Below are 238,293 nucleotides of genomic sequence, written 5' to 3' on the forward strand. Positions count from 1 at the left end.
TGGTGCTCTCTGTGCTGACACAACAAAGCCCCTGTGTGGTGACACTGCCATCCCTGTGTGGTGACACTGCCACTGCCATCCCTGCGTGGTGACACCAACACTGCCATCCCTGTGTGGTGACACTGCCATCCCTGCATGGTGACACTGCCACTGCCATCCCTGTGTGGTGACACTGACACTGCCATCCCTGTGTGGTGACACTGCCATCCCTGCGTGGTGACACTGCCATCCCTGTGTGGTGACACTGCCACTGCCATCCCCGTGTGGTGACACTGCCATCCCTGTGTGGTGACACTGTCATCCCTGTGTGGTGACACCAACACTGCCATCCCTGTGTGGTGACACTGCCATCCCTGTGTGGTGACACTGCCATCCCTGCATGGTGACACTGCCACTGCCATCCCTGTGTGGTGACACTGCCACTGCCATCCCTGCATGGTGACACTGCCACTGCCATCCCCGCGTGGTGACACTGCCATCCCTGTGTGGTGACACTGCCATCCCTGCATGGTGACACTGCCACTGCCATCCCTGTGTGGTGACACTGCCATCCCTGTGTGGTGACACTGCCATCCCTGTGTGGTGACACTGTCATCCCTGTGTGGTGACACCAACACTGCCATCCCTGTGTGGTGACACTGCCATCCCTGCATGGTGACACTGCCACTGCCATCCCTGTGTGGTGACACCAACACTGCCATCCCTGTGTGGTGACACCAACACTGCCATCCCCATGTGGTGACACCAACACTGCCATCCCTGTGTGGTGACACTGCCATCCCTGTGTGGTGACACTGCCACTGCCATCCCTGCATGGTGACACTGCCACTGCCATCCCTGTGTGGTGACACTGCCATCCCCATGTGGTGACAGTGCTATCCCCACATGGTGACACTGCCATCCCCATGGCTCCTGGGACAGTCCCACCATGCTGCTGTCCCTGTGTCCCTGTGTCCCTGCTGTCCCTGTGTCCCTGTGTCCCTGTGTCCCTCTGTCCCTCTGTCCCTGTGTCCCTGTGTCCCTGCTGTCCCTGTGTCCCTGTGTCCCTGTGTCCCTGTGTCCCTGCTGTCCCTGCTGTCCCTGTGTCCCTGCTGTCCCTGTGTCCCTGTGTCCCTGCTGTCCCTGTGTCTATGTGTCCCTGTGTCCCTGTGTCCCTGCTGTCCCTGTGTCCCTGTGTCCCTGTGTCCCTGCTGTCCCAGTGTCCCTGTGTCCCTGTGTCCCTGTGTCCCTGCTGTCCCTGTGTCCCTGTGTCTCTGTGTCCCTGTGTCCCTGCTGTCCCTGTGTCCCTGTGTCCCTGTGTCCCTGTGTCCCTGCTGTCCCAGTGTCCCTGTGTCCCTGCTGTCCCTGCTGTCCCTGTGTCCCTGTGTCCCTGCTGTCCCTGTGTCCCTGCTGTCCCTGTGTCCCTGTGTCCCTGTGTCTCTGTGTCCCTGTGTCCCTGTGTCCCTGCTGTCCCTGTGTCCCTGTGTCTCTGTGTCCCTGTGTCCCTGCTGTCCCTGTGTCTCTGTGTCCCTGTGTCCCTGCTGTCCCTGTGTCCCTGTGTCCCTGTGTCCCTGTGTCCCTGTGTCTCTGCTATCCCTGTGTCCCTGTGTCTCTGCTGTCCCTGTGTCCCTGTGTCCCTGTGTCTCTGTGTCCCTGTGTCTCTGTGTCCCTGCTGTCCCTGCTGTCCCTGTGTCTCTGTGTCCCTGTGTCCCTGTGTCCCTGCTGTCCCTGCTGTCCCTGCTGTCTCTGTGTCTCTGTGTCCCTGTGTCCCTGTGTCCCTGTGTCCCTGTGTCCCTGCTGTCTCTGTGTCCCTGTGTCTCTGTGTCCCTGCTGTCCCTGCTGTCTCTGTGTCTCTGTGTCCCTGTGTCCCTGCTGTCCCTGTGTCTCTGTGTCCCTGTGTCCCTGTGTCCCTGCTGTCCCTGTGTCCCTGTGTCTCTGTGTCCCTGCTGTCCCTGTGTCCCTGCTGTCCCTGTGTCCCTGTGTCCCTGTGTCCCTGTGTCCCTGTGTCCCGGTGTCCCTGTGTCCCTGTGTCCCTGTGTCCCTGTGTCCCTGTGTCCCTGTGTCCCCGTGTCCCTGTGTCCCTGTGTCCCGCTGAGTTTGAGGCGCTCTGGGGAGCTGCAAGCCGGCCCGGCAGCAGCAGCACACACATTTATCGTTGTATTGGAATAAATCCCTGCTCAATCCGTGTTTCCAATGAACAATCAATGGTGCTGCAATGGTGCTGCAGCGTTCCCACAGCCCAGCCCAGCCTTTCCCAGCTGCTGTCCCCTGGAATGTGCCTCGGGGACATCCCCAGGCTCTGTCCCACCTGACCCTGCCTGTGAGTGACCTCCTGCTGGACGCCACCTCCAGGAGCAGCCGCGCCTCACTGACCCATCAAACACCCCAAAACAAAGCCCATACAACGCTCCAGGATTTCTCAAGAAGTGTTTGCAAGGTGTGACTCTTTATGAGCTGTAAAAAGTAAATATTGGAATAGCATTTAGCAGACCAGATGGATCTAACTGGGGTTAAATCCTCAAAAGGGAAAGAGCTGTGAGAAGAGACTAAATACGAGAAACACAAAGAGGTGGAAGAATGTACCCAAAAAATCTTTTATTCGGCAAAACGTTTAAAACCAGGAGCAGCAAACAGTTTGGGGGTAGGGCCATTGTTTGTCTTCTACAAGAATACTTATTTTGGCTGAAGTTTAAAAGCTCAAAACTCTCTGTTAATCTTTATTTGGCGAGTGACAAACACAGAAAGAACCATCTTAAACACGTGTAGGTTTTGTCTTGCTGTTGGAGGAGTTTCTTTTGGAAGCCACAAAGGCAGCCAGGGGTGAAGGACCCAGCAGGGACCCCTGAGAGCCGTGAGGAAGCTGAGGGGTCCCTGACAGGAACCCCAGCAGTGCTGGGCAGAGCTGAGCTCTCCTGAGTGCCAGGGTTAGTCGGGCTCAGAGGCTCCGGGAAATGCAGGAACAGCCACGCCACTGCCCCTGCCCCACTTTGGCTCCACACCCCACTGTGCCAGGAACCTCCTGGTGCTCATCCAGTGGCTGCTTGGCTGGAAACACCTTTTAAAGGATGAAAAAACACTTTTTGACCTCATCCCCCTCACTGACATTGGCTGCTTGCGAAGTGTCCAGAATGTCCTTGTGGCTGGGAGTGCCTGGCCCAGAGCTGGGCAGTAGGAAATGCCTCCCAGGGACAGGGGGTAAGGCAGGAACTGTGTGGCACAGGTAAAATCATCCCCATCCCTGACTGGCAGTGGGCTTTTGGCAATTTCTCTGCCTGGACTGGAGAGTGACGGGTGAGTGTCGTGGTCACTGTGCAGACACCACCCACACCCAGCTGCGAGGGCACGAGGAGGCTCTGAGCACATCCCAGAGCACTCAGAAGGGAGGAATGGGGAAGCTGATATTACTGTGATATTACTGTGATTACTGATATTACCTGTTGTGCATCAGATCTGGACTGGAAGGGTGGCTGGGCACTGGCAGGGGCTGCCCAGGGAGGGTTGGATCCCCATCCCTGGAGGTGTCCAGGAAGGGCTGGACGTGGCACTGAGTGCTCTGGGCCAGGGACACCGTGGGGATCGGGCCTGGGCTGCACTCAATGGTCTTGGATGTCTTTTTCAGCCTCAGTGGTTCTGTTATTCTATGAATAGAGCTGACAGAGTTGAAGATGATTATCAGTGTGAATTTTTCTTATTGCTCAAGATACTTTGGGCTCAGGTTCTTTAGCAAGCTCTGTTGTTAAAAGAAGCCACCCCATTGAGCTGATGCCAGCAAGGCATCCCTGAGAGCCCCTGGGCTATTGCTGGGTGTCTGCCTCTTACATTAATATACAGATGCTCACAAGCTGTCCGGGCACCACCTTCCTGGGGATTACATTCTGAATGCTCAGTGATACACAAACTGGACTCCTGAGATACTGCAGAGCTGCTGCAGCAGCAGTGCAGCTGCCTGCTGTTACAGGAGGGGATTTGTGAGTCCCCAGTTTCATCCCCGTGTGTGCCAGTCCTTTTCTTTAGGATCCCTTTACCTGTGGACTTTGTCACTGACCGTGACAAACACTGACACAGGGCAGGGAAGGGGCAAACTTCACCATTTGTCCTTTCCCCATCTGTCCTGACATTTGCAGTGGGACGAGTGCTGCTCCCCAGCCTCACCTCACTGCAGGAGCTGCACCCACTGGGCTGCCCCTGCCAAAGAACAGCAGCAGCATCTCACTTCTGGAGCAGCTGGGAGAAACAGAGTCTCACTGAAGAGCCTGTGATGTCCTTTCTGCCCTGATTTACTCCTGCACACTCAGCATGAAGTAAATCACATCCTACCCACTGCAAAAGCCATAGAATCATAGAGTCACAGGATGGCCAGAAGGGACGACCCCCTGCCATGGGGGGTCAATTCAACCCTCACCAGACCAGGTTGTTCAGTGCTCCACCCAGCCTGGCCTCAAACATTCCCAGGGATGGGGCAGCCACAGCCTCTTTGGACAACCTGTTCCTGTGCCTCACCACCCTCCAAGTGTACACTGTCCCTCCCGTAAATCACCCTGGCTGTAAACACAGAACAGGCACATCCAAATAGTTTCAAGCACGCTGGGAAATTATTGGAAATTGTTTTTGAATACCAAATTCAGTAACTGTATTTTCTTGATTTGTTTTAAAGCAATGTTTCCAGGACATAGCATGGACTGCCACTGCATTTGGTGCTTGTTGGGGTAAGGGACATCCACTCCAGGAAATACAAAGAATCTTCCCATCTGTGTCACAGACCCCATCAAATGCAGCAGTTTAAAAAGGAATTTTAAATAAAAGAAATGGCATTTGTAATGGTTATAGAAAACAGTCCATGTCTGTCAGAAGTTAGATCTGTCCTTGTTGCCTCCCTCATGGCTTAGAGCACGAGCACACATCGCTGGTTTCTGCCATCCCTAGAGACAAAACAGGCAGCACCTGTGTGCTGTGAACAGCTCTGCTGTGCATCACCTGCAGTTTCAGTGTTAAACTGATCAGAATCACAGCAAAAGGCCTCAAATCCAAATGGCATTGCAGGTGTGGGACACTGAGATGGGAGTTTCACCTGAGGGAAAATCTCGACAGCTCATAGGACCAATCCTTAGCGAGGCTTAAAGATATTTAGGCTCCATATCTAAGCCAAACCTGCAGACTATTTTCCCCTCGTTGTTGTGATGCTCCTTAGTAAAAACTAACCTGATTCTTGAGCTCTCTTGCTCAATTTTAGCATTCAAGACGGGCACCAAGACTGGAAATACTCAGGCTACACTGTCTGGGTTTTAAGTACTGGAAAACGAGGAGCTGTGACAGGAAACTCGAGGCAGCCTTAGCTAGCAGTGGTGCTTTCCCTACAGTAACAAACCGACCAGCTCCCAGCAGCCTTCCAGCTCTGTGTGGGGAGGAAGAGAAATATCCAACCTGCATCTGAGCTTCCGGCCCGTGGGACTCAGTTCAGGGAATGCTGGAACTGGGGCAGCTGCAGCCCCTGCTCACTGGACAGGTGCAAAGTGGCACTTTCATCCTGACTCCTGTTTCCCCACCATGACACTGTGCAATCCCTCTGACAGTTATCCTTGGCAGTGCGTGGAAGGAAACATCAGCCCTACAGCACCCACTGAGGTTTCACATTCACGTCAGGACACATAAATCAGCCCTCACCTTTTACGAGTGCTTTACTCACTGCTCGTTTCCCCATCGCCACGAGCAAACTTTTATATTCAAACAGATCTACCCAATTATTTTTTTTTCCTGCATAGCACAGGTACAGATCTTGTTCATCCAAGTTTAACAAGTACCAAAGTGTCAGCCCTACACAATTTGCCTTGCAAACCAGCTCGTGTCCCCTCTACTCTCCCTCCCACATCTTCCATCATGTTTGTACTGGCTCCCGCAGCAGCCCAAAATCCGGGCTCCATCGTTCCTGCCACGGGTCGCCACTGCCCAGGCCGCTTGTCTGGGCTGGTGCTGTCCCCTTCGCTTCTCGGTGGGGATGTGGGATGTTGTGTCTGGCTGTGCTTCCCCCACAGCCGCTGCTCTCGGGTACCGCTGCCCCTCCCTCGCTGTTCGGCGTTCCCTGCTTTGGGAACGGCTTCATGATCCCCTCACTGGGTAAAGCAGGCTCTTGGGAACTCATCTGCAAATGCTTTCTGTATGCTGCGGTACTTTATGTTCGTGTTTTGTAAGCTTTTACCACTGCTCCCTGTGCAGAAGGTGCGGGATTCGAGCGGCCAGCCCGGCACTGGTGGCACCAATGTGTGCAGCTGTGAAACTCTCACCCTGCAGAGCTTCTCTGCTAAAGCCATCGGCAAAGTCCCTGCACATCGCAGCGGCGATTCCTCACTGGGCTCTTTCCATTCCAGCTTCCTGCTCTTGAGCGCTGCCAGACTTTTCACCTGGATGCCATCTGGGCTGGGATCCCCTTCCAGCCGCTGCAATCTGACACGGCTCCCCCAGCACACCCTGCCTTTGGTGTGACCACTGCTGGCCAAAAGCTGCAACACTGGGCCAGAAACACAACAGCAGCAAAAGTTCCTTCCCCATTTTATTGTCTTTTTCCCTGTCTGTGATGATATCAAGGTACACCAGGGTGGTGTATTGGATCAGCTCACTTTTGACAGCTCTGATGGCTGCATCCAGGTAAGATCTCCGTATCTACATTGCAGCTTTATGCAGTTGTCTCAGGAGCTGCACAAAACCTTAGAAAGGACTTTCCAGAGAAGTCCAGCACTGTTCCATGTCTCTGCATTGCATCTATCTGTGTGCCACAGATCACTGGAGGTCAGCAAGTATCCCACGGATGAGGCAGAATTCCAGAACTTCAGTATCTCTTTTATTTAATTGTGTATTTAATTTGTACCTTCTGACAAGGAAGGCCGATGCTCAGGATCTGGCAGAGCTTTTGCCATTCCATTGCACCCCTGCCTGATGAAGCTTGCCAGAGGAGATTGAGAGGACTGAGCCCAGCACAGCGTCACTTATGCTGTGCCCAGGGTCCCCAGCTCGGGCCCGGGGTGTCCCTTTCTCGGAGCAGCCGTGAGACACGGAGCGGCGCAGGGGATGTGTCAGGCCGAGCAGCGATGACCGATCTGTCATTTCTCAGCTTTCTTTGGGGAACTTACCGGGCAGGTTCGTTCCGCAGCGGGGCTCCGTGAGCTGCGGAGGGCTCTGTGTCCCCCAGGGGCTCTGCAGGGGTCCCTAGAGCCGAGCCCTCCGCGGGGCGCTCGTCCGGCACGGCCACCCCCGCGGTGACACCGCCTTGCGACAGAGCCCTATCGCGACAGGGACCGGGCCCCTCCCGGCGGCGGCGCCGCTTCCCACGGGCCCTGCTGGGGCGGTGGCACCGCCGGGGCTCCCCCCGGGGCTCCCCCCGGTACAGACCCCGCCGGCCCCGGGGAGCCGCTCCCCGCGGGGGGCAGCGCCCGCCCCGTCCCGCGCCCCGCAGGGGGGGAACCCTGGGCCCCGCCCGGTCCTCGGGGAGCGGCCCCGCACCGGCATCGGGGACAGCGGGGACAGTGAGGACAGTGAGGACAGCGAGAACAGCGGGGACAGTGAGAACAGCGGGGACAGCGAGAACAGCGGGGACAGCGGGGACAGCGAGAACAGCGGGGACAGTGGGGACAGCGAGAACAGCGGGGACAGCGCCGCCGGGCGTGTGCGCGCTCCCGCCGCGGGTGGCGTTGCCCTTTTAAGAGCGGCGCGAGGCGGCCGTGACGTCGCGCGCGCAGAGCGCTATCCCGGCGCGCCCGCCCGCCCGCACAGCCGGGAGCGGCGGCGGCACCGCGGAGCGCCCGGACCCGCCCCGCCAGCGGCCCCGCCGAGCCCCGCACGGCCCGCAGCGCCCCGCCGGCACCGCCGCCCTGCCATGCGCCGCGGCCCGGCGCCAGCCTCCGCCGGCGGGAGCCGTCCCGGCAGCAGCGGTAGCGGCGCGGCGGCGGGCGAGCGCTGAGCCGCGGCCCCGCGGGGCGCGGATGTTCGCGGGCTGCCCGCGCCGGGAGCTCTCGCTGCGCTGACGGGGCGGGCCCGGCGCCCCGCTCGCCGCAGCGCCCCGCGCCCGCCCCCGGGCTCCCCGCAGCGCCGCCGCTCCCGGCCGCGCTTCCGCCCGCGCCATGGCGGGGAAGGCGGCCGCGGCCGGCGCCGGGGTGCTCCTGGTCACCGCCAACGTCGGCTCCCTCTTTGACGATGTGAGTACCGGGGGCACCGGGGGGAGCGGGGGCTTCGCGGGCTCAGCGCTGCCCTGGCCGCGGGGCCGGCGGGGCCCGGGGCCGTCCCGGCCGGGTGCCGGCGCTGCCCGGGGTGGGACGGCTCAGCCGAGCCCGGAGGCAGGGCCGGGGCGGCGGCACGGCCGGGGGAGCGCCGGGGCCGTGTCGCCGTTCCGGGGTGGCCGCCGTGTGACAGCGTCCGGTGGCTCCGGGGGAGCGGCTGAGCCCCGAAGCGCCGTGGCCGCCTCCGGGCGCTGCCCCGGCTACCGGGCACGGTGTGAGGCGAAAATGCAGCGTAATTTCTGTTCGGTGTAGTGCGAGGATAAAGCTCCGGAACGTTCCTCATCCCCGCAAATAAAGCGAGAGCTGCAGCTGGCGCGGACGGGCTCGGTTCGCTGGGGTTCGGTTCGGTCCGGGAATGGGGGCGGTTGTTGGTGGCCGGGTCCGGACCCTGCCCCCGACAGCCCCCCTGGGCCTGGGCAATGCGGGCGCGTCCCGCAGCGCCAGCGGAGCCTTTCCAGGGGTTTCTCGCTATAAAGTAATGAACATCTGGCCAGAATTGGGTCCAGGCTTGCGCTGTGTGTTGTTCTTGCTGTGTGTTAGCAGGGGCTTTGCTCTAAATGCACAGAGTCCCGAGATGCCGTAACCCAAGGGGTTTTTTGTCTGGTCTTCAAAGTCTGCTTTGCTTTTTCGTCACTTTAAAAGCTGTTCTGACGTTCACCCTTCGATTGTAACAGCTGTAGTTAAGGGATGCAGTTCACCTTTTCTTCGAGTTAAGTAGACTTTTACTGTTATCGCCGCAGTTAGTTTTACACTTAGGCATGTCGCTTCGTATTGAGTGAGCGCTGTGAAAATGTTCATTTCATAGTGATTGCCATGGCTGTGGCCCTGGGCGGACACAGCACCTGTGTGTGAGTGATGCCGGTGTGTTCGGTGGGGTTTCAGCAGGTGGTTCCTGCCTTTTCCTGCTCCATGGCTGGAGCCGGGGGTGACAGCTCTGTGTCCCCGAGAGCCCCGCCGCTCCCCGAGAGCCCCCCGCCGCTCCCCGAGCCCCCCGCCGCTCCCCGAGCCCCCTGCCGCTCCCCGAGCCCCCCGCCGCTCCCCGAGCCCTGCTGCTCCCCGTCCCCTGTCGCTCCCCGTGCTCCCGGCCCGGCAGGAGCAGCACCTGAGAGCGGTGTCCGAGCAGGAATCCCCGGCTGCCAGCCCAGCCATTTCCTGCTCATTCCCGCTGCCATCCGCGGCTCCGGCCGTGCCTGCAGCCTGCTCGCTCTTTGTACCGGAGGGAACACACTTCAGTTCCAGCCTCGCCATCAAAAACTGAGTTTTCTACAGCAACAAGACCGGGCCTGTTTGGATCAGTTCCACTGCAGGGTGGGAATCGGAAGGACTGCTCTGAGCATCTGTGGCTGTGGTCCCGGTGTGTGGCTATTGGACTCGGGACTGGTGCCTCCCTGGCCGGGCTTCTGGAGTTCCATTAGTGCAGGAAAGGTGACATTGAATGGGTCTGGGGTCTCGGCTCTCGAGCTGTGTGTGGGAGCTGTCAGTGGGCCCTTCCCGTGCACTCCAGGAGTATGTTTCTGTGGAGTCACCTGGAATTATTTCAGTGTTGAACAAGGACTTGCTCTGATGGACTGCACCAGAGCTGGGCTGGAAAATCACTTCCTATTCCTTGAACTCATGTTTTCTATTTCTGATTTTGGTGGCTGATCCGTGTTTCAAATAAAGCTGCTCTCTCAGTCAGGTGTTGCCTGACCTGGGGGCGGTGTGTGGTGGCACAAGGCAGGACAGGAGCGCTGGCAGGGGGTGCCCAGGGCCGGGTATCCCACCCTGGCCCGGTGCTGCTGTGCTGGGATCCCCTCTGCTGGGGCCGGAGCCCTCTGGAAGCGTTCGGGGCCAGGTGCCCGTGTGAGAGGCGGCTGCTGGAGCTGGGCAGGGGGCTCTGGTGATGGGGAGCCCAGCAGGGTGGGACCCCTGCCCCATCCCAGCCAGCACAGCCTGTGATGGCTCTGTGCCACCCCTCTCCATGTGATCCCTGAGCAGTGCTGCATGGCAGCAGCGTGGTTTGTACTCCAGTTGTGTTCTGGGTGAGCACTGTTTGCCTGTGTGTGCAAATGCTCTTGAGACCAGCGTTTTATAGCTTAAAATACTTTCAGTAGTCAGGTTTGCCTGGGTGGGACAGTCTTTCCTAGATCAGTGGTGTGCTGACCTGCCTGTACTTTTGCAAAGAGGGGTAAATGGCTTTTTTTGCTCTCCGGTTGCCAGAAACAGGTTAAGATAACGCATGAGCTTGCTCCTGCCAGCCATGCCCATCCACTAATTACCTGTTTCACTGGTGACCTGGGAGCTCATGAATAAACATGGAAAAGTGAAGAGGGACTGAGCTGGGTTCATTTCATTCCTCTAGTAATTTTGCTGCTTCATTAAAAATGTTAATGGAGTATTAGATCTTCAAATACTCTTCTGAGCTACATGAACATGTGCATCTCATGAATATGAATGTGTGTGATTTTTGGTACCTTTGTGTTTACTTAAGCATTTAATGCTTTTCTTGCTGTTGAATCGTTTCCTGTTTTATCACAATATACACAGTAACAGAAGATGGAGTTCAGGCTACCCATGAGTCACTCTTTTTCCCTCTCCTCTGATGCCCCAGCCTATTCCCAGGCAGGGGAATTCAATTGGATGCTCTTTAAAAGTCCCTTCCAACTCAAACTGTGATCCCATCCTCTCTCTCTTTCCCTCCCTGATTCCTTGTTTCCTCTGCTTTGACATTTTACATGCACCTTGCAATGAGCTGGGTGCTGTGGTGGGCACAGAGTGCATTTGCCTGGCACTGTGCTGCTTTTGCTGTACAGGGGTTGAATTTACGTCCTGAGGTTTTTTTTCCCATTCTGCTGTATCCCCTTCATTCTGTTCAGTTGTTTCTGAACAGCTCAGTGCTGTTTGTGCTGTGGCAGGCACCGGGGAGGGGGTGAGGAGCAGAACCCTGTGAGAAGCTGCCCTCGCTCAGCACAGGAGCTGGGGCTGCTCCTGCTGCAAGGGCCAGCTGCAGATCTTCGCAGTTCAGCTGTCCTGGCTGCCCCAGAAGTTCTGTTAGAGTGTGTTTATCTGGGTGCAGGCACAAACCTTGGAAAACCACCTTGGTGCTCACACCCCAGAATCGTGTCTTACTCCGGGGCAGTTTCAGGCTGCTTTGGCCTCAATCTGCGGTGGTTAAGTGTCTCCATGTAGGGCTTTAGAGAGAGGATTTCCAAGGTGCCCAGCAGACTTAGCTGTACAGGTTCTGACATTTCTTCTCAGGTTGGAAAATAGTTCATTTGTTCCAGTTACCTTTGAAATTGCAGTGTATGAGCCTAAATCGGGTCAGAGCTTGCAAAATCCTCCACCTTCATGCACTGGATGTATGTAATTCTTAAATTCTCTGCACGGGTTTAGTCAGAATAGATGTGCAGTGATGACAAGATAGGTAAAAGTTAACCAGAACATGTTATTTTAGTAGCAAAAAGAGAAGGAAGGGAGAAATGTGGCAGGGAATTCTGTATGGTGCTGATACCCAGGATTCTGCATGACTGACAGCATCACTGCCCCATCTGTGCCCCATTATCTGACCCTGCCTTCCTGTGATGGTGCCAGGGTAGGACAATAAGCTCTGACATTCCGAGGTGGCTTCACCTGTCCACATCTGGGTGGATGTGTCCCTTTTTCACAGTACACAAAGAGGGCAGGGATGGAACTTCCTGTTTCAAGCCCTGGTTATAGTATTATTATAAATAAACTTATTCTTTAATTCTGAGAGTGAACCTGAAGTATTCTTTACTTCTGTTAAAAGCTGAATATTAATTGAATTTGAAGTAGAAATAGTTCCCATAATAATTTTTCAGAACAGCCTGCCCTTCTGATGGATGGTGATCACAATGTAGTCTCTCTTTATCGTGTCTGATCCTAATTTGCTGATTCTGAAGCAGTGGGTGTAGGTTTGTTTTGGTATTGGACATCTGTGTATTTAGCTGGTATTAGCTGATAACTATAAAAGGTTTTTTGGCTTTAATTTTGTTTATTTCTATTTTTTTTCTCCCATGAATAATTTGAATTTTGTGGAACATTTCAAATGTGGTAAGATAGGAAATGTATTAGTTCAGTTTTGATTTCTAAATTAGCATTAAGAGTAGCATGTTGCAATTCAAGGCGCCCTCTCTTCAAATCACAGTTGTGAGATTGAGTGAAGGGTAATATTTGATTCATTGTGACTTTTAAAAAGAACCAGTTATTTCACTGCTGAGAAACACTTAACCCCTTTAGGGTCAGTGTTGGTGTTACCTGGTGTGGCAGGTCAGAGCAGGCTGGGGATGTTCCTGGGGATGTTCCTGGGGATGTGGCAGGGAGGGACAGCAGGGACAGTCCAGGCTGGCAGGGAGGGACAGCAGGGACACCCTGGGCTGGCAGGGAGGGACACCCTGGGCTGGCAGGGAGGGACACCCTGGGCTGGCAGGGAGGGACAGCAGGGACACCCTGGGCTGGCAGGGAGGGACAGCAGGGACACCCTGGGCTGGCAGGGAGGGACAGCAGGGACACCATGGGCTGGCAGGGAGGGACAGCAGGGACACCCTGGGCTGGCAGGGAGGGACAGCAGGGACACCCTGGGCTGGCAGGGAGGGACAGCAGGGACAGTCCAGGCTGGCAGGGAGGGACAGCAGGGACACCCTGGGCTGGCAGGGAGGGACAGCAGGGACACCCTGGGCTGGCAGGGAGGGACAGCAGGGACAGTCCAGGCTGGCAGGGAGGGACAGCAGGGACACCCTGGGCTGGCAGGGAGGGACAGCAGGGACACCCTGGGCTGCTGCTGTGGTGAGGACAGGATCCGGGGAGAGCTGCTGGGGAGGCTCTGCCCTGTGCTGAGCGCTTGGGCTGGCTCATGGGGACCCCAGAGCTGGGTATTTCTCATCCTGATGCTCCAAGATTGTGTGCTCAGAGCTCAGAGCTGCACACTCAGGTTCTGAGGGCTGTGTACCTTCTGAACAATAACACAGAAGACCAAGGAGAAAGTATTTTTCTGTGTTCTCTATGATGGGAGCTGTAGAAATAAGTGATCTCCAACTTCTGTTTACCTGACTCTGCACTCTGTGCTTTCTAGGTTCTGCTTGTTTTGGTGTCTGCTTTCTGGGTTTTTTTTGTTGTGGGAGTGGCCCTGTCAATTTCTTAAATATTGGTGCTGCCTTCTGTTTGTTTTGTTTTGCGTGTCAGACTCTCAAATGTTTTTCCTTTCAGTTTCTGCCATACTCTTGTTTATGTTGTACTTTAGGAAGCTTCTTGTTTTACTCCATTCTAAACTCCCTGTGCAGGAGGTGGAACTTTGAGGTAGCCCTGGCTTTGTGTGCCCTTTAGAATGATGCTGTGGGGAGGGATTTTGGTTTGAAACCCTTTCCCTGTTGCTCGTGTTGTGTGCCAGGGATGAGCTGTGGGGAGGGATTTTGGTTTGAAACCCTTTCCCTGTTGCTCGTGGTGTGTGCTGGGATGAGCTGGGGATGAGCTATGGGGAGGGATTTTGGTTTGAAACCCTTTCCCTGCTGCTTGTGGTGTGTGCTGGGGATGAGCTGTGGGGAGGGATTTTGGTTTGAAACCCTTTCCCTGTTGCTCGTGGTGTGTGCTGGGGATGAGCTGTGGGGAGGGATTTTGGTTTGAAACCCTTTCCCTGCTGCTCATGGTGTGTGCCAGGGATGAGCTGGGGATGAGCTGTGGGGAGGGATTTTGGTTTGAAACCCTTTCCCTGTTGCTCGTGGTGTGTGCTGGGGATGAGCTGTGGGGAGGGATTTTGGTTTGAAACCCTTTCCCTGCTGCTCGTGGTGTGTGCTGGGGATGAGCTGGGGATGAGCTGTGGGGAGGGATTTTGGTTTGAAACCCTTTCCCTGCTGCTCGTGGTGTGTGCTGGGATGAGCTGGGGATGAGCTGCGGGGTGTGTGGGCAGCTGGGCTCAGTGGAGCTGCACCAGTGCTCAGCTGGCCTGAGCTGCACAGGTGCTTTTTGCAGGTGTCTGAGACAGGGAGCTGGTCCCTGGAACAGCTGAGGGCTGGCTGAGGGCTGGTACCTGTTAGAAAGCCCTGCTCTCTTTGTCTTTGGCAGGTGATGCTCTCGCAGCTGAGCGGTCCCACAAGGGCAGAGTCTGTCCCTCACAGGCTGCTCACAGAGGAGCTGGGTGCTTGTCCTGGTTTGCAGCTCCCTGAGTGCCAGCTTGCAGCAAAGGCAGCTCCTGGCAGGCTCAGGGTGCCTGGCAGGGTGTGCTGGGTCCCTGGTAACACTCACAGCATCCCCAGCTCTGTGCCATGGTCCGGGTGTATGAGCTGCTCACCACCAGCCTCCCCTGCAGCCCTGGGGTGTACTCAGAGTGCCAGCTGAGCATGAGCTGCACAGAAAATCCTCTTTTAAATATAATTGAGGAGCAAGACCCGAAGCAGACGTGCAATAAAGCAGTGACATGTTATTGTGCATCCATGTACTTGTAAAAGTTAAAGCTCTAATTTGCTGAAGATGACTGGAGCAGTAACAGTACATGGTTACAGAGGTTGGAGGATTCCTCCAAGATGGAGTTGTATGCTTAAAAAATCCGTGTTTTTCTTTAGCAAAAATCCAGCATTTTTTTCTTTTTAGCAAATAGTTTTAAAATTCTCTGAGCAAAACAGTTTCCATCAAGAGCTGGTACAGTGTTTAGCCTTCTTTGAGGAAGATGCTCAGAGGTTTATCTTATAGACTGTCCCTTTTTTTCCTTTTGATTAAGTGTTATCACTGACAAATGGAACAGTGATAATAGTGGCAAAATGCATTATAATTACACCTTTCCTCTAATGTGGTTTTATAGCAGTAGAGTTGGCATTTTGCAGCTTGTCAGGCTTCTACAAGTCACCAGTGTATCAATGTGAGGGTTAAAAAAAGGACTTAGTTCCTATTTTATTTCATATTTGAATGTGAAATTATGCAATGTGGGTAGGATACCATAGGAAGAAAGCTTTACATGCAGGTCTGATAATTTCTTAGCTTGGACAAGCACTAGGCCATATTTTAAAGGTTTTGTTCCTGTTCCAAAGTTCTCATCATCAATTTTCCTACCACAAAATTAGACTTCAAAGACACAGAGTACTAGTCAAGCCCTCAGATTTCATGATTTACATAAGAAGCTGATCTGGTTTTTACTTACTACTTCTCTCTTTCCCCTTTTCTAGTATCTATTTTGTCATACTGTTTATATATTCTACCCCTATGAATGTATTTCCTCTTTTTACCTCAGATGTTTTCTTTCCCTTTCTGGTACTGTGTGTACTCACCTCCTTCTGAAAGCTCTTCCCTTACTCCTTATTTATGATTTAAAGTGAGTCACTTGAAGGAGTCTTTGATTTGTAGTTTTGTGGGTGCCTCACATCTCACATGCCATCAGGAGGGTGAGTGAGTGTGGCTGCCTGAGCACGTCCTTTTCTCTGCTGACGAGGAGATCCCACCAGGCCAAACTCAGTTTCCTCTCCCCTGTGGAGATGCCATGGCTTGGCACCCGAGTTCCAATGGCTGAACTGCCCTGGAAGGCAGAGTGGCTTTAAGTGTGGCTCTGGAAGGTGTCTCTTCCACCACCCTGCAGAAGATCATCCACTTTGGCTGGCGCTTTGCCTCGTCCTCTGCCCCTAAACTCTCACCTTAACCTGGAAGGGAAAAAGAACAAGGCAGACAGGTGTGACTGCAAGGCAGTTGTATGTTTTTAGTATGTGGCAGCTCTCAAAATGTATCTGTGTTAATGTAGGTTAATACTTTATTTGATACTCTCTAAGAGGCTTTCACTCTCCTTGTGGAGAACAGGAGGTGGTGATGGGAAAACAGAAACACCCTCTGACTTCAGTGGCTGCTTGAATGGCCTGTCAGAGTCCTTCAGCATCCTTTTGGCATCTTTATCACTGAAGTGGCATCTTCCCCTGCTGAAATTTCCATGGAATTATGCTATTTTTCATATTGTGGAGAAGGTCACATTAAGCACAAGAATCATTCTGGGGAAGAATGAGTATTAAAATGTTACTATGGCTTCTTTTCTCCCAGTGGTGTGTAATAGTTATTCAACACTTTTAGCACTACTATCAGTATTTGTACATCATTTAAAAATGTAAATATTTTATTTAATCACTTTAATTTCTAACACTTTTCCTGTTATTGGCAAAACTTGAAGTTAAAGCATGTATTGAAGCAAACAAAAGTGTTCATTGTTCTTATATGATACTTGAAGTCAGATATAATTGATGGTTTTCATTAATGTCTTCAAGTTGTTAAGCACTCATCTTCGTGAGTCAGTCAGCTGTAAGAAATGATATCCTTGAAAGCAGAACATTAAGGCTGAGGAAAGCAATTAAGCTGTGGTGTTGTCTCAGGTTTTGTGCGGTACCTTAGGGTCGGTTCCAGCAGCTCTTGCGGGTGTGAGTGTCACTGACACCTGGGTGTTTATTACCCTGCAGCGCAGCTCAGACCTCTGGGCTGTGATTCATGGCACCTGTGGCTCGGGGATGTGCTTACAAGTGCCAAGGTGCACCACGGAGAGCTTTCCTTTCGCTTGTGCTTTGTGACTGCAAGGATTTTCCCTTCCTCTGTTGGTCTGTCTGCAGTGAAACAGCTGATCTTTTCTTGTACTGTTTCCCAAGCTGGTGAAAAGGTCTCCTGCCTCTATTCCTTGACAAGTCCTGCTGTCCCTGTCTATTTTGTCTCTTATTTTCCCTGGTTTCACCTTGGTTTCTTTTCTAATACAGAAGCTCTCGTCAGGAGAGGCTTTAATGTCACCCAGAATTGTAGCAGAGCCAGAAAGAAAGCGATGGGTGACATGTGGTGTGCAGGGCTGCCTGCTCTGGCCAGAGGCCAGCCAGAGGTTCTGCTCAGCCAGAGCTTTTGGATAACACATGGGTAAAGCAGAAGAAATCCTGACCTCTCATACAAGCTCCTTTCTAAGTCAAACACATTGTTTTGTGTTTGCCCACTTCCTGCATCCGTGCTGGAGGCTGCAGTCAGCTGGCTGCCTCTCCACCATGCAGGATCTGGCCATGGCTCTCCACCATCCAGGGACTGGCCTTGGCTCTCCACCATCCAGGGACTGGCCTTGGCTCTCCACCATGCAGGATCTGGCCTTGGCTCTCCACCATCCATGGTCTGGCCTTGGCTCTCCACCATCCAGGGTCTGGCCGTGGCTCTCCACCATCCAGGGACTGGCCTTGGCTCTCCACCATCCATGGTCTGGCCTTGGCTCTTCTCCACCATCCAGGGGCTGGCCTTGGCTCTTCTCCACCATCCATGGTCTGGCCTTGGCTCTTCTCCACCATCCAGGATCTGGCCATGGCTCTCCACCATCCATGGTCTGGCCTTGGCTCTTCTCCACCATCCATGGTCTGACCTTGGCTCTTCTCCACCATCCATGGTCTGACCTTGGCTCTTCTCCACCATCCAGGATCTGGCCTTGGCTCTCCACCATCCAGGGACTGGCCTTGGCTCTCCACCATCCATGGTCTGGCCATGGCTCTCCACCATCCATGGTCTGACCTTGCCTGCTCCTTGCAGATCACTGGCAGCTCCAGCAGTGTTGGAAGCGTGGCATTTGCTCACATCCTGCTTGTGCTCAGTCTATGAAAGCCAGAAGAAAAGAATGTTGATTTGGGCTGGTTTGTGTCTGGAGGCCATGCACTGTTCCTCTTAGACATGCCCAGGGACAGTGTCCTGAGTGGTGCTGGAATGAGGGGAATCGGGCTATGTCGTGGTGAATCGGGCTATGTCGTGGTGAATCGGGAGATGTCGTGGTGAATCGGGAGATGTCGTGGTGAATCAGGAGATGCTGTGGTGAATCGGGATGTGCTGTGGTGAATCAGGATGTGCTGTGGTGAATCGGGCTATGTCGTGGTGAATCGGGCTATGTCGTGGTGAATCAGGAGATGTCGTGGTGAATCGGGATGTGCTGTGGTGAATCAGGAGATGTCGTGGTGAATCGGGATGTGCTGTGGTGAATCGGGAGATGTCGTGGTGAATCGGGAGATGTCGTGGTGAATCGGGAGATGTCGTGGTGAATCGGGAGATGTCGTGGTGAATCGGGATGTGCTGTGGTGAATCGGGATGTGCTGTGGTGAATCAGGATATGCTGTGGTGAATCAGGAGATGTCGTGGTGAATCGGGATATGTCGTGGTGAATCGGGATATGTCGTGGTGAATCGGGATGTGCTGTGGTGAATCGGGATGTGCTGTGGTGAATCGGGATGTGCTGTGGTGAATCGGGATATGCTGTGGTGAATCGGGATATGCTGTGGTGAATCGGGCTCACATTTGGAACCTGCAGTGTTGGACTGCAGCACTCAGAGCTGCAGATCAGTGCATGGGGACCAGCAGCAGCACAGTTCAGACAGGGACTCCTGCCTGTGTTGTGCAGTGACTGCCCAGGACTGTCTGACCCTCAAAACAGCCTGGAGATAAAAATAACTTCCTTCAGGGCAAAAGGTGTGTTCCAGGAGGAGGAGTGGTGGGGATGCTGGGCTAGGCTCTGGAGATCAGAGCTCAGTTTGCATTCAGCCCATCCTGTGTGACCCCAAGTGGAGCAGATCCCCTGGACAGCTGCCCCTCCAGCAGTGGCATGCCCAGGCTGCAGACACGGCGTCTGGGTTCTCCTGCCCCAAAGGGGAGGATGTTGGAGGGATGTTCTGGAGGTTCTGAAGTTGAAGCTGGTGAGAGCTGTGATGGCAGGTGAACATGGCTCTGCAGCTGGAACAGGTGTGCAAGCAGAGAGCTGGACCATGGCTGAGAGCCAGGGCAATGTTCCTTCAGCGTTAGCTCACAAGGGCAGAGGAGCAGCTGGTGCAGACTGTGGCACAGCTTGTGTGGGCATGCACCACCCTGGGTTACTGGAGAAGCTCCTGAACAAAGGCTCAGATAATCTGAGCTGTGGGAGCCTTCTGCTTAACAAGAGCTGCTTGGCTTGCGCAAGCTGAAAGCAAAACCAGCTCTCTTCAGTTCTGGGAGTAACTGAGCAGGGAGAGATGCTGGGTGTGGGTCTGCCTTTGGTGAGGCTCACGCTGGTTACAGGATGTGGATGGTGCACCCTCTCTAGAACACTCAGCCCTGGCTATGAGGTCTCGCTCACGCGGCGCAGGAGCGGCGGATCGCAGGCTCTGGGCACCATGGGAACACGCAGGATCCAAATCCTGTTTGTTGTACTTTGCCTGAGGTAGAGCTGCCTCTACATGTCCACTCCTCACTTTCCATTTCCCACTGCATTCTTGAAAAGATTTTTTTTAAATTGTCCTGGAATGCTTGAATGTGTTGGCAGGGCTCTGCACAGGAACGGCCGGGCTCCTTGGAGCACCAGGCTGCTGGCCCTGCTGGCCCTGCTGGCCCTGCTGGCCCTGCTGGCACTTCTGGCCCTGCTGGCCCTGCTGGCCCTGCTGGCCCTGCTGGCCCTGCTGGCCCTGCTGGCACTTCTGGCTCTGCTGGCTCTGCTGGCACTGCTGGCACTGCTGGCCCTGCTGGCCCTGCTGGCCCTGCTGGCCCTGCTGGCCCTGCTGGCACTGCTGGCCCTGCTGGCTCTGCTGTCACTGCTGTCACTGCAGGCACTGCTGTCACTGCTGGCCCTGCTGGCCCTGCTGGCCCTGCTGGCCCTGCTGGCACTGCTGGCACTGCAGGCACTGCAGGCACTGCAGGCACTGCTGGCCCTGCTGGCCCTGCTGGCCCTGCTGGCACTTCTGGCTCTGCTGGCACTGCTGGCCCTGCTGGCCCTGCTGGCCCTGCTGGCTCTGCTGGCCCTGCTGGCCCTGCTGGCTCTGCTGTCACTGCTGTCACTGCTGGCTCTGCTGGCCCTGCTGGCCCTGCTGGCCCTGCTGGCCCTGCTGGCCCTGCTGTCACTGCTGTCACTGCTGTCACTGCTGGCCCTGCTGGCCCTGCTGTCACTGCTGTCACTGCTGGCTCTGCTGGCCCTGCTGGGCCCTGCTGGGCCCTGCTGGCCCTGCTGGCCCTGCTGGCCCTGCTGGCCCTGCTGGCCCTGCTGGCACTGCTGGCACTGCAGTGGGTGAGCAGTGAGGGGCACACGGGCACTGCGAGCAGGACCTCATTCTGAATTCTTTCATTAAAGCTTTTCAAGTGATGTGCTGGGAACTTGTTTTGAAGTTTTTTGTTTTCCTGTTGTCGCAAACTCTGTAAGTTTAGAGGCTTTACTGATCCTTTTGGAAAAGCAGAACTAGTTTTCATGTAGGAACAGCTCAGAACTGTGTGCTGAGCTCTGTGTGTCAAGTGAATATGAAAAGAAATGTACAGAAATCACTTGAGGAAAGTCTGTACTCTTGAAGTACCATCAGCCAGCATTGGCTCTATTGGTTTTGTTTACTTCAGGATTTTTATTTAAGGACAGAATTTGTGCTTTTTTCAGACTGTCTGGGCAGTGGAGTCCTTTCTGTACGCTCTTGGGCAGACAGCTGTCATTGGGTCCAGCGCTGCAGCAGATTTGCACAAAGAAGGTTCCCTTTGACAAAAGCATTGGCTGTTTGTGTTCCTGACCTGACTGTTCAAAGTGTTTTTAAAAACCATCTGTTCAGAGTGAAAGTTTTAATCTAGAATTCCTATTATGCTTTTTGTTGGAGGAAGAAATTGAAAAACTGTTTGGGCATTTTTTATATTTTTAACTTCAAGTGCTGCCAGGCACATGAAGAAGTCAAGAACTGGGTGGGACGATATGATAGGACCAACCCACTCACTTCAGAGAACTGGATGTGACCCAAAAATCTTCTGCTAAAACAAGTTTATTTTCATGAACTGGCAGTGTTGTTTTTCTGGGCTGGGAGGACAGGCCTGATCCTGGCTCCACTGCACACCAGGCTCTGAAGCCAGTTCTCATTTGTCTTGTGGGACAGCCTTTTAGCAAAAAGGAAACAGACCCTTTCCTCTTCAGCTGCCTTACTAAATATTAAAGTATTTGTTATTTATCACCGTTCTGTACATTTTACTTATCTCAGAAAAGAAAGATCTGTAGTTCCTTTCCCACTTTTTCCTGAATTATGTGAATGTTGTGTGGATCTGCTTGTTGTTGTAGGCTGTTACTAACATTGTAGTGTCATGAAGTGTGTGAACAGAAAGTTGTCTCCCAGGATGGGTGAGGACAGAACTGTATCAGCCAGGTGAACGGAGACATCCTTGATGAGTAGGTGAATCTCAGTGCAAGACTTGCTTGTGTTTCTTAAAAGTAATAAACTTGTGTGGACATTCAGTGTTGTATAATGAAAGTGTGTATTAAACAGGTAAGGGTAGAAAGGGCTGCATTCAGAACAGTGCAGGAAAGGTCCATAAGGAAATGCCAGAGTTTTGGTACCTGCAGTTTGGGGGTTCTTGGAAGCCATCTGGACCTGCCTGAGCACCTGACTCCTGGGAGATGCTGAGCCTGGAGTGCACCTCCAGAACCCCACCACATTCTGTGACTCTCCAGCCAGACATTCCACATTTTCTCCTTGGTTTTGTCTTTGTTGCTGATGCCATTGCCCATTGCTTTCCAGCACTTGTTAGGGATGACAGCGTACTTCTCTGTTCAACATTTTGTGGTGAATCCTCATTCCCTTTTTATCTGCATTTCTGTTATGGATGTAGACCATTTCCAGCTGCTTTCCAGAGTGACTGGTCCAGGAACTGGAACATGTGCATGCTTTCCTAAAAATTGGAGGAAAACCATGCATGTTGTCTGTCAGCCTATAAAGTCCCTAAATATTGTGAAAGCTTCCTCGTGCCCTCTGTGTGTGGGAACTGGAATATCCAGTATATATCCAACTCAGGCTTGCAGCTCTGATGGGTTTTGTTTGTTTGATTTTCTGTTGACATTTCAGTAGCAAATAAATACGCTGTTCCCAGTTAGTGCAGAAGTGGGAAAGAGCCAGAAGAGCGTTCCAAGTGCCTGGGACAGTAAGGGCAGTGCATCCGCAGGGTTTACTGGCAGCTGATGCGGTATTTACCCCAAAATGAAGCTGCGGCAGAGGGCACAGAAGTGATTCCAAAGCAGAGAAACTCCTGTGCCTGTATGTTTCTTTTCAATCTACTCTGTGTTTGCAGCATTGCTGGTTTTTGTCTGAAGCATTACTGGTCCAAACAACTGCTGAGAACCGGGAAAAAACGTGATAGGACAGAAAGTAAAAAGAAAGTATTCCTCTTGATTTACGTTTGTGTTGAGTCCCCGTGTCAGGCACAGCACAGAGACCCGCTGTTCTCTTTGGAGCGATTCACCGGGCACAGCCCGGGCTGCTGGCAGCGCTCTGAGGCTGCCGGGCCTGGCGACCGGGGGGCAGCGGGACCGGGGGGATCGGCGGTACCGGGGGGATCGGCAGGACCGGGGGGGATCGGCGGGACCGGGGCTCGGCAGGACCGGGGGGATCGGCGGTACCGGGGGGATCGGCAGGACCGGGGGGATTGGCGGGGACCGGGTTCAGCGGGACCGGGGGGGCTCGGCGGGACCGGGGGGATCGGGGGGATCAGCGGGACCGGGGGGGATCGGCGGGACCGGGGGGATCGGGGGGATCAGCGGGACCGGGGGGGCTCGGCGGGACCGGGGCTCGGCGGTACCGGGGGGATCGGCGGTACCGGGGCTCGGCGGTACCGGGGGGATCGGCGGTACCGGGGCTCGGCGGTACCGGGGGGATCGGCAGGACCGGGTACCGGGGCTCGGCGGTACCGGGGCTCGGCAGGACCGGGTACCGGGGCTCGGCAGGACCGGGCTCGCCCGCTGTGCTGTGCTGTGCTCTGCTGTGCTGAGCTGTGCTGTGCTGAGCTGTGCTGAGCTGTGCTGTGCTGCTCTCCTGTGCTCTCCTGTGCTCTCCTGTGCTGTGCTGTGCTCTGGTGCTGAGCTGTGCTGAGCTGTGCTGAGCTGTGCTGTGCTCTCCTGTGCTGTGCTGTGCTCTCCTGTGCTGTGCTGTGCTCTGGTGCTCTGTTGTGCTGAGCTGAGCTGTGCTCTGTTGTGCTCTCCTGTGCTCTCCTGTGCTGAGCTCTCCCGTGCTCTCCTGTGCTGTGCTGCGGGGGCGATGCCGCCTCGCCGGCAGCGGGGCAGGTTGGGGCCCTTCCCTCTGCCGGGAATTGCAGAGCTGATCTCACAGGTGGCTCCGCTGGCTCAGCGCTGTTTGCCCAGCCCAGCCCGGCACCGGCTCCCTCCAGGGCTGCTCCCCGCTGGGGCCGGGGCTGGGGCCGGGGTCGCTCCGCCGGGCTCCGGGCAGCACGGCCGCGGTCACGGATGATTGATTGATTGATTGATTGATTGATTGATTGATTGATTGATCGCCTGCGGAGCGAGTGGCCCCGGGCGAGCAGGCACAGCACGGGGATGGCTCACGGGGCTCTGGGCGGTCTCTGGAGGCTGTGGCTATCGGCAGACTCGTCTCTCCATCTCCCCATTCCCTCTGCAAACAGCAGCTCTGGGAACTCTCTCTGTCTCATCTGCAGCTGCAGGTGCTGGGCTCGGGTTTATCCTGGAAGCCTGTGCAGGGTCCTGTCCTAGGAATGGAGAGACCCCTCTGTGCCACACACCAGAACTGCACAGGAACTGCTCACTTTTGAAAGTTTGGGGTTTTTATGTTCACCTCTGCACTGGGATCCTGAAATAGGAACAAGGACTGGAGCAGAAGAGCATGGACAGGGCTCTTAGCCAGAATCGCAGCCATCTCCCTGGGATGTCACACAAATACTGAAACATTAATGTATATCCTGGGTAAGAGACGGTTGTTTAAAAAAAGTTTTAAAAAAGACGAGCAAATAAAACCCGACCACAAAAAAACCCAATCAAATCCTCCAACTCCCAAATCCTCAGACAGTTAAAAGTGAATGTTATGTAGCCTCATACTTGGCAGGAACTTTGTTACTGTTTTTCCTTCCAAATACAAGAATAAGCCAATGGTGAATCTCAGCTTTAGTGAAAAGCTGGCTTTGCTGAGGAGTCTGGAAATGCTTGGGTCATGTTACTGTGTTCCTTACAGCTCCTCAGAGCTTTTGTTGAGAATTGGAGAATATGTTAGACAGCACTTTGACTATATTTGTGTGAAATGCAGGCATACTGACACTCCCGTGCATCACACTGTCCTAGAGGGAAATATTTACAGCTGCTCAGCTTTTTCAGAATGTTCTGTAGTGTTTTAATGAATTTAAAAATGGGAGGTGTTTTCCTGAGATCTTGGCAGAGCTGAAATTCTTATTTTGTTTTCACAGCACTTCTTCCAAAACTTCTTAATTAAATCTATGAATCTAAAAGCTTTAAGAAAATGGAAGTTCTCATTGAATGGGCATATAAAAAAGTCAGGAAACTTAAAAGTCATTTGTTATAGAAGTTTCCAGTGTTTGTGAAATGTGACATTCACAAAGACAGCATATTAGACTAGTCCACGTGTTCTGTTCAGTTTTTCATACTTTTTCTTGCTTAAAATGGGTATTTTTTCCTTTAGTACATATTTTAAGGCAAAGAATAGGAGGTGTATGGCATCAGTGCTTGCAGAGGAGAGGTGTTCACACTTTCCTAGGCTGTTTTCCTGATGTTTCAGGGCAGTGCATCCCTTTCTGTTGTGTGCCCAGCCTGAGGTACATCACTGTAAGTATTATCCTATGTCCTATAAAATATCCCTGGGACTGTGCAAGTGTTTCCTCTGTAGAGCATAAGCAAATTTTAATGTGAAAACACAAGAGGTGGATTTGCCAAAACCCCACCTGGAATTGGGGGATGTTCTTCATTTGACTTCCCTGTGTGTCCCTAAGCAGTAGCTGTGACTTGCCATGGGAGACAAATGGGTGCTTTTTCCAAATAATTTCAGTAACCATGAATTCAAATGGCATTCTTTAATGCATTTTGGAAATAGGTGTTAGATCTCTGAGAAGAGAGAGTAGAAGCTGCATTCTTCCCAAAGCACTCAGTTCTGTCTCTGGGAAGATGCTGCTTTGAGGACTGTGTTTGCAGTACTGAGAGCTTTGGATCAAAGCCCTGCTCACAGCTCAGCCTGCTCTGGAGTTCCTGGCCTTTGCATTGACCCTTCCTGGGAAGGTGGAGGGGGAGCTGGGAGGATCATCTCTCTGCTCCATTGTGGCACTGTCTTCACCCCATTTCTTGTCAGTCTCTCACATTCTCCCTCTATTTCCCTTGTTAGTGTAAAGGCAACTTGGCCTTTATAATAAAGCCTATGGAAAGCCATAAAAAGAGCTGGAAAGGCTGCTCACCTTGTACCCAAGGGGATTGATAGAGCTATTGAAGCAGTCTGGAGTAGCTACTGCAGAGCTGTCAGTTCAGCAAGCTCTGAGCTGCAGGGATTGGTGTTGTGGTTCCTGTTGTGGTCAGTGAGGCTGGGGCTGGCACTGGGATGTGCACAGGTAGCCCTGAGGCCAGCACTGCTCTGGGTGTTTGTCCACCTGTGCTCAGGTGTGCTCCAGCTGTGTTTATCTCCAGAGTTTACAAATGCAGTTAGTGGGTTGTGTGACAGGGTTATTTGCTTCTTTGTTTGTTCATTGGGGGTTTTTTTGGTTGCTTTTGTTGTTTGTTTTGGTGTTTTGTTTGTGGTTTTTTTTTTTTGTGAAGGTGGTGTTTTTATTGTTTTGGAGATTTTGGTTGTGTGATTTTTTTGTATTTTGAAAGGGACTGACTACTGACAATGAACTTGAAGAAAATGTGAACAGGTCACAATAAATACTGTCCCAGTGAGCTGTGCTTGAAGTGAGTTATTAGAGAGGTGGTAAATCTCTTTGGTCCTTTTAGTCCTCTCCTGGGTTTGGAAGTGTAACCCAGGCTCCATGGTAATGAGTTTCCTGGAGCAGTGCTCTCCCTTCTGTCTTTTACCTTTCTCCTCCTTTTATCGTTGCCTGTGCCTCAAAGATGGATAAACTGAAAGTTCTCATGTCTAAAGCCATGTTGCACAAATATTTCTGTAGTATATTGCAACATGTACTGGCTGTTTAGGGATCTCAAACAGGAGCAAAAACTGAACTGAGCTCAGGTAGTATTTTAATTAATTTATTAATTAATGTTAGGATGCCTGGAGAGCCCCAGGTACAACTGGAAGCATAAATGCATTGTAAATGATAGCATGTACTGAGGAGACATGGTCTCAATATGGGAAACTTGGTAAAATCTTCCTAAAATTCAGTGCCTGATACACAACCTTGAGTAGAGGAAGTGTCTTACCCTGTAGAAAAAACACAAAGCAAATGCCAAAGGCCATGGTGTTAACAGAGATAATTTAAATGCCTGGGGCACCTGCCAGGCAGTGCTGGAGGTCCCTGTTGCTGGAGTGAGGCTGGATTTAGAGCCTGCTCTACATCTTGCCTGCTCCCTCTCATAAGGTGCTGGGTTTTGCTTCAATATCCTAAGCAGGAATAGAGGTGAGATTACTTCAGGAAGTGCTGCACCATCAGTGAAGTGGCTGTGCTCCATGTGTTGTTTGTTTGGCACATTAATTGGTTAGTTAATTAATTACCCTTCCCCATTAGTTGCTGTTGGGTGCCTCTCACCTGCCCTGGCTCGGTGCTGGAGAGGAGATGAGCGCACAGCTGGCTTTGTGCAAGAAGCAGCTCAGGAACAGCCAGTGTTCCTCGTGGGACTCTGGAAATGCTGTGATGGGGGTGTTGGCCCAGCAGTCGTGCTGATAAAACTGGGTGGCACAGCTCTCTGCAGTGTCCTCTCTCCAGACTGCCTGACATTCCTTCCTCTCGTGAACTGCAGAGCACAAACCAAGGCAGAGAGCAAAACTGGCCTGCTTTCATTGAGCAGTGTTCAGACTTTCACTGGAATTTATCACTGCTTCGTGTTTACTTCTTGGAGTGCTCTTTGCAAACACAGCAGCAGCAGATTTGGCCTTAAAGAAAAAGGAGGCAATATGCAATTTCTGTTCTGCCTCCTTTTGTTTAATTGAATGTTTTTTGAAATGTGTGTGCCATCCTTGCTTGGCAAGGCTCCCTGAAATCTCTAGCCACAAGAAGCTCTGCTTGCTATCTGTGAACTGGATTTTCTTGTAGTCCTCTTTCTCAAGTTGCTGTTGTTTTTTTGAACTGGGCAGGGGCATTGCAGCAGTTGGGTTTGTGACAGCAGCGGTTCCTGGTGAAGCTGCTGCTGGAGCCCAGAGCTCTCTGCTCCTTGGTAACGATGGCCACGCTCTGTCACAGAGCCCTGGAGATAACAGGGAAATGAAAACATGCCAGTTCCTGCATTCTTACCAACTAACTGCTAATTTTGGTACTTCAGCAATGTTTAGGACTAGCATGTCTTTTTTTAACTTGTCAAGCAGAATGTGTTGTTTTCAGGATAAACCAAGTTCAATACTCTGCTAGTTTTTAAACCTGACAGATAGCTAAAGGTAAGAACCCCAAGCACAACTGCTGTATTCTTCCTTTAAAATGATTTTTATTAGTTGGGATGTTGCAGCAACGTGTATCTCTTGTGTCAGTCCTTCCTACCTGTCAGGGAGATGAACCATCACATATTAATATTTAATGAGCAGAAAGGTTAAAGTGCACTTCTTTTCTCAATTCATGGATTTTTATCCTGTTTTGAAACTCTGAATGTGACAGCTGAGCAGATGGCTGTATGCAGAGGTGGGTGCTGGAGGATTTCTGGCTGGATGTGTTCCTGGTCACCTCCCAGCAGTGGCTGGACGAGCTTTGTGCTGCAGCACCGGGCACAGCTCGTGGGACACTGGCTCTTGTGTTTGGGGGGTCTGGGCTCAGCCTCAGGTGGCTCCAGGTGCTCACCTGACTCCTGAGAGTGTCACAACTTGGTACTTTGAGTGTCAGATGTAATGACAACCTTAATGAAAAAGAAGTGAAATTATTTACCCAAGTTTTGACTTTGATATGGCTGCTTCTATTTCTTGCATAAATTAGTGGGTTTTCATTAGATATCACACAAAAACTGTGATGGTGTTCAAGAGAAGACTGGAACAAAAGATGACAGAACTAGTATCTGTAGTATCTGTTCTTACTGCTTTATCAGCTCTATGTTTGTTTTTTTTTTTTAGCTTGGCTGATTAGTATGATGCTGTTACATCCAATAATTTTTTTTTTTAATTTTAATGAGAGATTTCTTAAGGCTTATCTGTGTAAGTAACTTCAGTGGCCCCTCAAGCCTCTTGGTGCAAAGAAAACAAACAGGATTTTCCACAAATACAAGCAGTGAAGTAAAAATAGCTGTATCCAAAGTGAAGCAGCTGAGATGGGGTTGGAGGATAAGGTGTGTATTATTCAGGAAGGAAGTAGGAAGCACTGGAGTGAAGCTGTGTGGGAATTCTCTCACTCTTCTGTATAAGGATAACCCACAAAGGTGATGTTTTCCTATATCTGCAAATATTTACTACATTAGATGGATTGATGTTTTAAACAAAGTAAAGCTCTTGATGAAATTTAGTGTGAGTTTCCATATGGAAACTATGTCAAATATAATCAAAGCAGACAAAGTATTAATAACTGTGCTTAGCAAATCTTTTAAGGTTTTGATGAGACCTTTATGTGTTAGGGATGAATATGCTTTTTTCTGATACTTACTGAAATGACTTGTTCTTCTCAAATTGTAGTAACTACTGGAAAAGTGATTGTGTGAGAATGGTCTTGCTGCATCCCTGGCTGTAAAGGACTGGCCATATGTGTTTCCAGCTCTGCCATTCCATTCCCACGCTCCTTGGGAGCCTCTCTCATGATGATCTGTGCAAGTAATGTGGATTTCCAGCTGATCCTCAAGCACAAATGCTGTGACTGCAGTTAACTGTGCCTGAAAGTGTTACTGGATTTTATTTTCTCCTGAACCATCTCCTTAGACAGCTTTCTGAAAATTGATAAACAGAGTTTTACGCTTTAGTGCAATGTTTTTATTGTATTTTGTTTGTCTTTAGCAAGTATTGTGCATGGATGTATGTAGACTGAGGGTGCTGTATCTTCAGGTTAAGGCTGTAAAGACAGGAACATATATTTGCCTCTTAGGTAAAACAGAGATGGAAAGACTAACCAGAAGGCTGGGTTTTGAGTGTCAGGGTGCAGTGTTTACTAACTCTTACAATGGAGCTTTTTTCCCATGGACTTCTGTAATGTAATTCAAGTGTTTTCAGTACAGGGAGATATCTAGCAGGATAAGAACTGCCATTTGGGGTTTTTTTTTATCTTTCACAAAGGTACTTTTGTGCCAAAGGGCTGAAATTCTGATAAATTCTTCCTTTTGGAAAGTGGTTTCAGCAGCAGCTGTCCATGGGACATGCTGCATCTCAAGAGATGAATTCTGCAGTGAAATTATTCAAAGCCAAAGCTTCAGGTAAATAAAGACTTTGTGGCCAGGTGCAGTGGTGTAAGCTTGGGGGGCACTTTGTGCTCTGGAGTTTTGTTGGGCAGGAAACAGCCTCCTCCTCCTCCTCCATTCAAAGCTTGTCTTCATCCAGTCAATTTGGGCATGACCCAATTCCTGCATGTTTTCTCTTCCAGCCTTCCTCTGGCTTCTCCCTTCTCTCTGTAACTTTGGACAGATTAGGGCTGTGCCCTGCAAGTAGATCCTTTTTCCTTGGCATCACGTGTGCTCAAAGCACAACAACCAAGGTGGCACAAACAGAACGGGTCCAGCTGTCTGGAACTCTTGCCAAGCTTCATCCTTAAGATGCAGATTCCCATGGCAGTGGAGGAGGAGATGGGACCAGAGCTTTCCCTAAGGCTCTGGAGAGGATGTTGGACAGGTACCTGTTGTTCCTTCCAAGCACGAAGCCCTGGGAAAGCTCCCACTGAGCAGCTTTGTCCGTGCTGATGAAGGGAGGAGCAGACTGGACTTGTCCTGCGAGCTGTTCCCGGTGTGCCTGTCTCTCAGATGCCTGGCCAGCATGTTTTATTCATGTCTTTTGGGGTTAAGCTCGATTTCAGGTGTGCCAGCAGACAGGTTTTGCAAAGCTCTTCAGTGTTCCTCCCCTTGATTTGCAGCAAAGCCTGTGGGTTGCTTTATGCCATCATCTTCATTCTTATCTCACCTAATTAACTCCAGGCACTGCAGGAGCCCTTGGCAGCAGAGATGCTTCCAGCTCTCCTGGCATCTGCTTTCTCTCAACAATCTCATCGGCAGAGAATAGAAATATTTAATTTAAAAGTTCTACAGCCCGTGTATGGGAATGTGGGTGAAATTTCTCAGAGGCCAGCTGTGATGTTGTGGTTCCTTTTGAACTCGGAAAGCTATTGCAGAATGTTTGTATGTCCTGACAGGAGTGGGAAACGGGCGGGGGGAGGAGAGAGAGAGAGAGAGAGAGACTGCCTGTTCTAAATTATTCAGGAATGAGAACCTCACAGAAACTGAGCTGCTGCATTTTTAGAATCTCCAGAAAACTCCTGTTAGTTCTCATGTGTGAGATTAATTTGCAGATTTCCATTAAGTATGGATTTAATGACTGGTTCTGGCTGCTGAGCTGTCGCTGTTCCTGGGGGCAGTGTGGGACACCAAGGAAGGAAATGGTTCCTGCAGGTGAATGCAGGAGTGTGGGAGGGTGTGAGCTGTTCTGGGCACAGGGACAGGGCTCAGGGAGCAGACAAGCAGCTGTGACCCCACTTTGAAGTGCCAGGCTGATTTACACCCTTGTATTCAGTCAGAGTCACAGGATGGTTTGGGGTGGAAGGGACCCCAAATCCCCCCCATCCCACCCAGCCATGGCAGGGACACCTTCCCCTGTCCCAGCCCCAGTGTCCAGCCTGGCTTTGGGCACTGCCAGGGATCCACCTGTGCCAGGGCTGCCCACCCTGCCAGGGAAGAATTTCTCCCAAATATCCAACCTAAATCTGCCCTCTGGCAGTGGGAAGCCGTTCCCCCTGTCCTGTCATTCCAGAGCCTTGTTTCCCTGCAGCTCTCCTGGAGACCCTTTAGGCACTGGAAGGGGATTTAAACTCTCCTGGATCCTCCTCTTCCTGAGGCTGAAGAGCCTCAGCTCTCCCAGTCTGGCTCCAGCCCTGTCACCAGCGGAGAAGCCTCCTCTGGACTTGCTCCAATGTTTAGCAACACTGACTTTTTAAAGGCAAGGGGAAAAGTCCTACTTTTTTCCTGTCCATGGAGCATCTCATGTATCTGGACTTCTCAGGAATTCATAATGTGATTGATTGATTGATTGCATATTTTTCCCCTTTTTCCTTTAGATGAAGAAATGTACAATAAGCTGTTCAAGCTGGAGAAATTAATTGAAATTATTGCCACTCTTGTTACTGATGTACATCCTTAAAACTGGACTGATTAAAAGTCTTTTAAAAAGCCCTAAAATTCAGGGCTTGGATGGAGGGTGTCTGTGTCACCAGTGTGAGGACATGCAGAGGGATCTGACCTGGGATCTCTAGCACTCAGCTGCTGAGGGCCTTGGATTTGAAGAGGGTGATTTGACTTTGTATTCATTTGCTTTTTATACTACGGATGTTCTTGGAAAATTTGGTGGTGTCTTATTTCAAAAGCATCCTGTTGCCTGGTCTTTTAATATCTCTTACTGATGATTGGAATATCAAGCTTTCTCCAAGGCTGTGCAAAGAATGAATTAATATGGGATGATTTTTTTGTTAAGTCTTCTATGCAGGGATATTTTTTTTTTCTTTTTTTTTGTCTAGGTGTCTTCTTTTGTCCGTGTCCTCATTTTTACACTGTACCATCCTTTCTCTAAGCATTTTCCTGCTGTTCACATATCAGTAGAGCAACAGAACTGCAATTTTCAGTGCCTTGTACTAAAATAGGACAAATCTTTCAGAAACATACCAGTGACATTTTCCTCTTGGACTTTGAAAGACTCAAAGCAGGCTGAGCTTTGCATCATGAGGAACACCATGGATGTTGGATTTGTGGGGAGCCTGTTGGCTCTGTCAGGAGGGCTGTGTGCCTGCAGTGCTGCTGCCTTTGGAGAATGCCTGTGTTTGATGTAAGATAGGAAATGGAAGTTCTGAATAGGGTTCCATCAGGATTAATGGTGTGTGAATGGATGGGTCCTCAAATGATGCTTTATGGAATACTCTGGAATATGAGGCTGTGCTTTCTGGGGATGTTTGCTCTAAAAGAGGGAGTCTCCCCCTTCTCACAGTGCTGTCAGCAGCCAGGCTGGTGGCCCTGGGTGACCTGGTGGCCCTGGGTGACAGTCACAGCCCCTCTGTGAGCAGCTCTGGCAGGCCCTGGGGGTGAGCCTGGCTGAGCCATCATCTCATCTTCATCACAGGGTTACTTTGGAGCTCCATCCTGTCACGGGGATGTGGAGCCATCTCTGGGGATTGCGTGGTGCCATCTCTGTGGTAACCACAGCTCCACCTCGTATGGAAAAGGGATTTTTAGAAAGTAAAGTATTTTTAGCTTCCCTGACTGAGCTGCAGCAGCTGGGAAGGTGGAGGAGCCAAACCAGCACTGGTAAAATCTTTCCATGATTTACCTGCTCTCAATTTGAGCACACTGGATCCTCCCAGGCTCTGGGTGTGTTGGGTCCCAGCAGTTCTATTCCTGCTTGTGGCCAGCTGTGCAGGACATCAGGCTTTGTGCTGCTTTAGTGCACAGCTCTGGCTGGCTCTGTGCTACAGCTCAGGTTTATGTGTAGCAGGAACAGAATTGTCTGGAGATGAGCTGCCTGCTGGGTGGTGACATTGCAAGGCTGAGGAAAAGACCTTTGAACTGTGAGCTTGGACTGTCAGTGTAGTAATAAACTCCAAATCTGTCTCTGTTACATGTATGTAGTAATAAACTCCAAATCTGTCTCTGTTACATGTGTGTCTTGCTCTTGTACAAAAGATGAGTGAGGGAGATGCTGTGACACGTACCAGGGCACAAATAAATGGTGCCTGACTTGGGCATGCAGCAGTGCCCGGTACCAAAGGCTGGGACGGAGCTGAGGGCAAAAACCAGTTCAAAAGTTTAGAGTGTTTTCACAGTTAGGGAGCCCAGGCAGATATTTTCCTGTTTCCCCTGTAGAATTCTTTTAGATACATATCTATGGTGATTAATGGACTGTTGAGGACGTCTGTTTTTTTCTGATTTGCTTTCAAATACTATCACAGAAATGGGACTTGCTCTGGAGGAAGGCACTGGGCAAACCGGGGTGGGGGGGAGGAATTTAGGGCAGCTCTTCTCAACTCATGACCCCCAGTTTGTATCTTCCCCAGCACCCTGCTGAAAAGCTGTGTTTGTGGCTTTTGGTGGCCCAGGAGGCTGGGTGTGACCAGGGCACAGGCTGGGATGAGCTGCCTGGTCCAGCTGAGAGGGGTTTTGGGCTCAGAGAAAATTTAAGCATTTCATGAGATCTAAATGAAGTGGGGGAAGTGTTTTGGGGGTTAATGCTCTCTAAGGGATATCAGATCCTCTATATCTGGAGATGTTCCATGGCTTGCATTTCCCTGGTTTCCTGGCTGGAGCGAGCTGGAATTCCCTGCGTTGCTCTCCTGCTCTGCAGCCTGCCAGAGCTGTTTGCTTGGGAGCAGCGAGCTGAGCTGCACGTTCAGCACCTGCTGTAGCTTGGGCACTGTTGAGATGTGCTTGTGTCTCCGTGGGAAATAATGTGTCTTGGATAATACAGGGTGATGTGCAGGTTAAAATGTTTCAAAAGCTCCAAAATGGACTTGGAGAGCAAGTCATCAATATTTTTATTGATATTTAAAAAATATTTTAATTGGTATATTTGCTTTATTTCCTGTGGTGGAAATGCCTGTTTGATGCACTAAGTCACACTTACAAGATATGACACTTCAGTTAAAAACACTTTGTCTTTGCACTTTTATACCTTTTGGTAGCAGTGGTTTTGGAAAGAATCTGTTGTTTTTGAACAGCAGTGTTCAGACTACTCCAAGTTTGATCTTAAGGGCTACATGCCTGTCTTTAAGGCTGGAGTGCATCTGTCCTGGTGGTTTCCTCCAGGGAAGATTCAGCAGGCTCCCTCCTAACAGTAAGGGGAAGAAATCAGGATTTTGTTCTTGTTTTGTCAACAAGAAATTGATGGGAAGGAATGGTTTGTGATGTGAGAGCCTTCTGAAAGGGAAGTAAAAGCATAATGAGATGTTTGCATACAGAAGACACAAAGGCGATGTGCTGTTAAGTGTTTGCTAACTTATTTACAGTAGATGCAAGATTTGGGCAGTGTGGGAACAATGATGCTTTTCTTTCTCGCCTTCCTTTTTGTTAATAGTTGTGTTCAACAGCCCCACTGAAGAGCTCTGAACAGCAGGCACTTGCCTTCAACAATACACTTCTGTTCAGGAAGCCTAGGGCTGCTGCCAGGACCATCTCTGATGGAATTGGAAGGTATTTCCTGAGGAACCTTGACTCCCGAGTTTTCAGGCTACTGAGTGAAGTGGTTTTGTCTCTAGTTTTGTAGTTGTGTAGGAACTGCGAATGAATAATTAAAAAAAAAAGTAATCCATAGGTATCCAAGTTTTCTAGGAAACTCCTTAAAAACACTAGTGAAGCTGTGGTTTTTTAAATTAAAAAATGAAAATATCTCCTTCTGTAAATATGGAATGATGCTCTTAGACCCTTCTCACTCATCCTTTAACTGTATAATAATCCAACCTGAAATGGCAGATAATTGGAAGTAAAACTGATTTAATTAACTTTTGACCTTATCAACTAGTTTGACTTTTGGAAGTCAGTGAAATCCCCACCTTGGCAGCTCTAGTTTTTGCACACTTGTTCCCGTGCTGTTCCTGTGCAGCGCTGTGTCCCCACAGTGGCATCACCTGGCAGCAGCACCAGGGCTTGTCCTGCTGTGACAGCCACAAGTGTCACTCAGAGAGCTGCCAGTGGCAGAGCTGGCAGCCCAGGCACTGTAATTCCTCCTCAGGTGGACAGACAGACACCCAGCCAGACAGACAGAGCTGTGGCAGTGGATAGTGCTGCTGCTGGCACTCACTGGATCCACACACACACCACAGGTCAGTGAGGAGACACACAAAGGGGCTCCTGTACAGAATTCCAGTGATGGTTATTGCAAACTCCCACCGAGGGGATCCAGGGACAGAAGAGCTGATTCCCTGCAGTGTCTCAGTTTGAGGTCAGGAGCCAATGTCCCCAGCCAGGTCTGGGGACACAGGGCTGGCACAGGGCCAGGGCAAAGGGCACTGACCTGTAGAAACTGAGGCAGATTTACCTGCTGCTGCAGAGCACCACAGAGAAGCCTTTTTGGCTCATCCTAAGCAGTCAGGCTTTCTCAAAGCCTGTGGCAGATTCTTCCAGGGCATTCCCCCAGAAATTCCCCTAATAGGCTCAAGAGCTTCCACACAGTGTTCCTTTGGGGTCAGTGAATTTGCAGGCTGTAGCTGGAATCCAGCTTGGTTGGATCCAGTGGCTGCCCTGAGCACTGTTTCCAGCAGTGTGGAGCTAAGCACTGATGGTTAATTTTATGTGTGTGCTGTGGCTCTGTCAGGGGTTTGAGAACCTGTCCATACACACTCCTGTCACTGGGTTGTAAATAGAATTGCAGTGTAAGAGTCCCAGCTGAGCTGGAGAAGCAAGGCTGTGTAATGTGGGTCACTGCCTCAGCAGCCCATCCGTGTGGGATGGTGCCAGGAGAAGCCCAGTGTGATGGATGCTCAGGGAACCCCAGCTGGGGTTTGCCTGGGAATCTGTTGTTTTCATCCTGAGTGTTTTGTGACTGTAAAGCTGCACAGAAGGGTGTGTGAGGATGCTGAGCAGAGCTGTGCTGTCCTACTGAAACTCAAAGCCTTGCCCTGGCTCTGGGACTGGGAGAGCAGCTCCCAGAACAAAGCAGGGCCAGCCCTGGGCTGGGGTGTGGGGTGCAGGATGGCCCCCAGAGGCTGGAATAACAGAGTTCCTGCTCCCTGGGGAAATGCCCTGCTCCACAAGGATGTCCTCCCTCCTCTGGGGTGCTGAGGTCCCTTGTCACATGCCCTGGCGTGGGCTGGGGGCTGTGGCTGATGGCTCTGAGACAGCACATGGCAGCTCCACACATCAGATGAGGAGACTCAAACCCAAGGAAGGCTGCAGAGCCCTGCTGAGCCCTCAGGAGTGGTCACAGCTTCATCATTTACTGTGTTCTGCACTCTAATCTGTATGAACTGTGAAATGATCACCATGGCCAATATCCTCCTGTTAACTGAAGACTTGAAATTGGAGAATGCGAGGAAAATTCTAGAGTTTTAACGTGGTTCAGATATGTGGTGTGCCTTTAAGGACCTCTGACAGGCTGGTTATGGTTGAAAACAAGAGTTAAGTCTATTTTGCGTGTTTTAAGCTGTGCCCTGTCACTTTGAACTATCTGTTCTCAGAACAGTGGCAAAGCAGGTGAGGAGCCTGCAGTGAGCTCCAGTGGCAGCACCTCCATGGGGCACTTGTCACATGAGGACACCTGTGCTGGCAGCTCAGGTGGAAAACTGAGCTCCCAAGCCCCAGAAAAAGAAGTATAAAAAAAACTTGGATGTTTTGCTGTGGAATCTGTGAGAAAGTTTGAAGTTTCTGTTTGATGTGACTCTGGTGACTTTTGAAGCTGGACAGTGTAGGGGGATGGATGTTGCTAATTGCAGCATATCAAACTTTTTTAGTTTCAAGTAGAAATATAAACCAGGTATATGACAGCCTGTATAGACCAGATACTAACTAAGAGTGCATTAATAAATAATTCCAGTTAGTTTTTTTAATCTGTAACTGCAGCTGAGTAAATTTTGTGCTACTGTGGAAAACATCTGTATGAAAACTTAAGAGGGACACAAAATGCAGTTGGGCATGTAAGAAGGCTATAAGCACAGGGCAGGAAGAGAATTTTCACTTGTTATTTTCTTAGAATACCAAGTGAAGTGTCCTCACTTGTACTTCACTTTATGAATAAAGAAAGTATTCTAGCAGTCGAGTCCAGGTCTTCCTTGAGCGAGGAAATTGCATTTCCAGTGTGGTGCTGAGGTTGAAGTGAACGTTCAGGTCACCCATTAGAGCTGCTCCCTGTGTCTCTGTGTGTCACAGGGGTTTGGGAGGACACTGGGTGTGGGCAGGCTCTGCTCCCAGGGTGGGACACAGGGGCTGCTGGGCTGGGTGGCTTCGTGTGTGTTGGCAAATGTCAACTGCTGCCCCTTCCAGGAGGGCTGGAAATGGGGAGAGACCAAGCTCTTAGTGCTGAGCTGCTCTGAAGAGTGAAATCAGTCTCAAGGATGGAAACAGTTGCTATTGTTTAAACTAAATTAATATGATGGTGAATTATTTGCTGTAGGTTTTGACAGTTTCCATAACTCTTTTCCTGTGGAATGGACTGTATTTTGTGTTGGTGCCGTGAGGTGGAGAACAGTTTGTCAGAGAAAAATCTCAATATAGAGTCTGATGCACAGGGTTGCTGCAGGGTGGTGGTTCCTGAGCTGCAGCCTCTGTTCTCCCTCCATGGGCTCTCTCTGTTGGCAGCAGCTCCAGCCTGAGGACTGGGGGCAGATTCCAGCCCAAGGGAACAGCAGTTGGGTTGATAATCCTAATTCTCAATCCTGAATTTAAGGACAGTTTTACCCTTGCTTTTTAAATAAAATTAACATATTTCAGCATAACTACATGCTTTTAGAGCTGTCCTAGAGAAGCAGGTAAAAGCATGTGCAGCTATCCTTGTGAGTCCCCAGATGTGCAGCGTTGTCCTGAAATGCATCCTCGTGCCATGGTAGCCAGTGAAGAGTCCATTGCAATTTCATCTCTTTCAGGTGATCAGAGGAAGCTCCAGGTGGCTTTTCCCAGTGTAACCCACAATTCATTTGGGATATATCAAAATATGAAAAAAATTTCATGGAGAAAAAGTCAATGAAGTTGTCCTTACTTTTCCTTAGAGTTTAGTTGAAGCCTGAAGCCCATTTTCCTAAACAGGAAAAGAGCCATTCCAGCACCATGAGGAATGTTGATACTAGGTGAAGTGCACTTCCTTGTGACAGAGAAAAATAGAGGTGTTACCTCACTGCAAACAGGATATCTCTGAATAGTTAGGTTTAAATATACAATATTTTCCATAGTGGCTTTGGGTTTCTGGAGCCCCAGACACAGAATGAATTTTGGCTGCAGTGGTGTTACTGCCAGCTGGTTGTTGTTGGGTTTCCACTGGTGCTTCACGATGCCACACATCGGGGTTTTTGTGTTGGTTCAAGCCTGGTTGAATAAATGTGTCCACGACATGTTTGTGGAAATGGGATTTTGTGTGGATTTTTAAATTTCTCGTAGATAGAACAGGGTTGTCTGACCCCTTAGCAGTAGCAGTGTGATCACAGCAGCTGCAGAATGTTCCAGAGCAGTGCACCAGTGTGGGGTCACCTCCCTTCCCAGGGCCCATCCTTGTGGCAGACTCACCCTTATTTCTAATTGTAGTGGGGGGTTGGAGGAGCAAAGTAAGATTTTCAGCTGAGGATGTCTTCCCTCTGTTCCCTCTGAAGTCTGTCTTGTCAGCAGCAGTGGATGGTGCATGCTGTGTAACAAAAGGGAGTGATTTTCTCTGAGACACTTGCCCTGCTGATGAGCAGGTCCTGGAGCCCATGATCTTGCAGTGCTTGACTTGCATTTTGATTTTCAAGCACGTGGTGATTCAAGTCCAGTGTGCCAGACTGTGTAGGTACAGTAGTTTGGGAAGAGTTCAATAGTTCTGTGCAATGTATGCATCAATTCTCTTACTGCAGACTTGTCTCCTATCTGAGCAAGACATGGTTACAATGAGGAAAAACACTCTGGAGATGTAACTTCTAAATTGGAAGTCTCTGTTCCTGGCTGTGTCTTGAGAATAATTTTGTAGATGGGTGTAAAAAGGCAAAGTGCTATTTAATGAGTTGGGGGGAAAACACTTCTAGGTATTTTTGCATGTATATATATATATATTTGTTCCTTTACCTGGGGGGTTGTATATTGCTCAGCCTTGTCATTTTTGTTCTGCTCTTTTTATCTGCAAAGCTTTTGCTGTCAGTAGCAACTTCCCCATGAGCTTTGAGTCTCTCCAGGAGTTGTGCAGGAATGGTTCCACCGACCCCAGTGTGTTTCTGGCTCCCAGGCTCAGCCCTGCCTGCCTGACTCGCTCAGGTTGTTGCTTTGCCCCTGGGTACTGTAGAAGGCTTTTTCCATCTCCTGGGTGACATCTGTGCTCACCCCACATCCTGCCTGGCCTGCCAGATTCCGTCTGGCACAGATCTCTGCTCCTTCTCATGTCTCTGCATTTACTGCACATTCCATTATTTTGAGGATAAGCTGCCTAACTTGATGTGAAAGCCCGTGCCTTGCTCAGCCTTGCCAAGACATTTTGTGTCAATAGTGGGAAACTGACTTCTGGTTGCTTGGTTTGTTTATTTGTTTTTGGCCAAAGCTTCCTGTCTTGATTGCTCTCACACTGAATTTGCCAGGAGATGTTTTTTGCTGTGTTGCAGGACAAAGCCTTGTGGAATTCCCGAGACTTTCAGGGAGACACTGTAAAAGTTTGAGAGGACTTGAACAGCCTGTGTACTTGAACAACAGCCTTCTGTGCTGGCTTTTAGCCTGCTGAGCTCCCTGTACACCTACATTCCTCACAGTTAATACAATTTTAACATATAGCTGCATGTAAAAACATACATGTGCTTATGGTTAAAGAATTCATTGGGGCATGGGCTGCAGTGCCTGTGCTGGGTGTAGGGCCTGGCACACGGGGTACCACTGTGGGGCTGGCACCCTCCTTGCTGGAACTGTGGAATTGTCCTGTGGGATTGTCCCGTGGAATTGTCCCGTGGAATTGTCCCGTGGGATTGTCCTGTGGAATTGTCCCGTGGGATTGTCCCGTGGAATTGTCCCGTGGAATTGTCCCGTGGAATTGTCCCGTGGGATTGTCCCGTGGAATTGTCCCGTGGGATTGTCCCGTGGAATTGTCCCGTGGGATTGTCCCGTGGGATTGTCCCGTGGGATTGTCCCGTGGGATTGTCCTGTGGGATTGTCCCGTGGGATTGTCCCGTGGGATTGTCCCGTGGGATTGTCCTGTGGGATTGTCCCGTGGAATTGTCCCGTGGGATTGTCCTGTGGGATTGTCCTGTGGAATTGTCCTGTGGAATTGTCCCGTGGGATTGTCCTGTGGGATTGTCCTGTGGAATTGTCCTGTGGAATTGTCCCGTGGGATTGTCCTGTGGAATTGTCCCGTGGGATTGTCCTGTGGAATTTTCCTGTGGAATTGTCCCGTGGAATTGTCCTGTGGGATTGCTGGGGGTGTCACAGGGGAGCTGAGGTGGTGTGGGCTGGACTGAGAGCTCTGATGGAAGATGCCAGCAGGAGTGAAGGTGCCAGGTGTTCACCTGTGAAATGCAAGGGGAGACTGAGTCCCAGTGGGGAGGATGAAGGGTGGGATCAGGTGGGGAGCAGCCACAGGAGCTTTGGAGGAAAGGTGCCCTGGGGCACTAAGCTGGCTGCTCGCCCTCTGCCTGAGGAGGGAAGCTTTGTTGTCCCAAGCACGGTGGTGCTTCCCATTTCTGCCATTATGTACAGAACTTCTGCAGTTTATTGTTTGTCCAGCACACTGCCCTGCTTTACCATTTGACTTTGTTTGTGTGGAAATAGTGCTATTGAGTATCAGGCACACGTACAAAAGATGTTTTATAAAGCATGGCAAATAAATTTGCTTTTGGTTTTTACAAAAAGGACACTGCAAAGTAGTTCTGCAGCACCTGAGTCCTTTGGAGCTGGTTGCAGCTGTGGAGCCTGTCAGATCACTGCTCGTGCAGTGAATGGAGTTTTCTTTTCACACCCAGTGCTGGAGTTTGAGGTGTTTTCTGTCCTTCTCTTGGGATGATCAGGGGCAGCACTGGGGGAGCTGCCAACCCCCAGCCCAGTACTGTAACTGCAGCAGCAAACCTGAAATCAGGAGATTTGAGGTCTTATTCATTTGCTTTCTGCCTTAAAGACTGCTTGATTTATGTTTTCAAGTTTGTATAGCCACAGAGAGAGAAATTGTGAGAAATCACATTTTTCATAGGAATGATGTCTGAGCTACTCACCTGGCCATTGGAGTTTTCTTTAAAAAAGTAATCTAAAAGGTCTAAATGACAAACACAAAGCACAAGGTTTGAGTGCTGAGGCAGTGGATGCAGCTGTAGGAGCTGACTGCCCAGACACTGCCAGTAAATGCCTGTGCAGGGTTGCAGGGCAGGAGCCTCAGTTCCTGGGATGAACTCCTGCTTTCCAGGTACTTGGTTACCTTCAGCAGGTGTACTCTAAGAAAGTGCTCTCATTTCTGTACTCTTCACTTGCTGCCTGATGTGATCCTTCTGTTTCACCAGTGTTCAGTGAAAACCTGCAGAAAGGTGATTTGGGCCCTAATTCTGGCTCACAAAAGCCTGAGCTTAGCTGTAGGACAGGGATGCTTTAGCTCAATTGCCATTTTTGTTTTGCAGAGTTATATTGAAAATAACACACATTATTACCCGTTGTTAATATCTGTCCCTCATGCCTTAAAGCCTGGAAAATTGTGCAGGAAATGCAGATGGGAAGTGAAGGAAGCCCAGCAGCGCTTCCAAAGCTTTTCTCTTTGCAGTGGAGTTGTGGTAACAGCTTCCACTTTGGTTTTCAGCAGCCCCTCTGCAGCCAGGAAAGTTTAGATATTAAATACCTTTTGCATCACTAACCACAGGTCACACTGGTTTGACAGTAACTTAATTAATGGGTTAATCTGTTCCCAACTGTAAATGCATATTGCAAGTGAAGCTTTATTCAGATGGAGCTGGGACTGTGTGTGCTCCCCTCTGGGGTGATCACAGCACCTCTGGCTGTCCCATCCCCAGTGATGCTGGGGGAAATGATCCTTGTGGAATGCACTGTCCTGCTGACTGTAACGGGGTTTGGGAGACAGATGGAAACTGGATAAATATGGATCAACATTTAGTGTGAGAAGAGAGGGAAATCCCAGCTGTCTGCAGGGACAGGAGGAGGGTAGCACAGCATTGAGCTGTGCAGCCTCACATGTCAAACTGTCCATGTGTTCCTGAGCACAGGGGGCTCACTTGGCCATATACAAAGGGACCAGGGAACAAATTAATTATCTTTTGACCTCTGGTTGTACCTGGATAACCTTTATTGCACTTATTTGGGCTAAAGCAAAGACTTTTGGACTGGATCTTCAGCTGGAGTTTGTTGCCATTTGTTTTACCCAACAAATGTACCCTGTTAGTTTTGTTTTCCCCGGTTAGGGATCTTGGCACATGGAGCTGGAGGTGTGGGAGCTCAGAAGTTGTCTGTGGGGCCAGGCTGGAAGGAGTTTGTGCTGCAGGGGAGGTCACTGCAGCCATGGCAGCGTGGTCCAGAGGCAGCAGTGGGGATGGTGCCTGCAGTGGGAGCTGGAGGATGGCCATTGGTAGCCATGGGGAGGTCCCAGTGTGGGAGCTGGTGCATTGGCAGGCTCCAGCATCCTCCTTTGCCAGGCAGGTGTTTGATCAAAGGGGTGCAGCAGCTCCCAGGCTGGGTGACACTGCTCCCACTGCTGCCTTGTGTCGTGGGAACAGCACGGTGCTTAAAGACAGACCTGCAGTTGGGTGCCACTGTTCATCTCACAGGTTCTGGGGTGGGATTGGGTGCACAAACTCCTGAGGTTGTGTTTGGGGTATTACAGATAAGGTTTCACTGTCCCAGGGAAAGCTGTGAGTGGCTGGGCTGAGGAGCTGTGGGTGATGAGCAGAGAAGGGGACACCAGGTATGCTGGGTTCTGTGCACTGTGGGACACCTCCCACACTGAAATAACGTACAGGCTTTCAGAGCTGAGCAAAGTGCACGTGCCTAAAATCATAAAATGCTCACGTGAGTGTAACCATTGACATGAGGAGGAGCAGTCAGGGTCTCGTGAGGCTCGAGTGCTGGCAGGGTTTCTTTCTGATCTGTGCATGCTTTTGTTGCTTTGGGTGTTTTTAAAATTTGTTTTCAGCAATGGTGGATTTTTTTCCCCCAACCTCAAGAGAAGCTGTGATCTCACTGTTGGTTATTCTGCGGGTTTTGTGTTAGCAGAGTGTGTTCATCCAGCCCTGCACGCTGACACTCCTCGCTGCTGTTGTCTGCCTGACGTTTCCTTCCTTCAGAGTCTATATTTAGTGTTAAACTCTATTCACTGTGGCACAGGGCTACAGGCAGTTTGCTTTCAAGCCAAAGGAAATGGTTCTCTTTAAGGATAAGAGTGAACAAGGGGCAGGATTTCCTGTGGAAACGCACCCACAGGAGAGTTGACTTTTACTTTGAAGTTAATGGCAGAAAAGACAAAGTGAAACCCTGAAGAGTTTATGTGCACAGGAATGGTATTTTCTTCTGCCTGGTGAAGGAAGCCTGGGGACAGGGAGGGGTGGGGAAGGGTCTGAGCAGGGGTCTGCAGGTCTGCATCCTCGGGGATGCTCTGGCCACATCCCTGAGAGGCTGCAGGGGGGACCTGCAGGGTGGGCAGAGACCCCAGTTCACAGCTCAGCTGACGTGCAGCACCTGAGGCAGGTGTTGCTGAGGCTGTTGGATGCTGTGTTTGTGTCCTTGTGCAGGGTGGGCAGGTGCTGTGGGGGGCAGAGGGATGAGAGCAGAGGGGTGGGAGCAGGGCGGTGGGGGGCAGAGGGGTGGGAGCAGAGGGGTGGGGGCAGAGGGGTGGGGGGCAGAGGGGTGGGGGCAGAGGGGTGGGAGCAGGGGGGTGGGAGCAGAGGGGTGGGAGCAGAGGGATGGGAGCAGGGGGGTGGGGAGCAGAGGGGTGGGAGCAGAGGGGTGGGAGCAGAGGGGTGGGAGCAGAGAGATGAGAGCAGGGGGATGGGGGCAGGGGGGTGGGTGCAGAGGGGTGGGGAGCAGGGGGGTGGGAGCAGAGGGGTGGGGGGCAGGGGGGTGGGAGCAGAGGGGTGGGAGCAGAGGGATGAGAGCAGGGGGATGGGGGCAGGGGGGTGGGTGCAGAGGGGTGGGGGGCAGGGGAGTGGGGGCAGGGGGGTGGGAGCAGAGGGATGGGGGGCAGAGGGGTGGGAGCAGAGGGGTGGGAGCAGGGGGGTGGGGGGCAGAGGGGTGGGGGCAGAGGGGTGGGAGCAGAGGGGTGGAGGGCAGAGGGGTGGGGAGCAGAGGGGTGGGAGCAGAGGGGTGGGAGCAGAGGGGTGGGAGCAGAGGGGTGGGAGAGAGGGGTTGGGAGCAGAGGGGTGGGAGCAGAGGGGTGGGAGAGAGGGGTTGGGAGCAGAGGGGTGGGAGCAGAGGGGTGGGAGCAGAGGGATGGGGGGCAGAGGGGTGGGGGCAGAGGGATGGGGGGCAGAGGGGTGGGGGGCAGAGGGGTGGGGGCAGAGGGGTGGGAGCAGAGGGGTGGGGGGCAGAGGGGTGGGAGCAGAGGGGTGGGAGCAGAGGGGTGGGAGCAGAGGGGTGGGAGAGAGGGGTTGGGAGCAGGGGGGTGGGAGCAGAGGGGTGGGAGCAGAGGGGTGGGAGCAGAGGGGTGGGAGAGAGGGGTTGGGAGCAGAGGGGTGGGAGCAGAGGGGTGGGAGCAGAGGGGTGGGAGCAGAGGGGTGGGAGCAGAGGGATGGGGAGCAGAGGGGTGGGAGCAGAGGGGTGGGAGCAGAGGGGTGGGAGCAGAGGGGTGGGAGCAGAGGGGTGGGAGCAGAGGGGTGGGAGCAGAGGGATGGGGAGCAGAGGGGTGGGAGCAGAGGGGTGGGAGCAGAGGGGTGGGAGCAGAGGGGTGGGAGCAGAGGGGTGGGAGCAGGGGGGTGGGGGGCAGAGGGGTGGGGGGCAGAGGGGTGGGAGCAGGGGGGTGGGAGCAGAGGGGTGGGGGCAGAGGGGTGGGGGCAGAGGGGAGGGGGCAGAGGGATGAGAGCAGAGGGGTGGGAGCAGGGGGGTGGGAGCAGAGGGGTGGGAGCAGAGGGGTGGGAGAGAGGGGTTGGGAGCAGAGGGGTGGGAGCAGAGGGGTGGGAGCAGGGGGGTGGGAGCAGAGGGGTGAGGGCAGAGGGGTGGGAGCAGAGGGATGAGAGCAGAGGGGTGGGAGCAGAGGGATGAGAGCAGAGGGGAGGGGGCAGAGGGGTGGGAGCTGCTCCTGCCCCCCATGGGCACAGACCGGGCTGAGGGGCAGTGGGGCAGCGCTGCTGGGCATCACACACCTGCCTGGACACACAGCTGGGGCCTTGCTCCTGCCTTAGCTTCCAGGGGGAGCTGAAATTCAGGAAAGGAGTGGGAAAAGGATTGCTTGGTGACAGCAGTGAGTTTGGCTTCTGCCTCTCCCCCACCATGAGGAAGGCTGTGTGTGTGTAGCCCATGAGCTGGAGGGGTTTGGCACTGGCAGCTGCTCTCTGGAGCTGTCTCTTGCCAAGGGGAGCTGGAAGATCTGCCCCCATGCTGCCACCCTGCTCCTGGGCACTGGTGCACAGGTGTCCTTCAGGGGAGTGCTGAGCTGCTGCCCATCAGTGATGGGTTTCTGGAAATCCAGAACTGCCATCAGTGCTGCCTTTTTGACACTCTAGTAACCTCAGATGAATTAATATAATGTTGCACAAATTAATTTGGACTGTATTTTTTGTTTCATCTCATGTGTTTACTCTTTATTTTCTTCTTTCATGAAAGCTGCTAAAATTCCATTTTATACTATAAAATGCACTTTTGCCTGGGGGGTGGGGGAACAGAAATATATTCTCTTTCAAAACAGTGTGTTTGGGTTTTTGCTTGTTTTTCCACTGTACCAAGAGGATTGAGCCCTGGTGTATTATTGCAAGGTGTATTCTGGCTGAAATCAGAAACACTGACTGTACATCCAGTTATGTGTAGAAGCACAGGGATCTTACAACGTGAATGGATCAGTAGAACAACAGCCTCCTTTCTGTAACTGGGGCCCAAACACAATCCCTAAGGTTTATATGCTCAGTAAATATGTGGAGAGATCACCATTCCAGAGATCTAAAAATCACTGTTTCAGTCTTGCTTGTTGTTTAAGTTTCCAAATTAATATAAATGCCAAATTTAAATGTACCTCAGTTTTAAAAGCAGTAGTAAAGTATCTGTGTATTTCATTTGAGATTTTGCTTCTGGTGAAACTGGCTGGATGAAACACTTTGCAAAGGGCTGCACACATCTCTGCCAATTTGTTTCTTTCTAAGCTTGCTTCTCTGCCAGATGTCTGATGGCCTTTTGTGGAAACTTTAGGGAATACTGAGGATGGTAATTTCCAGTTGCAAGTATCAGTTCTGCTTCTTTGGCTTCCTTGAAACTGCATCAGCAATGTTTTATTAATTGAGCAAAACTGTTTTCCTTTCAAGACTTTGTTTCTCTAAATTGATTCTTCTGAGTTGTCCATGGTTTTGAAAATTCCTGTTTCTCCTTGTATGCTTTATTTTTACCATAAAAATCATCTAGATATTTTCTTCATAAATTTTTTCTCTTAATAGCATCTGCACGTTAAGCACCATTGTAGCACCTAAACCTTGTTCTGGGCTATCCCAAGGGTGTGGGAGGGAAAAGGGTTTGGCTCCTGAATAACCAAGATGTCAGTAATAATATACATGGGACAACTGAGGCTTCCTGTGTTCAGTTGGTTTGTTGTTGGGTGGTTTCCCCCTCCTTCCTGTGCAAAGCAAACCCAAAACCTTTGCTTTTGCTCAAGGATACCTGGTTGTGACACACAGCAGTGGAGGAGTTGCTTCAGCGTCACCTGTCAGGAGAAGAGTCTTCAGCTCCCTTCACCTGAGCTGAACAGGCTGGGACCACTCTGCTCTTCAGCACGCTGCTGCCCTGGCCTTGTACCAGCCTGTATGGCTTGTGCCAGCCCTGCATGGCTTGTGCCAGCCCTGTATGGCTTGTGCCAGCCCTGTATGGCTTGTGCTAGCCCTGTATGGCTTGTGCCAGCCCTGCATGGCTTGTGCCAGCCCTGTATGGCTTGTGCCAGCCCTGTATGGCTTGTGCCAGCCCTGTATGGCTTGTACCAACCCTGTATGGCTTGTGCCAGCCTGTATGGCTTGTGCCAGCCTGTATGGCTTGTGCCAGCCCTGTATGGCTTGTGCCAGCCCTGTATGGCTTGTGCCAGCCCTGTATGGCTTGTACCAACCCTGTATGGCTTGTGCCAGCCTGTATGGCTTGTGCCAGCCTGTATGGCTTGTGCCAGCCTGTATGGCTTGTACCAGCCTGTATGGCTTGTGCTAGCCCTGTATGGCTTGTGCCAGCCCTGTATGGCTTGTGCCAGCCCTGTATGGCTTGTGCCAGCCCTGTATGGCTTGTGCCAGCCCTGTATGGCTTGTGCCAGCCCTGTATGGCTTGTGCCAGCCCTGTATGGCTTGTGCCAGCCCTGTATGGCTTGTGCCAGCCTGTATGGCTCATACCAGCCCAGTCCTGGGCACACATGGCTCGTACCAGCCCAGTCCTGGTCACACATGGCTCGTACCAGCCCTGCCCTGGCCATGCAGAGCTATCTGCCATCAGTCTCCTGATGGGCAGTGTTTGGCACAGACTCCCTTTCCCTCTCTGAGCAGTAATGCAGTGGGAGGCAGCACATAGTGCCCAGCACTCAGCTGGCATAGCCCCCGAGCTCCAGCATGGCCAGGTGTGATCCCTGGGCTCTGTGCCATGGAGCCCTGGGCAGCCCCAGCATGCCCAGGTGTGATCCCTGGGGCTCAGCACCAGGAGCTCTGTGATGGAGCCCTGGGCAGCTCCAGCATGCCCAGGTGTGATCCCTGGGGCTCAGCACCAGGAGCTCTGTGCCATGGAGCCCTGGGCAGCCCCAGCATGGCCAGGTGTGATCCCTGGGGCTCAGCACCAGGAGCTCTGTGCCATGGAGCCCTGGGCAGCCCCAGCATGCCCAGGTGTGATCCCTGGGGCTCAGCACCAGGAGCTCTGTGATGGAGCCCTGGGCAGCTCCAGCATGCCCAGGTGTGATCCCTGGGGCTCAGCACCAGGAGCTCTGTGCCATGGAGCCCTGGGCAGCCCCAGCATGGCCAGGTGTGATCCCTGGGGCTCAGCACCAGGAGCTCTGTGCCATGGAGCCCTGGGCAGCCCCAGCATGCCCAGGTGTGATCCCTGGGGCTCAGCACCAGGAGCTCTGTGATGGAGCCCTGGGCAGCTCCAGCATGCCCAGGTGTGATCCCTGGGGCTCAGCACCAGGAGCTCTGTGCCATGGAGCCCTGGGCAGCCCCAGCATGGCCAGGTGCATTCCCTGGGGCTCAGCACCAGGAGCTCTGTGATGGAGCCCTGGGCAGCTCCAGCATGGCCAGGTGTGATCCCTGGGGCTCAGCACCAGGAGCTCTGTGCCATGGAGCCCTGGGCAGCCCCAGCATGGCCAGGTGCATTCCCTGGGGCTCAGCTCTGTGCCATGGAGCCCTTGGCAGCCCCAGCATGGCCAGGTGTGATCCCTGGGGCTCAGCACCAGGAGCTCTGTGATGGAGCCCTGGGCAGCCCCAGCATGGCCAGGTGTGATCCCTGGGGCTCAGCACCAGGAGCTCTGTGCCATGGAGCCCTGGGCAGCTCCAGCATGGCCAGGTGTGATCCCTGGGGCTCAGCACCAGGAGCTCTGTGATGGAGCCCTGGGCAGCCCCAGCATGGCCAGGTGTGATCCCTGGGGCTCAGCACCAGGAGCTCTGTGCCATGGAGCCCTGGGCAGCCCCAGCATGGCCAGGTGTGATCCCTGGGGTTCAGCACCAGGAGCTCTGTGCCATGGAGCCCTGGGCAGCCCCAGCATGGCCAGGTGTGATCCCTGGGGCTCAGCTCTGTGCCATGGAGCCCTTGGCTCTCCATCCTTGCTGGATGCTGTTGGGCTGGTGCCACGTGTGGCTCACGGACCAGTGATGGGTGGCTTTGGGGCTTTGAGCTCCGGCTGGAGGCTGTGCCCATGGGACTCCAGATCACTCCTGGTGATTCCAGAGCTCCTTCCCAGCAGGAGATGCTTTGCCTCAGCTGAGCATTTGACCATGTGTCTGTGGGAGCCTTGCTGACAGAGGGTGTTATCCCATGGGAGAATGCCATCAGATGCTGGGAGCACTCTCAGCATCACCAAAGCAAGGTTGGTGTTTCCATGTGGCAGCTCTGAATAAAGCTGAAAATAAGCTTTGTGTATTATTGGGCCATTGGTCAGACATGCATTTATTACAGAAATTTGCCTGGCAGCAAGGAGGAGGAATTGTGAAAACCTACTCTCTAGATCAATTTGAAATGAATTTCCAAGTATCTCCCTTAGCCCTTTATTTCTGAAATAGGATGTAAACAACTCTCATTGTCTCCTCTGCTATCAAATTCAAAATCACTGTGTATTTATTAGTGTGTTGAACTCGCCTGGGATTCGCTTGGCAGTAAATTCACATCTGTCTTGGGACTGTGGTTTTTTGGTGTGAAGGGTTTTTTATTCTAATGGAATATTGGGTGTGTTGGAGCTGCCTTGCTGACAGCTCGCACTCTCCTGGCATATTCCTCCTGGGACTGATTCTGCAGCGCTTCTGGGAAAGGCTGGGACTTTCATCCCTGGCAGAGCAGTGCCCCATCACACGGCATTTGGCTCATAAATAAGGATATATCTTCTTGAGGAAAGAGCATTTATTACTCAGAGGAATTGATAGACACTGCTGCACAGCAGGGCATGCAGCTCATGACCTTTAGCTCTTGAGCTTTAGGTCACAGAAATTACTGTCTGCAAACATGAGCACTTAGATAAAATTACATTATTATTTTTATTTTTCCACAGAGCACATTGTACCGTACTGATTTAAGGCAATTTTTTATAGCGGCCTCCTGCTCTGCAGTTACTCCTGCTGGGCTGGGATGGCCAGAGCTGTAGGTGTATCCTGCTGGGAGCCTGTCTGTGTGGAAAGATGGAGCTGTGATGCTCTCAGCAGGCTGGTACTTGTTGTGGAGAAGGCTCTGGGAGCCTGGGGATGTTCTGCCTCCCGAGGCCAGCACAGCACAGCTGTGAGGAGGCCTGCAGCTGACACAGAGCACTGCATTAATTAAATGTGGGATGTTTTCAAGCCTCTGTAAAACTCAGCCCACAGGAAGAACTGTTTGGATCATTGGCCTTTAGTTCCTGGGCGATGTGAGTCCGGATGCTGCTGCTCCCTGTGCATGTTTCTGTATTGTGCAGATGTAAAAGAACAGGTGTAGATATCACCCTGTTCAACCTGGGGGAGTTCTAAAGAGTTCACTTCAAACAAATACAGAAAGAAACCCCACAAATACACAGGACAGACCATGGTGGTGTTGTGTGAATTTTGCCAGAGATCTGTTTTATCTATCCACATGCAAAAGCAGGTTAATTTGGTGTACATTCTTTCAGTTCCCTGTATCATTCCCAAATCAGGATACAAAGCGACGGAAAACCTGAGTGTATTAATGGGGTTAATCTTGCTATTTGCTAACAATTAGAGTTTGTGTGGTGTTGGATTAACTCTTATTAATGCTCTTAACATGATGGTTATTCAAATATCCAGAAGCTTTTAAGCTTCCAGTAAGTTGTCAGTAATAGCAGTTAAATTTGAAGTACATGGGCAGTTCACTGGAGTTAGGAGATTGAAGATTCTGGACTTTCATTCCTGTCTTTGCAGTTACTTTGAAGTCATTATGCAGCAGTAGCTGCCCCCTGAGCTTGTGCCCATGGGGGTTTGTCCTGTGTGGAGGGGATTGGGCTGTGGAGGCTGAGCCCTGGCGCTGCTCCTGTTGTGCTGCGAGCCCAGGGACAGCCCAGTGAGCTGTGCCAGAGGATCAGCAGTGCCTGTGTGCTGGGTACCTGCAGAAAACACGGTTAAACACAGCTCAGCTTCACGTTCCCAGGGTGTGGATGTGTGTTAGACCTGTGCAAGCCTTGCTTTGCCATCAGACGCACTGCTGGGGCTGTGGGATGCCAGGAGAGCCCTGTGGGGCTGTTCCAGTCAGGCATGTACAGATTGGGGCTGGATGTGCCGTGTGTGTTCAGGCAGTGTGCAGAGTCACAGTGGCCAGTTCTCCTCTGATTCATTCTGGAGCCCAGTTTGCACAAAGCGAGTCAAGATTTTCTTTCCTTTTAGCTTAAAAAATGAGCCTATTCTTTGCTAAAAATAAACTTCACAAAATAGAACATGCTTTCTATAATTCATCGGCTTTCTTCCATTTCCCTCTGAACAAAGCAGAAGAGAAATTTTCCAGGCTGTTAATTTAGTTTCATTTAGTTCTTTTGCCTTTTTCCTTTTGAATGGAAGGCTCCTTACCCTGTCTAAATATATATTCCCTTTCTCATTTTTTTGAAAAGACTCCTTCCCCATCTAAGTATATTTTTGCAACAGGCTTAAAGCTTTCCTGTTGGCTGTTGAGTATAATTTTGTAGGAAATAGAAATACTGGGGAAAAGAGAGACTACTTGTGTGTTGGATTTGAAAAGCCGCTTGTTTTCGGGCTGTTAGCAGCTCATGTGGTGTTCATGTGTTCACAAGCTGACTGGTCTTTCTTACAAACCTGACCATTACAGTCACCAGTGTGACATAAATAGACTTCAAGTGGAAACTCATCATGAAAAGAGATAGTTTTAGTGGGATTTGGAATTCCAGGAAAAGGTCAAAACTGTTTTTAATTGAGGGGAGCAGCGCATGCAGGACACACGTCCTGTTTTTTTAATGTAGATCCCATGTGGTGTTGCTGTCTGGAAGTTGTGCTTGATTGAGGGGAAGGGTTTCTTTTGAGAAGGATTTCTATTTGTGACTCGGTGGAGGGTGGGATGAAGGCAGAGCTTCCAGGCACAGGGTGTTTGCTGAGCTCAGCTGGGGAATGGCAGAGTTTGGTGTGTGTTTGATGAGCAGCCTGTGCTGAAAGCAGGCAAATATCCCTGAGCAATGGTGGGAGCAGAGCTGGTGCTCCCAGGCAGGAGGGTGGGCACAGGGCAGAGTGCCCAGGAGCCCGAGCTGCGAGGGCAGGGAAGGATTGGCAGGAGAGGAGAGCACAGACACCTGGAGCAGAGGAGGCTCTGGGGAGACCTGCGGCTCCTTTCCGTGCCAGGAGAGCTGGAGAGGGACTGGGGACAAGGGATGGAGGGACAGGACACAGGGAATGGCTCCCAGTGGCAGAGGGCAGGGATGGATGGGATTTTGGGCAGGAATTGTTCCTGGCAGGGTGGGCAGAGCCTGGCACAGGTGCCCAGAGCAGCTGGGGCTGCCCCTGGATCCCTGGCAGTGCCCAAGGCTGGACAGCACTTGAGGGAAGCTGGAAGGTGTTCTGCCCATGGCACGGGGTGGAACTGGATGATCTTTAGGGTCCCTTCCAGCCCAAACCATTCTGTAGTTCTAGATATTCCAAATGAAGTGTTAATGTCTGTAGGTGTTTCGCTTTCTTCTGCCTCTCCTGTTTGCTCTGTGGTGGATCCATCCCCAAGAGCAGGAGCTGAAGCAGGGGAGAAGGACTGGATTCAACCAGCTGGAGCAGAGCTGGAGGTGGGGATAGCTGGAAGGAAAGAGACTGATAAAGTGGGGTTTGGGTTAGTGACCTGGGAGAAACTGGTTCATCAGTGAATGAATGGATGTGAGATGATTTAGCATCAAAGAGAACAGGAAAAAGATTAATTTCCATTATATTGCAAAAAGAACGAGATAATTTAATGAAGGACAGAGTGTAGAGAGAAAGGCTAGGGAAGAAGTCCAAAGTCTGTGAAAGACATGAAATATAATGTGCCTATTTTTAGACAGAAAAATAAGAGGAAGACAAATTAGCTTTCTACTTGTTTGTTATCTCCAGTCCTTCAAAACTTCAAATTGTTTCATTCATGTGAGGTGGCTGGAGAGGAGTGTGGGGCAGAGGGCTGGGTTACAGAATTGTACCAGAGAGGTACAAGAGGAAGGAAAGATGTGGTGGTGGCAGAGGAGGGCACAGAGTGTGAGCCAGCCTTGCTGCAGGAGGTGCTCACCACTGAGCCCTCCTCAGCACCTTCTCTGGTGGAGCTGCCAGCAGGAACTTCCCAGGCACCTCCCAGAGCTGCTTCTCCCCCTCCCTGCCTTTGTTTCAGCTGTATCCACACTCGGTGGGAGGATGGAGCAGAAGACAAGTGCCATGCCTGGGCAGGGGGGGTCAGAGCTGGCTGTCAGGGATCAGCTGTCTCTGGGTTCCAGTTTGGTGTGTTCTGCTCCCTCCCACCAATTCTGCACCTTCCTGCCACTGCTGTCACAAGGACATCTGATTTGTATTGTTATTCCCCACTAGGATGCAAAAATTATCCAGAAGATAAAGCTCAAGAAATCAGTTCTCTCCCTCTGTGATCACATCTCGGCTGTGACCTGTTGCTGAAAAGACAGAACTTTGCACTTAACTGCAGTTTTGCTGCTTCAGTTTTCATAACTTCTGGAGCAATCTGCAAAGGACTGAAAGTGCTTCTCGCAGTTTGTCCTTGGCAGGAGGTGTGATGGGTTGGAGCATCCCCAAGAGCAGGGTCATTGCTCTCAACCAACTTGTGTGAGGTGAGCTGGCACCTCTGGGTGCGGGCAGCTGCTCAAGTTCCTGATCCCCAGGTGATGAAAATGCCTTTCTAACAGGACATAGTTCAGGTGTGTCATGCCTGATAAACGTGTGGGTACAAATGCTGTGCAGTCCTAGACAAAATGCACCTTTTGGTGAGAATCAGAGGGGACTCAGGAATGAAAGGATGAGGTCTGTGTACTGGCATCATGGAGAAACATCCTTGTGTTTGTACTTTTTACTTCAATTGTGAAAAAAGCTGTCTTCTTGAATACACTGAGGAAAGCAACAATATCACGATATTGTTGTAAAAATAGATTTCTCTTACTCTTAATTAATTTTTGCCTTTTATTTTTCAGCCAGAAAATTTGCAGAAGAATTGGCTTCGGGAATTTTATCAGGTAAGGTAAAGTTTATTTTCTCATGGAGTTCTGTGCATCTTTGTTTATTGAACTAATTAGTAATGTCAGAATCTTATGCTTTATGAAGTGAAATCGCTATTTTTATAGTGATTTTATTTTATATAAAAGACAGCCCTGAAAAATATGTCTCTTTCTGGATTTCTAAGAAATCATTATAAAAATCCAGCATATAAGCACAATTTGTTCTCATCAGCAATTCTCTACCTAAAAAATAGATTTGGGTTTTATGAAATTGACTTCAGTTTGGCATGAAATGGTCTTTTAAGTCTACTGAGTAAGATACATATTTAAGTACTTTTAAGGAATTTCTATTGGGAAGTCCAGTTTACCTTAAAATTGAAATATGACAGTTTTGGTCATTGGTTTGCAATAAATCAGTCCTGTGTCTGCTCACTCCTAACAGTTTTCTTGTTTGGTAATGTGAAAATATTGACACTGACCCCACGTTATAAAATGTGCTGTAACCTTGTGGTGTGAGGGGTTTTTTGGGTCTCACACTGTGTTACTGCAGTAGGGTCTTGCTTAACTTGCAGTCTTCATGCAGAAATGTGGCAATAACAACAGGAAATGAGCACTGCTGGGGCACGGAGATGTCACCCCTGGGAAGAACTGAGGGAGTCTTGGGTCCCCCAATGGTTTGCACTGGAAGGGCCTTAGGGGACCTTAAAGAGACCATTTTAGACCCACACCCTGCCAGGGGCAAGCGACACCTTTTGCTGGACCAGGTTGTTCCAAGCCCTGCCTGTCCTGGCCACAGAAAATGCCACCTGCTACTGAAGGGCCACAAGATTCCTTTATCCAGTCCTGCATCTCTTACAGAAAAATTGCTAAACAACAAAATTGTGCTGTTCAAATTTTGAAGTGAAACTGTGCAGAAAATATGATCAAAGTATTTCTTCTTTTGCTTCTGTAATTGAAAGCATCCCGTGAGTCCTTACATTCTCAGGTTACCGATGCTTTATTACACTGATGTAAAATCCTGCAATTCACTTTTACTGGCAAATGTAAGAAATTGCAAAAATCAAGGTGCAGTAACCACTCTTACATTCTTTAGTATCTGCCAACTTCAGATTCATCTCGCTATTTTTCTTCTTCCATCTTGGTTGATCACTGCTGTATGTACATGATGCTTGCACCCTGCAAGTGTCTCAGCTGGTTCTGATTCCACCCCTCCACAGCGCCAGGAAAAACTTCCTGTGCAGGAAATACAAATAAACAGAGAGAACTCTTTATTTTGGGGTTTGTTTGTTTGTTTTTTTAGATTGCTGCATGTTTTTCATCATCACATGACTTATTTATGTATCTTTATCAAGGAGACTCCTTCTGTGTTCATTTGTTTACTGAAGTGGGATGAGCAGGGCAGAAGCACTTCTGAATAGTTTGTGGAAAACAGGAAGAGGAGGGGAAAAGAATGAGCTTTGGTGGTTTAGGGCAGGGACCACTGACACGTGACTGAACGTGGCCTGGCTTTGGCCCAGTAAATGTTGTGCATCCAGAATTCCAGAGAGGAATAAAATGATGCATTAATGCTCCATGAGGCCGCTCTAGTGCAGGGTCCAGAGCAGGGAAGGTGTTGCTGAGGCAGAACCAAGCCCATCCCTCAGCTCTGGGGGGTTCTGCTTTGTTCCCTCTCCATAGCTCTGCCCTCTGTCCCTGCCGTCTGAGAGCTGTGTTTTAAAAAAGGAAAAGAAAGGAAAAGCAGAAAAAGGCCAAAGTTAGCAGTGCTGCCCATGGCCTCCTCCTGCTTCCCCTCTGTGTCTCGGCAGCGGGCTGGCTGCTCACACCACACTCTCCAATGCAGCAGGAAGGGGAACAAAACCTGACAAAAAACTCCTTAGGGAAGAGACAAATATGTGTGTACCAAAAATCACTGAGCAGCATGCTGGCTCCAGAGCGACCCAGCAGAGGTACAGTACAGCCTGAGAGGGATTATTCGCTCTCTGTGAAACCTCTGTGAACGGAGGCTCAGCAGCAGCACTGGAAAATGACTCTTGGTGCCTCTTGGTAAACTTGAAACCAGATAAACCGCAGACAGCAGTTTTTTCCATTCTTCTGAGGAATTCAATTTGCATATGCAGTTGTGTCAGGGCAGTTTGCATAACTTCTGAGGATGAGCTCCTTGTGTAAGCAGTTAAAATGCTCTCCACAGAAAGAGACACCATTACCTCTCCAAGTTTAAAATGTTTCTAGAAATGAAACCCGTAATGTCTTTGATGTCAAAGAGCATATTGGTTAAAAGAACATTTTGTGGACTTGTTTATAAGTTCCAGTAAATTAAAATAAGGGATTTTATTCACTGTCATGGGTGAATACAAGTCACTTATGTGTTACCATTGACTTAAATGCCATATGCATTTCTGAGGACATGGTAGCTCACAGAGGGCTGAAATAAGATTCAAATGTCACATGTTAAATTTTTTAAACTTCTGCCATTGATCTACAAATATCCTGCATCATTAACATAAAAAGTGTGGCAGATCTAATGCTGGCAAGTGAAACAGTTTCTCCAAGAAATGCAAAAGGGAGAAAGATAAGGAGCCTTTCCAGGCTGCTTTTAGGGGCAGCTCCTGGCAGAGCTCCGAGAGCAGCACGTTGACACTGTGCTGTGTGACAGGGGGCACAGGGGGGCAGTGCCAGGGTGTCCCTGTGCTCCAGCACAGCACACAGGGTGAGCTGGGGAGAGGAGGAAGGGTTTTGTCCAGGCCAGCAGGAGGGATCAGCGGTAGGGATGGAGAATGAGCCAGAGCAGGACCCAGCAGTAAGTAGTGACAGACCAGATGTCAGAAAATATACCTGAAATGCAAGAAATGATCCCCAGCTGGGACATGCTTTTCCTCTGATACATGTTTCCTATCATAGATTTACAAAGAACTGGGACACAGTTGTTGAGGTGTCCCTGTCCCTGCTCCTTTCTTCCCAAGGCACTGCCCAGGGGCCCACTGGCAGCAGGCTGCCTTCAGAGTCCAGCAGATGACAACCCACACTAAGTTTACCTGGTTGCTTCATTTCATTCACTGTCTGGAGAGCAGCACTAACCAAACACAGCCTGTGCAGCAGAACTCTGCCACAGAGCTCATCTGTGGACCCTGACACCAATGCTCCATGGGCTTTATTGCTCCAAATCAATTCTGGATTCCCAGTCCTGACCTTATCTCCTTGGGGAGCTCTATGAAGTGACCATCATGAGACAGCAGTTGTACTGCTGAATTCTGGAAAGCCAGCACAGCCACTCTCAGTGTTTCAGGGCAGCACTCGCAGTAGCACCGACTGTGGACGTGGCAGGAACGTGCTGAGCATCGTCTCACACATTTTAACTGCTGTGGGTTTGCTTCATTGGAGCTCTTCTTACACAGCTAATGAAAATATAAACTGATAAGACAAAAACATAATAAATTATTGCAAGTAAGATTTAGGCACAAACTATCTCAGTCATGAACCATCCATCAGTCATGGGGAGTCCTGCAGTGAGACAATGCTGGAGAACAACTCTACTGTGCTGGAGCAGTGACAGAAAACACTGCCAGGCTCTGAAGATGTAGGACACAGATTTTTTTTGTTTGCATACAAATCCTTGAGAACTTGAAATCATAGTGGGTATTAAAAAAAAACAAAAACAAAAAAAAAGGCAATTTTTAAATGGGGGAAACAGCATTGGCTTAATAGCAATGAGGTCCTTGCAGCATTCCTTGCAGGTTAAACCACTAGAACATACCTGAATATTAGTTATGTCCTCTCATATAATAAGTACCCTCCAACTAAAAGCAAATTGGCTCTGCTTCATTACCTTTTACTAGTTTTCTGCTCTTATGAAAGAACAAACAGTACATAATAATGAGTAATGAATACTTCAGAGCTGAAAACTCCCAGCTGCCAGAGGTTAAAGATCATACATGAGACCACATAAATAATGAATTTGCATCCAGAGCAGCACAATGTATTTACCAAGTTGGGCATTATTTTCAATTCTGGATATGCAAAAATAGCATAAAGGAAGCCATGATCAGGAGTTCTTCTGGGGGATGTGGGTAACAAAGCAAAACGCTGCAGCAGAACTGAGTGTGGATACAGAACTGGTGAAAAGTACAAGCCTGGCATCTCCTTGCTGCAGATGTTTGTCTGTTTGGTCAGGGGCTGGGGAGGGAGGCAGGCAGGGCAGGGGGGGTCTGGCTGTGCTGGAGCTGGGGCAGCAGCCAGGACAGGACAGGACAGGACACAGCCCCACGCTGCTGGCCCGGCCTCTCGGGGAGGGCACCGGGGTTACACCTCAGCCCTGGCAAAGCAGAAGAGGAGCTTGAGCCTTGATGTTGTGCAAATAGGATTGCTTAAAAAAATAGCAAAATACGGGTTTTAGTGTGAGCTGTGAAATACAATTTAGCATGTGTGGTCCTAAAGCACTTTCAAGTGTTTGCAATTTCTCTAAGCCTGAGGAAGAGAAGAGGCTTCTCCTGGGGTCAGGCACCCAGAACCTTGCAGCACTCAGCCAGCAGCCCATACCCCTGCCCTTGTCACAGGCCATGGATGGAAACCAGCAGCAAGGAGCCCAAAGAGCCCCCAGCTGAGGAAAACAGCCTCTGGAAAAGGGCCTCAGCTTGGAAGGGCTGCAAAGCTTTTGTCACCCCCTCTAGTTAAAAAAACAGCATTAAGTCGACTGAAATAATTAAACAACCTTTGAGTGGCTGGGTGAGGTTTTGTTGTGTTCTGGGGTTTGGGATTTTTTTGTTTGGTTGGTTTGGGCCTTTTTTGTTTGTTTTTCTTCCTTCTCTCCGAAGGGTAACACACGAAGTTCCCACACAGTTATACCAAGATGACCTTTAGCTATTAGGTAAACTTTTAACTTCTGTATTACTACAAATAAAGGCTCAAAATACTCTCAAACACATCAGACAAAATGGAAAATTGTATTGGGGGGAAAAAGCCCTCTGGCTCCAAGTTTACATCTAAAATGACCATGTGCCACGTATGCAACACAAAAAGTTTGTTACTAAAATCAGTGCAGATTTTCAATAGCTCCAGCTCCTGAGCTCCTCCTGCCCCAAACATGAGCCCCAGTGCAGATGGAGAAAGGGCAGGGGATGGGAAAGGAGGGAGTAAAAAGCAAAAAGAGTCCTAAGTAAATAAATAAGTCAATAAAAGTCCTCTCCCTGTGCTCCTATACGCTTTGCTTGCAAACAGCTTCCTTCATGTTCTTGGAGCTTGTTCCTTCCCCCATATTTTTTCCTGTACACTGACATGGAGGCTGCAAACCAGGGCATGGGCACTTGGCCCAAGTGGGATGAAATTCCCATGGGCATATTCTGTGAATATTCTCATTTGTGTGGCAGCTAGTTCACCAAACCATCCCTCTGCTTGTTTAGCACTAACAGCTAGATCATCAGTCATCCCATTTCTTGACAAGAACCCAAGTTTTCCCTGTCATACATTAAACACTCCAAAACACTGTTCTCAGGCTGTTTCCACTCTCCCCCAGCGATCCCTTTCCCTCCTTTTTTCCAGTGTAGACTTTTGGGATAAGAGAATTTTTACTGGAAGGACAACTGGAGTCCAAATGAACTCTTTCAGAGCCAAGTCACCAGTGCCTATGTGCAGTTAGGAGATGGGGCACAGTCCCCAGCAGCAGGGCTTCACTGATCCTGCCTCCCTGTAAGGTGGCTTTTCCACCATTCCACACAGTTCCCATTATCAGGGCCACAGTGTGACAAACTCGCTCACAAGCCTTTTTTCTTCTCTTCTGATACCACCAGATTGTCTTGGACTGCAAATACAATTTTCTGCTTTGAACATTGGAAATCAGAGCCAACTCTGAAAACCCTCTGGAATCCCCGAGGGGGATCTGCAGCATCTTTCCCCCAGGGCTCTTGCTTCTTCTCCTGCCAGAGCAGGGGTTTTGCTGCTGAGGTGGCACCGTGGGGCACAGAGGGTGACATGGCACAGGGGGATGGAGGGTGACACGGCACAGGGGGACAGAGGGTGACATGGCACAGGGGGATGGAGGGTGACACGGCACAGGGGGACAGAGGGTGACATGGCACAGGGGGACAGAGGGTGACATGGCACAGGGGGACAGGGTGACATGGCACAGGGGGACAGAGGGTGACACGGCACAGGGGCACAGAGGGTGACACGGCACAGGGGGATGGAGGGTGACACGGCACAGGGGGACAGAGGGTGACACGGGACAGGGGGACAGAGGGTGACATGGCACAGGGGGTGTGGAGGGTGACACGGCACAGGGGGACAGAGTGTGACACGGCACAGGGGGATGGAGGGTGACACGGCACAGGGGGACAGAGGGTGACACGGCACAGGGGGACAGGGTGACACGGCACAGGGGGACAGAGGGTGACACGGCACAGGGGGACAGGGTGACACGGCACAGGGGGATGGAGGGTGACACGGCACAGGGGTGTGGAGGGTGACATGGCACAGGGGGACGGAGGGTGACACGGCACAGGGGGACAGGGTGACACGGCACAGGGGGTGTGGAGGGTGACATGGCACAGGGGTGTGGCGGGTGACATGGCACAGGGGGACAGGGTGACACGGCACAGGGGGATGGAGGGTGACACGGCACAGGGGTGTGGAGGGTGACATGGCACAGGGGGTGTGGAGGGTGACATGGCACAGGGGGCACAGTCCTGGCCTGGCAGCCCTGAGGGCAGGATGGATGTTCCAGGGAGGTGGGTGTGTGTCCTGCAGGCTGCAGCTGCTGCATGTTCTGGTCCCAGAGCATCCCCTCAGCGAGGCCCAGGACGCCTCCCAGAGCCGCTTGCTTTAAAGCAAATTGCTGATATCCCTGTTGGCAGAAATCAGCATTAATGATGTGATGGAAGTGCTCAGTGATCATCAGACACCTGGGTGGGAGTATTTACTATTTCCCCGTATCCAGGAACACTGCCAGCAGCTCTCCTCAGAATGTTTCACCAGGCAGGTCAGTGCCAAGATGTTGCAATGACCGGGAAGCTGAGGTACAGAGGAAATGACTCTTGGAAATGACTCAGGAACCCAGGCAGGACATTCCCTTCTTTCTGCAGGGGTGACCCGGGGTGGGTTGCCAGTGCTGTAGCTCTGGACGTTGCCGTTCTCGGGGTTCTTCGCTGTGCACGAACCCCTCCAGGCTTCCCCTGACCGGGCTCTACGGCAGGAGTCCCCCTGCCCCTGCTCCTGCTCCTGCTCCTGCTCCTGCCCTGCTGGCACTGAGAGCTCCATCTCACTGATGGATGATGGATGGATGATGGATGGATGATGGATGGATGGATGATGGATGGATGGATGATGGATGATGGATGGATGATGGATGGATGGATGGATGATGGATGATGGATGGATGATGGATGGATGATGGATGATGGATGGATGGATGATGGATGGATGATGGATGGATGGATGGATGGATGATGGATGGATGGATGGATGATGGATGGATGATGGATGATGGATGGATGGATGGATGGATGGATGGATGGATGGATGGATGGATGATGGATGGATGATGGATGATGGATGGATGATGGATGGATGATGGATGGATGATGGATGATGGATGGATGGATGATGGATGGATGATGGATGATGGATGATGGATGATGGATGATGGATGGATGGATGATGGATGGATGATGGATGATGGATGGATGGATGGATGGATGGCTGATGGATGGATGGATGGATGGATGGATGATGGATGGATGATGGATGGATGATGGATGGATGGATGATGGATGGATGATGGATGGATGAATGATGGATGATGGATGGATGGATGGATGATGGATGATGGATGGATGGATGATGGATGGATGGATGATGGATGATGGATGATGGATGGATGATGGATGGATGATGGATGATGGATGGATGGATGATGGATGATGGATGGATGGATGATGGATGGATGATGGATGATGGATGGATGGATGATGGATGGATGATGGATGGATGATGGATGATGGATGATGGATGATGGATGGATGGATGATGGATGATGGATGATGGATGATGGATGGATGATGGATGATGGATGGATGGATGATGGATGGATGATGGATGATGGATGATGGATGGATGGATGATGGATGATGGATGATGGATGGATGGATGGATGGATGGATGGATGGATGGATGATGGATGGATGGATGGATGGATGGATGGATGGATGGATGGATGGATGGATGATGGATGGATGGATGATGGATGGATGGATGGATGATGGATGGATGGATGGATGATGGATGGATGGATGGATGGATGGATGGATGGATGATGGATGGATGGATGATGGATGATGGATGATGGATGGATGGATGGATGATGGATGATGGATGGATGATGGATGGATGGATGGATGGATGGATGGATGGATGATGGATGATGGATGATGGATGGATGGATGATGGATGGATGGATGGATGGATGGATGGATGGATGGATGGATGGATGATGGATGGATGGATGATGGATGATGGATGATGGATGGATGGATGATGGATGGATGGATGGATGGATGGATGGATGATGGATGGATGGATGATGGATGATGGATGATGGATGGATGGATGGATGGATGGATGGATGGATGGATGATGGATGGATGGATGGATGGATGGATGGATGGATGGATGGATGATGGATGGATGGATGATGGATGGATGGATGGATGATGGATGGATGGATGGATGGATGGATGGATGGATGGATGATGGATGATGGATGGATGATGGATGGATGATGGATGGATGATGGATGATGGATGGATGGATGGATGATGGATGGATGATGGATGGATGGATGGATGGATGGATGGATGGATGGATGATGGATGGATGGATGGATGGATGATGGATGGATGGATGGATGGATGGATGGATGGATGGATGATGGATGGATGGATGGATGGATGATGGATGGATGGATGATGGATGGATGGATGATGGATGGATGGATGGATGGATGGATGGATGGATGGATGGATGGATGGATGGATGGATGGATGATGGATGATAGATGATGGATGGATGATGGATGGATGGATGGATGGATGGATGGATGATGGATGGATGATGGATGGATGATGGATGGATGGATGGATGATGGATGGATGGATGGATGGATGGATGGATGGATGGATGGATGGATGATGGATGATGGATGGATGATGGATGGATGGATGGATGGATGGATGGATGGATGGATGGACGGATGGATGATGGATGATGGATGGATGATGGATGATGGATGATTGATGGATGATGGATGATGGATGGATGGATGGATGGATGATGGATGATGGATGATGGATGATGGATGATGGATGGATGATGGATGATGGATGATGGATGGATGGATGGATGATGGATGATGGATGGATGATGGATGGATGGATGGATGGATGGATGGATGGATGGATGGATGGATGATGGATGGATGGATGGATGATGGATGATGGATGGATGGATGATGATGGATGATGGATGGATGGATGGATGATGGATGGATGATGGATGGATGGATGGATGGATGGATGGATGGATGGATGATGGATGGATGGATGGATGGATGGATGGATGATGGATGGATGATGGATGGATGGATGGATGATGGATGATGGATGGATGATGGATGATGGATGGATGATGGATGATGGATGGATGATGGATGGATGGATGGATGGATGGATGGATGGATGATGGATGATGGATGATGGATGGATGGATGGATGGATGATGGATGGATGATGGATGGATGGATGGATGGATGGATGATGGATGATGGATGGATGATGGATGATGGATGGATGGAGGGATGGAGGGATGGGTGATGGATGGATGGATGGATGGATGGATGGATGATGGATGATGGATGGATGATGGATGGATGATGGATGGATGATGGATGATGGATGGATGGATGATGGATGGATGGATGGATGGATGATGGATGATGGATGGATGGATGATGGATGGATGATGGATGATGGATGGATGGATGATGGATGGATGGATGATGGATGGATGATGGATGGATGATGGATGGATGGATGGATGGATGATGGATGGATGATGGATGATGGATGATGGATGATGGATGGATGATGGATGATGGATGGATGGATGGATGGATGGATGGATGGATGGAGAGCAGTGTCCCAGGTGTGTCCCTGAGCCGGAAGGGACGTGCTGGCAGCTGGTGCCCAGCATGGAGCTGAGCCTGGCTGCTCCCTGGCCCTCCTGTGCCAGTGTGTGCTCTGAGGAGCCTCGGGCAGGCCCTGGCACCTGCTCTGGGCCGTCCCTGCTGCTGTGTCACCCAGCTGGACGGCTCTGCTGCTGGCACATGAAGGTGTCACTTCAAACTGGGGACTGTGACTGCCTCTGCCTCAATGGAAACTGCTGCTATATTTTAAATAGAAACACTAAAATATATTTTATATCTATCTATCTATCTATCTGTCTATCTATCTATCTATCTATCTGTCTATCTATCTATCTGTCTATCTATCTATCTTAGCTATCTAGATATAGATATATAGATATATCTAACCTATTTAAAAATATGTATAACCTATATATATATAACTTAAGAACTAAGTTATAGTTTTAAAAAGGAAATACTAGTTGAGAATATTTGAGGTGATAATTCTGTGTTCTGAATCTGGTGTGGATAGCAGACGATTGCTGTTTATTGTGTTCAGTTTTGTCTCAGGTGGCAGCTCCCGGGCGTGTGGATCTGTGTCGTTGGTGCTGTGTGCTGGGCTGTGCCACAGCTGCCCTGAGTGTTAAATCTGTTTTTTCTCTCGTTCCAGGTTGTCCATGCACACAAACCCCATTTCATGGCTTTGCACTGTCAGGAGTTCGGAGGGAAGAACTACGAAGCGTCGATGTCTCATGTGGACAAGTTCGTGAAGTGAGTGTTGGGGAGCGACAGCCTGGGGACAAGGACAGGAGCGATCTGTGCTGGAACACAGCGGGATTATTGATCCTGCTTTAACTGATCCTGCTTTAACTGATCCCGGTTTCATTTATCCCAATTGAATTGATCCCGGTTTAACTGATCCCGCTTTAACTGATCCTGATCTAACCCCCGAGCTGGGGACAAGGACAGGAGCGATCTGTGCTGGAACACAGCGGGATTATTGATCCTGGTTTAACTAATCCTAATTGAACTGATCCTGGTTTAACTAATCCTAATTTAACTGATCCTGATTTAATTGATCCCGGTTTGATCGATCCCGATGTGATCGATCCCGATCGAATCGATCCCGATCGAATCGATCCCGATCGAATCGAGCCCGATCGAATCGATCCCGATGTGATCGATCCCCGGCGCCGGGGAGCTCCCGTGAGCCGCGGCCGCGCGCGCCCTCTGCTGGCGGCGGCGCAAATCCCAAATTCCCGGAGTTCTGGGGGCACAAATCCCAATTCCCGGAGTTCTGGGGGTGCCAATCCCAATTCCCGGAGTTCTGGGGTGCAAATCCCAAATTCCCGGAGTTCTGGGGGCACAAATCCCAAATTCCCGGAGTTCTGGGGGCACAAATCCCAAATTCCCGGAGTTCTGGGGGCACAAATCCCAAATTCCCGGAGTTGTGGGGGCACAGATCCCAAATTCCTGGAGTTCTGGGGACACAAATCCCAAATTCCCGGAGTTGTGGGGGCACAGATCCCAAATTCCCGGAGTTCTGGGGTGGCAATCCCAAATTCCCGGAGTTCTGGGGTGCCAATCCCAATTCCCGGAGTTGTGGGGGCACAAATCCCAATTCCCGGAGTTCTGGGGGCACAGATCCCAAATTCCCGGAGTTGTGGGGGCACAGATCCCAAATTCCCAGAGTTCTGGGGTGCCAATCCCCATTCCCAGAGTTCTGGGGTGCCAATCCCCATTCCCGGAGTTGTGGGGGCACAAATCCCAAATTCCCGGAGTTCTGGGGGTGCCAATCCCCATTCCCGGAGTTCTGGGGGCACAGATCCCAAATTCCCGGAGTTCTGGGGTGCCCAGCAGTGCAGGGAGAGTCTCTGGAGCTGCAGCTGACGGGGGCGGCCGTGTCGGGGACACCTGGCCCTGAACTCCCCCAGGGGAGGGGGAGGCTCCGGGTTCCTTTGGGAATGCCGGGGGTGTCACAGCCCTGAGTTTGTGTCTCCCTTCCCTTCGTGCTCAGCCTTTGCTTTCTCTTTCAGAGAACTGTTATCAAGTGATGCAATGAAAGACTACAACAGAGCTCGAGTTTACCTGGATGAGAACTATAAATCACAGGAACATTTCACGGTAAATTTCTTTATTTCATCAGTGTAGTTCAAACGAAGGTGAATCTCTTCTGTTTGGGATTTTTGACCCGTGAGCTGTTTCCGTCCTGATGATGATTATGTTTTTATTACTGTTGTGTTTTACTCTTGAGAGTGTTTATTCTGTGGCATGTGTGCATGCTGATTTCACAGAGGTGCATCTATGTAAAATGAGCAGAATATCAGTGTGCAGACAGTCTTTTGTTTAAAATGGTTGTCAGAGGTCTTTTTTCCTTAACTCAGTAACTTTGGTGGCCCAGAATCACCTTCCATTTCAGCTCCTGGCAGTGTCTGGCAGTGTGGGCTGGTGGAGCTTGGCAAGGGTTCAGGTTTGTGGAAGGGATCTCAGGGCTGGCTCACAGCCCCGCTGGCCTGAGGTGAGGTGACAGCAGCAGGGGACGAGTTTGCATTAGCACACGAGGGGTGTTTGGGTAAAATGTGTGAAATGCTGTGTGGGGCTGCCTTTCCTGCACAGCAGAAGGGCTCCTGTGCTTGTGCCAGGGCTGTGCACTGTGCCAACACATCTGCTGCTTGTCCAAGTGATCACTGCCGGCTTGTACAGGAAAAACAACCTTTGGGGGTGAATCAGTGACATCTCCCTCCTTCCCAGGGCAGACGTTTCCTTCTCCCCCAGTTTGCTGCTCAGTGGCAGTGGTGGCTCAGAGGAGCCTGGCAGCCAAGGACAGCACCTGGCACACAGTTCAGACAAGGAAAAACAGCTGCCACACACACACAGAGCCCAGCCTGGAGGCATATAACAACCTGGAAAGGTTTCTATTTCTTCATTTTTTTAAGTAACTCTGGCTAGAAGCCCAGCTAAGATGAAACTGGAGGAGAGGAATCAGTGGGTTTTTTTTCTCTTGCTCATCATAAGAGCAAGAATATCAGAATATTTACTGAGCCTTAGTGGAACAAACCTCAGTCACTAATGCTGAAACTGCACTCTGCAGATGGTCAGAAAGTGCTGGTAGGTAAAAGCAGCAGGACAGAGCTGCGTGTTTTGAGTCAGTCACAGGTCAGAGCTGCATCCAGATGATCCCACACACTGGAGACCCTGTGGGGGTCCTACAGCACAGATCTCCTGATGTGGGCAAGGGAGCTGCAAGGAGCTCTGCATTTTCCTGAACTGCCTTCAGCCAGGTGAGCTCCAGAGCTGCCTTCCAGCCATCACTTTTCTGAAATACAGCAAAAAGGGATAATCATCTGTGGTCTTAACTTGGGAAACAGCATAGAAGACTAATCCATAACAAAATATAGCTTTTGTTTTGTGTTTAGGAATAATCACAGTAGTTCATAGTATTGAAATAATTTTATTTAGCATGAGGTACATTGATTTGATTTGATGGCATTATGATGGATAAAAAGGCTCTTACAGAAGTTAATCCCAGGAATCCCAGTTAGAGCATGTGCTGTTTGTGTTTCTGTGAAGAAACCTGTATTTTGCAAAGTTCCCAGTTCAAGAACTAATGTGGTTTCCTGTTTCACATACAGCGTTATTTTCTAGGCACTCTGTTTCTTGCAGTATTCCTCAACCACCTTTGTATTTTTCCCTTTTTTGTCATAATTAATACTTCGCTTTTTTTTTCTTCTAATCCATTATTTACTAAAATCCATTATTTACTAAAGCTGGGCCTTCCAGAGGAAAAAAGTTCTGTCAATATATTGACTCAATAAAGGGGAAGGGAAAGGAAGAGACCTAGTACCAATGTTATTTTCCATGGAAATAGTGTAACCAAAACCATCTTCTTATTGTGTGGTTAAATTACCCACTCTTGAAGTGATGACTGCAAAGATACAAAATGGATTTACAGAAGTGTTTGATGTGTACTTCATGATAGGCTGCTTGTAACCCTTAAGAACCTTTTAGAGCTGAATCTGCTTAGTGTGGAAAAGGCAGAACCCGAAGGAAGAGCAATTATTCAGTGTTGTTTTGTGTTACAGTCACAGGGGGAAATGCTGTGTGCTAGAGGAGTTTTATACCTTCACTGTTAGACTGCAGCAGCAGTGGCTTGGAACCAAAGCCCAAAAACATAGAAAGGAGAGAGGGTGCACTTGAGCTCCTTCCCCTTCTGACTTGTTAGAGTCTGTTTTTTGGTGCTGAATGCCCACAGTCCTCACTGACAGTTCCTGGCACTGCTGTCAGGAATCAAAGATTCAAGGAAATGGTTTTTCACACGTGTGATTTGAACTGGCAGATCTCCAGCTCCTCTGCTCAGTGTGTGTGACTGTGTGAGCAGGAGTTCCACATGTGGTGTGTCCATTTAGGGTAAAGTTCTGGGCTTATCTCCAGTGTGGTTTGCCTTGTACAATGTCATGTCTCTGTGTTTCCTTGTTAGTTCTGTTTGATTGCAAAGTTCTGTAATTCTGTGGGCTTTTTTCCATCCCTTGTAAGGCACAGACTTGGCAGCAGATGGTAGCTTTGTCGTTATATTGTTACCTCTCTGAAATATAAATGTTTATTATATATATATTTTTGTATAATGCTATTTACTTTAGAAAGGGAGAAGCCCCAGTAGTTACAGTTTAGCTAACCTTCATCCCTGCTGCTCTCACATCCCCTTTTTTACCAGTTTTGGCATCACTTCCTCTGTAAGGGTTTCCTTGGCTTGGCTCCTGCAAAACTAAAGCAGATTTTGCTGCCCGTAGTTACTCAGCCTGGCTGTGATAGGACTGGCAGAGATCTGAGGCTGCACTGTCAGCACTCACAGCAGCACAGGTGCAAATTCCACACAGAAATAAGAAACCAGTGCAGTAATGAGGTGTCTCTAGTGGAGCGACTTAGTTTTAAAAAGTAATAATCCACATTGAAGGATCAATATGGATTATTTTGCATCATCCCAGACACAAAGCTTAATATCAGGATTTGTCATGTTTGATCACATACAGCAAATGTGGTGTAGGAGCAGCTGGGTTTAGGTCTGGGGTTTGTGGGGAGCGGGGCAGGCGCTGTGGTTCAGTGGCTCGTGTTTGTTCTGCCAGGAATGGTGGGAGGGTGACGCTGTGCGGGATTTTCTTCTGCTCAAAGCTTGCTAAACACATGCAGAGAATGAAGAGCAGAGCAGTGAGAGCCCGGCTGGGGAAGGTCCCTGTCCCAGGGAAGGGCTCAGTGGCAGGGGCCGAGGCTCTGGCTGGGGTGGCAGCTTTGGGCAGGGACCCCTGGCCCGGGGCTCCGCAGGCGTTGGGAGCAGCAGGGCTGGCACACGGGGGGCACACGGGGACACAGCAGTGGGGTCACACTGGGGAGAGGCACAGCTTTATCAGACTGAAAAATGAACTGAAGATGAATCTCTGCTTGGCAGAGAGCTGCTGCAGTAGAGCTGCTGCCTGTCAGTGCTGGGAAGGTGGCAGAGCTGGAGCCCAGAGCTTCCAGCAGTTATGGATCAGGGTGGGGGGTGACAGCCTCTGCAGGGCTGACAGTGCCTTCCCAGAAATGTCAGATTAACTACCTGGCAGCTGTGCTGCTGTTCCAGCTCTCACTGGAAATACCAGTAGCGGTCGAGTGTGGATAAACAGGCTCATGTGCTAAATTTCAGACATTCAAATAATTTGACAAAGCTTTGCGAAACACAGCCTCCTGTAAATCCCTGTTGGAAAGCATGGAACTTTCTTCTGTTGCATAAAATTTTATGTAGGGGATAGATCTTGATTTCTGTCACAGAATGTACAATTAATGAAAAGACAGATATAAGAAGACTGAAAAAGGTAAAAATCTGAGAAGCTGAAAAATTCAGTACATTGCATTTATTTGTGACTGTACTGAATGGACTTCACTTGTAATAAAGTAGGTCTTTGCAGTTCCATTGATTTTACCAAGCATCCCATTATTTACATTCTCTGCTAATTTTGTTGTGCTTGGTCTATTTCGTGTAAGGGTTAAATTATAAATCTTGTCACTTTTCTAAGTGAATTACTCAAAAATAGTTGGGTGTGCTGAACTTTTGCATGTCAATACTTCTTGAATAATCCAAGTTAATGGTGAATAAGGGTTTTTTTTTCTGGAATAAGAAAATGTACTGAAGGTAAATATCAGTCAGAAATACATTGATGTTTTCATCAAATCTGTAAGTATTTTTATATGAAAACATGTCAGTATAATCAGTGACATTTTTATTGTAATTAGATCAAGTCTAGTTTTGTTTTGTGCCATGTATTCATTGATTTCTGGAGTACTCAGTTAAGGTCGTGCATTGCTTAGCAAATCCTTGGCTTCCTTTTCATTGTTCAGAGAAGGCAGAGGAAACTCCTGTGTGGCTTAAAGCCTTCTTGCTGTGTTGAACTCGTGGTTTCTGTAGCTTGAGGGAGAATCTTTCCTGGAGTGTCCTCAGTGTCCTGAGGCTCCTCAAACCAGAGCTCCAAGGGCCTGAGGTTCAGGGAGCCTGTGGGACACTGTGTGGCTGGCACAGCCCTTAGCTGATGGGCAGAAGCATCTGCACACTGGGGACATTGCTCCACTTCCCAGTAGAGGTTTGTTATTTAAAGAGCCCTCTATTGTCTGTGTGCCTGCTCAGGCCCACAGGTGACCTTGCAATGAACAAATGCCACTGGGCTCTTCATGTGACTTGCTGAAGTTCCAGCCTCCTCCTCCTCCTCCTCCTCCTCCTCCTCCTCCTCCTCCTCCTCCTAATAAAGGTGCAGTGCACTGCAGTTAGTTCATTGTATAGGCATTCATTCAAATTAAAGAAACCAAACCAAAACAAAAACCAACCTTTCAAAACCAGCATTTCTGATTTTAGAGAGATGTGTTGAAACACCAGAGCCTCAAGCTGCAAGCAGGGTTTTATTAATACCAATGGATTGAAGGGAGAGAGGTTGCTGTGCTCACACAGCTCCTCACTTTCAAAGGGTGGGTTTGGTGAGATAATGATTGAAATGAAACTTCCCTGCAATAATCACCTGGGGGGTGGACAGAGGTAAGTTGTGAATAAAGAATACAGTGGTAACAGGCATTTTTCTCACAAGCTTTCTTCCCACACCCCTGCCGAGGCTGTGCTTCAGTTACTGAGGCTGAGAGGTTCGGGGTGCTGAAGGTGGCACAGGCACCAGTGGGTCCCTGCCTGTGCCCTGCCATCACACCCCTCTCCATGGGGCACAGATCCCTGGGGATGTGGGGAGCTCAGTGTCCCTCTCCATGGGGCTCAGACCCCTGGGGATGTGGGGAGCTCAGTGTCCCTCTCATGGGGCACAGACCCCTGGGGATGTGGGGAGCTGAATGTCCCTCTCCATGGGGCACAGACCCCTGGGGATGTGGGGAGCTCAGTGTCCCTCTCCATGGGGCACAGATCCCTGGGGATGTGGGGAGCTCAGTGTCCCTCTCCATGGGGCACAGATCCCTGGGGATGTGGGGAGCTCAGTGTCCCTCTCATGGGGCACAGATCCCTGGGGATGTGGGGAGCTCAGTGTCCCTCTCCATGGGGCACAGTTCCCTGGGGATGTGGGGAGCTCAGTGTCCCTCTCCATGGGGCACAGACCCCTGGGGATGTGGGGAGCTCAGTGTCCCTCTCATGGGGCACAGATCCCTGGGGATGTGGGGAGCTGAATGTCCCTCTCCATGGGCCATGGACCCCTGGGGATTTGGGGAGCTGAATGTCCCTCTCATGGGGCACAGACCCCTGGGGATGTGGGGAGCTCAGTGTCCCTCTCCATGGGGCACAGTTCCCTGGGGATGTGGGGAGCTCAGTGTCCCTCTCACGGTGCACAGATCCCTGGGGATGTGGGGAGCTCAGTGTCCCTCTCATGGGGCACAGACCCCTGGGGATGTGGGGAGCTCAGTGTCCCTCTCCATGGGGCACAGACCCCTGGGGATGTGGGGAGCTGAATGTCCCTCTCATGGGGCACAGATCCCTGGGGATGTGGGGAGCTGAATGTCCCTCTCCATGGGGCACAGACCCCTGGGGATGTGGGGAGCTCAGTGTCCCTCTCATGGGCCATGGACCCCTGGGGATGTGGGGAGCTCAGTGTCCCTCTCCATGGGGCACAGACCCCTGGGGATGTGGGGAGCTCAGTGTCCCTCTCCATGGGGCACAGACCCCTGGGGATGTGGGGAGCTCAGTGTCCCTCTCATGGGGCACAGACCCCTGGGGATGTGGGGAGCTCAGTGTCCCTCTCCATGGGGCACAGACCCCTGGGGATGTGGGGAGCTCAGTGTCCCTCTCCATGGGCCATGGATCCCTGGGGATGTGGGGAGCTCAGTGTCCCTCTCATGGGGCACAGATCCCTGGGGATGTGGGGAGCTCAGTGTCCCTCTCATGGGGCACAGACCCCTGGGGATGTGGGGAGCTCAGTGTCCCTTTCATGGGGCACAGATCCCTGGGGATGTGGGGAGCTCAGTGTCCCTTTCATGGGGCACAGATCCCTGGGGATGTGGGGAGCTCAGTGTCCCTCTCCATGGGGCACAGATCCCTGGGGATGTGGGGAGCTCAGTGTCTCTCTCCATGGGGCACAGACCCCTGGGGATGTGGGGAGCTCAGTGTCCCTCTCATGGGGCACAGATCCCTGGGGATGTGGGGAGCTCAGTGTCCCTCTCATGGGGCACAGACCCCTGGGGATGTGGGGAGCTCAGTGTCCCTCTGGCTGCCCCTGCTGTGTGTGCTGCTGTTTGGTGGTGCTGCTGTCCCCGAGCAGGACGGGCTCAGTGGTGGCCCCAGGCTGTGCAGCACCCGCTGCTCCTCACTGGGGCTGGGTGGCACCAGACTCTGGGAACACTGAGGGAACACTAAATCAAGTCCAGGCATTGCCAGGGTGTGCAGGAAAAGGCTGTGCTTTATTTTTTTCCCCAGATTGTTTTTACTTCGCGTGCTCTCTAGCAGTATTTTTTTAATGTGACGTGGCTCCTGCTCTGGGGTGGATAATGCAGCCTGCAGCAGCATCCTGGGCAGACCTTTGCTCAGTCTCTGTCCTTATGAGCAATAACCTGAGCCAGCATGACGGGGGCTCCAGTGGGGAGCAGTGGTCCTGGGAATACAGATGGACAACGTTATTCAAGTGTGTTATTGTTCCTTAAAATTATATCTGCTCGTTACTGAGAGAATAGTAAAGTTAATTTTTGTTAGATTAATGATACTTGAGTAATATTTTTGGTTGAGCTGAGTTCAAATAATTGGCCATTAATTGAAAAAGGAAATTGAAATTAATTTATCTTATACATAAATCCTGTCATAGTTATTAATGCATCTTAGAAAATATTGTCCTGTTCCCAGAAATGGATGGTGTACACTGATTCTCCCGAGCTTATTAGCTCTGTCAATTTAGAGTTTGGTTAAGTAAAAAAGATGATTTAGGAAGAGAGTTGTAATTGAATTGAATATTGAAGGAATTCACATGGTGATGAGTTCTCAGCCCACTTCTTCATTACCAGTTTTATGGAATGTTGAGGCTTGGCAGAGAGGCAGGATTTCCCCAGGAGATGGAGCTGGAGCTCCAGTCTGCAGTGCCCAGGTGTGGATACCCTGGAGGAGCCCTGGAGCCCTGCCCTGGGCTAGGAGAGCACCCTGGGGACACTGACACACTGCCACCAGGCAGGGAGGGGACACTGGGGACACAGACACACTGCCAGTGAGCTGGGAGGGGACACTGGGGACACAGACACACTGCCAGTGAGCTGGGAGGGGACACTGGGGACACAGACACACTGCCACCAGGCTGGGAGGGGACACTGGGGACACTGACACACTGCCAGTGAGCTGGGAGGGGACACAAGGGACACACACACACTGCCACCAGGCTGGGAGGGGACACTGGGGACACAGACACACTGCCAGTGAGCTGGGAGGGGACACTGGGGACACTGACACACTGCCACCAGGCAGGGAGGGCACACTGGGGACACAGACACACTGCCAGTGAGCTGGGAGGGCACACTGGGGACACAGACACACTGCCAGTGAGCTGGGAGGGGACACTGGGGACACTGACACACTGCCAGTGAGCTGGGAGGGCACACTGGGGACACTGACACACTGCCACCAGGCTGGGAGGGCACACTGGGGACACTGACACACTGCCACCAGGCTGGGAGGGGACACAAGGGACACACACACACGGAGGGTGTCTTTCAGGGGCAGCACTCTGGCCCTGGGCAGGCTAGAGGAGGGGCTCTGCTGCCGCTGGGATGTCCATCATAGTCTCAAATTTGTCACTGTCACTGTGACCCACTTCTGAGCAGGAGACTTTAGAATGTGTTTTACTGCTTCCCAATTACTGTAGTCTTGAAGTGAATTTTCTTTTACTACTCACATGAGCCTGTTTCCATCTTATTCTTTTTTTTCCTCCTTCTCCTTTCCACAAAAAGATAATTTGTACCAGTGTTTATTTCTGTACTGTTATCTGTAAAAATTATGCCAAACCAGAGAAGCAGAGTTTGTCTGACTGGGTGGCAGCAGCACTGCTTGGCAGAGATTTGGTGATCTCTGGAGGGAGGGTTGGAGACTGGGCTGTTCTGCAGGTGCAGGTGATGCTACAGGAGGAGCCAGGAGTGTCATTCAGACTCTTCTCAAATTGACTCCTATGAGGTTCATCCAGGGAATAATCTTCCAGGGTGGAGAAAAGTCCAGAATCCATTCTAAGAGACACATATGAGAAACCTGCAAGTGTTGTGTCTGTCATCATCAGGCTCCCCCATCATTCCTGAGCAAATGCTTCCCTCTGTCTCACTGTTTTGTTTTTCCCTAAGTGTTAAGTTAGTATAAACATTTTTAAACAAATCTTACTGTGCCAGTCCTTTGGGATTTTTTGTTGGTCCTCGTGCCCAGGTGCAGGGCTGTGTGGCAGTCCTGGGCAAGGGCTGGCAGCTGAGCCCTGCTTGTGTGCAGGTGCTGGCTACTCAGATACTGGAGTGATCTTTACTTTCTCCTAGCTCCACTTCTTAGGCAGAATAAAAAGAATAAAACAGTTTGAAAAACATGTTAGTGTTCCTTATAAAGGCCCTGAAATTCCAGAAGCAAATCTCCCGTCATGCACAGAAGTGCTTCTAGCGAGGTGTGTGTAGTAGAAAAAGGGAAATGGAAAAATGAGAATTTTAACCCCATTTGTAGGAAAAATGCAAAGCAGGATGGAGCCTCGTGGTGGCAGTGCCTGCCAGGGATCAGGGCTGCTACTGCACATTTTCCAGCAGTTCTTACCTCGCTGTGTCCATCCTCATCATGTTCATCGTCTTCATTGTAACTCACAATCCTTTCCCTTTACAGCCTCCTGCTTTTTCAGGAGTTTTGGTGAAATACACGGTTGGGAGCTTCTTGAAATGTGCGTCACAAAGTCTGACCTCTTCATTAGCTTCAATCTTTTAATTGAGGAAAATGAGTTTGTAAGGGAAGCTGGGGAGTGTCAAAGTTAATCCTACAGCTTCTGACAAAATCTTGGAAAAATGGTTGTATAAGTATTGTCATTCTGTGACATGACATTTACTTACAACCACCTGAAATGAAATCTCCCACTTAATTTCTTAGGGAACTAAGTTGTCTGTCAGGTAATAGCTTCCAGTCTCTTCTGGGTGGGAAATGGAATCTGAAAGGTGCTGCCACAGCAGAACCTTCCTCTAGTTTTGAGTTGTCTTTTATTCTGTGCGTTTCTGAAATATATCTCTTGACCCATCAACAGAGTTCTTGCTAGGAGGGCATGGCTTATCTTCCACCTGTTTTCTGATACTTTTATATGATTGTGGGAGGAGGAATAATTACAAAACTGTGAGGGATTTCACAGATCGGTAGCCCAGTAATACAGCCACGGGTACATCTCTGTTGTTTACAGATGTGCTCATGCTGAGAAAATTGGTGATAAAGCAGCTTCTTTATCCACAGAATTATTATCATGTTTTGTATCAGCTATATAATTTGTATATAGAATGGAATTTTCTATGGGCTATGGATTCTATATTCAGAATTTCACCCTGCAGTTGTGCAACAGACAGGAAAAAAAATTAATTGTAATGAAAAGTTACAACCTGGTTTTGTAGGAATACATGTATCTAAAAATCAGCTGAAATACTTGAAATTAAATTGTAGACTGTAATCTCTGAACACAAGAAGAAATCAACTATTTTAAGCTTTTAAAGGTTAAAACCCCCAACTTTTCTAATTGCTGCTGCAAAGCCGAGTTCTCCTTTCCGGCACAGCCTGCTGTGGCTGGCGGTCCCTGGTGGGCAGCCCCGAGCCTGGTGGCGCTGCCACCGTGTCCCCAACACCGCGTCCCTGTCACCGCGTCCCTGTCACCGCATCCCCAACACCGCGTCCCCAACACCGCATCTGTGTCACCATGTCCCCAACACCGCGTCCCCAACACCGCATCCCCAACACCACATCTGTGTCACCACATCCCCAACACCGCATCCCTGTCACTGCATCCCCAACACTGCATCTGTGTCACCATGTCCCCAACACCACATCCCTGTCACTGCATCCCCAACACCGCATCCCCAACACCACATCCATGTCACCGCGTCCCCAACACCACGTCCATGTCACCGCGTCCCCAACACCCCATCCTCGACACTATGTCCCCCACATCGCATCCCGTGCGGGGCTGTGCGGGGTTGGGCCGTGCGGGGCCGGGCTGTGATGGGAGCGCCCAGCGAGGAGCAGCAGCTGCTGGAGAGCAGCCGGGGACAGCGAGGCAGCCGTGGCCCCGCTCCGGGCCCTGTTCCCGGCCTGCCCTGCCCCACTGCCCGTGGGTGCTGGAGGGAGCCCGCAGGGTGGCACAGGCAGAAGAGCGCAGGACACGTTTCGGGATGGGCATGGTTGGGGTTTGGTTTTGTTTTGTTTCCTCTCCTGCTCTGCGGTAGGAGCCGCAGAAAGGCGCTGCGGGCGTGGGCTGCTCCTCACCTGCGCCACCAGCCCGGGCTGCGGCCCCGAGAGCTGCCAGAGCTGCTCCCGTCTCACTGCACGAGCAGGTGGCATTTTGGTTTGCTTCTGCCTTGTTGCATACTTAGTTACTGCATGTTCTTAAAGTAATTTGACCAAAGATCTGTGGAAAGAGTTACTGGTTGGCTCAACACATACCTCAAACGGTAAATCTTCTCAATCATCTGCCATTTGTGTGACAACTCTGCTTTTGACAGTCCAGTGATATTGCTGATGTATTTCCAAGGCTTTAACTTGGAGTTTAAGACTCGTTGCCTGCTTTTCGCATGAAAGTTGTCTATTTTTTATTTAACTTTTTCCCTTTTGTTATAGTATGTAGTACTTGAAGAACAGAGAACCTGAAGAAGGATGTAGCTCATGAAGAATAATTCCATTTGATAAATAAATTTTTTCTATTCAAACAGTAAAGAATTTTGAGGGAAAGCATGGCTAGTAGAGAATCTCACTGTGAATGGAATAAAAGTTTTGTGTTCTGGCCTTTTATTTTAATACCATTTCTTTGTGGTCCAAGAACGCAGCAAATCTTCTGGAGGTGAGAGGAAGGCAGTTTCCATGGCAGGGGAGCTGGGACAGGCTTTGCCGGGTAAAGGCTGTCTTGGTCCCAGCACAAGGCTCACAGATCATGGCATCCATCCCCTCCCCGAGAGCAGAGGCTGCCTGTGCCCTGTGTGTCCCTGGCTGTCCCCAGGACCCTGCTGTGTGCCACTGGGTGCTGCGGGCAGGGGCTGGGACTGTGCACAGGGAACAGGGCTGGGACAGGACCACAGGAGCTCTCCAGGAGCCCAGGGTCGCTCGGTGCCCGTGGGCAGCAGCTCATCCCCGAGCAGTCTGTTCCCCAGCACCGGCCTGCGGGCAGCCGCTCGCTGGGAGCGTTCTGGGTCGTGCTGAGGGTGGGGAACAGCGCTGGACACCGGAGCGTTGCAGTTCATGGTGTGTGTGGGGAACAGTGCTGGACACTGGAGTGTTCTGGTTCATGGTGTGTCCAGGGAACAGTGCTGGACACCGGAGTGTTCTGGTTCATGGTGTGTCCAGGGAAGTGTTGGACACTGGAGCGTTGCAGTTCGTGCTGAGGGTGGGGAACAGTGCTGGACACCGGAGCGTTGCAGTTCGTGCTGTGTGTGGGGAACAGTGCTGGACACTGGAGTGTTCTGGTTCGTGGTGTGTGTGGGGAACAGTGCTGGACACTGGAGCGTTCTGGTTCGTGGTGTGTGTGGGGAACAGTGCTGGACACTGGAGCGTTCTGGGTCGTGCTGAGGGTGGGGAACAGCGCTGGACACCGGAGCGTTGCAGTTCATGGTGTGTGTGGGGAACAGTGCTGGACACTGGAGCGTTGCAGTTCGTGCTGAGGGTGGGGAACAGTGCTGGACACCGGAGCGTTGCAGTTCGTGCTGTGTGTGGGGAACAGTGCTGGACACCAGAGCGTTGCAGTTCGTGCTGTGTGTGGGGAACAGTGCTGGACACCAGAGCGTTGCAGTTCGTGCTGTGTGTGGGGAACAGTGCTGGACACTGGAGTGTTCTGGTTCGTGGTGTGTGTGGGGAACAGTGCTGGACACTGGAGCGTTGCAGTTTGTGCTGTGTCCAGGGAAGTGTTGGACACTGGAGTGTTCTGGTTCGTGCTGTGGCTGGGGAACAGTGCTGGACACTGGAGTGTTCTGGTTCATGGTGTGTCCAAGGAACAGTGCTGGACACTGGAGTGTTCTGGTTCGTGCTGTGTCCGAGGAACAGTGCTGGACACCGGAGTGTTCTGGTTCATGGTGTGTCCAGGGAACAGTGCTGGACACTGGAGTGTTCTGGTTCATGGTGTGTCCAGGGAACAGTGCTGGACACTGGAGTGTTCTGGTTCATGGTGTGTCCAGGGAACAGTGCTGGACACTGGAGTGTTCTGGTTCGTGCTGAGGGTGGGGAACAGTGCTGGACACTGGAGTGTTCTGGTTCGTGCTGTGTCCAGGGAACAGTGCTGGACACTGGAGCGTTGTAGTTCGTGCTGTGTCCAGAGAAGTGTTGGACACTGGAGTGTTCTGGTTCGTGCTGTGGCTGGGGAACAGTGCTGGACACTGGAGTGTTCTGGTTCGTGCTGTGTCCAGGGAACAGCGCTGGACACTGGAGTGTTCTGGTTCATGGTGTGTCCAAGGAACAGTGCTGGACACTGGAGTGTTCTGGTTCGTGCTGTGTCCGAGGAACAGTGCTGGACACCGGAGTGTTCTGGTTCGTGCTGTGTCCAGGGAACAGTGCTGGACACCGGAGCGTTGCAGTTCGTGCTGTGTCCGAGGAGCAGTGCTGGACCCCGGAGCATTGTGCAGCGTGTCCGCTGGGATCTGACCCTTCCCTTGTACCGCACAGGGATCCTCCCAGCCTTTATTCAGGCTGTGGGCAATGCTCAGCAGCGCTGCCGTGGGCAGGTCCCCAGCCCCTCGCTGCCCACTGCCCACAGCTCCCTGGCTCTCCACGAGGGCTGAGGCTTCAGGGTGATTTGTGTAAAGGCTTGCCGAGCGTGCAGGAGGATGTGGTGTGTTTAACAGAACAGGAGGAGTGGTAAGGGAAAACATTGTTATCTGCTGAAGTAATTGAGGATCTGACATAAATAATACAGGAAATGCTTTAAATTGAAGTTTCTAAAGCCCCACATGGGGTCCTCTTTAGAAATCTGGGCACCTAGTTCCCAAGTTTTGTTTTTTTACAGAAAAAAAAAATGCCTAAGGTATGGAGCAGTCAGAAATATCGTTTGCATTTGTGTGTGGTAGGGTGAAGGGCAGGGCCAGTTAGACATTGGTTGAGCAGAGCCTTCATGTTATTAACAGCTCTTTCCAGGTAATGCATGTGTGGAATTTGGTTTGTGTGACAAAATGTTTGATTTGGAACAGCTCTGGCTTTCAAGAAAATATGTAAGATTGGAAAATATGAAAATAATTGCTTGAGAAATTATGAAATGCTGCTTAAGGTACTTGCTAATGTGTTTGTCTGAGACACTGAATTAATACTTAAATAAGATCAGTGTGACTGTAGAAAAATCAGGTGTATGGTGTTTACTGACAGGAATTAATGGGTTTATTAGTGTTTGAAATAATTTTTAATGCAGCCTTTGTAGCCAAAAAGAGAGCAGTCCATGAGGATGCTCACCCTGACTGTGAAGATCCTATGGCAGTCGGGTTTCACTGCGCTGCTCACCTGCCATACCATGCAGAAAGGCTTGGAGTGCAGCTGTTATTTCACAATGAAATAAAAACTAACAGGAGCAAAAGATGGAGCTGTGTTATGTCCCCTGATCCTAGCTCAGGGTATGGCTGTTGCTGTGAAAGACACTGAACAGCCCAGTTTGCAAGGGAAGGACGGTGAATGGTGCACGGCTCTGGTGTGATGCTGAGCTGAGCTGGAGGCTGCTGGAGCCCGATGATTTTGGCAGTAGAGCCATTGCCAGGGACACAAGGCAGTGACAAAGGCAGCAGACGGCGTCTCGTGCCTTCAGGAGCTGTTGGGAGCTTTGGACGCGGGTGTTGAAATGCCTCAGACACGCGCTCACTGTTCTGTTACATTCTGCAATGTTTGCAGCGTACAGACCCAAACTAGAACCCTCTGACACTGAGGAAGTGTTTCCACTTCGTTTTAGAGGGCTTTCCAAGTATCTATTGATCAGTGTTCCCTAACAGCACAGAAATAATGTGTCTAATTTAACTGGCCACATGGAAGAGTATAGAAAAAACATTAGTTATCCCTTGAAAGGCTTGGAACGTCGATAGGAGGACATAACATTAATGACTTTCCTATACACAAGCTTCAAAAATGGCTAAATGAGGAAGAAATTACAAATTTATTTTCCTATAATTTCAGCAGTTGTCTTGTTTTACTGCACCAGTAAAGCATTAAGCAATGAAATGTCAAACAAGGAGTATTTTCCTGATAATTTGTCTGACATGCAAAGTGTGTGAAACAAAAGGGGAAAAGGTAGGAATGTGGGGTTTAGTCATTTTGACAAATTTAGTGATTTTTGCTCATGAATTCTGGCTGAGACACTGCTGTCTCTGTCCAAACAGTTCCAAATATTTCTGTTTGCTGAGTGGCTCACTGTAAGGAATAGCTTTGTGTCTCAATTCTGGCCTTTACACTTGAACACAGACTGCCATATTGGCAGTAATTTATTAACATAGATATGTGTAGCAAAAGAAAAGAACTGATGGTTACAATTTTTCCAAATAAACAGGATAAATACCAGCTCTGTAGAGGTGGGTGACAGCAGATGCAGTTGGGAATGCTTGTTATCTGTTCTATTTTGGTTGTGCATATCAAAGTACAGAGGAGTTTGGGATTGGTTTCTTTCTATTCCATCTTTTCCAGGCAAAGATGTTGTTGGAGAAAAATGTAAAATACAATTTCTGAATGAAGCAAAATGATGGTGAACATTGTTTTAGGAGTGATGGGCATTACTCCTGGAGTACCCACAGACCCTGTGCAGGGGTGATGGGGGCCAGGTGCTCCTGGCTGTTGGGGAGAGCAGGTTTGCCTGCAGTGTTTGGATGTGCAGCTGGTGGCCTTGCTGTCCTTCCTGTCTGACTGCTCAGGTTGTGCATCTTTTGTCTTTCAGGTTTAGTGGAGAAGTGTTTCCATGTTGGTTTTATCCTAACATGGAAAAGGCTCCCACCTCTCACACAGAAGCATGTTTTTTACTGAAAGTTGTTACTGTACCAGGGCTCTGAGACATCCATGTTCTTTGTCCTCAAACTAGAAGGTTTCTCTTACAATGTTTTGTAATAAGCATAGGAAAAATTGTGCTACAAACAGGAATTGGCATCTCTCAAGTAGATTCAGTTTCTTCCAAATAACAAGGTCAGTAAAAGAGCAAAGTTCTGTTTGGGACAGGAAAGGGCATCAGCTTGTCCAGGAGGGAACATCAAATGATATAAATGCCATGGAAGGTGTGAATCTGTCTCATACAGATGTTAGGACTGATCTTTAATGTCTGTGGAAGTCAGCAGATGTGCCAGTGGTGAGCTGGTCCGTGTTGCTGGGAGCAGGCTGGCACAGCACGTGCCTGTGGGTACAGCTCACAGCCATGGAAGTGATGGGAAATGGGGCTGCCCAGAAACTGGGCCAGAATTCACCCTCATATTAAAATTCATAGTTGATGGCTTGACTACTTAGAGTAGAGCAGTTTGGGGGGGTTGGACCACAGAGTAAGGAATCATGTAAGGGAAAGGAAGTCTGCATGGGTGGGTAATGTCTGAGAATGCTGGGAACAAATGATCAGTAAATAGATATACCCTGGAGGGTAGAAGAAGACATAGTAAATCATAACTTTAATCTAAAAACCCAGTCAAACCAACACATGCACACACAAATACCAGAAACTCACAACAAAACACAAAACCATCTAACTCATTTTGCAAGATTTTTTGTCTCTCTCAGCTAATTACAGTAATGGCTTACTAAACCCAGGCTCAGAAGGCTGCAGTTTTATTGTGTCTTGCATTCCTGAAAAGGTCTCCAAAAAAGATGGAGTATTTCTGTATGGACTCATTTCTTTGTGAAACAAAGAGCAGAGAGTGTAAATGTCTGCATTGGGACTCTTAGGCTGAACTACAGCTGATCTCTGCACACACTCTGGGCCTTCCCGTGCTGGGTGTGTTTTCTCTCCAGACTCGCCCTCTCCCAGGAGCAGGGACTCCTTTCTGCTGTCCCCTCCCTTTAGCTTCTGGGCAGGAGTGGGAGAACATTTGCCTGTGGCCCAGAGACCTCAGAGGTAAATGGGGAAGGAAGGGATGAAAATATAATTTGGACACTGCTGTTTTCTGTGGAAGTGCAAAATAGCCTCTTTGCTATAAATTCGTATTGACTGCTAATTTCAACACATAGATGAGGGTTATTCTTCTGTATATGGAATGGACATTTTTGATGGACAAAAAAAAGTACCTCCAGTGGTCCTGAAAGTGTGAGAAAAATCTGAGCTAAAAATTTAGAACACTTGGAAAATGCAAACTTCAAAACACTTAGATAAACCTTTGTTAAACCAGATGGTAAGACTGGAGACAGTCACTTTGCAGTCATTTTTTAGGATTTCCATTGCACAACAGCTCTGCTTCATTTTTTTGCCTTTAACCATGAGCCAACAAAATACCGCTTGCATAGTGTTTTTAAGTCTTCTTCAGGGATGCAGTGGGTATTCACAGGCCAGTAAAATGCTGCGTGTCTGTACTGGCTGAGCAGGAAGGATGGGTTCCTTAGCAGGGATGCTGGAGTGGAGAAGTCTGGGGAGCATTATCCAAGATATGTGTCTCCATCAAAGCATATCCAGTGATGGATATTTTTCAGGGGCCCTGGGCATGTCCTCAGTTTTCAGCCTTTCTCCCAGGTGAGAGACTTGTTCCCTGCCAGGCTTCCAGATAGCCCCTGGCAGCAGCAGGATCCTAGGGCTATTCTCAGTCAGATTTTAGTGGTTTTTTTCTGATCTCCTAATACTAGCATAAGAGTAAAAACTGTCATTTGTCAGTCTGGATCCCTTTGGTTTCTGACTGAGATCAACAAACCAAGAATTCTTACTGAGTTGCAAGATTTAATTGGGAAATTAGATGCCTTGCAGTGAAACCCAAGGACTGTTCCTTCTAAACTGTGTCACAAAAACACAGGTGACCAAGCACACATTTGGGTTATTTGTCAGTCACTGCAGGTCTCCACTTGAATCTAGAAGGATTTAATGACTCAAATTTCGGAGTGGTGTCAGTCCCTCTCCATGCAGAGGAGGTGTATTGGGGATGGTGTGCTTGGCTGCTGCGAGTGCAGTTGAGTGCTGCAATAGAATGAAACCTCCCCACGAGTCCCAGGAAGTCTCCTTACCCTGACTTTGTAGTGCTGCTGTCAGTAAGCCAGAAGCTGCTGGCTTTCAGTTAATGTCATTACATAAAGCTGCTCCTTTAATATGACCTTTAGCTCGGATACATAATTTGGAGAAATAGTCCTGCATTTACTTTTCAGTTAGTATTCTGGAACACACCCCAGGAGGATGACTGTCATTTATCACTCTCTCAAGCACAGGACTTCATGAAGGCAATTTTTTAAAGAGTGTGAGCTATTAATTATGCTGAGAAAAGAATGTGTTCCTTGGAGCAGCCCATCTTGCAGAGACACATTTCCTCCTTGTCTCTGCTCCTTGTTTTTTAAGACACGGAGAGAAGAAATGTGAGATATCCTCATAAACGCTTCTTACTGGTAGATGCTTTTCCCATTTTGGTATCCTCCTAGTTTCAAGTAAGCTGTGCTTTAAGGAACTGATTACTGCACTAAGTAACAGCTATGTTATCCTAACAGTTATGTTATCCCATCACCAATGAGTTCCCAGGGCTGGACATCACCATTTTGTTACAAAATCACTTGGGGTGCCCAATTAGTGCTTGGGTTCGAGTTGTGGTTCTGTGATCACGAGAGTACTTTGTGCAGAAAGCAGAGCCAGTCTGCAGCAGTTACCTGTGCAGTGCATGCATGCCCAGGTAAGCTTGAGTCTTCCAAGCTCTGCCAGCCACAAGTCCCACAGGCCTGTTCTTGTGCCACACACATCCCATCCTTGACCTGCATTTCACTGACCTGTGCACAGTAAACCCTGCAGTCAATGCTCTTCTCAGTGTTTAGACACACTCGTCCTTTTCCAGAAGAGCTGTGTTGGTGTTTGTGTAGCATCTGAGTCTCTTACCCTGGAAGGGTGATGCCGTTGTGGAAGGGAGGTTTGGAGCCCCAGTCTGTAAAAGGTGCCTTGGAGGACGGTGTGTCCTGCTGGAGGGCAGCTGGGCTCAGGGGTGGCTGTGGCTCCTGCAGCAGCAGGGCAGATGGGTGCTGGCTGTGGATTCCTGCAGGGCAGATGTTGGGTGCTGGCTGTGGATTCCTGCAGGACAGATGTTGGGCACTGGCTGTGGCTCCTGCAGCAGCAGCAGGGCAGATGTTGGGTGCTGGCAGTGGCTCCTGGAGCAGCAGCAGGGCAGATGTTGGGCACTGGCTGTGGCTCCTGCAGCAGCAGCAGGGCAGATGTTGGGCACTGGCTGTGGATTCCTGCAGGGCAGATGTTGTGTGCTGGCTGTGGATTCCTGCAGGGCAGATGTTGGGGGCTGGCTGTGGCTCCTGCAGGACAGATGTTGGGCACTGGCTGTGGCTCCTGCAGCAGCAGCAGGGCAGATGTTGGGCACTGGCTGTGGCTCCTGCAGCAGCAGGGCAGATGTTGGGCACTGGCTGTGGATTCCTGCAGGGCAGATGTTGGGCACTGGCTGTGGATTCCTGCAGGGCAGATGTTGGGCACTGGCTGTGGATTCCTGCAGGGCAGATGTTGGGCACTGGCTGTAGCTCCTGCAGCAGCAGCAGGACAGATGTTGGGCACTGGCTGTGGCTCCTGCAGCAGCAGCAGGGCAGATGTTGGGCACTGGCTGTGGATTCCTGCAGGGCAGATGTTGGGCACTGGCTGTGGATTCCTGCAGGGCAGATGTTGGGCACTGGCTGTAGCTCCTGCAGCAGCAGCAGGACAGATGTTGGGCACTGGCTGTGGCTCCTGCAGCAGCAGCAGGGCAGCACCCACTGGCTCTGTGGCTCTCCCCAGCCCTGCAGCACCGATCGATTGAGCCACCAGAGCCCACGAGCAGCCCCTCGTGCCACAGGGATCCTCCCTCCTGCTTCCCCTGTGCGCTCCACTTCTTCCAGCCACCAGAACAATATTTTGAAATTTATGGAAAATTAATTATCGATTACAGATGTGCCCTGGTTCGAGGAAGGTAAAAACGAATGGATGCATTTACGATGAGGGACGTAATCTGCTTTGTGAAACTGATTGTCTTTCACTCTGCTCCTGCCCTCCCTCTCTTCTCCTTCTCCCTCATCCAGCCCCCTCCCCCTTCCCGTACACGGGTAAGAGACAGGCCTGATAAAGTGGGAGAAGCAAGATTGGTTTTCTAAGGGCACCAGGCCCTTCATGACCAGGTAAATCATGGGCTGTCTGGAGCTGGGGCTGGGTGATGACCTGCTCCCCGTGCCGCGGCACTGCACCCCCCTGCGGGACGTGATGATGTGCACCCGTGCGGCTGCGGGGGGCTGCAGTGAAGGTGAAACTGTCATATCGATCTTTTTAGCACTAAAATATGAGCCACTTTACTCCACTCCCCGATGCTGTGATGTGAAAAATAATAACTCGGATCCAAATTAAAAATATTGATCTCTGGAAGGTGTTGAAAGTAAATAAACACCTTCCGAAGTTTTCGGGTCAGCCAAGAAATGGTATTCAGCAATAAATGTGTCGGCATGTCAGAATCCAGGGTTCTTGATCTGTTTTTCCTTTCAAATTGATTTTTCATTACTTACTTCCTAAAAGTGTTGGAATTTGGTCCTCTACCGTTAAATCTCAGTGTTTGGGCAAATTATTTCTTTGGGGCTTATGAGGTGCTCCTAATCCACTCGGTCATTGATTGATTGATTTTTGACTCAATAAACTTGCATTACCCTTGCTTTATTTAAGGCTTCCATCATAATTTTTTGTACATTTAGGCTTGACTTTTTTATTTCCTTCTAACAGATGAGCTGACATTGGTCTATCAAACATGTGGGAAAACAATTGCCACAAGGTTAATTTTATTGCTAGCTCCATGCATTTTAAGTAGGTGCCAGGTATTTTCCACTCCAGGCTGATAAATTGCAGTTGAACCACTAAAGCATAAGAATGAACAGAAGCACTGTAACAACAACAATAGAAACCCCATAGAAATGCATCACAGAGCATAAGCATTAAATGGATTATTTTTGCTTCATTGGTTTAACTTCATTTTGCATCCGAGCAGCAATAGGTGTGCGGCAGCGTAATGAGCTCTGCAGCGGGGCTCGCTCGGGCCCTGGCGCTGCAGCGTTCTGTACTCTGGGGGTGGAGGTATTTTGGTCTTTCTGGTTAGTGGAAAGGATACACCTGCATTTTCAAAAAGCCATTTTCTCTTAAAAAGTGGCCAGTTGAATTTTAGATGTCAAAATGTTCTTCTGAACAGGTTTATTGATGTTGCTGTTCTCTGGCAGCTGTTGCAGCAATGGCAGAGCACCAGCTCAGTCTTGAAAGGTGGCAGGAAAGAGCTGCAGTGGGCATGGGAGGAGCCTCTCCATGAGCAGAGAGAGGAGTTTGGTCAGTGTTAAAAAACACCCTGAAGCTGGTGGGTCTGACCTGTGGAGCCTTCACTGCACCCCAGCTGTCCCCAGCTGTTCACACCTTTATGTATTCCCATGGTTCCCAGTTTGCAGAGTTCTTTTCCTGGATCCACATCCTGGATCATGTGTTTATTCTGTTTAATTTAAGAAGACATGATCAGTTAAGAGGAATTAAACTGGATCTCTGTAAATTACTTATTGGGCTGATGGCAGTTTTGGTCATTGTCCACTTCCCTCCATAGCTGCATTTCATCAGCCAGGTTATTCATCAGCCATTGTTAGCGTGCAGGAGTTGGATTAAAATTCCTGGGGTTCATAGTATTTATCTTTTTTTAAACCCGTGTCTGTTTTTCTGGTATTCCCTTGACAGGGCATGTAAGTGTGCTCCCAGGGCTGTAAGGCTCACACACAGGTGAGGTGGTACCAGCTCACAGGTGGGGCTCCCCGTGTCCTGGGAAATCTGGCCGTGTGTTTCATGTCCTTTCAGATCACTTGTAGTGAGGGCAAAGGGGAAAAAAAAAAGAAATTTGATTTTTTACTAATCTGAGTGTTGTAAATGGAGTTTGTAAACCTGATATTCTTCTCTTTGAGTGTGCTCAATAGCAAAGATCCTGTGTTTATTTTCAGGGACTTTTTTTGATTGTGGGTTAATGATATTCTTAAATAGGTTTGTTCATAAAAGGTCCAGTTCAGTAATTAAAAAAATGGGAATGGAATAAGTCTTTAAGAGTGTAGGCCAAGGAACCAGTAAAAGAGCAAAACCCCAGGGGTTCACATGCAGTGATGTGGAGATGGAAAGCGAGAAAGAATTCCTGCCAGTAACAGTCTTTACAGGTTGTCTCCCTCCTCCTTAGCTTTGCAGTCATTGATGTGTGTGTTTGACAGCTGTGTCTAACACAGCAGCACTAAAACTTTTCTCCTTTCCTATTTAGGAATATTTTCAAGTGGAAAAGCAATATTAGATTCTGTTTTACTGTGGAAAATAAAGAGACTCCAGTCTGCTATCTATTTGGGTATTTTTCTCTATTTTCAAAAATGGTTCTATTTCATTGGCAAAAAGGAGAACTTTGAACGTCATCGTCCTGACAGCTGATAATCCCAGTGCCAGGGTTAAGAGATCACATGGCAGGAGCATCCTCAGCTACTGCAGCACTGTGGCAGAACCTTGGTCACCTCACATTGTCCTTAGCAACCTTCCCTTGGCTGTGATATTTTAAAAACAGAAGTCAGTAGTTGTTCAGGTGTTGCTGGTTGTGTTTAGTTTTTCTGTTTCTGTTAAGATCAGTGTTATGCCCGGATTGTCTTTTAATTCAATCACTTGTCACTGGACTTTCCTAAAGAGTACAAACAGTTTGTAAGTGACAGGCTGGCAAAGGGCTGACCAAGACTATTGTGGTTGGACCATATATCAGGGCAAAAGACAAATATGATTGAGTGCTGTGTCATGGCACCACGTGTGGGAAACAAATATTCCGCACGAAATCTGTAGGAGCAAACTGAAAATTTGTTAAGCTCTTAAAGAGCTTAAAGGCACGTTAGCATTTCCTGACAGAAGCCCACTGAAGCAGTGAACAGAAGACGAAGGAGCCAGAGTCACAGTGGCTGTGTCAGAACTCAGATTTGCGGTTGTGTTCGATATCCTGCTCTGCACAGACACACAACTCGTGTGTTGTGCTGGGACTGAGAGCAGGATGGCTCCTGGCACCTGCGAGCCTCTTCCCACCATGGGCTGAACAACCTGTGCTCAGGGAATTCATCAATTCCTTTTGTCAAACTGCAGAAAAGTCTTAGTCATTTCTTACAGAATTCTGCTGTCCTTTGTGTGTTTGGATGGTTCTGCTGAAGTGGCTGTACCCACAGTGTTTGGGTCTAACGTGGCCATCTGCTGCCTCACCAAAAAGGGTTTATTTGGGTTTACTTTGCCCAAGATGGGCACCTGATGGGAACAGCTTCTTGTGGAGCTGCCAGCAGAGTACAAAGACCCTCCGTCACTCAGGTGAAGCCCTTCCTTACTGCAGCTGCTAAATGAACAAAATATGCATAGGAGGAATGAAGATCAAGTTAGATTAATAATCTGTTAAAGCACTTTGTTTTCCTTATCTTCTCACAGATTAATAAAAGCCTAGTAGAAAAAAATCAGCTCATACAAGATACAGTATTAAAAGAAAGAGTTGTTTTCAAACAGAACAGTGATGAGGATAAATAAATCTGATGGACTCCCAGTAATGTTTGGTTTGTTTCTACTGACCTGTGTTATTTCTTTAAAAGTCTGCCAGTGTAATTTGAAAAGCAAAGTGAGGTTGAACCCTTTTTCTATCTTCAGTGGGAAAGGTACGTTTAATAAATCTGAATGAGTTTGTCACCTGGGGTGAATTTTACCTATGCTTCCTTCATTCTTCAGGCACTGAGATCAGTGATGATTATTAAGCTTTGCAAAGCCAACATGAGTCAACATGTGCATGATAAATGGAGCTATTATTGTACATAGGGAAACAATTAATGTGTTGCTCCATAATGTGATGTCCATTAACACGCCCCAGCAGTAATGCAAGCCAGGAAAGCTGTGTGCCCAGGTCTCAGGTGAGGTACAAGGGAAAATATTCCAATAGTTGTTCAGGCACTAATTTGAAAGTTGCATCTTTCTGTCTGTCTGTCTGTCTGTCTGTCTTGGCAGCAGACAATGACCTCTGCTCTCAGCAGTGGGGTTAGGCCACTGTGCTCGTGTGTATCCTTGGTGAACCATGCTCCCTGCTCTGCCTTGGATGTTTGAGAAGTGCCTTGGTCAATACTCTCAGCACCTTAGTCCTTTTCAACAGATACTCTGTGAATTCCACCAGCCAGCTGTAGAAACCAGATGTGGACTCATGTCTGGATTCATTTTTTGTGCTGTATAACCAGGGAAATATTTCGAGCTGTCAGTGCAGATACTTCATAAAATTGTTCGGGGTGGTAATTTCACTATGGTATGAAAAGAGTGTTACTTCATATTTCCTAATTTAATTTTAAAAACCCTCCAAAAGATGTCTGCTTAATTTCCTCTTTCAAGTTTCTTGAAGAAGAGTAACCCTGCCCAGCTCATGCACGCTGTGGCAGCAGCCGAGTCCCGAGGCTGTCACTGATGGGAGAAGGGAGAGGGTCCAGCAGGTTTGAAGGTGTTGGGGGATCCCAGAGCAGCAGTGGCCTCACTCCTCTGATGTGCTTTCTGGTCATTTCTTTAAAGATAGCAGTTTGGTTCTGTTTCAGTGGAGAAGCTTTATACTTTAAAGATTTAATTATCAGAGCAAAATGTAATTAACTCACAGTAGCATTCCTGTAGCCTCCCCATTTTGGATCTGCAGCTGTTCCTGCAGGAGAAAGATCTTTTTTGTTACATCAAATGGCACTTGGGACTCGGGTTTGATCTCTGCCATGGCAGCAGTTGCTGTGTGTAAGGGGCGAGCGAGGGAACACCGAGCCTGCTGCACGCCGCTCCATCATTGCACTTCATTTTCATTTCAGAACTGTGCTTGTGCTAGAGTTAGCAAATTTAATTAAAGAAACTTAAGCTTGTTTTTAAAGCTCAGTTATTTCTTTCCATTTGCTTCATCATTGTGAAAAATTTTTAATAGGCTTTGGTTACCCTTTCAGGGTTCTTTGTTAGACAGTTCATCTAAGGAAATCTGTGGGTTGATAGATTTTCTGATTAAATACTTGAGACACAGTAGATGTTTTAATTGTCCTGAGATCCATTTTTCTTGAGAGTCTGTGGCAATGTGCAGTCTGCTTTTTAGAAACACTGATTGATGAATTCTGCCGTAATTTAAACTAAAAGTTAATAAGACAGGCCTACATGGATCTGATGCAAGTTATTAGACCTGTAAGGCACTTTAATATATGCCATTTATTATTCAAAGAAGTGAAAGCCAAAAATGTTTCATGTGCACTAATAAAAATTCAATATAATTATTTCAGAGAACTTCGGGAAATGCAAACGGTCAGATAAACTGAATTTATTAAACAATATCCAGTGACAAGAATGCTGATGGAGCTCTCAGGCTGGTGGTACCTTTGCAGTAGGGGTATGATGCTGTTGAAACTTCCTTTGCATAAGAGGTTTCTGACTTTTCCTTACCATGGAGTTAAAACCATGACATTCAGGGTTTCACTTTTGCTCTCTGCTTCAAAATATAAAACGTTGATGGCTCTGTCCAGTGTTTTGCCTAAATTGCTGTGGATTTCTGTGTCCCGAGGTTAAAGATGAGCTCAGGTAACAATTGCTCGACTGCACTTCCCAATGGTCAGGCCTGAAATCCAGACCCACTCCTATGGCTGTCTGATAAAGTTTAGGGTTTTCTGCTATTAAAATCTTCCTTTGAAATAATAAATGACTACATGCTGTCAAGGTAGGGTCTGGAAAGGCCAGCATGTAGAATGGGCTGAGATTTCATCTGAGTGTAGTTGAGTTTTATAGATCTATTTATGAGATCCAATACTGTAATGATGTAATTTTACTTGTCTAATAAATGTAGCTGTACAACGAAGGATAGCAAACATTTCCATTGTGACCAAAATCCTTTAAACTGCAGCCACTTTGATCTTAGAGCTCATGCTATTTAATAAATGCTGGCCATTCTTCTAACAATCACAATTATTTAAAGGGTTTTCAAAAGGGATAGAGCAAATCAAATAAAACAATTACTGTTGTATCTCATTCTGAAGTTAAGTGTATTTTTTATGTGAGTCTTGTTTAGTGTCTCCTCCCAGTTTTCATCCATTATCACAATAATTGAGTTTGTAGCTGGAATTAAATTTATCAAATTGTGTTATCCTCTTTTGAAATTGGATAGGTATCCTGGCAGTGGGAGCTAGAAGTTAATCTGCTTTGCTAAAGCCTCCAGTGGCACAGCGGCAACAGGATTGAGAAGGCTCAAACATTTTCCTGTCACCCTGGACACGATGTAATTTCTCCTCAATCCCTTGTGCAAATAATGACATTTGAATCGAGCATTAACAGGCTTAATTACTTTAAAATTGTCATTTTAATTTACACTGATATAGTATTGATCATACAAGCAGAGATTAAGCTGTTCACTGGAGCAGATGATGGGGAATTAAACATTAAAGGGTCCTCGTGGGGCTGAGAGGCCGCCCAGAGAGTGCCAGGAGAGGAATGATATTTCTCTGTAATGAACTGGCGGCATGCAGGGACATGAATCTTTGGCCTACTGGAAAAAGGGAAATAATGGGGTTTGGGAAGCATTTGCAGGTTATTCATTCGCTGCCATGCACCAATTCTCCAGTGATTCATCCACCTCACCAACATTTATTTATCTAGCAAATTCAGGAGCTCTGACCTTTCTGCTAAGTACATTTAACATAAGACAGAGTGGAATATTTCAGGTGTAACTTTTTACAAATATTAGTTATTGTTTCTTATTTCTGACTAATATTAAACAGAGTTATTTAATCTGCCATCCATACTTGCACCCATTTGCGTGACTCATGATGAGCAGACGGACTTCATAAAGAGATCCAGGTATTGTGGGACTCGATGAGGTCCTCAAAGTCCTTGACCTCATTTAGTTACAGTCTGATTTTCTTCTTTGGCAAACCTGAATTAAAGTTAATTTAAGGCAAGCTGACATGAGTTTACATGGGTGATTATATAGCGTATAATAGCCAAAATGATGACTAATCCTTGTAAAACCTCCAGCCTAAAAATGTCACCACTCTGGTAGGGAGCATGCTTTAAAAGACCAGGCAGATAGATATGGAATATTTTAAGGATAAAAATTTCATTTCAGTGATTTGGATTTGTATAATAGTTTATTGAAATTTTGCTAGGGAAAAAGTACTGCTATTTTAATAATTTACAGTTTAAAAGTCAAAATTAAATGTGGATACTAAATTGCACAAAATTGATTTTGTGTTTTTATACATAGCGGCAACATTATTTTTCCCCTGTCCTGAGCTAGTGGGCTAGTTTTCCTTATGCCTTACATTTAATTTTTATCAGGTAAAACTATAACCAGTACTGTAACTATACAGGATACCAGGTGAGTCAGGGTACTTACAGTCATTGCAATTCAAAATCAAGTGTCTTCTTTCTGAAAATGGACATTTTTCTTACTGAAGAGAACAGTAGGGACAGATCACCCCCACTGACTTTAGGTGTTAATTTCTTTTTCATTTGGTAAATATGTAAATTCCCAAGGAAGCCCACTGAAGTCAATAGCATCTGTGGACTAGTTACTGTAGCTTCCTTAGGAGCCCATTTTCCTTGCATGTTACCAAGGGATTGGTCCTTAAAAGTGAGGAAGGTGATGCAATGTGGGAAGTTGAATTTTCTTACAGCTTACATTTTTTTTGCTTTCACTGGAAAATGCTTTGAATAAAACTGTAATCTGTTGCTAGACAGAAAAAGGCATGGGGTTAGGGTTCTGACACATAGCAATGATTTGTGCTCGCTTTTTTAAAAAACAGCTTCCTTTTGTAAACTAAGGAAATTTGTGTTTATCTATTTTTTTTGTCCAAAAGGATGTTTTGATTGGGATTTGGGTGAAGATCTTTGCGTTTGGGGTTATTTTAATTACAGACTTAGGAACACACTTGGGTGCTCTCAGTTCTCTGTGGGTACAGCTGATTTTATCAGTTTAGTAGTTTTTGCTTAAAAATGTTTGTTTTCCCTGAAGGCTGACCTGCTGAATCCTGTGCAAGTGAGGAAGGTGCTGTGGTGAATGCAGCGAGCCTGGGGGGCTCAGGCTGCAGAGCAGGGAAAGGCAATTGGAAAGGAAGGGCCGAGGTGGAGCAGGGGATGTGCAGGCACAGAGCTGCACCAGGGCCAGGGCCAGGCGCTCACTCCCTCCGGGGTGTCCCTGTGTCTGGGTGTCCCTGTGTCTGGGTGTCCCTGTGTCCCTGTGTCCATGTCCCTGTGTCCCTGTGTCCCTCTGTCCCTGTGTCCCTGTGTCCCTGTGGCCTTGCGTCCCTGTGTCCCTGCTGTCCCTGTGTCCCTGTGTCTGGGTGTCCCTGTGTCTGGGTGTCCCTGTGTCTGGGTGTCCCCGTGTCCCTGTGTCCCAGTGTCCCAGTGTCCCCATGTCCCTGTGTCCCTGTGGCCTTGCGTCCCTGTGTCCCTCTGTCCCTATGTCCCTGTGTCCCTCTGTCCCTGTGTCTTTGTGTCCCTCTGTCCCTGTGTCCCTCTGTCCCTGTGTCTTTGTGTCCCTGCTGTCCCTGTGTCCCTGTGTCTGGGTGTCCCTGTGTCTGGGTGTCCCTGTGTCCCTGCTGTCCCTGTGTCCCTGTGTCTGGGTGTCCCTGTGTCTGGGTGTCCCTGTGTCTCTCTGTCCCTGTGTCCCTGTGTCCCTGTGTCCCTGTGTCCCTCTGTCCCTGTGTCCCAGTGTCCCTGTGGCCTTGCGTCCCTGTGTCCCTCTGTCCCTGTGTCCCTCTGTCCCTCTGTCCCTGTGTCCCTGTGTCCCTGCGTCCTTGTGTCCCTGTGTCCGTGTCCCTGTGTCCCAGTGTTCCTCTGTCCCCGTGTCCCTCTGTCCCTCTGTCCCTCTGTCCCCGTGTCCCAGCGTCCGTGTCCCCGTGTCCCTCTGTCCCCGTGTCCCCGTGTCCCTGTGTCCCCATGTCCCTCTGTCCCAGTGTCCCTGCGTCCCTCTGTCCCCATGTCCCCGTGTCCCTCTGTCCCCATGTCCCCGTGTCCCAGTGTCCGTGTCCCCGTGTCCCTCTGTCCCCGTGTCCCTGTGTCCCCGTGTCCCTGTGTCCCTCTGTCCCCATGTCCCCCTGTCCCAGGTCCATGTCCTGCACCACTGCCGTGCTGGTGCCGGTGGCTCAGCAGAGCCGCTGCTCCTGTGCTGGTGGTTCCAGTCCATCCCCAGCTCTTTGCTGCTCGTGTATCGCTGCAGACACTGCCACAGACATCCCAAACACAATTAAATGGCACAACGCTCTATTTGTCTAAACAAGACAAAGCATGGAATGGGTTCATTTGACTTGAAACATGTAATTAGCATAACCCTTCTGGATGCTTGTTTTATCATTTGCAATATAGTAAATGATTGATTATTGTACTGTACCTTTTGAATGTCATTAACAGAATTGTTTTGTCCGCTTGATTAATATGTTGCCTCAACCTCAGAATAATCAGATTAAACTAGGTTACCTTGTTCCTTCTGACTTGGAACATTTCTATTTCCATGCACCATCTTCTCACGAAGGTCCCACTTTGATTGTCTTCAGTGCATTTTGTTAACTCCGGTGTTTCAGGATACATCCAGCTGGGAATCTCTCCTGATGTCCTATAAAAATGTATTTTATAAGTTAGTTAACTACTATCTTCTAAATTCAGGCAGTAGGGGCAGGTGGAATTGGGGTGTTTGCACTACAGTTCCCATGACAAATCAAGTATCTGGTGTCCATACATGTTTAGATCTTTCAGATATTTCAGGTATTATTTCACATGAGGGGTTTCCAATTTTGAATGTGTGAGCCATAAGACATTAACTGTTTATTTTTTGTCCTATTTTCTAAACCAAACTGAGTTACACAAAAGCCTGAGCCTTGTTCTTTGTGAGAGTCAGTATTACAGGTTTTCAGCTGCATGATAAATTGCATTTGTGATCCATAAACTGTTGGCTGCATTAAATTGCTGACATCCCAGCAGCTGAACAGCTTTTGCTGCAGTGATGTTATCTGATCTCAGATTAAGGAATGTTTCTTTTCATTGAATACACATATTTGAACATATTTAGGCGTGCAGGCTGTTTATCAGATCTGGGTCCCGAACCCAGAAGAAGTGGAAGTGGTTGAGGACAGGGCCAGTTGCTGCACAGCAGAGGCCAGGCTGTGGATCAGCCGTGTGCCCGGTGCTCGTGCTGGGAGCAGCTGCATCCCCTGGGCTGGGCAGAGCCAGGGACACAGAGCCTGACCCAGGAGTGTTCGGCCCCTCTGTGCGTGGAAATGCTGTGTACAGTGTGTGCACACAGATACGTGCACTGGGAGATGTAAAAACACAGCAAGATTCAAATGCCTTGACAACAAAATGTGAATGAAGCATAAACTTATGCTCCAGGATTAAGATTTAAGTTTCTGTCTATCTGGGTCAATGTTTGAGGTTACTAAGTGTTTGAGTCATTGAACTTTAAGACTGCATTCATCACAGCTTCCTAGACTAATATAAATTTCTTCCCATTAAGTCAATAAGCGTGGTTACATCAGACAGCAGTTCTGTCTAGAAACTAAGATTAATGTCCATCATAAAAGTGACATGAAGAGACAACTTGTTTGATTTACACAGACTATTTTTATCTTCTCAGTTTTAAAATAAAATTCGAGTTATTGCTTCTATTTATATAGAAATAAAATTCAAAAATTTATATAGAGGTTTTCTTTCTCACTTCCACTCTTACTGAAACATTCCTTTCTGATGGTGGCTACTCAGTAATCCAGCTGTGAGCCTGTAGGATAAAAAGCCTTTCTTGTGGGTGTGCTAACAGCAAAACTGACTGATACCTTGCACTCCTTTGGAAGAACCCCTTTTTTTAGGCCTTTTAATTAATCTGTTTCCTGTAAGAAAGCATATTCCAGTTTAAAAGTAGAATTTTGTTTCCATGCAGTTGTGCTCAAGCTGATGTGTAAAAGCTCAGTAACCCTGGTAGTGAAGCAGCTCAGGCTGGCTCCAGAGCCCAGCTGGAATTCCCGGCTGGCTGAGCCATGCCTCCCTCTTCTGGCTTGTCAAAGCTGGATCCGAGCTGGGCAGATGTGGGCACTTCTGTCCCAGTGCCCTGCTCATCTCCAGGCTCCCAGCAGATCAGGAGTGAGCCTGCATTTGCTTTCTGCTCACTGTCTGTGTGATGTCTGTCGTACAGGAGCAGCCTCACAGGAAGAGTTCCCTGCGCATTACAAGTGTTCTGTTCTGTGTCCTGGCTGCAGAATCACTGGAGGTTTTTTCCTAGTGTGATGGAGTGGTTTTGGGGTTGCCACAGTGAGAAGATGCCTTTGCTGAGGACCCAGCCTTTGCTTGTCCCTGCTTCTCACAGCTGGTGCTCTGGGACTTGGCAGAGCTCCCTGCAGTGAAGCCAGGAGGAGGCAGTGGAAACAGGTCATGGCAAACCTTTCATTCAGACTTTGTAGGATGCTGGGGCAAAAGAGCATTAAGGAGTCCTGCTTGCTGTATTAGGAGTCAGAGAGTGGCAGTTTGTTGTTTGTTTTTGAGTGATTTGGTTGGATTGCCAGAATTTTCAGAGAATAATGTTCTAGTCTGCCATCAGAGCAGTGGAACCTGCCTGTCTGTAACAAACTTGGAGAATGCTAAATCGTAATTAGTCAAGAACGAGTTCCTTTAAAATATTGCCATCTTAAAGCATCCCAGCACGTGAACTGGGTATTTGTTCAAGTTGGGACGCAGGCATGGCTGGTTTGGGGGGCACAGGGTGTGTCAGCTTTGCTTGGAGCTTTAAATCCGGGCTCTGCGCTGTCCAGGAGTTTGCATGGTGGTCCCAGCAGTTCCTCTAATGCTAAAAATCAAAGCCCAAGCAAAGTACTTATGAATGTATAAAATGTAAGGTATTATTGAAATTTTAAAAATCAATTAAAGCTTTTTTGTGATTATCCACAGACCTTACATGCTCTCGTTGAATGGCAGTAGGTAATTTGTAAACTGGTTAGGTTCATTGTTGGCCATCTCTTGGAATTGATTGTCCTTTAATTAACTTATCTCTATCATGCATGTAATGTGATTCCCAGTAAAAATTACAGGATTTTAATTGAAATTGAAAAGTTCTGAAAGGTGGAAATATAAATAATATGCATTATATATGTACATACTCCAACTTGCATGGACGTTCTGAAGAGACTTTAATAACAAGGCAGGTTTTCCATGTGATTTAATTATCAATAGACTTAACTGAGTGTTTAGATTAGAAGAGTATAATCTGGTTTATTTCTTGAAGAAATGCTTTACATCTTTATGTCCTTATTGATTTGCCAATACCATTTAATGAGTTTCAGTTCACAAAAGTTACATTAGTTGAAATACATCTTTGGGATTGGTCCATGTAGCTTTATTTTGGAAATGCAACCACTTGAAGAAAATGCTGAGCATAATTTAAAGTTAATTACAATAAAATGTTGCTCTGAAGTGTACATGAAGAAATGCAAAATGGCAGCATGCATTCAATTATTCTGCATAATCCAGCTTTTCTGTATAGTTCCAGGAAAATTAATTTCTTGTCAGTAATCCTGATGTTTTCTTATATTTGCTAAACCAAACATGCTGCACATGTTTTCATTTACGCTTTTATTTTTGGTTTGCATACACTGAATTTTTTTTTAAGATTCTTCATAACTCAGTTTTCAGTGTTTTTACTAAATCGTGACAGAGTAAGCTTAAATTGTTCTACTTTTGCTGCTTTGTTTTATATCACTGTTCCTTTATGGAATCAGCTGGTGCAAAGGGCACAAGGCCTTAAAATATTTAATCACATAAATCACATTGCCCTTCATTTCAGTGAACTGAAACCTGGTAGGAAATACCAGGTTTGGCTCCTTGTTAGCAATAATAATAATTTCAAAAAGCATATGATGTACATCCTTGTCTGTGTGTGAACATCCAGAGCAGGGCAGTGCAGTCCCTGCCCTGAGCCAGTTCTGTTTGCTCGTTCAGTCCAGTCACACGTCCAAGGGTTAACACTAAACTCTGTATTAACAGCATCAAATAAAAGACAAAGAAAAGCTGGGAGAGACTTTCTGGTTTTTACTGTAAAATATTTTGTATTAAATTGGAAAAAGTCAGTAGAGATTGCTTTTCAAGTATGGCCAATTCTCATGGTATTTGTCACTCAGTTCGTAGTGATGGTGATATGAGTAGGCACTGAAAACCTCAGGTTTTGGTAGCGTTTTCAGAGTTCCAGGCTTCTCCTGCACATTGCACAGAAGGCTGAGAGCCTTGGGGGGTGTTGTGAAGGGGTCACAGGCGCATTGTCCCCGGCACTCTGTGTGTGAAGGCTCGGCAGTGTCCCCTGTGTCAGGCCCTGCTGCCGCTGGCCCGGCTCGGGGCCTCAGGAGGCCGCGGCTGCGGCTCCGGGCGAGCACATCCCCGAGCCGGGCTGCAGCTGGCCCGGGGAGCCGTGCGGGGCCATCCCGCTGGGGCTGTGTCCCCAGAGCCACCCTGCTGTGGCTGTGTCCCCAGGGGAGCCGTGCGGGGCCATCCCGCTGTGGCTGTGTCCCCAGAGCCACCCCGCTGTGGCTGTGTCCCCAGAGCCACCCTGCTGTGGCTGTGTCCCCAGGGGAGCCGTGCGGGGCCAGCCCGCTGTGGCTGTGTCCCCAGAGCCACCCTGCTGTGGCTGTGTCCCCAGGGGAGCCGTGCAGGGCCATCCCGCTGTGGCTGTGTCCCCAGAATCGTGCGGGGCCACCCCGCTGTGGCTGTGTCCCCAGGGGAGCCGTGCGGGGCCATCCCGCTGTGGCTGTGTCCCCAGGGGAGCCGTGCGGGGCCATCCCGCTGTGGCTGTGTCCCCAGAGCCGTGCAGGGCCATCCCGCTGTGGCTGTGTCCCCAGAGCCACCCCGCTGTGGCTGTGTCCCCAGGGGAGCCGTGTGGGGCCATCCCGCTGGGGCTGTGTCCCCAGAGCCGTGCAGGGCCATCCCGCTGGGGCTGTGTCCCATCCCGCTGGGGCTGTGTCCCCAAGGCCAGCTCGCTGTGGCTGTGTCCCCAGGGGAGCCGTGCGGGGCCAGCCCGCTGTGGCTGTGTCCCCAGGGCCATCCCGCTGGGGCTGTGTCCCCAGGGCCAGCTCGCTGTGGCTGTGTCCCATCCCGCTGGGGCTGTGTCCCCAGGGCCGCACAGCCAGACCCGGCTCATGGCAGGGGACACGGCGCTCCCAGCTCTGGCACTGCCATCTGGGCAGGGATTGCAGGGCCCCAGAACCATCCCAGGCACCATCCCCGTCCAACCCCTGCCACAGGCAGGACACCACAGAGTGCTCAGAGCAAGGGCTGAGCTGGGACAGCCTCAGTGTCCCCAAGGACATCAGCCTCAGGAGGCACCTTCCTTCTGAACGTGGAAAAGCGTGTACTGAACCAGGAGTGTGTGCAGGGCAGTGTGCTCAGGGGCTCTACTCAGCTTCACGGTTGAGTAGAGTAATAACCATGTACAAAAATTAGAGTAGAGTAGAAAAACTAGCAACCTTGTGGTTATATTTTCTCCCGTGGCACGTAGGCTTTGTGCTGGATTCTGGCTCTGGCTCACGATGGTCAGTGCTGTCACCAGCAGCATTCCTGGACAGCAAGCTTGCTGTTGTAGGTACTGGATTTGCGTTACACTTCTGGCTGTGTGGCTGCCCAGGAAGTTGCAGAAGTACCAAAGGCACCAAAGGTGCTGGAATTATTAATAATCCCAGTTTCTCCAGCAGATTGCCACAGCATTGTGTTTTCCTTCTTCATCTGTGCAAGAACGAGAAATGATGATTTCAGTGTCCTCAAGGTTGATGCCCTTGCAAGAAGCTGTTCTGTGCCTCAAACCTGTGACCCTCTTTTGAGGCTGCCTTGTTCTTCTGCAGTTCATCTTTGTTATGTTAATTTAAAAATTTAACAGGTTTATTAATCCTGCAGAATTTATTATAGTCAAACATGAGATATTATTAAGTTGCTATTGTACAGAGCATTTACCTTCGCTGTTGGAATGACTTGTCCTCTGCATTGGCAGACACAGAAACATTCATTTTGTTTCCTAATTAGGAGAGCTGCAATCAGGAACCATGACAGGGTTCAGCTCCTCGGTGTACAGCATGCCAGGTTCCATAGTGCAGGCTTTATAAAATTCTCTTTAATTCAAGAACAGAATATCATTAACTTTGTAAGTGGATGAATACAATGGACAAGCAATTTAATTAACTTCTAACATTGGATGTTGGACAGGAGACAAAATGAAATTATGCACATATTTCTTATGCAGGCAGTCAACCTTGAAAGGGGCTTGATTGTGATGGGTCAGACAAGGGGACAGCTTTGTCCAATTATTTGATGTTTAGTCCTAGAATATGAAATTTGAAATTTGGTACTTTGTAAATCAATCATCTCTTATTTTGAGGCAGCTACAAAGGTTCTCTGAGATACAAAACAACCACCAGTGACTGTGACACGCTAAATACAACCTTTTACCACATGGTACTTTCCTATTTGTAGATGACCTGTATAATGCTAAATGAAATGGGCATTAATGTCTCCTCATCAAATTGAATTTGTCATCTTGAGTGTATTATGTAAGAATATATCAATGAAATACTGTATTGATTTAAAGTTTTCAAAATTAAAATTATTTAGCATCAACTCAATGTAGTAGGAATCACACACCTTACCAGTTTTCCCCAAGACAAAGCTTTTGGTTTTTTTTCACTAGAAGAAAGCTGTGGTAAAGCCCTGAACATCTGTCAGTCTTTCCATCTGCTCAGAATCCGTGCAGGTTGGGTCCCAGTTCCAGCAGCACTGCCGAGGGCAGACCCTGTCCCGTGCACAGCAGGATGGGGTTTTACTGATGCTGCTCTTCCTGCCCAGCTCCAAATAGAAATGTGAACCAGCACGTACAATACAGATGAAAAATAATATTCTGCACCTGCATATTACCTTCTGCAACTTGAGATTCAAGCCCTGTTTTTTGAAATTCAAAAAGTGTTGCCACTATCCACATGATAAATCGGGATCTTTGGATAATTTTTTGAGCTTGTCAAGAATTTGTAACTTCCTGGGGAATATTTTTGGCTGTCCATGAGGTTCGACACTGAAATAACCGTGATCATTTACCTGTGTATCTTTTGAGGAGAACTTATGCTTATCCTCTACTGTGCTCACAGTTAGAAATTCGAGTTTCCTCCTGTCCCTTCCCATCCTGAGGAGCTGGTGAATATTCTGAGGGGGTTTGGCACTGGCTTGGAAGCCCTCAGAGCATCCTGAGCAGAGGTTTTGGCTCTCTGAGCACACTCACCCATCCAGCAAGCTCAAGTGGCCGGGGCCGAATGCAGAGCACAGCCCTGGGCTGCAGCTCTGAATCCTCAATTCCTGCAGCCTCCTGTCTGCACTGGTGCAGAGCCAAGCTGGGTGCCTCTTAGCCTGATTGGGGCCTCCAGAGTGCCTGAGTAATAGAAATATTAAATAACAACGTGATTAATGACTTTGTGAAGGCTCTACTTTGCGTTCAGGAATATTGATAAGTGGCGCTTTTTATAAGTGCTCAGCACACATACACTTCCTTTAGCTTGGGTTGGTTCCTTGGTCTGTCGCTAATCTCGGTTTTCAGAAAAGGAACCTCTGTCTGATATTTTTAAATTTAATTGATTTGTAATTAAAATATGAAATCTTTTTGTGATATACGTCAGTGTCAAAAGTGGCATTAAATATTCTTTGTCCATTCATTAGGTTACATATAGGTTATTCATTTACTCACTGGACGTGGTTTTTTGTGTTTATATAAAGCTCAGAGGTTTTGTTTGTTAATTTTTCTCTTCTTAAATTATCTCCCAAATAATGATTTTAAATCGAATATGACTTTCATTTGCTGTAACAAAATTATTAAGAGAATGTGATAAAGGTGGATTATGTTAGCTGAAGAGCCTTCATTTTTCTGTTAGTCCTCAGAATAGGAAAACGAAAGCTCCTGGGGCTGTGTTTTTGTTCCAGAAAATGCACCGTGCTGGTTGCTGTCAACAGAGACCTCTCTGAGGTGTCTGTAATGACCAGGACTGCTAGCAAGTTTTTTTTTACGTTGATCTCTTAAGTAAGCATTTAAATGACTTGAGATTTAGATATCTTAGAATTTTTAAAATAGTTACTCTAGTCTGTCATGTAGACAAGTCCCAGCCTTGAATGAAACCTAAACAGACAAACCCATCTGAATATACCAAAATCTTGTGAATGAGACTAGAAATAAACAGTACAAGATATAAAGCTATGTGTGAACACTTACAGATCAATTCTTTCCTCAATTACATTTAATTCAAGTATTATAAAAGCAAACCAAAAATTTAGAATTTATGTTTTTAATAATTTGTAATTTTTTTGTTGGTAAATTTGTAGTGATTATAGTGTTGATAATTCCACTGTTATTGGTCTCACACTTGAAAGGGCTGCTCTGAAGAAAAGAGGGAAGAGTATGGAAGCAGTGCTAGATGTTACAGGTATATCTGCTGATGCTCAACAACAGCTGCACAGCAAAGACTGGCATTAAAATGAGTTAAGGATGTCTGGAAACCACCGTGAGTGTTGTGACAGCTCACTGAAGCTGGGAGCATGGCAGTATGAGGTGATTCACCTGGCACAGAGCAGTCCAAGGCAGATGTACAGCTGGAAGAGGAGGTCTGAAAAATTGGCTGACCCATGAAATAAATGGATTACAAATAAATCAGAATTTTTTAAGGCAGAAGAACTTCTAAAGACAAAACCAGTATGTGGAAATTATTTTAGAAATGGATCTAATGCTATGGATCAAATGCAGTTATAATCAAGAAATTCCCAGGATTTAGGGACTCCTAGAGCTGGACACCCTTTGTTATCCCCACCAGCTGCATCTGCTGCTTCCAGAAGTCTCTAATGCTCAAACAAAATTGACTTAACTGGGAAGTAGACGCTGGAGACGCTGCTAAGATGCAGCTGCAGGTGGCTTCTTCACAACATGGGTACTACAAATAAAACATAGGTATTGTTTATTTATGGACATTGTATGTTTAGATTATGATGCATAATACTGGCTTAGGTTTTATGGAGTAAGAGAATCTGCAGTGCCAGTCCTGCCACTCCTTCTGAGTGGACAGTTCCATTTGGTTTAATGGAAATATCACACAGAACTGAGCAGGTGTTTTTAATACACACCAAGGTCTGTTTCGAGAGAGTTTTGGAAGTTTGTCAGTGAGTATTTGGAGCCCACTCACTGAGACAGTTTATTAAAGGTGTAATTATTCAAATGCTGTTGAAATGAAGCTGATAGCTGTGTTTGAGTGCAGAGCTGCAGGAGTGGGGTGTAATTGTTTGGCATGGTCGGATCGGGCTCCGTCTGTCTGCGCTTCAGGTGGAGCAGGGCTGTTCCGGCAGTCTCAATGGCACTTTAATCGTATGTGCTTTAGCTGATAAGTCTAATTCAGGAAATGATAAATTGCTGGACACCTAATTTGTTTGCAAATAGGAAGTGATAGAGTATTTTATAATGAGTTGATCAGTGTACCCAGCCTGGTCTTTTAACCTTGAATGGGTATTAGACGGTTGGTGTTAATTTGGCTGTAGTGGATTGAGTGTGCACAGAACCACAGGCGAAAACTGTTCCATCCCTCCTGTGTGTCGGTGCTTTGTCATTCACTGTTCAGGTGTGTTGGATCCAGCCTGTACTACAGCCTGCCCTTCCTTTCTTTATGTATCAGTTGTATCAAAACCGACATTGAATGGCAAACTAGGAGATGTTTTCATGAAGCGTTTCCAGACTGCCACAAAAAATCCGAGATAGCCGTGGCTTGTTTCCCAGTGGAATTTCGGAGCTGTTTTGCTGTGGCTTTCCCGAGTCAGGGTACCTTGCAGAGCAGGTGCCCAGCAGCTGAGGCCGTGCTCAGGTGCCCACAGTCCCTGGGGCAGGAGGGCACCCACAGCCCTGAACTGGGCCAGGCCTCCACTCTCCCATTTTGTGTGTTTGTTTGAGGTCTCTCAAGCATCGCTGTGACATTCATGAGCCCAGGCTGGGAGTCTCGGTGCAGTGCTGGCAGCTCCAGTGTGGCATCGCTGTGACATTAACAAGCCCAGGCTGGGAGTCTTGGTGCAGAGCCTGGCAGCTCCAGTGTGGCATCACTGTGACATTCATGAGCCCAGGCTGGGAGTCTTGGTGCAGTGCTGGCAGCTCCAGTGTGGCATCGCTGTGACATTCATGAGCCCAGGCTGGGAGTCTCGGTGCAGAGCCTGGCAGCTCCAGTGTGCCATCGCTGTGACATTAACAAGCCCAGGCTGGGAGTCTTGGTGCAGTGCTGGCAGCTCCAGTGTGGCATCGCTGTGACATTAACAAGCCCAGGCTGGAGTCTTGGTGCAGAGCTGGCAGCTCCAGTGTGGCATCGCTGTGACATTAACAAGCCCAGGCTGGGAGTCTTGGTGCAGAGCCTGGCAGCTCCAGTGTGGCATCGCTGTGACATTAACGAGCCCAGGCTGGGAGTCTCAGTACAGAGCCTGGCAGATCCAGTGTGGCATCGCTGTGACATTAACAAGCCCAGGCTGGGAGTCTTGGTGCAGTGCTGGCAGCTCCAGTGTGCCATCGCTGTGACATTCGTGAGCCCAGGCTGGGAGTCTCAGTACAGAGCCTGGCAGCTCCAGTGTGGCATCACTGTGACATTAACGAGCCCAGGCTGGGAGTCTTGGTGCAGTGCTGGCAGCTCCAGTGTGGCATCACTGTGACATTAACGAGCCCAGGCTGGGAGTCTCAGTACAGAGCCTGGCAGCTCCAGTGTGGCATCGCTGTGACATTCATGAGCCCAGGCTGGGAGTCTCGGTGCAGAGCCTGGCAGCTCCAGTGTGGCATCACTGTGACATTAACGAGCCCAGGCTGGGAGTCTTGGTGCAGAGCCTGGCAGCTCCAGTGTGGCATCGCTGTGACATTCATGAGCCCAGGCTGGGAGTCTTGGTGCAGAGCCTGGCAGCTCCAGTGTGGCATCACTGTGACATTCATGAGCCCAGGCTGGGAGTCTTGGTGCAGAGCCTGGCAGCTCCAGTGTGGCATCACTGTGACATTCATGAGCCCAGGCTGGGAGTCTTGGTGCAGTGCTGGCAGCTCCAGTGTGCCATCGCTGTCAGCCTGGCTGGGCTGGCCCTGAGCGAGGGGTGGCTGCTCACAGACTCCATCTCGCTAATGGGAAACTAATGCCTGCTCTTGATCTTTGGGTTTATAAACATGTGAAATACTTTTTTAATTGTTGGTAGCAAAGCAGGCGGACAATCAATAGAGTCAGGCGTGCCAAACTCACTGTTGACATTCAGCAGAGCCAAAAAGGCTGGTAGGAGATAAGGGCTTCCTGTCAGCAGTGCTCGTGCTAATTCATATTCAGACATTGTCATGTTCCATGATAAATGAATTCCTTGAACTATATTGATATAGGAGGTTAAACATTGAAAAAGTTGGGCTGAACTTTGACTTTAAATATTCATTAAAGCTAATTATGGATTTTATGACTACATGAATTACGGTTTCTGTGTCATCATTGGCAATTTATTTTAAATATATTTAAAGCAATCTTTATATATTAACTGTCACATTTAGTGAGGTAACGCAGTAAATGTTTACTCTGTACAGTTTATTCATCTATTTCCTTTTTGCATTTAATCTCCACAGTTGAAATGGTGGACTTTGAAAAGAAATTATGCCAATTAACTGTTTAAAAAAAACCTATAGTTATTAACGTCTTCAAACTTCTGTGGCAAAATTTCTGTATAATTAAAGGAATAGTGCTTTTAATAATGCCAGATGTGTGATCCATCAGAACCAATTGTTTCTCTTGCCATCAGCACTAGTTTTCCCACACGAGTCTTTCTGTGTGGAATAATGAAAGAAGTCTCTAATACTGTAATGAGTATCATTCTGGAACCTTTTTAAATGCAGTGAATGTTCAGCTTCAGTCTGCTAACAGAGGAGGCCTGGTTTTTTCTCCATAACACATTTCTGGGGAGATGTGGAGCTCTTTTAATGGATGTGCTCACCTTGGGTTAAATGCTGCTCCCCGTGTCTGTAGCTGCAGTGCAGGTGCGCACGCAGGCGTGGTGGGAATGCTCAGGTACTTCTGTCAGTCCGGAAAAAGCATTTTGTTAACAGCAGCACTGCCTGAGATAAAATGCCTGGCCTTTCCCTGAGCTCCTGAGCGTTTCCATAAGGGCCATTCTCACAAAAGCCAGGATGTGTTTGCCTGTGTACTCTGCAGTTAGTGACTGTGATATCGAAAGAGGTCCTGGGAGTTTACAAAGGAAATTCTCCCTGCTGCGCCTACAGGATCTTGGGTGCTGTCTGACTGATTTTAGGGGTGTTAAAGCCAAGTTGTTGGTTATAGTGGACAGGGGGAGAGTAGAAGAATCAGTTTTAACTCTTGTGTGTTTCTTAAGAACTTGGCCAAGCTACAAATGAGTATTGTTCATGAGTGTGCCACCCGACTTTCTGTTTTGGCACTGAGTTTCTGGCAGTGACTGTGGTGTTTCCTCATGGCCAGGGTGTTGCTCTGAAGTGTCCATGTGCTTCTGTGCCTACCTGGGAACCTCAGACTCTAGTGAAGTCCTTTCTACCTTATCAGCTCCTGATGAATTAGTAAAGTGTAAATCAAGGACTCATAGAATCATGGTTTGGGTTGGACAGGAGCTCGAAGCCCATCCAGTTCCCACCCCTTCCCCTGTCCCAGCTGCTCCAGCCCCAATGTCCAGCCTGGCCTTGGGCACTGCCAGGGATCCAGGGGCAGCCCCAGCTGCTCTGGGCACCTGGGACAGGGCCTGCCCACCCTGCCAGGAACAATTCCTGCCCAGTTCACCTGGCTGATCAGTCCTGGGAATAATGTGCTGTCCCTTTATCCCTGAGGCCAGCAGTTTGGGCTGGTCCAGAAGCTTTTGGTGGTACTGAGTACAGTGACCTCGATCCAGTCACAGACCCAGGGGCTGCCAGGCTGGCCTGATGAGTTGGGAATTTCTGATCTGAGCCTAACTGTGAGCCATCCTGTCATCATTCTGCCCTAAGGCTTCTGAAATAGAATTCACAACCGGTCTGTGTTTGCAGACTGCTGGGAAAATCAAGCAGAGGAGCCTGTGGCTGCTGCCCTCCCTTCATTGCAGTGAGAATGTGGTCAGCAGAGCGTGTGCCATCCCCTGGGCATCCCGTGGGGCAGCAGAGCTCCGTTCAGCTGGCACTGTTGCTGTGGCTGAGCCCTGAGCTCAGAAGTTGGGGTGCTCTGGAGGTGGGAGCCTGCAGGCTCAGGGGAGATGGCAGCACCCGCAGGAGGGCCACAGCTGCAGCAGCTGCATCGTCCCTGGTGTGTGGGGAAGTCAAGCTCAGTGGCCCTCGGTGTTATTTTCCAGGTTTCTGCTCCAGGAGGGCTGTTGTGAAGAGGGCTGCAATACACTGCAATATTCCTGGGTCTGCTGAGGTGCAGCCACTGCTGTCACTGTGACTGGGAAGGGGGGACAATGCACAACATGACTGCTGAGCTTCCCTTTGAGCAGCAGCACCTGTTTACAGGGGGTGTGAGTTTGTGCAAACAGCACAAGTCATCCATCTCAGCAACCTTTCAAATGGAGCAAATAACAGCTTGCTTTCCCTGTGTTTGAGATGTTTAAAAGTTAAGATGTTTGGGTGGTTTATAATCTGTAATGTGTTCCTGTGTTGTATCACTTAGATATTGTATGTGCTGCTTGCTGCTGTATGCACCAGTACTGCTTTTTCCAAAGGATACTGAAATTGTAAATAAGAAAATAAAGCAAAGCTCTTAAATTTTAAATTAATCTTATTTAACTTTATTGTTAAACTGACATTTTATGAGATATAAAGTGAATTAACATAATCGCCTCAACAAAAGGGCCTAGGCAGTAGGCCCCTGAAAGCTTTATTTTATATATTTCATTGTGTTAGGGCAGGGAATTATAAGTGCACTCCATCACTTTTACAAGTTTACATTTATGTAGCTAATACTGATTAAGTCTATAATAATGTGGAAGATAGCGATAGCTGTAATTTCCATTCCATTATAGTTTTGATTCTTTTTAGTGGGGTGTTTGGAATTGCACAGTCCAAGCCAGTCTGAGTGTTAGTGGTATCAGCTCCTGAAACTTGACAGAGTTACTTCATCACTGTCCCAGACTCATTGTGCACGAGTACTTGATACTCAGTGCCACAAGTGTAGACTGTCAAACCAAACTTCTGCTGTGTAAGTCTTAAAAATTGGTTTTTAAAAATGAGATTAAAACTGTACAAAGTAAGCAATAAGCAAATTGTGACACTCAGAAATGAAGCTGTAGCTTAAGCATGAATGGCAGTACTGTTTTTATTAGAGTTATGACACCCTAAGTGAAACAGGGTTTAGAGCATCTGTTTTTCCCTTGGTTTACTTGTTGATAAGCTACACAGAGAAGCTTCAGAATTCACAATTCTGTCACCTAGATTTAAATGATCACCTGTTTTTAACATTATTTGTACCTGATTTGGATCGATCACTATTTCCAAATGCTCTTTTTTTAGTCACAGATTTCCATCTCAGCTGAGGCATGGGGAATTCCAATGAGAATGAAGGGGAAGGTTTTCCAAGAGGGTGCTCAGACACAGGAGCAGTAGCTCGGAAGGGAAGGCAGGCTCCAGCTCAGGAGAGCTCTGAGTCCCCTGGACAATGCCCTGAGCAGCTGCACTGACAGCCCTGCGTGGGACAGGGGTTGGACAGGAGACCTCAAAGGTCCCTTCACAGCACGATTCTGCTGCCCTGCATTGTGGGGGGAAAGGAAAAGCTCACTTAAAAACATCACTTAGATGTTTCAGGTAGGCTGGATTGCCATGTGTTACTGACATAGCCTAGGATTTCCCATTCCAGGATCCCTTTTTCATTTGCTTCTAAATTTTTCAGACTTGAGGCATTTGGGATGATACTTTCCAGATGCTTGCCAAGGCTCCTTTCTTTTTCTTCTGAAGGCCAAGAAGAAAAGGTGTATCCTTGTACTGAGTTCTTAAAGAGTATTATTATATAGCAAAATGTTACCTTTATATAGGTCAGATTTTGCCTATGCATTGAAGGGCCAGATGGGAATATCAGGTGGTGGTGTTTTTGTGTTGTACCAGGATTTATTTTCTCCTGGCAATGTGTCCTTGTTGCAGCACCCTTAACCTGGAGTCCTTCCCAGGGATGTCTCCTGCAGTTACTTGTTTGCCTCCTCCGTGTTACAGAAAAGAAACCCAAAGGCCTGAAGGAATCTGCCTGGATCTCAGGGACAGGTGTTAAACATTAAACATGTGGCACTGTTTTCTGTTGGATGGACTCATGTCAGGGAGATGGGCAGGACCTCATGTTTGTGCTTTTGACAAATCAGCTGCTCTCTGGATGTGCAACATCTCATAAATTATGCAGCAGTCCCCAAACCAAGCACTGCTGTGCTGGGAGGGGCTTTGCTGTTGGAGAGGAAAAGATGCAATGAAACTAAATCATCCTTTTTGGTTAATGTGTTGCTTCCTTAATTCTTCTAAGAGTTTACCCAGTAGCAGGCTGTTTCTTTCTCAGTTTCTGTTGGGTGCATCAGATGTATCTAAAAGCTCATCAAGTTCTCCTTTTAATTTTATTTTTTTTTTATAATATTCCACCATAAAATCTATTTTCCCTGTTTTTTGTGGTTTTTTTATTTCTTACTTGATTTTCATTTGCTCTCTTCTAATATGCAATTTCCCTCTCATTAACTGGGGAGAAGCAGTAAATGACGTGTCTGTGGGGAAGCCAAGGCCAGCAGCAAGGTGACGGTCCCTGTGTGTGTCACCATGGCACAGATGGAGGCAGGGAGGGACTGTGAGTGCCAGGTGGGCAGCCCTGGAGAGGAGGGCATGCAGAGGGTGCCTGCTGCAGGAAGGCAAACGGGGCTGTCCCTGTGGAGGAGCTGTGTACGTTTCAGGGCGGGGAAAAACCATTTTGGGCTGAGTTGGGAAGTCGTGGAGCCTCTTCTGCAGAGGATTTAGGTGCAAGTTAGAAAACTTCAAAATTTCCCTGTTTCCTGTGCTGCATGCTCTAAAAGTTTGGTTTTGCTTTGAAAGTAAAGAGGAAATTGTCAGAGTTTTATAACAGAATTGAGGGTCAGTTTTTGGGGCTCAGAAAGGCATCTGTGTCACTGATCACACCCACCTGGCAGTGCCCTTGTCATGGTCAGTCAGCTGTTAGACATCATCTTTATAATGACTGATGATATTTCAGAAAAGCAACAAAAGAAATTAATGTATTTATAGATCTTAGAAAATGTAAACATCAGTAATTTTATTTATTGCTAATTAATTTCTTGAGTTTGGATCTTTTTTCTAACTGGAAGGCCTGATGCTCTTTCAGGTTTCATTAGCCAAAGTATGTATTTTTTATAATTTCATGTTTTATTGGTTTTTTTTTTACAGGCTCTAGGAAGTTTTTACTTTCTTCATGAATCTTTGAAAAACATCTACCAGTTTGATTTTAAAGGTAAGCAAAGGAATTAAATGTTTTTAGTGGTCAATTGGCTTTATACATCAAGGCAGCTTTTCCATCCACTTTTCTGATGGTGGTACCCTGGCAGTGTTTCCATGTTATGCAGACTCCTGTAAAATGCAGACAGGTCCAGTGGTGACAGGCACTGCTTTTCTTACCTTTAGACCTTTCTTACCTCTTTGACCTTTTAGAAGAAGTCAATGGAGTGGCCACAGGCTGCAAGCCAGAGCATTAATCATTCCCATGCACCTTTAGGTCCACGGTGATGCCTGAGGGTTTCAGAAGAGCTCTGAATGGCCACAAGGTTCTTCCTTGTAGATCAGATACAGGACCAAGACCTTAACGGTCCAACAGTGATGGTCATTTTGCAAAGCAGCTGAGGTAGATTTATGGCTTAAATTACTTGGGAGCAGAGCAGGTAGGAGGGTGGCACTGTTTTAACCCACAATGATCCTTTGGGTTGGAGGTCTTGCTGTTTCTCACAAGTTTGAAAGTAATGCTAGACTGTATACATTAAATATTAGAAATGTCATAGAAAATTACTGAATGCTTCCTGAGAGGAATATAGAAAAGATTATATAACATTTATGTTACTTCAGTTGAGAACTGTATATATTTCATACAAAAATATCCTGAGCTTCATTTAGCTTACTGAGCTGAGTCACATTAATACTACACCTAGTATCCCATTAGAGTGAGGCAATGTTTAAAATGGTTGTGACTATGGACTGAACTAATTTTCATAATTATATAGATTAATTATTTTTGTTGTCAGCAGACAGATTCTCTCTGCTTATGTAATTGAGGGTACAGGGTCTTCCTGCCCTGAAATCTTTGAACAGTAGTTCTGTGTATGTACAATTCAAGACTTAGCCAGCATTAGTCCTCCTGTTACTGCTGGTTTCAGTGCTGGAGGGATGTTTTTGCTGTTGGCGCTCCTGAGGGGTCATACCTGGGCTTTGTCCCTGACAAGAGCAGTTCTGCAGGAGCTCAGGAATGAAGTGTGCACGTGATGGGGACACTGGGGGAAGCTGGGGCACTCCCAGGTGGCCCCCAGGCCCTGGGTGGGACATTTTGCTGTCCTCTGTGTGGTTGTTTGTTCATCCTGCCATGCAAATGGCTTTGTGTGCCAATGGCACAGGAGCTGTCTCAGCACACCCGAGCCCTCAGCTCCATCCCATCAGCACTGGAGGAGCAGCAGCAGTTTTGCTCCAAACTCCACCTGAAGGTCCCTCCCAGTGATCACAGAGGGGAGATGTCCTGTTCCAGCAATACCTGGCAGGGAAATGACAGCTGCTTTAGGAAAAGAGGAGCTTTCTGGATTTATTAGTCCTTTGTTGGCAGCTTATTTGTACTGTACAGCTTTTAAAAGAAAGTGTAAGAATTTTTAAAAAGTGAGAAAATGGAAGAAGTATAGAGGAAAACAATTAATAGGAAAACAATAAACAGATGCTTGTTCCAGAAGATAAATGCTTTAAGTGGTCACTGCTTTGTTTTACTTGGCAAAACCATAGCAGAGCCAACTGGAATGTGAACCATGGTCATAAAGATGGGTTGGGCCCAAACATCATTTAGAAGGAAAAACTCTTAATAAAAATCCAAAGAAATGGGTGAATCGGTGTTGTAAGTCACATGCTGTTCTTGTAACAGAGCAGAATCCGTCTCCCAGCATAGGGTTTGTAAAATATGACCCCAAAGGCTCCCATCTTTCAGGGGAAATGTAAAACTTGCCTCTTCTCTCATGACTATTGACATTTTCACAGTGTATTAAGCTCTTAAATCAGAAGAAAAATCAAAATGGATACAAACATTCTCTGAACAAAAATCATTATGAAATTCTGGTTCTGCTCAAAAACATGCAAAAAATAGATGTTTATACACAATTCAGTATTCCTGGAACATCACTGTTGCTGTTCAAAATTCACTGCACAGTTGGATGTGACTGAATACAGACTGAAAAAAAAAAAAGATTGCCGCTGTTTTTCAGATCTCAGGAAGACATACCTGCATTTTAAAATAGGAACAGTTTTCTCCTGCAGCCTCACATACTGTATGCTGTAGATCTGTTGGGCTGTTTTCACAGTGGTCAGAGGCCCAGAAATTTGCTTACAGTTTAAACCAGTGCCAAGCTGTCTGTTCTGAAGGGATGTCCTCTAAGAGAGGGGGTTCAGGCCAGCTCCAGTTGACCACTTGTGTTTCCAGAAAGAATCTTGTCTCTGGTTTGAAGTCAGCAGTGGAGCAGAGCTGGTGTTAGTTGGAACAGGCTGTGTTTCCCCTGTGTGCTGCTCAGCAGAGCTGCCAGCAGCCTCTGGCTCCTGTCGATGCACGTGGGTGATGGAGAGAGGGGTCACTCCCTTTGCCAACTGCTGCTCCTCAGTGAAATTCTCCCAGCAGATCCTTCAGGCCTTACAGTTCTGCCAGGTCCTTTCTGTAACTCAAAAGGCATCAGGATCTCTTTGCTGACACAGTTAAACTTGCTGAAAGAGTTGCATCCATCCATGTTCTACTCAGAATAATGCCAGATCCGTTTATCAGGATATTTGTTCACTCGTCCTATGGGAGCCAAGCTTCAGAGTGGTTGGCACATGAAGAATGATACCTTCTTTTTCCCCCAAAGACATAATGCTGCATTACAGTAAATGCTTCCTCAGATATCCAGTAGGACTGAACAGTTTAGGACTCCTGATAATAGTTGGAGTTTTTCTCTGATACATTCCCAGTTGAAACTGAATCCAGTTGAGTAGGTCCAGCATAATGGCAGCTGTACATCAGCTCCTGTGTCAGAGGAGTTAAACTAAGTCAGGTTCTCACCTTAGATATGCCAGTACATCGCTCTCATCAGGTGAGAAACCAAGTGCAGAGTGGGTCAAGAAGGAGAACCTCTCATTCATGAGCTGAGTAGATCCGTAGGAGTCTGTGTTGTGTCTGTCTATGATGAAACTGTTCATTAGAGACTTTGGAAAGTGTTGTGCATCACTGTTGAGTCTCTTGTACAAATCCAACACCCATTCCAGCAGTGCAAATCCATGCCTCATGTGCTGATGGCCAGAAAGGGTTGATCTGAGGAGCCTGGGGGCTCCAGGGTCTCAGGGCAGCTGAGGTGGGATTTGGGTGCAAGGATGTACAGAGACCAGGCTCCTGATTAGAGCCCCAACACTTTATAGGGCTCTGGGTAGTAGAAATGACAATTCCAGAACTGTGTAAATTCAAGGTGTCTGATAGAAACAGAGGTGTTTATTTTCTCCCAGAACAGTTCAGTGCTTGCACATTTTTTATAAGAGCCTGTTGATTTACCAGCTGTTTGGCAGATCCTGCTACTTTGCCAATAAATGTGAGAAGATGCTCATAATGTTGAAGTTATATATGTTAATTTTGGTTTATCTCTCTTCCTAGCTAAGAAGTATAAAAAAGTTACTGGGAAAGAAATCTACTCTGACACTTTAGAAAGCACACCCATGCTGGAAAAAGAGAAGTTTCCACAGGATTATTTCCCTGAGGTATGTACAGAGCTGTGAAGCATTCCCAAATACTGATTCTGATTTCCTCTGACTGTTCTTGAGCAGCTCCTCTCAGTGATAAGGGCAGAATAAAATCATGGAATTATGTCTGTAGATTTCTTGACACCTGTAGTACATGTTTTAAGTCACGGCATTATGTACCAAAATGCAGTAAGAAATGCTTCTGAAGGGTGAGGACAGTGATGAAAAGACTTTGTTTGTGCGTGTGAAGTGTGGCAGCATGGCAGGGTGGCAGGGTGGCAGTGGTGTGGCAGTGTGACAGTGTGGCAGTGTGGCAGTGTGACAGTGTGACAGTGTGCTGTGGCAGGGTGGCAGTGGTGTGGCAGTGTGACAGTGTGGCACTGTGGCAGTGTGACAGTGTGGCAGTGTGCTGTGGCAGGGTGCCAGTGGTGTGGCAGGGTGGCAGTGTAGCAGTGTGGCAGTGTAGCAGTGTGGCGGTGTGACTGTCATCGGTGTGACTGTGGCACTGTGGCAGTGTAGCACTGTGGCAGTGTGACAGTGTGGCAGTGTGACAGTGTGACAGTGTGACAGTGTGGCACTGTGGTACTGTGGCAGGGTGGCAGTGTGACAGTGTGGTACTGTGGCAGTGTGACAGTGTGGCACTGTGGTACTGTGGCAGGGTGGCAGTGTGCTGTGACAGTGTGGCACTGTGGCACTGTGGTACTGTGCCATGGCAGGGTGGCAGTGTGGCAGTGTAGCAGTGTGGCAGTGTGACACTGTGGCACTGTGGCACTGTGGTACTGTGCCATGGCAGGGTGGCAGTGTGGCAGTGTAGCAGTGTGGCAGTGTATCGGTGTGACTGTGGCAGTGTGACAGTGTAGCACTGTGGCAGTGTGACAGTGTGGCACTGTGGCAGGGTGGCAGAATGGCACTGTGGTAGGGTGGCAGGGCTGTGGCAGGGTGGCACTGTGACAGTGTGGCAGTGTGACAGTGTGGCACTGTGGTACTGTGGCAGTGTGACAGTGTAGCACTGTGGCAGTGTGACAGTGTGGCACTGTGGTACTGTGGCAGGGTGGCAGTGTGCTGTGACAGTGTGGTACTGTGGCACTGTGGTACTGTGCCATGGCAGGGTGGCAGTGTGCTGTGGCAGTGGTGTGGCGGTGTATCGGTGTGACTGTGGCGCTGTGGTACTGTGGCAGGGTGGCAGTGTGCTGTGACAGTGTGGCACTGTGGTACTGTGGCAGGGTGGCAGTGTGCTGTGACAGTGTGGCACTGTGGTACTGTGCCATGGCAGGGCTGTGTCAGGAGCTGTGCCAGGGGACGCTGCCAGCACAGGGAGCTCACACTGGTGCCAGGCACACCTGGCTCCTGCACACGCCAGAGCTGCCCTCTGACCCTGCCCTCACCCCCTCTTGCTCTTGTTCTCGGAAGAAATGAGTGCTGGAGGTTTGAGATTGATGCTCTTGTCAAAGCAGAGCTGAGGGGTTTCTTGCACTGCACCTGCAAGTGCAGATTCTCTTTTCTTTGGTGTTTCCTTTCATTTTCTCAGTTCTAGTTTCTTAAGAATACCTAGAACATGAGTGTTTAATGGTTAATGTTCTCCTCAAACCAAGTGAATAAATTTGTTGAACTCCTATAACATTTGTGGATCAAACAGGCATGTCACTACTTTAATACAAGGAAGAACTAAATAAACCCCAAAAATTAATTTAGAATTTGTAAATATACACACTTAGAGATATTTACACTGTGCTTGTGTGCTTGGCAGAGCATTGCATGAATAGTTACAGGATTGATGGGGTGAAGGTTGTTCTTTTTCTTGACTTCGATACTAAATTATTTCTTTTTATATCTCAGTACTGGAAGGAAAAGTGCCTTTGACATAATTTTGCAAAGCATTTACTTCCTGTGAATAAACATCTCAAATACTTGTTTGAAGTTAAGCGTTAGATCATTTTGAGGGAGCCTGAGCCATTTCCTCAGGTGTTTTTCCCCTCGGTGCAGTGTGAGCGCTGTGCCTCTCAGACCAGGAGAAGCTGTGGATTGCTCACTGATAACCAGGGAGAATGGTTTCCTCCTTTATTTATTTCACTGCTGTTGCTTCATGGTGGGACTGGCGAAGCTGGAACTTGCTCAGCATTGTCTGTCACCCCTCTTGCATCCACAATCCTCAGTCCCTTGCAGCAGTGGTTGAGTCTTGGGGCTTTCCTCACGGTTCTGTGGAGCAGGAGTGGTGCTGGTTCCTTGTGGCTGCTCTGGGATCAGGTGTTCCTGCACCTGATAATGTTCATTATCTGCTGCAGCTCCTCCTCAGGACACCCTCCTGTGCTGCTTTTAGATGGGACCACGGGGACTACGGGGTCTGGAGCAGGAGGAGCAGCCTTTGGAGGCTGTGGACACCCTCAGACTGCTCCCAGTGGTTCCAGTGCCTTGAGCAGCTGCTGTAAGCAGAATCCTCTGTGTTTGGATTGCCAGGGATAGTGTTTACCTGGAGGAGGAACAAACAGGAAAAGAGAAAATCCACAAATGTAGGCAATTAAGTAATGAACAAATCTCTGAAGCACCTTGGAAGTTCAGTTTTATTCCTGCCCCCAGCACAGTTTCTGGATGCTGTTGCAGGCAGAGCCCTGGAGCAGGCTGGGGCCGTGCTGCTGCAGAGCTGTGCTCAGAGGGAGCGGGGAGGGATGCAGGCGATGCAGCAATGCAGTGATGCAGCCATGCTGCAGCTCTGCACCTCCTGTGCTCACCTGGCCTGTGCCCTGCCATGTGCCATGTGCCAGCCCAGTGTGTTTGCATGGGACTTGACAAGTTAGAAAACAATTGCAGGGATTTTTAGACTACACTGTTTCTCTTTGGAGCTGGAGACCAAGAAGTGTCTCAAACACACAGACACAGCAACAGCAAAAACCACATGGAGACAGCTTCGGTTCTCATCTGCATATTTCTATATGTAAAGCTAAAATCAATCTCACTGTCACATGTTTTCTCTCTAGACTAATGTTAGTAATAGCAATAGCAATGAAAAGGACACAAAACAGTATTTTGGAAATTTGTGTTTACCCAGCAGAAGGCATGCACAGTTGCATTGACATGCTCTTGTGTGTTTTAGCCAGACCTTTCTTATCACATCTGCAATTTTTTGTGTGAGAAATGGTTTAAGACTGATTTCTTTTTATTGCAGCTGTTTAAGGATGATCTAAAAGTAATTACAGTGATTGAGGCATAATGCAATTCAAAATAATTACAGCCCACTGCATATAAAACTAACAAAACTTTCTGCCTTGATTTATGGTTCCTCTTGGCAAGACATAAACCTCAAATGATGCCTCTGGGAGCAACACTCTAGATAATGTTAGGCCATTTTAAAAAAAGCAGATTTGTGTAGTCTATCAGGCCTGAGTAATTTTTTTTTCTCATAGTGAGAAATTGGTTGTTATCATAGATCACAGATACTGCTCAAAGCTCTTATGAAAGATGAATTAATTTCACTAATGCTTTAATGCAAACCTTTCATGGAGGAGGCTGTATGGTGATAACCTTACTGCGGTCTCTCCTTTCTCAATTATGATTTATGTTGTCTTTTAGTAGATGAAACTGCCTGTATTCACAATCCATCTGCTGGCTAAAGGAATCCTATTAACAGAGGATCTGAGAAGAGACTTAATAATGTAAGGTGAAAGATGTGGTATCCCCTTTCTGGGACATGAAAGAGGTTTTTCTTTTACTATTTTAAAATGTAGATCACCCCCGGAGAGCATAAGATGACCAATGTCATCTCCACCTGGCTTTATGCTGGCTTACAGATGGTGTAGCAGTTAGTGATTATTTGTTAAAGTAAAAATAAAGGTTGTTGCTTTGCAAAAAAGAGAAAATTTCTCTTTCCTCCTTCCCAAACTATAGCTCTTCTTTACATTCTGTTTCCAAAACTTCCTGCGTTCCAAATACTTCATTTAGAAATAGTAAAGCACATACATGATCCAAAAATGCATAAGGCATGTTGTTCAGCTGCAGGATGTATCTAAGGCTGATGATGACTCTTCATATCAGAGCTGTTGAGCTCGAGCTCCTGGGCTGCATTAGGAGGCCTGAAGGCTGTGAACTTCTGCATTCCTAATGTCAAATAGGCAAGTTATTGATAACTGAATTATTGAATGAATTAAAGGAATTGTGTTCAAGTTAGAAGTAACTAAAGGTAGTTTGCAGGTTGGGTTGCACAATGAAACAAGTGTTATTTTACAGTAGAGAGGCACAGGTGTTCCTGCTTTATTCAGTCTCAGCTGTGTGACCTTTCCCAGTGTGAGCTTAAGCTCCTCCCTGGCTCTCTGTGCTGGCTTCTCTCTGGGCCAGGTAAAGGGTCCAAACTCCAGTGGTTCTGTCCATCACTTGTTGCTTTTTGGCAGTGACTCAGTCTGGAGCATTATGGAGCTGCTGACTTCAAACAGTTGCTGAAGCAACAGATCTAAGGGAAGAAAGGAAGTAATTCTGAGGTAGGAACTGCATTCTACACAGTTTTTATGGCAAGTTGCCATAATACAGCTCTGTTTCCTGGCCAGTGAAACACGGCTCCTGTGTAAGGCTCTGAGGAGTTCTCAGCACTGCAATGAAGGTTTGTCAGTGCTGGATATTGCTCAGTGCCTCAGTGCTCTTGCTGCCAGTGTTTGGCTGATTCCTGTTTCAGGTTTCCCTCTGATCTGTGGTGTTCCTTTAAGGAGCTGCAATTACACTGCAGTCATCACCACTTTAATATGTCTTTCCTTCATGCCCTGCTTTGTATGGTTGAATAAACCCTTTCTGGGTCACTATTTAATTTGATATGGTCCCCCTCAGTAAAATGATGGAGAAAAGATGAATTAAGGCTCTGTGCTGATCATTATCAATCATGGTTTGTGTGCATTACTTATTGCTCACAGTGCTTTTTGACATTAGCCCTCTCTAACCTCTCTCTTCATGTTAATGCTGCCTGGAGGTCCTTTCCCCTGATGTAGCAGGGGTTATTTATGTAGGTGGTAGTTCTGGGGGGTTTTAAAAGGTCAGCACAATCTCCTCAGGGACTCTATTCACAAAGGAAAAGCTGGCAGAATGTAACTACCAGTTTTCAAATGGTGATTTTAAAAAGGGCTTTTTTTTTGGGGAGGACTTAAGATAGTGAGATGTCAGAGCTCCATTTACACCTTGGAAAAGTACCTGAGTGGCAAAGTAGCCTCTCAGACACACTGCTGCCCTTAAACCAGCATTCACATGTGTGTGAGGAAGGCTTTGGTAGGAAATGCTGTATTTTTATGCTGTCATGAAATACAAATTGTGTTGCAAATACCTTTTTATTGGCTTATATTAGCATAGGCTTGTGTTAAACAGATCTGTTTGGACAGCAAGGTGAAGAAAATCCAGCACTGTGCTTGGATGGCAGAGAAGGCCACCAGGATCCCAGTGTGGGCTGGATCCCAGGAGGGGACTCCTCCATCTGCTTGGCACTCCAAGGCCACATCAACATCTCCAGGGTCTGCCCTGGGAGCTGGGCAGATGGGAGCAAGCAGAGCAGTGGCACCTGTGAGGCTGGAGCAGAGCGTGTGGGAGGGGACAGCAGGGGACCTGTCTGTGCCCTGGGACAGGAGGGGACAGCAGGGGACCTGTCTGTGCCCTGGGACAGGAGGGGACAGCAGGGGACCTGTCTGTGCCCTGGGACAGGAGGGGACAGCACAGGACCTGTCTGTGCCCTGGGACAGGAGGGGACAGCAGAGAACCTGTCTGTGCCCCAGGACAGGAGGGGACAGCAGGGGACAGCACAGGACCTGTCTGTGCCCCAGGACAGGAGGGGACAGCAGAGAACCTGTCTGTGCCCCAGGACAGGAGGGGACAGCAGAGAACCTGTCTGTGCCCCAGGACAGGAGGGGACAGCAGGGGACCTGTCTGTGCCCCAGGACAGGAGGGGACAGCAGGGGACCTGTCTGTGCCCTGGGACAGGAGGGGACAGCACAGGACCTGTCTGTGCCCCAGGACAGGAGGGGACAGCACAGGACCTGTCTGTGCCCTGGGACAGGAGGGGACAGCAGGGGACCTGTCTGTGCCCCGGGACAGGAGGGGACAGCAGGGGACCTGTCTGTGTCCCAGGACAGGAGGGGACAGCACAGGACCTGTCTGTGCCCTGGGACAGGAGGGGACAGCACAGGACCTGTCTGTGCCCTGGGACAGGAGGGGACAGCAGGGGACCTGTCTGTGCCCCAGGACAGGAGGGGACAGCACAGGACCTGTCTGTGTCCCAGGACAGGAGGGGACAGCACAGGACCTGTCTGTGCCCCAGGACAGGAGGGGACAGCACAGGACCTGTCTGTGCCCCAGGACAGGAGGGGACAGCACAGGACCTGTCTGTGTCCCAGGACAGGAGGGGACAGCACAGGACCTGTCTGTGCCCCAGGACAGGAGGGGACAGCAGAGAACCTGTCTGTGCCCCGGGACAGGAGGGGACAGCACAGGACCTGTCTGTGCCCTGGGACAGGAGGGGACAGCACAGGACCTGTCTGTGCCCCAGGACAGGAGGGGACAGCAGGGGACCTGTCTGTGCCCTGGGACAGGAGGGGACAGCAGGGGACCTGTCTGTGCCCTGGGACAGGAGGGGACAGCACAGGACCTGTCTGTGTCCCAGGACAGGAGGGGACAGCACAGGACCTGTCTGTGCCCCGGGACAGGAGGGGACAGCAGAGAACCTGTCTGTGCCCCGGGACAGGAGGGGACAGCAGAGAACCTGTCTGTGCCCTGGGACAGGAGGGGACAGCAGGGGACCTGTCTGTGCCCTGGGACAGGAGGGGACAGCACAGGACCTGTCTGTGTCCCAGGACAGGAGGGGACAGCACAGGACCTGTCTGTGCCCCGGGACAGGAGGGGACAGCAGAGAACCTGTCTGTGCCCCGGGACAGGAGGGGACAGCAGAGAACCTGTCTGTGCCCTGGGACAGGAGGGGACAGCAGGCAGCAGTTGAAGCAAGAGAAAAAAATCTGATTTAATCTGGGAAAAGCTTTCACCATGAGGTTAAACAGCAGGAGACTGGCCCAGAGAAGTTGTGGAATCGCTGTTCTTGGAGGTGCTCAAAACCCAGCTGAATATGACTCTAAGCAATGTGATCTGGTGAAGCCTGTTTTGGTGTTGCATCTTTTGAAGTACCTTTGCCAAAGAGGAAGATAGCAGATGAGAAATGGCACCTTGATAGAAATCATTATCTTGGAGCACATAATTGGCTTACACTATTAGATTTTAAGTTCTGTGTAGTTATTTTTAAAAAGGAAATTACAAAGTTCCCTTTTTTAAATGAAGATTAAATTTGAGCCAATTTTGAATGCTTTTAGCATTTAACTTTTTTTCATTGGTTTCCTTTTGAGTAAGTGTTGACATCTCTGCTTGTAACTGTGCCCTCATGAGCATCACACAAGAGGTCTTACTGGACTGTGGGATTTGTGATTCGGCCATGGATCGTGTTAGGAAGGATTAGAGTGTTTGCTCCATCCCCTGAGTGGTTGCTGGACCTGCAGAAGAGGCTAATCTTTTATTGTTAAAAAAATTTGCAATAAAGTAGATTACTATTTGAAATACAATTATTATGGGGGTGTTTCTGGTTGGTCTTGGCTGCAGTCACGGTGTTTGTGCCTAAGGAGAAGCGGTGGGAGATGAGTCCCTTTTCACTGAGGGGTGCTCAGAAGATGCAGACTGGGCTGGACAGGGCTTGGAACAGCATTGTCTCCTGGAAGGTGTCCTGGAACAGGGTGAAGATCCCTTCCAACCCAAGGCACTCTTTGGTTCTGATTTAAGACAGCCTGGTTTGGTTTGTTGAGGCCCTGCACTGTCTCAGCAGTGTTTAGGACTGAGGACTGTCTGTTTGTAGAGAGGAGAATAAATACACCTGGCCAGTGCCTCAGGAGAGGTTTGGGAGTGTGGTATCTCTGACTGGGGATGCTCTGCTGGGACTGGCAATTTATTCCCAGTAAGGAGTCTTTTGCTACAAAATCACTGGCACCGTTATTGAGGCCTGTGTGGTGCTGTATTCATTCCCAGAGCGCATCAGCCCAGACACACAGGCATTGTTATCAGGGAATAAATAAATAGGATGCAGAATCTTGTGTTTTTATGGGAGGTTGTAGTTTGTGGCAGTAGCTCAGAAGTGGTGCTGAAAAACCCTTCCTTGTATCATGAGCGACATGGACGGGCACGAGCTGAATTGTGCCTTTCTTGCCAGTGGTGCCGTCGTGATGAATGGAATCTTTTACCCTTATTTAAATTCTTAACTTTTGTAGAAATATTGGGTGGCCTGGCTCAGCAAGAGAAATAGCTTTCTAGCAGATCTCACTCATTTTAATTTGATGTAAATCTCTTGATGACATTTTACAGTCCAGGTAAAATTACAAAGAAAACATTTGTGCATAGGCAATAAGAATTTGCTGGTTTAAGCTAAGCATAAATATAGTTGGAAAGCTTTCCTATTTGGTTATCTTTCATCTGTAAACAACTGCCAGGTCTTTTATTAATTTTACATTTAAGTTCGTAACTGCTGCAGGACCAAAAAAATAATTCCAGGGTTTATAAAAGATACAATATCTGTTTTAAAGGTACCTCGGTTTGTGTTCAATGCTTCTTGGTTATAATGTATGGATGAGCTCTGCTTGATTTTTTTTCTCTATGTCAGTACATTGCACTTTCATAGTAATCTTTGCCTAAGGTGATTGGTATTATTCATTTATTTTTCAGTGCAAGTGGTCCAGAAAAGGTTTCATTCGAACAAGATGGTGTATTACTGATTGGTAAGTTACACCTTGAAGTTGTTCCTGATTACATTTGTTTTATGTATGTTTGTTAACAACTTGTACAAGAAGGTGTTTCAGTGTGTAGATGGGTGTGTTCATAGAGCAGGTTGGTTCCACACTGTCACTGTTACCTGCTGGAGCTGCAGTGCTCAGGACATGGTACCGATGCACAGCCAGGTGTGCTGCTGCTGCTGCTCACACAGCATTGCTGCTGCATTGCTGCTGCTGCTCACACAGCATTGCTGCTGCATTGCTGCTGCTGCTCACACTGCATTGCTGCTGCATTGCTGCTGCTGCTGCTCACACAGCATTGCTGCTGCATTGCTGCTGCTGCTCACACAGCATTGCTGCTGCATTGCTGCTGCTGCTCACACAGCATTGCTGTGCATTGCTGCTGCTGCTCACACAGCATTGCTGCTGCATTGCTGCTGCTGCTCACACAGCATTGCTGCTGCATTGCTGCTGCTGCTCACACAGCATTGCTGCTGCATTGCTGCTGCTGCTCACACAGCATTGCTGCTGCATTGCTGCTGCTGCTCACACAGCATTGCTGCTGCATTGCTGCTGCTGCTCACACAGCATTGCTGCTGCATTGCTGCTGCTGCTCACACAGCATTGCTGGTGCATTGCTGCTGCTGCTCACACAGCATTGCTGGTGCATTGCTGCTGCTGCTCACACAGCATTGCTGCTGCTGCTCACACAGCATTGCTGGTGCATTGCTGCACCCTTGGTGCAGTCACAGGAGCCTCTGGCTCAGGGACAGCCCAGAGCCTGTGCCAGAGCACGGGGGTCAGGCTCAGCGTGGCGCTGCCACTGTCCCTGCTGCTGGCACTGCTGCACTGCTGCTGCCGCTGCCACTGCTGCCGCTGTCCCTGCTGCCCCTGCTGCTGCTGCCACTGCTGCTGCTGCCACTGCTGCCACTGCTGCCACTGCTGCCGCTGCTGCCACTGCTGCTGCTGCCGCTGCTGCTGCCGCTGCTGCTGCCCTGCTGCCTCTGCTGCACTGCTGCTGCTGCCACTGCTACCACTGCTTCACTACTGCTGCTGCCGCTGTTCCTGCTGCTGCTGCTGCCGCTGTTCCTGCTGCTGCTGCTGCCACTGCTGCACTGTCCCTGCTGCTGCTGCCACTGCTGCACTGTCCCTGCTGCTGCCACTGCTGTCCCTGCTGCTGCTGCCACTGTCCCTGTTGCCTCCACTGCAGTGCTGCACTGCTGCTGCTGCTGTCCCTGCTGCTGCCGCCACTGTACTGCTGCTGCCTCCACTGTCCGTGCCGCTGCACTGCTGCTGCTGCCACCACTGCGCTGCTGCTGCTGCTGCTGCCACCACTGCACTGCTGCTGCTGCTGCCACCACTGCACTGCTGCTGCTGCTGCTGTCACTGCACTGCGCTGCTGCTGCCACCACTGCACTGCTGCTGCTGGGGCTTGGCAGCATCCCACAGTGTCAGGCACCACAGCCTGGCTGTGTGCAGCTCTCACCTCTGGGCTCCTGCTGAAGGATCTTGTTCTATGGGCACTGCTTCAGATTTCCCTAAGCCTGCCTGGAAATCTGACCTTGCTTCTGCACCATGTAGTCCTGGTTTTGGTCTTTGCTGCTTACTTGTGTTATAGTAACCTACGTGTACGTGACCATTCAGCACTTTTCCCTTCCTCATGTGGCTGTTTCATGTCTCATGACTGAAAGCTTGATTTTGAAATCTCATAAGTGTTCGTATAGGCTGACTTGTGAGTACTGAAGTGTTCTGGCTTTCTTGGCATAAGCACATTTATTTAATTAAGCAGTCTATGGAAACAGGAAAGGTACCAGTTTTTTTCCTTTTATAGACTCCTGACCCAGGAATTGGGCAGGCAGTTGTGTGATAATGTAGGTTTATGTTAATTTTTCCAGATCCATATGTGCAGGGTGCGATTCCAGCACCAGACAATTACAGAAGTGGGTATTAACATCAGATGCTAATCCAGCCTTTGCTCTTGTATCTTCACTTCCCTAGGTTCTGTCTCTTCTGTCCTCTGGGATTTCCTCTCTGCTGAAATAAATGGCACAAATTTATTTTCAGGCCTTTCCAAGAAAAAAATATTCTTCAGAGACAGATTTAAATGTAATGTTTTCTTGTGAGGGTATTAAAAAAGGAAAGTCCTTGGCTGTAGTGGATGTTTGGGTGAGTGTCTGTCAAGGGTGTGTTGGGCAGTGAGAATGAGGAACCTCACATCTTCTCCTAGTCTGTACTGAGCTGAGCCATGGTGGTAGTTCTTTCTGGAATAATTTGTAATTATGATCTACATGATCTAACAAGGTCTCAGATGTTTCTAATGGGAAATTGAAGGGGTGAGATACTACGAACAACTTCTGAAGAATGAAAGTGAAATACTATGGAAAATACAGGGGGTTATAAAATACTCCTAATGAGGTCTGAGTGTGACACCTCAGGCTGTGATGAGTGTTTGCACCCAATCCCTGTGCACATGAACAAAGTTCTGCCCATTTTCATAATCATGAAAACCAATTTCTTAAATCATAACTTTTGATCAGTGCATTTCTACTTTCTAATAGGTCAATAAAAATAGAGCCCAGGCACTTGTTGTTAGTACTTCTGTTGAGTCCTTGAAAGGAACTATTCATTTTCCCTACCTAGGAACAAATTGTTACAGAATGCACCTCATGCCAAAAACAGGGAGCTCCCAAAAAACCAGAAAAGTGACCTTAACAGACTTCAGAGAACTGTCCTTTTCCTCCTCCTCTGTGATCAGTGGTCTGCCCCCATTGAGTTTCTCTGTGAAACCAGATTTTTCAAATCCATTATTCTTCATTAATTACCTTTAGTGTGGACAAAGAGTTAAAGAATCCTGGGGCACACATGACTTTTCACATGAAAAAATGAAAGAGAACTACATAATTGCATGTACTCTTATTTTGCAGGGTTTTTTTAGTAGTATCTTGACTATGAGGTGAAGGTGTTTGTTTCTATTCCAGTAGTTCTCAGTGTTTTAGCAAGTGCAAGGTAGTGCACCGAATGCATTCCAGTCTTAAATATAGCTAACATACATAGTTCATATTTGCTAGGGAGAATGGAGTAAAGAATGTACTTACAATATTTAGGTAGAGCACCAACCTTGGGAATGTTTGCAAGTGTATCAGTGGTCAGAATCAGCAGCCAGAATCGTTTTGAGATTTTCGAGGAAGCAGTATTGTTGGAAGGTGATAGTCAGGGAAATGCAAAGCATTGCACTTTGAGAGGAGAATTTAAAAGCACCAATACTATTTTGGGAATAACTGACTCATTACCCCTGCTGTAGAAAAGGATCAAGGGAGAAGGAATTGAATATGGATCATTATTATCTCTGATATGTGTTAATAGGTAGATCCTGTGAAGGACACGAAGGGAGAAGGCCCAGTAATTATTTATGTGAGTGCTGCCAAGGCCTGTGATAGAGTGTTTGGCTTTGTGTGCTGTGCTCTAGCTGCACTGGAAAGAGGACAGGGGGTCAGCAATGGTGGAAGTGTTTGGGTAGGGGGTGAGAAACCTTGGCTGACCACAGCAGTGAAACTGGTTGCTGTCAGCCCTTCAGAAGGGGCAGAAATCAGTTTAATTTGCAGGAAAATAGGTAATATGATGAAAATTTGAGTTTAAGGACACAGAAGTTGCAGGTGGAAAGTCCTTCATCGGTGGATTTTAAGAGCAAACATGTTTTAGACACATGTAGGTGGATTATAAATAGCTTTACACCTCGGGTGAGCTGGTGACGTGGGACCATCCCTGTCCTACAGAGATTCTTTGTTTGTCCTTCAGACAGACAGGACTGGGTATCTCAAGCTGTCATGTGTTGTAGCTTTGTGACCATTCTCTCTCTAAGGAGGTTAGTGGGACTGCTCTCCATCAGTGTGGGTTCACTGCACGGGATGTGCTGTTCCCTTCAGCCAGAGATTTTCACCAGGATCTTTGTGCTGAGTGGCCTCTGTGTCTGACCATGCTCTCACTGTTCTCACTGCCATTATTGCTGTGTCCAGGTCCATTCCCAGCTCTGCTGTGCTCTGGGAAACCTCCCTGAGCATAGCTTGGGCTTTCTCCTTGATGTCTGTCTCAGCCAGAGCCTGTCCATGCTCTCACTGGCAGGCTCTGGGCATTTCTGGCCAAAGCAGATTTGTGCTCCTGGGGTCTCAGGCATGGTCCCAGAGCAGCAGCAGGTGTCCTGTTCCAGCTGGGGGTGGTGTATTGGCTGCTGCTGTCTCAGCATTCTCCTCACAGGGACAGATGAGGAGTTTCAGTGATGTGATTTGCCTTGATGTCAGTACCATTCTCCCCTCAGTAGCTTTTCCTCTTGTTTATTGCAAAGCCATAGTTCTCCACACTTACCTGCAGCTTTGAAACTGGAAGCTGTTTGTTTACACATTAAATTTTGTTTAAAAAATATTTTAGTGAGAAGGTACTGCCTGATTTCTGGAATTGTAACTGACAAATAGCTTTTCATTTTCATTTTATACATCCTTTATGCAAAAGACTTGGAGTCTTACCTGTAGATGAGCTGTAAGTTTGATGGCAGTCTGACAATTTTCAGATAATAGCTTGATCTACACAGTTCTTGTGAGTAAATATTAAGGTAACCTAACAGTGAATGCAGTAAGTGCTGTGTTGAATGCTTTGCTGATGCAACAAATGGTTTTTTTTTTTTCTTTTATCCTGAATCATTTTATTTTTTTCCTTTTTTTTGTCATAGTGCCTTTGACTTGGTAAACATTCATCTTTTCCATGATGCTTCCAATTTAATTGCTTGGGAAACAAGCCCATCGGTTTACTCAGGAATACGGCATAAGGCTCTTGGCTATGTACTTGATAGGTATGTATTAGCCTTTCCTGGCCTCTTTCAATCTCTGTGTTCATAAGCAGCATATGAAAGATGTTTCAAATGGCACACTCAGAAATGTAGAGGGTTTTATTCTGTCATCTGAAAGTGGTTACTGCTTGCCAGAGTTTTCTAGACAGTGCTGATTACAGATCACTTTGTGACACTTATTCTTTAAAGCCAAGTTACTGATCTCGGGGAACCACTCTGGAGTCACCAGAATTGCAGAGTAGGAACCACACTTATTTTCTAAATGTGTTAGGTAGATTAGCTTATTTTTAGACTGCATGGACCCTAATGAAGCCATTCAAGTGCATCTCCAGTTACAGAATAACAGAATCATTCCAGTTGGAAGCGACCTCTGGGAGTTCCTTGTTCATTCCCCCTGCTCAGATCAGGGCTGGCTTCCAACAGCTTGTTCAGCTGAGCTTTGAGCAGCTCCAGCGTGGTGGTTTGTAGCTCCTCTGGGCCACACATTGCTGTGTTTGACTACCCTCGCTGGGAAACTCTCTGTCCCTGTTATCCAGCCAGAATTTTCCCCAAAGTGGTTTGTGTCCATCGCCTGGATCTTCTGGCATGCACTGCTGAACAGAGTCTGGCTTCTTCCTCTCTGTAACTACCAAACAGATAAAGCCAGCAGCAGAGTCCTCATGTAGACAACTTCTCTGCAGCCTGAACAAACCCAAGTCTTTCAGCCTCTCCTCATGGGTCCCTCCACACGGAGCTGCTGTGCTTTAATCTCCAGCAGCTGGGTCCAGCAGGCAGTGCAGCATTGGTGTATGGTCACCATAGGTTCAGTATCCATATGGGTTCTAGTGGTGTTACAGAGCTCGTTCATCTGATGAGTGGTACAATGCAGAGGAGTCCCAAAAACACCCAGAAATTTACGGCTGCCCCAATTATTAAGTCAGGAAAGAGACAGCTTTCTCTTGAGTAAGAAAAGAATGTTTCTGTGTGGGCATTGCTGTGCTGGCAGAGTAAACAGGTATTTCTCTAAGGAGATGCCAGTCAGCTTCATGTTTGCCTGAGAACAGAGCTTTAACGTGTCTCTTCAGAGCAGCCGTGGCACACACTGCGATCCGTGGCACAATGGGGAGCTTAAAACAAACTGCAGAGCCTGGCAGGAATACAAAAGCAGAGCACTGTGCTCTGTTTTCCTGCTCTGCTGTCCCGTGGCCATGTGCCAGGCTGCTGGGCTCAGAGGACTCTTTAACAAGACCCCAGTGAGTGTGGGACCACGGCTGCTGTTCGCTGGAGCAAGGGCTGGGGGAGGGCCAGTGTCACCTCTGTCCTTCCCCAGAGTGAGGAATGGGGCTCCCAGCCCAGCCAGGGGTGCAGAGCTCCATCCTGCTGCCCCAGCAGCCTTTTGGCTGAGGCCACATCTCTGGCAAGGGCTGCGGGGAGGGGAACCCGGGCTCATGGGGAACCACTGCCCAGAAGAGTCTGCTGAGCCTCTGCTGCCTGGCATCTGCTCACTGCCTCCCGTGCATGGCACAGGGGAACAGATCCCTGTCCACCAGCAGCTCTTCTGGCTCTCTCTGGCAGCAGCCTGCAAGTTACAGACACTCCTGAACAAAGCAGTTCATGTGCTGGAAAATATCTCACTGCCGTTTTTCACCATGTAGCTTTTCACTGGAAAAGGTCCTGAAATGTTGCAGAGGAGTGTAAATGCCTTTCCAGCCGTGTTCTTTCTCAAGATTCCTTCCTCTCTGTGGGTTTTCTGTCCTCCAAGGGTGGGGTAGGTGGGATAGTAGAGACTGCCTTTCCCCTAGCAGGGATCTCTCCAAACAGGAATCTACCATCACCTTTGGGATGATCCAAGGGTGCACAGGAAAAAACCAGTATTGCCTTTGTCTTGCAAAACCTGCTCAAACCATTTGAAAATGCTGGAGGCACTTGGAAGGTTTGCATAGGTAACATACATATATATATAAATATATATATAAATATATATATATAAATATATGAAAGATCCCTGATTTACAGAACAGGGACTTGGGAGGATCAGGATCTGCTCTTGGTGCAGTCTGAGTGCATTTTCTTGAGTTCTGTTGCATAGAGCAGTATGGGATTTTTATTTCATTTTTTCGTGGCTCCATTGGTCTCCTCTCCTTTCCTAATGCTTTGCATTAGGGAAACCCGTGCAAACCTTTTGCATTATTTATTGCAGACTTTTTGCAGCATACAGTGTGCTTCATTAGCTAATTTTGGCTTTGGACCTCCCACGATGCCCTGGCAAGGGTAAGGTAATGAGACTGTAGTAAGAGTGTCAGCTGTGGGTCAGGGATGTCACGATGGTATATCATTAAAATGTGACACTGCCAAAACTGCCCCAGCTCGGCTGTCCTTAGAAAAGAAGGGCTTGGGTTTGGGTTGCACAGTGGCACAGCGAGCTCGCCGTGCATGAATTGTTCATTTTGGGGGAGCAGCCAGCCGCAGATCCGGACCTCCACAGTGCAGTGATGGGCTGGGGGCACAAAGGGGGAGTTCTGTAGAGCAGTGAATAATGGGAAGCCCCTTTCATCGGCAGGACTAACCTTTTGGCAGCCACCAGCACACTCTATTCTGATCTGCTGATTGGGGAGGACAATACACTGAAGCTTACTTTGAATGAATGCTGCCACCAACAGTGTCCCCATTCAGGGGCTTTGGGAACCATCTTTGGCCATTGTCCCCCAGCACTCCCTCAGACAGCAGGAAAAGGGAAAGTGAGAGCAGCTATAGGGGGAAAAGTACTTCTTTTCTTGGCTTTAATCTCTCTTTAAAGCTTCATAGATCTACATTTCCAGCTGAGCTACTGGAACTATGCAGTGTCAGATAAATACAGAAGAGAGAGGTTTCAAGCTGAGCTTTCAAATCCCCTTATCTGCATGAACTAATAATGCAGATTTAGTGCTGTTAAAAACAGAGACTGATAAGTCTTTTCCTTTAAAGCCTTTAAACTGCTAAAGAGCATTTAACAGCGATGCAGTTCAAACCCAATGAACAATGCTGAGAAGGAAAACAGTTTAATGAGCTAAACCTTCACTGAATGAAACAGAAACACCTTCTCACAGTTGATTTAGGTCACTGTGGGAGTCAGTGAAAGCTCAGTTGTGTTCACGCTGCATCTTCATAAACATGAGTTATGTACAGCCTTTTATCTGGGCAACAGCTACCACAGGAGTTTGGGATGCAAACCAGAAGAGGGTTTGCAAATAAAGCTCAAATGCATCAGTTTAACTGTTCAGATTGCCAGGGAAGTTGCTATCTCCAAAATTATTTTAGCCACAATTTTTCAGCGCATAAGAAAAATGCTGTACAACATCATAGCATTGGTAAGCAGGGGAAAATCGGGGGAAAACCAAGGAAAAAGCATCGGGGGAATGATACAAAGTTATGCTGCAAGTTTTTTCCTGGGGAAATCTGTTAGTAATCCTAATAGTATGTTTGAGGAGTAGAAAGGTTTGTTCTTTTAGCTTTAATAAAGCTTATGTTTTAATAAAGTTAATCCTGAAGTGTTTTAGCTTTAATAGCATTAAAATTAATTAAACAGAAAGAAGAACACTTTTAAAGGCAGCTCACTGGTATGTGCTGAGCCAGATTACATTTAATATTTGCCATTTAGCAAGGGAAAGATGTGATGTCAGATTGTTGCTTTAAATCCAAGAGGATTGGAATCACACTGTTGTTAAACAAACATTTGTTTGTATCTTTAGAAATACATACACAGCGTATATGTAGAAAATTGAGGTGTCTGATGAGTGTCTGACAGCACCAGTGCAAACCCAAACTGAGCCCCCAGAAGTCAGTTACGTTGTTCCAGGGACACACAGGTCTGCAGTCAAAGCTGAATTTGCTTTAAAATGAGATAAGAACATTTCCTTAATATTTTGTGGGGGAAAAAAAATTCTTCAAAGCCCATTTGGATAATTCCTATGTACAGTTAGCCCCATTTGTATAATATTTGTCTTTTTGTATTTTCTGGAGTTGAAGGGTGTAAGCTGTAGGTGAGACTGAGAGAGGAAAATAGTTTATATTTTGGTTTAATTTTTCACACATCTGTTGTAACTAATGCTTGTGCACATTTCATATTAATTAACCATATTGGCATATTAGTCATGTCCTGTAGCCACTCGATGGGGAGAAGTGTGAATGCAACAGCCAGGCTGGGGAATGAGGGAAAAGCTGCAGGATGGGGCCCTTCAAGAGTGGAGAGTTTGGGAAGGACAGGACATGAGGTGTTAGCCTGATCCCTGACTCTTGGTGTGCCAGCCATCCAAACTTCCTGAAATTATCTCCAGCATTGAGATCCATAAAATGAGTGTGGTTTTTTTAATGAAAGTGACAGTGCTCTTCTGTTTTCCTATTGAAATGTTCCCTGGCCTAGTTCAACAGAAACATTTTTACATTACAACTGTGAAATCTTGGCATAAAGCTCCCCTTTGTGCCCTTCATTATTTTCTCACAAATATAGTCCATTGTCACATAGCTGAAGTTAATTTGATCAACATTGGGACATTTAACTTTTATGTCCGGTCAAAGGAGCTGTTTCATGCTGATTTTCAGTATTGAAAAGAAATGATTGCCAGAAAAATAATGTTACTATTAACAATTCAGAGCAATTAGTTTCCCAGGGAGAGGCGATGTGATGCACCGGCTCCACACAACTATTCTTTGTCATTTTATGGATGCTCATCAGTCAACTGTCACCTCTTCTCAAAGACCCCTCCAATCTAAATGTTTCTCTTTGGGCTTTTCCCAGAACTAACAGCTGAATGAGCAAAAGAAAAGCCACTTAGTTTCTAGGCAAAGGAAAACTTTGCTCTAAAGATCTGGGTCATTTGGGAAGATCCTCAAAGCAGCTCGATTTAGGAGGGCTTGGGATTTTTTTTGTTTTGGTGTGGTTTTGTTTTTACCTTATTTGTTTTTTGCCACAGTGATTTTAACATGAGCCTTCAAATGAGTAGTGAAATTTCTGTGTATTCAGATAGAAAGCACTCTCAGGGCAAATAAACCTTCCAGCCAAATGTCTTCTAACAAAGGTTTAAACCCCTGGATCACATTCAAATCGACAGCTTTTCATTAAACACCCAAAGCTCAGCTCATTAAGATTCAGTCATTCTCCCCCTTAAAGGAAGGTTAAGTGCTCTCAAAATTAGCGTGTTTGGATAATATGCTCTTTAAAGAGTAAATCCAGCAAAATTGTCTTGTTACTTTCAGCCTGTCAAATACAACCAAAGTCACTTTTACTTGCTCCTTGTTTTTCTGCTGGCTTGAGCTTTGGCATCTTCGATGCAATTGTCAAAAATTCAACTCGTGTGTCCTTCCTCTCTGCACAGACACATTGTGAATTTTATTTGGGTTATATTTTTAGCAGGAAAATATTTTTGTACTGGAACGCATTGTAATGGAAAGCATACACCAGTATCATTTTAAGGACACAATAAATGCAATTCCATATTAAGTGAATTAAAATTTTTGGTCATCCTAGTCAGTAATTTTGATTTTATTTTATTTTTCTCTTCTTTTTGGCATTATAAGCTGAACAGGTTGTAATAAATTTTCAGTGTTCATTATTCAAATGGTAAATATCTGATTTTTCTCTTATGATAAATCTGTGTGAACATTACCAGGTTTGGAAGCAAAGATCTGAAATGCAGAATCCAGAACTTTAGATACTTGCAGGTATCACAGAGAAAGGTGTCATTTACAGAAGAAATAGAGTACATGCACTAAGGCAGTTTTTGCTGTACCTGGCCAGTGTGAATAGAATTGTGGCTCTTTCAGAAGAAATGCTGCAGGTAAAGCTCCAAGGATTCCTGGAGAGGTTGTAGCCAGTCGTTTACCCACACAGTCCCTGTCCAGCAGTGTGCATATGGATCACAGCACTCAGAGCCTCCACCTCATCTTCCCGAAGGGCTTTTCTCCTTTTTTGCCCCTTTTCCAGTCCAGGATCTCCTGCAGCTGCCCTGGTGGCTGCTGTGTCCTTCTGGCAGGGTGGAAGTGCTGTGAGCAGGGTTTGCTCCAACAGTCCTGCTCCCACCAGCACGTGTGAAATTAAACGTGATGCAAGAAAAGAGAATGCCTCTTAAAAAGGAAATGATTGCAAGTAACTTGTTGCCTGCTTGATTTTGCTCAGAAAGTGGCTTTATATGAGAATGTCCAGAGCACATCACATTCTCATTGAGTTATATTTCTTTTTTCTGCAATCTGTTCCTTAGAGAGCCTGGAGCTGGACAAAGTTGAGTCATTAGTGTCCAGCTAAAGGTGACACTGACATCAGCATCCATTGTGGTCTGTGCCTTTTCAAATCTCCTATCCTATAGCCATATCTTCTAGGATAGCTGTGATTCAATTAAGAAGAATCTATATGGGCTGTTGATCCAATTCTTATTCATTTGCAGAGAAATGAAAATAAATTTCTGCTGTGATTTTATTTACAATGCGAGCTGTGAGCTGATGCTGTGAGCTGATGGCTATAAAATGGAGAAGGGCTGAAAGAGCTCCATCCTGCTCCCCCTGGAGCCTGTGGGCACCAGGCCAGGAGCCACCTTGGAGATTTGGGCTCCCATAAGGTGGGAGCAGGTTGTGGGCTCTGCATCCTGTGCTCCACGTCCTGGAGAGATTCAGATCATCCCTAACAGGGAAATACTCAGCTGGGAGGGACAGTGCTTCCAGCCCCTGCTTTGAGAGCTGGAGAGGTTGAGGCTGGCTGGGCAGACACTGCCCAGGGCTGCAGAGGTCAGTCCATCTTGCTGCCTCACCTGTTGTGGAGCTTCTTTATCTTCATTCCATCAGTGCTGGGTTTAAAATGCAGCCAAGACGAGGCAGTTTCTCACTGCAACAAGGAAATGGGTCCTGCTGCTTTTATATCCACTAGAATTTTCATTGTTCAAACTTCATGTTGACAGCTCTTAACTTTTTTGATCACCGTGCTCTTTGGCAAGAGGGTTGTTCCCTTCTCTTTAGCACTTCAAAGGTTTCTGTCCTCACCCCCTTTTTGTTCCCTCTCTTAGCTCTTGGTGCTTCACTGTAGTGTGATTTTCAAAGGGATAATGTAAAATTGGTTCCTCATGAGCTTTTCTCAGCACCGAGCATTGTTGAGTCCTTTGTTAGTGAATTCTCTGTATCTGAGCCATTTGCATTGCCCTTTTCTAGAAACATTTGGGTTTATTTTGAATTCACAGTTGCCCTGAGCCCAGCCTGCAGGTCCCCATCAGTGGCAGCTCTGTGTGGATGAGTGGCCTGTGTCCTGTCACCATCTGCTGCCTGTCCAGCCATCGGAGGAGATGGACCTGGAAAAGATACAAATCTGGCAAAATTCCTTAACCATGGCACTGCTGTTCCTATCGATTACCTGTTCAGGACAGACAGTGTCTTTAGTCTGAGTTTCTCTCAATATGTCACTAAAAATACTTTACTCAGCCTTAACAATGGATCAGCATCCTGCTGCCACATATCCTGGTCATTTCTGTCTCACTGTTTGTGGTTTGGACACTGAGTGACTGCAGCATTTTGGCTTTGCTCCCCACATTTGAGCCCTGTGGAACAAAAAGCAGGAATTGGGATGTCTTGGGCTTCATGCAGAATGAAAGGGCAGTTACCTGCTGTCTGCTGAGCACCAAGTGTCACCAGCACTCAAGAGCTCACAAACTGTGGAGGGATGTTAGTATTCCACGATAAAGCAAAGATTCAAAAAGACCTACCATTTCCCTGGTTTCTTCTTGTATTTTTCTCTTGTATCAGCTGAAGAGCATGAACATTTCTCTGTATGATAACGCCGGTGCTGTAGTGCCGTGTTGTCCTGTAGCAGAATTGACAAGTCCTTACATCATTATCCAGGGCTGCTATTTCATTAGGCGAATGTCAGTGTCAGGTAAGATCATGGCTTTGTCAATATAATGAAAATACCAGTCAAGTGAGGAAAAAGTCACAATTTTCCAGCTCTAAAAATTGATTTTTATTGCTCTTCTTGTAATCCTTTCTTTGGATTAAGTATTTATTATTGATGTGGTCTTTCTTTTAATCTTAATAGCTGCTGACATTGTAATTAATTAAAAAATACAACATTTTTTCCCAAATGGCACTATATTGAAATTGAAAGTGAACATCACATATTAGTTAAACAGCCCTGGCAAATGTCTTGAGTGTTAAGATGATTGCCTAAGCTTCTTGACAATTCCCTTCATCTTGCTGTATGGTGCTTGACCTTTTGAGATATTTTGGTGTTATTAATAGGTTTTAGCCATTATATCAGAAAGAACAAGGCACAAAAATATTGTAAACTTTATCTTTTTAATGACAGCACTACAGCACCTTGGGCATGCCAATGAAGGCACTTCCATTATGGCATTTGAGGCACACTTAAACTATCAGTCACCAGGTAACTTGTACTCAGAATTGATGAGGATTTTTCTGGAATTTGTCTCCAAATGTGTATTTAAAATTGCAAAAGGGTGTGAGCTGAGCACCATTGGAGCTGTAGAAGGGAGGTGGTACACAGGAGAGGGGACAGTTCTTTTTCAAAGCTGTCTCTGAAACATCTGCTGGAGGGAACCCGTTCTCAAAGTGCAGGTGTTTGAGCGGGTCTTTGAGTAAAACTTAAAAAAGAAAAAGCAATGCAGATAGGAACAGGAGAAATCTGAATGGTCTGGGTTGGTGTGAGCCAAAACCTGGTATATCCATCCTCTTGATCTTCAGTTCCCTGGCCTGGGTGTAGCAGGAGACAGGTCTCAGTGTTGTCGTTCCATCAGAAATCACTGCAGGAGCTGTTCCCACCTCTGGCATTACAGAGCCATGGAGAGGAAGGTGTGCACTGCTAGCCATGGGTCACCTGCAGCTCCCAGGCAGCTCTTCTGCCAGCAGGATGGCCCAGTCACCCTTCATTCCCTTTGGGCTGGGATCCTGACCAGGCAGGAGGGGTGAGTTGATCATGGCAGTGACAGGGACAGGTCCCTGCCGTGGACACGGTTGAGGGTCCATGAACCGCGCCCAGCGAGCGTCCCACGGTAAATAATGAACTCAACACTCAGTGGGAGACAGGATTTTCACAGTCCCTGTGGGGACAGAGCCCAGAGCTGCTTCTGCTGTGTCAACTCCAGACACAACCTGTGCTCCAAGCTCTGCACAGGTCAGAGCTAAACAAAGTCAGCAGTTTGTCCTGAGAAATGATGGTTACACCGGGAGTGAACTGATCCTCTTGTCTCGGTGTGTTAATTGTGATCTTCATATTTCCTCATTAGGAGAGGACATTTTATTCAGGCAGACATATGTTAAGGTCCCTTCTAACTCAAGCCATTCTTTGATTCTCTGTCCTTTGTAAAAGCTTTTGTGTCTGTAACTCCCGTGTGTGGATAATGCACAGAAATAAGTAGGTTGTGGAGAGATAGTATCTTACCCCAGAAGTAGTACGAGAAAAATGAAACAGCTCATATTAGCTGGTATTTATCTTAAACACATTTAGTTGTTATAAAAATTTGCTCACTGAATAAAATATGGCTTGACCTTTGGATTGTTTCTTCCCAAGAAATGTGACAGTGTCCCTCCTTCTCTCCCATTCAGCCTGCTTGGCAGAGCTGCACGGTTTTTGTTTTGTTTTGTTATGTTATTGTTGTGTTTAAAAAAAACCAAAACCCTCAAGCCCCTCTTTTCAGCAGTGTCAAGTTAGGATGAATTGGCCAGGGAGGCATGTTTATAGACTGTGTGAAGAACTTTGTCTTTGTGTGGGAATGCTGGTGACACTGGTATGGCTCGCCTGAATGAACTGCGGTGACGCGGCTAATAAGGTGTCCTGCTGAGCATCACTGCAGCCTTTCTCAGACCTCCCACCTAATGCCATTCAGCTCCAGCTCAGTGTAGCTAATTTTTCCCATTCCCTCAATTCTTTAGGCCTCCTTACAAACAGAAAAGTCAACTTTCACACCGAGGAGAAGATAAGTGCTTTAGGAAATAATCGTGTAAACAGAATGTTACCTTCTGACCTGATGCTGATACCTTGGTCTGGGACAAAACCCAGCCGGCTATTGCATTCGACATGGCTATTAAAGGAATAATGCTGCTGATCCTCCTTACAAAGTGCCCTGAGAAATGGTTTAGCCAAATCACAGTGCCTCTTGTCACACTGAATCATGTTCAGCTGTTCTCTTCTGTGACCAAAGTGCTGATATTTAACTGCTTCCTTGTTTTCCCCATTCTGTGAAGGGGGGGACAGTACAGGATGAAGAAAAGTATGAAAGCAAGGGGAAGTTGATCCTATAATTTTCTGTCTGAATTTCAGTGCTTTGAAGTATGTATACACTGCCCCATACAGCGTGTATAAAAGAGGTGCATTTCACCAAGCAACTTTATTTTTAGCTATACAATGAGTACTTTAAAATGAATTGCAAAAGGATTTCAGTGATTCCAGTAACACAGAATTGTTCACTCTAGGACTGCACTGAGCCTGGTTCTGTGTAGCAACTGCAGTTAATAAATACACAGGTTTCCAGTAGTTCTGAGGAGAGGAACCTCTGCCTGTTCCTTGTTTCAGTCTCGGTGGGATCTCGCATTTCCTAAGCGGCTTTGAGAGAACTTTGCTGTCACAGTCAGTGTAGCTGGCACTGCCACCCAAGCTGAGAGCTCTGTCCTTCCAGCAGAGGAGTTTGGGGTAGCCAGGCTCCCAGAGCAGCTGCTGAGCACAGGCTCCTGCCATGGCATTTGAGTGACCTCTCCCTCCGCTGCCCGTGCTCGCTCCGGCCCCGCTCCCGTCCCTGGGCTGGGCAGCAGCTCGGGGAGGTCAGAGGTGCCTCATAATTCACCTGATGCCCCCAGAATAACAGATGGTTTTGTCCCAGGACAGTGTGTCAGGGTCTGCCGGGCCAAAAGCTCTGCTGAGGGAGTGAGGTTTGCTCAAAGCCTGACACAGCAGAGCAAGGATGTCTCCAGTGCAACACGGGAGCTTCTTCCTGCACCTGTAAATCTCCTGCTGATACCCAGAGTGAGCCGAATTGCAGTTGTTAGACCAAAATAAGAATTACATGTATTTATTTTGCAGCAAAGAAATTGCAGTAGTAATGTAGTGTTAATTTGCAGTGTAAGTCAAGTTTACTCCTTAAAAAAAGTACAAATTGTGGATTTTACTCATGAAAAAAGTACCCCACATCACTTAGTAAAGTACATAAATGTGTGCATCCTTTGGTGCTCCACTGTTGGGAATTTTCTTGTACACCTGAATTAATTTCACCACCTGTGCAAAGAGGCGTGTCAGAGGCCATTGGAGCATCATTCTGGAGAAGTAACATTTGGTCTCTTATTTTAGTCTATCATGAGACACTCCTTCTAAAATGTATAACAAGACAAGCTGCAAGGGGAGAAACTGGACAAAATTATCAGTTGTAGAGCTGGCATTGATTTGTATGCAGATGATGCTTAAATCAGGTAATGTGCAGGACTATGAAATGGCTGAGTTTTAATTAATTAATTAAAATTAAATTTAAATTAATTTAATTAATTGATCAGAATCAGACTAACCAGCTGGTTCAGTCGTCAGTTTGGAGACATTTTCTCAGACTATTTTTAGAATAGTCTGTTTATTTGGAAAATCTGTTTTTGCATAATTCAATCACAGGCATGGTTCTCATAATCCCAGTTTTTTTCAAGACCTTTCAATGGACCTTGATGTTATTCCTGCAATATCAGTCATTCCTCTGTCAGCAGTAGATGGCAGCTGAGCAGAGCCAAAGCTGATACCTGAATCAGGACAGTTGGCAAGGCAAAGTCTGTTGTTCTGATGTGTAAGTAAGATCTGATTTTGCAGTGATACTGTTAGAAAACTGTGGCAATGTAAATGGTTTAACTTTAAAGTTCTCATTTTCCCTCCATTTTCCATGAGGGCACTAATCAAATTAATGTTTTGTGCAGGTCAGGAGTGACAGGTTTTTCTCAGGGCTCACTGGGTGCTGACAGTGGGCTGTATTTATTAACAGTGCCTGCAATAATCTGTCAGCTAAATGGAGGATTGGAGATTTTCATAGCAGAAACAGATAAGTCTTTGCAAGAGATGTTCTTCAAATGATCAGTGTCTTAGGCCCAATGCACATAATTTTTTTCTATAGAATAATATTCCTGATGTAATAGATAACTGTTGACGAAAACTGTGAGATGTTTTCAGAGGAGAAGCAGTATCTCCTTACAGATCCAATGTGAAATCTTTCCTTACAGCTTTGAGGATAAATGGATGTATTGCATTAGAACTCGTGAAGCCGTGTGAAACAATTGCCTCCAGATGTGGCTCCTGACCAGCATTGCTGGACTGTGCTTGAGCTGTGTGAGCCCTGCCCAGGCTCACCTGCAGCTGCTGACAGTGAAATGCTCACGTGTTGATGTGTTCCCAGAATGTTCACAGTGTATTCCTGCATTCCTCCCTTGCTTCTCACATCTTGCACACCCAGGGGGGTTCTGTGCATTTTGTCTATAATTTTTTGTGGCTGTGGCAGTCAACTTTTGGGTGTTCCATATCTTCCTCAGCCTCTGACAGGAGATGAATTATATTGATTTGTGGTTTGAAAATAAGCGTGACATGGTGGATTTCTAAATGCCAAGATCTCTAGAAGCTGTAAAATTGCATATTGTTGAGAGTACCTCACAACTGTTGTTAATAATAGATTGGCTAATAATATAATGGCAGTTTTTAATAATACAAGATTTTAAAGATGGAGAGTAATGCTGTATCTCCCTGGGTAGGACTGAGCAAAGGCTTGAGGAAAAAGTCAATCTTCACAGCTGGAGCAATTATTTGTTAGGTATTAGCTACAGCCTCAGCAAAAATCTGCTGTGAACAACACAGAGAGCTGTCTTGAGAGAGCTGTAGCCAGTGTGGGAACCTCAGGGGTGCTCAGTCTGTCAGCTGGGATGATTGATGTCTAGTCCTACCGTGTCACTTCTCATGTGGTTCACAAAGTACCCAAAAACACTGGGAACATTGCTTATATACCCCCTGAACTCACCACTAATTCAGCATTCCTAATTCTTACCTGCCCAGCCCAAAGTCCTTTAACTTTCCAAGGTGTGAAGGACCTCCATGATTCTCTCCAGGTTTCTGTGGTCCCCAAATGATATCTCTGTAAGATTTTTATGAACTGCTGCAAATACGCTTTCCCCCAGCTTGCTTTGTCAGCCAGGCATGGGAAATCAGATGCACTATTGTACAGGAGATGGAGTTGCCTAAGCAAAGAAAATCAACTGGAAAATATGGTTAGTATATTGGTCCAGTATAAACTGGTAGTTTTGATGGTTCCAGTAATTATTTCTGAGACCATGCTTAAGGATAATGTGTGTCTTTGTACGTTCTTGCATGTATGTAAAGCCGAATGACAGGTTTGTTTTCTGTTTTTTTCCAGAATTATAGATCAGCGGTTTGAGAAAGTTTCATATTTTGTCTTTGGAGATTTCAACTTTAGACTGGATGCCAAAGCAGTAGTAGAGGTAGGACTTCTCTTCTTCTTTTGTAGATCCTACCAGGTTTGATTTCTCTTTTTTTTTTTTTTTTTCCTGTGGAAAACCTAAAAGTGACTTAACAAAGTAATGTTAATATTGACTTGGCCAAGACTACTTCTAACAGGAACATCAAACAAGTAACTAACATTGTGTGGTTGTGACATGTCCATGATAGAAATCCACACTTTAAAAGTACAGGCAGTGATCAGTACCAGTGCCAGCAGCATCTTGATGTGGAAGGGTGACTGGGAGATTTGTATAAAGCCAAAGGAATGTACTAAACCTTTTTCATTATGAGTTGAGATAACCTTGACTTGAATGCTGGAGCTCCAGGTAAGGTGGTGTCAGAAACAATACCCAGATTGAAAACCAGTCTGATTTTAGGGTTTTCCCACTTTAATTCTCTGAGGTACTTCAATGTCTTTTTGGTGCCGTGAGGGTAGAGATGTATCTCTTGAGCCAAAAGTTTTATTTTGTAAATCAAACTGTGGGAAATGTCCTGTGTGCCAAAGGCTGGCCTCCCCCATTCAGGTGCAGTGCTCTTCTCCTTCCCTACGAGATGAGTGGTCCAGCTGTTGAAAAACAGGAGTTTGATGTTACAACACTGCATGTGGAGCTAATAACTTCTTGGAATCCTTTCTGTTGTGCAGTCATTTAGCCAACAAGCTTAAAGCATGGCTGAAATGGAAATCAAGCCACTAATTCAGAATATGAATCTTCATACTCATATGTTAAGGGTTAAAACCAGCTCTGCTACCCTGTGGCTGCTGTAGTTACCTTTTCTTCACCAGTGGTGTGATGGTATTATTGAGGATTTTGCTGTCTGAGAACCCCTGTCAGTCCCACTGCAGCAGAGTTACCTCCTGCACTCTGTACTGATGAAGGGTGCTGCAAGTTTTTCCTGGCTTACATACTGCCAGCAGTCTGCAGGACTGAAACTGCTGAGGGTGTTTGCTTTAGTACCAATAGATCAAGATCTTTACATTTATATCTCTGGGTTTCAAAATCCCCATCAAACAAAATAGTGTCACTAACCCCAAGTGATGGAAACTGAGTGAGCTGCAGAGCAGGCAGGGTTTTGAGCCTGACACAGTGCTCTGCATCTTGGGACTGCTTTACCTCTGCCAGTGTATGTTGCTTCATGTGAGCACAAAAGGTGTAATTGGAAGATGAATCAAATTAATTTTTTCATTCTTCCTACCTAAGATGCAAGCCTGTGTGAGTGTACAAAGCACTAGAATAATACAGATTGTGTTTTGTTTTAGTTTTTTTTGAGAAGTAGCATAGCCCAGTAATCAGAACTTCACCCAGCCACTCTGCAATGTTAATTAAGCATAATTGAAGTTGATTCAGAAACTTCCACTTACAGCTTATCCATGGACAGCTAAAGTCACAGTAAGTTTGTTTTGCAGTGTTCTGTACTTAGTGCAGTTTATAAATCTGTATGTCAGCAGATCCTAAAGCTGCAAGAAACAGTTTTTGGATGTGTCTCGGACTGCCTCGAGGCACCAGGACAGTCCTGAGTTAATACTCAGTGTACAGCACTGCCAGGAAGGGCTGGCTCCTGGGTGATAGATCGGTTCCTGAAGTATCATTTGGAAGGACAGAGCTATAGGTCACCTCCAGAGGGAATTGTACTAGATAGGATTTGGTGGTTTGATTTAAGATCCAGGCTCAAATCACTTCACGAAGTAGCTTGTAAGGGGTGTGACTGAAATGTGCTGTTCTGGAGCTGGCCAGGTGCTGGGACATGGCCATGTACAGCTGGCAGTGGCAGAACAAGAGGAACAAGAGCAGCCAGAGGTGTTTCTGTCCCAGATGCTCAGTGCCAGCCCCAGGCTGAGCCTGTGCCCAGCTGGGAACCTCGCACGCCAAAGGCTGGCCCGGTGTCCTCTGGTATTTAAACGTGTGCCCGTGCAAATGGGTAGGAACTGCTCTTGGGACTGTTCAGCAGTGGAGTTCATACTGGGAATTGTAAGGGTTAATCCATTGACCTGTCATCTTTGTGGATGTTACTAAATTTATCTGTTTTTCTTACTGACCTTTTGAATTCCCTCTTGAGACCACAGCTGCTGAACACTTAAACACTGAGATGCTACAAGCAATGCTTGTGTTATGTAAATGCAGACTGTGCTTACATCAAGCATAAAGAGTAAAGTGTGTTTGTAAATAATTTCCCAATTAAGCCATTTAAAGGGAGAATGTGAATGCTATTCAGAATGTGGAGTCCAGATCCTGATGTGCAGTGTCCTAAATCAGATGCAAAGAATAGTTGTGCATATCAATTTATAATTAATAGACTATAAATCATTAATATGTAATTTATTAAACACTTATGGGAGCTTTAATTTAAAGTCACATTGTTGTTCTTGCTAGGAAAATCTGCTTTCCTGTTGTTGGAGTCATCCAGGGGAGGTTGTTACTGGTGCATGGGCAGTGCCAGGTGCTGTTGCTGAGGTAGCACCAGTAAATCTGTTTTAGTCACCATTCAAGTGTTCTAGGTGGGTTTAGACCAAGTAAGAGTATTTTTTTCAGTCAGCTGGCCATGGTAACAATCTGCATTAATCTCTGAGAAATACTTTATTTTAATATTTAAAACTGTTCATTGAAACTCTAAAGTCTTCCTCGTCCAGTACATTCATTTTAGGAAAGTATAAACAGGCTTAAGAAACTGGGCTTATTTTGACTGTTCAAGAATAAAACACTCGTTCTGAGGCTGCTGATTCAGGAGTCTCTTAGAAAAGTACCTTGTACTTCCAAGAAAAAAATAAAAAAATATTGTGTGCTTCTCAGTCCCAAGAACAGCAGCTCAGTAACGAGATCAGTTTGTCAGGATTTAGGAGAAAGTCACATTAATCACCAAATCCATTTGCTCAAGGTAAACCATAGCCTTGCTTTATATCCAGGAAAAAACAGGTTTTATTTTTTCCTCGCTAAAGCACATTTTGTTAGGGTTGGTGGTAGCTTGGTAAGCTGGAGAGGGATTAAGTGTATCATATGTGAAAATTTATAAAGGTAGCAACAGAAGTGGTGTTCCAGGATTCCAGACATTTTGGCCTACAAAAAGCTGTCAAGCTCTACCTGCAGAAAAAGAAGTAATGTCCTCAGCTTAAAACTCAGAATTAACCTTGTCCACCCACCCTGTCTGCTCCATGGGTTACAGTCAGCCAGAATATTTCCTTTCTAGACTTCTGCCAAGCAGCCCTTTGATAAACCAGGACTGGAACTGCTGATTAAATGTTTTTAAAAGTTAGTCACTTCTCATAAGAATTTACATGTCTGGCTCCATCATTCACTTGCACTGTGCCTCTCTGCCACCTCTGACCATGTGATTTTATATTCTCTGATGAAACAGGAACAGCTTCATTCTGGCACGACTTTTTAGCAGCCTGCTGGTGCTGCAGTGAATCACATCATTTCCATTGCTCACACTGTCTTGGCACAGCGTGGTTTTTCAATCTGAGCAAGCCAGGGGGGTGCAGTGTCCCTTTATCCAGCGTGTTTGTGCCAGCAGAACTCGGAGCAGCGCTGCTGGCACTGCCAGGGTGTGCCTGCAGAATGGGGACCTCTTCCTCTGAGACACCACTCCCTCCCTTCTGAGCAAACATCTCTTGTTCAAAATAAAAGCTGATGAACAGCTTTTCACATCTGAATAACTGGTTTAGATCTTACTTAAATCTGAAGAAATATTTTAAGTTGAACTTGTTACATCCCACGTATTGGACACTAACAAGGATCTTTGCAAACTCCAGCCAACAAATGATCCATTAGTAATTGTCATGAAAAAGATTAATAGTTAATTAGGCAATTATCACCTATTTGAAAAGCTGATTCAAGTGAGGTAGTCAGGTGATGGATGGATGTGGAGACTTAATTATCTCCTCCTCGGTACAGATGTGCTTCCCTGGACAAAAACAGGTCACCTGTCAGGATGAGGCTCTTGCTGTCCTCCTGCATTCAGGAGACACCACCAACCACCCTGCTGTCTGGTCAGGTGCAAATATTTGTGTGTGTGTATTTTTTTATCTAAGTAAGATTTACAGAAGATGCTTTGAATGCATCAGGAAAGGGGCAGGAAAGAATTGCACATTCTTGTTATTGCAAACACAGCAATAATTTTTTTTTTATTTAAATTCTGACCAATTTTGCTTTGAGAAACCAGTAAAGTTCCATTGCATGAAAAATACTGACACGGCATAAAAAGCAAGTGTATGTAGTTGTGAGTGTACTCAGTTGTGCCTCCCTATTCCAAACCAAAGCAGTCTGTTACCTTTCCTGGGCAGTGATAACGTGCAGGTGCCCACGAATCCTTTTGGGGTATCAGGGGCAGCCGTTTCATTCATGGCCAAGTGCTGAGCTCCAGCAGCTCCTGCTCCACGGTGGCTGGGAGTTAAAATATCAGACAGGGTTCCCTTCCCCCTGCAGTAAAGTGATACTAAACCATCCTTGTAAGAGAAAAAACACATTGCTTTATTTCTGAGATAAATCAGCACATCATGGAATAAATCAATAGCTTACAAGTTTCAGATCATGTTTTCATTCCACTTAGGAAGGCATGTGAAATCCTGGATTGGTTTTATAATCTCAAACAGTTCACTGTAAATACCCTTCTCTCATAAAGATTTTAACATTCTTTACAAGCTCAAATGTTTCTAGGAAGTGCTGGAAACAGCATCCTTTGTAAAACGAAAATGTAATAAAGATTTTTTAAATTAAAATGCATACAATTTCAGGTCCTAATAAGGAGAGCTTTATTAATGTAGGTAAATGGCAGCTACACATCTGAGGCACCTGCTAAATGTTCATTATAAATTACTCTCACAGACATTGTGATGAGTTTTATATTGTAGCCAGACTTACAAAAGCATGCAGATTGCTTCCCTGAGGGACTGGATATATTTACTTAACAGTGTAGTTAATTGCAATTATTTATTTTTCAGTGATTGCAAATGGCCTCTGCAATAAAGATACATGTGGCTATTAGGAATTATTCAATTACGCCTCTTCTTAGCAGTCTAAGGCAAACCCGAGCTGGGATTCCCAGAGGCCAGACAGCAGTGTATTAACTCAGTCTGCTCCTCAGCTTCCTGCTGGGGCCAAGCTCTGCAGCCACGAGTCCTCTCAGCAGAGCAAGCCTGAGAAATGCTCATTACCCTGCAGCTGATTTTTTGACATCTCTCATTCCATACTGACGCTGCTGCACGTATTGGCAAGATTCATAGGAGGTTAATTAAATCCATCTTCAAAACAACGAGGGGCCAATGAGCCATATCCCCGTTGCAATAGTAAATTAAACGATGCAATTGTTTCTACTTCCATCATAGATAAGGGGAGAGATGAGTGAATGGGTTGTTCTCTGGCTGCCTCCTCAGGGGCCCCAGAGGGTCTCGGAGCATGTGGTCATAAACTGCTTTTAATTTGTGGCTGCAGGAGGGGATGGCACCGTGCAAACGGGGCCTCTTGGCAGCGGGGCCGAGCAGCTCCTGCAGCCTCGGATGCAGATTAATCCAAACGCGGTGACAAAGCAGAACGGAAAAGATGACGCCTTCATCAAGCTTGGCACTGCCCCGTCCCTAATTAAAACGTACACAAATTAAATACAATTACCTCGTGCTTTCTGATAGGGCTGAGCGTCATTAAGCTAATGAATCCCGGTCTGTGAGCTGTGCCCCGCAGTGTGCGCTGGCAGCAGCTGTGCCCTCAGCTGGCAGTGCCAGCGGTGCCATCAGCGCTGTCCCCAGCCCCCGCTCCTGCCACCCATCACCTGCTGCCAGTGCAGGGACGGCCACCATGGGGCATCCTGTGGCCACCATGGGGCATCCTGCTGCTGCCACCATGGGGCATCCTGCTGCTGCCACCATGGGCATCCTGCTGCCACCATGGGCATCCTGCTGCTGCCACCATGGGCATCCTGCTGCCACCATGGGCATCCTGCTGCCACCATGGGGCATCCTGCTGCTGCCACCATGGGCATCCTGCTGCCACCACGGGGCATCCTGCTGCTGCCACCATGGGCATTCTGCTGCCACCATGGGCATCCTGCTGCTGCCACCATGGGCATTCTGCTGCCACCATGGGCATCCTGCTGCCACCATGGGGCATCCTGCTGCCACCATGGGCATCCTGCTGCTGCCACCATGGGCATCCTGCTGCCACCATGGGGCATCCTGCTGCTGCCACCATGGGCATCCTGCTGCCACCATGGGCATCCTGCTGCTGCCACCATGGGCATCCTGCTGCCACCATGGGGCATCCTGCTGCCACCATGGGCATCCTGCTGCCACCATGGGGCATCCTGCTGCCACCATGGGGCATCCTGCTGCCACCATGGGCATCCTTCTGCCACCATGGGGCATCCTGCTGCTGCCACCATGGGCATCCTGCTGCTGCCACCATGGGGCATCCTGCTGCTGCCACCATGGGCATCCTGCTGCTGCCACCATGGGCATCCTGCTGCCACCATGGGGCATCCTGCTGCAGCCACCATGGGCATCCTGCTGCTGCCACCATGGGCATCCTGTGGCCACCATGGGCATCCTGCTGCTGCCACCATGGGGCATCCTGCTGCCACCATGGGCCTCCTGCTGCTGCCACCATGGGGCATCCTGCTGCTGCCACCATGGGCATCCTGCTGCCACGATGGGCATCCTGCTGCCACCATGGGGCATCCTGCTGCTGCCACCATGGGCATCCTGCTGCTGCCACCATGGGGCATCCTGCTGCCACCATGGGCATCCTGCTGCTGCCACCATGGGGCATCCTGCTGCTGCCACCATGGGCATCCTGCGGTCACCATGGGCATCCTGTGGCCACCATGGGGCATCCTGTGGCCACCATGGGCATCCTGCTGCTGCCACCATGGGCATCCTGCAGTCACCACGGGGCTGAGCGTGCTTATTTCTAGCATAGAAACTTATCAGCTCAAATGGGGCAAAATATCACCTGGGTAGATGCTATAAAATCCCTTTTGTTAGGAATTATTTTATTTTAGAAGGAATAGATACACCTACAAAAAATGCATTCTTTTTGCATTTCAATTTATTCTTGGTGTTGCTGCAGTACAAAATTTTAACATCTATACATGAATCATGCACTGGTATTTGAAAGGTACCCATTGATAATCTAAAACAAAAGGCAGGGGGAAAGGAAGGCTTACACTCTGCATATTTGCAGTGTATTAAAAGCCTGTGTATACCTATTTTCATTGCCATAAATGGAAGTCTAGAAGGAGTTTTTTCCAAACAAATCACACTGTGTATTAAAGAATATTTTGCTTGCTTATCAAAAACAAAATTGAGTAGAAAGAATTTGGTATCTGTCTGAAAATCATGGAACAGGATCATATTTGCCTCTATCAGCAGCAACTCCCGTTTCAGTGGCAAATTTTATTCTTGAGTTGGAGTCAGAAATACAGTGAGAGTTGATGAATGGAATGCACAAATCTCTGAATGTGTGTGCAGCTATGTTAAAGCATTAAAAAATTTCTTTATTTTACCTGAAAATAGGAAGTCTCAAAAGTTGTAGAAAGGAGCACTAAGAAACCAAGATGGATATTTTGTTAAAAAATAAAAACCTCATTTTTATTTAGATTTGACCAGTGGTCAGTCAGGGAGAATGGACAAACGTGATGCCTGAAGCATGTAAAGCTCATTTGTGGTAGGATATTGTGTGGGCCAGGCAGCAAATGATGGTGGTGAGAGACACCATTTGCTGTTGCATTAAATCGTTTGGCTTGTAATTGAAATCTTGATCACATCTGTTTCCACTGCAGTTGGAGCCACCTTATCCAAACTGTGATTGTCTGAACTTTGTTGACAGATAAAGCCCCCCGGGCTCCTGGCTGGGGTTTGTGCCTGTCCTGGCTCGGGGCAGCCCCGCTTGCCCCTCCCTGGGCCACTGCCAGCGGTTCTTGGTGGCACCTCTGCCGTGAAAAGAGCTTTATCTGTCAGGATAAAGGTGTTCAGAACGTTGTTGCACTGCACCTTGCAGTGCAGGCATGTGCACACATACATGCATTACTCTTTGGCAGACAGATTTTCCATTTGTTTCTCTTTCTTCCAGCTTCTCCATCCCTCTCTGCACTAACTCAGGCAAATGGACCTGGTCCTGCTTTCACTGTAAATTAGTGTAGACATCAGTATTCATTTTAAGAAAGTTCAGGAGACACACCCTGAACTGCTTAGCACCATGGAATAAGCACTTGCACCTTGCTGCTTTCCTCTCTTTGGTGGTTCTTGCTCTCACAGTTCTGAAGCAGAGGTAAGAAACAGGACAGCAGCTGCTGTTCCTCAGCCCATCTGAGGACAACTCACACAGTGGTAATTTCAAAACAGTTTGTATTGGATGCAGCTGTTCACTGTATTTTATCACATGCATTATTAAAGAAAACTTTGACTTTCTAATCTACATGATGTGTCTGCAAATCTACCTTTATCAGTATGGATAATTCAGACAGCAATTTTAGCTTTGTCAGAATAGGATTTCCCATAATGTGTCATTTTTTCCCGGTCCTAATTTGAGATGAGAATTTGACATTTCAAAGCAATATATGCAAAGTGGCAGTCTAGGAGTGTCAAATCAGGTGTAATACTTGCTGTAACATTTAGGTTGCTTCTTCTTCAAGGAAAGAAAGATAAAGCTTCCTGGCCCTTTATGTAGTCATGCAGCAATGGGTCACTTTTGCCTGGTACCACATGGCAACAGAGCTTCTCCGTGTCCCACACTGTGTGAAATCTGCAGCCTTGCCAAGGAGATCAAACTTGTTTATTCTCACACAGAGGCCAGAAGAGTGGGAAGGGGGCAGGATGCAAGTTGTAGCAGTGACTGAGACATTACCTCCTGTGAAAATTTTATTATCCTTATTAAAATCGAATCTCGCATTACTGCTTACACAAGATGTGTGTTGGGATGTAATTTACAGCTCTTTCAAGCTTTCACAAGGATCATTAATGTGTAATATTTTAATATGTAATGTTGTTAAGGGGTTAAAACCAATTGTATGAAAAGAGATTATAGGATCTTTATCACATGTTGTTTATCTGATCAACAGTTAACAATTTAAGACAGTATTATCCTAGTAAAAAGAAGATTTGTTTCAGATACTGACATAAACATCCCCTCATAATAGTGGCTTTTCATTTACTGCGTTGCAATGTACCATAAGCTTAAAGGCACAAAGCTTCTTTGTGTGTCTCAATAATGCCTGTCCAGAGTGATGTCAGTCAATTTTTGACCTATACAGTCTGATGTTATTCTCTACCATCATGGAATAGATTTTTTTTTTTAATTTTTTTTTTTAATGAGTGAAGAGTATGCCAATAAAATCCTTTAAAATTATCATATTTCTTCATGGCATCTTCCTCTGGAAGAACGAGGTATATCACCACGTGGACCTTTCTGTGAAGTTGTATTTCCTCTGGCTTCTGCTGATTTTTGTTGTTTTCTTTGTAGCTGACTTTCCACACTTTCATGTAATTTGTCCTTTCAGGACAACTAAACACTAACAATTAAATAGCCCTTTCTGGCAGAGGTAGGAAAAGAAATGGTATCTATGAAACAGCCCCTGGTAGGAGCAGATTCTGAGTTCTCTGTGATGGCACTCCTGGGGCCCCTGTACAAAGTGTTTGACGGGTCAGCTCCCCTGTGCTGCTTGGAAATTGTTCCTGCAAGGTGTGGAAGGGGCTGTGGAGTGGGCCAGGGTTCACTTGGGGTGCAGACAGTGCCTGGGGGGGTTCCCCCTCCTGCCCAGCTCTGGGGGTGCTCCCCATCCCGAGCCGGGCAGTGGGGAGAGGCAGCACACTGACCCAGGATCACAGGGCAATATGCTCAGCCTCTGCTGCTTTCCTGTCACTAAAAGGAGCAAATCGGTTCCTGGGGGGGAAACATCTTCCTGAGCTCCTGGAGAAGCACATCTGGGCAGGCAGGAGCACAGCAGGAACACAGACTGAGTCTGCCATGTGCTTCAGTGCAGGGGGGGCTGTCCAGGAGCTGCAGACGATTCCCATCATCTCCTGCCCAGCTCTCTGACAAAAACCAGCAAAGCAAAGGCTGCTGGTTTGCTCTCCAGCCTCAAGCAGTGTGGGATGGCTCACGGTGCATCCAGCTCTGGTGCTCAGGGAGTTCTGGCAATCCTGCTGCGTGGCACTCAGATCCCCTTGCTCCCTGAGAGACAGGAAAGAAATGCATTTACTGGTGGAACACCTTATGGACATCACATTGTGCTTCTAAAATGCTACTTCTAGATTATTTTTATTCACACAACCCTAATGGTTCCCTGAAAATTAAACCAGATGTAATTTTTTGCTTGTTTTCAGCTGAATGCAGTGTCACTGTAGTAATGTTATTAAGCTTGCAGAACACATAACCTGAATTGAATTGGACTTTGGTGTGGCTCCTGGATTTCCCTCTCCGTGTCATTTGGGGCTTTTTTAGTCATGGACTCTGTGCAGTGCAGCCCCTGAGCTGCTCTTGGAGAAGCATCTCCAGACCTGAGCTGTGCTGCTGTCAGCCTGTTCCCTTCCGTGGGAACCGTGGGAGTGTCACAGGGGGTGTCACAGGAGTGTCGCTGTGTTACCCCTGGAGTGGAGTGTCACAGGAGATGTCACAGGAGGTGGAACTGTGTTACCCCTGGAGTGTCACAGGGGTGTCACTGTGCTACCCCCAGAGTGTCACAGGGGTGTCACTGTGTTACCCCCGGAGTGGAGTGTCACAGGGGTGTCACTGTGTTACCCCCGGAGTGGAGTGTCACAGGGGGTGTCACAGGAGGTGGAACTGTGTTACCCCTGGAGTGTCACAGGAGATGTCACTGTGCTCCCCTGGAGTGTCACAGTGGGTGGCCCTGTGTTACCCCCAGAGTGGAGTGTCACAGGAGGTGTCACAGGGGTGTCACTGTGCTACCCCTGGAGTGTCACAGGGGTGTCACTGTGCTACCCCTGGAGTGGAGTGTCACAGGGGGTGTCACAGGAGGTGTCACTGTGTTACCCCCAGAGTGTCACAGGGGGTTTCACTGTCCTACCCCCGGAGTGTCACAGGAGTGTCACAGGAGGTGTCACAGGAGGTGTCACTGTGTTACCCCTGGAGTGTCACAGGAGGTGTCACAGGAGGTGTCACTGTGTTACCCCTGGAGTGTCACAGGAGGTGTCACAGGAGGTGTCACTGTGTTACCCCTGGAGTGTCACAGGGGGTGGCACAGGGGGTGTCACTGTGTTACCCCCGGAGTGGAGTGTCACAGGGGGTGTCACAGGGGGTGGCACTGTGCTACCCCCAGAGTGTCACAGGAGTGTCACTGTGTTACCCCCAGAGTGTCACAGGAGTGTCACTGTGTTACCCCTGGAGTGTCACAGGAGGTGGCACTGTGTTACCCCTGGAGTGTCACAGGAGTGTCACAGGGGGTGTCACTGTGCTACCCCCAGAGTGGAGTGTCACAGGAGGTGTCACAGGAGGTGGCACTGTGTTACCCCTGGAGTGTCACAGGGGGTGGCACTGTGTTACCCCTGGAGTGTCACAGGGGGTGTCACTGTGTTACCCCTGGAGTGGAGTGTCACAGGGGGTGGCACTGTGTTACCCCCAGAGTGTCACAGGAGTGTCACAGGAGGTGGCACTGTGTTACCCCCAGAGTGTCACAGGGGGTGTCACTGTGTTACCCCTGGAGTGTCACAGGGGGTGGCACTGTGCTACCCCTGGAGTGTCACAGGAGGTGTCACTGTGTTACCCCCAGAGTGTCACAGGAGTGTCACAGGGGGTGGCACTGTGTTACCCCAGCTTCAGAGTAGAGTCAGGTGTGTGCTAAATGCTTGAGTGACAACAGCTGAACTTAAGCAAGCCAAAGGTCCAGAGTATACAAGAGATTTAAATTAAGATTGCCAAAGTAGGATGGAAATTTGTTTTTCTTCTGTCTGCTGGGTATTTTACATTATATAAAATGAATACTAGATGATAATTGCCAGTATGGTGTCTTGTATTGATTTAATTCAATAAGCAACTTCACCTCCACCTTTTGCATGCACTTGCCTTAAAATATATGCATTATGAAGGCAGTGATTCAAAGTCTTTAGGAAATCAATACCCGGACAGGATTCTGTTCTTCAAATATTGACAGCAGAATAACTCTAAGAAACAATGACAAACAATAAAAGCAGGGCTAGACAAAATGAAGGCTGCAATTCTTCTGTTGTTAGGCTGTGCAGGAGGCTGAAACTGCTGCCTGATGCTGCATGTTATATGTGCTCAGCAAACAGCTGACGTTGGCCCTGTGCTGTCAGAATTTCTGGTGAAACCTGTGACCACTGAAATAAAAACCAGTTTCTGCCAATGATTCCTGTACAGGTGGCTGTGTCACCTGATTTTTTCCAGTAACTTGCATGGATTTCTTTCAGATGTGTGTGCACTGGGAAGATACAGAAGGGTATGTACAGACTGTTAGCATTAACATTGTTCCCACCTTGGATAATTTCTCTACATCTAGATGGAACTTGCACTGAAGCTGGTGAATTACAGATTTTTAACTGATCAGATCTGTGTACTAATTCACAGTGGGTTTGTAGTGGTAATTTTAAAATCCTTTAATATGGGCAGTTTAATTTCCTGCACACTGAGTATAGTTCTCAGAAGTTAAAGTATGTCCTTTGTGGGGTAAAACATGTCACAATTAGTGCAAACACACTTTGCAAAATGACACGGAGAGGGAAATCCAGGAGCCACACTAAAGTCCAACTCAATTCAGGTTATGTTTGTGTTCTGCAAGCTTAATGACAGTACTACAGTGACACTGCATTCAGCTGAAAACAAGTTGCTTGGTTGATGGCAGTTCTGAAATCAGATTGCTGTAGATAATTCAGCACTGCAACTACATTATTAGCACTCATGCAGAAACAGCATTATTTCAATGCCACTCAAAACCATAGTCTGTTTTGGTTGTCTCGCTGTGAAATACCTGAAGACAGTCCAAAAATTCAGACAGATATAAATGCTCTTTCCCTTAGGTGTGGAAGGCTTATGAAGGGTAATGCTTTACAGTATTACCCCACTTGTAAATGTCATGGAAAGAGCCAGCAAGACTTACTTTTCATTTCTGTCCTTTATTTTTGCAGTTTTAATGTGCTGAATTTCACAAGGATGTCAGTCTTGTAGCCATAAAAGGTTCAAGAGCTCTGTCCACATTTGGAAGTAGAAAAATCATTAAGCTTTTCCCTGAATGTACTGGAAATCTCAAACATGACATATTTGTGTATAGTTTAAAGATGAAGGAAAGCTTTGAGCCACCAATGCCTGACAGATCAGTCAAGGGAAGGAATTTAAAGAGTAGGAGTGGCCAATTGTAATTGCCAACAGCCTTGAGAGTTGGTTTAGAGCAAATTGATGTACCTGGGACGTTACAGAATTTTAGAAGAAGAATAAATTTGTTCCTGTAGTTAAGGGGGAAGAAAGAAGGGAAACACTGAGCAAAGTTCTCAATAGCTGAAGGCTCATTAGCTTGATATTCATTTCAGGCAACCTAATGCAAGAGTTGGTAATAAGAAGAAAATTGAGAGAGAAAATGCAGTCACAAAACATGCTTGAACAAGGCAGTTTATCCTGAGATTAACAACTTGGATGAGGATGGTGAAGTGAAATCAGGTGATCCTATGGGAGGATGAGTTTGCTGAAAACCTCAGTGTTTAACTTTGTGTTTGGCTGTGTTGCACGTGCAGGAGCACCCAGGGGTCAGTGCAGAGAAGTGGGAGACACCAAAGGCAATCAGCTGAACCTCAGCTCATGCAGTAATGCCATGGCAGAATCATTCAGGCATCTGTAGGTAAATTTATTGTAATTGTGTATCTGCCTTTCAATGTGGCTGCTGAGCCTGTGTTGAAATCCACTGCACACCTCCACTCCATGCATTGCAAAGTCTGTTTGGTGTGAGAGGAGAACAAAGCCCTCTGTCCTCTTACCCAGACACTGGGCCAGATCTGAGTGCCAAGGAGTTGTTTTCAGAGCTTGTAGGGCCAGCTTTGCTGATCTGAGGCTTTCTAGAGGTTCACCCCAGCTAACTCAGACAACCCTTGCCACCAGGTCAGAGGGTTTCCCAGGAGTTGCAGTTTCATACTTTGCTGTGTTCACCAATGTCCCCCTTCCTTTTGTGTCTAAGTGATGTTTAGAAGCTGCTAACAGACAATTTAAAATGAAAAATCTTACGTGGGAAATTAGCCACAAGAGTGATCAATAAATGGTTCTGTTTTCCTGAGTGGCTGCCAGAGGAATTGGTGTCCTGTGTGTTACCAAGAGGTCCTGCCTTTCTGAAGGTTTGTCTTAATCAAAGAGGTGGCATTTGCTTCAGATGAGGATGAAATCGTTCTACATAGGATCTGATATGTATGATTAGACTAGACAAATGCTCAGTGACTTCTGGATGGAGTTTCAACCTATAATTTCTTACAGCTTCCTGAACAGACTTAGATACCTTCAGTCTCAGCCTTGTTTGTCATTAAAATAATTCCTACTGAGTTTGATGCTGGTGGAAAAAGATTCTACTTCTTCATTTCTTTACTGTGTGAGTCTCATTGATGCTAATAAGCCATCAAGTTAAATCTGCACCTGACCTCAAGCAGCTGATGGAACGTTCCTTTTAGCCATCCACTGTATCCCTGATAGAGACAATCAATAGGTAAAATCTATGCAAATGAGCGGAGTTCAAGTGAGGGCTACCCTAAACAGGACTTAAGCTATGCACCCGCCTTTGTGCCAAATTTTTCAGGGTTTTTTCTCCTGTAATGAATACATGTATTTTGTGCATTGGAGCATGGCACAGGGCCTTTTGGATGGCAGGCTCTTCAAGAGAGAGGAAGAGAGTTTTAATCACAAAAGCAGAAACTTCAGTCAGAGGAATGATTCCACACTTTGTTTCGTTTGTAAATGCTGCATTTTGGCTTTTGTGAAACAGAGCCCAAGTCCAATTCAGGACAGCGCTTCAGGGATTCTTTCCATGGGGCTTTTTGAGTCTGAAATAGTGCACATGAAAAGAACAGGAGATTGAACATAATTTGTTCCAACAGCTAGTCTAAGATTTTTTCCAATCAAGATTCTTTCAGCATATTCCTCTTTGTTGAGCTGTAAGCAGCTTTTAAAATAATGGCATTAGCCTATATTTCAGGGCTTCGCTGGGTGTTTCCAGCTCTGGTGATTAGTTACAAGAAATAGAAATGCATGTATTGTAACCTTTTAATGGCTATGGGAGACTTGTAAACTGAGTTGAGATTTAAGCAATTTGTAGATTTCAAAATGAGCTGTAGAGTTCATTGAGAAAGAAAAATGCATCATTGAAATTCATGGTGCCACTTTAGTTTTCTTAGCTGAGATTTATCAGTGAAAGCCATATTGCTTTCCCTTTGCCTTTATTTTAAAGCTCTTCAATACGTTGTTTTTAAGGTCCATTTCTTTTACAAGCTTTTCCTTTCAGCTTGCTCAGGGTATTGGGTCCTATGAACATCTGTTTGTGCCTAAAATCAGCCAGGACCCGGACTGTACCCTGCCTCCCTCCTCCCCTTTGTTTCCAGAGGCTATTGTTTCCGATTTCATGCTATCAGAGGGGCTGCATGTTTTCCTGTGTGAAGTTGTCAGAGAGATAAAAGCACCAGGAGCAGGGTCACATTTCGAGGGATGGGCATGAAAAATTGGTAAAATGTATCTTGAGGGCCACCCACAAGACTTGCCTGAAGAAATTCAGAAGTAGAGAGTAGAATTATAATTTTAAAATAGTGCAAATTCTGGGGTGGAGTAAGTAGTAATGAAGTAAGCGTTTAATGGGCAGAAATCTCTTAGTCAGATTTACACTTGCTTGACTTATTCCTGTTAGGTAGCTTGAGAGTCTCTAGTTGGACTGTTACAAAGAAAATCCCATCATCTTCAGGGCTGCCTGTGTCCCTTCAGTGTGACAGTGAGAGGCCAGAGGATGTAAAGCCAGTGTGTTACACTTGGAGCCATCAGAGTGCACTGGGGGAGGAGAGGCAGCTCTGCAGGTTCCTGCCTGGCCAGAATCACAGAAGCATCAGCTTGTATGATACAAGACCTGCAAGGAGTACAGTAAAGATGATGATGATGATGATGATGATGATGATGATGATGATGATGATGATGATGATGATGATGATAGAAAGACAAATACTGCATGTTAATTAACCTAATGAAACACATCTTCCAGTAAGGATGCAGGGTACTATCCTTGTGCATGTGGCTGTGGTTTATAATGCTGCAAACCATGGTCAGCCAAAAGCCTCTGACTCTTTTGTCTGAGGTGAGTTCCAGAAGTGGCAGCCTGCTTTGGGAAATGCAGAGTGCTTCATGTGGCAGTGCCAGGAGGGCAGAGCAGCTGCAGACACACACACAGAGCCTCTTCCCCACTGGCAGGAACACAGCAGGCAGAGCTTGCAGGTGTCCTGGGGATGCTCCTCTGGAAGGACTGAACAGCCAGGACAGAGCTGTGCCTGTCCCTAGCTCAGCATCAGTACAACTAAAGCAGTGCCTTGCTGGTTTGTTTGGTTTCTGATTTTAACTCTTCACTTAGGTCTCTACCAGGTATGAAGTGAAGAAAATAGTTTAACACTGCTGCTTTAGGTCAGGGATTCATTAAGATGGTTCCTTTTGTTTTAGAAGCTTGTAATGAGGATTTTGTTAAAGCACGTGATGGGAAAACAAATGAAATATATGTTATATTTTTTCCAAGGCAACTGATAGATAAGGGATGCCTAGCAAGGGATTACCTTGCTGTCATATGGCTTCTGAATTACTAAATTATGTATATGATACAAATCAGCCCTGTACTGGAATTCTAAGGAAATTTATTTTTTCTATATTTTTTTTCTAAAGAGAAGTTAATTATTTTTTCCTAAATGGATAAATTATTTGCAATTTAATACGACAAACTAAATATACATTCTGAGTTTTGCTGAATTAGCAGCATTTTTGGCTGTGGAAATTCAGCAGGGGAACACTAATATGCAGACTTTTTTCCATTTTGCTAATATAGCAGGAAAAAATACTAACTATGGTTTGGATATTTTTGAATTTATATCCTTTCTGGTAGTACTTTTGAATGTCAATTTGTTCATAAATAGAAGGAAGCAGCAACACTGCAAAGTGTGTAACAGTTGTGTAGGTGAGTTTAAAGAAGACCATTCAGTGAGTATTTTTCTCCTATTTTAACTTGCAGTGACTCTGGTCAGGGTCAGGTCCCAGTGCAGGAGTGGCTGTGGAGGTGACATCCCCTGCCAGCGCCTGTCTGGTGGCACAGAGGGACCTGAGTGCCAGGCCAGGGTCCTGAGAGGTTCCTGTGGAGCCAGGGCTCCCCTGAGGGTCCTGGCAGCCCCACGGTGCCCCCTCCGTGTCCTCCTGTCCAGGTAGGCAGTGGAGCACAACATCCTCAGCCCAGGTGTGCCCCTCCAGCTGTGAGGAAACATCTGGGCAGGGAGTCCCACCAGCACAGTAACAGTTTTGAGGGGGAAAGGATAATCTGTTGCTTTCTCAACACGCTGGCCATCAGTTTCTGTGTCTTTCACCATTTCAAGTATTACTTGAAGAACTTAAACACTGCTGATAGCATCCATTGCTGGTCTTAATGGGTATAAATTTATAAATTTATAAAATCACTTTCTTATACCAGCAGTTTTCTTTGGCATACCTGTCTAATTTCGGAAGGGTTAAAGAATTTACTTTGTCTCAGAATGGAAAAGAACAAAGGCTAGAGTAAAAATTAATAGCACATCTTAAAATCTGTTACAATATCTCCCTTTTTTCTGACTAAAAGTGAGTGAAAAAGGCCTCTCTAGAGGAAATAAAGAAGTTATTACAACTTCTACTGTTTTGTAGAGTATGAAAAAGCTTTCTGTATGTTAAACAGTCTTGTGGACATCTGGCATGATTGGTTTTAATCTGCTGACTAAAAAGTCAGGATTAAATCTTGCTTTACACCTCTTTGTATTGCGGTCAGTAAAGTGACAGAGCTGCCCTGAAACAATGGCACTACTTATTCCACCCAATATGCCATGTGGTAGATCACCCTCTTTTTCAGCACCACTTCTCTGCAAAGACAATGAAGCATCTGGTGGGGTTTTCCTGTGTCCAGGATATTTTTTGTCAGTAATTTCACTCAGCCGCTCTGCTTAGCTCTCCCTCGGTGCTACTTTTTGAGATGGGGTTTGCCAAATCCAGTGGCAAGAGGTCAGGAGGCCAAAGTGATGAATTTTTATGTGCCTGTTCCTTGTGTTTCTGCTCAGTCATGATTCTTTGCGCGCTGTGCTGCCTCTGAAAGGGAGCCACAGTGAGCAATTTGTCCTCGCAGGCTGGGGAGAATGGGGAGGCAGATGAGTTAAAGCAGCGTGTATGACTGCGGACAGAGCTGCGCACAAACGCTTCCTGATGGCAGAACAGAATCCTCCTGTCACTATTCAGCGCCAGAGCGGCTTGGGAGATTTGTAGCCTGTTGGCTTTCCATCAAGTGACAAATGAATTTAACAGCACTTAAAGATACAGTGGAAAGAATAGCACTTCACAAGCCAGCCCCAGCTGCGAGCTCTAAAATGAAGCTGCATTAACACTTCTGTACTCATGTGTCTCACATATTTGAATCTTGGTTTGCTTAACAAAAAGAATTTCATCTCTGTTTCAGAAACTCTGTAGAACACTTTCTGGTTATGTGGCTCAGTCAGGTCCCATTCCCTCTGGGGGCTCTTTGGTTGTCACCAGCAGGAGGACCCTAGTTGCTTCATTTCTGGCAGAGCTTTGTGTCCTCTCTCAGTGGTGCCCTCACTGCTGGGGTGGAGTGAGCCAGGGATCAGCATTCATGGCAGGGTTAAATCCCTTTGGATCCCCCAGTTGCTGCTGTGAAGTTGCTGTTCCTCCAGGTGGTTCTCTCTCTGATCAGCTGTGCCCCTTGTTGGTCCCGAGCCTTGAGGCTGTCAGTGGAGACCAGGTCCTGAGCATTGCTGTACTGCACAGCACTGCTCCCACAGCATCACAAACCACAGCAGAGGGAGCTCAGAGCTGCATTACCAGGCTGGGAATAGAGACAGTACACAGAACATGGCCCCCTGTTTCCTCTCTCCACGCTGTTTTACCCCACAGCTGGTTTTTGTGGTGCCAGTCTTCATTGGGTGTGGGGTGTGTACACACACTGATCTGCCTTAGCCTTCATCAAGGAGAATATAGCAAACTTTGGGTACCCACCTTGCATATTATTCTACAAAGATTTCCTTCATTCATTACATCCAAAAATATTTATTTTAATGTGTGAATATGGGCTCCTGGAAATGGGTGAACTCCACGATGGCCTGGGTCCTGTTGAGGAAGCATCAGCCCGCGGGCGTGGGAGCAGCCCAGCAGCGCAGCTGTGGCCACGGTGCTGCTGCAGCCAGGGGCTTGGCAGGGCTGGGAGAGGGACAGCTCAGCAATCCCACCTCATGGCTCTCACAGCTCTTTGGCTCATCTCGTTTTTATCCTGCCATATCTCATTCATTTCTCATTGAAATTTCTCAAACTCCGTCTGGTTTACTCACTTTTGAAATGGAATATGAGTCCCGCAGCCTGTAAGTTCAAATAATCCTTTCTAGCTAGTTATGTTCAAAGAGGCTGGACAAACAAAACAACAGGGGAAAAGTACAGTAAAGAGATGGTTCACATGCTGCACCACGTGGTCAGCAAAGTTTTAGTCTCAGCATAACAACATGCAGCATGTTTCAGTTATCAACATTATTTTGGAATAATTAATCCCAACTTGTTCAGGTCTGTAAACCATATGCAGTGACCTGAAAATTATTTTCCTGTCACATTTGTTTCCTTAAAAAGTAAAGTTTACTTGGAATGTTTTTTTTTCTCTTAGATAGAAAACAGTGGAGGAACATGGGCATCTCTTGCACTTTGCTGCACATGCTCGTGACCCTTGTATGAGCTGGTGGGCGTTCACCCGTTCTGGGGGGGCACATGTCCATCCCTGAGGGCACACGTCTGTCCTGGAGGGTGTGTGTCCATCTGGGAGGGCACCCATCCATCCCACCATTGTGCTCAGGCTTAGCCAAGCCTGAGCTGCTAGCAGCCCACATGAGCCTCATGCAAGTCACTTACCTGTCCCACATCTCAAATGCCATCTTTGTTAAGGGACTAAGGATTTGTTTGCTGTTCTGCATAATAGGAAGAAAAATGTTTTTTATTTCTGTATTATTTCTAAGTTTCTGATAAAAAGTGTTCAGTGCCTTCGTCAGGACATCTAGATTTTAGGTACATAATTTGATTTCAGTTAACTGCCCAACAGTACATGTTTTAAAAGTCAGCTCCCAGTTATAGCTGCTGCTGAGAGTCTGCTATGTGGGAGCCAGAGGGTCACACTCTCCGAAGGTTAAGCCTTGAACTTGAGCTGTGTCACACCACTGATCTCGTAAAAAACTCCCCGTTATTTGAAAGGGTGAACTCCTGAATTGGCTCTGTTTGGCAGTGCTGGTTGGGAGTGTTTCTGGGCTGGCTGTTGGTTCTGAGGTCGGGTGGAGCGTGGAGCGCTCGGCAGCAGCAGTGGGGCAGGACGTGTGCTCCCTGCAAGGAGAACAGAGCTGGCAGGCTCCAGCTCCACTGGCTGCAGAGCCCAGTGCTGCAAGCAAGTCAAAGAAGCACCAAATTATTTTCTTAGGTGTTGGCTTAAATTTTGGCTACTTGGTGTTACTGCTGCCATGTTTCATTTCTTACGGCTGTAAGGAACCATGAAGTGTGGAGGCAGCAGAAACACAAACACCATCAGAGTGAGCACAGGCAAATGTTACCACTCACAACAAAGGCAATTGCGAGGCACACGGGAGCAGGTGGGGTTCACAGGCTGGTTTGTTTTTAAAATGAAAAGAAATACAGGTTCTTAGTCTAAAAGTTAGATAAAAGCAAGCTTAGCTATAAGGAGAGAAGCTGCCTCTTATTCCATTCCTCCTGAATTCAAGAGAGCAGGGGATTTTATGTTTCTCTACAGAAAGAGATTTACATCACAGATTCTACGTGCTTCATCAAAGTCTTTGCTGAACAGAAACAACACACCCAGTCCTCTGCCTGGTCAGCTGGAGTGGAAGAGTGTAAGTTCTCTGAAGGTTTCCAGCAAGGAATTTCTCAAGCTGTCATTAGTGCATGGGCAGAGCAGAGAAGGTGATGGAAGATAAGTAAACGAACATCTCAGTAGATTTGAAGAGGATCACACCTTATGGGACAAGACATATATTGCATTTTTGCAGAGAATTTCCTTAGGAGCAGTTGGACTATCCCAGTTTCTGTAATTGTGAAAAAGCAAATATTTCTCTTTGAATATTCCCTCAGGACTGTTCTGACATCAAGTAGTAATACAAAATTATTTAGAGGGATGGACAGGAGGAGGGAAGGGATTTTTCTGACAGATTGCTTCCAGGTTCTAGATCTTGTAGTGCTATGGATTTACCTGGATCTGATCAAAGTCCTGAATGCATATTATTGATATCTGATGTAAACAAGTGAATTTAAACGGAGGTCTTAAAAAGTGAGCAGGGAAGGCCATTACCTTTGTCCACAGAGATCCTGCACAATTCCATGTCCCAATTCACACAGGTGCCAGACAGCTCCAGGTAAATTGTTTGTGAATCACTGTGTAGATGCTTTGCTGAACTCAGGCTTGAAATCATAGTCAGGAAAATGAAACAAGAGAATACAAAAAGATGTGCAACCTGACCAGAGAGACAAAATAAGAAGGTAATCAGCATGCAGGGGAATATGGAAAAGAACTTCTAGCCTGATCTGTAATCTTGTGGAATCTGAGAGGCAGAGGCCTTTTGGAAATAATTCAGATTCTTTTCTGAAGAGAATTAGAAATAGAGCCATCATTGCCACCAGTTGTTGGCACAGAGCAAAGCTGCTGAGGCTGGAGGGAACCCCAGGGCTCCCTCCAGACCTGGAGAAGGACAGACAGACGGTGCCACTGGCACGTGGCACTGAGCCAGCCACGCTGGCACCGGTCCAGCTGTTCCAGCTGTGAGCCGGCCACTCCAGTGCCCATCCCTGCACTGGGGGGACTGGGGTCCAGCAGCGTGCTGTGGTGAGCCTGGCCCACTGCCTCCCGAGCAAACACACACAGGAACCTGTGTGAAGCTGACTCTGTAAGAGCTGGCTGGTGCTTTGGGCAGTGCCAGAGCAGGGCAGTGACCCTGAGTGCCCACAGGCACGCTGTGCCGCCGGACAGCAGCCGCGCTGCCCTGGACCCTCAGCTCACTCAGCACAGAGCCTGAAAAGCAAACAGAAGTGGTTTGGCATTGCCTGGTGACACACCGTGATAACCTTGCCATGAATCATCTGTTTCTGGACAAGAAAATGCATCTTGCAATTAACCTAGTGGTGCTGTGAAATTGAGACCGAAGGAAGATGAGTTGTTTCCAGCAGGGATCATCTGTTTTAGGGAGGCAGGAGATCTCTGGGACAATGGGAGCATGAGGATAGTGTTTTGGTGCTAAGATTTTTTGGTCAGAGACACCACCCAAAAGGATTTGAAAGTGTCCCAGGATATCCCTGTGCCACAGTTCAGTGAGGGGCTGTGTGGAGGGGACTGGAGTGCTCCCACAGGTCCTGGGCAGCTCCTGGAGCAGGCTCTCTCAGGGGTGGGATTGGTGCTGCTGTAGCCTGCCCATGAGGCTGAACCAGTCCTGACACGCTGGTGATGCCAGTGGTGGTGATGTGCCCTCAGAGGAAGCCCCAGCAGGGCAGGGCTCTCACTCTGCTGCTCCTCCACCACTGCCTCCCCTGGATATGAGCTCACTCCTCTGGGAACATCCAAAGAGAAAGTCATTCTATTGGTGCTTTAACTGGATTCTCATTAATACTTGTTTGTGTTTGTTCTTTATTCAGCTAACACTTCTGTCACTGCTGAGTTCAATTACTGCTGCTGGGAAGTGTAGTAGCTGTTCTGGGATATTATTGCTATTTACACTCAGTTAGAGTTAACACAAGGTAATATATGGTCTAAAGTCTGTATTTTTTCAATAGAAGTGTATGTCCTCTCAGATAGGGTTTGGTTGTTGTCCCCTGAAGATTGAGCCCTGGGATGCCCTTGGTTTTTGTAGCAGCTGTGAAGCCAAAACCCTCTGTGGCTGTGAAAAATTTGCTATAGTAAGCCTCCATTTCAGTGGCAAAGTAGAGTTTAAAAAGCACTGTGTTACCTGTCCTGTAGCTAAATGCAGGACTCTCATTGACTCAGAAAGTTACATGTAACTTTGTTTTTCTCACTTGCACATTTTGTTTTTCTGATGTCATGTGACTTGGGGAATTTGCTGTTGTTGTATTCCCAATATCCAGGAAATCGTGTCATCTCCTCAGGGGTAAGGAGGAGCCCAAACAAGATAGATGTTCCTGTTATTCCCAAAGTAACAATTCTTTTACCTTGCTGATTATTTCTAATACAGTTTGCATTCAGATAATAATAATAATTTTAAAAAATTATTATCCTGATTTAATAAGTGTCAGATTTATTTTGGGTCTAGAGCAGCATTTCAGAAGTATGTCACTTTCATAATTAGATGATATATGTAAGTATTTCTTTCTGTCCTTCCAGAATCCACAGAGTACATAACTGGAAAAAAATTAAATATCTTAAATTTAGTTGATTTGGTTGCTCATGTGCTCAAGACCTTATTTCACTTGGCTCCTGTTAGGAGTCTTCAGTCTCTGCACTTCTTTCCTACCACTCACAGCCGTGAGCACATCTGTGTCACAGTCTGTGCAGCTTGCTGCAGATTCCAGTGGCAGCTATTGCTGAACTCTTTTAATTGTAAAGGAGCAATGTATATATGCTATTTTCTCTCCAGTTTTTTAAGAAGAATTCAAAGTAATAATAAGACCTAAGAAGAGTATCCAAATAATAGAGAATAATAATACACATCTTTAGCAGCAGTGGACAGATGCAAAAGGACAGGATGAGTCTGTAGGTGCTTGAATACCACATTTTGGGGGGGGGGGGGGTTCCCAAAAATTATTGAGGGACTTACAAGCATTAATAGCTGACACATCAGGAGGTAGAGTCATAAAGGATGTTCAGAAAGCAGGAGTGTGGAATCAATGAAAAATCAGCTGCCGTTTTCAGCCAAGCAGGAAGCAGCAGTGCAGTCCACAGCTGCTCACAGTGTTCCCATGTAAACACAATATAAAGTGAATATTATAGACTGTCGTGTGTTTTATGTATATAGCAGTTGTTTTAATGCCTGTATCCCTATTTACTGTAAATATGCAGAAAAGCAGTCTTAAACACTTTGATTTGTGGTGTATATGGGGGAGCAGATGTATTTTGAAGGTGTCTTTATGCTGAAAATCAAGAGTGTAATTCTGAGAATTGCTGAGTTTAGAAGTTCCAGATTTGTCTCATGTAAGCATAAACAACATTTCCTCCTAGCTTTGTGTAACAGGACGTTGTTAATACATTCCAAGACTGTTGTCAGGAAAGTTGTTACTATGTTTTACAATTCAGTACACATAAATTATGGCAAAGGGTTATTTCAAAACTGCTACAAAGCATCTACCTGTGTAGAGTATGGGAAAACAGGAATGAGATGTGGCTGTGTTTGCTAGGGAAAGGCTGGCTACTGGGCTCTCTCTCAGCTGTGAATACAGCTCTCCCACAAGCTTTTTAAACAAATCTTATTTCCAAAGAAAAAAAAAAGGTCTTTTGTTAAAAAAAAAATTCTGTGGAGTTTTGATATCTAGTTTCCCCTCTTCTGCCCTTGTAAAATATACCTTTGGGGGAATACCCAGCAAGGAACAGGGAGTTTTCGTAGCATTTTGATTTTCTTTGCTAGCAACAAAAAATCCCTTCATAAGCAGACTTGCCTAAAAAGGCACATGGTCCCGAAAGTTTTCTGCTTGGGTGACTACGACTGTGCAGAAACTGAAAGGAGGAGGAAAAAAAGGAGTGCCTCCAGCTTGTATAAGAAATGAACCTTTGCCCAATCACTTTTGTCTGTGAATAAGGTAACTTTTTGTGTGTGTGAAATTTGAAAGCAATAAGGTATGTGGGTCCTTTTTCTGTATTGGTTCTCAAGAGTCGATCGCAGGGTTTTTCTTTTGGAGCCTGCCTGACGTTGTGAGATAAAGCAGCTCAGGGAAAAAAATGTTCTCAAGCAGATGCCTTTAAGAGACAGAAATCATGAATTTGTTGAATTGCAACCACTCTGGGGGTGGCTACAATGACTTTTTGACAGTGACAGTAACTCTGCCGTGTCTTTTCGAGCCCTTCTTTGGCCCATTCACTCTGGAAAGCTGCTTAAGCGCACTTAAGCGCATTAGCATTTGGATGCTCGGGGACCGTATTGACCCTCATTTGGAAAGTTTAAATGAGTGAAAGATGGAGCGATTTGTTAGGGCTTTAGAAACCAGCCTTAGAGAGCTGCGGGTTTTCCGCTCTGGTTTGTTCGGGTGCTTGTTCTAATCTGGTGTGCTGTTTGAAGGGACCAGACTGATTTGTGACACATGAGCCCAAAGCCTCTTTTTTTGGGCTTGACCCGATTATCTGATCTGTGCTCTGAATTTCAATCACCCGTGGAGGGAGCGAGGTTGGGAATGGCTCTCTGCAGGGTTACCTCACTAGTTCTGTAGGGACACAGATGGCAGAGCAGCCTCTGCACGTCTGAGCAGACAAAGGGATCACCCGGCCGCCTTCCGTGCGAGGGAACAGGTAGGAGATCTGTGCCAAGACATGCTGGAGGTGCAGCTCCAGCGTGTCCCTCCTGCCAGCCAGGGTGGCGTTGAACCAACAAGTTCCCACTCTTCTCCCAAGGCTTCAGAAAACCACCATCAAGTCCTGCAGGGCAGATGAAGCTGTGGCAGAGCAGCCTGTGCGTGTGCCCATGGGGCCAGTGCTCCTTGTGCCAGTGAAAACTGTGTTGGCACAGACACCTGCAGCTGTGCCCCTCATGTGCCAAGTGTTTCAGGGTAAACCCTGAGCTGTGATGGCACAGACACCTGCGGCTGTTCCAGTGTCCCTCATGTGCTGAGTGCTGCAGGGTGAACCCTGAGCTGTGATGGCACAGACACCTGCAGCTGTGCCCCCCATGTGCCGAGTGTTTCAGGGTGAACCCTGAGCTGGATGGCACAGACACCTGCAGCTGTTCCAGTGCCCCTCATGTGCTGAGTGTTTCAGGGTGAACCCTGAGCTGTGTTGGCACAGACACCTGCAGCTGTTCCTGTGCCCCTCGTGTGCTGAGTGCTGCAGGGTAAACCCTGAGCTGGATGGCACAGACACCTGCAGCTGTGCCCCTCATGTGCCGAGTGTTTCAGGGTGAACCCTGGGCTGTGTTGGCACAGACACCTGCAGCTGTGCCCCTCATGTGCCGAGTGTTTCAGGGTGAACCCTGAGCTGTGATGGCACAGACACCTGCAGCTGTTCCAGTGCCCCTCGTGTGCCGAGCACTGCAGGGTAAACCCTGAGCTGGATGGCACAGACACCTGTGGCTGTTCCAGTGCCCCTCGTGTGCCGAGTGTTTCAGGGTAAACCCTGAGCTGTGATGGCACAGACACCTGCGGCTGTTCCTGTTCCCCTCGTGTGCCGAGCACTGCAGGGTAAACCCTGAGCTGTGATGGCACAGACACCTGCAGCTGTGCCCCTCATGTGCCGAGTGTTTCAAGGTAAACCCTGAGCTGTGATGGCACAGACACCTGCGGCTGTTCCTGTTCCCCTCGTGTGCCGAGCACTGCAGGGTAAACCCTGAGCTGTGATGGCACAGACACCTGCAGCTGTGCCCCTCGTGTGCTGAGTGTTTCAGGGTGAACCCTGAGCTGTGATGGCACAGACACCTGCGGCTGTTCCAGTGCCCCTCATGTGCTGAGTGCTGCAGGGTAAACCCTGAGCTGTGTTGGCACAGACACCTGCGGCTGTTCCAGTGCCCCTCGTGTGCTGAGTGCTGCAGGGTGAACCCTGAGCTGTGATGGCACAGACACCTGTGGCTGTTCCCCTCGTGTGCCGAGTGTTTCAGGGTAAACCCTGAGCTGTGATGGCACAGACACCTGCAGCTGTGCCCCTCATGTGCCAAGCACTGCAGGGTGAGCCCTGAGCTGTGATGGCACAGACACCTGCAGCTGTGCCCCTCATGTGCCGAGTGTTTCAGGGTGAACCCTAAGCTGTGTTGGCACAGACACCTGCAGCTGTTCCAGTGCCCCTCGTGTGCTGAGTGCTGCAGGGTGAACCCTGAGCTGTGATGGCACAGACACCTGCAGCTGTGCCCCTCATGTGCCGAGTGTTTCAAGGTAAACCCTGAGCTGTGATGGCACAGACACCTGTGGCTGTGCCCCTCATGTGCTGAGTGCTGCAGGGTGAACCCTGAGCTGTGATGGCACAGACACCTGCAGCTGTGCCCCTCATGTGCCGAGTGTTTCAAGGTAAACCCTGAGCTGTGATGGCACAGACACCTGTGGCTGTGCCCCTCATGTGCCGAGTGTTTCAGGGTGAACCCTGAGCTGTGTTGGCACAGACACCTGCAGCTGTGCCCCTCATGTGCCGAGTGTTTCAGGGTGAACCCTGAGCTGGATGGCACAGACACCTGCAGCTGTGCCCCTCATGTGCCGAGCACTGCAGGGTAAACCCTGAGCTGGATGGACGTGTTGCTGCTTTGGGGAGGAGGGAAACAGTCGGGAAAAGTTTGTCAGAAATGGACATCACTTGTTCAGTGAGATTGGGAATCAACACCTGTTTCATTCACAAACTTGTAAGAAAAATAACAGATTTATGGGTTTTTACCAAATCCCATTCAAGTTACTTGTTAAAAATGAAAGTGTGCAACTCACTGTTTTTTATTTGTACTGTGCCAATAGGCAAGGGCCTTTATCAAGGATCAAATTTTATCAAATGGGAGAAAAATGTCCATTGACAGATTGTTCCCATTCTGGCACAGGGATCCTCAGCTGAGATCTAAAGTATTTGGAAGCAGATGGATTTTTTATTTTTGTTTAAATACATGTTTGGCATGTATTTCTGCCTTCAGGAGAAGGCAAGAATGCAGAAAGGAGAAATGAGCTGTAGTTCTTGGTGTTGTGTTTGGTAGACACTGCACCTCAGATAATGAATCCAAATATAAGTATTTCCATCTGTGAGAGGTAGAAGCACATTGTAGAATGTGAAAGTCTATACCACAGAATATATTTATTTTACAAATTAGTATGTTGCAAAATTAAAAGCTTTTGTCTGCCTATTATGAAAAGGAATGGGGTGAACAGCCGGGAAGTCACCTCTTTGCCTCTCCTTGACTCAGTTATTTTCTTTAACAAAAAACACTTTTCTTAAGAACTTCTAGCAAAGTAAAGTTTTATTCAGAAGGACGGTCTTTGCCAGAATCCACATCCAGGGCTGTGCACAGATCCTCAGCAGCAGCTATGGATGCTGAGTTGCCTCGCAGGTGTGGGGACATATCTGTGTCTTTGAACAATGCCCATTTCGAGCAATTTCCTCAGTTCTGCTTTCTGACTTTCTCCTCGTGGTTCCCAGCAGCCAGGCAGAGGGGCACAGGTAGCTCTGCCCTGCCCCGGCAGGGAGGCTGCAGAGCCCTTAGTGAAATGTTCCCAGACACAGTTAAGATGGGAGATCCCTGCATTTCAAAGCACTTGACATACTTGAAGCATCATAAATTGCTTTGCTAAAAGCTCTAGATTTCCACCTGTTGCCGTGCTCTGGAGCCAGCCCTTTGAGAGGTTCATTTCAGGTTATTCCCCACCACCTGTGGAACTGGGTCCCAACCAGGCCAGTGGCCAATGGATCAAGGCCCAACACTTGCATGGAAATTCATACCTCTGTGCCTGATAAAATGTTGGTTCATAATATGTTTTAGGCACCCAGTCCTCACAATATCTAGAGATGTGATGTCTCTTATTTAAAAGAGGGGATCTGCTATGCACAGTAACTGTGAAAATTGCTGTCAGATTGTGCAAGCATTTCTCAGACTTGCAAAGTGTACTTTAACATGAATTTCCAGGGCAGATGTTTTTGCAAACAAGAGTTAACTCACAGAACTGTAGTGTCAATGTAGTTACCACCTCTCAAGAACCAGCACAGAACCTGGTCATTGTCTGTAAGCAGTGGTTTGGAGGATGTTTGCAGGTAATGTGTGATACAGCATACAGTGATACCTGTGAAAGAACCTGTCTGCATGGTACAAGCTGAATGACTATTTGCCTTTCCTGATTGATATTTTCTTAATATTGCCTGTTTCTCTCCAAGTGGTAATTCAGTCTATTGTTTAAAGTCCATCATGAGTGGAAGTGACTTAAATTAGCAATGCTTTGTATTTTGACATATAGCATATTATATTTAATGGGGGGCATTGAAGATACATCTATCGATAATGTTCAGTTAAATCTGGTCTTCTGTTGCATATAAGCTTGATTCTCTTCCTCCCCTTATGTTTTTCTTAGACACTATGTGCAAAGGCCACAATGCAGACCATCCGGGCAGCTGACACAAATGAAGTAGTCAAGCTAATATTTCGTGAATCTGATAATGACCGAAAGGTAAACAACTTAATGCCCTTGGCACCCTCTGTAAATAGAAACACTGTTGAATGTTCACTTTCTTTTCTACAAAGCATGAATATAGTTGTTCCAAACTGATAATGTAAAGGGAGGGGAGGATATAGATTGTCACACCTAATGCTCAGTTAATTGGATCTGTTTAAGTGATTGCCAGCCAAGCAAATGGGCAAGCTGACAAGGGGCTTTGGACGTGTGGAAATGTGTGGTTTTTAAAGGCTGCCTGTCTCTGAAAGGGTCACTGCCAGCAGCTGGGTGTTGAGTTGCTGAGTCCAGGAGCTTTACTGACCTTTCTCCCTACTTTTTTATTTAGGTTATGCTGCAATTAGAAAAGAAGCTCTTTGACTATTTTAATCAAGACGTATTTAGAGACAACAATGGCACTGCGGTAAGTTCATTGCTAAACCCTTTCAAAGGAGTAAGTTGGGCACTCACATACAAATTGCATTTCTCTAACCAGCCCTCCTTTCTGCAGAATGAGAAGAGATAATTTAGCCAGCACAGTAACTGCTCCAGATTTCATCATCATCATAATAATAATCATAATAACTTAGCCAGTTATTTTGTGTACAGATTCTTAACTTTGGCATGTTTACCTTCTTTTTTACAGAAAAATACTGAAAAGTAAATGTACAAAACAATTCACTTTCCTTGTCTGTCCTCTAGTCTGCATTTCTTCAAGCATCCTGTTTTTCTTCCTAGCTCTTCATTGTGAATCACATGGTAACTTAGGAGAAGCCCTTAAATGCAAAGCCCTTCTGAAAACACCTGGGTCTTCTAAGTGTACAAAAAGATACTAGAAACACAAGAGTAAGGAGAATAGCAATCTCAAGCTCTGCAGCAGACTGTCACTGTTTGGACAAGCATAGAAGGCTTCCCAAGAGGAGTAAGCAGACAGGGGACACTAACACTCTGATTTGTAGTAAGGACTCCGATTTTTCTGTGGAGAAGGGTATTTTCTTTAATGTGATTTTATTTCAAATGATGGCCACTTCATTTTGGAAAAGCTGTGTATCACTGCTTGCAGCTTTCTCTATTTCATCCAAGGGTTCCTAGGAGTTCTGTATCCAAGGGAATTCATAGAGGGCCCTTGTCCCCACCTCCCAGTTTAGCAGCACTCTGTACCAGTCACACAGTGCTGCTCACAGGGCTCATTGCTGCTTTGTGCCCAGGGATGGTAGTGCACAGGATCCATGGCTCTCCACCTCTCTCCTGTCCTGCCTGTGGCTCGTTCTCTCACTGCTCACAGAGCCAGGCTGTTGGAGCGCTGTCTGCAGGGCTCTAGGACGTGGAGGGAAGCTGAAGCCCTGGTACCCTCTCTGATTTTAAGCTGGCTTCACCTGGGAGATTGATTCCATGTGAGAATCTTAGATTTCACTCATTTGTTGAGGTCAGAAGAGTTTGATGAGTAAGACCCATAAGGGGTGAAGATCTGATTGCCCTTGCTGTCCTTGCTGCTGTCCCACAGCGTGGCTCATGTGGCTGTGAGAGGTGGGCAGTGTACCCTCAAATGCAGTTATTGTCACTTCAGTTTGGGGTTGTTTGGTTCCAGTTTACAAGGTGGTTGCATCCTTGGGAATTACCTAATGTTTCTTTCACTGATGTTTTGCAGTTTTGGGGACATTTAATTCAAAGCAATAAGTCTCCTCCCAATTCCTTTTTCCATATTAATGGCATTCCTGTCCCAGATTTTTCTGCTATGTGTATTATTATAATTTTTCCATTTTGTTTTAAAACAACTCAAGTTTTTGTCATTTGTGTTTTCCTCCAGTGCATTCCTGAAGCTGTGTAAAGCTGTTCTTGGTGCCTGTCCTAGTGGTATTTTGGGTGGGTGCTGCTTGATTTGCATATAGGGCTGTGGGGTGTGAAGGTACAGGCAGAATCCCACTTAAACACATTCCATTTCAAAATCTGTAGTCGTTTCTTTCATGCATCAAGAAGTGGGAAATCTTCCAGATCAAACATGGAAGAAAGAGATAAACGATATAATGAGCCATTGGAGATAATCTAATCTTCATGGTCTAGTTAAACACGCAGCACCATGATCACTAAAAACAAACTACCTATCTGAAACGATAAATGTCTCTGTGCCGAATTCAACCCAAAAAATCCATCGCATCCTTCATCAACCGCCGGTCTTGTACCAGCCTGACAGAAATTTAATTCAAGCTGGCTCCTGAAAATAATTATTGTATTTTAAGAGTAGTAATCATTGGTCGGGACATGATTGAATATGTCCATGCCTATTGACTTTTTCTATGATTTATAGCTTTGTGTAGTCGATATTCCCATCGAAATTGTATAATTAATTATAAGTGGGGCTGTCAGGTCTGCAGGATGGAGTGCCCTGATGAGTATTTGGGAAGATTAAATTTTCCTTAGCTGTACCAATGCAAGGCTTGGGAATTTTCACAGCACTCGGGCTGCTGGATAAAGATGTTTTCTGTGTGTTTAGCAACTGCTTTAGCTCAAAATCCATTGATTTTTCAGAGGGTATTTTTTTATCAGTGCCGTGTCTCTTCAGTAACATTGGAATGTGTACGGATGTGACAAGACCTGACAAATATTTATTATCAACAGGCTACTTTATCATTGTCCATACACAGTTATTCCTTCTTTTTTTACGTTGTAATCAACAAAAAGAATCTTAATATATATTTATAAAAATTATTATTTTTTTATGAAAAATCTTCTACAGATACAAATCACCTGTTTAACAGAAATTCAGTTTGAAATGCATACTGTAATCTGTCAGGTCTAATTTTTCCAAACTAATATGTATCTTATTCAGACTTATGTGTAGTTTATTCCAAAGTTAGCTTAGCAGTTACCTGTACTGATTACCTCAGAGTGCAATGACCATTCTGTATTATCGTATTTGAGAAAGGAACACCCAGACTTACCCAGTTCTGTGGTGGTAGGAAAAAGAAAAAGCCTATTTGAAAACAATTGTTGCAATAATGCAAGACTGTTTTATTGTTTAATTCCTGTGTTGTGAATTGCACAGCAGAGCTGTGTTCCATCAGACAGAGCAGGGTGTGAGTCCATAACCACACAGAGCTGTCCTGAGTGGGTCTGTGGGGAGGGTGACACAGAGGAGCACTGGGACAGGTGGGCAGGAGGAGGTGCAGCCTGCAGAGTCCCACCTTGGCATCAGCTCCCAGTGTAAGTTGTTTCTTCTCAATTAGCAAAAGCTCAGTGTTTCTGACCTGGAGGGTAGAACACAGCCAGGCTGTGCCAGTCGGTTCTGTGCTGTTATCCTGCTCCAGGGGCTTGCCCATGAGCAGCAGAAAAGCACAAATGTGGCTTCTCACACCTTCCCAGAGGCAGCAGCCCCTGCCTGGGAGCCACCACCGTGCCCCCACTGCCCCTCTGTGCTGCTGCTCCTCTTCTGCCCAGCAGGAGCAGAGCGCCCTGGACCCCAGCGTGGATTTCCTGATGGGAAATGGGTGCTGCCCACGCTGCTGAGCTCACCCTGCCTCTCCAGCACGTCACTCACACAAAACACGCTCGTAGCTTTGGCTTTCCAGCCCCTAAGTGATAAAAATCAGCATGCCAGTGCTTCTGGGAGAGGGGCAGGGGGTTCTTGAATAAACCTACATTTTTACCAGGTATTTGCAGATTCTTTAATTGTTTGCGATAGATCAAGCTAGAAGTGGGTTTTTTTTCAAAAGGAGTTCCCTCTTAATTTCAAAACAATCAAAAGAAAATCAAACCAAGAGTAATTATGTAATGAAAAAAATATAATCAGGTTATTGACTTGTACCAAAGAACCACAAGCTATATTGTATTTCTTCAGTAGTCAATTAAATAAATATATAGTAATAATGTAAAAACCTGTAATGACTACAGAGGAATGATTTAATCATCAGGAATCATTCTATAATCTTTAACTACAATTAGAACTGAGGAATGGTACCTACATTCCTGTCTTTCCTATGATCTGTATTAAAGAATCAATCCAGGTAAAAGCTAATGCACTGTCCTTAGGATTTTGACCACAACTGTGTAGCAAAAGTGATGAGTGAATTAATTGTCTTAAGAGTGGAACCTGATGATATTCCTGCTAAAATCATGATCTCTTTTTTCTGTTGATCTTTGTGGAAGCTGGTGACAAGTGAACTTCAAGCAAGTGAAGCTGTGCTTGCCCTGGTGGTCCTGCTGCCCCCCCAGGCCCATCTCCCACAGAAACACTGAGCCCTTGTCCATCCCTGGGCTGGGCTGCTCGGGGCCAGGAGGATTAGCCCAAGGGCGCTGCTGCACCCAGCTCCAGCATCACCAGAGGGTTCAGAGGGCACTGCTGGTGTACCAGCATTCATTCCAAACCAGATCCAAAATCTTACGCTGAAGAGCCCAGTGCTTCCCAGCCTGGATGTTCATGAAATGGAAGTGGTTCTATTTCTTTAATTGTGCAGCAGCTCTCTTGGTGCAGAGGACAAACAGTGAACTCCTATGGAGAGTACGTTCTGACTCAGTTTCCCTTCACAGAATAAATTCCCTTTATTCTGTGTGTGTTCAGCCTCATCTGATATGGTATGGGAAGAAAATTATAATGTGCTGTAAGAACAGATTGAGTTAAAGGTCTTGTTTTCCCTCTGAGAAGTGGTGATTTAGAGTGATCCTTTATCTTGCTGGTTAACTTTGAGATGTTACTGCAAACAGTTCAGGCAAACATACTTGTACATTTTAAGCAATTTATTGTGGGGGGGTGTGGGTGTATCCCCAGGAAATCCTGAAATTCTGAAATGATACACAAATTGAGCAGAAGATACAGTCTGCAAGGGACCTCTATTAAGATTTTTGTGAGAATATGTATGCTTATGAAGATTAAGGATCTGGTGTCACCGAAAATGTATTAATCAACAGACAAGATACAGCACAATGCACTCTTCCCAATGGCCTTGGCTCTGACCCTTTTAAAGATAATGGGAATACTGTCCACTAGGAACTAGATTAGGACGATCAAGTGCATTTCATCAGGGTATGACTTGAACCATGATCCCAGAGGTGAAAAGGCAGAGGTTTATCCACTGAGCCAACCAGCCCCTGTCCAGATAAAATCTTGAATATGATGTATAAGGGCAAATTAGGGTAGAGAAAGGAAATTGATTGCTTAGGACCATTGCTACCTCATTCTGGTCATAAGGAAATCCTGCCTACCCTGAAACTGCTTTTTTTATTCAAGACAGTCATCTGAGATGCCTGATTTTCATAAAGTGTTAATTGGAAAATGGCTTCATGCTCTGTTTCTTTATTCAGAAGCAGTATTCCTGTGTTTAGAATTGCATTTGCTTAAATTGACGATCAGTTGATGTGCCACTGGATAAACTGCAAAATGAGAAATTACAGAGACAGGAAATAGTGCCAATAAATTGTTCTCACTAGGAAAACATAAATGTAAATCCAGATTTCACAAACAAGTCAATCCAGATGTGTTGGGTTAGCTGTTTATTGCAAGCTTCAAACAGATGAATTAATCGGGTGTAAAATTTGTCCACAGCACAAAGTTACAAATACTACTTCATTACCTTTCCCCCATCCTATTCTACAGAGTTGCTGTATGGCCTAAGGATAATTCAGGTGTACTGTGATATATTTATATTTTTAGGCATTGGTTTTTGATTAAGTCTAGCCCAAAGAGTAGGTCCAGCATCTGTATTTGTACTCTGTAATCCAGCCTGTAGTATGATCTGCTAATGTGCTTTGGCTCTTTTCAACCTGTGTGACATGGAAGAGAATATCCAGGGAGGCAATGTTTGCACCTGCATTCCAGTCCACAGGTTTATGGATCTCACCAACATCCTTTGCAGTAAATATTTGTGCACACAGGCGCCATGCCAAAGCTTCCACATCTTGCCTGAAATCTGTGGCAAGCCAAATAAAAATGGAAAGGTGCTCAGCTGTTTTTTCACCGTCTCTCTGCAGTAGCTCAATCCTCTGGCGTTCTCCAGGTGCCCCTGGTAACTTCCCAGATGAGTGCCTGCACACAGGATTGCACAGAGAAAAGCAAATACCACATTTAACTTGAAAAGTTATACTTGAGGAGAGTTTCATACAAAAGTCGCAGCTAGAGATGAGAGTGGGGTACCCAGTTGAATGGAGAGGTGAGTTCTGGTGCCTGGTCTGAGGTCTGTCTGTGTTTTTTGGAAGCCCAGGCTCCAGCAGCCCTCACTGCCAGCTGTGGCAGCTGCAGAGCCCAGCTGGGCAGGAGCTGTGCCCTGCCTGGCTGCCCCAGCACCCACCTGCCAGCCCCACGCACCCCACACGGGGAGGGCACCCACTGGAGCCCCTCCTGGAGGAGCAGAACCTCAGTGTTCGGTGTCTGAAATCCCCAGGGACCTTGAGAGGTGCCTGACTCTGTGAGGATGGCAGAGTGAATGACTGGAGCTCCCCACACGCCCAGCAAATGACACATGAGATGTGAGATATGACATATGATATATGAGATATGACACATGGTATATGACATATGATATATGACATATATGATATATATGATATACCTCTGCACTCCTGTCTGTTCCCCAAGACACTCATGCCAGCCAAGCCTGGGGGAATCTTCAGCCCACAGCGGGAGTTTTGCCCAAGTAAAAAACATTTCATAGTTGTTCCTCAAGAAAATTCCATTTTTAACTACTCTACAAGTAATACTAAAAGTGTATTCTCAGTATTTCATGCTTTTGCCAAATTGCAGCTCACAAGTAACCGTGTAACAGGATAGTGCATGGTGGTTTGGACTCCCAAGTGGACAAACCGATGTTTCATAGTAACAGATATATAAAGTTTAACGAAATAATCCATTGAGTGTGTCATATTTGCAAGCAGGGTATTCCTAATTAAAATCTTCTGGTTTTAAAGACAGCATATACTCAAGTCATTCTTGACAGTTTGAAGGAGCTTTGTCACAAGCTGTTGTGCATGGTGTATGAATTAGTACAATGATATTTAGTGTCTGCCCCAGCAAAGTTGTGAAAATGGCAATTTGCATGAATGCTTTTTTCCAGAGTCAATTTTCTTTTAATTCGAGGTAAGCACTGGAATCCCAGGAGAGTGAGCAGGAAAATGCATTTTTCCCATCAGAAAATGGCAGGCACGTGTTGAGCTGTGACCTGCTGGTGGTCACCTGCCCCCACGTCAGGAGATGAACCAGAGAGCAGATCCTGTCGCTGGAGGAGCTGGGCTGCAGCACAGGGCATGGGGACTGTGCTCTCTGGGGCTCCTCTGAGGTGCTCCAGGCTCTGCTGAGGGATGGGATGTTCACAGTTCACTGCTGCAGGGCAGCGTTTGGACAAGGAGCCCTTGGGGTGTGGAAGAAGCTTCTGTGGCCAGCAGAAAGTTCAGTGCTGCTGCACAAGTGGAAGCCCGGGCTTGTGATCTGTGTCCCTGCTTTTGGCTTCTTAACCAGTTTATCCTTTACAGATACTCAGTCTTCACATTGAGAACTAATCTCCTAAGTACAGCAGGTTTTGATTTCTGATGTTTTTTCAAGCAACAAAAGTCTCACAGGATAAGATCTGGATTCTCTGCTGCATGTTGCAGAACAGAGGAGAGGCTGAGCCTTGAAACTGTTAGCAGCGTGTTTGACTGTAATTTGTAATAATGTAAAAAACCCCAGCTTATCCATAGCAGTGGTGTCAGTCCTCAGTGCTGCTAGCTGTGCATTGCTGTGCCTCACCCCTCTAGTGCTGAGAACAATCTCTTTGGTGCCATTGCTCTGTGTGCCATAGATCCACATTTATGTGGGTGTTCGTGATTTGACAGCACAGACATTCAGGATATATAGATATGTGCAGAAGTACAATATTATACAAATACAGCATAAGTGGTACATTTTTATTCAATGATTTGGGGTTTTTTTTCTGTGAAATGTGATGTTAAAGACTGGCAATGAGAGAAAGAAGATTAAGATTCAAAGTATATAGTAAGAGATCATTTTACATATTTTTTGTTAGAGAAAGAAGTAGCTTTAAAAATCAGGTAGAGTTGTGTACACCATTTTCATGGATAAGTGGGAAGGATCAGCATTTCCACAGGCCTTTTCCTGAAGTCAGTAGGCTGCTGAATCAGTTTATAAATAATCAGCTGTCGCTGGAAAGACATATAAAATTACTGTCTTTCCAAAGTATCTTGAAAAAAAAGTGTTCTCCACAAGACTGACAAAGGAGGTTATGGTGACTAGGGTCCACATGTTTTAATTCTCTGAGGTCACTTCTTTATGCTCATCTCCTCTTTTTGGTCTGAAACTTCATTTCCCTTTCACAGCTGTGAATTCTCTGGTGGGCCCTGCAGATGGATTTGATAAATGCTGCTAATATCACCTCCTGATCTACCAGTGCTCTGACTTTGGTCTGTAGGTCTTGATGAATAATTGCCGTTGTTCTACTCCAATGACTGAATTAAGTTGCCCTGTTTGAAGGGGTTCATACGTGTATGATTTTAGCCAAGGTGGCCCATTGCAGTGTACCCAAGAGATGTTGACCTTGTACCAGTGCCTCATTGCTTTAAATTGAAGCAAGCAGAACCTTGGTTTCTGCAACTGCCTAAACTCCCTTAAAACCCTTTGATTACTGTCAAGCTGCATAATATAGAAATCTGGAATTTTGTGCATTGCTTTCTCCTCCACCCTGGCACATAAATGCAAGTTGCAGTGCTGCCAAGAAAAAGGGAGCAAAAACTGAGACTCCCTTCAGCAGTTTTTACAGGATACACAGCACCCTAGAAAACCAGCAGTATTGATAATTTCCTTTGGAGGTGATGGGCACTGCAGCTGACACAGCCATCAGTTCTGAATGCTTTTAATTCTCCTCAAATTAAATAGGAAATATCCTTTACTGCAAGTGCAGTCATTCCTGCACATACTGCCTGGTTGCATTCCCTGCAGTGTGGGGTCACAGTGGTTCACAGGTAGTAGCTAACTATTGATACACTGGATGGATGGATGGATGGATGGATGGATGATGGATGGATGGATGGATGGATGGATGATGGATGGATGATGGATGGATGGATGGATGGATGGATGGATGGATGGACGGATGGATGGATGATGGATGGATGATGGATGGATGGATGATGGATGATGGATGGATGGATGATGGATGATGGATGGATGGATGGATGGATGATGGATGATGGATGGATGGATGATGGATGGATGATGGATGGATGGATGGATGGATGGATGGATGGATGGATGGATGGATGGATGATGGATGGATGGATGATGGATGGATGATGGATGATGGATGGATGGATGATGGATGATGGATGATGGATGATGGATGGATGATGGATGGATGGATGGATGGATGGATGGATGGATGATGGATGGATGGATGGATGGATGGATGATGGATGGATGGATGATGGATGGATGGATGGATGGATGGATGGATGGATGATGGATGGATGGATGGATGGATGGATGGATGGATGGATGATGGATGGATGGATGATGGATGGATGGATGGATGGATGGATGGATGGATGGATGATGGATGATGGATGGATGGATGGATGGATGGATGGATGGATGGATGGATGGATGATGGATGGATGGATGATGGATGGATGGATGATGGATGGATGGATGGATGGATGGATGGATGATGGATGGATGATGGATGGATGGATGGATGGATGGATGGATGGATGATGGATGGATGGATGGATGGATGGATGGATGGATGGATGGATGATGGATGGATGGATGGATGATGGATGGATGGATGGATGATGGATGGATGGATGATGGATGATGGATGATGGATGATGGATGGATGATGGATGGATGGATGGATGGATGGATGGATGGATGATGGATGGATGGATGGATGATGGATGATGGATGGATGATGGATGGATGGATGGATGGATGGATGATGGATGATGGATGGATGGATGGATGGATGGATGGATGGATGGATGATGGATGGATGGATGATGGATGGATGATGGATGGATGGATGGATGGATGGATGGATGGATGGATGGATGGATGATGGATGGATGATGGATGGATGGATGGATGGATGGATGGATGGATGGATGGATGGATGATGGATGGATGGATGATGGATGGATGATGGATGATGGATGGATGGATGGATGGATGGATGGATGGATGGATGGATGGATGATGGATGGATGGATGGATGGATGGATGATGGATGGATGGATGGATGATGGATGGATGATGGATGATGGATGATGGATGATGGATGATGGATGGATGGATGGATGGATTATGGATGATGGATGGATGGATGGATGGATGGATGGATGGATGGATGGATGGATGGATGGATGATGGATGATGGATGGATGGATGGATGATGGATGGATGATGGATGGATGGATGGATGGATGGATGATGGATGGATGGATGATGGATGATGGATGGATGATGGATGGATGGATGGATGGATGGATGGATGGATGGATGGATGATGGATGATGGATGGATGATGGATGGATGATGGATGGATGATGGATGGATGGATGGATGATGGATGGATGATGGATGGATGATGGATGGATGATGGATGGATGATGGATGGATGGATGGATGGATGGATGATGGATGGATGATGGATGGATGATGGATGGATGGATGGATGGATGGATGGATGGATGGATGGATGGATGGATGGATGGATCGATGATGGATTTTCATTCAGGTGTTAATCAAACATTCCTGTTGGGCTGTCCTACTGGACATTGCAGAGCAAACATCTTGCTGTAATACCGTCAACATGGTGTTGGATCAGATAAAACATAGACCCTGCATCATCTTCACTCTTATTTAGGTATAAATACATTGGTGAAACCCAGTTTGGAGGAGAAAAACAGTCTTCTGAAAGCTGCCTATGACATATAATTCTAGAATGATCTGCCGGTCACAGCATTTCAAAATCTCAGTGTAATTGCTCAAATTACCACAGTGTGTCATGTAACACCTTAAAGATTTGGTTCTTAAGGATGATCTTATTATGAGTAAATTAAATAGAACAATATATTGATTTTAACATTTGAACTTTTTTATAATTCTTAAGGCATTTAGAGTGACAGACATACTCATGTATCCCGTTCAGCAATGACATTATTCATGGTGCTGATTGGTGCACAGTATGGAAATGAGTGAGCAGTTCGTGGTGAAATTGCCATGAAAGGAGTGTGCTGCAGGTGGGGTATTTTAAAGACCATGTTAGATGCTTTAAAAGTAAAGACATTACCCTGTGAAGTTCTGACTGCTCCTCAGTATCAGCTTGTTAATTTTCATTCATTTTCTGTCATGCCGAGTTGCTCCAGGCACCCATGTACCTGTCTTAAATAGATAAAATTGACTGATGCCCGTCTCAGGCCCTGTGCCTTCTCTTACTAAAGTTGCTTTCATGGCAAATGACATTTGTAGTTGTTTGTAACAAGACCTGGTGAACACCTTGCATTTGCATCAAAAATATTGCATTTTGAGATTACAGGCTTGAATGATAATACAGATGCTTTTCACACCAAAAAATAATAGTTAAAACATGCTCTGCTACTGAAAAGAATAGCTGCAATTTTCTCAAAATGCACAGTTCAGGCTTTCATCATCTCTTCTGTTCCTCTCCTCATGGCCTGCAGCGCTGCTGGGAAAAGCCAGAGAGGTTCTGGGGGGTTCCCACTGCTCAGCCCTGAGCACACAGAGAACCTGTCCTTGCCCTCCCAAGAGCGAGCAGGTGTCTGTCTGCACCCCTAGTGGATGTGTTTGGACAGAAGGTTACGGGTTCTGTAACACACTCAATAACTAGGAAAAAATAATTTGTAAAATAATTATTTAATATCTAGCAGGAATTAAAAGCTTTTGCAAATAATCCAATAAAATATTTGGCTGTTTTACATGGCAGGATGAATTCTTCACCATGAGCATTCCTAAATCCTTCTAGGCACCTGGTTGGGCTTTGGATTCAGGTTGAAGCTGTCCCTTTACCTGGGGAAACTCGGGAAACTGAGAGCACAGTACACAATGCTGCCTTGTTTCTGTTATCTGTCACCAGTGTCAGCAGCTGATCTGCATAGCACAGACACTGCCCCCACAACTGCAGCAAACAAACACAGCAGAAACCTCTGTGGATAATAATGCACCTCCAAATGCTTAGTCCTCTAAACCCCAACCCTCACTGAGTTTGCAAATATCATCATAGCAAGAACAATTTGAAGGTATAAAATTTTGAAAATGTGAATTGGTGTGAGAGGACAATGCATCTATTGAACTTTGCCAACCCTTGGGATGCCCATGAGTAATTTATACCATTGTGTTCTGTGGAGCATTGTTCTTTCATTCAGTCCTCTCAGTTTAACACTTCAGAATCAGCCTTCCTCCTGACGCCTCCCCTTCCCTAGGCTGAGCTGTTTACTTGGAACAGTAGGAAACATGTATAGATGTACATTTCAATTAATAGCTTTAACTGGGGATGGCAGCTTGTTTTCGTATCCCAGATTCACTTAGGGTGGTTGATACCTTTAAGGTGGAGGCACTTGGAGCAGGAAAGGGATGGTAACATTTGTTTTCATTGCCAGTGTGTATGTATTGTGGCTACCAATCTGTTCTGCTTTCTGAAATACAGAATCACAGTCTGGAAACATTCATGGTGATGGAAATATCCATTTATTAAAGTACTTTGAGATCGCTTCAGTTAGACCAGTGACTGCTGGACCAGCCCAACACTTTTAGGATTGAGTATATTATTAGATACATACTGTAAATTTCTACACAGATTTTTCGAAATATTTATCAAAACACTGAATTCTCAGGCTTTGAATCAGATCATAAAACAAGCACAAATTTTCACAGTTATTGGTATTGCAGAACCTTTTCCAGCATACTGTCACAGAATTTGGTGTGGAATGAGCTAAAGCAGGGAAAGCTGCCCATCACCTGGCATCTTCATGTGAAGGTGCCTACATACGGCAGCATGGCAAGAGAGGCTGGGGAGAGCTGGGTGAGCCGTGGAGAGGGAGCTAATCAGCAGTGCAGGTGGTTCAGGTAGCTGCTTTTCACAGAGATAATTAATGTGTACAAGTAGCTGCTAATTGCACATTTCAGGAATGATTTATGAGGTGACAGAGGGGAAAGGGGGACACGATCTAATTTCTTTGGGAACCTCTGCCATTCATACAATGGTATCAGCACAGCTGTGAGATGGGACATGATTAATGAACGGTGGGCAAACGCCGCCGTGGCGCGGGACAGTGCCGGGATGCTGGACAGAGCCAGGGCCAGCACCTTGGGGGTGATGAGCTTTTGTCTTTACCTGCAGCTCCCTGGGACACTGGGCTGCACCTCAGCCACGTCCTGGAGCAAGACCATTTGTGTCCATCAGAACAGTTACGGGTTTAATGGGACAATTATCATTCAGTTGTTGTGAGTGGGTTTGTGTTTATGAACAAAGACTGTGGATATTTATTCTCACTGTAGAGGTCCAGGGGAAAACAAATGTGACTGGGATCAGTATTTATACATTAAATCTAGACTTATGAACATCTCTGCTAAAGACCTGCTTCTGGTGCTTTCTGCTGCTGCTCGGAACACCCTTGACCTGCTGTCACATATCCCTGTGCCTGCTGTCTGCCTTGCACCATCCACAGTAGATGTCCAGGAACTCTGCTCAGCTGTGCTTGGGAAGAGTGATGTGCCCATCCTTGTGATTCTTGTACCTGCTTATCTGCACTAAAGACAATGCAGAGTAATGTGATGCGTTTCAGTGACATTCTCGTGGGCTGGTTAGCATATCAGTTTGCTGTTCTTTCTTAATATTAGTCTGGTTTATCTCTGAAAAGATTGATAATGAAATTTCAAGAAATGTCGGCTTTTTGTGGTATAAGTGCACTTACAGGTCAGTGCTGTGAAGAGCCAGTGTTATGACTTTCACTGCGGAAAATTAATGTTTTCAACACTTTTCTCAAAGCACTGTTCATGTACCAAAATAGTCCAGATGGGTTTGCACTGTATTATAAAAAGAATTCTATGAAGGCTGTGCCTCAAGCTGTGTGTGATCATAGTCTCTTTTTCTTTCCTTTTATATAATGTAGTATCTTTAAATTGCTGCAGTTCCACATTAAAAAGTGAATGCATTTATTTCTATCTTTTCTAGCTTTTAGAATTTGACAGAGAGCTGTCAGTCTTTAAAGACAGATTGTATGAACTGGACATCTCATTTCCTCCCAGGTAAGAATCATATATAATCCATTTATTTAACTAGCTACAACATAATTGTTGCTTGCAATGTTGGTAAAATGTGAATGTTCCCATATTTATTGCAGAAATTATAATGATCTCTCTTCCTTTCATGATTGTTTATTCTCCCCACATCCCCTCCATCACTAATAAACCACATGCCAGTAGTGCTCCGTAGCTCATCATTCGGGCTCCGCTGATGCTGTCTTTTATAGCTGCTCTTAAAACAGACCCAGCAGGATTGTGTGCTCAGAGATGTGGAAGGACTTCCAAGCACTGGGCCCAGACCACCTGTTAAATGACATTATTGCAACCATAAAGACAGTCTTTGGCTCAAGCTGTTTGATGACTGCGAGCAGTGGCACTCAGCAGGAGTAGAGCTGGGGCTGTGGAGCCTACTGCCATCACTCAGGGAAATCCAAGAGGGGGATCAGGAAAGAGGGCAGGAACTTAGATTCTGCTTTTTCAATTTCAGTAAACATCACATAATTACTTAAAACTGAGAGAATAAGTTGGCTGGCTTAATACACATGCATGATTTTAGTCAGCAGTATCCCTGAGGTGTTTTAGCCATGAATGGACAACTATTGCTATCATACAAAACCAAGCTTTTTGCAAATGGCAGTCCTATTCAGGAGAAATCTGTGGAAGATTTGGTACCATTTTATACAATTACATTTTAAAAATGCATTTACACACTTTCCAAGAGTGAGGAAGTTAAATCTCAGTTGCTTTCAAGGGAAAGAAATACTCCATTCACAAAGAAAATACTCAAAAAATAGTAGAAAAAAGGCAGATAAAACTGTGCTTTTTCTATACTTTTTTTATTAATAGATATAATATGTTTAAATACTATTTTATGCTTCATGGACAGATAGAGAAGTATGATATTTTGCCATACACTAGGAAAAAATTTGGGCAGCTTGCCTTTTGTGATCATAATCTCATTACTTCTCACCAGCCAGCTGCGATGCTGATTTGTATTGATCCCCCGGGACACTGGAAGTATGCACGGAGTTACCACCACTCTAAATTCTCCTTATTGATTATGATAACAGTAGACCAGCAGGGTGTCTACACCCCATGTATCTGGTCAGGGGAGATGAAGGTGAGGGGAAGTGATAACAATTTTTATACCATACATGCTCTTCTACTTCATTTCTCCAACATTAGTGCTTTTAGCCAGAGCAAGGCTTGCCAAAAATACGTTGTTCCATGGATAGTTTTCAGCTTCTTCAGATCACTCTGTAAGAGCTTTTCAGTGCCATGCTCCTCTCAAGCAGAGATCAGAAATTAGGTGGGAGTAGCCCCTGTGTGTTTCAGTTCTACTCACTCTGTTTCCTTCTTAACAACTAGATGAAAGTAACAGTAAGAAATAGTAAAAAAAAATAATGTACTGAAAGATGGCATGTATATATAAAGAGCAAACTGGCATTACATTAGGAAGCTTTTTTCACCTATCCCTCGTTATCTGTGTCATGAGGCAAGGGCATCCTATTGCCCATCCTGTGGTACTTGCATGGCCACAGTCTCAGTAATGTATTTTTAAGAGAAATATATTACTATTTTTAATCATACATATTTTTCATAGGTAGGAATAATTACTTATATAATACTTCTATGAGATTTGTGGTTACAAATAGAATTTGTATTTGTAAATGGAATGGTATTAAGGCAGCACAGTGAGTTAATGTTCCTGCATATGCAAAGGAGTTTCCACAGGGTCCTGACAGACTCTGTCTTATTGCACATTAGCTTCAGGACTTTTAGTTAACTTTGAATGTGGGAAGGATTGGAGAGCCACTTCTGAGCTCTCCTATAGCCACATCTAAAAATAGTATCTGTGCAGGCATACTTAGGGAACTCAAAACTAATCTGTTGTTCTTCCCCAGTGCAATACTGTCATTTAAGACCAAATATCTGCTTGGTCTGCAGTGTATCCTTCCTCCTCCTGCCATGGGTGTCCATCGTGCTTTGGTGCAGAGGGAGGATGCTCAGGTCACCCCTCAGAACCATCTAGAACAAAGCCTTGACTGAGCTCAAGGGCTCCTCCAACCCAAACCATTCCTTCATTCTGTGATTTGATAGCACTGACAGCATCTGCAGGCCTGTCAGTTATCTGCTCTCTGTTCAGCAGCCCTAAAGCATTTTCTGAACTCCTCTTCAGCTCTGAGTTCCTTTTGATTCGTTAGTGTACGTTCCTGAGCCATGTCAGCTCACCACCCTGTTTGCCTGTGCCAGGGGAACATGCAGGGATGCAGTGAATGAATTTCCAGAGAAACGAGGCTTAGCCCAGCTGCTCTGCACCCAGATCTGCTGCTGCTCTGTCCACAGGGCCTCCCACCCTCCTCCTCCTCCTCCTGTCCAGGGTCCTTGGAGACCAGGGCAGTGGCAGGGTGGGCCAGGCATCCCCCTGGCCCTCCAGAGCCCACCCTTCCCTCAAACCCTTCCTCTGTCCTGCTGAGATGTGCCAAAGGTCAGGGCAGCCTGGGAAGGAAGCCACAGTTCAAAAAGAAACCACAGGCTATGTGGCAGGTCTGCTGTGTTAGGCAACCTGTAAAAAACCATTCCAACAGAGAAATTATTAACAGACATTGTTCACCCACTTCTGTATTCCTATATTTTGAGGTCTTTTATTTATATAGTGAATATTCATGTTTTCATCCTGTTACCCTCTGTGATCTAGTGTAGCCCATAGCAACCCAAGCCACTGGAGACTAAATGCAATTTAGAATTTTAAACTCTGTAAGCTCTGTCACTTCACAGCCTGAGCAGTCTGGCTGTGAGCAAACAGCCCAGTGTGAGGCTGTAAAGGGCTTCATGGCAGTCAGCAATCACTGCAAAAGGCAGGAGGTGTGAAAAAAAGAAGTAAAGGCATTATGGTCTGTCAATATACAGGTGGGCAATTGTTACCTTTATCACTGCTCTCCATTAATTATTATAATTATTCCTGCAGCTGTTGTAGAGCAAAGATAGGAGCTGACTTTAGCAAGAGTTCACACCCACATACAAGGTTTGCTCTCAGATAAGGCTGCATGCACAGCAATCTCATGTATTAATCATTCTCTTAAAGTGACCTATTCTTGTTTGTTGTTGAATTAGGCTGTCATGTAATTTACTGGTTGGACATATGTTTGTGTCTTAGATACCCTCTGTGTGATATTTGTCTCAAGCAGACCCTCTGCACTGGCAGTGTCTTGGCTTTTGATGCCTCTGAGCAGGAGACAGGTTGAACCTCATTTACTCTGGCAGTGTGTTCCTCCTTTGGAATTCTCTCCAGCACTGGTTCACTATTCTGCAAAAATCTTATTTAGTCCATAAAATATTTTTCCCTACCTTGTATTTTGTCCCATGACCCCTCTCTGTTCTGGAAGGTTGCATGACACATGTGTTTTTCTGCTCTGATTTGCACTGAGCCAGCCTGCCCTGCATGAAGCAAAGCTCAGAGCGCGCCCTGGTTCTCTCCCTTCTGCAGAGACCGTTCAGAGCAGAAGCTCTGGGTGCCATTGCAGAGCCCCAGGCTCACCCTGGGCTGTGAAATGAAAGGACAAGATGATGGTTTAGGTGTCAACAGGCTGCCCTTCTTCTCCAGTGTTCTCACTGGGTGTTCTCAGACCATACAGACAGGGCAGGGCAGCACTCCTGAAGCAAGTGGGAATCTCATTTCCTAGAACACCTTCTCAGTAATGCTGCTGGGTCCTGTTGTCTCACAGAAGGGGAGTTAGGCACTCAGAATAAAAAGCCCTAGGTTATTTTTATGCTTGCATTATCAGTTACTTTCATAACATGAATATTTTTTTTTTTGGTCAATTAAGAAGTGTTTTCCACTGAACAGAAATACTTCAGACTCCCTCATGCACTGTGAAACACCTTCCAGGTATTAGTGAGATATCTGAAATCACCCATGGATCTCTCAGCCCCCAAGGAACAAATTCCTGACATGATGCAGTTGTCTGGGTGTTTCCCAACATCTAAGGCTGAAGCGCAGAAACTTCCCAGCTGGAAGCAGAGAGACAGCTGTCATTTCCTCCAAAATAAATAGAATTTAATCATTACAGTGTTTTTTCAGACAGATCTTGCCTCCATGTTTCTACTCACATTAAACTAGTGCAATTCTCAATTTTCAAATTGAAATTGGGTGTTTATTTTGTGAGGAACTGGAGAGCATTACACAAGGTTTGGTTTAAAGAATTGTAGCAAAGGGGAAAAGAGGAAAACCAATAACTGAAAAAGTTTCAAAGAATTACTCTACACCATGTGTAAGTTAAGGACTACAGACCATGCTGCAAGCAGAAAATAAAGCATATTCTAAAGAGCTTATGTTCTTTGCTGCCAGCCATGCTGTCCCATCTGAATGTACTGCTGAAAAGCCCAGTAGTTTGGAGCCTGAACCCTGACCTATTTCTTGCCTCAGGTTCCTTATTTTTTTCCAATATGAGACTTTGTAAATTTTAGCTGCAAAGCAATGTATTTTTGAGAAGTACAGGTAGGCATATTCCCAGAAAAGACATCGAACTCAGTAACAGTCATATATAGTAACATCAGGCTGTTCTTGTGCAACAAGTCAGCACTGGATCCTTCCCAACAAGCCCAACATTATTCATAATTCCATTTATCCACTTGTAATAGTAGCAGTATTGCATACATTCTGTGGGGTCCAGCATTACTGTTATTAAAGTAATCGAGTGCATCACTCAGTATTCACTTGCTGAGGCACTAATAATCCATTTTAGTATTGCTAAATAGTCCGTTTTTGCCAGCTGGGCCTCCCCAGGGCTCTGGGGTCAAAGAGCAGAGCCTGTGCCTGTTGCCATCAGCTGTGTCAGCCCCTGCTCCCAGGCAGGTCCTGGCAGCGCAGCGAGCAGCAGCGTGTCCTGCTCATCACCAGGGTGGTTTTCAGCAGCGAGGGGAGATGTTCACTATGGAGAGTATCCTGGGTCAATGTTCTTCACAGAAAGTGAAGGGGTGCATCATGCTCTCTGGAAAAAAAAAAAAAAAGAACAGGCTCTGGGTTTTGTGGTTTTTTAAATGAAGAAGGTCCTGTGACAGTGATGATACAGGAATGCTCACTCTGAAGAACATTACAGACCAGTATTTTCCGAAGAAGATTGTTAAGCCAAAAAGCAATATGCCCAGCATAAATCCATAAAAACAAGGATTCTGATAAAAATGCCATGTTGTTTCCCCTCCTGTTCTGTGTTGTGCCCAGACTCAGGGCTCCAGTCCTGTTTACACATCCTGCCCTTTGCTGCCGGGTGACCCCCCCGTCCCACTGTCACCTTTGACTGCAATTGTTGGTACTATCACCATGGTGTTAGTGTAGCCTGTGCAAGTAGCAGCTGTTTAACACTTTGCTCTGTAACTACTGTGTTTGCAGGGCTCTGTTTGCCCTCCTGATTCGGCTGAAGTGAGACACGTATCGTGGCCAGTTGGCTCGCAGAGCATCACCAAGGCTTATTCGAGTTTTGGTACCTAGGAAGCAGAAAACCTCATTCAAACAGCAATGTGTCCAACTGCTTAGCTTCGATCTGCTGCCTGAGATGAACATATGAAGATAAATTAGATGGGGTCATTTGTTAGGAAGAGATCTAGGGAATCCAACTCTTTCTTTCAGGTTCAAGGAAATAAAAAATGTTAATTCAATTTTGAGAAAGAAACTAACACTCTGGTAGCTGACAAAAAATGAGATGTCACCCTTTGATTGGTTGAATGGCATTTTGTTGAAATCACACTTATGTACCAGCTTACACTAATGCTGACTGTAAATTAAAAATATCAAAATATTTTTATTTATATCTTTGGCCTTAAAACTTTCAGAGCACCCAAAGGTTTTATTGGCAGTACACATTCACCATCCTTTCTTAAGGTAAAAGTATCTTAGACAATCTGAGAGCATGTCAGAGCTGAAGGTAAATTGATCCAACATTTTCTCAGAAAATATGAAAATAGTAAATAATTTTCTGATGAAGAGTGGCTGGGGTTTTTCCCCCTTTGAAGTTCTCTGTCAATGTCATATGTAAATAGAAAGACCTAAAAGTGAGAAAAGGTTTAGTAAATGTGAGTACTCATACCTAAGTTCAAAAGCAAAATTAACTAAATCAAAAGTCTCTCAACTCTTCCCATAAAAAGCTCAGTTTTCACTGATGCTTTATAGTTCTATCCCATCTCAAATATTTTATATTATAAAAATCAGTGTTATAAAATGTGGGGACAATTGACAGATGAGCAAGCACAAGGAGTTTTTGAACAGGAGGCATTTCCACTTCCTGAAACATGATAAAGTTTGCTGAATGATCTGCATTTGAAGCTAGATGCAGGCTGCACAGTTGTTCAGAATGACCTTTAGTGGACTGAAGGAGATGAAATAGCTGAGTTTTGCCCAGGGTTGCCTGGTGAGTGCTGGCACAGCTGGTGCAGCAGCCCTGCACTGCCATGTGTGGAATGCAGGGTCCCAGAGGGGACAGGACACAGCCCACGCTGGGTGCCTGTGGCAGCTACAGGTAACAGCCCTCCTCCCCTTCCCTCTTCAAAAGTACATTTCACACATCTCACTAACAGATTTTATCCACACTACACAAGAGAAGAGTTTGTTAGGAGCATTTTTCCTAACTGGGAATGCCAGTTAAGGAGACATTTATATATACAGCATTGTTGGCTTGTGTCTTGAGTTAAGGCACTGCTGACAGGATGCTTTACGATGTTGGATGACTTTTCACCCTGCAGTATGCATTTTTGTAAAGGTGTCTAATCATCTCTGACAATACCTGTCAACTGTAGTAGTGCTCTGATATTACTGGCCCTCTTAATGGTTTATTTTCCCCAAACAGTTGCCAAGTAGTTCTCATCCTTATTGACAACAGTAGTTCATTGGACAGCCTGCTCCTTATTAACAGAGTAGGTTAGCAATTCATCAAAGTGTTTGGGTAAATTTCAACAATACTGAACATTGTACGAATGATGCTGCTGGAAATTTCATTCAGAAAACCCACCTGACAGTAATCCTGATGAAATAAGTGTAACTGAAACAGAAGTTTGTGAAATAGGGTGGAAAAGCAGGTAGAAGCTGCATCTTGAGAAAGAGTGAATCCTAAACAACTGGAGGTAGATCAATTGTGCAAGCTTTTCACATGGATGCTGCAGAGCTGCCTGTCTGTGCATCATCCAGGGGCATGCAAAGTGTATTTTGTATAATTCTGCTGGCTGGCATACACAGAGAATAACAGTCTCTTTTCGCTATTAATTATCCTGCTAACATGAGTGGTTAAGGTCCTAAATTCCAACTTTGTCACTGTTTTAAATAGGGCATAAAATTTGTTCCACAGGGAATTCCCCATTTCCCCATTGTATTTTTAAATAGATGTAATAGTGTGTAAAAAAGTGTGTAACTGTACAGGATACTACAGAATTGTGTACAGCCTTACCTTACCTCTAGCACCTGTACATGTTAGCATTATATCTATTTATCATTTATGTTTCAGTGGTACCTAGAGGCCTTTATCTGTTATGTCATCATTTTTACATGAGCACTCCCTTTTCATTCTCAAGATCATTGTTTTCTGTGCATTACACAAGGTAGAATTGTGAGGCAGAATGCCAATGAAAGGAATAAAATAACGTTCTTTCCTGTCTCATTATGGGACAGGGAGAGCTGGTTTTCCCTTTTTCTCTGCCACAGTCATTGTCCTGATAGTCAAAAGTAATGATGGAAGCACAGAAGGATGGCACAATGCTTCCCCATCAGTCGATTGATAATGGAATTTTAAACTTCTGATTATTTGGTACGGAGTCCTTGAATTTCATTTTACCAGACCTGCAGTTGTTTTTATCAAATCTGTAATTATTTCTACAATTCACAAATCAGAAAATCTGTTGACTAGAACTACTAAGTAAGTTTTGAATTAAGGACTGGGAGTTCCTTACTTGCCTGGAGTGAATGTGTTAAAAGAGGCTGGAGATGTCAGCAAAACAAATCTAATTTAATGCCCTTGATCATAGTCTTATTCCTAATGCCTTTCAGAAGATATTGCAAGAATAGTTTTGCTTTTTGCATGCACACAAGCTTAAATTTACAGTAATTTTTAAGAGACTATTTATGCCTGATGGCAAAGAAGCAGTCAAGAAGTGGGGTTGAAGGAAAGGAGAAGCGAAATCATGAAGGCAGCTTGGAAAGAGTGAGAAGCGAGGGGTCAGGCAGAAGCGCTGTCAGCACCGCGGTGTCTGGGTCCCCACTGAAGCCAGGGGAGGTGTCTGGGTCCCCACTGAAGCCAGGGGAGGTGTCTGGGTCCCCACTGAAGCAAGGGGAGGTGTCTGGGTCCCCACTGAAGCCAGGGGAGGTGTCTGGGTCCCCACTGAAGCCAGGGGAGGTGTCTGGGTCCCCACTGAAGCCAGGGGAGGTGTCTGGGTCCCCACTGAAGCACGGGGAGGTGTCTGGGTCCCCACTGAAGCCAGGGGAGGTGTCTGGGTCCCCACTGAAGCCAGGGGAGATATTCCCTGAGTGCCCTCAGTGCTCCTGCTCTCGGGACAGTGCCTGTGGAGGAGGCAGGATGAGCACTGAGCCTTTCTCTCTGCGCTGTTCTCCCGCAGGAGCTCCCCTGACCGGGCTGGCAGCCGAGCTGGGAGCCCCCACGTGCTGCTCCTGGCCAAGAGCTCAGGGCTGAGTGAAACAAATCCTGCCCTGGCAGCCCCCAGAGCCCCCAGGTGCTGCTCCTGGCCAAGAGCTCAGGGCTGAGTGAAACAAATCCTGCCCTGGCAGCCCCCAGAGCCCCCAGGTGCTGCTCCTGGCCACGGGCTCAGGGCTGAGTATGAAACAAGATCTGCCCTGGGAGCCCCTTCTGAGGCTCTGGGTCCTTGATTCTGCAGCATCATCAGAATCACTGTCCTCCCTGAAATGCCCGCACATCTGCGGGCTCCTCCTTCCATTGCTGCTCCTGACTGGGTTTAAACCTTCCCAGCTGGTGGGAAGGCATCCAAAAGAAGTAACATTATGTAAGACACCAGAGTATCCTTGGGGACAAGACCCTTAAAAACACTCCAAACAAGCAAAAGCTTCAGAGTTCACATGCAGATGGTTCTGGAAGCAGTCGTGCTATTTTCATGCCAGTGTTCACTTAGCTATGGAACAGGATGATGGAGACAGCTTCTGGGGTGTATGGTGTTTGAAGAGTTTTGTTCTGGATTAATGTACATTCAGCAGCATGTTTCACAAAAACTTATTCAGTGACAGTTATATTCCAGAAACCTCTAATAGAGATTTTTTTTGCTAAAATCCATTTAAGATCAGTGGTATATAATAAATTAAAATATCCCTACAACCCAGAACAGAAATTAAAAAAAAAAAAAAAATCCCTCATGGGAATTTTGAGTCATATTTTATAACCATTATTTGAGCCCATCTACAAAAGAATTTTGCTTATTCCAAAGTGTTTGTGACCCCTCTAGAGCATGAAGGAGGAAAGCAAATAGTTTTCCCGATTTTGGGGGCACGGATCATGTTAGGATTTTTTGTTAGGTTAGTGTCAGCATTTCACTGAGATTAGGACTTCCACATGCCAGGGGATGGAGGGAGGGAGCTTTATTTACTGGAGTGCAGTGAGACAGAACACTCCATGCTTCTTGCTTCCTTCAAAGAATTCTTTCTTATAAAAAGAAGAGCTTGCCTCGCTTTATTATGTTAAATTATTACCTACAGGTCATTTTGTCTGGATAATTGTGCAGCATTTATTTTCATCTCTGTCCCAACCATTAAAAATTTGATTTGTCAAAGATACTTGTAAACTACAGTAACTTTCTGACTGGGAGATCAGTGCTAAGGACCTTGAAAAATTGGCAGAAGTTTTCACCCTGCGAAAACATTAAGATAAATAAAGCAAATTGATAAATACCATTTCATGGAATATAGGCTCTAGGATTTAATGCTCTAACACATAGCAGTAACAGATCATTCCAGGTACGGAACATCATATTTCAAAAGCCATGCAGTTAATGCTGTAAAAGGAAGGATTATATGAAATGTGATTGATTCTTATACCTTTATTTCATAAAAAGTAGCTTCAGTTACCTGGGGTTCTGGAGTAAGTAAAGTAAGAGGTTACAAGAAAAAGTCAACCCTTAAGTTGCAGACAAAGAGCTTCTACTACCAATACAGTATTACAATATCAAAATATTTCACAGACAGTCAGAAGTAAGCTGTACTTCTGTATGTCAGTGAAGCAGCAAATTGAATTCTCATAATATGTTTTGAAAATGAGTCTTGTTAGGTTTGATGAGGTGGAAAACATACTGAGATCACTGGTTTGTTCCAATACGTTCAGTACGCTTTTCTTGGATGTTTGCCATGGCTAATCTTTTTAATGGCAGTGTAGCTTGTAAATCCATTTGGTAGAGATCTGTATGTCTCCATTTCAGAGTATCACACCAAGCAGGATGGTAAATAAGTTTCTCTTCAAGCATGCAAACTCTTTTTTTCCAATACCAGAAATTTTATTTTAAGACACATACCAGAAAACCCTCAGTATTTCCTTTATGAATTCAGAGAGGAGCAGAATAAAATGAAAATGTTGTTTCAAATACACTCACACATACATATGTAGATGTTTAGGGGTTTTAAGACTTCTATCAAGGGCAGACTTCAGTTAATTCAGGCCCAGTATTCGAGAAGTTGAGCCTGTCACAAACCCTCTGGGTTTCTCCAAAACCCCTTCTTAGCTACTCCTACATGCCATTTTGGAAATGGTCTAAGAAAACAGTGGGGCTTACAGTGGTGAGCCATCATCAATGCAAAGTTCTGTCATAGTAAACTGATGAGAAGATTTGGTGAGACATGAAAAATTCTGGCCTCAGCTTGCTGAGGTTGAGCCAGAGGTTGCCCTTCAGGTGCTTCAGATGATCTCAGCCCAAGGGCTCACAGGTGTGTTACCTCTAGTTATATTCTACAGATTAAAATAAAAACTTTCTGTTGCCCTTTAAAGCTAAGTTAGAATGCACTGGAGATGTCATAGCATGATTATGATGGCCCCAGAGTGTAACTATCATTTAATCTGCTTCTATTCAAGATGTCTTTACAAAATAAGATACTTTGTCTTAACACAATTTCATAGGTACAGGATTTTATGTAGTCAGCATCACTTTCTTGAAACCACATTCCTCATTCCTTGGTTCTGCAGAAATCCCCTGCAAAGCCTGCTGTCTTGTCCTATCTTCCTTTCTGTCACCTTTTAAGAATCCATACAGGAGAGGTTTGTGTACAGCTGCAGTGATCCCAGCACTCTGAATTCTGTTTTCTGTTACATTATTCCTGGATAACTCCCCTTGAGAGAATCCTGCAAAGAAATCACACAAGATGAACTTTTTTTTCCCTACGTTTCATTTTTCAACTTCTGCATGGAGATTTTCTGTAGTCTCATGTCTACTTTCAAGTTGTCAAACTGATTTTTATTCTTCCACACAGATAAAGAGTTTGCTCTCTTTAAACACTCTCACATGCACGAGCACAAGGTAGGAGGTGAGAGTTTTGAAATGGTGTGTCTTGTTAACTGTACAGTAGAGCTGTAGATCTGAGAAGACACATAGAGAAAGAGCACATGAAAAGAAAAGAGGGAGGAGAAAAAAAAGATAAACATGTACAAGTGTCTGGAAGAGCTGCTCTTCAGCAGTGAAATTTTGTAAGTAGTATGGCCCTTTGAGCCAGAGGTTTCAGGCTGCTTTGCCAAGAGTCACTGATGGTTGTGATTGGGATTTGTTTGCAGTTATCCCTACAGCGAGGACTCTAGCCAGGGAAGGCAGTACATGAACACAAGATGTCCAGCCTGGTGCGACAGAATCCTGATGTCCCACTCAGCCAAGGAGCTCATTCTGAAAGTAAGTACAGACCTGCAGCCCCCCCAGTGCCTCCACACTGCATTTATCTGCACCAAAGGCAGGTAGGGCTAAAAGATTCTGTCCTTGAGTTTGCCTGTAGCAAACACTTGCCAAGCTGGAGACAGAACACCATGGTAGTAAATGGAGGGGTGTGCCTCCAGTGCTTTGCACCCAAGAAAAGGGGAATTTGTCCCCATAAAGCTGCTGGCAGTGACTAAAAGACGAGCTTTCACAAGCACTTCTCTTAGTTCCTGAGCTGCCAAAGATGACTGACTGTCTTCTGTCCTGTGCCTCTTCTGTGCAGGGATGCACAGCCTTGGGAGACTGACTGCTTGCTTTAAAGAGAGTAGCAGAAAATAAAAAGCCCCTATAAAACATCCCCATTGGTCCCCCAGCCAAGTCCACCCTAGAGTGACATAAGCAGCAACACTGTCCCTACCAAGGGCTCTGCAGGGATGCAGACAGGAGCAGGGATGCAGACAGGAGCAGGTACAAGTGGCTGCTGGCTGAGGAGTCACACAATTGAGAGAAAAACCTACACAGCAACAGCTGGAGGCACCTGAGTTACCAGTGGTAGATTTCCTAAGGTACTCTCGAGAATATACCAAGTCCTACACAGGCCAAATCTATCGCCGTCCCCTGAATGAGGATAGTCTCCAGCAGGTAGGCTCCTAACTTGGTACACCAGTTAGGTGCTTAAATTTAGACATTCTGATAGAGCTTTAGAGATAAACTTGTGCAATATTTCTAGAACATACAATTCCTCTTGGGATTTTAGTGTTTATAGATAGGGTTAGGGTTAGTTGGTGATGCTCTCTCCAAGGTTAAATGATCTAAATATGGTTCAGGAGCCTTCCAGTTTTCTGTCATTTGCTCTCTCCTTGTTCCACTCCGCTCTCCTCGTTCTCTTGGAAGCACTGGACCAGGTCAGCTGGTTACCTGTGCCAGCTCCCACTGCCTCTGTCCCTGTGCTCCTGGCACCTGGACCCTGTCCTGCTGACCCTGGCTGCCAGCTGTTCTACAGGGCCAAGAACAGATCAGGAAATGGGGATGTGATCCAAGATCTCTCCCACTTCTCTGTTCTGAGCTGGCCAGCTGGCGGTGGCCATGGCTGCATAAATGGATGTGCTGCAGTGAGGTTGTCTTGCTGACCAGACTGTATGACTAACAGACTTACTGAACCCAAAATTGCCAAAAGTCATGTGTCTGTCTGTGTGCTCGTGTATAATTGATGCAGTTTAGTGGGAGTGAATTACGGAAAATAATCTTCCAAGTAAATCAATGTTCTATAGCTTCATGGCTTTTTTTTTTTCCAGTTTAAATTAATTACACCCTTGAAACTTGCTCACCTGAAGTTTATAACCTTCTTTTTCTCTCTCATCAGGGTTATTTATCTCGTGATTAGACTGTTTGCTTTGCAGTATATAACTCACAGAAAGACTGGGAATGTGTTTTCCACAGCTACTCGAATTTCAAGTCAATGCACTTCCTCACACATTTTAGTGTGTAAAAAGTGTCTGCATGACATAATGAAATTTCACCCAAAATTTTAGACAATGCATGTACTGCAGTATTCAGTAAAAAAAAGGTGAAGCCTAAGGGCAATACAGGCTTTCAAGTCAAATAGTAATGTCAAAATCAGTGTTGTTTTTCTTATACAAAAATATCATGTGAAAAAGTGAGACTTTACCTAAAATGTTACCAATAGTGCTTGGCAACAATGAAATTCCTAAAGAACAAAGGATTAAAACCATGAAAAGAGTGGCCAAGGAGGGAAGATTTTTTTTTTTTCCAAAGCTATGAATAAGGAGATAGAAGTGTACACAAAAGCTTGAAGAGTGTAAACAGTACAGAGGGAAAGGAATTCTTTCTGATTATCTAGAGGGCTATAACTTGGATATAATGGAAGAAAATTAAACAAGGGAAAACAAAGTTAGAGCACTGATTTGTAACTGTGAGGTCAGTTACAATTTCCAGTCTCCATGTAACAGAAACCCCATCAGCTGGATCGTTGAAAGCTCACCTTTAAAAGTGCACACAGCTCTGTCTCTGGAGCTTTGCATTTGCAAACCGTGCTCAGGCAGTTTGGGCCATCTCCAGACACTCGTAGGCAGTGACAGGTGCTGCCTGGGCTTGAGCTCAGTGAGTCTGTACCAGCACAGGAGTTAGTTTATCCAGCCCCAAACTGGGATTCTGGCCCATAAAACCTCATGAAAACAGTCTTTAGAAAAGAATGCTGAACTGATAGAGGAAGGGACAAAATGGCCCTACAGGTTTCTGTGGTTCTACACAAGAAACAGTGTTGGCCTTGATTAAGAATTTGCTCCACTGCAAAGACCTATACTTTGAAACTTTAAAAGGAGTTCTGAAGAAAGTAAAAGCAAGTTTTAATTAACTGATTACACTGTAACAAATCCTTAAAATATAAATGTATATGAATTTTTAAAGATTTTTTTCAGTCATAACTATCAAACATTCTTACACAGGTATTTATTTTGCTGTATTAATTTCTCTTATAGGCAATTAAAGTGTTTGTTTTTCTGCCTAGGCAATTCTATATTTTATTTCAAACAAAAATTGCAGTAATTCTGCATTTAAATCCTAGGTAGAGAAAGGATAGGGTGTACAAACTGCCAGTGTACAGTGTGTTCAGCTACACAGTAGGCATTACAGATTGTACTGACATGGGGCTGTAAACAGCTTTCATGCAACATCATCTATCATGCCATGGTCGGTTACCTCACCATCATGTTATTTTATGCTTCCTGAGCCCTAAACCACCAAAGGTTGCCCACTGCTCGGGAGCTGCGCTGATGCCTGATCGCATGAAGTAATGAATGCTCAGCCAAGTGTATATTGTTTCTGCTTGTGCACTGCTGTAATTTGTTTATCTGTCTAAAGATTATGCAGTTGAAAATCCACAATTTTATGCTGCCTTTGTAAATTATCAAGTCGCTTTTGATGAATGTATCCCCACTTCCGATGCTGGTGGCATTATGATCTTGAAATATTGGAAAGTGCTCATGCATACAATGCAGAAGGTTATGTTTTTATATTTTTGGCAGACAACCGTGCTGTAAAGTAAATCTGACCTTAAGCTTCCTTACTGCATTAAAGATAATTCAGTTTTAACTTTATAGTCCTAAATGCTACTGTTTATATAAAGTTATTGCCCAGTCAAACTTGACTGATTACAGATAAGAAAGTCTTGGCTGTTTCCTACAAAATAAATTAGTATCACAAACTAGTTTAAAGCACCTCTACAATTGTATTAGAGGCTGGAGAGTGTGCAGATTATAGATTTAATTAGCTAATAGAAATTGTTTAGCACAGTAAGAAATTGTTTTGTATGGTAATGTGTTTGTATTTGTTACTGAAGTACTGTGCTAGAGAATCAAAATAGCACCTCCAAATCTCCTCTATTGCAAACGGCAGAAAGATGAGTACATTTTATTATTCATTAAGATAAAAATGCTAAAGGAGTCAGTGTATAAGGGTAAAGTTCAACATGGAACAAAATGAAAGCAATTCATAATGGAGACCGGAGGAATGTCATCCGTCATTTGCTGCTTTTCTTAAAATCACTGAATGTTTTTTTTCAGATGAAGAAATTTATCTCAGAGAAATGGTTAAAGATTATACTCATAACCTGCAAATAATCATTCATCTCTCTGAACATTTAAAATCCCCTATATGGTGAAATCAAATGCTGTTATAAGGCAACATGGATTGCATTTAATTCAAAGAACATTTATCTCATCTAATGCAATAAAAATTGTGTTGTTCTCAAAAAAGGACTTGCCAGATGTGCTGCATTCTGCAGCAGAAGCCTGGAATGCAACAGCGAGTCACTCATTTCACTTAGCACAGTGTTAGTGAATATATCCCAAGGTCCCATCAGTGGGGAGGAGGTGCAGAGATCTCTGGGGTTCTTTATGCAGGCAAACTGCATGAATTCCTGCAAGCAATACTGAGCATGAAAGTTCATTTTACACATTCTTTCTCTGGAGAAGCCAAGCAAAAGATGTGTTAATACCACCTCATTCAGAAACTGGTTTCACCTATTAGCACAATATTTCCAATGTTCCTTTCTGTGTGTGTAATCTTGAGAATTCTTGGACTGACTAGTGTTTTGTTGTGTTCTGCTTTTTTTAAACTAGTCAGAAAATGATGAGAAGATAGTAATATATGACCACATTGGGCCAAATGTCTGCATGGGGGATCACAAGGTAATTAAATTTAACATTTTAGCCTTTTATCTTCTAAGTCTTTTATTAGGAAGGAGAATGTATGCACTAAGTTCTATTAATTGTAAGCCAGCTGTATCTCTGTCCTATTTTTAAGTAACACCTTGAAAATGTTTCAAAGTCAAATTCAGTCAGTCTGTATCTCAGAATAGCTGCTTGTAAGAAATGGAAGAACAAGACGACGGGGGCTAGAATGGAAGCAGGATACGGTGCAAGTGAAGAGGAGCAGCCATCTGTACACTCAAAACTCTTCCAGCAAAACAAAAGTGATTTCATTGGGTTATCAACTATGCTTTCAAAGCATAGCTTCAACTAGGTTGATGATGCATAGGTGCTTATTAGTAAAAGAACATATTGGCAGTTCCATGTTCAAACAACTGATAAAAAGAATATAGAAAAAAGATAAAGAATTCTATAAATAACCAGCTGTTGAAATTAATAAAATACCTGAATTCTGCAATCTACTTTGCTGAAGATACCAGATGGAAACCCAAGTTAGAAATACAATAAACCAGAGTATTTGCTTTCTTTGAAAAAAGCCAATTGAGGAGTAGGAGGTAACCTCTGAAAGCCTAAAAATGGCACTGAGGCTCTTGAATTCAAGAGACAGTTCAGAGAGGGATAGTGGGTACTTGTATGTGTGGATGCATGTGTACGTACAAATCTGACCTCAAAAATACATACCCCTTATTTAATTCCATGGTCAGAGTTCTTGTGAGACAGAGAATTCTTTTCTAAGGAAAAATGCACTTAAGGCATTTGGTCCAGAATCGTCCAAGGTTTTAAGATAGAGCAACTTACTATCTTCTCCAGTAAACAAAAAGCTCTGGGTCAGCCAGTTCAGAAACAGCAGTTTTTGTTTCCTTCATCACCCAAGTGGTGTGGCACTGTTACAAAAGGGAGATGTGTATGGGACCTGAACCTCTTCCCACAGAAATCTGTGGAAAATTTTCCCTTAGGTTTCAGTGGGAGCAGAAATCTGTGAGATGATGTTGTACCCTTGTGCATTTTGTAATTAGATTAATTTAAAAACCTGTTGCAACATTTTGTTTCCAGTCATAGGGAAGTTTTTGTTGTATTTACTATTGACTGTAAAGAAAACAAAAACAACAACCAAACGTGTATTTCAAACATGTAACTTCTATTTTTCCCTAACTTGCTGCAGCCTGTGTTCCTGTCCTTTCGAATAGCTGCTGGGGCAGGTAAACCTATTGCAAATGTGCACAAGTGTTGTGTCGTGCAGTGATGTGGTGGTAAATATCATCTTTTTTCTTTACGTTTCTATTACATTTTCTACATCATTTCCCCTGTGTTTATCTTTCTTTTTAAAAAAATGCCAATTCTGCAACAGGAAAAAGATGCCTACGTAGTGAGAAGATTTTCCGTGAAACCACACTATAGCCAGGAGGGAAGGCAGCACACTGAAATCTGTAATCCTAACAGCTGTATTGATAAATCCAGTCCTGAGTGCCACATTTTAGACTGCTGATCGTACACTATGCTTCAGCATCTGGACTCTGTTCAAGAAAAGCCTCACATACCTCACTGTCTTGTATGTTCATGTGACATCAAGTAGAAATGTGGAATTATTTTTTATATATATGTCACAGTTCTGTTGCCAAAACTCTAAATAGACAGCAGAGATGTTATGTATTCTAGATTTCACAACTTTCAACTTTTAATAAGTGTTTGTCAATGTGGAAAAGCTATTTCAGCATATTATAAAACTTTTAAAGGTATCATACCCATTATATATCTTTACCACTTTGGGATTTTGTACATTGGATTGTATAGATAGAGATATTGATGGTTTTAAATGGTATTTTCTTTTTTGACCAAGGCTTATGGTTTGTGTTTTAGTTTTAGTATTTTGGTTTTCATTTTTTAATTTTTTTTTCTCATTTTATTTACTATACTGCCATGTTACATGGTTTTTGAATCACACAGCAGCTGCTTTCTATACATACATATATATGTGTGTGTATATATATGTATGTATGTGTATATATACACAGATATATAAATAATTTATAAACCTGACCAAAACTTATGCTAAATATACTTTCCAATATGAATGCTTGAGAGTGCCATATCAGCAGTAAGTATTGGAGTCTTAGCAGGTTTAGTTAAGTGTACATCAACAACCAACATTTATATAATAAATAATATATAGCAGTGCCATCCTGGATACAGATATATAGTATACTATATAGCACATATATTAGCAGTTTCACTTTGTTACTCCTATAACCTCTTCTTTCTATGTAATATTAAGGATTGAATGTGAAGTTCTTAGCTAGGTTTGGGTGTAACTTTACAGAATTTTGTAAACTGTTTTTGTCTGTCTTTTGTTACTGTTTTATGGTGCCATATTCTATATTGAAACAATAACAACACGGGAGAAGAAAATAATAGTCTGCTTCAAGTAGCAACTGTATTGGACACAGACTGTATTTATACAGTATTAAAGAAAAAAAAAACAACAAAACCAACCATCAAGCCAACTGTAAATTTTCCTGGTTAGTAGCTCAGTGCAGCCTACAATATAGTCTTGTTACAGACATTTTCCTCCCACCACTAAATACAACATTAAAAGGTGATTAAGGAGTCTGTTGATGAAACACAAATGTATGTTTTATTGATTTAATTTAGAACACTACAGAGTTCATGGACTGCGCAATGGCATTAAATTGATGCTTAATTTTGGTATAAATCACTACCATTGGAAATGATTTGATGTCCGCTTGCAGAGTTTTCTCAACAGTACAACCCAGTTTATAGCGAGTATTGTTGCCCAAAGGGTGTCTGCAGCTCTGTATTGTTACTGTGCCATGTTGCATTATAACCACACAGTAATTCTATTTAAGCGAACTCAACTCATGATAACTCTGAAGGCCTTTAGAAATGAGTACTCTGGTTCTCAAGCAATAAAACTAATCATGGTGAACATGGCTGTGTCTGCCCCTTTAATTTGGTGATTAAAAAGAAATTATTAAATTGTCATTTCTTATTGAGATACTGCCAATTAACAAGGGTATTTTTCAAATGAAAATCTCTGTGATAAGATGAGGTTCTGGTGTTAATCAAAACACAATACAGACCGAGTAAAAGGCACTGAGGGGCTGGTATGGGAGCGCTGATGAGAGGAAGGTGATGCAGCTTTACGAGCTGTTCACAAGATGCTAGTCTTCAGCAGGTCAGTAAATGTGCCACCATAAACTCCATCGTGATAATCACAAGTTCCAGAAGAAACCTCTCTAGGCTTTTCCAGCAGGGACCGAAGCCCCGAGTAGAGATGAGCTCGCTGGAGCCGCCAGCCGCGGCCCGAGCCTCGCCGGCGCTGCCCGGGTGCCCTGCCGGGCTGAGCTGCCGAGAACTCCCCGAATTGAACCCGCAGAAATTCATAAACCGTACCTTTGGCATTTTAACAGCCCCGGAGGCGAGGCCGGGGCCGGGGTGAGCCGGGCCGGAGCGATCTCAGCGGACAGCCCGGGACAGCCCCGGCACAGCCGAGGAGCGCCGGGCTCTGGCCCAGGACGGGGCCGGGTCCTGCCCGCTGTGCCCGGTCCTGGCTCCGGGCTGGCGATCCTGCTCTGCCTCCGAACCCGCTTCTCCCGGAACGCCCCCGGCCAGCTCACTTCGTTTAAGAACTTCGGGAAGAGGCAGTGGGAATGATTGGAGCGCAGGTATTTTTATCCAGCCACTTACCCTCAGGAGTCCGAATACTGGCCCGGTATCAACGTGCTCACAGCGGGATGAAGACTAGACCTTAAACTCGATTTATTCCCTCTGTAAACGCGACATAACCGGGCGCGGCCCCGTTCAGCGGGCGGGGACCTGCGGGACTCCGCGCCGTGCCCGGGACGCGGAGCTGCCCCGGCAGGAGCGGAGGGGAATCGGTCACAGCGAGCGGGGGCACCGGGGCCCGGTGGGGCTGCAGGGGGAGAGCTCCGGGCCCTTTTCCGCAGCAGAACCGGAGAGCTCCGGGCCCTTTTCCGCAGCAGAACCGGAGAGCTCCCGGCCCTTTCCCGCAGCAGAACGGCACCGAGGCGGGGGCACAGGCGGGAGCAGCGCTGGGCGAACCCTCGGCACCGTGAGGGCGAGCGGGGGAGGCCCGGGGGCTCGCTCCGCCGTGTGGGGAGCGGGGACTCGCCGGGCCCAGCGCTGCGGGACCGGGCCCTGCGGGACCCCGCGCCGGACGGCGGCTGCTGGGCAGGGGCAGCAGGACCGCCCGTGGTACTGCTCGGGCTGCCAAGCCGTATCTGAGCTACGGGGGGAAAGAGACGCTCACGTTCCTTGAAAAAAAAAAAAATAAAAGCGGCAAAAAAAAAAAAAAAAAGCATTTTAACGAGGCGGGCGGCTCACACGCACCCGGACTCGCGTGTGCCGAGGGGAGAAATGCGGAGCAGCGGGTGGCTGGGAGCGCTTTGGCGGCCGCGGAAGCAGGCGGAACCGGTTCGGGCACGGCTGTGCCCCGGTGTGGGGCCGAAGCACGGCCCAGAAGCCCGGCAGGTAGGCTCGGGAGGGTGGTGGATCCGCCGCCGTGGATCTCAGCAGCTTCGCCCCGGCTTTTCGCAGCGGCCGTACCCAGGCAGCGCAATGGGACGAGCCCCGGCCCCCATCTCCCCTGTCCAGAGCGGACCCTGTGACCCGCCCGAAACGCTGCACGTTCAGCCGCGGCTCTCGCTCCTCTCCAGGGCTGTCGGGCGGTCACACCGCGGGTTCCGCCGCCCCCGGCCGTGCCACAGGGACCGGGGCTCTCCGGCTCAGCCCGCCGGACCCAGCGGCTCCTGTTCCCTTGCGGAGCAGTATCGGGCACCCTGCAGAAGCTCTGGTGTCCCTGGCACAGAAATGCGGGAAGAAACTCGCTAAAGGAGAGAGAAGGTTGTTAAATAATTTATTGATTTATACAAAGTCTTTCCAACACGCGTGGAGACATTCTAATGTAAAATCAAGTGTCCACTTTTTTGGAGCATTGGTTTGGGTTTTTTGGTATTATTAAGCATAAAATCCAGAGGCAGGAGAAATGAAACTGCCAAAACACTGAGGGACAGAGTGAAAGAAAACTGCCATTTTTACACTAGAAATATACAGCACAAAATCTGAAATTTACTATATACAAAGTAGCTGAGCTCGGACTTGGGACCCATAGAAAACGTAACAAAACCTGATTGTTAGGAGCAGGAAATTAACAGGAAAGCTAAAGGAAAGAGCGGGAAACCTTAAAGGGACACAAAACCCAAAAAGTTGAAAAAATTTCTCTGAAATTTACATCGATGAGAAAGAAAATAAATTCATAACTTATTCTGTAAAAAATATATACACTTCACATACATCTTAGGCTGTACAACACACCACTTCAAACACCCAGTTACACTCACCCCCACCACGCTGCCCGGGGCGGCCATCGGCCCCGCACCCTCACAACGTATCCGAGCTGGTGCTGCAGGGGCTGACGAGGGATAGGTTCGTGGATTTGTGCTTTTTCAATAGCCTCGTGATTTTTTCATCGTCTGAGTTGGGGTCCAGGGGCTTGTTGTATTCATCATCGTCCTCATTGTCCGAGCTCTCCTTCAGCTTCTCAGTCTCCGAATCGTGCTTCTTCTTTGCTGAGGCCATCTCTGCCGCGTGTCTCTTCCGCCACTTGGTCCGTCTGTTCTGGAACCAAACCTGGGCACCGGCACCGGGCACAGCTCAGCCACCGCCTCGGCCCCGCCGCCGCATCCGCCCCCGCGCCCCCGTCCCATCCTCAACGCGGAGCTGCGAGCGCTGGGAGCAGAGCCTGCACCAGGCAGAGCCTCGGCCGGCTCCCGGCAAGGGGACACCCCGCTGGGGACACCCGCCTGGCTCTGCGGGGCTGCACGATGCTTAAATCAGCAGCTTCCCAGAACATTTGTTTGTTGAAAACAGAATACAATAGCCGTAAAAATAAGTATTTTTGGCTTATGGTGCATCCCAACAGTCAGGTGCACCTGCAGGCTTTGCTAAAAAATTTGTGAGGTTACGCAAGATAAAGTTGTGCCAGTGGGCAGGATCCTCGTGGAAAAGTGACCCTTTAAAAAAAAAATACCTGCGGGGCCTTTTTGTCGCTGTGATGGGGTTTTATATTAAATATAATATGTGTATTTATTTTAAATCGTTTGCAGCACAGAGAGCTCTAAGCACAAAACAGGTAAAAATTAGCCTAAAATCTATCCAGTATCAAAATAAAACTTAAATTCTAAGTGACTCTAAAAAAAATTAAAATCCCCACATAATTGCGCGGCGTTCGTGGCTGCTAGTAATTACGGACATGGCAGAAAGCGGCCGCGGCAGGGAGCAGGAGAGGCCGGAGCCCGCAGGACGGACCTACCTTCACCTGGCTCTCAGTCATCCCCAGGGAGTAAGCGAGCCGGGCGCGCTCCGGTCCTGCCAAGTACTTCGTCTGTTCGAAGGTTTTCTCTAAAGCGAATATCTGCTGCCCAGAGAAAGTCGGTCGAGAGTGTTTCTTCTTGCCATCCTTGTCCAAAACCATCCCCGTCTGAGCTGGAGGCGAAGAAAGAGCTGCGTCAGGGATGAACTCCGCACGGCCCCCGGCCCGTAGCCGGGCCCCGCCAGGCGCTGCGGAGCCGTTCGGGTGCCCGCCGGCTCTAAAGCAGGGCTCGGCCCGGGACAGACCCGCGGCCGTGAGCACCGAGCGACCCGAACAGGCCCTTCCTGCTGCCCGCCCCGTCCACCGCGCCCGTCCGCCGGCTCTGGACCCCAGACAAGCCTGCTCCCCGCGCTCTGCAAGAACCGGCCGCACTTACCGGGACAGGCGAGCCGGGGATCTCTCCAGGGAGAGCCCTGCACCACTCCCGGCCAGAAAATGGGCGGCCGTCCCGGCAGCTCCGCCAGAGGCTTCGGGTAGCGGGAGACGGCGGCGGGGCTGAAGTACATCCCGGCCGAGGCCGCCAGCCCGTTGATACGGGGCAGCCCGCCCAGCAGGTTGCTGGCACTGCCCACGGGCCGCCCCAGGATGTCGCTTATTCCGTGCGGTGTCCCTAAGGGGAGCTGCGTGTTGAGTCCGCCCAGGGCCGGCGCCTTGAAACCGGAGGGGTTCTGCAGGGCGTAGGGGAACAGGGAGGTCTTCATCTCGGCCATGTTGTGCAGCGCGGCTAGCGGCGCACTGCTAAGGACGAATGCGCTCTGGCGATTAGCATCCATCTGTCCCACCGCTAACATCTGCGGGCATCAGCGAGCGTGGGTCCTTCCCAATCGCGCCGCGGCCGCTCCGCTGGGGACCCTCGCCGGGAGCGCGGCCGCGGGCGGGACGGCCTCCTCGCCACTCGCGGGATCTCGGCGACAGCGAGTGCCGAAGTTTGCTGGGAACAGAAAAATCCCGGCGCTTGCCCGCCCGCGCACCTCCAAAGTCCAGGCTGAAGAGCGGCGAAAGCCAAGCCGGGGCAGCGCGGCGAAACAACAGATCGGGAGTCCCGGAAGAAAGAGCCCCCACCGGCGGCGCGTCCTACGGGCAACGCGCTCCGCGAGCGATCCGGCGGGAGGGGGACGCGGGACCGGCAGCTCCGCGCGTCGCCCCGGCCGCGTGTCCGGCGGCCACGGGGACGCTCCGCGCCGCGCCCCGCGCGCAGATAACCGCGCGGGCACCTGCGCGCCCCGCGCCCATTGGGCGGCCACCGCCCCGCGCCGCCAACAGCGCCCAATCGGCGGGCGGCGCGCGCCTCCACCCCGGTACGTCACGGCCGGGCCGAGCCGTGGGAGCGCGCGGGACTGCACGTGGCCGCGCCGCGCCCGACGGGACCCCCGGCCCCGCCCCCCGGGACCCCCGGCCCCACCCCCGGGACCCCCGGCCCCACCCCCGGGACCCCCGGCCCCGCCCCCCGGGACCCCCGGCCCCGCCCCCGGTCCCGCCCCCCGGGACCCCCGGTCCCGCCCCCCGGGACCCCCGGCCCCACCCCCGGTCCGCTCTGTCCCCGCCGGTTGCCCGCGGCCGCACCCGGAGGTGGCGGTGCTCTCCCACTCGCCGCTTCGGGCCCCTCCCGCCGGGCGGGGACGCGGCACAGAGACCGCCGGCGCCTCATCGAGCAGCGGGGCAGTGACCGCGGGGCCCTGGCTGCTGCGCTGCCCCGGAACGCTGAGGGGTAATACCCGCCCCGATCGCTGCTCAGTAATGGGCTCCGTCTTCAGTTGTGCGGCGGCCGTTCTCTCGCTTTAGAGCCCAATTTTTTAAAGCTGTTGTAAAAAATTACCTTATGCCCTGGAAATAACTGTTTAGCTCAACTTCGTTGCCTATTCTGAAACCCACTGGCCTCGCAAAGCCTTCCTTCCTTCCTTCCTTCCTTCCTTCCTTCCTTCCTTCCTTCCTTCCTTCCTTCCTTCCTTCCTTCCTTCCTTCCTTCCTTCCTTCCTTCCTTCCTTCCTTCCTTCCTTCCTTCCTTCCTTCCTTCCTTCCTTCCTTCCTTCCTTCCTTCCTTCCTTCCTTCCTTCCTTCCTTCCTTCCTTCCTTCCTTCCTTCCTTCCTTCCTCCCTTCCTCCCTTCCTCCCTCCCTCCCTCCCTCCCTCCCTTCCTCCCCTTCCTCCCCTTCCTCCCCTTCCTCCCCTTCCTCCCCTTCCTCCCCTTCCTCCCCTTCCTCCCCTTCCTCCCCTTCCTCCCCTTCCTCCCCTTCCTCCCCTTCCTCCCCTTCCTCCCCTTCCTCCCCTTCCTCCCCTTCCTCCCCTTCCTCCCCTTCCTCTAAAGAAAAACAGTTGCATCACGGCAGAACCAAGCTCGTTCGAATAAATAAAATGACCAGAGATATTCCTAATCGAAAGCATAATTCATTGTCAAGAAAAGGAGAAATCGGATTTGAGGCTTATACAGAAAATAATTCCAGAAACTGGGTTTATGGCATGTTTTCCGCCTTGCACCTGCTTTTTCCTACGGGTTTGATGCATTGTTATCCGAGGAAAACATTAACCACAACAAGTGGGGAACTAAATATTTTCAAAGTATTCATAAAGTAAATACGAATCGACTTGATTATTTCAGAACAATTATTAAAAGTGTGATCCTTTGGATGTGGTCATGTTTGCCGTCAGAATCGTTTGCAGATGAACAGGGTTTCGTTTAACCTGTAACAAGATCGTAATCTCAGTGTAGGTTTGGGTTCGTCCACGATCTTTGTTTCCAATCGCTGCAGTTACGGGATCTAACAGTCCGTGCGTCTTGTTTTGCGCATCTTTGTAAAAAGCTTAACGTACAAACGTGAGATTAAAAAGGACGCTGCGCTAGAGAAGGTTTAATAAACGACTTCATTGCTTTTCCCTCTGCCTGTTGCAAACATCAGCAGCGGAGGGAACAGACGCGGTGTGTCGGGCTTTGTGAGGAGAGCCTCATCAGCTCGGTGCAGGCTCGTTTCCGCGACGCCTGCGTGCGCTGGGAAGGGGCTGCCGCCCGCTCCCTCCGCCTCCGGCCCCGACTCACGGCGGCGTCGGGAGCTGCTGCAGGTGGCCGCAGACGGGGCTGATCGGCCCTCCCGGTGAGTCGTGTTTTCAGCCGGGGATCGGGGACCAGCCGTCCCGGGCAGGCAGGTGCCGGAGCGCCGCCAGCCCGCGGCTCGGCTCGGTCTCTGCCTCTCCGGGGCGAACACCGCCGGGTTTGTCCGCGTCCCGCCGGTCTGCCCGCCCCGGTGCGGTGCTGGGGGCCAGCAGCGCCTCTGCCCGCCGAGCCCGCAGATCTTGCGGCTCTGAATGCCGACCCCGCGGCGCTGAGCGGCTCGGTTCGGTTCGGCTGACGAGAGGGACGCGTCCCGCCGCGGCCGGGAGCCGGGTGCTGATCCGGACACCGGCAGCCGCTGACCGAGGAGCGGCCTCGCCGGGACGGCGCTTTCTCGCCCGGGACCGATGGAACCGGGTAAGCGTGCGGCCTCCGCCGTCCCCACTGCGGCGGGGCGAGACCGACCCCTCCCGCCCTGCACGGGTGAGCTGTCCGCTGGGCTGCCGTGCCGCCGGTAGCGGAGAGCCGCGGCGGAGCGCGGTGTCCGTGCCCGTGTGTGTGTCCCGCCGCAGCCAGGAGCACGCAGGGGGCCCCTGGACCAGGGGCTGCTACCTCGGGACCCTCGCCCATCGGCGTGGGGGTCGCGGGGGCAGAGCCAAAGCCTTCCGCTCCGTCAGAAGCAGCCCTCGGAGTCCGGTTGGCAGTTTGTATGTTATCAGTGACACTTGTTGCACATTAGTGGTGCGTTTGTCCCTTTCACTGACTCCTGAGGTCTCATACCCTCGTTTTTTACGCGTAGAAATATGTGGAGTTTATAGGCAGCGTGGCGTGATAAATCTACTTGTGCGTCGGTTCTTCCGATGAGGTGTGGCACCGAAAGAGGAGACCACGGGCAGGCATCGCCGGCTGTCTCCGGCTCCCCGCCCCGGGCTGCTCGCGAATCCCGTTTCCGCCCCGCCGCTCCCTCTCCCCGGTGCTGCTGGGTCCCAGGTGCTGCCAGGCTGCTCCGGGGCCAAGGACTCCCCTAGCCCTTAAGCAAACCCCGTTCCGGGTGCAAAACTCGTTCCCCTCGGAGACATCGCAGCGGCCGGGCGATCCTAGGGGCGGCTGCACCGGGCGCAGCGCCCGCAGCCACGCCCGGGAACCTCCCGCAGATGAGAGGTGGTCTCGGTAAAATAAGTCGGGGATTCCGTCCCTAGGAGTCAGCGGCTCAGAGGCTGCCGGAGCGCTCGCTGTCTCCCGTGCTTCCTGCGGCCGAGCAGAAGTTCCTGATGGAGGGGTTACCCGAGCAGATATGTATGAACCAGCTCGAGGCACTTGTGACGGCAGGTGCAGGCGCTTTCCCGGGTTAGTCCGGCAGCGCTGCAGCGCGTCCCGTCGGGCGGACACGACACCGGCACTGTTCGTGTCGGGATGTTCATTTCGGCGGAGGAGAACAGGGCCGGGCTGCGGGCAGCGCCGTCACCGGCCCGGGCCCCGCCGCACCCGCGGGGCCGCTCCGGCCTCCGGCCGCCTCCGCGACCCGCCCGCGCCCCCTGGTGGCCCCGGGCACCGGGCCGGTGCACCGAGCGCTTCGTCCGTTCCCCCAGCCGGACCCGGTCTCGTTCCCCGCTCCGGACCCGGTCTCGTTCCCCGCTCCGGGCCGGTCTCGTTCCCCGCTCCGGGCCGGTCTCGTTCCCCGCTCCGGACCCGGTCTCGTTCCCCGCTCCGGGCCGGTCTCGTTCCCCGCTCCGGGCCGGTCTCGTTCCCCCAGCCGGACCCGGTCTCGTTCCCCGCTCCGGGCCGGTCTCGTTCCCTCAGCCGGACCCGGTCTCGTTCCCCGCTCCGGACCCGGTCTCGTTCCCCGCTCCGGACCCGGTCTCGTTCCCCGCTCCGGGCCGGTCTCGTTCCCCGCTCCGGGCCGGTCTCGTTCCCCCAGCCGGACCCGGTCTCGTTCCCCGCTCCGGACCCGGTCTCGTTCCCCGCTCCGGGCCCGGTCTCGTTCCCCGCTCCGGACCCGGTCTCGTTCCCCGCTCCGGACCCGGTCTCGTTCCCCGCTCCGGACCCGGTCTCGTTCCCCGCTCCGGGCCGGTCTCGTTCCCCGCTCCGGGCCGGTCTCGTTCCCCGCTCCGGGCCGGTCTCGTTCCCTCAGCCGGACCCGGTCTCGTTCCCCGCTTCGGACCCGGTCTCGTTCCCCCAGCCGGACCCGGTCTCGTTCCCCGCTCCGGGCCGGTCTCGTTCCCCGCTCCGGGCCGGTCTCGTTCCCTCAGCCGGACCCGGTCTCGTTCCCCGCTCCGGGCCGGTCTCGTTCCCTCAGCCGGACCCGGTCTCGTTCCCCGCTCCGGGCCGGTCTCGTTCCCTCAGCCGGACCCGGTCTCGTTCCCCGCTCCGGGCCGGTCTCGTTCCACGCTCCGGGCCCGGTGCCGCCGCTCCTCTCCGTGTGTTGTGGCGGAGCTGAGACGGGGGAAGGCGGCCGGGCGGGCGCCGGGGCTCCGGGAGACTCGCGCGGGTGCCGGGCGCTGTCCCTGCGCTGTCCCGGGGCCGTGACCGCCCGCACCGGGCCGTGCCTGCTGAGACTCGCAGCACTGATGAACTCGCTGGGCGTAGTTACAGGCAAGCAAGGCTCGAATTCCCACCTTGTGAAGTTAACGATCGTTTTGCTTTGGCCCTAACACCTGTAAAATTTCTTACAAAGGACATAGAAACAAGACTGATATCGGTATCAAATTCGTCTCGGACTTACGCGTTCCATCATACGAAAAGAGGAGTATTGCAGTACGGGGACAGGAATTAAATCCTACAGTACAAATAACTTCAGACAAGTTTTGTTTGACCTGCTTATACTTTTTGTCGTTACGCATACAGCCAAAGTACCTTTTCTTGTAGCTTCTGTGCAGCTGAAATTGTCTGGGAGGTTGTGGACTAGGAGAAAATAAGTCACAAATTAGAATACTCTTCATCCCCCACTGTATTATACATTATTCCAAAGTGCAGGTGTAAAGTCCATGTAAAAACAGAATGACTGAGGAAGCGGGAGCTCAGAGCAGCTTGCCGCACAGGTTTCCTTTCCTGAATGATTCTGTGGCTGATGGAGGTACCAGTGGAGGAGTGGGGGAAATGACACTGTTGCACGGAGTTCCATAGAGCAATAGCGACAAGAGGGCAGGAAATTCCATTTCCTGGCCCTGTGATGATGATGCTGTCTGCTCTCTGTGTTCCTGACAGTATGGATGCTGCTCCTTTCACAGCATACCTACAAGAGATTCTTATGTTTAAAAACGGGGGGTATCTTTGCCTAATCATGTAGTCGCTAGAAAACAAAGTAATTTCAGACGATCTCTGTTGAAATATCTTCACAGGATGATATATGTTCTGGAAAAGGCCATATTTAATATTTTCCACTATGATCCTTGGCACAGTAGGAATCTGCTAATAGTGCAGAGCTGAGAGTGTTTATTGTCTAGAGCAGCAACAAGAGAAACTGGGTGACCTTGAGAATAGTGTGACAGAAATGTGAAGAAATGTAAAAATTCGGTTTCTAACTGGTGTCTTCCTGGGAAGCTGGTTAACCAGCACAAGCACATAGATGAGACTGCTTTTTAGTACTTTCTAGAAAGAACAAAAACAAAAGGCTCAGTATGTGTTGTAATCTTGTGACTCTCTAAGATTTTAATCTCATTATTGGGGTGGAGGGAGATCTATATATATAAATCCTTTCAAAATAATTTATTCCTGCTGAAGACTAGAGTGAGATTTTAAAGTATCATGAGGAAGTTTTCAGTGCCTCTGTGTGAATTGGTCTGCTTTGGATTTTAAGCCACAAGTGTTTGATGCTCTGGAAAACATGGATTAGGTTTAAGGAAAGCTTCTGATGTTATAATCACCAATCATTACTCTAAATATTGATGGGAAACTGCATGGGCATAATTTTATACATATTTTTAGGGCAAGAAATGAAGCAGTGTTTTCGCAGGTGAAACTTCTGAGAGATTTAAGATAAGCAATTATTAACATTAGTTTTGTTCTCTCTGTTGTGTATCTTGACAGGCACTCTTAACAAGGATATGGTGGGCAGGGTCAGGCTATTTTTTTGGCTTAATGTCCTTTTCAAAGTGAAGGGATTTTCCTACCACAGTCGATTTAGTTTGTGGTGGACTGAATTGTTGGTGCAGCTTCCAGAAGATCACTGGTATTTCTGAGATTCCCAGGGTTTGGTTTTTTTTTTCCTGATTTGATTTTTTTCCCTCTGTCTGGGGAAACCCTGGTTTACCTGTCCCTTTTCTTCTGCCAATAGCTTAGATGGTTGTTAGTATTAAGAGCATTGAGTTTTTAGATTATATCAAATTTATTGGCCACCCACCAACCCTCTCCCACTTCCCTTGTTCTTCCAATGCTGTTCTTTTCCTACTTGTCTTCACTCTAATAGTTTATCCTTTTAATGAGAGAAGGCTACAAATTATTCTTTGTAAGTGAGATAAGCCCTTGTGAGCTCTATTTTATCTAGCCAAGACTGGGAAGTCGTTTCCCCTTATTTGTATTAAACAGATGTATATACTTTACCGCAAGTCATTAGTGCAATAAAGAGATTGCCTTCCTATTGATAGCCTGGAAGGGGGAACTCAGGAGTAAGTTGCCAATAAATAAAGAGTGTGCTTATAAGCACTATTGATTCTCTCTGAGCCACAGAGAATTGTTTTGTTAGTAAAACTCTTCCTGAATGTATAAGTGAGGATAAGAAAAAAGATAGGGATTACTGAAAGCAGAGAGGACTGGGGTATGACTCGGGGTGAGAACCTTATATTGTTTTTCTGTGAAGGGTACAGTTTGTAAAGACAGAAGCCAAAAATGTGACAGCAGTTTTTCCAGCCATCCTCAGAAATCCCACAGGCAATCCTTAGAAAACTGAAGGGTTAGCATAGCATTTGGTATGGCACAGGATTTCAGAGTGATCACAGAGTTCTCCAAATCATCATGAAAGCAAATGAAAGTATCATTTGGACAGGAAATGAAAGACTGGTGAGATTCAAATTCCTTTTCTTCTGTCTGGGTTTTGCAACAGTTTGAAAATGCTTTTCTGAGCTGTTTGGGGATTATTTCAACATGTGTTGTTAGACAGCTTTAGGAACAGTTCAGGTAAGAAGAGGAGCAGTGTGGTTTGGAGCTGAAGGACAGCAGAGTCCATTTACTGGGAGTTGGAAAAATATTGGATTACTCAGGTCTATGATGCTTGCACTTTGTTGTGTGTTTCTTCCATTGAAAATAAGTATTATTTACAGAGCCATTTTCCAAGAAAGACAACAGAACAGAACTGGATGGACAGCAGGACAAAGCTACAGTGTGGTGGTATTCCCTGTGAAACCATGTTCAGTGGCAGGATTCCCATCATCTTCAGAGCATATATTCCATGATGTAATTTCTATTTGTATCCTGACAGGCTATTCCTTTAAGAGTATCTCGAAAGAATAACAAATTACATTATTACTTCAGCTTTGACAAATCTTTTAATTGTTGTAAGTTAGAAGGTTTCCCTGGTGATGTGCTGATCTTCCTCACATTTTTTTGAAGACATAAAACAGTGATAAGTGACAGGCATACATCAAACCATTTAGTTATACGAGACACAATATTGGAATCACTCTAACTGTGGAGCAGTAGATCAGCTAAATAATATCCATTTTATATTATTACTCTGAGTAACAAAAAAAAAACCAAAAAACCAACAACAAAAAAATTTCTTGGACTGATGAACATTAAAGATATCCTGTGTCTTCAGGAAGCTGATTTCTTCAGAAAAAATGATACTATGGATTCAGAACGTTTCAGGTTATATTACAAATGCATCATATACTGCTTCCTTTACACAATTTCTGTCATCATTAAGACATACTACATGTGAATGTTTCTAAGGAATTTCATCATATCTGTGGGGGGTTTGGTTGGTTGGTTGGTTGATTGTGTTTTGCACTTGGTTTTTTAAACACCTACCTTGTGTTTTGTTCCAAAAATCTCTTACAGAATTCATCATGTCTTCCACCCTTAGGTTTTATCTTCTTTCTTAGATCTCCTTCCTTCTATTATTTTTGTTCCTACATTCAGTGATGTTATTTAAGGTTTGGGTTTTTGGGGGATTTGTTACATGTATTACACAGTATTTAAAAGTTAAGGAATGCTTTTTAAAAATCAGGAGTTGTCAGAACACTCAAGAAAAGAACCTTCCATGGCAACAAAACTGCTTATGCTGTGATTTGCCTTCCATATGTAGCCAGTCTTCTGAAACTAGTATTATTTAGAGCTGTCTTTCTAGGGAAGACAATAGGACAGTATTGAACTTACACCACCTGAGGGCACTGTAATACTATTTACTTTAATTTTCAGGGCAAATACAAAAGGGTTTGAAGTGTTTGAAATGGTCTCCATTTTACTTCCTCTTACAATTACTATCAACTTCTGGAACAAGCACACCACTGAAAAGAATCAATATCATTAATAAAGAAAAGATGTGTTTTTGAAGGCAGGTATCTTGGAAAGAAGGCCATCCTTTTCTTCTGTCACTAATATTTTTTCCTTGTACCCATTGTAGAATGATGGTAATTTTAAATATAATGCTATTATTATTTTAAATGACACAGTACCAGTGTGGCAGTGATTGCTGTATAAAGTCATGGAACTGTTTGGGTTGGAAAAGACCTCCAAGATCAGGGAGTCCAAGTGCTAACCAAGCACCACAGCGATCTCCACTGAGCTGGACTCCTGGGCTGCAGTTCTGGCTGTTTGCATTTGCTGCCTCTGTCCGTGTGCAGAAAAGCGCAGAGCCGATGTAAAAGCACACAATGATTGTGCTGTCCATGTCACACTGCTTATTCTACTTAGCTAGAATCACAGAGTCACTGACTGGTTTGGGTTGGAAAGGACCCAAAAGATCCATCCACTCCAAGGCAGGGAGTGCCATGGGTAGGGACACCTTCCTCTAGACTGCATTGTTTGGAGAATATAAAAAAGTGAGAGACAGGAGCAGTAAAAATCTCCCTAATGGACACTCCTGATGTGGCTTATCTTCTGCCTTGCCAGGTTTACCTTCTCTCTCAGCACTTCCTACACTGTCATCTCTCTCTTTTCCTTACTCTTTACATTTTTTTCTGTCTGCTCTCTAGTAATTTAATTTCACCATCTTGTTATTTTCCCTGCTAGTGCAGGAAGAGGGTCACTTCTGAAGAAGTATAGTTCCAATAAGAAGGGCTCTGTGCAGGTCAGGAGCTCCTCTGCAGGAAGATGTGCTTCCAGAGGTCACAGCCTTTGGCACCAGCCGCTCCTCCCTTCTTACAATGAAGTGGCTGAACTCTCCCAATGTATATTCACTCAAAATCACATCCTGGAACCTTTTTTTTCTCTTTATACAACATGAAACATAGTGAAACCTTCATGTCAGAAACTAGACAGTATTTATAGTCTTGTTAGAATAATAACCAAGTGCATTTCCACCAGAAAAGTGCTTCAAAATTGTACTTTTTCAGTTTGGTCATTTCAGCAATCCAGGAGTACATTCAGGAATAGTTCTATAGACAATCCATTCTACACTGACCAATTCAACTGACATAAATAATACCTTTAATTTGTGTATGCTAATTGCATTAACAAGGGAATGATACTGTTTCTTTTGCAGTTGAGGACAGAAGTGAATGAGCTCAACTGTGTTTTGCATTACAGGATTTCTTAGGACACATAATGGAAAAGAGAAAGTTGTGTCAGATAAAGTAGTTTAAAAATACACTAGAATAACTCATTGAGGAATTATCCCATATTAAAGAAAAATGAAAGTAAAAAAAAGGATTTAAAAGCTTCATTTAAAGACTACCTGTAAAAGGCATGGTATGAACCCAGTATGGGGGACAGGAACAGATATGTAGTTACTTAAGAGATCTTAGCTCTTCCAACAAATCAATCCCAATAAAACAGAAAAAGTCAAGACTAGCCTCTGTAACTATTCCTGTTGGTATGTATGTCTTAAGTTGTCTTTATAGATACTTAAGTATCTTGAAGCAGGGAGATTAATCTCTTGCAGAGACTTTCCTTCCTTGAAATCTAATCAATCTAATACATTATTTTATTACATTAAGGTCGTCAATATGAAATATATGCAATTTGCATTCCTCAAATCTGAGCAGGAAGTTGGTTTTTGCTCTAGTGAGAGACTGAAATACTTTGGAGAGGATATGTACTGCGTTTCACAGCAAATGTTTATTGAATGAAATAGATATTTAGGCAGTTTTGTTTCTAGCAGATTTTTTTTTATATGTGGTATTAGCAAACACTTTCCAGTGATATTCTATCAGCATGGAATGTAACTTTTTTCCATATGTACACTCTGTATATAAAATCATGAGGCTTAACATTACTTTCACACATTCTAATGTGCACTTTCTACCCTCTCACATGTCAAATGACCAATACCTCTTTATTTTTTTCCCCCCCTTTCTGGCATTAATTTTTGCTCATTTGACATCCAATTTGCCAAATGAATTATGACAGTAATCCTTTCTTCTGTGCTGTTGCTTCACTTTGTTCCACACTATGTATTCAGGTTTTCTGGGGCCATTCTTCTCCCCCATTGCCCCTTGTTTTGGTAATGAAAGATAGGATTTATATATACTGATTAAAATAATTCTGAATGGTTTTACATCCATTTTAGCTCAGATAAACTGAATTCCAAAAATTAAATGTATCTTGTAGCCATTTATGCAGAATATAAGGACTTTTTAATTGTTGATGATATAGAAAAGCTCTGAAGGAACTTATATTTGGAAGGAACAAAGTTATTAACTAAATCTGTCACTGGGACAGGGGTTAAAAGACTAAGAAGCAGTGCTTATAAGATCTCATGGAAAGAAGCGTTCAAAAGGACTTTCTCAAAAAGGGAGAAAAGATGCCAGAAAGATATTATAGTTGTTTCTTTCCAAACACAAACATTTAGAAAACGTCTACATCAATAGGAAAGATAATTAGAATGGCAAATTAGACACCTGTAAATGTAAAGAAGGCAAAAAGCATAATGAATTTTGGAGATTAAACCCTTTTTTTCTGTAAAGACAGTATTTCTCTTGAAGTACATACATCCTAATTTATCCAGAAATAGTCAGGCAGAAGGAGATGTGCTTAGCTCTTGCCTGTTAGTGCAGTTATTGCAGAAGAGGAAATGTCTTAGTGTATACACACCCAGCAGAACGGAGGGGAGAGCTCTGTGCCTGTCCACCCACCCAGCCAGAGTCCCGGGACCGTGTTAACCCAGCTCAGGTCATTGGCAGCTGCTTGTCAGTCATTTATCAAGTTCCCTAATGTGGTGAATTTTTTCCATGAGTAAAGAAGCTTATTTTGTGCTGGATCTCAGTGTTACCCTGACTGTTTTCACTCTTCTTCTCAACCTGTGCTTTTTTCATTTCCCTATGATAATATAGGAAAATTATGTACTGGGGTGTAATACTTCTGGTAGAGAAGCCAACAAGATCAGTACAGTTATCTCCATGTATTGCATTTCTCTGTAGAAAATTCATAGTCAGCCCACCCTGCATCCCTACCTGAGAAAGCCTCATCTCCTCTCTCAACACTCTTCCTTTGCTTTTCTCTCCAAAGCACTGAGTAATAGTGGGATTTCACACACAGGGTGTCTCAGGCAGTCCAAGTTTATCTGCAAGATTTCTGCCTATGCTCTGAAGCAGTCTGTGCATTTTTTGCTGTTTTGAATCGGAAAGACTGCTTATCAAGCTTCTATCTCCAGTTTCACAGTGCCTGTCTCTCCAGGCTGTTCTCCAGCTGTGTGAACCTCTGGCAGTCCCTCCCCAGGCTGCATCCTTCTACCGCCTGCTGGGCCAGAAGGGAGAGCTGCAGCTGCAGCATCCCCCCAGCACCAGGAAAAGGTGGTGGCACTGCTCCTGTGTATCCTTGCCAATGCTCCTCACCCCCTCTTTGCCCTGATTTAATGGAACTCACTTTCGGTGATAGAATTTAATGACGTTTGGATCAGTACAAGCCTTCATTTAATGGGCTGCAAGATATGATTTTTATTTAGAGCTGCAATAGAAACTGTTGTTTAAAAAATTAACCCTGAACAATCTGAAGCATACAGGAACATACATCTGGGACATTTGTGCTAGGAGTAAGAGAGTAACTGAACTGAGAAGTGATTGTTCTTTTTTCATGGAGCTATAATGAAGTGACATATGGCTTGTTTTATATGGGGCCTAAAACTCTCTTAAAGTAGTATCTCAGAACATTTTACTTTCTTCTCATAAATTCTCAGCAATAAATGTTCTACTTCAGTACAAATACAAAATTTTTTTTTTAGGTAAAACCTAATTCAGATGGGCAAGAGAGTACATAAAAGATGTTATGCCATCAGAAAAATCCAGTCACAGGCAATTCTGAGCTCCATTGACACTGGAAGAAACAAGATATGTAGATGATAACTTCTGGTGCATCTCAAAAGGAAGTACTTGGGAAATATTCATGTTCATTAAAGCACCTGCAAGTATATTCAGTTTGCAGAAATGGAACTTCTGTTCAGATCAACCCTGCTTGGGGAAACCATCTGCAAAGAGACTGAAAATAGTTGTTTACTGATAGGGCAGGAGACATGGAAAATCCCCTTTAATTTTTCAAATTTCAGACTGATTTTTTCAAAGTGAGCAGAAAGACATAGGAATGTTTTATGTAGACTCTTGAATACTCTTAATAATATCCAAAATTGCTATTTAGAGCAGAAGCACATATTAAATCATGTAGGATCAAGTCAGGGTCAGCTCTTGAAATCCATATTTGCAATTAACTTTCAGTAATGTCTCAGTTCTTACTATTCTGTTAAATTCCATCAATTTAATCAGAGGTTGGATGGCATGTTTAAGCAACAAACTGACAAATTCTGCCAGCAAAATGATACAGCACATACGGTCCCTCATGTCAGCAATGTGTAGTCAGGTCTTTTCACCAGCTACCTGGGCTACAGGAGTTGTTTTGGGTAAAGATAGATTCAGTTGTTGGTATGCAGCAGAAAACTTGGCTGCTTTTGTTTCTGTTGATGCTGAATTTCAGTTTTTAATATTTTAATTATATTTAGTATTCTTTCAGAACATTTTTCAATCATTAGCTGATCTAAGAAAGCAAGACTACTCAGAAGCTGAGCTAAAAGCAATGCATTTTGGGGCTTGAAATTAGCAGCAGAACTTCACTAAATATGACATGCATATAATGAGACCCCAGGTGTATTGCACATATTTCTGCAGCCAGATGTAAGTTATCTTTACATCAATCATTATAAAGGCCTCTGAACAAGTGAAACATTTAGAACATTTATTTTCATTTATTGGTTATTTAAGATAGTCAGGTTGATTAAGAAAAAAATAACTGTTTTGCAGAGACAGTGGGATCTAACCTTGTGCAGCTAGAGAAAAGGAGTCCCTCAGTCTGGTTTTTGCTCCCTGCTGGTTCCATGTGTTGTCTTATCTGTTGGTTTCTCAAAGTCTATAGAGGAAAGGTCATCCATAGAGAATTCTTTGGGAACCATCCAATGAGAAGGGTCAGTATAATGTCAAATATCACATTATTTTAATTTCAACATTTACAGTCCCTTTTACCAAATTCCTGTAAACTCTCTGGCTCACCACAGATGTCTCCCTCTCACCAGGCAGCCTTTCTTTTTAAAGTGCTGAAAGTGTGGGAGGCTTCCAAGCAAACACTGATTTGTTTTTGTCCTGATGGAATAGGGCTGAGCTGAGGGGTATTTCAGCCCTGCTGGCTGCTGCAGGAGGAGGAAAGCTGCAGCTTCTACTGCTGGGTCCTACTGCAGATAAAGGCACAGCTGCAGTGAGAGAGAGGCAGTGGGCAGAGAGGGGCAGAAGTTGCTCTAGGACATATTCTTGCTAATCCCCATTCACACTTTCACTCTGCAGCACTGAACTTTCCTCCAACTGAGATATTTTTTCCTCAATTATTATTGGAGAGCAGAAGGAGGGGGAGTTTGTTCACACTTTTGTTGGAGAGAGCAAGCATGTCCTTTTAATCCTGAATATTATTTACAGATTTGAAACTCCAATATTGTATTATATCATTTTTGCTACTAAATGAAGTAATGGATGCATTCAGAGCATTTGAAAATGGGTCGCTCTTGTCCAGTTCCTCTGCTCCTGCGAGGTGGGATCCCTTCCGTCGGCCCTTGGACTCCATCCCACCCTGGCAGTTCAGGCTTCTGGCAGCAGTGATGCTGCTGGTGACCTCCCTGTCACTTGCTGAGAACCTGGCTGTAATCCTGGTAACTTGTAAGTTCAAGCAATTGAGACAGCCTGTCAATTATATTATAGTCAATTTGTCTGTGGCTGATTTTCTGGTCTCATTGACTGGTGGTACCATCAGCTTTTTAACAAATCTAAAAGGTTATTTTTTTATGGGATACTGGGCTTGCGTATTGGAAGGATTTACTGTCACATTTTTTGGTAAGCTTGATTTTATTTGTACTTGTATGTTCTTTCCTTCAACTTCCTTCAATGTATTCTGCAGCTTCCTGAATCACTGACTTTGCATGCCTATGGATTCACTGGTATTTTCTGCTGCTACATATGTTCTGTAGTGGAGAGTGGAAAATATCTCTCTCTATCCCTGTCATATACATGGCCTGTTGCATGTGTACTGATCATTGAATATGTTCACAGAATGAGGAAAAGCTTACCAGTAGAATAACAGTGCTGTGGGGCTTATGGTAAAACAATTTCAGGGAAAAAATCCTTATGCATAGCTATTTTCAATATTTGTATTTAGGTGTGTGGATAAATAAGAGAGAGAGAAAAAGAGTGAGTGGCTACCCATAAACTGTGGAAAATCTCAGGGCACAGAGCATCTTGTGTTCTCTATCCTCCAGGGGCTCTGAGGAGCTTGGACACACCTGTGACAGTCAGTCCACACATCTACATCTTTTTGTGATGTTTTCTTTTTTGTGACTTTGTTCACTTATTACAAAAAAATATTAGAAGTACCCTAAGAGGAAAAATTCTTACCACACAGTACCCCTTGTAAATATATCTCTGCAGAATAAATAGGATGTTAGTTTAAAATGGGGCACTACTCACTTGAGACAGATACTCATTCCTCCGTCCTGTCCCTGTTCCTGAAGCTGCATGAAGACAGCCAGAAATGCTTGTCCCTGCTCTAAATCACACACAGTGTTGATCCTCAGCCTGAAAAGGAGTCCCACAGCTGCTCTCTGCCTGTTTAAGCTAGACAGAGGGAATGTCAGTGGGGGACAATGCTTCTACATCAGTTTGTGGCAAATAAGCCATGTCCTATGGAGCAAGATCAGGCAATTTTGAGATTTTGGTGTCCCACCAGGTAATATGCACCTAAATTGATAATTTGATATTGTGGGCAGCTGTCTGCAGGTCTGAGTTTTCTGATAGCCTGAAAATTTTTTTGCAAAGATAATGTTTTGAAGATTTTAGGTAATTAATTTGGATGCTACACATAATTTGCAGCTTTTCAGAGTAGAACCAAACAAAAAGTGTAAGCTCTAATCTCTTAACTGGCCTGATTAGCTGCTTGGTTTTGTAGCCCTTATACTGTAGACTGGCAAACTGGACAAATGTGAAATTCTTATGCTCTTCCTTAATATTAGAATAATGCACATAAATTGCCCATCCTTTCATAGCTTGTGTTGATAGAAAAGGTGTCTGATGAAGTGGGTAGTCAAACAGTGTAACTGGTTGCTCGTAGTGGTTGTGGAGTCTCCATCTCCAAAGATACTCAAAACCCAGCTGGACTTGGTCCTGAACAACCTGCTAAGATGGGCAGTGCTTGAGGGGGAATGATGACCTCCAGGGATGCTTTTCAAAATAAACTGTTCAGGGATTCTGTAATTTGGAATGGTGTTTTCAGTCATCTACCCAAATTTGATTCTGTGTTCTGCAGGCATTGTAGCTCTCTGGTCTCTGGCTCTGTTGGCTTTTGAGCGGTACATTGTGATCTGTCACCCGCTGAGAAATACACGCTTGAGGGGGAAGCATGCAGCTCTAGGTATTGCCTTTGTGTGGAGTTTTTCCTTCATTTGGACCATTCCACCAACAACTGGTTGGAGCAGTTACACCACCAGTAAGATTGGAACTACTTGTGAGCCTAACTGGTAAGGCCACTCTCACGGAGTATGGTAAAAAATGAAACTTGCAGCTCAGGATGCCTCAGGGCCAGGGATTTAAAGAAAAGGGTTAAAGATGATGCAAATATCTGAAAAAAACCCAACCAAACCAAAGATATATAGAAAGTTGTAATAAAACTGATCAAAATTTTCCATGATCAGTTTCTAAACCAAAAATTTCTGAAGGGTGGAGCCTCCATTTCTGATAATCGTCTTAGACCTTGTGCTTTTTGTCAGGAGTCAAAGGATAAAGATTTTTTCAGAAGACTGGACAAAGCTCTGAGCAAGCTGGTCTGAGCCCATAGCTGGCTCTGCTTGGAGCAGGAGGTTGGACTACACATTCCTCCCCACCTAATCAGCCCACAGTTCTTTCGTACTGTATCTGTAGTTGTAGAATTCTCTCCTAGCCCCTGGGCAGGGAGATGGCCCAGTGCTCCATCTGGTGATATGAGTAGAGCTGCAAAGGGGCATCTTGAATAAAAACATTTGACAAAAGTACTACAGACATTTTTGAAAAAAAATTTAATATTTCAAGAAAATAATAATAACACTTAGAAGTAATACATACCCAAGCTATTTTGTATTTTATCCAGGTACTCAGGAGCTTATGCTGACCGTACATACATCATTACGTTCTTCACCACCTGTTTTATAGTACCCTTACTGGTGATTCTGGTATCCTATGGAAAATTAGTGCAAAAGATAAAAAAGGTAAGAAGAAGCATTCAGAAGTAAACTTGTAAAATGTGTATGCATGCAAGTGTTTGGAATTACTGTGTTTGATTTTATATAAAGATCAGATATAAGCAGATCAGATTTCCAGGCAGCAAACACACACAGTTATATCCCTTGTTATATAATTATCCTTACACACAGAATTTCACGCTATGGTTAGGAGTGATGTTTTAAAGTGTGGAGTTCATATCACTTATCAGTACACCTCATTAGTCAAACATCATACAAATGAAAGAATGTCTACTTCATAAATAAACAGAGCGATCCAGTACTGCTTTATTCAAAAGTGTGCTTCAATTCATTGACATTTCATAAGACTCAAACCAGGCAAATTAGAATTCAGCTTAAAATGGCTACAGTTGTAAGAGTATTGCCTACTACTTAGTAATACTCAAAATAAGATGCAGCCTTTGTAAATAATGCAATGCTGTTTAATAAACAAAATATTAGATTGTCCAGGAATATTTAAAAGACTTGAGAAATGTTTTTGAATTTTCTTCAGTGGTTGTGTTGACCTGATCCAAAGGAGAAGCTGCAAAAAGTGGCAAAGAAGACAATAGAATCGGAAAATTCCTATTTGGTACAGGATCTGGGGACAAGATTTTGGGACAATATTGATATTTCTATTTACTGCAAAGCTCTGAAAAGCCAGTACCTGCAACATATTCTGTAAATTTGTAATGAATTGCCATATGGTTATATCTCACAACTAAGCTCATTTTCAAAAATCTGACTGCAGTGAACAGAGATCCAAGCCCCAGAACTGGTGTCTGGAGGTTCCCAGCCCACCCTCTCCGTGCATTTTGTCCTCTGGCTGTCACAGTGTAGGCTTGTTCCTGAGTGGAATAGCTGTGTCTTCACAGTCTGCCAGTCCCTCAGTCCCAGTGACCCCAGCTTTGCAATGCCAATTGTAGCTTTCAATATCAAAATTGATGAAAGAAATTAATCTTTGGGAAAATATCAGATTAGCAGTTTACAATAGAGGTAAATTATTATGGCAGTATTCCTTTGTTTAGAAGATAAAGCACCAGTATGTTTTTCTTTATCAGTATTTAGAGAGAAAGGAAAAGCTGTATGTGAAAAAAAGACCAGGCTGATACGAAACAAAGATGAAACAGTTGAAAGCACAGTAAAGGAGATTGTGTTAGTTTTCCAGGGGACTGCACTTCTGCTGAAAGGGAGGTTGGGCCACTGTCTGTGTAGAAACAGCATTCATGAAAAAAATGCTATAGGAATCTCATATATTGGCAGGGAATATCTCATCAGTACCAAACACAGCCTTTGTTAATGCCTAGTAACTTGCACTTATTGTAACAATTCATTGCTGTTGTTGTTCGTGTTGTCGTTGTTGTTATGTTTATATTTGGTAAAAACTGATACACATTGCAGCTTTCTACAGAGGTGGAGACATTGCTATTCCTAGAAGGTGTTTCTATACCTCTTTAAGTACTAAACATGTTGAATTCTCTGAGTGGAGTTCAAAAATTATTAGAGAAAATGTCTCTGTAGAGTTCTAACATTACTGCAGGAAGTTAAAAGGCCATGTTATGCAAACAAATCTTATTTTATTAGAATGTAATATTGCAAGACCTGGCATCAGGTTTCTCTGGAACCATACAGAGTTATTAATTATTTCTCATGTAAAATAACATTTCATAACAGCACCTTGTTTCACTAAGTCATCAGAAACCAAACAAGGTTGTTTCCCAGAAGGATGCTGTTTGACATCAGCTAATCTCTGAACATCTGTGCTTAAACTTCTTGCATGATCACTGAGGAAAAGAGGGAGAGCATTCCTACTAAATGCCCCAATCCCACTTTAATTCTGATTTCATTAGATCATAAATGCTCTTCTGGGGAAGGCCATAAAGCACCACTGAGCCAGACAGGCTCCCCTGGTGTGAATTTGCCCCTCGGTGAGAAGGTTGTGCAGCCTCAGCAGCGTGGTCTGTAATATCCATATCAGACACCCAGTGTCTGCAAAAGCTACATGGAATAAAAAGTGCTTGAATTCAGCTCAGTATCTGCTCATGAATCACCATGATGACCTTCTTTTTCACTTTGACAATAAAATACAAAGACACTTAAGCAAAGGAGAATTTACTAATGTTGGTATAATGTTGGCACCCATCCCTCTGTGCTGCCACAAGTGGGAAGAGCAGGTCTTTCCCTCTAGCATGGCAGCTAGACAGCTCACTAAAGTCACTGCTTGGACACCTTGTTGTTTGTTTTCTAGAATCTTGTCTCTTTTCTCAGGTGTCATATGTACAAGGAAGGCTGGGAACTACCAGGAGAACCGAAAGACGAGTGACTAGAATGGTTGTTTTTATGATCATTGCCTTTCTAATCTGCTGGATGCCATACGCTACCTTTTCTATCCTAGTCACTGCATATCCCTCCATTGAGCTGGATCCTTGTCTGGCAGCAATTCCGGCTTTCTTTTCCAAAACAGCTACAATTTATAATCCAATTATTTATGTCTTTATGAACAAACAGGTACTGTATGCTCTCAGAGTGTCTCTAACACTCATATTTTGCCATTTTGTCTTGCTTTATAATTATTATTTATAATTATTTAATTATAAATATTATTTATAATTATTTCTACCTGCCTACATGTTAGCTAACAAGCATTACGATATCCAGCATTTAGAATGAACAAATAATCTGCCAGGTGGAAAATAGTGTAAACCTCTGAGCATTATTGGAATATGAATGTTAATAATTATTAGGTTTAGATATTATAAAAGAAAATCAGCCCTTAGGGAACATGAGTTAGTTTCCCATATGGAAATTATGTTCTTGAGACTGTCCCAGTATATTTCAATAATTCTTTAGGAATGCAACACCAGTAAGTTGATCTTGAAGTGGGGCGCACATTTTCAAAGCTTGCCTTATCTTGGGGAAATGAGGCACTTGTGGTTTTTGTGCAGGGGGTAGAAGGATTGCAGACACTCATTTAACAGGGAGCTTTCTTCTCTGGAATTAGGGCAGAGGATTGGATGCAGAGAAAAAGAATTGACATGGAGATGAACCAGAGTGCTATATACTCACAGTGATGTGATAATAAACATGGGCAGATTTCTGCAATGGATGCAGCAACTGAGAGTGGTGGCATCAAGCACATAAATTAAATAAAGAAAAATAGCTAAGTGACTGTTGAATAAAAAATGGTGAATTTATTTATCCAGTCCTGCAGAAAAAGCTATTGCTTATCTCACATCCTGTGGACAGCACCCTGGTCTCCCAAACCATGTAGATGTGTGCTACTCTTTACCTTGTTTGTGGATATGAACAACAAAAACCTATCTTTGTGTAACCAGAAATTTAGTATATGAAGGCATGCGTCTGGAGAAATGACCAATTATGTCCATTAGATATGATTAGCTAGAAGCAGAAAAGAAAAATTCTTTGTTAGGTTAAGATTGGGTCTTTTCAGAACATAGTTAATTTTTGAGTTTAGTGTTCTTCATGGTGGCATAGGCAAATATACTTTATGGGGTTATTTCTTTATATTCCCAACTGATAAATTAAATAATTTCCAAGACTTTTAGCTAATATGCAGATTGATTTACAGAACTGTTTTTAAATTTCTTATGTGTTTTGATTGATCTCCTGTTTTTTCAACGTTTTAGTTCAGGCAGTGTCTGATTCAAATGTTGAGTTGCAGTGCCATAGGAACTGCAGAGTCCAAGATGAACCTGGCTTCAGAGAGAGCAGTGCTAACCCAGGACAGAAGAGGCAGCGAGATGTCCCCCATGGCAGTCCACAGCACCATTTCTAAGAGGAAAACAGGAGATGAACACAGAAGCTGACAATCTTTGGCTCTGTTGACAACTTCAGAAAACAAAATGTGTCCCATGCAGAGTGGGAGATGGGATCATTAATTTAATGCTATGGCGTATTTCATTGTTCCAATCACCTAATATAAAGATATGTTGTCACTGGGGACATCATGGTCCTGTGGACACCAGCTTTTGAATGCCAGGCTCCCCAGTGAGTGAGAGCTTGCAGCAGGTAGTGGCACCACACTGCTCTGTGTTTCTCTCCCTCTAGTCCTTAAGTCCCTGTTTCTGCTCAAGTCTCATCCTCACTGCTTTAACTGGGCTGCTGAATCCAGAATAAATTATTAACTTGTTATTACACCTCCGCTTTCAGAAGCAAGGACTGTAACACAAATACAGCTTCTGTAAACAGTGAAAACAAACAGAAATTGCCAGCTTTCCATGGCTGAATTCCATCTCATATTTAATTTACACAATGAAGTGCAGCAATATACTTAGCCTTAGTGGAATGTCACTTGCACATGAAAAGCCAAACCAGGTTACGAGTGTAATAAAGACAGATTTGTTTTACACAGTGTTTGGGATCATTGTATGAAATGTTGCTAAGAACTAAGCTTGTGGTAAGGCATATTGGAATTTTAATCCTATATAAATTCTACTCTTAAGTGAATGCATTTTAGGGGGAAAGGCAAAGGCTGACTGTATTTAAATGCTTTAGGATGGAAAGCCATTATTTCTACAGAAGACATTAGCACAATGCCAGTTGAAACAAATGTTGTTCCATAGTGGTATAGAGAAGCTACACTAGCTCCACCCTGTACAGGCCTTAGCTGTAGAAATACAATATGGAATGAATCATCCGTGGTTCAGTTTTACTTCAAAGAAATAGAATTGTTTTACACAGAATAAAGAAGTTTTCTTTCTATCAATTTTTTTTCTGCTTTCTGTAAATGTTTGAAAAACTATATTGCCTTGAAAAAGGGTGGGGCTACCTGAGGTACTTGTCAAATACTTGTCAAAGCTAGTTCCTGAGCAGTACCTTGCTGTCTTGGAAGTCAAGAACCATTCCTGCAGCAGCTGGAGATGCTGGAGGATCTGGAAGAGGTAACACAGGCACACAGCACAAAGCACATCCTGAAGCCCTGGAATGTTGCAGGGACTGGCTTCTGTATGATCCCTGCTCACGAGGAGGGGAGCTGCAGCTGCCTGCTGGGGTGGAGGGACAGGCACAGGAGCGTGGCCCTGAGCCCCTCTGGCCTTGCCATGCCAGCCCCTCTGCTTGGCCACCTGCTCCTGCACCCATGGGCAGCCTCGCTCTCCCATTTGCATCTTACAAAAGCCCTCTGGATCTTCTCTACAAGGTGTCCTTTGAAGAAGAAGAGGGGAGATTAGGAAACATTGGATTATCTTCTGTTTTCTTATTAGAAGGATGTTCAGACTCCATTGCCCTGATTTCATTTTGGGTTAACTCCCTCCAAAGAGGGGAGTTAGTCTACAAATAAAATCATGAGCTGCACATGTGAGAACTCACTGCAAGACTCTACAGTCTTCCTATTCATCTCACAAAATTTCATGAGGTGACTGCCTTTTACAGTGTAATTTTGGCCTCAGTGGGCTTGAACTTTTGTAGGGCTCAATCTTAAACCCAAATCTTAAACCCCTTATTCTGACAGGCACATTCTTTACCAGTAATCCTGTTATCCAGTGTTATCTGGAGCAGAGCAATGAACAGATGGATATGCCTTTTTAAAGTGTTTTAGAAATACTGTGAGATAGGAAGAGTATGGTATTCAGTTATTAATTGTATGCACTTTTTTGTGCTCATTAGTCCATTAAAGCAGTCAGATATGATTTGAAAGTGAAAATTCTTGTATTTAAGACTCAGATTTTCTCTTTCAAGGATATATTGACCTAGGTTAATCACAAGTTAATGGTATTACATATATTAAATCATGAAGAATTGGCAGAAGTGCTGGTGTTTAATTAAAAGCAACAGAATTATTTTGTCTCCTGAGAAGGTGAGGATATGTAAAGTATAGCTCTGTATTACAAAATAAAGAAACAAAAGTTAAGTAATTGCAAAGAAGAAAACATGGTAAAAATGCATGGAAAATAGTAGAAAACAGCAAGGTGTCTCTGTGAGATGTTCCCATCTTTGACAGAAAAAAAGGAATAAATAATAAATAGAATCAGTGGGTATTTTCATCTTAAAATGCCTTCAGTAATGCTTTTCAGGAGCAGGAGGAAGAGAATACCTTTCTTCTTACTTACTGGTCAGAGAGTACATTTTAAAATGTGTGAACACCTTGATGCATTGTCATAGTGGGCCAGAACAGTATCAGCCTGGGAGCAAAATATTACAGTGTTCCAGGAGTTGGTTGTTAAGGCTATCAATGCAATGCAATGATTTTATTTTTAGAACTACAAACAAAACTAGGGCAAGGGAGAGGGCTCTGTTTTTATTTTTAGTTGTGTAGGGACACATTTTTGCAGTATGTGATAAAAGCATGACATGAACATTTCACCAAACACAAAAAGTGATTTAGGTAATGGATGGTTTTAAGAACTTAAGATTTCATGAATAAAAGGTGTGAGCACTGCCAAAGCTTGCTTACACTTGACTGGGAGCTAATAAACAGCATCTTGTGTCCTTGAATTTTCATTTTGCCACCAAGAGGATGCCTAGAAATTACATTCCTTAAAAAAGTGTTGTTTGCAAAAGTAGCAGTGTAACACTACATCACTTTCTCCTTTGTGATCATTGCATTTTAATGATGTAACCTGGAGAAAGATACTGCCCTTCCTACAAACTTTCCATGGCATAGGGGGATAATTGCTTTGTGTTTTTTCTTAAAAATGTCAGCAATATTTCATCACTCTACCTGTTTGTAATGGAAATAGCTTCTTATTTATTTATTTGTTTATTAATATAAATGATGGTTGGCATAAGAGTTACTGCTGTGTTATAAAGTCATGTTGATTCCTTTGGGATAACAGTAAGAAAGGCATCGACGCTGAAGCCTGGCTAAATGATTCACTGAGTGAAACCCAGAAATTATGGGAAAGATAACAGCAATCTTAGGATGCTTCTGTTGCTGGAAACCTCCCATTTCAGCATTAAATGAGTCTCTCCTTTTAGGTCATGACATGCTACACAGACCCTATCCAGGGTGAAGTATTCCAGCCTTGCTCTTGACATCTTTACGCTATGTCCAAACGAACAGAGTTACCCATCTTGTGCCTGGACAATGCTGGACTCTTTAGCTGACACACCACAGTTCTCTTTCACTAGGACTGAGCACATAGAGATGTATTTTTAAGGCAAGTATATCCTGACATCACAACATGTGTACAGGATATGGAGTGGTCACTCAAGCCAATGAACAGCTTTGTACAGCTGGGGCCTCTGCTTAAACTCTGCTCAGGTTCTGTTTGGAATCATTCTCTCCTCATTGCCACGTCTTCTGCTGTGGCCCACCACAGCTGCTCTGCTCTTATCATTTAGTCAGTTCTTTCTTGTGGAAAAACTAACAAACAAATCTATTCTTAAAGCTGTATATTCTTGAGAAAAAAACAACCCTGAACAAGCAAGTGGATTTGGGCATGGGGAAAAATATCTGAAACAGCTTTCAAAAATCATTTCAGTAGGAGATAAAATGCTGAGGTTTAAAAGTAGATTGTCCAAGCTACTTTTCACAGCCTCAAATCTAGAGAAAGAACACATGACATTTTAAAATGTCATAAGACCAGCTCACCTCATCACCCACTAGCAGGGATGAAGGTGAAAGACACTGAATGTAGTGTTGGTGCACCTTACAAAATGTTCATGTTCTTGCCCTGGCAGCAAACAGTACAGCTTCTCTGGGGATTCCTTACTGCCTTTTGAAGGTACAAATGTCTTAATATACGGATTTTGTTCGTCCTAAAACCACAGGTACTACAGAGCACTGCTGGAGGACATATTTGTTCAAAGTGCAAGAGCATGGAGAGGGGAAGAGATTGTTTCTGAAGATCAGTTCTACCACAAGTTCACTATAAACCAGATTACTCCAGCATAGCTCTGATGCAGATTAACTTCTAAATCATCTATTTGTATCTCATTATAAACAGATTGCTCCTTTTGCAAATATTTTTGCCTTGGTTTTTGGTAAAAATGCACTTAACCACATATCTGAGTTTCTTTCACTTTTGATTAATAAGACCTTGCTCTTACCCACACTGAACATTTATTGCCAAGGGCTCTGAAAGCAAAAATGCAACTAGCAATCAAATCAAGTTTGAGAAATACGTTTCTCTCTGATTTTGGACAAAATATTAATTCCTGATTTTTCTTTGTTTCCTGTTTTCTCTTCCATCCTTCATGGGGTTCAGAGCAACACCTCCAAAATAAAACACTTCTAATATTCTCCCTCTGGTTGCTCTTACCTGCAGATCTGACATCCCACTCAGAGGAGAGTCCTTCCCCCAATAAATGCACTTGCAAAGGAGAGAAGGGTTTGACAATGAGATGAGGTCTAAGCCTAAGCAGGTCCAGCATTCACACATGTCCAGTGTCCGTGGTACTCCTCCACACTATTCCAGCCTGAGTGTTCCCACACATGAACACAGGGCAGACAGATTTGCCGTACTTGTTCACAGTCTAGCTAGAGGAATAATATACATATTATATGGCTAGAACATTTCTGTTTAATTATGACCTCAGTGAAAATGATTATCCAAGAAAACAGAGTCATGAACATTAACAATAATTCTCATCTCAATTATTGAGAAATACAATTTTAAATGATTGGTGAAGAGAAGATTCCTAGAAAATTTATGATAATGTTCTTTATTATAATACTTAGTATTATAGATTGTACTATTTTTTCTCTTTATTACATTATATTGAAATCTCTTTCTTTTTCTATGTCACAAATAGTTAAAAATCTAAGAGAATTTAAGGGCCTTTCACCAATTTGGCACACCAGTTTTATCTCAACTATTACCTAGCTGCATAAAGATATTAATGTAGTCATCTCTCTTTAGTCTCAATGAATTACTATAAAAATGTCAAACAATTAGATTATATTGGCCAACACAGCCCTGTTTGATTGAGTACAGATGTAGGCCATGTGCCTTGAATCACACTGATGAAGAAGGAGAAAGGTTTGTGGAATTTCAGTGCAAATTTATTTCAATGTACATCCCACTTCAGATTCTAATGCCAGTACTTGCAATACTAATTACCAAAAAATGCTAAATAGGTATTTTCAGATGGAATAAAAGTCAATGTCATTCAGGAGAAATACCAATGAACTCTGTTGGAGGAGAAAAAAACCTGAAAACTATAAAACCAGCACAGATGTTACTTGCTGGTGCAAACACAGATGCTGCCCAAGGGCACAGATCTAACTATACCAAAGGAGCAAAATGAACATTTCTTTTACTTATGGGAATAGCAGTGCTTAAATTCTGTCTCTGCTGGGAGAGAAAATGCAGTATATACTTTTGTGTCAGGAAGACAACCAGTGTATAAATACTTGCTAGCAATATCAAGTTTGGTTACAAATATATCAGTGTTGGCTTCTGTGCCATTCTGGTGGTCACTAGGACTGTGCCTTCCTTTCTCTGCATACACAAACAGTGCATCCAGCTGCCCATGCAGCCTGTCCTGGAGTGGCAAGGGACAAATCCTTACAGATGAAAAACCTCCCAATTATCTGGTGCCCACACAGATCACATGTGATGAAAAGCTAAAGTTATGCTGTTATAAATTAAAAGCTGGAAACAGCTTCTGTTCCATATATGATAAAAATTCAGAAGATAGTTATGTCAGTTGTATTTTGCTGCAGTAATTTACACCATAAGCAAAGCATACTGGCATGATATCTCCATGGTGAAGTCTGCCTCAGCTGAAGAAGTCTGCTCCCACTCTATGCCTTCACGTCTGTACCCATGTGTATCTGAGCTTCTTGAGCAGCAGTGCAGGAGAAAGATGCACCTGTGTTGTCAGTCACAGTGCCAGGATTACTAGCTATTCAAAAAAAAAACCCACAAGATAATGGCCCAGAGAGGCTCAGATACAGAATGACAAGGTAGGAACTCTACGTTGGAACCATGCATAGTGATCTGTGCAATTTAGCTGCTGCCTCACTGTCAGGATTAACCAAAGTACAGGTGGTCATCCACATACCTCAGCTGCAGCATATTCCATACTCAGTTTCTATTCTGCAACCAACTTCAAGAGTTACAAGCTCAGATAAATTCTGAGGACATGACAAACTGCAAATATTTCTGAAACCCATTCTTTTTTTCCATCAGGAAATCTTAGTTAATTCTCTCCACTGGTGTATTGACAGGTAATTAATACACATCAGTGGGAGAACAGACTGTTCTGGATGCTTCTACAATGCTGAGAACCCCAGCAGACAAACTCATTAGTACCAGAATGAAGGGCAAGATGTCTGCTCTGAGCAGATTAAATGTTTTCATCACAAACTTTTTTCCCTACATTCTTCTTCCAGGATATTGCAGATTACAGGTCTACAGTATAATTCTACTGTCACTATTCTCTCATCAAACTCACTTTGTACTTCAGAGGTTGTTCTCCAAGCCATTGCCCACAGTTTTCCAAATGAACACTTCTGTCCTACAATATGAAACTGTTCTCCCTTACTGATGGATTACAATCATGATGTCATTGTTCTAATCAAAACAAACTGGGAGCACTGATCTGTTTCTTAAAACTTTGGCATCAAAAAGAAGACAGAGAAGAGCAGTGTGGACACTGTTGCCATGATATAAATTTGATCTACTACCCAGTAATCAGTCAGATAATAAAACATTTGTAATACATAGTATTTTCACACAGAAGCCAGTACAGTTTATGATTGTTAAGGGAAATTACCATCTGCACTTTTGAAAAACTCAGGTTTGTTTTGTGTTTTTTCTTTGCTTTCTGGACCTCTCCCTGCAATGTATTGACTTCTTTCACAATTGAAATGCTCGGGCAAAGTTAAGAAAAAACCAACTCAAAAAGGATTTTAGACAAAAATGAGCATGATTCAGTTTACTTCAGTATTATTATCTGTATCTTATCTCAGCGTCCTTATAGCACAGAAAAGTTATGTCAGCTCTTGGAACTGCTGAATTGTTGATTATGGTTATGGTAGGCCTGTAAAAACCAGAAGTCTTAACCATCCACCTTGCTAAGAAACTTATGACTTTAACTTCACTTCCTTTAAGAAAATCAAGTCATCAAAAGAGCCAGAAGATTATAAACATATTTTTAGATGCCTTTTCAGGAAATAAACACAAATCCTCAATTAGCACAGCCCTGATTTCTGGAAAAGCTGTACATCTTTGTAAACATCTAGTTTCCCTAACAATTTCAAATGCTAAATGTCAAGAATGAGACCATCAAGGAAAGTGACAAGTTGTGGACATTCAGTTACTGGAAAGGACGCTGTACTCGAGCTCAGGACTGACTCACTTTCAGTTTAATCTTGACAGTTTTCACCCTCTTCTGCCATCATGTGTGAGGATGAAGCATTATATGAAACAAAGGGAAAAGAAACCACAGTAGTTATTCAGTGACAATGAAGTATCTTCCTAAATTTCCCATAGTAATGGACACTGTCACAAAACACCCTTTTAATTTCTTGTACCTTCCTAGTCCAAAATACTGGCCTTTACTTCTGAAAGGGGTCTCTATTTTGTTGGCTTCAGCTGTTTGAACTCAGCACTAACTTCATGCTCTCTTTTGACAGAGGAAGAAAAAATTTCTTCATAGATGGACTATTGCATGGACTATTACAATGTTTAATATATTTTAAAGTATACATAAATAGGTATCAAGATTCATATTTCAGGGAATATTATAATTGGTATTTTATACACCAGCAATATTGTTAACATTCCATACTGCATTTAAATGCCATTATAGAAATGGGATTAAGTGATCTAAAATTGTTCCTCTTAAGTAAGTCTTAAGTAACCATAAGTCTTAAGCAACCATCTGGAAAACTGCACTATATTAAATACGTTTCCTTTCTTCTTATTCTGAAATGAAGACTATTGTGCCTGCTACTTTTGAAAGTGCTGCTACCATGTTCATGAAAGACCCCATGCACTCTTCTATCACTGGCTGAGAAGTATTCCATCATTTATCACCAATTTGGGTCTTCCATTGACCAGTAAATATTTCAGGGCACAGAAGCATGCCTTCAGTTCTAACTCGATCACTTCCTTAAAACCCATGCTGATAACTATCCGTCATTGCATCTACATGAAGACACTACATTTGGAATTAATGAATAAATGAATTAATACCCAAGGGGGACTTTAAGACGTTCATCCTGGTGACTTTACAGTGATGAGCTGGTCTTTCATCCACACACAAGAGAAGAGAGGATTTACACTCATACAGGATGGTTGAATTCCCTCTGATACCCTATTTTCAGGAGAGCTTCCAGGTCAGACGGTGCCAAAGCACAGGTTGGAAGGCTTGGAAGGTTGTAAAATCACTAAGCTAGAACTAAATTAGTGTTCAAACTCAAGAAGAATGGTCTTAAATAA

At 46.6% G+C, this 238,293-nt stretch overlaps 3 protein-coding genes across 5 annotated transcripts; 2 read left to right on the forward strand and 1 right to left on the reverse strand.

Moving 5' to 3' along the window:
- Positions 1-8,029: 8,029 nt before the first annotated feature.
- Positions 8,030-204,567, forward strand: INPP5A (inositol polyphosphate-5-phosphatase A). 3 transcript variants are annotated; one of them, XM_058841028.1, is made up of 16 exons: positions 8,030-8,162; positions 53,783-53,824; positions 64,642-64,742; positions 66,008-66,095; positions 111,180-111,243; positions 114,643-114,746; positions 123,438-123,490; positions 128,205-128,324; positions 141,689-141,773; positions 171,186-171,281; positions 171,613-171,687; positions 185,435-185,508; positions 197,262-197,373; positions 201,534-201,602; positions 202,786-202,873; positions 202,972-203,110. In XM_058841028.1, the coding sequence occupies exons 1-15, from the start codon at positions 8,088-8,090 to the stop codon at positions 202,864-202,866; spliced, it is 1,239 nt and encodes a 412-aa protein (XP_058697011.1). In that variant the 5' UTR covers positions 8,030-8,087; the 3' UTR covers positions 202,867-202,873; positions 202,972-203,110. The 3 variants fall into 3 exon arrangements, with proteins under 3 accessions (XP_058697011.1, XP_058697010.1, XP_058697012.1); XM_058841027.1 differs by lacking the exon at positions 202,786-202,873 and having other exon boundaries at positions 202,972-204,567; XM_058841029.1 differs by lacking the exons at positions 201,534-201,602; positions 202,786-202,873 and having other exon boundaries at positions 202,972-204,567.
- A 1,942-nt stretch (positions 204,568-206,509) lies between these two features.
- NKX6-2 (NK6 homeobox 2) lies at positions 206,510-209,384 on the reverse strand. Its single transcript, XM_058841398.1, has 3 exons — positions 208,409-209,384; positions 207,973-208,145; positions 206,510-207,290 (listed from the first exon to the last, which is right to left on the reverse strand). Exons 1-3 carry the CDS (start codon positions 208,821-208,823, stop codon positions 207,042-207,044), a joined length of 837 nt encoding a protein of 278 aa, XP_058697381.1. The 5' UTR covers positions 208,824-209,384; the 3' UTR covers positions 206,510-207,041.
- Positions 209,385-223,168: 13,784 nt separating this feature from the next.
- LOC131580647 (vertebrate ancient opsin-like) lies at positions 223,169-229,786 on the forward strand. Its single transcript, XM_058842062.1, is given in 6 exon segments — positions 223,169-223,529; positions 224,995-225,205; positions 225,811-225,928; positions 228,209-228,448; positions 229,588-229,761; positions 229,763-229,786. Coding segments are annotated over 6 exon segments (1,128 nt in total).
- Positions 229,787-238,293: the final 8,507 nt, after the last annotated feature.

Source organism: Poecile atricapillus, chromosome 6 (genome assembly GCF_030490865.1).
Source record: "Poecile atricapillus isolate bPoeAtr1 chromosome 6, bPoeAtr1.hap1, whole genome shotgun sequence".
NCBI classification, from domain to species: Eukaryota; Metazoa; Chordata; class Aves; order Passeriformes; family Paridae; genus Poecile; species Poecile atricapillus.

What these genes read in the sequence shown, in the direction of transcription:
- INPP5A (XM_058841027.1), top strand. Translation starts at nt 8,088, where the DNA reads ATGGCGGGGAAGGCGGCCGCGGCCGGCGCCGGGGTGCTCCTGGTCACC. An exon ending in TCGGCTCCCTCTTTGACGAT is followed by an intron (nt 8,163 to 53,782) that starts GTGAGTACCGGG and finishes TTTATTTTTCAG; the next exon opens with CCAGAAAATTTGCAGAAGAA. An exon ending in CATGTGGACAAGTTCGTGAA is followed by an intron (nt 64,743 to 66,007) that starts GTGAGTGTTGGG and finishes TTTCTCTTTCAG; the next exon opens with AGAACTGTTATCAAGTGATG.
- NKX6-2 (XM_058841398.1), bottom strand. Translation starts at nt 208,823, where the DNA reads ATGTTAGCGGTGGGACAGATGGATGCTAATCGCCAGAGCGCATTCGTC. An exon ending in TCCCCGGCTCGCCTGTCCCG is followed by an intron (nt 208,146 to 208,408) that starts GTAAGTGCGGCC and finishes CTTCGCCTCCAG; the next exon opens with CTCAGACGGGGATGGTTTTG. An exon ending in TGACTGAGAGCCAGGTGAAG is followed by an intron (nt 207,291 to 207,972) that starts GTAGGTCCGTCC and finishes GCCGGTGCCCAG; the next exon opens with GTTTGGTTCCAGAACAGACG.